Below are 288,358 nucleotides of genomic sequence, written 5' to 3'. Positions count from 1 at the left end.
TCAGTGATCAGTGAAAGTCACTCAGTTGTGTCCAACTCTTTACAACCCATGGACTATACAGTCCATGGAATTCTCCAGGCCAGAATACTGGAGTGGGTAGCCTTTCCCTTCTCCAGGGAACAAGCCCAGGTCTCCCACAGTGCAGGCCAATTTTTTACCAGCTGAGGCACAAGAGAAGCCCAAGAATACTGGAGTGGGTAGCCTATCCCTTCTCCAGTGGATCTTTCCAACCCAGGAATTGAACCAGGGTCTCTTGCATTACAGGCAGATTCTTTACAAACTGAGCTATCAGGGAAGCCCCAGAGAATACTAAAGAGTAGATATAATTAATAAACTTTAAAAATTGTTAAATAATAAGAGACAAAGTACTAGGTAATCTGATCAAGAAAAAGCAGTAAGAAAGCATAGTAAAGAAGCTGTGTAAAGTAAGAAATGGAAAAAGGAAGTAACTATTGAAACCAAAGAAATTATAACATACTGACATGCATACATATCACACATGTCAACAGACACACACACTGGACTGCTTTGAAGAGCTTTATTCAAATAAACTTGAAAAATTAGATAACTATATATTACCAAATCTATTACACTTGTGTCCAAATCTTAGACCAATTTCTGCAGGAAAAATACACTGAAACTATTCTAGACATTATTCCACAAAAAGCATCAGGCCCTGATGTTTCGACATGGGATTATTTTTATCTATTTTCTATGGCTATATAAACTAAAGACTGTAGAAATTATTTCAGTGCATTAAGAATAAGTTAAATATTCATAATTACTCTTATGAAATAAGTATAGCAATAATACCTAAAAACAAATACATCACACAAAAAAAGACTAACATCACTCACAATGTAAGAAAGATAAATAAAATATTAACAAACTGAATACAATACCATATTAAGAAAATAATGCCCCAGGACAAAATGGCTTTATTCTAGAAGTGGAAAATCACTTCAATATTTAGAAATCTACTATCACATTATTATGTCATAGATCTAAGGGGAAACATGATCTCTATGGAAGCTAAAAACAGTTTTGACAAGATTAAACACTCATTCATGATTAAATAAAATGCAAAACAAAATAGGAATTGAGGGTTACTTTATCTAAAATCCATTATTTTATTTAATGAGGAAAACGAGAAACATCTTCACTAACACTGAGAACCAGGTAACCATGCCCACTATTTATGCTGCTATTCAGTAATGCAATCAAGATATTAGCTTGTGCAATTAGATGACACACATTAATTACTGGCACAAAAACAGTTAGAGAAGCAGCAAAACTATCTCTATTTGCAGGTAATATAAATAGAATACAAGGAAAACCTCAGAGAATGAATGATAAAGCTAATTCAAATAGAGAATCCAATAGGTATCTTGATATAATATTAATAAACAAAAGTACATAGCTTTAATATGCCAACAAATAAATAAAGGAAATAATGACAGAGGGAAACCATTTACAATAACAATAAAGAAGATTAAATACTTAGGAATTAATTTAACAAGCAATGTGGAAAATTTAACATTTTTTATAATACTCTTAAAAGACATAAACAAATTAAAAAATAACACCCTATTCCTGACTAAGACAACTTGACATTAAAAAGATGTGAGCTCTCCCTAAATTAGTTGAGAAACTCAATAAAATTCCAACAAAAGCACCAGCAAGCTATTTTATAGCTTGACAAGCTAGACAAGTTGATTCTAAAGTCTATTTTAAGATCAAATATGAAAGAAGAGCCAGGGAAACACTAAATAAGAATAATTACAAGGGGGACCAGCATTACTAGATTAAAATATACTATAAATCCTCTATAACTAAAACATGTAGTACTGTACAAAGGTAGACAAATAATTCAAAAGAATGGACTACAAAAACCAGGACTAGTCTAAAATTTAAGACATGTTAAAAATGGTATCTCTAATCACTAAAGATAAACTTTTAATAATAGGTGCTGGCATAAGTGGGTAGCCACTTGGAAACAGATTAAAATTAGGTTCATAGCTCATAGTACATACCAAAATAAATTCTAAATGAACTAGGGATCAAGATCTTAAAATGAAACCATATTAAGTACCAGAAGAAAGCATTAATAAATTTCTCTTTTTCCATGTATTAGGAAAAGTCTTTCTAGATTTCATTTAGTGACTTCAATTGCAGAATAAATTAAAGAAAATATTCTAACATTTCTCATCACAAGGAAAAAAATGATTTTTTAAACATTATATAAGGCAATAAATGTTAATTACACTTATCATGGTAAATATTTTGCAATATACATATGTATATATGTCCAGTCATTATGCTGTAAATCTTATATAGTGCTGTATGTCAATTATATCTATTGGAAAACAAAAAAGTAAAAGATTGATAACTTTGAATAAATGAAAAAAAAAACTAAAAATATGCAATAGAAAGTTTGAAAAGACAATTGAAAAACTGAGAGAATACATTCACAACACATACCACAAAGGGCCACAATATATATCCAAATATATCAAAAATTGTTAGAAACTGAGGAACAAACACTAAAATATAAAAATTAGAAAATATCTGAATCAGCAATTTTCACACAAAAGATAAAAATAATCCCCTCTATATAGAAATATTTTAATTCAGTCATAATGAATGTGAATTAAAACCCTGAGATAGCATTTCTTAACTCATACTGGCAAAAATTAAGGATATCACATTCTGTTTATGATGGTGTAGGGGGAAACAGGCACACCTCTCTTGTAGAAATAAAAATTGGTCCAATGCTTCTGGAGATAAACTGGACAATACCTAACAAAACATGAAAGAATGGACTGGTTCAAAATTGGGAAAGGAGTACATCAAGGCTGTATATGGTTACTCTGCTTATTTATGATGTACTTATAAGAAAGCACATCATATGAAATGCCAGGCTGGATGAATCATAAACTGGGATCAAGACTGTGGGAGAAATATCAAGAACCTCACATATGCAGATGACACCACTCTTATGGCACAGAGCAAAAAGAATGAAAGAGCATCTTGATGAAGGTCAAAGAAGAGAGGGAAAAAAACTGGCTTAAAACTTTGGGAACGCATGTACACCCGTGGTGGATTCATGTCAATGTATGGCAAAACCAATACAGAACTGTAAAGTGAAATAAAAAATAAAATTAAATTAAAATTTAAAAAAAAGATTAAGATCATGATATCCAGTCCCATCTCTTCACGGCAAACAGTTTGGGAAAGAATAGAAACAGTGACAGACTTTATCTTCTTGGGCTCTAAAATCACTGCAGATGGTGACTGAATGGAATTAAAAGATGTTTGCTCCTTAGAAGAAAATCTATGACAAACCTAGACAGCGTATTAAAAGGCAGAGACATTATTTCCAAAGGTCCATATAGTCAAAGCTATGGTTTTTCCAGTAGTTGTGTAAGGATATGAGAGTTGAAACATAAAGAAGGCTGAGTGCCCAAGAATTGATGATTTTGAGCTGTGGTGCTGAAGAAGACTCTTGAGAGTCCCTTGGACTGCCAGGAGATCAAACCAGTCAATCCTAAAGGAAATCAGTCCTGAATATTCATTGGAAGGACTGATGTTGAAGCTGAAGCTGAAGAACCAATACTTAGGCCATCTGAGGTGAAGAGACAACTTATTAGGAAAGACTCTGATACTTGGAAAGGTTGAAGGCAGGAGGAGAAGGGGATGACAGAGGATGAGATGGTTGGATGGCATTACTGATTAAATGGACATGAATTTGAGCAAGCTCCAGGAGATGGTGAAGGACAAGGAAGCCTGGCCTGCTGCAGTCAATGGGGTCACAGTGAGGCAGACATGACTGAGTGGCTGAACAATAACAAATAACAAAACTACATGTGCAATCATCAATCGACTTAGCAATTCGACTTCTAGGAATCTACCTTCATGATATTTCTGACGATTCGAAAATTTGTGTGCACTAATTAATTCACTTCAGCATTGTATTAGATGCAAAATATTGGAGACAACCTAATGCTTGTGTACAGGAAAGTCATTTACTATATTACGTTAGAGCCGCACACCACAAGGGCATACCATGCAGCTGAACTGAGTTGGATTTGTTTTCAGAAAAAAAATTGATAAAGAAGCAAATTACAAAAGAGTATCAATAGTAGCTACCTGTCTTATAAGAAAAACAGATACAAGTAAATAAACATGTATCTGCTTATTTACATATCTTCAAAAGAAATACAGAAAGGGGAAACCAGAAACCAGAAAAAATGGTTATCTACATGGAATGGAGGAAATATGGGAGTAAAAATAAAAGGAGAATGGGAATCTGTCAGTAAGGATGTAGTGGGAGCAACATTTCCCCAAGTATAGCTGTTTTTTATAGTTTCCTCTTTTAGAATCATGGTAAATTTCATAACTCCTGCAAACTTAATAAAAAAGTAAAATTTACAAAGTTAATTAAGAAATTAAATAACCCAGGATATGAAGTGAGACATATGAGTAACAAATGAATCTAGTTATATTATAAAGGGATAACACCACCACACTGAATGGAAAGTAAAAGATAATAATGAACCAAAATGGCTTTGGAAAAAAATATTTTGAGATGTTGTGAGGCAAAAATAATTGTACACAATTACTTTACTCTCGTTATTAAGTCAGTTTCTCACAGGGGTAAGGGTTATCAAGTTTGTAACTACTTGTGTGTCCCAGGACTGAACAAATAAGTAAGTATATTATAGATAAAGAGAGCCAAGTTTTTCACTGTTTGAGAAAAATTTACAAACATGGGAAGGCAGGTGGTTAGAATGAACCCTGTTTATTAGATTAAAATCAAAGATTAATATTAATTCATAATTGTTCAAATATTTATAGACAGATTAACGTAGAAATAAATATGAATGTCTCTGCATAGATTAGTATATATGCATATATTCCCTAAAATTGTCCATTAAAAGGGACTAGAAGTAAAAATACCCTTTAGCAACAAGCATACCTGGCACCTAGACCTTGGTTTCTAAATCCATTCTCCAATGAAAGGAACCATAACTCTTTGGACGAGTGGCTTATTTCTGGCCTGAACAGGAAAAACACCAAGCAAGGTGAGTCTGGAATATTTTGTGTTGCCAAAAAATAAGAAAATCCTCAGAAAAAAAAAAAAAGTGGATCATATCAAGTAGACAGTAAGCCAGCCTGAAAAAAATTCCCCAATAATCAATGCTGGAATAATTTGAACAAACTACATAATGATGTGCTGCTGTGCTTAGTTGCTTAGTCGTATCCGACTCTTTGTGACCCCATGAACTATAGCCCCCCAGGCTCCTCTGTCCATGGGGATTCTCCAAGCAAGAATACTGGAGTGGGTTGCCATGCTCTCCCAGGAGATTTTCCCAACCCAGAGACTGAATTCAGGTCTTCTGCACTTGCAGGCAGATTCTTTAGCATTTGAGCAACCAGGGCTTCCTCTAGTGCAGAATGACAGTATTGAGCTATAACTCCTAAAATAAATAAATATATGTTTTCACACTAATATAAATATTTAATTGAATAAACAACAAATGTAGGACAAGGAACATCTCTTCTGTTGAATAATTCCAATTAATAAATGTAGAAGGAATGAGGGACATACAAATTCACATTAGGCAAATGTAACTAATATTTGTTATGGACAAGATCTACCAATAAATGTTATAATCAGTGGGAAAGAGATGGAAGGAAAACAAGATATATGCTTAGCCTAAAAGATTTCTTCTAAGATATATACATATACATATAGGGAAGAGAAAAATAGCAATCTTACTTTGGAAAAATCTAGCCAACATCCCTTTCCTCAAGAGACAGTAGTCAACATCATCAGCAATAAGATCTATTGACATCATGTACCCCTAATATGATCAACTGTATAGGGCATATGCCCAAAATGCATATCCCCAATATACTCGTGAGAAAGCACTGGACAAATTCGAATTGAAAGTCATTCTACAAAATCACTGGTGAGTCCTCTTCAAGGTCTTAAATAAGCTAAGACAGAGAAACAATAAAATATTGAGGAGACTCGACAAAAAAGGTAATGCAGGAACCTGAGTTTAATTTAATTTCCCAGTTTTTATAACTACACTGTAGTTACATAAGCTGTTAACATTAAAAGAAACTAAGGAAAGAGTTTATACATGTACTTTATTAAGTTATGACCAACCTAGATAGCATATTGAAAAGCAGAGACATTACTTTGCCAAAAAAGGTCCGTCTAGTCAAGGCTATGGTTTTTCCAGTGGTCATGTATGGATGTGAGAGTTGGACTGTGAAGAAACCTGAGTGCCAAAGAATTGATGCTTTTGAACTGTGGTGTTGGAGAAGACTCTTGAGAGTCCCTTGGACTGAAAGGAGGTCCAACCAGTCCATTCTGAAGGAGATCAACCCTGGGATTTCTTGGGAAGGAATGATGCTAAAGCTGAAGCTCCAGTACTTTGGCCACCTCATGTGAAGAGCTGACTCATTGGAAAAGACTCTGATGCTGGGAGGGATTGGGGGCAGGAGGAGAAGGGGACGACAGAGGATGAGATGGCTGGATGGCGTCACTGACTTGATGGACGTGGGTCTGAGTGAACTCCGGGAGTTGGTGATGGACAGGGAGGCCTGGTGTGCTGCCATTCATGGGTGGCAAAGAGTCGGACACGACTGAGGGACTGAACTGAACTGACTGAAAATTATTTGAAAATAAACTTTTTAAAAAATCACAGTACTTTAAGTCAGAATTTTACTTTTTACTTGACATTGTGATCTGGGCTTCAGTTCTAGCATCAATACTAAAAGACATGACTTGAGTGTGTCAGTCAACATCCCTGGGCTTCATTCATTTATATATTCAATATATCCTCTAATGACTTTCCTATTTTAATAGTCTTTTGTCTAGGAAAAACTGAGAAGCAGTATGGAAAAATTATTTATAGTCTCAATTTCTCTTCAGATGATATTCATACTACTTTAGATATTTCATTCCAGTTACTCAAATTAGCATTTTTCAAACAAATCTTGTTTCTAAATTTGGTGTTTGTTTTTTTCATGATTATGTAGTTTCATGGGGAAAAACAAGACAGCAGAGAGCATAAACTATTATTTGGGATCCTATAACATCTCACTGAAAATATATTATTGTTCTAAAGGACTGGTTTAAAGCTTACAAAGATCAATCAGCCTTTCATAGAATGCCAACTATGAAAGGCATAATAGAAGGTGGTAAGAACATATAAATGAATAAGAAATATTTTTGGCTATAAGGAGCTGACAATATAGCTTGAGAGCAGACATGTATGTAAATGAATATTTGTAAGGCACCATGTAAAGCACTGTGATAAAGATATATACCATCCCAGAAAAAAACAATCAAATTCTCCCTCAGGGACGAAGTAGAGATTTTTCCAATGAGATGTCAGAACAGTGGAGGACCAGCAGACAATTTTTCAAATAGAAAAGAAGGGAAGAATCTTTTATAACGTGTCCATACTTTTCTACAATATGAAAAATTCTTCCCTTCTTTTCTATCTAAAAATTTTTAGCTGATCCTCCAATATTCTGACAAACACAGGCTTCCCTAGTGGCTCAGATGGTAAAGAGGCCACCTGCAATGTGAGAGACCTGGGTTCAATCCCTGGGTTGGCAAGATCCCCTGGAGGAGGGCGTGGCAACCCACTCCAGTAGTTTTGCTTGGAGAATCTCCAGGGACAGAGGAGCCTGGCGGGCTACAGTTCATGGCATCTCAAAGAGTCGGACATGGCTGAGTGACTAAGCACGGCACGTAGAAAAACACGTAACGCTATAAAAACTGTGAAAACCTGGTTGAGTTCCCCATCAACTGAAGCACATACTAAAGAGAAGTGACAAAGACATTCCACATGGATCTGATGTGCAAAGGGTAGACGAACTTATCAACTTTTCTCTATTTCCCATCCTCTTTATCACTGCTCTCTTGTTTGCTGGCTATTTTTCTATTATATGACAGTTCATCAAAAACGAAAAAAAAGAGAACAAACAATACAAAACAACCTCCCAAAACAAACACATATAGTTTCAGATCTAAAATATAACTCACAAAATCTTCTATATGTGTATATTACACAGCACATTCACACAGAAAAAGCCTTCAACAGACAAAATCAGATGGAACAACTTAAATAGTTTTCAAAAATCACTGCAGTAATCATGAATGAGATCATGGAATTATTTTGATCATGATATAGAATTTCTCATTATAGTTAATTTTTACTGAAGTTATTATTTTTTTAATTTTTGGCTTGTAGCAAGTATTGTTTCTGAAGAAAATCATTTTCAAATAGTTCAGTGATTTTTACAGATGTTTAATATAACAGACCTGTATTTCTCTGTTTTCTTTTACTTTTTTACTGACTTAATTTTTTTAAAAAAATTTATCTTCCTACATCTTTTGAAAGTCTGACTTCTATTACTAACTAGAATGGGGCTCCTCTTATAGCTCATTTATTAAAGAATCCACCTGCAATGCAGGAAACCCAGGTTCAATTCCTGGGTCTGGGAAGATCTACTGGAAAGGGATAGGCTACCACACCAATACTCTTAGGCTTCCCTTGTGGCTCAGCTGGTAAAGAATCAGGCTGCAATGTGGGAGACATGGGTTTGATCCCTGGATTGGGAAAATCCCCTAGAGAAGGGAAAGGATACCCACTCTAGTATTCTGGCCTGGAGAGTTTCAATTATTTTAAATTCACTATTGTCAAAACTTTACCATGGCTACCAATAAAATACTTTTTAAAAAACTCAATTGATATTTTAAAATTTATTTTAATACATTCTGGATGTTATTTGTACAGTGAGTTCAAATATCTTATTAAGTCACAGTGCTAGCTATTGATGCTAAAACAATTTTGTAATAATAATAGCTTTATGGAGTAGTTAATGACTATAAAACAGTTACTAGAATACTGAGACTTTTATCTCTTAAACTCTTCTTCAAACAAATAAAATTAAAATTAAAACTACATATAATTTTTATGTTTTGGTAACTAAACGAAATCACTTTCTTATTCTTTTCAATCTTTAAATACATATCACCAAAGTTATAGAAACAGACTCCGAAAAGAATTTATTGAACACTAAAAGCTGTGTTTTTAGTCAAGCAATGACCTTGGAGGCCTAATACATGGCTTATACATAGAGCTATTGTCTTTACTATTAATTGTAGTGGTCATATTTTAAAATATGGAATTTCTGAGAAAGTTCAATTTATTCAATAAGGCAGGTTAAACATAAAATTCAGCATCATGTTTCTTGCCCTGCAGAATGCCATCACTTTTCTCTTTCAACTCTATTCTTCACTTATTTCCATATACCATTTAAGATCTTTCAGAATCTTTATATTATACACCTGTAACTTACATGAAACTGCACATCAACTATACTTCAATTAAAAAATGGGGGTGAATGTCTTTCAGAATCTTTCTGCAAGCTTTCTATTGAGCCATCTAAGGTGCATATGTATTGTAACTTATAAAGCAATATCAAGAAATGCTTCATCACAGAAACTTTCTCCATGATCAATTTAGTATAATAATCAGTTGATGATATTCAATATGCAAGTTTGGAAGGAGGAAACAAACTTCAGAATCATAAAAGACTCTTAGAAAAGTAGAATTGTGATCTTAACTTTTTGAAGGAAATTAGGCAAAAGAAATGGAGTACATTATCAAAGAAATAAAACCTTGAAGATCAGTTGGAAAATGGCTGCAATAATGTAATAATTAAACTGTAATATGCAGGATGAACTAGCATGATGGAAATCTGTTTTGTAAATAACCTTCAACCTGTGCTAAGAGAAATTTAATTTCCTGATGAGACATAGTTAGAGGGTTGTTAAGAAAATGAAGTGGTAGTAGGTAGACAGATGATTTCAATTCCTTATTACTTTGGATGGACAGCATACATATGTTCTTAGAAATTGCTGAGCTATTGAAGGATATTCTTCATCTTTTTTTAAAGTTTTAATCAAGCAACATATAGACTCTGCAAGAAGACCCTCTGCTATACGTTTGTTTTACTGCACTCAAGAATTTGAGCATCTTTTGTTGAAATTCAACACTTTAGTTTCTGAAACTTAGTTGCTTTAATTTAATCTACCACCCTACCACCATATCATTTCCTTTCCCAAAATATCCATTCATTTTCTTTTTTTAAACTGTTATTTCAGTTAGTTTTTTTCTGATTTATGTTTCTAGTTAAATCTTGAAGTAAAAAAGAAAACAAAATCACCCATCAGGTCTGATATTTTTGTGAAAAAATGAGAGAATAGAAGCATTGATGTTTTCAATATCTGCATATACAAGAGATCTGAGATAGGGACAATTCCTGAGATTTAGATCAGCATAGATTAGGTACTGTGCTGCCCTCTAACAGCTAGTCTTCTATAGAAGTTCAAGTTTGCTCTTAAAATGGATTCATAGACTTTACATAAAGAGATTGGATTAGAGACTATCAGATTTTCCACACTGAAATGTAATTAAAGTTTAAAAAAATTAAATAGTTCAAAACGGAGAGTATAAAAAGGTATTTTTAAGCAGGGCAGGATACACTGATATTAATACATCTTAATGAAAAATTCGCTAGCTTGACTTGGAACTATATCTCATATCTAAATAGATGAATTAAGCTCCAGGTCTAGTCCAAATATATATATTCAAATCTGTATATAAAAGACAACAATTAAGCAATATACTGAGTTCTTCTCTAAAACTAAAAAGTCCAGATTTCATTTCTTCTGGTATCCCTTTCCCTTAATTTATTAAACAATAGAATTAGCATCAGAAGGAGAAAAAAGATAGCTGCAAACACCATTTAGCCTTTGGCAGTAATCAAAATAACCAGTTACTTTAGAAAAAAAAGGCCAAGAGAAAGTTACAATTGATTCCAGAAAGAAATAAGAGAGTTGAGAATGTATATTTCATCACCTCCCAATGTAAACCTGGGGCATATAAAACTTTTCAACTAAACTGCATTTTCCTATTGAATCTATACTATGAGAAGTAAAGTGGATCGTTTGAAGTTTTATTCTGGTTTAATTAACATGCTTACAGTTCCTTGAAACGTTTCAAAAGAAAAAAAACAAAAATAAATGGAAGCTAAGGCTGGCATACCTTCCAGTTAATGATGATATAAAAACTGGAGGCAATATTTATTATTAATATTTTCCCATATTCTTAGAAACTTGCCACACTGTTCTGTGTTTTGACTTCCGTGATGGCAATACATTGGATACTATCATGCTTTTTCACTGGCATTAGATTAACAAAGAATAACATTTTGGAAGAACATGCCTCCTTTTCCAATTCATTCATATTCACTCCCACATCTGAATTATGTTCTATGCATCTTCATTTAATTGGAAGAGATGTTATTATTTTTGAAGTTAACAAATATTTCAAAAATCAGTTGTGTAATCATCCATTGACAAATAAGAAAAATAAGATAGGGAAGACCTTTTACAAGATTTGATAACTAGCTATTGGCAGACATGGACTTGAACTTGGACAGCCTGAGTCCAAGAGTGAACAATTTGGCTTAAAACTCAACATTCAAAACACTAAGATCATGGCATCCGGTCCTATCACTTCATGGCAAATAGATGGGAAAACAATGGAAACATTGAGAGACTTTATTTTCTTGGGCTCCAAAATCACTTCAGAGGGTGACTGCAGCCATGAAATTAAAAGATGCTTGCTCCTTGGAGGAAAAGTTATGACCAATCTAGATAGCATATTAAAATGTAGAGACATTACTTTGCCAACAAAGGTCCATCTAGTCAAAGCTATGCTTTTTCCAGTAGTCATGTATGGATGTGAGAGTTGGACTGCAAAGAAAGTTGAATGCTGAATAACTGATGCTTTTGAACTGTGGTGTTGGAGAAGACTCTTGAGAGTCCCTTGGACTACAAGGAAATCCAACCAGAAAATCCTAAATAAAATCAGTCCTGAATATTCATTGGAAGGACTGATGTTGAAGATGAAACTGCAATACTTTTGCCACTTGATACAAAGAACTGACTCATTGGAAAAGACCCTGAAGCTGGGAAAGATTGAAGGCGAGAGAAGAGGACAACAGAGGATGAGATGCTTGGATGGCATCACCAACTTGATGGAAATGAGTTTGAGTAAGCTCCAGGAGTTGGTCATGAGCAGGGAAGCCTGGCGTGCCACAGTCCATAGTGTCGCAAAGAGTCAGACACGACTGAGTGACTGAACTGAACTGAACTGAACTGAGCCTCATTCTAGCATCCATTATTCTAACAATACTATTCTAGGAGAAGACCAGTACAGACTCCAACATAGTAGTAGTAGTTGTAGCTGCTGGAATTATTTTCTGAAAAGATTTTTTCTGTAAAAAATTATTTGCTCCCAAATCTCTTTGATTTTTTTTTTTGTGGGAGGGGGAAGAGGAAAGGAAAGATCAGGGTTTTATATCTGTGTTAGTAATATATAATAAAATAATTAAATCATTATAAACTTGGCTTCCCCCATACTCCTAAATGTACATTTGTTGTTAACTAAATGAATTGATTATTTTTTTAAATATATTTATTTATTTTTTATTTTACTTTACAATTCTGTATTGGTTTTGCCATAATTGACATGAATCCACCACGAGTGTACATGCGTTCCAAAACATGAACCCCCCTCCCACCCCCCTCCCCACAACATCTCTCTGGGTCATCCCCGTGTACCAGCCCCAAGCGTGCTATATCCTGCATCAGACATAGACTGGCAATTCGATTCTTACATGATATTATACATGTTTCAATGTCATTCTCCCAAATCATCTCACCCTCTCCCTCTCCCTCTGAGTCCAAAAGTCCGCTATACACATCTGTGTCTTTTTTGCTGTCTCGCATACAGGGTCATCATTGCCATCTTTCTAAATTCCATATATATGTGTTAGTATACTGTACTGGTGTTTTTCTTTCTGGCTTACTTCACTCTATATAATCGGCTCCAGTTTCATCCATCTCATCAGAACTGATTCAAATGTATTCTTTTTAATGGCTGAGTAATACTCCATTGTGTATATGTACCACAGCTTTCTTATCCATTCATCTGCTGATGGACATCTAGGTTGTTTCCATGTCCTGGCTATTATAAACAGTGCTGCGATGAACATTGGGGTACATGTGTCTCTTTCAGTTCTGGTTTCCTCAGTGTGTATGCCCAGCAGTGGGATTGCTGGGTCATAAGGCAGTTCTATTTGCAATTTTTTAGCCACAGCAATCAGAGCAGAAAAAGAAATAAAAGGAATCCAAATTGGAAAAGAAGAAGTAAAACTCTCACTGTTTGCAGATGACATGATCCTCTACATAGAAAACCCTAAAGACTCTACCAGAAAATTACTAGAGCTAATTAATGAATATAGTAAAGTTGCAGGATATAAAATCAACACACAGAAATCCCTTGCATTCCTATACACTAACAATGAGAAAGTAGAAAAAGAAATTAAGGAAACAATTCCATTCACCATTGCAACGAAAAGAATAAAATACTTAGGAATATATCTACCTAAAGAAACTAAAGACCTATATATAGAAAACTATAAAACACTGCGGAAAGAAATCAAAGAGGACACTAATAGATGGACACTAATAGATCCATGTTCATGGATCGGAAGAATGAATATAGTGAAAATGAGTATACTACCCAAAGCAATTTACAAATTCAATGCAATCCCTATCAAGCTACCAGCGATATTTTTCTCAGAACTAGAACAAATAATTTCAAGATTTGTATGGAAATACAAAAAACCTCGAATAGCCAAAGTAATCTTGAAAAGAAGAATGGAACTGGAGGAATCAACTTGCCTGACTTCAGGCTCTACTACAAAGCCACAGTCATCAAGACAGTATGGTATTGGCACAAAGACAGAAATATAGATCAATGGAACAAAATAGAAAGCCCAGAGATAAATCCACACACCTATGGACACCTTATCTTTGACAAAGGAGGCAAGAATATACAATGGAGTAAAGACAATCTCTTTAACAATTGGTGCTGGGAAAACTGGTCAACGACTCGTAAAAGAATGAAACTAGATCACTTTCTAACACCGCACACAAAGATAAACTCAAAATGGATTAAGATCTAAATGTAAGACCAGAAACTATAAAACTCCTAGAGGAGAACATAGGCAAAACACTCTCCGACATAAATCGCAGCAGGATCCTCTATGATCCACCTCCCAGAATTCTGGAAATAAAAGCAAAAATAAACAAATGGGACCTAATTAAAATTAAAAGCTTCTGCACAACAAAGGAAAATATAAGCAAAGTGAAAAGACAGCCTTCCGAATGGGAGAAAATAATAGCAAATGAAGCAAATGACAAACAACTAATCTCAAAAATATACAAGCAACTTATGCAGTTCAATTCCAGAAAAATAAACGACCCAATCAAAAAATGGGCCAAAGAACTAAAGAGACATTTCTCCAAAGAAGACATACAGATGGCTAACAAACACACGAAAAGATGCTCAACATCACTCATTATCAGAGAAATGCAAATCAAAACCACAATGAGGTACCACTTCACACCAGTCAGAATGTCTGCGATCCAAAAATCTGCAAGCAATAAATGCTGGAGAGGGTGTGGAGAGAAGGGAACCCTCCTACACTGTTGGTGGGAATTCAAACTAGTACAGCCACTATGGAGAACAGTGTGGAGATTCCTTAAATGAATTGATTTTGATTAAACATCCCTGATGATCAGTTAAGAAATTTCCTGTTGATGACACACAGAGAGGCAAAGGCAACACCTTGAACAGGAGAATCAAAATACATATGAACTGTAGGACTTACAAGTTATCATCAAGAAGAAAAAATACTGCTCCATTTACTACATTAGTTAAAAGGTGTTTAACAGAGGTACTAGAACGGTTTAGCATACTACTCTGTATGCTGCTGCTAAATACTCTGTATGTATCCTCATTAAACATAAAAATTTATTAGTAATTAAATATAAAACTAACTACTAAACCTTTGGTGACAGTCTTTATTCTTTCATGGACCAGATATAGCCACAATGATTACACGTTAGCACACTTAAAGATCTTCTGAAATTATCAATTTCATTGGTTGATAATATTACAAAATGGGAATCAGAGTGACTTCTCTGAATATGTAAATTTTATCTAGATGCTATTCTGTTGCAAAGAAACTGGACCACCGGATAAGCATTCCAGAAACAGCATTAAGAATCTTCTGTCTTTAAGGAAATGAGCCATGTTGAGAAGGGGAAACTGAGTTAGAGAAACAAACACTTATTTTATTAGGATTGTTCACTCATTGATTCAACATGTATTTGTTGAACAACTATTATATGTCACTTCCTTTTCTACAACAGACATTTAAGTAGGGTGCCAAATATATTTTCAGGGTAGTTTTCACACATAATATCAACTAATGGCTTTGTAAAATTCAGTTATTGTCCTAGGAGGCTCATATGGAATTTCTAAGTCAATTTTTCATATGAAGTGTTAGGCACTCAGTTGTGTCCAACTCTTTGCAATCCCCCACCCTGACCCCACCCCCGCAGCCACCACCAGGTTGCTCTGTCCATGGGATTCTCCAGGCAAGAAAACTGGAGTGGGTAGCCATTTTCTATTCCAGGAGATATTCCCAACACAGGAATTGAACCTGGGTCTCCTGCACTGCAGTCAGATTCTTTACCATCTGAGCCACCAGTGAAGTCCAACTTCTTTTTTTTCTTTTTTCACTGAAAGTTGTTCAAAGTGATTGCCATTGACTTTGACTTGATTACTTTTTCTTTTAAGTAGAGCAAATGATTTTTTTTAAAAAAATCCACTAGTTCAGTCATGTTAGCCTATTTTTTTATTTTTCTCATGTGGCTCATTTCTATTTAATCTTTTCAATCAATTTGTAATCTTCATGGGGACAGAAATACCTACAGATGTCTTTTTAACAAGGGCAGATATTACTTTGGTTGATACATATACCATGTCCTCTGTTCATCTTTTCACTCCTTGAATCATTTACCTAATATTAGCAGCCATCAGAAATAGGAAGAACAATATAGGGTGAAAGGTTAGCAGTTAATTTTGCAACACTTTCTTTACAAAGGCTTTTTAAAAATAGTAAGGAAACAAATGCAAAAGAATGAGATAATCTATACCTCTTTAATCCTTTGTGGCTTGATTTTTTTTTAACAAACTCAAATGACAAATTAGTCATGCATCAGAATGGAGTGTTATTTCTGATCAATTATATTAGACCCTAAAATGAATAAGGAATAAAGTTAAAGATCTTCTATCTAATTTGGATAGGGTAGGAGAAAGTCTTCCACATATGACAATTTTCTAATTAAGTGTGGATACCATTGTGGTCTGTATTGACCTGAACTGCAATTTAATTTTCTAAAACCTAGAATTTCTTAAAAACAAGACAAGAAAAAAAAAAATCAAAGAAATATCAGCTATATCCCCTCCTTTCAAAATAAAACTTATTGATAAATTATATTTAAAACTATGATTATATCAAAGCAGTTATTATAAACAGTAAGCTCTGTGTATTTAAAACATGTTATAATTGACTAGAAATTTTGTACTTTATTATTTCACAATAAGTCTGAACAAAATAAAACAAATATTGAGTTCTTTGTTCCTTGTAGTTAAATGTAAATTCAGTTTCTCTTAACAAAAATAAATATAATACTGACAGAATGATAATACACTAATGTTCTAGTTCATGCTCTATATCAGACTAAAAGCATTTTCAGAATATAAATATTATAGCTTCAAAGTAAATCACTATTAATAAAAAAAGTCATATGCCTTGATTTTTTCTCCGGGAAACCTTTTTTTATACCTACCAAAAATAACCTGAGATGCAGACTATTTCAGTTAAAAGTTTCAAAGCCTAAAATAATTTTCATGAATTAAATTCATCTCAGTAAATAAATGGGGCTTCCCAGGTGGTGCAGTGTAAGGAATCCATCTGCCAATGCAGGTGACACAAGAGACATGGGTTCAATCCCTGTGTAAGGAATATCCTCTGGAGTAGAAAATGGCTACACACTCCAGTATTCTTTTCTGGAAAAATCCATGGATAGAGGAGCCTGGTGGGCTACATTCCATGGAGTTGCAAAGAGTTGGACACTACTGAGCACTTAGGCATATACACAGTAAATAAATACGCATGTATAAATAGATACACATGCATATACATTCTATATATTTATCTATAAAATTATATACAATACAAATGTATTTATGGTATATATTTATAATAAAATGTATATGTATATATATATATGTTTACTGGCAAAAGGCAAAGGAGAAAAGGAAAGATATACCCATCTGAATGCAGAGTGCAGAGTTCCAAAGAATAGCAAAGAGAGATAAGAAAGCCTTCCTCAGTGATCAGTGCAAAGAAATAAAGGAAAACAACAGATTGAGAAAGTCTAGAGATCTCTTCAAGAAAATTAGAGATACCAAGGGAACATTTTATGCAAAGATAGGCACCATAAAGGACAGAAATGATATGGACCTAACAGAAGCAGAAGATATTAAGAAGAGGTGGCAAGAATACACAAAAAAGGTTTTCATGACCCAGATAACCACAATGGTGTGATCACTCACTAGAGCCAGACATCCAGGAATGTGAAGTCAAGTGGGCCTTAGGAAGCATCACTACCAACAAAGCTAGTGGAAGTGATGGAATTCCAGTGGAGCTGTTTCAAATCCTAAAAATGATGCTGCTAAACTGCTGCACTCAATATGCCAGCAAATTTGGAAAACTTAGCAGTGGCCTCAGGACTGGAAAAGATCAGTTTTCATTCCAATCCCAAAGAAAGGCAATGCCAAAGAATGCTCAAACTACCGCACAATTGCACTCATCTCACACGCTAGTAAAGTAATGCTTAAAATTCTCCAAGTGGATCTTCAACAGTACATGAACTGAGAAATTCCAGATGTTCAAGCTGGATTTCAAAAAGGCAGAGGAACCAGAGATCAAACTGCCAACATCTGCTGGATCATAGAAAAGGCAAGAGAGTTTCAGGAAAACATCTAAAAGCCCCTACAATGGTCAGTACCTTTTTCATATTTTTGCAAAGCCAAACACATAGCACAGTAGTAAGGCAAGCTAATATTTTTAAAATGTTCATATTACTTGATTTATTTGGAGGCCTTCAGACATTTGCACACATTTAAAAATGTATTTAATATCTAAAATAAAATTATGGAGAAAAAAGCATTGCAAGAATTTGGCCTTCTCTATTAGACAAAATTACAGCTAATTAAGCATAATTGAAGCAGTGGAATTTTTGTAGTGTCCATTACATGTTTGCATGGTAAACAGGCCATCTATGAATTCATCTGAGAGGGAAACTTATTGCTAGTTGGTGCCAAAAACAGAATCATTATTGGGCATTGTATAATTTTCAAAAATAATAAAAGCCAACACTGACCTCAGCCAATGGACTGGTTGTATAAAAAAATAATAAAAAGTGGTACTACCAATTTTGCAGTCAAAATATTTTAAAAATATAATTCCAATAGATCTGTAAAAACAAGTTATTTATTGATGAGAAATTCCCAGATTACAAGGGAATTTTGTAGTGTGATAAATATAAATAAAACCCAGTATTAAAAAACATTTTGCAAAAATGTAGCAAACTATTTGTTCAGCCTGGGCCTCTTAAATAGAATCCCATTATTTATAGAGATGTAGTTTCTTATAATAAGAGATGATAAATCAGAGTGGGAAAAATCCCATTACAGGTTATAAATCAGACTTTACTAAATATGTGTGTGTGCTCAGTTGTGCCTGACTCTTTATGATCCTATGAACTGTAGCTGGCCAGACTCCTCTGTCCATAGAATTCCTCAGGCAAGAATACTGGAGTATGTTGCCATTTCCTTCTCCAAGGGATTTTCCTGACCCAGAGATCAAATCCATGTCTCTTGCATTGCAGGTGTATTCTTTACCACTGAGCGACTTAGGAAGTCCTTACTAGCTATAGGATACTTGTTATTTCACTGTTTAGGGTTGGTGGGAAATGTGATATCTTCTCCCCCAGAGTTAATGTATGTATTATGTGAAATGGCTTTGTAAACTACATTTTAATGTACTATATTAATGTTATTTATTATATTTAAAGCAGTTGCTTATTAGTGTGTAAATATTACCAAATGGCATTCCTATATTATTTACCAAAATGGCCAAATAGTCAGTGTTGTGTGATGTACTCAACAGAAACTAGTAAATAATTCAATAGATAAGTGGGATAATAACATCTAAACAAAAGTTTAATTTTATTTCATTCTTCAATAAAGAACTTTTCAATTTTTTATGTGACGTTTGTGTTTGCCAAGTAGAGTAAATCCTCTTAATTTGAATATAGAATCACAGGTATGAAGGAAAAACAATAACAAAAATAACAGAAAATGATACCAAAAATGTCTATAAAACTATTCCCATTACTTTCAAACAAATATTTATTCATCATGTCAAAATACTGAATTATTTTTGTTCATATATGAAATGAGATTAAATATGTGCAGAATCATTCCAAATAATTCTTTGTCAAAGATAATAGCTCAGTTTATGTTGCTTTACACAATAAAATTTCAGCCATCCATAAGGACTTGAAAAAACTGACAACTAAGTTTAAAAAGATGCATATGTGGAGCTAGCTATAATTATAGTTACATGTATATATGCACGAGACCACCTTACCTGCCTCCTGAGAAACCTGTATGCAGGGCAAGAAGCAACAGAACTGGATATGGAACAATGGACTGGTTCAAAATCAGAAAAGGAGTATGCCAAGGCTGCATATTGTCACCCTGCTTATTCGACTTACATGCAAAGTACATCATGTGACATGCCCAGCTGGATGAAGCTCAAGCTGGAATCAAGATTGCCAGATGCAATATCAATAACCTCAGATATGCAGATGACACCACATTAAATGCAGAAAGCGAAGAGGAACTAAGGAGCATCTATCTTGATGAAGGTGAAAGAGGAGAGTGAAGAGCTGGCTTACACGCAAAATTCAGAAAAGGAAGATCATGGCATCCAGTCCCATATCTTCATGGCGTATAGACGAGAAACAGTGGAAACAGTGACAGACTTTATTTTCTTGGGCTCCAAAATCACTGTGGACGCTGACTGCAGTCATGAAATTAAAAGATGCTTTCTCCTTGGAAGAAAAGCAATGAAAAACCTAGACAGCATATTAAAAATTAGAGACATCACTTTACTGGCAAAGGTCCATCTAGTCAAAGCTTTGGTTTTTCTAGTAGTTATGCACAGACGTGAGAGTTGAACCATAAAGAAGGCTGAGCGCCAAAGAATTGCTGCTTTTGAACTGTGGTGCTAGAGAAGACTCTTGAGAGTCCCTTGGACAACAAGGAAATCAAACCAGTCAATCCAAAAAGAAATCAACCCTGAATATTCATTGGAAGGACTGATACTTAAGCTGAAACTCCAATACTTTGGCCAACTGATGCAAAGAGCCAGCTCATTGGAAATGATCCTGATGCTGGGAAAGGCTGAATGCAGGAGGAAAGGGGGATGACAGAGGATGAGATGGTTGGATGGCATCACTGATTCAATGAACATGAGTTTGAACAAACTCCAGGAAATAGTGAAGGACAGGGAAGCCTGGTGTGCTGCAGTGCATGGGGTCTCAAAGACTTCCACACGACTGAGCAACTGAACAACAACAAATATGTAATAAGCAATAAAAGCAAATGGATAATGATTAAAATTTAAGTATTTTAGGAATACTTGGTTAGTATCTACCTGAAATAATATATAGTAATTCTCATTTTCAGAAAACATTTCCATTAATATCAGTGATGCTGAGTCCTGGTTTCATGTGGTTCATTCAGGTCAGTTCAGTTCAGTCGTTCAGTCGTGTCCAACTCTTTGCGACCCCATGAATCACAGCACGCCAGGCCTCCCTGTCCATCACCATCTCCCGGAGTTCATTCAGACTCACGTCCATTGACAGGCACAAGTCCATAATATAAAGAGAACACTGACTTTAACAGTTTAATTAAATTGACTCTAATTCCTATTTTATCAACTAGAAAGAAAAACTGCCTTCTACATTTTTAACACCAGATCTACATTTTAAAAATCATGTAAAAACAACTGGAAACAACCAATAGGTATATAATTAATAAATTAATTGTAATACATTCATATAAAATACTAAAACATAATAAAAAGGACCTATGATATGTACAAGTGGAGAAATCACATGGACAGAATGATGAGTAACACAAGCCAGACAAAAATGTATATGCATTGTGCAATTTGACTTATATGAAATAAAAAAACTGGTAAACCTAATCAATGGTATCTGTTTAATAGTGATAGACATCAATAAAGCATGAGATAATCTCCTAGGGTGCTGGAAATTTCTATATCCTGACCTGAGACACTGCATATATATGCATGTGATTACATATATTTACACATATGTAAAACATTCACCCACCTGTATAGTTAGGGAGCATGTATGTTAAATACTCCATTAAAAAAAAAAAACTTATAGTCTCATAAAGAAACAAAAAGTCAAAGGACCATCTTCAAATTTTCAGAAAGCATGCTAAATGGAAATTTCAACAAAACTCATGAAAGGATCAAAGTGCCCTAGGATACAAATCAAGGAAGAAATTATAAACTAGACACTTTTAATAATGTGACTTTACAGAAACAATAATTCATGGTCAAGTTTATATTTAATATATATATTTTTATTAGTCCTTTACATGTTGAGTAATGAAGGTAAATGCCTCTTCTATTTTGTTTCCATATCACTAGCGTTTTAAAAAGAGAAAAACAGAACATTTGGTAGCTGGATATAAATGACTTTACAGCAGTAAGAGGCCCTTGTGTAGAGAAAGGAATATAAAACTTGAAGGAAGATTTATATTCAAAGCCAACTTTCCAGGCACTGGTATTATTAACATGAGCAGAAAGATCATTTTTTTCCCTCTCTACATCACCATTTTCTTCTACAATGAGGAAGTTAAAGAAAGATCATTGATCATGATCACAGCTCAAAAAGTGAATGGATCAAATATCTTAGAGTTGGAAAAGTGATTTTGGACCAATTTATTTAATGTTCATGAAGAGAGTTTAAAAAATCATATCCAACAATTTTATAAAATGCATTTTTTGCCCATATCCTCATTTCTTTTAAATTTTAGTCTTAACAGAGATTAGAAATCTAATTTTTAAACATTTATCAACAATTGCTCTGTAATATAGTTCAAGTTTCTTTCTACACAGCCTGTGATATGGACAAACTGAATTTTGTAAAGACACCATCATCTAGTGGGAACACTGACTTCAGAGCAACAAAACACTGTGGAAAGAGCTCTGAACCTCTGCTTCCATGGAATGCCATGATAGTGCTCTGCTCAGGACCACTGGGTATTATTGGTGACCACAGTGAAAACTCACTGTGCCTCTCCAGTTCATGTACCTCTTTATTTATAATAAAATATATGTTAACAAAACAAGCTAGTGAAATTTCCTGGCTAAGAAGATGTTTTTCCCCCTATTGTACTATTCTACAGCTCAACATTTTAAGCCACCGATATGCAAAAGTGAAGAGGAGCTAAAAAGCCCAACATTCAGAAAACGAAGATCATAGCATCTGGTCCCATCACTTCATGGGAAATAGACGGGGAAACAGTGGAAACAGTGTCAGACTTTATTTTGGGGGGCTCCAAAATCACTGCAGATGGTGACTGCAGCCATGAAATTAAAAGACGCTTACTCCTTGGAAGAAAAGTTATGACTAACCTAGATAGTATATTCAAAAGCAGAGACATTACTTTGCCGACTAAGGTCCATCTAGTCAAGGCTATGGCTTTTCCTGTGGTCATGTATGGATGTGAGAGTTGGACTGTGAAGAAGGCTGAGCGCCGAAGAATTGATTCTTTTGAACTGTGGTATTGGAGAAGACTCTTGAGAGTCCCTTGGACTGTAAGGAGATCCAACCAGTCCATTCTGAAAGAGATCAACCCTGGGATTTCTTCGGAGGGAATGATGCTGAAGCTGAAGCTCCTGTGTTTTGGCCACCTTACGTGAAGAGTTGACTCATTGGAAAAGACTCTGATGCTGGGAGGGACTGAGGGCAGGAGGAGAAGGGGACGACAGAGGATGAGATGGCTGAATGGCATCACTGACTCGATGGACATGAGTTTGGGTGAACTCCAGGAGATGATGATGGACAGGGAGGTCTGGCGTACTGCGATTCATGGGGTCACAAAGAGTCAGACAGGACTGAGCGACTGAACTGAACTGAACATTAAATGTACTTCATATATTAAAAACACCTATTTTATAAAGTATCTGTCACTATTCTCCATCTATGATTGATTTTAATGTTTTTAGAATTTTGTTTCTTCAACTGTTAAAGAAGAGCTTTTAAATCAAAGGAATATATTTAATGTTCCTTATACTCTTAAAGCCAAAAATCATTAATATATTGTGCATTGAAAAACAGGATGGACTAGAAGCACTATTAATACAAATTCAAATCATGACAAGGATGCTCAGTAGGCCAGGAACTCTAAGAAAATTACTTAAGCACTCTAAGAACTCTCATTTGTACAATAAAGGTAATGATCCCCAATTTGATATTCACTTTATATATTAAGGGAGACGACAAAGATCTTTGAACAGGATCTGAACGACTGCATTAATGACTGGTCACGTATAACACTTTCAATGGCAGGAGCTAATTACTTGAAAAGAAATGTTATAGACAGGATAGATAAAGGTTTCCATCAGGATACTCCTAACCAACGAGTCAGTTTTCTAAATACCTTCAAGGTCAATTTTTTGCAGTTATTTTAGTAAAACTCTTTGAAAAGCAAATTATTGTTAAAATACTAATGGATTAATTATAATGACTCTCTGAGCTTACCCAGGATAAACACCCTTTGATTCCCTGGCCCAAAGCAATCATTCACCTTCCATTTCCCCTTTTTCCTGCAACCAACAACACACCTTCTCAGAAGAGTTTTAGAAAAGTTTGGCTATTCCAAGCTGCAGAGAAAAGTCTGTTTCAAGCCTGAGGTAACTTGGTGAAGAACAGATCTTTACCGATCCAGAATTGCCAAAGCAATCCTGAGGAAAAAGAACAAAGCTGGAACTAAAATAGAGCTACCGTTTGTGCCTGCAATCCTACTCTTAGGCATATATCAATAGGAAAATGGTCCAAACATATACATGCAGTTCATTGTAGCACTGTTTACAATGGTTGAGACATGGAAGCAACCTAAATGTCCATCAACAAAGAAATGGATAAAGAAGATGTAGTACACACCTATAATTGAATATTACTCAACCAGTAAAGAGAATGTAATAATGCCATTTGCAGTATCATGGATGGATCTATAGATTGTCATCCTGAGTGAAGTATGTCAAACAGAAAAATAAACATTGTATGATACGGCTTATGTGAGGAATCTAAAAAGAAGTGATGCAAATAAACTTATTTACAAAACAGAAACAAAGTAGAGGATGAGCTTATGATTACTAGGGGGAAGGGACAGTTAGGGAGTTTGAGACTGGCATGTACACACTGCTATATTTAAAATGGATAACCAACAAGGATTTGTTAGATAGCACAGGGAACTCTGCTAATGTTAGGTGGCAGCCTGGATGGGAGGGGAGTTTGGGGGGAAATGGATACATGCTTATCTATGGCTGAGTCAGACTGCTGTATACCTGAAACCATCACAATATTGTTAATCAGCTATACTCCAGTATAAAATAAAAAGTTAAAAAAAAAAAGAGCTGGAGATAAAACCCTCTCAGACTGCAGACAATACTATAAAGCTACAGCAACCAAAACAGTATGTTATTGGCACAAAAGAGGACACATAGATCAGTGGAACAGAATAGAGAGCCTTGAAATAAACCCATACACCTACAGTCAAAATACCTTCCACAAAAGAGGCAAGAAAATGCAATGGGTAAAAGACAGTCTCTTCAGCAAGTGGTGCTGGGAAAGTTGGACAGCTACATGTAAACTCATGAAGTCGGAACACACCCTCACACCATACATAAAAGTAAACTCCAAATAGTTTAAGGACTTAAATATAAGACATGACACCATAAAACTTCTAGAAGAGAACACAGGCAAAACATTCTCTGACATAAATTGTACCGATATTTTCTTAGATCAGTCTTGTAAGGCAAAAGAAATAAAAGCAAAAATAAACAAACAAGACCTAATTAAACTTAAAAGTTTCTGCACAGCAATCAACAAAACAAAAATACAGCCTACAGAACTGAAAAAAAAAAAGTTGCATTTGAAGGGACCAATGAGGGGTTATTTTGCAAAATACACAAACAGTCCACACAACTCAATACCAAAAGGAAAAAAATAAAGAAAGAAAGAAAATGGGCGACTTTCCTGGTGATCCAGGGGTTAAGAATCCACATTGCAATGCAGGGACATGGGTTCCATCCTTGGTTGTGGAACTAACACCCCACATGCTGCAGGACGGCTAAGCCTGCAGACCACAACTAGAGAGCCCAAGCAATGCAACAGAAGGTCCTGCATGACGAAATGAATATCCCACACACTGGAACTAAGACCTGACCAGCCAAATAAATACATCTTACAAAATGGGCAGAAGACAGCAACAGACATTTCTCCAAAGAAGAAACACAGATGATGAACGGGCACATGAAGATGCTCAACACTGCTTATTACCAGGGAAATTTAAATCAAAATCAGGTATCATTCACACTAGTCAGAATGGACATCATCAGAACATTTACAAATAATAAACGCTAAAGAAGTATGGAGAAAATAGAACCCTTCTACACTGTTGATGAAAATATAAACTGGTGTGATCACTATGGAAAACAGTATGAAGTTTCCTTAAAAACCTAAATATGGATCGAGCAATCCCAGTTCTGGGCATAGATTCAAAAAAGATAAAAACTTTAATTTGAATATGAAACCCAAAGTTTGAAGCAGCACTATCTATAATAGCCAAGACATGGAAGCAACCTAAGTGTCCATCAATATATAAATGGATAAAGACATGGTGTCTGTACACACACACACACCCACAATGGGATATTACTCAATCAAAAAGACTGATATAATGTCACTTGCAGCAACATGGATGGGCCTAGAGATTATTAAACTAAATGAAGTAAGCAAATGGAGAAAGATAAATATCATATGATATCACTTACATATGAAATCTAAAAAAAGGTTACAAGTGAATCTATTTACAAAATAGAAACAGACTCCCAGACATAGAAAACAAACATGGTTATCAAGAAGGAAGTGGGGGATGAATATATTAAGCGTATGGGGTTAGCAGATACACACTGTTATATATATGTGTGTGTATATAGAATGTTGCATATTCTATTATCTATATACATATAATAGAAAAGCAACACGGATTTATTGTACAATGCAGGGAATGACATTCCATATCTTGTAAAAACCCATAATGGAAAATAATCTGAAAAAAATGGGTATGTATAACTGGATCACTTTGCTATATACCTGAAACTAATACACTATTGTAAATAAACTATACTTCAACAAAATAAAAAGCAGGTCTTTTCCTGGTCAGATAATATTAATGACAGTAGCTTATCACTATAGGCTTCCCTGGTGGCTCAGACATAAAGCATCTGCCTAAAATGCAGGAGACCCGGATTCGATCCCTGGGTCAGGAAGATCCCCTGGAGAAGGAAATGGCAACCCACTCCAGTATTCTTGCCTGGAAAATCCCATGGATGGAGGAGCCTGGTAGGTTACAGTCCACGGGGTCGCAAAGAGTCAGACATGACTGAATGACTTCACTTTCACTTTATCACTATGGAGTATATAAGTAGCTCGAAGTGAAAGGAATGGATTTTTTTTAAAAAGCTGATTTTCCAGAAATGTAGGCTCAAGGTTATTGCTTATAATCCAATAGACAAATACAGTTTATTAGTATTCCCTATTATACCAATGTATTTACATCTTATTCTTGATATTTTTCTTATCACTTGGCAAGTAAACATAAAGATCTCTTACACACTCACATATTATCTTGTGAACATGCACACATACATATTTTGGCTGTAGTTGGATCATCTTGCATACTATCAGGAAGTATATAATGTAATATCATGAAGACATAGAGTATATAGAAGAGATCTACACTCTTAATCACTCTTCACAAACCTGCTGTATGTTTTGGTCTGGTTGTAATTTCCAATAGCTTAATGGTTCTATAGCTTAATGGTTCCAATAGTTTAATGCTACCTAGACAGGGACTCTCCCAAGTGCTCATAAGTATTAATTCCCTTTATCTAGTAAACCTAGTAATGATGCTTCAAATCCAATTTAAAAACCATTAAAATGCAGTGAGTCTTAAATCCATTATAATTTAGCTCATTTCTGTGAAATTTAGAAGAAAGCAGCTGTACATTGTACACATCTATAAATTACTTTTAATTGCACTTTTCTCAAGCGAGAAAGGAAAAGCTTTACCTGCAATGCAAATTGTAAATCTGACCACAAAAATGCTGGTAAACAATTTTGTTTTATATATTATATATATATATATATATATATATATATAAAATTTCATTTGGGCTCATCACATAATCTCGTCTCACTATTAATCCAGACTGTTACAAGATGTAGTTACTTCAAGTTTCATCTGAGTAGACATTAAGATGGAAAATGGAAACTGTAAGATATTTGATTACTCTGAAGTTGTTTACTTATCAAAGAGGAGGGAACAAATTTCATAGGTAGACTGGCTGATTCTGAAAGCAGAAAATATGCAAATACTATTACATTCATGTTTAATGATTTGGGTATTGAAAATTTAAACAAATCCCAGATATGATGTAGCCTAGTAGCTCACATTTTATCTAAGACCAATTCATTCAATAAGTCAACCCTTTGTCTTATATCAGGCATTTTAAATTACTGATTACCAAAGTCAGCTACTTCCTTCTAGTAACAAATAGCAGTTTCTAATTTAAATTTCTTGGTACAAAATAGAAAATGTTATCATTATATAAATATTCTGAATTGATTATTGCTGTTTCATCTGACAAAATTACAAATCATTCTTTGTTTCTATAATTTTGTTGATTCCTTACCTAACCTAATTCATTACCTAATTGAATACGTTTTAGAAACAGCTAAATTTCACTTGAATAGGGATTTTCTATGCATCAAACTTTTGACCGTCAAGCTACATGAATGTATCTAAAATTGGCTGTTGACAAAAAAAATCTCTCTGGGGAATACTTATGAATATATAAACATTCCACTCTAGGAGTGGAGAGGAAAGTACATGTGATCCATTTAGAATCCTACAGAATAAGAAATAACAACATACATACAATTTTCAAAAGCTGCCCCATTAGCAAAAAATTTCTATTTACATCGTTATGCCTCATGAAGACAATAATAGAAACAATTTTTAAAATGGTTTCAATAAGTAGTTTGCAGATGACATCTCAAATTATAATAAAATTAATCCCAAATTGAATTTCAGGACAGTTGCTTCATCATTGTTTAAATATTTTGGGCATGCAATGTATATTGATATAAACTATTTTGATCACAAAGGACAGTTTGTTAATTCACAAGCAGAAAATTCATATTATACAGCTTTTAGACACTCAACCTTTCATGTACAACTGTCCACATTCTTCAGGAAAGTGCTCAGGTTTAGTGAAGAATGAAAAACTAATTATCCTTGTTAAGGCTGAGTTGGCTTGGTTATTATGCTGATTTGGCCAACTGATTGAGCTGATCTACCCAAATTGTGATTTTGTTTTTTAAAATTACTATACAGAGAAGAACACTGCCTTTGCCAAAGAGACCCAATCACAGACCCTCCAGTTAACAACAAAGAATGTGTTCTGCAACATACTTCTGCAAAAATTTCTGAGATTAGTATTATGGGGGCTCTGAAGCAAGACATGGAAAATGACTACATGGGCCTGAAACTTTATAATCATATTAGACTGGACCAAAATCATCACTTTGCTACCACTTTCCTAGTAGCTCTTAAGTGAAAAGCAAATGAAGACTGCTCTTAAAGCCCACTGTGTATCTTTCCAGTTTGTTGTTTGGGGATGAATAGCGAGTTGTAATTAGTTGCTATAAAAATACACCACGTCATTAATCTTCATTTTATTCTCTATTTTGGTTTTTTTAAAACTGAAGTCTGTAGAAAGCCCATGTATTCCTCACATTTACATAAACACTTTAAAAAAATACAGTCATTCCTTTCAAAATCTCTGCAAATAGTAAAGTCGTTGATAATCACAGGAGAGAAAAAAAATTTTGAAATATTTTCAGGTATCCTGCTACACACACATGTTGACCTCTTAAGTTAATGGGAGAAATGAAAAATAAAGCACGGCTTAGTTTCATGGTATTTTTTAGGAGAGGTATTACATGACACTCAAGAATAGCAAAGTAGAGGCAATTTAAAAACTAGTAAATACTAATCATTTTTAAGCCAATAATCACATTATGCATTTTCTATCAATTAGTAAATCTTTAAACTAATAATAATGAAGTATCTAGAATCACTACACAAATATGTAAATGACCACTAATTTACACAAAATATTCAGTGCTTCAAATTATCAAAATCATCAGATATGATATGATCATCTATACTGATTTATATATAAACTAGCTTTCAATATGAAACTCAAAATCTTCGTTTATTCAGCGGACTGGGGAATAAGATTTAGCTTTGAACCCACTACTACATTTTCCAGCCTAATTCTCAGAGCAGAAGATTTACTCAGAGCAGAAGATGTACCTAGACGCATAAACAAGAAAGCTAAAAGTTAAAACTAAAAACTAGATTTTTTTAGGAAAAAAAAAATTGAGCACCAAAATAGAGGCCCTTTGCTAATCTTGACTTTGAGAAAAGAACATACAGCTAGATATAAATTGCCATTGTTTAAATATATAATAAGTCAGGTTGTTTATAAAATAAATCCTACCATGTTTAAAAACTATATCAAATAGCAATATTTACTTTATGATAATTTTAAAATTAAATCAATAGTAACTAAGAAATGCAACAAGTGCAAATTGATCGTTCTTTTATATGAAATAGACAAAATAAAAAAGCATTATTCATTTTTTATTTAATATAAATTGTATTTCAAATCAAACCATAACATTTAAATAATTACCTGGTTATCTAACTTATAGCTACATATGGAAATATAAGAGTTGTTCATCTTATAAAAGAATAAAATACTACTGTTATTTCTATGGAAAAAGTCTTATAAATGTACTTTCAAAAAAGTAATTTTTTAATGTTTAAGATTCACTGTATTCATTAAATGACAGAGTACTATCAGCAGTTTACAAAAAAAGTATCTCTTTACTGTTAGCACATACTTTCTCCAGTACAACAAAGGTTGGTGTCTTATGTGTTTCACCGTCTACTTTTGTTATTACAAATTCAAGATCACCCTACGTATACTAATCTTTTATGGCAGAGGTCATTGTAGGTGTGCCAAAATTCAATAATTATATTCTATCTAATGCAGCAATACATTTACCTCATTGCTGGATTTACTATTTAGAACAAAGCATTTTGTTTGAATAATAAAATGCTCAACAAAAATGCCCTGTTATAACATTTCTCGCATTTAAAAGTTGTGGATAAAATACTGCAGCTTTAAAGTGTGTTTTCTTTTCAACAAGAAGTACATTTTATACTTAATTATTTTAATATTTCTTTTAACGGAGGGGAAAGAAAGAATTTTATGTGCCTGTTGCATAATTGAAACTAACCAAAGCACTGTCACACTTAAAACGGTAAAGACCCATAATTTAAATTGACAACTGCAAATGAATTTCACTTTCTCTAAAGAGTGAAGTAGTTTCCAGATTGTAAAGTGGAATTGGTTTTTACATTTCCAAGAGATTGGGAAAAATAACAAATAAATCAAATTATTCAAACTGTTCTTTGCAAATAAACTTAACAAAATATTGAAATATTTTTCTTTTTAGAAGTAATTGTATTCTGAATGTTGTTTTAAAATGTCAACTCAGTGGGAAAATGTATTCAGTGTTTTTCAGCCATTGTCTCAAAAGAAAAATTAGCTAATAATTCCATAACAAGCATATACTTTTGAAATATTCAATTACAATTTATAACTATTGCAAAAGAAAGTAAATTTGTTAGCTTTTTCAGTAAAGTACACAACTTAATTTTTTCTCAATACTTATGTGTTTCTACCTCAACTCAAAAGTATTTGTCAGTAATTTTGTACAATTGAATTTCTTCTGACCTCACAAACTAACGTATTTGTGCACTTTAAAAGTTTGACATTTTATCGCATTTATTTTACTATGGCCTCTAGTAGCCAAAAAACCCTACCACAGCAACAGCTAAAATCATTACTTGAAACATTTCTCAATATATTTAAGAAAAATATGCTGTCAGTTTCAAATAAGCAAGACAATTAATTAAAAAATAAATGGAAACAGAAGACAATGTTGTGTTATGACAGCTAAGGTTAAGATAAAAATAGAATTCAAAAATAATTTTTAAGCAAGGACCTTGCTGAATAAGCAAGCTATATTATTTTTCCTGCACTTATTTGATCATAATAAATAATAAAAATGTTCCTGCTTTATTCAAATTTTGAAATATCTATCTTATATATTAATTTCTTTTTCAAGAATACAAAATATTAGATTAAATGAGAATTCAACTGTGATCTCACAAGGAAGTATAGAATTTATCCAGGTAAATATCTACAAATACCAGATATTTATTGCCCTTTCCCAATTTACAGCATCTCTGTATTTTAATGTTGACTGATGTAACTTAAGACACTTCATGCCTGAATACAACTAATAGCAAGGTAAATACAGTACCATAACTCACCCCACAGTAATACCAAAAATATTTTATACATACATAAATTATATATGCATACATAAATTGATCTGAAGGATATCAGATGCATTTGCTAATGCTAAAATTTACTTTAAGCTAATGTTCACTTTTTTCTATGACTCCAATTAGCAATCTTTTTACCATGTAATTAAAAAAAAGGTAAGATAAACATAGCGATAAATATATGAAACACATATCTACTAAAACAGCTCTAATTCATGATTCTTTAAAGAATAAATCAGATTCTTATCAATATTTCTTTTAAAAGTATGGTTATTTTAAAGTGAAAAATAAAGTTTCATTCTAGATTACCATAGACTAACATATAAGGGAAAATAGTATAATAAGGTTTCTTAAAAAGAAAACAGAGCAACTGAGATCCCACTTTTCTGCTTTTAAATACACTTCTATATGTCTATTTCTAATGTTTAAATACATTGCTGAAAATGGTTATGCAAAATCTGAAGTTGTTTGTATCTGATTACTAAGGTATTTCATTGCAACCTGTGAGTTTAACTCTTAAAATGCTGGAGTATAAAGTAACGCATTGGCTTTCGTGAAAAAATACATTTATAATAAAATAAAAAGTGACAGTTCTAAAAATCAGATGAAAGTGTCTTTATGATTTCTTTCACACACACAAACACATCATTTTTATCGCAAAACAACAATTAAATACAAGTATTTAAAGTTATTCAGTCATGTTTATATATATCAAGCACTTCTATTAAAATATTTATTATAAACACATCAAGGTGTTAATACATTTTTTAAATTATATGAAAAGTTCTAACATTTTTCAGAATCTTAAACACTATGATATTTAAAATATACAAAACATCCTGTTTTAAAAATGTTAAACTCATTGTGCACAGAGTGAAACTTCTAGAAAACTTCATTACTTACTGTCCACTGAGTATTACTGACAGAGATGAACATTTTTCAGAATTAATCTGCTAATTAACTTGAAGTGTTTTGAATAACTCTTTCGTACTATATAGTTCTCAATGTGATTATCCCTACACTGATCTGCTGAGGAAAACAAACAAACAGAAAAAATCAGTAAATCTTCTTTAAGATTGTTCTTGTTATAACATATTTTAGGTGGCCACAAGCAGGAACTCATAATTCTCAAAAGCAACGATATGAGGAAAATGTTTTTAAATGCTTGTTTCATATTTACTGTATAAAGTCATTTTGACATGCCTACACAACTGATTATGGCAGCTTTCAGACATGATTTCTAATCAAAAAAAAAAAAAGTTTTTTTTTTTTTGCTCCAGGTTCTTTAGAGAAAGCTTGCCGCTGGGAAGTTGATCTTGGCCAAGTGCCAAAATCATGTGCAAAGGGGCCTCATTAGGGATTCATGGCAGCCTTCAGCACTAACAAAAAATGTGACCCAACAGGCTAAATCAGCGACTAAAATTAAAAAGTAAGAGACAAAGACAACTTACTTAATATTCCTTCCAAAGCAACATTAAACTTCTTTTGGTAATTAAACCCTTGTTAGTCTAATGCAGCGTTCCTCTGTCCTCAAATGATTGTACAATTACTCTTTAAAACTTGTCAATTTCCCTCCTAAATACACTTTCTTTCTGCGGCAGTTTACAAAGATTTTGCTATATAATAAAACCCTATATCCACTATAATCAGTTCAACAGCAGAAAACAAAATCGTCAAAATGCAGACTACAGTATTCCCTTAAGATTTAAACAAACAAACAAAAAATAAGCAAACAAGTAAGTACCTTTTAAACTTCTACAGAAGTGAACAGGCACACTCCAAGCTCACATCGCTTGTAATGATTCATTCTCACTGCCCAACTTTTCCCCCAAAAAGTAGATTTGATACGCAGCCTTACCTAGATGTCTTCTGGCTTTCCTGCAGATCAAAAAGTTTCCTGCCTAAGCACACAGATATTCTTTCACAAACCATAAAGGCCCTTTTATGAATCCAACCCTGGAACAGCCTGCCTTCCACAGCACGTTGAGAACTCAGTGCGTCAGCTCTCAAGATAAAATACACTGCTAATACACAATTAGTGGGAGAGGTTGTCTACTGGAGAATTTATCTTAACGAAAGAAGGAAAAAGAAGCTTTTTTTCTGCTTTTTTTTTTTTTTTTTTCTGGAAAAAGAAGAGAGGGTGCGGTCAGATGTTAGGTTTTGCCTGAGAAAGGGCCCTACACTGCACTAGTACCTAAATACTAGCAGAAGCTGCCTGGGAAGACAGCCAATGGAAGGACTTTGTTTGACCCAGCTGCCAATCTCCCCTGAAGCCGTGCGCCAGACTAAACACTCACACTATTTTAACTGAAATCAGGCTACAGCAGCTGTTTGCTTTCCGGCTCTGAGCTCTGCACCCACCATGGCCTGTGCAGTTCACCCAGCGAGTTCTGCTAGCTGCGTGGCTAAAAATCTGTTCTGGGTTGGGATTTGTCATTGGAGAGCAAAATTTAACCCTATTCCTCGTGGTAAAACTGTGTGCTGCTCAGCCTTTGCATCTGGTAATTCAGGATAATTTTACGATCTATTTAAAGAAGAGTGACATTTTCTTTCACAGAAGAAAAGATTCGAAGGTTACAAAGATTCATATTTTCTTTGAAATTCTAACCTAAATTCTTCAGATGTTTACAAATAACACTAAGATAACTCTTGTGCATGGCAAGAACAAGACCCTTACCAAGCACTTCTAAGAACAAAGATGGTACCTATTCAACCCAACCCAAACTTCTTCAGCCCTACCAAGATGGAAAGTTGGTAGAATGGGTACAGAGACTCAAATCATTCTGAAAGTTAGTTCTTACTACTTAAGATTCCTCCAGAAGCAGCATCCGAGCACAAAAGTAATTTGTGTTCCTTATATGAAAAAGTACCAAGTGATCCCATTTATCTTTCCTAAATTTCTAACCTTAGTTAGCCATTAGGCTGAATGTGAAAATTAATTATGAATTGTATAAGATTAAAATATGCCCATTGGTAGCCTGATGTGAAAAGGAAACTAAAGAGAAGTTAGTCAGGAGAAGCACAGTTTAAATAATAATAATAATTATCTGATGTAACAGGAAGAAAAGACCTGATAACGAAGAGTTATTGCACACAAGATAGCAGCCAAACATTACATATACATAGAAAATAAGTCAGGAAGTCATTCACCATGTGGAAGAGAGAAAGACATTGACAGGAGTGCGATAACATGGACTATAATCAAGTTATTCTTATTCCTGACCAAATTCCTAATTATGGAAAACCATGGTGAGAGAGGACAGCATCTTTTCACTTAGGGATCTTAATTTCTGTTGTTGCTCAGGGGTAGAATGTCTCTTTGTTTACAGGCAAATAGCCAGTAAAACTTTTATTTTTTTTTTTAATGTAACTAATTCGGTTCACAATGTAGTCAGAAGATAACCAAAAAAGAAATGTTTCTGATATACTGCAAAAGTACTACCAGGGATAGTTTTGCAAAGTTGTTCCTCATACTTTAATAGAAAGTATACTTTGTTGCTGTTTCTAACCGCAAAATAATATTTCTGTTTTCTTATTTTAGAAACAAGAGATTGAAGTTACAAAAAGTAGTGAAGATGGTTCTAGAGAGGCTTAACTATTAGGTTTGATGGGTACAGGTAAACTGAAAGACTCAATTCATTAAAAATGTAGAGATAATACTGCATAACAAATGAGTTACTATCTCATTCTGAAAGGACTACATGCATTAACCTGGAAATTTGCTTTGGATCTGACTTCCTACATAGCGGAGTAAAATTGGTTGCTCAGAATTCTCATGGAATCAGACAAAATGTAGGAAAATGTTTGTGTGTGTGTGTGTGTGCCTCTCTTTCAATCCACAAAAATATTCAACGTTTCTCTGAATGGTCTATTACAATCTACCAAGAAAATATCATACAAATTACACAACTATATGCATTTTTGCAGTAGCTTAAGAAATAAATGTCAGCTTTTTAAGTCATCCAGTCTGTGGCATATTTTATCACAGCCTGAGAAAACTAATATAACATTTAAGTTAAAAGGAGTGAAAAATTATCTTATTGTTGATTACTTGATTACAATTTGTGTCTATACTCAGGTGTTTGATTTTGCATGATAGTTCTGATCCATGGATAATTTACAATCGAGGCACGGTACTAGATAAAAATTTCATATCAAGAGTTGGAATTATCAAAGGTTAGCCTTTGTAAGGGGAAAGTTCAAATAAATTCTACAAAGAGAATAGACTCTAAAGGAAGAAGAAAAAGAAATGTGGGTGCCTTCTAAGAAAGTTTGGATAAAGGTAAAGAGGTGAGACTGAAAATAATCAAAGATAAAATAAGTCAAGGGGGTAATCAAAATATCCCCAAGGGAAACCATATTTGCCCAGATAATTAAGAATGGACTCTCCACCTACATAAAGCTGGAAGTAGCAAGATCATGGTAGGAAATGGATTAGAATAGGAACACTTTTGCTGCTGTGTCAGGCTGAATTCTAAAACAGCCCTAAGATTCCTACTCCCTGGTATACCCTTAGATACTACTCCAGAAGTTGGGCAGACCCATGAATATGATAATTTAGTTGTTTTGTTCATTAGGTTATCAACTTCCATGTAAGAATCAATTAGATCTCCATACAGAGTGAGAAGGAGAATAAAGATACTAATCGGGAAGTAACACACCTGATCAGAAGAGGTAAGGAAAAGACAATTGAAGTTACCAATGCAATGAGATGATGGTTTACCCATCAGTTGGCATGTGATGTTAGCATTCATTCATCTTTTGAATCATCTATCCTCTCAAAAATTCTAATTAATGTCAACTCTGCAGGGGCACTAGGCTAACTGTTCTGTGGGATTAAAAAATAATAATAACAGCACTCAATCTCATGTTTCCAATAGTCTAGTTAGCAAACTGAAAGCCAAACAGTCAGTTCTGAGGAAAATAGCACTGCGTTTGCTGAGCATGTCAGAATGCCAAGGCATTAGGTAATGTCAAGTGATTTAGTAAAATTAGATAGAGTATTAGGACAACATTGATAATTATCACATATTCAAGTATTAATAATAAACAGGTTACTCTATTATAAAATATGATATATTTTGTCACCCTATAGCTTCTAAATATCATTGTCTTAAAGTGCCTGGAGACATCATTATTTGTGTGAAATTATAATTGTTAGTCTCTCCTGTCATTTTTGGTAAGCAGTTCCATTATTTCCCACGCTACTGCTAAGTCGCCTCAGTTGTGTCCAACTCTGTGCGACCGCATAGATGGCAGCCCACCAGGCTCCCCCGTCCCTGGGATTCTTCAGGCAAGAACACTGGAGTGGGTTGTCATTTCCTTCTCCAATGCATGAAAGTGAAAAGTGAAAGTGCAGTCGCTCAGTCGTGTCCGACTCTTAGCGACTCCATGGACTGCAGCCCACCAGGCTCCTCCGTCCATGAGATTTTCCAGCAAGAGTACTGGAGTGGGGTGCCATTGCCTTCTCCATTTCCCCTGCTAGCTGAGACCAAAAAGACCACATATCTCTTTAAAACTTAACAATTAAAAAATAAAATCCGAGACATCACTGTTGTGCACAAAAGTCCATTATTACACCAAAATAAATTGTGAACCACACTATAGTGGCTTCAGATTTAAGCAAGATATAGTAAAAATACAAAAGTATTTTGAATATGTTTCCTAATTAGAATACCCCTAAAATAAATGTTAAATGTAAATTGAATGTCATTAGGGAACGGAATAATTCAAGTTCTTATAAAGAAAATAATCCTAAATGACCAAGAAAAATAATATGCAAAGTTTTAAAATAATACCTGACACAACATACAATTATCAAAATAGAAAAGTAAGTTATAACCTGGGGTTACAAATGATATACATGGACACACAGCATACATATAAACAGAAAAAAAAATTTAAGTAATGGAATGATTTTAAAACAGACTTCACTTTGTAAGTTTTTTTTTAACCATTCCTGCTTCATTCCATTTTTTAGATTTATAATCTGTTTTTGAGACTTTTCATATTTTATAGCTTCAAAAGGATTAAGAACAATCTAAATACATACAGGGAGCAATAGATAACATGACTAGTCCTATATCTATAAATAAGTTGAGTTAATAACTAGTAACTTTTCTCCAAAGAAATCACCAGACACAAACAGTTTCACAAGCGATTTCTAACAAACATTAAAGGAAGAAGTAATATCATTTCCCCACATTTTATTTTTTTAAACAGAACACTATGTAACTCATTCAATGAGCCTGGCATTACTTTAATGCTAAAATTAGATACAAGAAAAAAATCACAGACTTGTATCTCTCTTGAATATAAACACAAAGTAAAAACTCACTAAAATATTAACAAGTGCAATTCAACAATGTATAAAAATAATAACACACTGCAATGAAATGATATTTATTTCAAGTATGCAAGGCTGTTTCAACCTCTGAAAAATCAATCAATGTAATCTACCATATCAACCGACTAAAGGAGGTAAATCATGCTGCTGCTGCTGCTAAGTCGCTTGAGTCCTGTCTGACTCTGTGTGACCCCATAGACGGCAGCCCACCAGGATCCCCTGTCCCTGAGATTCTTCAGGCAAGAACACTGGAGTGGGTTGCCATTTCCTTCTCCAATGAACGAAAGTGAAAAGTGAAAGTGAAGTCCATCAGTTGTGTCCGACTCTTAGCAACCCCATGGACTGCAGCCTACCAGGCTCCTCCGTCCATGGGACTTTCCAGGCAAGAGACTGGAGTGGGCCGCCATTGCCTTCTCCAGTAAATCATGTGATCATATTAACTGACACAGAAGAAATAGCATAACAAAATCCAACACTCAATCATAATAAAAATTATTCAGCAAGCTAGCAATAGAGGGGGGATTTCTCCAAATAGGTGAAGGATATCTACAAAACCCTACAGTTAACACAATCAAAAGTGAGTAGCTAGATACTTTCCCTCTAAGACCAGGAACAAGGCAAGCGTGTTCCCTGGCACCATTCCTATTCAGCATCACATAGGAAGCCCTAGCTGATGCCATAAGACAACATGAGAGAGAAAAAAAAAACAACACGATAAATATGGGAAAAAATAAAACTGTCTCTATTCATTGGTGATAGGATTGTCTATATAGGAAAATTGCAAGCAATTTTTTAAAATAAAATAGCAACTAGAGGAAGATTTCAGGACACAAGATTGATATATAAAATCCATCTGCCAGTTAGCAAATGAATAAGTTCTGGGCTTCTAATGAACAGCATTGTGATTATAGTAAACACCACTGTATTGTACACATGAAAATTGCTAAGAAAATAGATCTTAAATGTTCTCAGCACAAAAAAGACATGATAATCATATCATGTGATGAAGTGTTAAATAATACTGTTGTAGGGCTTTCCCTGGCCCAAACTGTAAAGAATCCACCTGCAATGTAGGAGACCCTGATTTCATCCCTGGGTCAGAAAGATCCCCTTGAGAAGGGAATGGCAACCCATTCCAGTATTCTTGCCTGGAGAATTCCATGGACAGAGGAGCCTGGCAGGCTACAGTTCATGGGGTGGCAAGACTCAGACATGACTGAGTGACTATCAATAACTAACAGTAGTAATCAGATTGCAATATGCAAGTGTGTCAAATCAGCTACATGGGGTGCCAGCCTGCATTCTAAGTGGCTTCAATAGTGTCCGACTTTTTGTGACCCTATACCTATGTATAAATCTAACAAAATATGTACAATACATATTTATGTGGAAAACTACAAATTGCTGGTGATGAAAAAAATGGCAATCTAAATATATGTATGTTTTTGCTCTGTTAGGGGAGGACCCAGTATGCAATGTCTCCAGTAGAGATGAATACATATATCACCCAGATCTTGGTTTCTAATACCATTCTCCAATAAAATGGACTAGGGCTCCTTGGAGAATTGTCTGATCCCAGAACTCAGCAAAATGGGCCTGCAGCTTGTTATAGTGCCAAAAAGTAACTGCCAGAAATAAAAATAAAAAATAATGGTGAAGACACATTAAAGGGATACAGGAGCCAACTGAAAGAGGTCTCAAGGGCCAAAACTGAAGCAATTTAAACAAAAAAGTACGTAAAGTAGTATTAGACTACAACCCAAAGTATCAATACAAAATAAATATCCATGATATGCATAACCATGAAATATCCATAAATACTGATATAAATTAATGGCTATGTATTCCATACTTAAGGAGGTGGAGCAAATCTGCCAACTCCTTAAGTGTGGGCTGAGCATAGTGACTTCTGAGTAACTATGAAGTAACTTCCTTCCAAAGAGCACACTATTGGAAGAGAGAAAAAAATAGTTTACAGTAGAGAAAGCTGACAAACACTTCTGCAAGCCAAGTGATCAAAGAGTAATATCAATATTGATGTTATTTTAAAAACATTTAATTTTTATATTATGTGATGAAAATGGCAATTCACCCTGGTGATTCTTACTTCCCAAAATGTACACTTCAATCTAAGAAAAACATCAGACAAATTCAAGTTGAGAGATTTCCTATGGAACAATTGATCAGTAAACCTCAAAATTTTCAAGTTCCCATTTTCTAGATTTATAAATCAGCTTTTCATGGCTTTTCATATTTTATCAAATTTATTTTATATTTTCAGAAGGATTAAGAATGATCTTAATACACACAAAGAAAAATAGTAACATGACTAGCTCTGTATCACTAGAAAAAAGTCAGAGAAACTGTCACAACCAAGAACAGTATAAAGAAACATGACTCTTAATAGAATGTGGGGTCCTGAATGGGATTCTGGAACAAAAAAGAAAGGGTATATGGGAAAATCTAAGGTAATCTGAAAAAGTATGGACTCCCTGGTGGTTCGGATGGTAAAGAAACCGCCTGCAATTCAGGAAACCCAGGTTTGATCCCTGGGTTGGGACGATACCCTGGAGGAGAGCATGGCAACCTACTCCAGTATTCTTGCCTGGAGAATTCTTGGGACAGAGGAGCCTGGTGGGCTACATGGGGCTCATGGGGTCCCAAAAACTTGGACATGACTGAGCAACTAAATTTTTTTTTTTTGTAGGAAGTAATGTATTGATGAAAGAGAAAGAAGAGAGTGAAAAAGTTGGCTTAAAGCTCAACATTCAGAAAACTAAGATCATGGCATCCAGTCCCGTCACTTCATGGCAAATAGATGGAGAAACAGTGGAAACAGTGGCAGACTTTATTTTTCTGGGCTCCAAAATCACTGCAGATGGTAACTGCAGCCATGAAATTAAAAGATGCTTGCTTCTTGGAAGGAAAGTCATGACCAACCTGGACAGCATATTAAAAAGCAGAGACATTACTTTGCCAACAAAGGTCCATCTAGTCAAGGCTATGGTTTTTCCAGTGGTCAAGCATGGATGTTAGAGATGGACTACAAAGAAAGCTGAGCACAGAAGAATTGATGCTTTTGAACTGTGGTGTTGGAGAAGACTCTTGAGAGTCCATTGGACTGCAAGGAAATCCAACCAGTCCATCCTAAAGGAGATTAGTCCTGAGTGTTCATTGGAATGACTGATGTTAAAGCTGAAACTCCAATACTTTGGCCACCTGATGCAGAGAGCTGACTCATTTGAAAAGACCCTGATGCTGGGAAAGATTGAGAGCAGGAGTAGAAGGGGATGACAGAGGATGAGATGGTTGGATGGCATCACCGACACAATGAACATGGATTTGTGTGGACTCCGGGAGTTAGTGATGGACATGGCTGAGCAACTGGACTGATCTGAATGTATTGACTGTGTTTGATCAATTGTAACAAATATGTCATACTACTGTAAGGGGAAACTAGGTGTCAGGTAGGTATTCAGAAAAGCTTTGCATCAACTTTATAATTTTGTAGATATAAAATTGTTATACAGTTAAAAGTTTATTAAAATATGCATTATAGAAACATTTTAAATAGGAAAAATTACTAAATATTTCATGATATGTTACCAATAATTTCTTAGGTGTGAGACCAATATACAGAAAGCAGTTTAGGGGAAATTTGTATTAAAGTATTAAATCTACTCATTTTGTTTCCATGAAATTGTTTCCCCAATATTTTTTTTTCTTCCCATATTTATGATTTTGCTTTTAACTCTTTAAATTTGTTATTCAAGATTCGCTCCTTAGCTACTTTTTTCTTTTCTCATTCTACTCAGAAATCTAATTGACTTTTACAAATAAGTTGATAACCTCTAAATTTTCATCACAAACACCTCTATAAGGTGTTCCATATCCCATTTTTGAAATATCTATTGGCATCCCATATTCATTCTTAAAACCATATTTATTCTTTTCCTCTAAACTGCTCCTACTCTGCTGAACAGTCAACCATGATCACATGGTAGATGGCTAAAGTCAGAAGAGATCTCATGGTAGTTCAACAGTTTCTGAGTAAAACATTGGGACAAGTGGCAAAACATGAAATATAAAAATATAACTAAAGAAAAAATTTTATCAACAATAAAGAAACTTTAGTAGGAAGATCAAAAAGATTTATTTTGTTCTAGGAAAGAAAAAGAAAGAAATCATGAAAGAGAAACTGATCTCCAAAAATAATTAAAAATAAAATTCTAGTTCATGAATAAAGTTCCTTAACTATAAGAACATTAAAAAAACACAAAGATATCAAAGATAGAACTTTCTCAAACTTAATGCTGAATTTAAAAATATCCCATGTGTTTAGCAAAATTAATGGAAGAGGCTACAGACTTAGATCACTCTAGCAAAGAAAAATTTTAATTACAATTTTAAAGGACAAATCTTTGTTATTGTTGTTACTATTCATGCTAAGTCCATGCGAAATGCTGCAATCCCATGGACTGCAGCATGCCACACTTCCTTTTGCTTCACTAGCTCCCAAGTTTGCTCAAACTCATGTACATTGAGTTGGTGATGCCATTCATCCATTTCATCCTCTATTGCCCCCTTCTCCTCCTACCCTCAATCTTTCCCAGCATTACGATCTTTTCCAATGAAGCCAAAGGTCTTTTGGGTTCTTCATATCAGGTGGCCAAAGTACTGGATCTTCAACATCAATCCTTCCAATGAATATCAGGTTTGATATCTTTTAGGATTGACTGGTTTGATCTCTTTACTGTTCAAAGGACTCTCAAGAGTCTTATTCAGTACCACAGTTTGAAACCATCAGTTCTTCAGTGCTCAGCCTTCTTTATGGTCCAATTTTCTCATCCATACATGACTACTGGAAAAACCACACCTTTGACTATATGGACCTTTTGTCAGAAAAGTGATGTCTCTGCTTTTTAGTATGCTGCCTAGGTTTGTCATAGCTTTTCTTTAGAGGAGCAAGTATCTTTTACCTGTGTGGCTGCAATCACCATCCTCAGTGATTCTGGAGCCCCAAAAGATAAAAGATATTACTGTTTTCACTTTTCCCCATCTATTTGCCATGAAATGATGGGACCTGGTGCCATGATTTACATTTTCTGAATGTTGAGTTTTAAGCCAGTTTTTTCACCTCCTCTTTCACCCTCATCAAGAAGCCCTTTCGTACCTCTTCACTTTCTGCCATTAGGATGATATCATCTGTGTATCCGAGGTTGTTATTTCTCCCCACAATCTTGATTCCAGCTGTGAGTCATCCAGCCCCAGTACTTCCCATGATGTACTCTGCATATAAGTTAAATAAGCAGGGTGACAATATACAGCAGTGATGCACTCCTTTCCCAATTTGGAACCAGTCCATTGTTTCATGTCTGGTTCTAACTGTTGCTTCTTGATGTGCATACAGGCTTCTCAGGAGACAAATGAGGTGGTTTGGTACTCTCATCTCTTTAACATGTTTCCCACAGTTTATTTTGATCCAGAAAGTCAAAGGTTTTAGTGTAGTCAATGAAGCAGGTGGTTTTTTTTTTTCTGGAATTCTCTTACTTTTTCTATGGTCCAATGGATGTTGGCAATTTGATCTATAGTTCCTGTGCCTTTTTAAAATCCAGGTAATGCAAAGAATGTTAACTCTCAGATGTACAAACTGGATTTAGAAAAGGACAAGTCTTACCACTATCAGAATTAAAAAAATAAATGTGTGCATTTATCCACATAGGAATAAAAATGGTCTATCCACATTATTTCTTTAAAAATGAAAAATTAATAATATCTATGTATCCCTGGTGGCTCAGACAGTAACGAACCTGCCTGCCAATGCAAAAGACCTGGGTTAGAATCCTGGTTCAGAATATCCCCTGAAGAAGGGAATGACAATCCACTCCAGTACTCTTTGCCTGGAGAATTCCATGGACAGAGGAGACAGGCAGGCTATATAGTCCATGAGGTTGCAAAGAGTCAGACATGATTGAGCAACTTTCACTCACTCACTTGATATTAGAGTATAATAGTTTTTGAATGAAAGAATTTAGTTCCAACTATAGAGATATTATTAAAATGAAAATTTCTTCTTACTCTACATTTCACTGTTTTCAGTTATATAAGCCAGTAACATTCCTTATTGTTTAAATAGTGTAGAGTTTATTTTTCTTTAATATAACATAGAAAGTATTATAGGCTAGCCAGATTTCATCTCATGCATAAAGGCAACAGAAAAACATCTTAAATGATCAAAAATTATGAGATTTTATTATTCTTTATAAAACTACATAAGATATGCCAGCTGACTAACTGTTGGATAAAAATTCAGTGTCCACCAATGGATGAATGGATAAAGAAACAGACACACAATACATAATGTAATATTAATCAGCCTTTAAAAAAGGAAATCTTGCCATTTGTGAAAATGTATATGAATGTGGAGGACATTATTCTAAGTGAAATAAACCAGAAACAGAAAGACACATATTGTGTGATCTCATTTATATGTGGAATCTAAAAAAAGTCCAACTTAGAAAAACAGCGAGTAGAATAGTGGTCTGCAGGGGCAGAGGAGGTAGGAGAAATGGGAGATGCTGATCAAAGAGTACAAACTTTGAGCTGTAACATGAATCAACTCTAGACATCTAATGTACAACATGGTAACTATTCTTAGTTTTACTGTATAACATACCTGAAATTTTCTAGTGGAGTAAATCTTAAGTGTTCTCACCACACACACACACACACACACACACAATTATGTGAAGCAATAGATATACTAATTAGCTTGACTGAGTGTGATAAACATTACATAAGGTATACTTACATCAAAACACCATGTTTTATACCTAAATATATATAGTTTTAAACTGGTTAATCATACCTTAATAAAGCTGAAAAAAAACAAAAATAAGTTTAAAAAATAATTTAGTATAGTGGACTTTCTTACTCATGATGGACCCAAAACTCTGCATCTTGATTCAGAAATCTTCCTTAAGTTTTTGTACTCCATTTTCTTCTTTTTTCCCTATACTAAGAAATAGATTTGTCATGCTGCATTCTTCATAATACAATGTTTGATGGTGCCTTAAAGCAATAGTGATATGTTCTACTCCAATACTTGCTAATGATAATCATTTACAAATCTGTGATACTCTCTGGATGCATGGAGCTGGAGTGACTTTGAGGATACACCACATCCAAGGGCAAAGGAGAAACCCAGAAAGACAGTAAGAGGGGCAAAATGATGTTTAGAATAAAACTCCATACCTACCAGAGACGTTCAGAGGGCTCAAACAAACCTTGGGTGCAAAAGGACCCAGAGACCCAACAGAGACTGACAGAAATGTGTTTGAGTGTATCCTGCAGGGTATGGGTCAGCAGTGGACTGCTGCAGGGGCAGGGGCTCTAAGTGTAGTAGACCTGGGTAGGCATAAGCCCTCTTGGAAGGTTAACCTCACCATAGAGCCACCAAAACTTACACAGGATTGGGGAAACAGACTCGGAGGACACAAACAAAATCTTGTGTGCACCAGGACCCAGGAGAAAGGAGCAGTGACCCCACAAGAGACTGACCCAGACTTGCCTGTGAGTGTCCAGGAGACTCTGGCAGAAATGTGAGTTGGTTTGTCATATATAGCTTTTATTATGTTGAAGTATGTTCCTTCTATTTCTGCTTTCTGAAGAGTATTTATCATAAATGGATGTAGAATTTTGTCAAAGGCTTTCTCTGCATCTATTGAGATAATCACATGGCTTTTATTTTTCAATTTGTTAATGTGGTGAATTACATTGATTGATTTGCAGATATTATTGAAGAATCCTTGCATCCCTGGGATAAAGCCCACTTGGTCATGGTGTATGATCTTTTTAATGTGTTGTTGGATTCTAATTGCTAGAATTTTGTTAAGAATTTTTGCATCTATGTTCATCAGTGATATTGGCCTGTAGTTTTCTTTTTTTGTGGCATCTTAGTCAGGGTTTGGTATTAGGCTGATGGTGGCCTCATAGAATGAGTTTGGAAGTTTACCTTCCTCTGCAATTTTCTGGAAGAGTTTGAGTAGGATAGGTGTTAGCTCTTCTCTAAATTTTTGGTAGAATTCAGCTGTGAAGCTGTCTGGACCTGGGCTTTTGTTTGCTGGACGATTTATGATTACGGTTTTAATTTCCGTGCTTGTGATGGGTCTGTTAAGATTTTCTATTTCTTCCTGGTTCAGTTTTGGAAAGTTTTACTTTTCTAAGAATTTGTCAATTTCTTCCACGTTGTCCATTTTATTGGCATATAATTGCTGATAGTAGTCTCTTATGATCCTTTGTATTTCTGTGTTGTCTGTTGTGATCTCTCCATTTTCATTTCTAATTTTATTGATTTTATTCTTCTCCCTTTGTTTCTTGATGAGTCTGGCTAATGGTTTGTCAATTTTATTTATCCTTTCAAAGAACCAGCTTTTGGCTTTGTTGATTTTTGCTATGGTCTCTTTTGTTTCTTTTGCATTTATTTCTGCCCTAATTTTTAAGATTTCTTTCCTTCTACTAACCCTGGGGTTCTCCATTTCTTCCTTTTCTAGTTGCTTTAGGTGTAGAGTTAGGTTATCTATCTGACTTTTTTCTTGTTTCTTGAGATATGCCTGTATTGCTATGAACCTTCCCCTTAGCACTGCTTTTATAGTGTCCCACAGGTTTTGGGGTGTTGTGTTTTCATTTTCATTTGTTTCTATGCATATTTTGATTTCTTTTTCTATTTCTTCTGTGATTTGTTGGTTATTCAGAAGCGTGTTGTTCAGCCTCCATATGTTGGAATTTTTAATAGTTTTTCTCCTGTAATTGAGATCTAATCTTAATGCATTATGGTCAGAAAAGATGCTTGGAATGATTTCAATATTTTTGAATTTATCAAGGTTAGATTTATGGCCCAGGATGTGATCTATCCTAGAGAAAGTTCTGTGAACACTTGAGAAAAAGGTGAAATTCATTGTTTTGGGGTGAAATGTCCTATAGATATCAATTAGGTCTAACTGGTCTATTGTATCATTTAAAGTTTGTGTTTCTTTGCTAATTTTCTGTTTAGTTGATCTGTCCATAGGTGTGAGTGGGGTATTAAAGTCTCCCACTATTGTTGTGTTATTTATTGTTAATTTCCCCTTTCATACTTTAGCATTTGTCTTACATATATCGGTGCTCTTTTGTTCGGTGCATATATATTTATAATTGTTATATCTTCTTCTTGGATTGACCCTTTGATCATTATGTAGTGGCCTTTGTTTTAAAGTGTATTTTATCTGATATGAGTATTGCTACTCCTGCTTTCTTTTGGTCTCTATTTGCATGGAATATCTTTTTCCAGCCCTTCACTTTCAGTCTGTATGTGTCCCTTGTTTTGAAGTGGGTCTCTTGTAGACAACATATATAGGGGTCTTGTTTTTGTATCCATTCAGCCAGTCTTAGTCTTTGTCTTTTGGTTGGGGCATTCAACCCATTTATGTTTAGAGTAATTATTGATAAGTATGATCCCATTGCCATTTACTTTATTGTTTTGGGTTCAGGTTTATACACCCTTTTTGTTTCCTGTCTAGAGAATATCCTTTAGCATTTGTTGGAGAGCTGGTTTGGTGGTGCTGAATTCTCTCAGCTTTTGCTTGTCTGTAAAGCTTTTGATTTCTCCTTCATATCTGAATGAGATCCTTGCTGGGTACAGTAATCTGGGCTGTAGGTTATTTTCTTTCATCACTTTAAGAATGTCTTGCCATTCCCTCCTGGCCTGAAGAGTTTCTATTGAAAGATCAGCTGATATCCTTATGAGAATCCCCTTGTGTGTTATTTGTTGTTTTTCCCTTGCTGCTTTTAATATTTGTTCTTTGTGTTTGATCTTTGTTAATTTGATTAATATGTGTCTTGGGGTGTTTCGCCTTGGGTTTATCCTGTTTGGGACTCTTCACAGCAAACATTATCCTCAATGGTGAAAAATTGAAAGCATTTCCCCTAAAGTCAGGAACGAAACAAAGGTGCCCACTTTCACTGCTACTATTCAACATAGTTCTAGAAGTTTTGGCCACAGCATCCGAGCAGAAAAAGAAATAAGAGGAATCCAAATTGGAAAAGAAGAAGTAAAACTCTCACTGTTTGCAGATGACATGATCCTCTACATAGAAAACCCTAAAGACTCCACCAGAAAATTACTAGAGCTAATCAATGAATATAGTAAAGTTGCAGGATATAAAATCAACACACAGAAATCCCTTGCATTCCTATACACTAATAATGAGAAAGTAAAAAAAGAAATTAAGGAAACAATTCCATTCACCATTGCAACGAAAGGAATAAAATACTTAGGAATATATCTACCTAAAGAAACTGCTGCTGCTGCTGCTAAGTCGCTTCAGTCATGTCTGACTCTGTGCGACCCCATAGACGGCAGCCCACCAGGCTCCCCCGTCCCTGGAATTCTCCAGGCAAGAACACTGGAGTGGCTTGTCATTTCCTTCTCCAATGCATGAAAGTGGAAAGTGAAAATTGAAAGTGAAGTCGCTCAGTCATGTCCAACTCTTCGAGATCCCATGGACTGCAGCCCACCAGGCTCCTCTGTCCATGGGACCTAAGGAAACTAAAGACCTATATATAGAAAACTGTAAAACATTGATGAAAGAAATCAAAGAGGACACTAATAGATGGAGAAATATACCATGTTCATGGATCAGAAGAATCAATATAGTGAAAATGAGTATACTACCCAACGCAATGTACAGATTCAATATAATCCCTATCAAGCTACCAGTGGTATTTTTCACAGAGCTAGAACAAATAATTTCACAATTTGTATGGAAATACAAAAAACCTCGAATAGCCAAAGCAATCTTGAGAAAGAAGAATGGAACTGGAGGAATCAACCTGCCAGACTTCAGTGTCTACTACAAAGCCACAGTCATCAAGACAGTATGGTACTGGCACAAAGACAGAAATATAGATCAATGGAACAAAACAGAAAGCCCAGAGATAATCCACACACCTATGGCCACCTTATCTTCGACAAAGGAGGCAAGAATATACAACAGAGAAAGGACAATCTCTTTAACAAGTAGTGCTGGGAAAACTGGTGAACCACTTGTAAAAGAATGAAACTAGAACACTTTCTAACACCATACACAAAAATAAACTCAAAATGGATTAAAGATCTAAACGTAAGATCAGAAAGTATAAAACTCCTAGAGGAGAACATAGGCAAAACACTCTCCGACATAAATCACAGCAGGATCCTCTATGATCCACCTCCCAAAATTCTGGAAATAAAAGCAAAAATAAACAAATGGGATCTAATTAAAATTAAAAGCTTCTGCACAACAAAGGAAACTATAAGCAAGGTGAAAAGACAGCCTTCAGGATGGGAGAAAACAATGTCAAATGAAGCAACTGACAAAGAACTAATCTCAAAAATATAAAAGCAGCTCCTGCAGCTCAATTCCAGAAAAATAAACAACCCAATCAAAAAATGGGCCAAAGAACTAAATAGACATTTCTCCAAAGAAGACATACAGATGGCTAACAAACACATGAAAAGATGCTCAACATCACTCATTATCAGAGAAATGCAAATCAAGACCACAGTGAGGTACCATTTCACACCAGTCAGAATGGCTGAGGTCCAAAAGTCTACAAGCAATAAATGCTTGAGAGGCTGTGGAGAAAAGGGAACCCTCCTACACTGTTGGTGGGAATGCAAACTAGTACAGCCACTATGGAGAACAGTGTGGATATTCCTTTAAAAAGTGGAAATAGAACTGCCTTATGATCCAGCAATCCCACTGCTGGGCATACACACTGAGGAAACCAGAATTGAAAGAGACACGTATACCCCAATGTTCAATGCAGCACTGTTTATAATAGCCAGGACATGGAAGCAATCTAGATGTCCATCAGCAGATGAGTGGATAAGAAAGCTGTGGTACATATACACAATGGAGTATTACTCAGCCATTAAAAAGAATACATTTGAATCAGTTCTAATGAGGTAGATGAACCTGGAGCCTATTATACAGAGTGAAGTAAGCCAGAGAGAAAAACACCAATACATAAACTAAGATCATGGCATTTGGTCCCATCACTTCATGGCAAATAGATGGGGAAACAATGGAAACAGTGACAAGACTTTATTTTGGGGGCTCCAAAATTACTGCAGATGATGACTGTAGCCATGATATTAAAAGACACATGCTCCTTGGAAGAAAAATTATGACCAACATAGACAGAATATTAAAAAGCAGAGACATCACTTTGCCAACAAATGTCCATCTAGTCAAAGCTATTGTTTTTCCAGTAGTCATGTATGGATGTGAGAGTTGGACTATAAAGATAGCTGAGTGATAAAGAATTGATGCTTTTGAACTGTGGTGTTGGAGGAGACTTTTGAGAATCCCTTGGACAGCAAGGAAATCAAACTAGTTTATTCTAAAGGCAATCAGTCCTGAATATTCATTGGAAGGACTGATGCTGAAGCTGAAACCCCAATGCTTTGGTCATCTGATGCAAAGAACTGACTCATTGGAAAAGACCCTGTTCCTGGGAAAGATTGAAGGCAGGAGGAGAAGGGGACGACAGAGGATGAAATGGTTGGATGGCATCACCAACTCGATGGACATGAGCTTGAGTAAGCTCTGGCAGTTGGTGATGTATAGTGAGGCCTGGTGTGCTGCAGTCCATGAGGTTGCAAAGATTTGAACTTGACTGAGTGACCGAACTAAACTGAACTGATACTGTGTCAAAATTACAAAAAAGTTATTTCACTTATTTTTTTCTTTTTCCCAGGAAATAAATATGTAGAGCACCATGATGATCAGCAAGAAGTTTTAATAAAAACTTTGTAGACATAGATATTTGTGAGAAAACCCCAAATTTCATCATTTAACATCAAGTTCCCATGAATTCATCTTTTAAGCACTTCAAGGCATCAAGTTCCCATGAATGCATCTTTTAAGCACTTCAAGGTCAATCAGCAGAGAATGATCTTAAATAAAGTGCCACAGTTAATTACAAAATGCACTGAGTGCTAATTCTACTAAATTCAGTTCAAATAAATGGAAAAGCAAGATTAAGCCCAAACAATCTACTGCCAGAGACTGTCTATACTGTCTCTAAGGAAACATTTATTGAGTGCTTATTTTACAATGGGTACCAACTCTCCTTTTTGTGATTTAGTTATTGTTTATCACTCTAATAACATCTCTTATAAATTATCCACATTACACCATTCATGCATGAAACTAAGTTCACTGTTATGTTTTCTCTCCTTAATCTGGGCCTTGGTGGTCATGTCCTTCCATCTCACACTTTGCTTGACTGTCTTCTATTTGGAGACAGCATGGGTTTCCGTTGTATCAGGAAGACTTCCTGAACTATTTTCTAACCAAAGTCTAGTTCAGCATTCTGTTAATGTCTCGCTATAGTACCAACATACTTCTAAATCTACTATAATTTGCTTTCATCCATTTCCCAAGACTTTAAGATCAGGGGGCTAGCTAATCTCTTTTCATTCTCAGTAACCCATACAGTGCTTGGCACTGAATAAACACTCCAAAATACTTGATGTGAAAACTATTAAGTGGAATCAGTGGGTGTGTGTGCTCAGTCACTCAGTTATACCCAATTCTTTGTGACTCCGTGGACTGTAGCTCTCCAAACTCCTCTGTCTATGGGGTTTTCCAAGCAAGAATACTGGAGTGGGTTGCCATTTCCTCCTCCAGGGAATATTCCCAACCCAGGGATAGAACCCAGGGGTCGAACATGCATCTCCAGTGTCTCCTGGATTGGCAGGTGGATTCTTTCCCACTGAGCCACCTAGGAAGCCACATTAACTGAAATACTTAATGCTGAATGAAGTAGAAATAAAATCTTGAACTGCATTGAAAATATAAATGTTTAAGGTTAATTTAAAATAGCCAATTTAAGCCTGTGGAATAAATATAAAATCCACACATGAAGTAACTAGATTTTGGAAAGTAGCATTTTTGAGTCATTTCATACTCTCATTAAGAGATGAGAATAATATACATGAATAATTATCACTTCATTTTTCTTAGTTTGAACATTTGTCCTTTTATCATGGTTTAAGTATATATTTGTCATCTAGGTTATTCCTGTTTGTGGGTTGAATTGTGCCCTCCACAAAGCTATGTTCAGGTCATAAACCCAGGTACCTGTGAATGTGAACTAATTTGGAAACTGAGTCATTAGAGAAGCAGTTAAGAGCAGTTCACACTGCATTAGGGTGGGTCCTTAGTCTGGTGTGACTAGTGACCTTCAAAAGAGAGGAGAAGACACTTAACACAGACACACAGAGGGATGACAGCCAAATAAAGACGAAAATTCACAGGGTCAACATCATCGTATGATGCTGGTAGAGACTGGAGTGATGCCTCTACAAACTAAGGACCACCAAGGATTTCTGGCAACTACCAGAAGCTAATACAAAAAGCTTGTGACAGAGGATTCAGAGAGAAATGGCCTGCTGACACATTGATCTCAAACTTCCAACCTTCAGAACTATAAGGGGGAGGAAGGGAGTGGGAGGGAGGTTTAAGAAGGAGGGGACAGGAACTATCTGTGGTTGATTCATGTTGACGTATGGTGGAGACCAATGCAATATGGTAAAGCAGTTATCCTCCAATTAAAAATAAATAAATTTAAAAAAAATTTCTCTCATTTAAAGCCACGCTGATTGTAGTATTTTGTTTGGACAGCCCTAGAAGGTTAATACCAGAGAAGGCAATGGCACCCCACTCCAGCACTCTTGCCTGAAAAATCCCATGGACGGAGGAGCCTGGTGGGCTGCAGTCCATGGGGTCGCTAAGAGTGGAACATGACTGAGTGACTTCACTTTCACTGTTCACTTTCATGCATTGGAGGAGGAAATGGCAACCCATTCCAGTGATCTTGCCTGGATAATCCTAAGGACGGGGGAGCCTGGTGGGCTGCCGTCTACGGGGTCACACAGAGTCAGACACGACTGAAGCGACTTAGCAGCAGCAGCAGCAGCAGCAGCAGAAGGTTAATACAAGTTTCTTTTTCTTAAATACAACCTTCCTCACTTTCTTTCTAAAGCTCCTGCTTTGGGCTCATGAAACTATAACTTCTTAAATGTTTACTGTTAGTACAACTTTTTTTGGCATCTAAAACAAAGTATTCATGGTAATAAAAGCTGAATTTGATATATATATTCATATATATATATCACAAGCATACATTCATATTAGATAACATATATATATATGTTATAATATATATATTCTAATAGTAACTTTTTCATGGGAACTGGGAGAGATAAAATATAGTGAAATGGAATGTGGCTCTCTCAGGAAAAAGGCATTGATGGCAGACAGACTTGCACTTTCATCTGGCCAGATCTCTCACCACAGTGTTTCCCACACCATGATGCAGATTGCATTTCAAATTTATAACCTTCTGAAGAAGCTTGAAATGCTCAACAGTGGGAATGAAAAGCTGTTTCCGTTCTGATACATCTAGTCTACACTTCACAAGGCCCATGTGAAACATGACGTATGGAAGGCTGACAAAGTTTTGGGGTTAAAAATCTCAAGTCTGCTAAAACCATAATTAATGTTACATTAGCCCAACGAGCAAAGGTTTCAACTATAATACATTTTAGGTTACAAGCAAAACCAGTGGGACATAAAACTCAACAGACACCTAGGTATAAACCCATAACCTTAAGCTGTCCTCTCAGAGTACATGGTGCCTCTAAATCTCACAAATAATATAACAGTGATTAGATGTAACCAGAGCAGATATCAAGAATGTGTGCCGCCACCAGGGACCTTCGCCAGAGCACAAAGCATGCTGTTTGTCTTGGGAAACTTCTCACCTCTTGGTAAACTCTCCTAATCAGCCCTTGAGCATCCAGGGCCCTCATGCTGCCCTCTGGCTGCCCCACGCTCTCCTCACTCACTCAATCCCTGCATCCATTCCTCCTGGAACAGCAGCTCCATGCTTCAGAATCAAGCTCTCTTGTCAGTTCCACTTTTCATTCAAACTCCATTTTCCTCATGCTGGCTGATTTTGGCAGGCTCTAAGCAAAATCCTAATCTGATTAAATTAATTCAAAGTACATTGTAAATGGCTAATAGCCTCGATTTCTGAGAGACGCTGAGTTTTGACAATCTAATCTGTGGAATAAGTAAAGGAAACACACTGGACCGGAAACCTTCTGAGTGCCCTTTGTTTATACACAAATTTCTTCCATTGCTTGCCTGACTTCCACCCATCCTTCCTTCCCTTTCTCTCTCCCTTTTTCCTGATTTCCCTTTCTTTCATTCTTTCTTTCTCTTTCCTCCCTTCCTCTCCCTCTCTTTCTCCCTTTCTCATTACTGGCTCAGTAATGTGGCTCCATTTTTGTATGGTAACTTCCTATTAACTGACAGCCAAATAGCAGTTAAGGATCCTCTGGTGGCTCAGATAGTGAAGAATCTGCATGCAGTGCAGAAGAGCCGGGTTAGATCCCTGGGTCAGGAAAATCATCTGAGAAGGGAATGGCTACCCACTCCAGTACATCATATCCAGTGCATGCCTGTAGAATTCCATGGACAAAGGAGCCTGGCAGGATACAGTTCATGGGGTCAAAAAGAGTCGGGTATGACTGACTGAATGACATTTTCACATAGGAGTTAAAACTCAAGCAGTCACTGTCTTTCTCAAAGCAAGTGCAACTTTCTCATTCATTAACATTGGCAACGTCTGTATTCAGTATTCCCTTCTGTTTCAGTTCAGTTCAGTCGCTCAGTTGTGTCCGATTGTTTGTGACCCCATGGACTGCAGCACGCCAGGCTTCCCTGTCCATCTTGAACTCCTTGAGCTTGCTCAAACTCATGTCCATCCAGTCGGTGATGCCAACCAACCATCTCATCCTCTATCATCCCCTTCTCCTGCCTTCAACCTTTCCCAGCATTAGGGTCTTTTCCAATGAGTCAGCCTTCGCATCAGGTGGTCAAAGTACACCCTTCTGTTTATGACTTTTTAAAAAATCTATAATTTAATTTTTAAAAATCTATCATTACACATATATATTCATGTTCTTTACACATACACACACACACAGAAAAAGTATGAATATTGATACTAGTTCAAGCTCAGCATCTGTAGAAGGTATAGGAACAATAAGTAAAGTTTAGACCATGTTGAAAACTTGCCTTGCATGGAAAACAAATAATCTCTGATAATCATTTAGCTGAACCTGAAAGAAAACTGGTGAATGAGATACTGGAAAGTAATGTCTCAAGAATCTAATCAGCAGTAGAAAAAGAAAATCAGTCACCCTAATTGCTATGAAATATGAAGGGAAAAATATAACATAGATTCTTACCAGAATAAAACTTTATATAATCTAAGAATATAGCACAAATGTAATCTTATTTCATTCATTTCTGTTGAAAAAAATAAATATTGCTAAACAGAATGTGACCAAATAATAGGCAATGCAAAACAAACTTCTGAAAAATTGCTCAATAAACATCATGCCTGAGTCTTTTAAGATATAAAAGGAATACTTTCTTGAGGTTAAAATATCTAGTAAAATAGAAGTCTGTAAAGCAGAAAATAAGATGGCTTTCTTTCCTTTCTTCATGTACATTGTCACCCTGCTTATTTAACTTATATGCGGAGTACATCGTGAAATATCGGGCGGGATGAAGAACAAGCTGGAATTAAGACTGCCAGGAGAAATGTCAATAACCTCACATATACAGATAACACCACCCTTATGGCAGAAAGCAGAGAAGAACTAAAGAGCCTCTTGATGAAAGTGAAAGAGGAGAGTGAAAAAGTTGGTTTAAAACTCAACATTCAAAAAACTAAGATCATGGCATCTGGTCCCATCACTTCATGGCAAATAGATGGGGAAAGAGTGGAAACAGTGAGAGGCTTTTTTTTTTTAGCTCCAAAATCATTGCAGATGGTGATTGCAGCCATGAAATTAAAAGACGCTTACTCCTTGGAAGAAAAGTTATGACCAACCTAGATAGCATATTAAAAACCAAAGACATTACTTTGCCGACAAAGGTCCGTCTAGTCAAAGCTATGATTTTTACAGTAGCCATTTATGAATGTGAGAGTTGGACTATAAAGAAAGCTGAGCACCAAAGAATTGGTGCATTTGATCTGTGATGTTGGAGAAGACTTTTGAGAGCCCCTTGGACTGTAAGAAGATCAAGCCAGTCCATCCAAAAGGAAATCAGTCCTGAATATTCTTTGGAAGGATTGATGCTGAAGCTGAAACTTCAATACTTTGGCTACCTGATGCAAAGCACTGAATGCTGGAGACGATTGAAGGCAGGAGAAAGGGATGACAGAGGATGAAATGGTTTGACAGCATCATCAACTCGATGGACATGAGTTTGAGCAAGCTCAGGGAATTGGTGATGGATAGGGAAGCCTGGCGATCTGCAGTCCATGGGGTAGCAAAGAGACAGACATGACTGAGTGACTGAACTGAACTGAACTGATCATTCTGTTCCCCTAATATAGCTACTAGTCTGTGTGTGATTTGAAGACGTTTTCACTGCATGAACAAATGTATGCTGACTTGTCTTATTTTTGTAAACCAAATGGACTAAAATTATATTTTGTATACATGTATATGTGCTAAAGTATGATTGATATGTTTATTTTTCTGTGAGAAGAGAGATTTTATCATACATATTTATGCTAAACTTGATTGATTTCTCTTTTCCCCCAAAATACATTATGGAAAATTCTCAAGTCAGAACATGCACAGTGCTATCATTTTTAAAAAAGTTTCCTACTGTTCCATAGTATGATATCTCATAAGTCATTTACATATCCATATTTTTTTGTTTTTCAAGCTAGGTTTTCACACATTTATACATATATATATTATTAGCTTAGGTATTTAGGTGTCTAAATTCCATATCATTACCACTTCTGTTTAATTTTCCTAGAAATTCAAGCTCAGAGCTATGTCTAGTATATTTAATCACGGAATACTGTATATTTTTCTCTATTATCTGGATGAAATAAGATATGAAGGACTTGAAAAAAATACTATATCCAGTTACTTCTCAAACATTTCATGCTGTATATTTTGGGGGGTAAAAAAGAAGGTCTGAAGTCAAATGGCTGAGTTTAAAATACCCTAAAGACCATAGTTAAGTATGTAAAAGTTTAATAAACTCAAGTTTCCAGTTACTCTGGCCAAAAGTTTATGTCTAAGAAATATTAACTGACCATCTTAAAAGTAAATCCTAAATGTTGGGCTAGGTGGTTAGGCAAAGCATTCCTCCAAGGACTCTAAGGGAAACTCACTGACAGAGTCAGTGTGAGTGGGGTCATCCATGTAACAGCAGATATATTTTCATCCCACTATGCTTATCCCTCTTGGCACTAAAGAGATCCCTGCTCACAGAAATTTTCCAGCTGGGCAGAAGAGACAAGCATCTGGCTGAGAAATAACACCGTAACTCAGAGCAACTTTTGGCTTTCTACATTGATCTTATCAAATTTCAACTTTTTCTTCTGGAAAATTGATTCATGAAGAGAAGAAAAAATAATTGTGGTGCAATGACTAAAGCTAAAAGGCTTCAGATGTCGTCTAGGTGGGAAACACATTTCACCATCAAATGGAAATGTGGGCTGGCATGGGAGGCCTTCTTGGGCTCATCAGAAACCAGGATAACCTCTCTCCTCCCTTTCATAAAAAAAAAAAAAATCAAAATATCTGTACTATTCCTTTATAACTTGCATATTTAATGAAAAAGATAAAATCGGTTATCATTTGGTATAGATGCAGGCTAGCTGAGAATCTCCTAACAAACAGAGTTCAGTGAAAATAAAATTGGCTGCTAGAATACCAAAGAATAAATAACTTTAGGAGTGCAAATGGAAGCGTGATGCAGTGTCCACATTACCAGGGGTAGATATTCTGTGCAGGAAGCAGAGCAAGTATTTTTCATAGTTTCCAACAAAAATGAAGAAAAACTGTGACCCGATCAGAATTGCTTTTCCTACTTACAACTGTGAACAAAAATAACAAAACAAACAGAACTCTGGAGGCAACAGGGATCAATATTCATATAACAGGGTTCAATACTGGAAGAATACACAAAAAAATAATAGATGTCTTTTAAAAAATACACATTCAGTCATAGAATAACTAAAAGTCTATGTGAAGGTTTGTAAAGTGACTATAAAGCAAACTTCAGTGGCATTTGATATTTTTTTATTTGCAAGAAAAACTACTTAAATTTGGTTCAGGACTTGGACAATGACGAAAGGGAAAACATCAACAAAACTCTTTTGAATAGTTTTTATTTCTCTAAAAACATTTATAATTTAAAATGAGTCATGAAGGTGCAAACTTACAGCCAACACCACCTGGAATAGTAATAAAAATGTGTATATAAAATCTCTATACTTCCTTCAAACTCTTTAATCACATCTGTTCTAAATTAATAGAACCATGCTAGATAAAAACTTTTTGTGTCATCAAGATCCTTTAAAAAATTGATAAAACCTATTAATCATCTCCACAGGATAAAAGAATATACATACAGTATACTACATATTATTTCAGAGGGATTGCTAGTAATCTTATATAAAGCTTACTCTTTGATCCCAATTTAAGAAATTATAGTCTAAAAGAATGACCCTAACTAAATAAAATGAGATCAACTGATAGTTTCTAGGAAACCATCCCAGGAAAAATCTAGTTCCTACCACTGTCACCATGAACATGAACACATTCATTGGGCATTGGGTGGGGTGGAATGGTGGGGACTGACAAGAGTACAGAGCAACAGCATGTCTCTACTCATGGTCCAGAAATGGCTCTGGAACACTCTTGCTCTATCTTTCCTTTGTTCTTTCAAGCCCCTATAACTCATCCATTAAGAAGCCCCACAGAGTGTCTTCTGAATAGAATGAGAATAGGCCCTTCATTCATTATAGAAAACACAACAAGAAAAGAGAATAACCCAAAACACTAGAGATTCTATAAACTCAGTAAAACCAACTTGCTTTTTGCAAACTACTTTTTAAAAAGCCTTTTGAGCATCAGGATATATTTATTTAACCACTGCATGTCAATGATGAATAGTTTGAATAACAAGTATAACCAAATTTTAAGAAATTGAAAAGTCTTTGCTCTTTGTAAAGTAAGATCTTGACCCTAAATGTTATCTTATATAACTCCAGTTACCAAAGTACAAATATGAGTGTCCCAATCTTACAAGCCATCTCGAATTCTCCCCAGTTAAAAATCAGAGTAAAAATCTCCTGTCATGTTTGATAGCCAAGTGTCTGTTACATCAAGTTTATCAAAACAAATGTAAAGGAGAAGATGGAGTTTGATTCAACTGTGGTCATATTTCACAACTGATTGCAACAGTGACTACCACAAGTATGCATTTATATGTACACAGCTTACAAATGATAACTACACAATGGAGCATAAGATTAGATGAGGCTGAAATAGTTTATCTGCAAGTCACTTACCATATTCTGTATTTCATTCTCTTCACTTTTCAGATCTCGACATCAAGAGTTTTCTTTCTCAAAAGCAGTCACAAACTCCTGAAAAGTAGTTTTATGTTATAAAAGATTACACTTATGCATATTCATACAAATATTTACCCAAACAGTGATGTTTTTAAGAACTATTTTCAATATTTATTAAGAGGTCTGGAAACAATAAACAAATTAGTATACTATTTCTAAGAACACTAAATTGTTATCAAATGCTCTCAAGACATCAAAATGTTACAGATTTACCATTGAAAAGTGTTAAATTTGGATTTATTCTTTTGTCCCTAGGCTAACAGCTGCTGGTGGTGTTGTTTTATAAAGTACCCATTTGAGGCGCTAATAGGTCCTAATTAGATAAATTAAACAAACATAGCATCAAGTCTCAAAAATGAAATGTCAGAACACATACCTTTTGGATCTGCAGATCACTAAGGGAATAAGAGTAAACTGCAAGTATGTGATTGTTTCCCACCTCAGTATACTGTGTTTGATAAAAAGAATGTTAATTTAGTAACTGCCCAAGATATTGCTCTGAGTAATTGAGATGTTTTCTAGGGAATTCTAGCTGCTTTCACTCTAATTTTCTATGTCCCTATTATGGATGAATGAATGAGTGAAAAAGAAATACTAATGCTTCCATGTTACAGTGTGACTTTATCATATCTGAGAGGAGCATGCTGTTTACATGGCTGGCTAAACAAAATTAAACAAAACAAATAACCAAAACTACAACAAGAAGCCAGGAGTGATTCATTTCCAGTCAGTTCAACAAATCTATATGTAAGTAAGGCACTGGGCTACCTTATGAGGACCACAAATATCACTTGAAGGATTTATACTCCAATGAAGAAATACTGACATGTCTACAACTAGTGATAAAACATAAAACAATAAAGTTAATTATAAACACAAGAATCTTAAATTATTGTTGAGTTTATACAGCAGGCAGCACTGATGTAGAGTTTGAACTGCACCTAAAAAAAGTCTGTATAAACATGAAAGGAGAGAAGAACAACCATCTAGATAAAGAGAATAGTATAGATTAGGAGGCAGTAGACAACATGTGATGGGAGAACTTAATGAGTGGATTTAATCTCAGCCTAAGCTTAGTAGGAGTTAGAAGACATAAGAAGTTCATGTTAAAGGGGAAATCAGTGATTTTTGTTTGAGAGTTAATTGAGTTGGATGTATCTATAGGAAATTATGATCAGGATGGATATCCAAATTAAAGATTGTGTCACCTGCACAAAGGGAATAACTAAAGTCCTGGGAGCCTTTGAGACAGCCCAGAGAATATGCACCGTATGATTAAAGAATAAACTTATGGAATACCTCTATGTAAATGCAAGTAAGAGGAAGAGAATAAGAAGAAGCATTCTGGGATGTAGCGGGAGAGCCAAGAAAGAATGTATCTCAGATATTATGAGAAGGTAAACATTTCATGAAAGAAGAGAGTAGCCAACATTGTTAAAGGATGCACATGAGCAGCAGACTTAGCTTTTAGAAAGTCTCTGCCATATTTAAAAGAGCAATTTCAGTGAAGTGGTACAGAGGGAAACCAGGCTAGAGTAAATTAGCCAATGCAGGGATTGGTCAAAATGAGTGGAGGAGTTACCAAAAAAGCAGGGTGGAAAAGTTTTCCAGAGTGTAGGGAACATTAGAAAAGAAGGAGGGACATGTATTACAAAAATATTTAGCCATATCAATTTAAAACAGCACATTTTAGGTGTGACTTTGGTATTCATTGAAGAGGTACATCAATCGAGCCTAAAATTTTCCAACCAGGACAATGAATGGATCACTTCAAACAATTACATTTCAATATCTTGACTTGTCTGATACTACTTACCTATTGATTACTAAGAAAGAAAATGCATAATGTGTATGACTTTAAAAAAACTTTCATATTGAACAAACATATAAGTGTTTCAAAGGAATTATACAGGAAAAATCACCTGCAAAGAAGAAAAATAAGACTTTTCTGCCTTTAAAAAAAAAATCTCTAAAATATTCATTCTTATACCATGGAAAAGAAGTCTATGATTCAGCAAAGCATTTGGAGAAACAAATGTTTTCCACTCAAATAATCCTCAGAAAAGACTATGAATATATTTCTCAAAGGATATAGTCACTGCTTACATATCAGACAACCTGAAATTCACATTCTGAAAAACCACTGGTGCAGAATGTTTTAAGATCATGATGTTAATGAGCAAAGAAAGACCGAAGATATGTCAGATTGGAGGAGAGCAAGGTGATTTAAAGATCAGATCCTGAACCACGAAAAACAACCTGAGTGAAACAACTAAAGAAACATGACTAAGCCTATAGAGCATGTAATAGAATTGCTTCAGTGCTAATTTTCTAGTATTACTAATTGTATCCTGATTATGTCAGATGTTAACATTTAGGGAAACTGGTAGGAAATTATAAGGAAATTCTGCAATATTTTTCAAGCAGTTTTGTAAATCTGAAACTATTTAAAAGTAAAAAGTAAAAAAAAAAGAATATTTGTTTTGGCTGTACCACACGGCTTATGGGATCTTATTCCCCAACCAGGGATTGAACCCAGGCCCTCGGCAGTAAAAAAAAATCTACAGTGCTAACCACTGGACAACCAGGGAATTCCCTAAGAAAAGAACAATTTCTAACCACTAAAAGAAATGAGTGAAGAACCACATCTGGAGGGAATAAAAAACCAAAATTTGACTATATAGTTGTGTGTATCATATTGCCTTTTCATTTTATTAAAAAATTTCAACCAGCTGTAAAAGGTCCAGAATTAAGTGACCAATTAAGTGAATTAAGAAAATATACAAAAAATGCTTGGGTCCTCAAGAAAGAAATACCTGTTCACATAAAGTAAAGCGACCTGTGTATTTTAGTAAAAGACTTATAAATAGAAACTCAGAAGGTGATTTTCAATCTGAGTTTTCATGTGACTTTTCTAATGTCAAAAAAGATTATCAAGGCCAATTTTGAGGTTGTCATGTCACCCAATTGTGAGTAACTACTCTGTGCAAGACATTGTTTTTCATAAGTAAAACATGCTCTCTGATTACTAAAAGTGCCTTATCAATGTTGGTTGACTATTACACATTTCTCAGTAACAGTATTTTATGGAATGTGTTATAACAAAGAGGCAAGCAAAGTCCTTGGGACGAAGGAAGAAAGGAATCATTGGGATGACCTCATAGAGGCTTGGAAAAATAGTTTTCCATCAAGAAGAAAATGGGGAAAGGTAATAGGCAAGGAAGTTTGAAGACAGCAGAGAATTCTGATGGGTGGAGGCTGAGGCATAAAGGACAAAGGCATTATAGGGAAGAGAAAAAGCCTAAGCAAAGTCATGGGGTAGAAAATGTCCCGATCGCTTTGATTGTCTAATTCAAGTGAGAAGTGAAAGAGCTCCACAGCTGGAATTTCACTGAGTGACAGAATGTGAACAAGTAAGTTTGGTCTTAAAGAGCCTTTGAGCTCCCAGAAAATTATGTGCTGCAGTAAGTACTAATCCCTCTCACATGGAAGGTCAGTTCCATTAAGTATTGCTCAATACAATTCTGTCCCTAAATTCAGTGTATTTTCTTAGACTCCAAACTATGAAATATGTATTGTAGTTGCCCACTCCAAAGTGGTACTGTCAAATTCCAAAGATGTTGGATTTGTAAATATATTGAGTCTGTTGTTCTCAAAGTGTGCTAAGTCACTTCAGTCATGGCTAACTCTGTGATGCTATGGAGCATAGCCCGCCAGAATACTCTGTCCATGGGATTCTCCAATCAAGAATACTGGAGTGGGTTGTTATTTCCTTCTCCAGTGCATCTTCTGAACCCAGGGATCAAACCCGTGTCTCTTAGTCTCCAGCATTAGCAGGCAGCTTCTTTACCAGTAGCGCCACCTGAGTAGTCAATTACTAATCACTTCTGACTTCTAAAAGATCAACAATTCAGAAGTGTCCAACAGGTTCCTGGGCCAGTACCAAGCTGGTCACTGAGTTTTACAAAACTGACAACCTCTTTCTTAATCGGATATGGATTTCATTCCAGCAGCACCTAAAATGTTCAGGTATTTTAGTAGCATTTGTTCTGTGAGACATTAGTTCCAGAAGATGTTAATTGGTCTGATATGAAAAAAGCATGCCCTCAGCAAATAAATTTGGTAAACTTTGGATTAAGGAAGGTGAATCAGATTTCTTTGCTACAGGAGTTATCAGAAACTTGAAAATTCTAATGAACAATATGGCATTTAAAAAGAGGGAAACAAGATGTGTCATTATACAAATCCAACAGAAATCTAGAGTAGAAGTGTTCTACATTTGAAAACTGTACCAGAGGCATCTCTGCTTTGCCTAATTTCAAGCCTATGGTACATCAGACAGAATGACTTAATGATATGTCTATGAGAAAAGATAAGTTTTTTGCCAAATTAGTTTGATTTCTGATACCTGCAGTTTATTGTAATTTCAACTTTTAAGTTAATATCATTTATTGGAAATTTTCTTTCCTTGGGAAAATGTCTCTTCTTTTAAAATAAAAATTAGTGGATGAAAATCATGAACCGACATCCTTTCTTCTTTGGGGGAAAGCTAATTTCTAATGGGAACTCTGAATTGTATTGATCTTATGGATACATCATTTGAAATGGTCACTTCAATGATATGCTGATACTAAAATCAAAGAAAGACTGCGACAGAAATCAAGAGCATAAACCACTATATAAATTTCAAAGAAATTAAAATCTAAGAACTCTAGTAGCAGTTTGGAAATATTTATGAACTGTGAAGGGCTTCCCAGGTGGTGCTAGTGGTAAAGAGTCCACTTGCTAATGAAGGAGACACAAGAGACGTGGATTCGATCCCTGGGTTGGGAAGATCTCCTGGAGAAGGAAATGACAACCCTACTCCAGTATGCTTACCTGGAAAATTCCACAGAGAAGCCTAATGAGCTTTAGTCCATGGGACTGCAAAGAATTGGACATGATTGAGCAATTGAGCACGCATGCACATGCACTGTGAAAATAAACAAATTTCCTTCAAATTGGAGCCTGGAAGCCCTGAAAAGGGTGCTGCCATGCATATAACTCACTCCAGCCTGCAGATCCCAGCAGGAAGAAAGATTTCCTGACTCAGAACAGCAAACTGGCCCCCGCCTACAGCCAATGAAGAACCACCACAGCCTCCTCAATCTACCCCTTTCCTCTACAAAAGCAAGCCCCTCTCCTCTGTTTTCCAGACCTGCCTGTAGTTCACCAAACATTGCTTGTCCTGAAGTGCAGTTCTCTTCTTTCCCCACATGCATTCATTTTGCTGGTAAAAATAACAGTCAAAGTTATTTGAAGATCAATATTACTTCACGGACCCCTACGTTCTACTACAGGCAGCCATAACATGTTACACGCATAAAATATACGTATATAACATCAATACTTTGGTACTGGCTGCTGCTGCCAAGTTGCTTCAGTCGTGTCCGACTCTGTGTGACCCCATAGACGGCAGCCCACCAGGCTCCCCCGTCCCTGGGATTCTCCAGGCAAGAACACTGGAGTAGGCTGCCATTTCCTTCTCCAATGCATGAAAGTGAAGTCACTCAGTCGTGTCTGACTCTTAGCAGTCCCATGGACTACAGCCTACTAGGCTCTTCAGTCCATGGGGTTTTCCTAACAAGAGTACTGGAGTGAGGTGCCTTTGGTAACTTCAAATATTTGGATCTTGAGAAGAGTCAAAATTTCTATGCAGGTTCTGTAGCTTGAGAAGTGAAAGCATATCAATATCTGGCATTAGGTTCTGGATTAGCAGAAAGGATGTGTGCCTGCTCAGTCACTCAGCCCTGTCCAACTCTTTGCTACCCCATGGACTGCAGGTCACCAGGCTCCTCTGTCCATGGAATTCTCCAGGCAAAAATACTGGAGTGGGTTGCCATTTCCTTCTCCAGCAGAAAGGATGATACTTGATCAAAAACACTATGTCATTTCATGATATCAATTTATAGTCATCAGATTGTTTGAGAACAAAGTACTTTGTGGTTGCAGCAGGGTTTGAAATTAAAGCTGTTTTTCATATCTGCCATTATATTTCTTCATCAGACATACATTAATCAAGGAACTTTTTGTGCTTTAATTATTCTACTTACATAATCATAATTATTTTTTATTTATAGTCACTTTAACAAAAAGTAAGATTACCTTTTCTCAAGTGGTTGATCAGGATTGTCAACCTATATAACCTCTGACACTATATACCCTTCAAAAAAGCATAATGTATATTTTAATATAATTTTTCCTTGGGAGAATTTACTAGTTTTTTAAAAAAGCAAACTTTTTCCTGTAATCAGGTCCTCCCATACAAATTATAATTTACTTAATTGGGACAGCCTCCTCTATTTAGAAAGTTAAATGTTTCAGAATTATCTGAATCTTGAGGCAAATGCTGGATTTGATTCTTCTTGCTTCTAAGAAGAATGCATTTAATGTCACTCCAGCTCTCTCCAGGTTGCTATTCCATGGTGTCTTTTATTTTGTTTTTCTCACCATTTTAGTTAATCTTCACTATCCAGGATACCAAACAAATGCACGAGCAATATTATTTCATAATAACTAGAAAAAGCTTTCGATAAAAGTTTGATAGTAGGGGTATAGTAATACTTTATTTCAAAATCCTGTAATTCTTAGATAAATATTATTTAGAAAACGTCCCCGGTGGCTCACACAGTAAAGAATCCACCTTCAATGTGGAAGACATGAACTGTCAGCTCTCAGGAAAGTAACTGACATATGATAGTTGCTCAATAAATTAAACAAACAAAAGAGCTCCACCAAAAAAAAATTATCTTCTATGAACACAGATAAATCTGACCGTGGGTGTACTTTGTCAAATAATGATCTTCTCAAAATCCTTTAACACTTCAACAATGATTAAATGCAGATGAGCGGATGATAAAATATTTGGAAATTTGTTGTTGTTGCTTAGTGGCTTATTCATGTCTGACTCTTTTGTGACCCCATGGACTATAGCCCACCAGGCTCCTCTGTCCATGAGATTATCCAGTCAAGAACACTGGAGTGGATTGTTGGGCCCTCCTCCAGGGGATCTTCCCTACCCACGAATTGAACCCACTCCTCTTGTGTCTCATGCACTGGCAGGCATGTTCTTCACCACTAGAGCACCGAAAAATTGATGCTTCTGAAATGTGGTGTTGGAGAAGACTCTTGAGAGTCCCTTGGACTACAAGGAGATCTAACCAGTCCATCCTAAAGGAAATTAGTCCTGAATATTCATTGGAAGGACTGACGCTGAAGCTGAAATTCCCATACTTTGGCCACCTGATTCGAAGAACTGGCTCATTTGAAAAGACCCTCATCCTGGGAAAGATTGAAGGTGGGAGGAGAAGGGGAAGACAGTGGATGAGACGGTGGGATGGCATCATCAACTCAATGGACATGAGTTTCACTAAATTCCAGGAGCTGGTGATGGACAGGGAAGCCTGGAGTGCTGCAGTCCGTGGTGTTGAAAAGAGTCGGGCACCACTGAGCGACTGAACTGAACTGAGGGCCACCAGAGAAACCCAATTAGCTCTTTAGGATGACACTAAGGTAACAATCAAAAGAGATTAGCATAGTAAGCACTTACTCTACATTCATATGTCATTTAGAGTTTCACAAAGAGATCTAATTTAAAGTCGAAAGAAAAGTTACATTTATACAAAGGGTGCACATCAATGACTATAAATGCACTGTCCTTTGAAGAAATTTTCAAAGACATTTAATTTTTTTTCATCTATCAACTGTCAAAAAGTTAAGGAACATGACAGACAACATTATTAATATTTTCATGATACCATAATTTATTTCAGCAAGACTTCAATGTCCAACATTTTGATTTTTTCTAATTTTTCATTATAATTTAGTGTTTAACAATTGCAGGTGAGCTAAATTTATGTGTGATGATCACATGATTAAAAAACTCAGATTTTTTAATAGAGAAATCAAATTAAAATAGTAAAACACTTATCAGTAGTGAAAATTTCATACCAAAGTGTAAAAGAGAAACCAATACAAAGCTACTTTTTAATAATGGCTAATTTGAGAAGAGTAATGGTAACTTAGAGTCTTCCCAGTGGTACAGTCATAAAGAATCTGCCTGACAATTCAGAAGACAGGAGAGACATGGGTTGGATCTCTGTGTTGGGAGATCCCTTGGAGCAGGAATCGCCAACTCACCCCAGCATTCTTCCCTGGGAAAATTCCATGGACAGAGGAGCCTAGTGAGCTACAGTCCATAGGGTTGCAAAAATTAGAACAACTAAACTCATATGTGCACACTCACATGCACACACTGCAACTTAAAATATATAAAACATCTTGAATATTATTAAAGTATTAAGTGTCAAGTATTTAGACATTTTAAGATTTTATGATGCTTGGCATTTTAATCAGCATGTTTAAAATTTTCTCTTTTTAATTAAAGAATGCATTTTAAAGGTTACTGCAGAATGAATAAAGCTATATTGTTTTATGGCATTTAAAAAAATTTAATATACACACATATAATTTCACTTAATGCAAGTTTGACTTTGTATCTTTAACATATTGCATTTGAGTCAACTTTCAACATGAAAAAATTCAAGTCAAACAATCAAAATGTTAGACTAGTGAAGAAAGACTTACTGAAAAACAAAACAAATGAAAAAAAAAACAGAATAATTTCACAGAATTCCTTGGGATACTACTTGAAAAGTCAACAATTAAAACATAAAAAGAAAGGAAATAAAGGAGAAAAACAGAAACATGAAGGTAAGGAAAAGCAAACGAGCAAAACACAGAAGGAAGGAATAAGAAAACTTAAAATAAGTCTTTAAAGAAAGATGATCAGGTTACCCTCTCTCAAATCATATTCTAAGCTTTGCTCAAAATTTGGAATTCAAATTGATAAATTAGGATTAGTATCATCAAGGAGTTTTCACAGTAGTGCTTAATTTATGTATCAGTGCATTTGAGTGTCTTCCATTTTAGGCTGAGACTTTCAGAACACCAATAAGTCAGTACCTGGGATGTCTATAGTCTATAGTATAGTTTGCTGCTGCTACTGCTGCTAAGTTGCTTCAGTCATGTCCGACTATGTGTGACCCCATAGACAGCAGCCCATCAGGCTCCGTCGTCCCTGGCATTCTTCAGGCAAGAACATTGGAGTGGGTTGCCATTTCCTTCTCCAATGCATGAAAGTGAAAAGTGAAAGTGAAGTTGCTCAGTCGTGTCCAATTCTTCATGACCCCATGGACTGCAGCCTACCAGGCTCCTTCGTCCATGGGGTTTTCCGGGCAAGAGTACTGGAGTGGGGTGCCATTGCCTTCTCCGATAGTATAGTTTAAACATGTTTAAATATTAGAACTCTAAGGGCATTTTTATTTTCCACATTGCAGGCAGACGCTTTACCGTCTGAGCCACCAGGGAAGCCCCCTTAAGACCCCTACAGTAATTGAAATTAAAATGAAATATGACACATTAAGTGATGAGTAATCATACCGGAGACATACTATTTTGTCCACTAGAAGAATTCATGGTTTAGTCCTCAAATAGAAAGAACATATAGCTACTTGAAATAATGATGTTTAATGTACTTGCTTTTGGAATGACATCACAATCATCATAAAATAGCTACCTTTTTTTTCCATTTAATTCCAAAATATGCTTCTACCAATTAAATCTAAAATTATCCTAATAATGGAAGGCACTCAGTAAATAATGAGAAAAAAATAAGGAAATTAAAAAGATTACAATGCTTATCTCTGTGTAACTTTAATATGTGTGGGTGTGTGATCAGTCAATTAGTTGTGTCTGAATCTCTGTGAACCCATGGACTGTAGACCACCAGATACATATTATTAAAAGTGCTTCCCAACCACAGGTTTTAGAATAGGCTTGATGTGTAAATAGTGATAGTGAAAGCCACTCAGTTTTGTCTGACTCTCTGGGACACATACAGTCCATGGAATTCTCCAGGCCAAAATACTGCAGTGGTTTGCCATCCCTTCTTCAGGGGATCTTCCCAATCCAGGGATTAAACCCAGGGATCAAATGTCTCAGACATTGCAGGCAGATTCTTTACTAGCTGAGCCACTAGGGAAACACATGTGTAAATACTTAATGGTGAAACAGTAAAGAACTTTGTAAGATTCTTATGGATAAATAATCATTTGGAAGCTACTTGTGTCATGAAGAGATGAGAGCGTACTTTAGGAGAGAAAGGTGAAGTTAGAAGATAATGTCAAATTTTAGATCACATGTTTGTATTCCAGAAAGAAAAATAAATCTGTCCTAGATAAAATCTGTTCTAAGTAGAATACAATTTAGAAAAACTTGGATACCAAAATCCCTGTTCTTGTCCTAATCAGAAAGGTAGCATTTGTAATCTCACATTTTAAAAAATTTCAGTAAAAACAACCTTTGTGTTCATGCTCAGTCAAGTCCGACTCTTTGCAACCCATGGACTATAGCCTGCCAGGCTCCTCTGTCCATAGGATTTCCCAGGCAAGAATACTGGAGTGGGTTGCCATTTCCTCCTCCAGGGGATCTTCCCAAGCCAGGGACTGAAACTGAGTCTCCTGTGTCTCCTTGCATTGGCAGGCGAATTCTTTACCACTGAGCCACCTGGGAAGCCCCCCAAACGATTTTTAGCTACATAATAAATATTTGTTGGAATACAGAGGAAGTTGTTTTCTTCAGTGTATGCTGATCCATCTATTTTGGTGGGGGGGGGCAGAAAAGAAGTTCCTTAGAAAGCAAATTATCTATCCCTTGACATTTACTTTTATGATGGAAAAGGAGTCCCATACTTAAAATTTTGCATTTATTTAAAGTTTTACCAGCTATATATTTATTCACCTAGGCTAAACCTCCCCAAAAATCACTTACAATTTGCTTTTGCTTCAAACTCTCACCAGTTATCCATTTACAAAGTGAACTACTTTATGATTTTTTAAAAAATGATGTATAGTGTGATTGACAAATCTAGACAGTGTGTTGAAAAACAGAGACATTACTCTGCTGACAAGGGTCCAAATAATCAAGGCTGTGGTCTTCCCAGTGGTTGCTTATGGTTGTGAGAGCTGGACCATAAAGAAGGCAGAATGCCAAAGAATTGGTACCTTTGAACTGTGGTGCCGAGAAGACTCATGAAAGTCCCTTGGACAGAAGGAGATCAAACCAGTCAATCTTAAGGGAGATCCAACACTGGAAGGACTGAGGCTGAAGCTGAAGCTCCAGTATTTTGGTCATCTAATGAGCACAGCCAACTCATTGGAAAAGTCCGTGATGCTGGGAAAGATTGAGGGCAGAAGGAGAAGAGTGTGTCAGAGGATGCAATGGCTGGGTGGCATTACTGAGGTAAGGAACATGAACTTGGGCAAACTGCAGGAGATGGTGATGGACAGGGAGGCCTGGCATGCTGCAGTCCATGGGGTCGCAAAGAGTCAGACACAACCGGGTAACTGAGCAAGCAATAGTGTGATTTACAGTTCTGTGTTAGTTTCAAGTGTACAGCAAAGTGATCAGTTATATATAAATATTCTTCTTCAGATTCTTTTCCATTACAGGTTATTACAAGATATTGAATAGAGTTCCCTAAGTTATACAGTAGATCCTTGTTGTTGATCTATTTTATGTACAGTTATGTGTATATGTTAATCCCAAACTCCTCATTTATCCCCCCCTCTCCTTTGGAAACCATATGCCTATTTTCTATGTTTGTAAGTCTATTTCTATTTTGTAAATAAGTTCATTTGTATCACATTTTAGATTCCACATTTAAGTAACATCAGACAACATTTGTCTTACTCTGTTTAATTTATCGCATTTAGTATAATAATCTCTAGGTGCATCCATGTTGCTTCAGTACAGGGGGCTGCAAAAGTCAGACACAATGACTAAACTACCACAATAATTAGCAATGCTGAGCATCTTTTCATGTGCCCATTGGCCATCTATAAGTCTTCAGAAAAATGTCTATTTATGGCTTCTGCCCTTTTTTAAAAAAATTAATTAATTTATTTATTTTACTTTACAATTCTGTACTGATTTTTATTGGGTTGCTTGTTTTTTGATATTGAACTGTATGAGCTGTTTGTATATTTTGGAAATTAACCCCTTGTAGATTGCATTATTTGCAATATTTTCTCCCAGTCCATAAGTTGTCTTACAATGTGTACTTTTAAAATAAAATATTTAAGAAACATTTTATAAAGACTATTTTAATATAAATTAATGAAAATACCATCTATACCTTGTATAAATATTTCTCAGATAACTGGAATCAAAACTCTCAGTGAAAGTATATCCCTGGAAATAAATATATTTAGTAAAGGTAAACTATCAATTTATCCTAAAAAGCACTATATGAACAAAGTATGAGTATACGTAACTATTAGGGCTTCCCAAGTGGCACTAATGGTAAAGAATCTGCCTGCCAGTGCAGGAGATGGAAGAGACACAAGTTCAGTCCTCAGGTCAGGAAGATTCCCTGGAGGAGGGCATGGCAACCCACTCTAGTATTGTTGCCTGGAGAATCCCATGGACAGAGGAGCCTGGAGGGTTATATTCCATAGTGTCACAAAGAGTTGGACACAACTGAAGCAACTTAGCATGCACATACACATTACTACTAATAACTTTCTCCTAACCAAATGTTCTAAATTCTCTGTAGCCAAAGTCTTGATTCAGGGGAAAAAATTAAAAAGAGCCTTTCAAAATTTCTCCACTACTATACTGTTCAGCGGCATTATCCTAAAAACACTAAATTTTAATTTGCAATATATAAAAGGATTATTATACTGTGGAAGAATTCTCCATAATTAGAGAAAATGAGTATTTGGGGAAGAGGCTAACATTTGCAAACAATAAAACTGTGGATTTTCTCATGTTGAAACAACATCAAAGTAATGAGCCTCTTTGTCACGTGGGTGCCAAAGGTTCAAAAGTGTAAGTCCAAATGTCCTAATGAGACCACCTGGCATTTATTTCTTTTAATGTCTCTTGTTTAAGACATGGCAGCAATCACGCATGGAGTACTGCAATTCACTCCACTTTAAGAACTCCATCTTGTAGCAATTGTTGTTTTTAAAGAGAAGTGTCCTTAGTTACAGATATGGGCATGGTTTTAGAATGGAAAAGATTAGCAACAAAGGATAGCCGTGTCCTCTGAACTGACACTGATTTCAGCTTAGAAACTAGAGTTTCATTTTTAAACTAAAGGGCTCAGTGTTAAAGAATCTGCCTGCAAATGCAGGAGATGAAGAAGAAGTGGGTTGGATCCCTGGGTCAGAAAGATCCCCTGAAGAAGGAAATGGCAACCTACTCCAGTATCCTTGCCCGGGAAATCCCATGGACAGAAGAGCCTGGCAGGCTACAGTGCTCAGGGTCACAAAGAGTCGCACAGGACTGAGTGAGCGAGCACACACACAGAACACACAATTAATCAACAGTTATTCCCCCAAATTAGGATTGTTTAACAACAATAAAAATTCAGTTTTAAAGATGAAAACTTTAAAATATTATTTTTGATGCATCAAATTACTTAGCACTACACACTTAGAACACTTTACTAGGTATCGTTTGGTTTCTATATTATATTCTTAGGTATAAAATATTTACAACAGTGCCTGAATTGTATTAAGCCAATATTTTTATTGCCATTTTTGATAGATAATATCTAATTGAGTGTATTTCAATAAAAATTCAGAGAGTAAAACTTATAGTCAGGTTAGATTTTTCAAAAGTTAAACCAGTTGAATACACATTTATATGGACATGAATATTCCACATGCAGAGGCTATTTACACTCCAATTATTTCCTTAGTAATGGGGGAAGATTTTTCACTTAGATCACAGAGGAATTTTTCCTCTAATTTTCAAGGCAGTTATGAAGTATGCCCTCTCATGTCTGTTATCACTTCTGCCTCATGGTTCCAACAGATGCTATAAAAAGTTAGTTAGTAGTGCTGAAAATGAGACAGTCCTCTTTAAATTGCACATAAATGGGTTTTTTTCCAGTAGTTAGTAGGAATCAAAGACATCAAACAAACTAAAGTACAATTAATATGTTTTAAGCAACTGCACTCAGACTTTTCTGTAATTAATATATCAAATTCACCAACTTTTATGCAAGCAAATGGTCAGTTCATTGGAAATTGCCATAGGACAAGAACTAGCATTAGGCATAGAAAGAGGACCATCTGGGAACACAGAAACCAGAAAATGAAACTAGGTTTCATATAGATATATAGGAAATAATGCTGTGTGTATATGTATGTCTGTGTGTATGTGTGTGTGTGTGTGTGTGTGTGTGTGTGTGTGTTAGCAGCTCCTGGCTAAATGTTTCATCAATATTCTAAATGGATGAATCAGTAGTAAAATTAGGACTACACAGAGGATTGTTGTTGTTTAGTGGCTAAAGCATGTTGGACTCTTGGCAACTCCATGGACTGTAGCCCGCCAGGCTTCTCTGTCCATGGGACTTCCCAGGCAAGATTACTGGAGTGGGTTTCTATATCCTTCTTCAGGGGATCGTCCCGACCCAGGGATAGAACCCATGTCTTCTACATTGCAGGCAAGATTCTCTACCACTGATCCACCAGGGAAGACCACACAAAGGGTATGCAGTTTTAAATTAGTTTTAATTAAAGAAGGTTCATGTATGGTTTAATTTGACTATTTAGAAAACTTTAATGTCTTCCATTGTTTTTTATTTTTTTTTTCCCAACAATTTTTTTTTCTTTTGCAAACAAATCCATCTCAATGACATTTTCTATACTGGGGCTCTGAGCATTTGGATAAAGTAAAAAATAAATAAATAAATCTTACAGATGCTGGCAGAACAAACGGGATTCCTGGGTAAGTATGCCACATGTTCCACAAGAACTTCTAATTCAACAGTATTTCAACAAAAGTATGTCTTCATCAGACAGTATTACCAAGGACAGTTTTCATTAATAAGGTTGGGGGAATTAAAGTACACATTCTCTAGGATACGCATAAAATGAATCACCCTAAAAATAAATAGAAAACAAAAATACAAAGATAGAAAATATATACAGAACTATTAAAATCTCTGCAAGCAGTTTTCAATAATAAATTATTATTTTATAAGCTATTATCTTTTGTCTAATGGATAAAAGAAAATAGAAGAAGCCAAGAGAAATAATATATAATAGCTGAGAGAACAGTGATATTCTAGGAAAAGTATTTAAAATTAGTAATCAAGAATTGGAGGCAGAAGCAAAAACAGCTATTCTGAGCTGCATTCCTAAGAGCCTGATTAAACTAATGCAGTATTGTAAAGTAAAATTTAAAAAAGAAAAAAAAAAGAAAATCTTGAATTTTGGCATCTAATGGAAGGAAAGTCTTCTTCTGGTGCTGCCCAGGCTCCTCCTGCCACACATAAGAAGGATCAGTATAACTCCTTTCTGGAAAGAATTCTACAACTTTTCCAAGCTAGTTAATAGCTCTTGCACAATATGTTCAAGAAGTTGGGTCATATGTCTGGATTGTAATTATTTATTTCTCTTTCTCCTAAACCAGAATTTGAGCCTTCTCAGGGTTAGAGCAATATTTTAGTCATCTTGGTACTTCCCAAGCCTGACAACATTACCTAGAGTTATAATTATATTACCTATAATTATAATAACATTATTACCTTATAATAACATTATTACCTTGCCTCCACTAAAATATTTCCTGTTGTTAACGCCACTAAGATCTGTGCATTTATTCAATATTTCTCTCAGTATTTATGTTAGAATTATATTCTTTGTTTTCAGATTTACTGCAACCTTTTTAGGCTATATCTGAACTATAAAAAAGGGAGCACAGTCTGGTGTTTTGTGACATCCTGGAGGGGTGGAATGGGAGTGGCGTAGGAGGCTCAAGACAGAGGGGATATATATATAAAATTATGACTAATTCACATTGATATACAGCAGAAACCAGCACAAAATTGTAAAGTAATTATCCTCCAATTTAAAAGAAAGCTTCTATGTAAAATTTTAAAATAAAAATGGGAAATACACTACATAATAAAAAAGGTCCTTTTAATTCCTGACCTCTTCCTAATAGGTGGAAGAACCCAGATTTTGCCTATAAAATTTATTTCATTTTTTTAAGCCACACTTCTTGGCTTCATGTTATCCAGTATCTCCATACTAAGTATTCACAGCCTAATGTATCCAGAAATTATATCCCTCTTTATTATCACTTAGTCTTTTAAATGTTCCAATTTATAGTTCTAAGTAATACAAAATGGGCAGGCTCTAACAATTCTGTCATCGAATCAAAAACTTTAGCACAAGTTAGACTATGGGAGGGGAGGCTCAAATAGCTGTTCACCTAACAAAAACTTAAACAAATATGAACTTGTGTATTTGCATGGTGGTGTGTGTGTGCTCACACATATATATTTGTATATGCATTTTTGTGGATGTGCATATATATACACACCCATATATCTATCATGTATGTGCATATAACCACCACAAAGAATGCTAACTGCTACACAGGTATTTTATATGAGCAAATGGTTTTCTTTCTCTGAAGTACGGCGAGATACCAGTGTGATAGAAACATAGTACTGTACATAGCTTTAGTTCACCACCTGGAAGGACATTTAAATCTAAAAGCAGGGTCACAAGAAGGGGAAATGGGATAATACAAAGGCCTATTTTCTTGAAAAAGGTAACAGCATATAAAAAAGCCAAAAGCATAAGCAGAACTTGATCTAGCGGGATTATTATTATTATTATTTTAATTCCGTATCCTTGACTCACAGATTGAGGGGAAGGTGGAGGGAAAGTGGTGAGAGGTTGAGGAGGCCCCAGACTGTTGACGCTGGCCTGCTTCCTTCTTTTGGACACTGTGGCTTTCTCAGAGGTGGTGAAGGAGGAAACCCACTAAGGAGCAGGAATGGAAAGCCGTCAAGTCCCGCAAAGCCCGAGCTCCTCAGAGGTGGTGGTGGCCGGCCACCATCTGAGGGCCCCGCGGTTACAGCCTGGGGACGCCAATCTTGATCCACACCCAAGCTCAGAAAGCTCCTCTGGTGAAGGCTATGACAGGATGGTCGTGCGATGCAAACGGCAGCATCCTGAGGTTTCAGCCATGAGCACCAAATAAAGAGGGGAAAGTTCTCTTGTCTGTTTACCAATTTTTTTTTTTCTTAAAATAACCAGTCTCTTCATCCTCAGAACTAATGGCTTATGGCAGTTTTAAACCACGTATCCGTTTGAAATTCAGAGTTTAGTCTAAATGGCTAGGGGGCAACCCTATTTAGCAGCACAAATTATGTCTAAATATGGAAAAAGGTCGTCAGTGTAGAAAATTATACTGAAAGATCATTTTTTTCTTCCCTTTGTGCTGACAGAACTGGTGCTTTGAAAGTGAGAATGAGCTGGACAGTTATCAGGGAAAGTTTGTTCCAGGAGAAGAAAAAGAAGACAGGGCACCTGGAAGCTCTTTAGAGCAGAGGAACAGCCTCATCTTCACTCTGCTCAGCTCTATTTTGAGCTGTTTGTTAGTTGATATTTCACAGATGCTCCAATAAAAAAAAGGTTAAAAAATGTGAATATAATCCCCGATGCTGGTTTTGTGACATTCAGTGATATAGTATAGGTGGCTCCCAGATTTCCACAGCTGGAATTTGTTATCAGAAGAATATGGGCTAAGCTGTCTGAAGTCCCTAGGATCCCCTTTGTCTCATCTATAAAATGTGGATGGTGATGATGCCAACCACCCATGTCTCTTAGAAGACTTTGATGGGATCTGCAAATGTAAAGATGAAAATGTGGTACAGTGGATATATGCTGTTATGTGGAAGGGAGAGTTTTATTTGAAATTTCTAACAAATCATGAACTTAACTCCAAAACAGTTATATGGACTTAGAAAAGGAGAAAAGTGGAAGATAGTTTAGATTGTAGTATTAAACAGAAATAGCTTGCAACCAAGAGGAGAGCATGGCAACCCACTCCAGTATTCCTGCCTGGAGAATCCCATGGGCAGAAGAGTCCACAGTCCATGGTGTTGCAAACAGTCAAGCACGACTGAAGACACTTAGCACATATGCAACATTGCAGCCAAAGATAGGAACGATTTAGTAATGTCTGGTAGAGCATCAACTGTTGCTGATAAAACTGTCAAGAAGGTGAATGTGATATAATATGAGGTTCAAGCCTTATGCTACATCAAAAATTAAAAACACAAGTTCTCAGACCTCAGTTTAATCTGATGTGATGTTTTCACAGGAAGGGGTTAAAATATAACTGGTTTGGTTGCCTGGAATATGGAATCATCACAACTGACAAAGAAGTAGGAGGAATAGTTAGGATACGTGTTGAAATCTGAGGCTGGGGCTTAAGGAAGATGCTTGTTCTTTCAGTTACAAGTGAGGCAGAACACCAAACAAAGGACAGAAGACCAAATATCAGAGTTCAGAGGAGAGTCTACTTCTAGAGAAGGACCAGCATGTCAATTACTATCTCAGAAGTACCCCTCAGGCTTATGACACAATCATCTCACAAAAGACAGATACATCTCCACTGAGACCTCATACTATGTGTGGCAGTAAAATTATCAGCTAGATGGAAAAGTCCCTTGATTCACACTGAATATAGGCTAAGACATTTTCCAGGTATAAAGAAACTTTCTCCCACTGTTCTGGTTTATCACAGTAGTTGCTCTTTCCCACTCATTTAATCAGATGAGCAGCCCTTCTACAACAGCTCTAGAAGGGCTCTGCCTAAGGGCCATTTCCCCTAAACACATCCTTCTCTCCACTGCCAAAACCTAAGGAAACACAGTCCTATTTACCTCTTGGCAGCTGTGATGGCCCTGGAACAGGAACCTATGAGACAGCAGGAAAGGGTCCTTTAGTCTTTGGAGAATACCCAACTATCAGTGACATTTTAAGTGCAGAAGTCTATGTTTATTCCCCACTCTCCACCTTTGCGGCCACTGCATTTTTTAATTTTTAAATTCATTCGCAAAAGGTTTATTAAGCATCTATTCTGTGTCAGGCTACATAACAAATGATGATGGACTGTCTCCATCTTCATGTTCATCACAGTCATTTGCTTTACAAAACTAAAAGACTGGTGAAATGGTTAAGATGCCAGGGTTTACAAATACCCACCCTGCAGACTCCATTAGCTCCATTCAGACTGTATAAACATTTCTATCTCAGGCATTTCTAGGAGAGAGTCTGGTTAAAGGGAAAGACACATGCTTCTAGAGCTTCTAAGACATGCCCATGATCACACAGTCTTGAATAGAAAAGCTGACCAGATCGATCCCGGCTGCGGCACTATCATCTAGTTCTTTTACGTTCTGCAGAGATGACTCACTGGAAAAGACCCTGATGCTGGGAAAGATTGAAGGCAGGAGGAGAGGGGACAACAGAGGATGAGATGGTTGGATGACATCACCAACTCAAAGGTCATGACTTTGAGCAAGCTCCAGAAGATAGTGAAAGACAGGGAAGACTTGTGTGCTGCAGGTCATAGGATCACAGATTTGGTCACGCCTGAGTGACTGAACAACACTAGTTATTTTCAAATGTTGGCTTCATTTAACTTGAATAATAGAAATCTTTGCTTAAATTATATATTATTAGAAATCCCAATCAGAGAAGGCAATGGCACCCCACTCCAGTACTCTTGCCTGGAAAATCCCATGGGCGGAGGAGCCTGATAGGCTGCAGTCCATGGGGTCACTAGGAGTCGGACACGACTGAGCGACTTCACTTTCACTTCTCACTTTCATGCATTGGAAAGGGAAATGGCAACCCACTCCAGTGTTCTTGCCTGGAGAATCCCAGGGACGGGGGAGCCTGGTGGGCTGCCATCTATGGGGTCGCACAGAGTCGGACACGACTGAAGCGACTTAGCAATAGCAGCAGCAGAAATCCCAATATAAAAATGAATAAAAACAAAAGTGTTCCATTAGAATCAGACCCAGAGTGGGCTAGCCATGTGAACACCATATCACTTAGTGGTAAAGTATTCAGGTTCAGCACTAATTTTCATAAAAATCTCAAACTGGAAGAAACACAGAAAACCCATAGAAAACTCAAAGTATGTTCTTACTTCTTGCCAGAGGCTGAATATTTATCCAGCCTATCCCATCCTCATTTATATGTTGAAGCCCTGCTAGCATTTGGTGTGGGGCTTCTGTGAGCTAATCAGGTTTAACAAAGGTTCTAAGCATGTAGCCCTTGAGGATGTGATTAGTGTATAAGAAGAGGAAGAACCTGCCCTCCCCACCTTATGAGGACACAGAAGAAAGGTACAAGTCTGACTCTCTGTGACCTCATGGACTGTAGCCTGCCAGTCTCCTCCATCCATGAGATTTCCCAGGCAAGAATACTGGAGTGTGTTGCCATTTCCTCCTCTAGGGGATCTTCCCAACCTAGGGATTGAACCTGCATTTCTTGCATCTCTTGCATTGACAGGTAGGCTCTTTACCACTCAGCCACATGGGAGGAAACAAGGAAGGTACCTGGCTGAAAACTAGTAAAAGGGCCTTATCAGACACTAAATCTGCCAGCACCTTGATCTTGGACTTCTCAGCCTCCAGAACCATGAGAAATAGAAGCCCCCAGTCTGTTTTGATTTTGTTACAGCAGCTCAAACTGACTAAGGCAGTGGCAATGTTTTTGCACTTAGCGACATGAAGCATTGAAGAAAGTGAGGGTCACGAGAAACAAAGAGACATTCACTTCATGCTATTAAAGCTGGCACAATCACTTTTTCTCTAACGTAAATCTTTACAAAGGAATTTTTAATCTTTTCAAAGACATTCAAGCCTTTGCATTCTGATCATCACATATCTACAACTATGGTGTTAATGGAGCAAAGAAACTCAGGAGCCCCAAATTAATTTTAAAATCATAACTGTATACCCTTGGGAGGAAAAATAAATGAGGGCCCAAATAATAAACTGATGAAACAGAGCAAATCCAGACAACAAAAGGTTTTTTTTTTCTTTTTTCTTTTAATCTTCAGTTAAAATGAGAGTTTAAAGGAAAGATTTCAAATAATTTGTGTTTTTCATTTGTTTTAAGCTTAAGAGATTTTTTTGATATTTAATTAATCTGTTTAGCTCTTTTGCAGGAGAATTTAAATTAAGTGTTAGAATAAATTGTTCATTGTATAAATTTATATTGGACACTGCTTGTTAGAGGACATAGAGAGGTTCATTGTCAAGAAATTCCTTTGCACATAATAAATATATCCAAAAGCTCTTTGGTTTTGTAATAGTGCATTTTATACTGTCAATATTTCTCCCTTAAATGAAATTGAAGAATGTTTTAAGCCTTTTCTTACTCTATATTCCACAGGTGTTCCAATAAAATTTTAAGAATTGTAAATATAAACATTTAATGCTGGTTTTTAAATATATGTTTACATGGTGTGGGTGGTCCCTAACAATTTTCCATGACCAATACTTATTATCAGAAGACTTGTTTTTTATCTCCCTAAAGATTTTTTTTTAAAGCCAAGATACTTTATTTTGACAGGTATGCCCGAATCAGTGTAATATCCCTATATATCTTTTATAATGAGCTGCTCATTGGTATTATTACAGAAAGAATGCCTAGTATATAATAAAATTCAAAATCACCCAATAAAGCAGCTTTGAAACTATGGCTATAACTTTTATTGAAGAATTTTAGATGGGAAATGGAACTGTTTAAAAAAATTATTTTATGTTGGCCTAAAAATTGGGGAATTCAGTTTAAGAATATTATCCTCTAGGTCTTAACTCTAAATTAATTGTCTGTGATATGGGGGATGTCACTACATCCTTGGATCTGAGTCCTTATAAAAGAAAAGAACTGGACCATATTGCATCCAGGAACATCCTTCTATTATGCTTATAAAAAGGCCATATAAAGGATCCAATCCATAAGTTGGGCTCTAAAGAACTAGAAGGATTTTGACACCTCAAGGATGATTTTTCTCCTGATTTCTATCATGTTGATTTCCAATTCATGTCTACTTTTCAAAGAATACCACTTGTTAGAATACAATCCCAAATCACATCACCAAGCAAAAGAGCATTTTGTAGTTGATCTCTACCGTTTCAGTGTTTCTAGCTTAAAGAAACGTTTTGTAGCAAGTAAACTCAGCTGCTCACTATATCCCAAACACACATCCATCCCTATGGTATCATGGACCATCTTATCATCCTAGCATCTCTCATTGGAATGTACCTCTCCCTTCTTTCAAATTTCATTTGTTTTTCAAGTGCTAACTCACATATATATTCCTCTATAAAATTTTCTTAAATGTCTATCTTCTACTTAACACCTCTTGATGGTTTCTGTTGCATTTGAGATATAATTTTGTCTCTGTAACATGATACACAAAGCTTTTTGTGACATGGCTCCTGTCTCTGTTGCTGCTGCTGCTGCTGCTAAGTCGCTTCAGTCCTGTCTGACTCTGTGCGACCCCATAGACGGCAGCCCACTAGGCTCCTCTGTCCCTGGGATTCTCCAGGCAAGAACACTGGAGTGGGTTGCCATTTCCTTCTCCAATGCATGAAAGTGAAAAGTGAAAAGTGAAGTCGCTCAGTCGTGTCCGACTCTTAGCGACCCCATGGACTGCAGCCTTCCAGGCTCCTCCATCCATGGGATTTTCCAGGCAAGAGTACTGGAGTGGGGTGCCATTGCCTGTCTCTAGTCTCCTCTATTAATGCATTTTAACAGATAGCAAACAATTTATAGTGTACCAAGCAGTAAGTCAAAATGATGAATCAGATGGTCAAGATCTCTGTCATCATGGAACTTGGTTCTAGTGGAAAAGATAGATGATAATAAGCAAGTAATACATTGAGAAGATAATTCCAGACAGTGATATGAAGGAAACAAAGCAGGAGAGTATATTTTGAATTGAGGAGAGAGAGGTGGTCAAAGAAAATGTCTGTGAGAAAAGGATAAAAAAGGTATTCTTTCAACAGAGTCTAAAAGATAAGATGTTAGACAAGCAAGAATTCAAGGGCAAAGCAATGCAAGAGGAAAAAGCCAGTGTCAGCAGTAGGACTGAGCTAGGTGAGAGATGTGATTGCAGATGACTACAGAGAAATGTTAACAAAGAATCAGACACATTGAGTGACTAACACTTTCACTTTTGGGCTTCCCAGGTGGCATAGCAGTGAAGAATCAGCCTGCCAATGCAGGAGATACAAGAGTTGCAGATTCCATCCCTGGGTCGGAAATATCCTCTAGAGGAGGAAATGACAATCCAGTCCAATATTCTTGCCTGGATAATCCCATGGACAGAAGAGCCTGGAGGGCTACAGTCCATGAGGTCACAAAGAGTTGGACATGACTGAGCAACTGAATGAGTACACTGAACCACAGAAATAGGCAGGGCCAGGTCAAGTAAGGTCTTATCCGCTGGACTATGTGGAATTTGGATTTTCTTCTCAGTGTATTAGGAAGTTACAGAATGGTTTAAGTGAGGAAATCATGCTCTGTCTTATATTTTTAGAAGATTGTTTTGGCTGCCGTGGATAGAATGGATTTTAGTGTTATAAAAAAGGAAGTTGGGAGAATAAGTCATTTCAGTAGTGAATTCATCTCACGTTTAAGCATCTGTCAGCAATGAGGAAGACTTAGGTTCAACTCCTGGGTCAGGAAGTTCCCCTGAAGAACATACTTCAGTATTCTTGTCTGGAGAATCCCATGGAAGAGGAGCCTGGCGGGCTACAGTTCATGGGACCGCCAAAAGTCAGACACGACTTAGCATTATCTTTCTTTCTTTCTTTCTTCTATCTTTTCTGCCTGGATGAAACTTGCAGAGTGGCTTTTCTACTAATAGAGGAGTTGGAAATGGAATTCTGTTTCATGAATAAAGACAATATTTTGGGTTAGTGGTGTTTCAGCGATGTGAAAGTCAAAGGAGATGAATGTTTTTAAAATGTAGTAATTTCAGCTGTGTTAAATGTCGCATTCATTAATTCATTTCATTTGTTCATCCACAAAATATTGGTTGAAAGTGAATATGTGTCAGACATAGTGCTAATTTCTGGGATTAGAGAGGTGACAAAAATTAGAGTTAAATAATGCTAAGAGTAGCTGAGGTATATAGGACATTTACTAAGTGGTAAGCTATTCCCACACTTGTTACACATGTAAATTTTATAGTTTTCCTCACAATGGCTTTTATGAATTGTATATTATTATTTGCCATTTTATAAATGTAGCAACTAAAACAAAGAGGTTAGAAATTTCACCATGGTCATTCAGCTATGACAAGGAAATAGAGTTTTGAACCTAGGGAGTCTAGCTCCAGAGGCTACACTGTGTTCTCATCAGTTTATAAAGCATCTTTAGAAAATAAAGCAGATATAGTCCTTATTTTCATGGAACCTACCATCTGGACATTAAGAAAAGTGATATGTAAGATTATAAAGAGGCATGGTAATAGCCAATGGTCATGGGTTTTGAGAGGGTAAATTTTGTGGTAACCTGAAATACTGACATCTCCATAATAACTTCAGTGAGCTAAAAAATTAAAAAAATGAGTACATAAGAGCAATGGATTTGAATTTTTTTAAAGAAATGGGCTAGTTAAAAGAATATCTTATCAAGGTAGTATATATAGGATAGAAAAACAATAAAGTCCTACTATATAGAATAAGAAACTATATCAGTATCCTATAATTAAGCCATAATGGGAAAGAATATAAAAAAAGATGGAGAGATACATATATATGAGTCACTTTGCTGTAGAGCAGCAACTTTGCTGTATAGCAGAAATCAATACAACATTGTAAATCAGTTATACTTCAATAAAACTTTTTTTAAAATCATAATGTAGGAGTAAGAATTGGAAAAAAAAAACTGTCATTAAGAGTGGAAGGCTCTGAATATGTTTATAGATAGAGCAAACGTGACAGTTGGACAGAAAAACAAGAGTCTAAAAAATAGGAAGAAATAATACCTGCAGGTTGGGATGATCTAATTACAGGTAAAGGAATTCTGTTTAGTACAGGAAAGAAAATTTTGTCTAGGTTTTGAAGCAAAGAGAAAGGAGATGATAAGAAATAAAATGAGGTAAAAATTAAGGACAGAATAAGTAATTCATATTACTTAGTCATATTAATAACATTTTCTTATGGAACATAAAACCATATATGTCATAACAAAGATCACTACATGGCATTGAAGCTCCACATAGGTACAACATTATTTGTTCTTTGCTGAAACAATACTGCAAGATAAATATCAAAACTATATTTTATAATTTGACATGTTACATAGAAATATCATACTTATGCTAACAACTCTGCATATTAATATAGAACACACCATCCCATATGCTCTACTACTCTTGTTTTCTTATTACATTCTTTGTAAAACATTGCAACTGAACAATAACACTTTCAGACATTCTCAGAGTCAATCTGGTTGAGATGCCTAATAATGTCAATCAATACCAGGCCCAAAATATATGACTTAGCAATGGCAATTTAGAAGGGATTATTATAGCATAGAAGCACACTTCTAGTCACTCAGGACTTGGGGTAACCTAGTATTGCCCCATGTAGCTAATATCACTTATATCTGAATATATCTACATAGCTCAATGCTAACTGTGAAGCCACGAATGAATGAGTGAATAAACAAACAAAGAAGGACTCAGAGAAGAGATTGAAAGAGAGAGAGAGAGAAAATGCTACCATAACTCCTCCATAAACCACTGTAATTGGTGAAATGTGCACCAATGTGTCTGCACGCTCATTACTCCACTGGGATTGGGTGTTACGCATCATCGTCAAGAACAGGTGTTGGCATCACTTACAGCTCATTCATCATCAGGCTGCAGCAGTGTTAACATATGCTGCTTTAGTGCTAATTGTGTTTGTTTTTACAATCAACGTTGATCTGCCCTTCATCATGCCAAAGAGATAAATGTTAGCTGAGGAAAAACAAACCAGGAGCATCATGTTTATATAGTTACCTAAATTCTCGCTCTCCTTCCCCTGTTCCCCCTGGCAAATTCTCGTGCCTAAAACCTGTAGAGTCTCAAAGATTTCAAATCCAAGATTCTGAAGTAAAGTATAGAGGGGGCATTTTTCAAGATGTATACTTGACATGAACTTATTGGAGAATGCCTGGTTAAATCCTTAAATTCTGATATTGATTGAATGTCACTGATTCAACTATAGATCCCTGAATCAATGGCTTCTATTTAACAATGACTTTAGAGATCAGGATTTAGAGACGATTGGATCTGAATCATGGACAGCCATCCTTGCTATTCAATTGTTACAATATAAGATCAGAATAAAATGTTTAGTGTGTGTGAAGTCGCTCAGTCATGTCCGACTCTTTGTGACCCCATGGACTGTAGCCTACCAGGCTCCTCTCTCCATGGGATTCTCCAGGCAAGAGTACTGGAGTGGGTTGCCATTTCCTTCTCCAGGGGATCTTCCTGACCCAGGGATCGAACCTGGGTCTCCAGCATTCCAGGCAGATGCTTTAACCTCTGAGCCACCAGGGAAGCAGAAGCATATAATCAGATATATACAGCAGTATTCATTGATTAGGTTTTCATTTAACATAGAGATTCAGTTTCCTGCTCCAGAATAGCTGTGCTTTTCATTAAATGTATCACTTGACTTTAGCTTAACAAATGAGAATCTGTTAATTAAGTAGTTCATTCACTTCTAATTTGCAATTTACATACCAACTGTTAGTTCTTAAATAGATTTCCTAGAATATTAGAGAAAGTTCTTTTCTTAAATGTCTATCTTATCTTTTTCCTTATGATGACAAAAGTTTTGCTAAGTCAAAGTAAATTTCAATGCAAATTCACTGCAAATATGATCATTCTTAAATTAGGGTATAAATAATTGAGGCTGTACACTAAGTAATTTTAGCAGCTAGATAATTTGTTATTGTTGTTTTAAGGATTCTTTGGTTGTGGTGTGGATGTATGTGCTATGACTAGGCCTTAGTTATGGTTGCATCATCTTTCTCATTTAGCTTTTTGCCATGTCTTTCTCATTGTGCTATTTTTTCCTTCAGGTTATGGCTAAGATTCCACTCTTTGTGGCTTTTCCGCTTGACTTTCAGGTCTCTGATTGTAGCCAATTTAGTATCTTGTTACTCCTTTTGCCTTTTCTGTGTGCTGGTATAATTTGTTCCTGAGATAGATAAATGTTTACTTGATGAACTTCTAGTATGAACTTTCCCTTTTCTGTTAAATTTTTCCCAATGATTTCCTTCTTTTATAGTTTAAATTTATTACAATCTTCTTTCTTAAATATAACTTTTTATTTCATTTACTCTACTCAAGGTCTTGAATATTGTAGCTATATCCACAAGATTTTATGGAAATTCAAATTATCCTTCATTTTCAACCAAGTAATCTGCACATTTTTTAAGTAGAGTATTTGTTATTGCCACTTAATATAAAGAGACAAATTTTACTGTAAGGTTGAACAGTCAGGCTGTGGAAATTAGGCATACACAATTTGGGATCAGATTCAGTTCAGTTCAGTTCAGTTGCTCAGTCATGTCCAACTCTTTGTGACCCCATTAATTGCAGCACGCCAGGCCTCCCTGTCCATCACCAACTCCCAGAGTTCACCCAAACTCATGTCCATTGAGTGGGTGATGCCATCCAGCCATCTCATCCTCTGTTGTCCCTTTCTCCTGCCCCCAATCCCTCCCAGGATCAGAGTCTTTTCCAATGAGTCAACTCTTCGCATGAGGTGGCCAAAATATTGAAGTTTCAGTTTCAACATCAGTCCTTCCAATGAACACCCAGGACTAATCTCCTTTAGGATGGACTGGTTGGATCTCCTTGCAGTCCAAGGGACTCTCAAGAGTCTTCTCCAACACCACAGTTCAAAAGCATCAATTCTTTAGCGCTCAGCTTTCTTCACAGTCCAACTTTCACATTCATACATGACCACTGGAAAAACCATACCCTTGACTAGACAGATTATTCAGGTACAAATTCAGGTTTTTTCATTACTAGTGCTAAAAGACAAACTGAGGCATATTAAGATTTTTAAGAGTTTATTTAAACAAAAATAGATTTGACTGAATCAGGGAGCTCCGAACATGAAGTTGCCAGAATCATTCCATGGACATGAACTAGGGAAAGGCTTTTACAGAGAAAGTGCAGAAGGAAATTATCTTCTTGGCTATGGCTTTTGGTTCAATTCAGTTCAGTCACTCAGTCGTGTCTGACTCTTTGTGACCCCATGAACTGCAGCTCACCAGGCCTCCCTGTCCATCACCAACTCCAAGAGCCTACCCAAACTCATGTCCGTTGAATCGGTGATGCCATCCAACCATCTCATCCTCTGTCGTCCCCTTCTCCTCCTGCCCTCAATCTTTCCCAACATCAGGGCCTTTTCAAATGAGTCAGCTCTTCTCATCAGGTGGCCAAAGTATTGGAATTTCAGCTTCAACATCAGTCCTTCCAATGAACACCCAAGACTGATCTCCTTCAGGATGGACTAGTTGGATCTCCAAGGGACTCTGTGGCTTTAGTGGACTCCTTATTTGGGAAAGACTAATTGTCTACTTAGGGCTTCCCAAGTGGCCCAGTGGTAAACAATTCTCCTGACAAGCAGGACACTGGAGTTCAATCCCTGGGTCAGTAAGAGCTTGGAGAAGGAAATGACAATTCACTCCAATATTCTTGCCTGGGAAAATCCCACGGACAGAGAACCCTGGAGGGCTATAGTCCATGGAGTGTCAAAGAGTCAGAAATGACTGAAACAACAAATTGGCTACTTATGATTGACTTTTGAGGTTTTGATTTCCTAACCTTGAGGCATTTCAGGCTTAGGTTTGGGTTTACTTATCTAGGCTTTAAAGCCATCTCAGTCTAATGATTTCCTTGTTTAAATAATCTAACAAGAGTTGTGTATCCTTAGCTATAACACTTAATCTCCCTGTTTCCTAGTTTCCTCATCTGTAGATGATGGTGACGCTATTACCTAAAATAGGGTTGTGAAAATAAAGTTAGCTATCTAAAGAGTCTGTGAGGTCACAAGGAGTTGGACACAACTAAGTGACTGAACTGATCTAAAGAGTACCTGAAATATTATGTTTATTACTGAAAGTGTTTACTGAGCTTTGAATTTTCTGATTTATCACTAATATTATTTTGTACTTTTATTTCTAGGATGGAACACTTAACTTTATGTAACTTGTGTGTTTGTGTCTCTCTGTGTGTGTGGCATATGTTAACCACAAAGCCTTGAAAGTTACCATTTAGGAATCCAAAATGCTCTTTGGATCCAAAATGTTCCAGGTGGAAGTCTCTGTCCATAACCTACTATTTCACTTCAATTATACCTGCATGGCTTTTACCTGTAGTTGCAGAGATCTGAGTTTTTAATAACCCTCAGTGCTGTCTGAAAAGATCACATATGCTAACAGAGATGAAAAGGATGAAATAGTGGGTAGTAGACCCAATAAATCATGCCTGTGGCCCCCTAACAGTCCTTCATAGGACTCAGTAGGTGATTTTCAGCATCCAGAAGAGAAAATTGCCAATCAGTAGCAAAGGAGACAGGAAGAGGTGAATAATGGTATTTTGATTAGAATACATTCAATCCCTGTTCCCAACAAAAATTCCGGCTAATGGGGTTATATGTAACTCTTATTCAACCATTTTTCCCTGTGAAATTTTAAATTTTAGAACTTATGAACACATAGTTCTTTACACAAATTCTAAAATACTGCTATAATGTGTAGTCACCAAATTCCCTGTGGCATGACCATGCCCAAATGAAATCTGACCGTGAACTTTCTGTTTTATTCTGTTTTTGATTACTATTACAAGAAGCAAGTTGTATTTAGACAGAATGAAAAAATAAGGTGTGCCACTAAGTTGAGAGTGAGGCATTCTCTCCCATAGATCTTTGAACTAAATTAAATTCCCTGCCTTTAGGAAGCTCAATGCAAGTCACATTACATGACAATAACATTGCCTGCTTCACTTCACGTGTACTACAGAAAGAATAACTGAAAAATAATTTTAGCTCTTGGATGATTTTCCCCTGCTATTAATACTCTGCTAATACATTTACCATCACAAAACAAGAGCATGGAACCAGGACCAGCTTCCATCATCTAGAGTAATACATACTCAGTAAATATTTATTGATTCAGTGAGTGAGAGAACAAAAGCATGTGGTTGCTCAGAAAAATCTCAGAGGTCACTAATTTCTTACTGAAAACCAGGTGTTGCCATAGTAATATCTACTATTGTGTTCCACATTTTACTTTTGTATTTGATTTTCTTGCTTCATTTAGATTCTGCTTCATGAACCCTGATTCATATTTTCACATTATTATTATAATATTAACAAAAACTGTGAATATAGTGTATAGGTTTTGGCTTATTAGAAGTAGTCTAATATAAAAATGTTCATTTGTGGTTAAAAACACATGTCAGTTTTTATATATAGAATGGATAAACAACAAGGTCCTACTGTACAGCGCAGGTAACTATATTTAAAACTATGATAAAATATGTTTTATCACATTTAACTATATCATATTAACTATATTTAGAACTATGATAAAACATGACAAAGAATATAAAAAGAATGCATATATATGTATAACTGAATTACTTTGCTGTACTGAGAAATTAACACATCATTGTAAATCAACTATACTTCAAAAAACATGCAAAAATTTAAAAATAAAATGTTCATTTGTACATTTGCAATTTGTGAACTGATTCACAAATTTGTGAACTTTTACTCTATAAAATTTTTGGAAGCTTGCTCAGGCCTTTTATCTAATGTGCTATTATTACTTAGCCTCTAGTTTCTCCCTGAAACTGTCCGTACTTCATAATAGGTTAGAGAAGAAGGTCTGAGTAATCAGAGAGTGATAAAGCATCTTAGTGGAAAGCAGGATTTGACAAAAACAGAGCCGCTTGTCACTTCAGTGTTTTCCATTCAAAAAAATTGGCATCATTGACAAATCTCAAATCATTGTCCTAAAAATAGCTATAACTTATTTCTCATTTTCATTTTCTTCTTTTTATATAAATATAAAATAGTTTATACTATACAGACTTTTGTTTTATCTGAACTTTATTTTCTTTTACAGATGTTTTATATTATTTTTAGGATCTGTATGCTTCTGCATACACTTTTGCATGCTTCCCCTTTGGCTCATCATCACAGCTTTATGCAAAGAGCCAATCTGTTCAATGTACATCACAGGAAATAGACATGAAAAATACTGACTTAGTTTAAAATCTACACTGTCTTTGACTTTTACTGCAAATCTCTACAAATAAGGTAGCACAGTTTTTCCAAACATAGGAGAAAGGGAAAGAGGGATAATTTTTCAAATTTATAGTGTGTATTATATATACATTAATGTTTTATTAAATATGGTAATGTGTAATGTCATATTTCACCAAGGCAAGGTGAACATGATTAAAAAGGAGATATTTGTTTGTTTGTTTTTAAAGAGAAGGGGATGACATTTTCTGAGAACTTTCTAGACTTATTTTTTAATTATTATGAATTCTGTATGAGTAGCACACACAGAATCCGAAATCTCTACTAACAAATACCACAGACGATGCCTTTGAACTACCATGGGAACACCAAGGTGTTATGGAAAGCAAGTAAGTATATATAAAGTTAATCAATATGCTACTTTCTCACATAAGGCTTCCCTGGTGGCTCAGTGGTAAAGACCCACCTGCTAATGCAGGAGACTGAAGTTTGGTCTCTTGGTCAGAAAGATCCCTTGGAGAAGGAAATGGAAACCCACTGCAGCATTCTTGTCTGGGAAATCCCAGAGGAACCTAGTGGGCTACAGTCCATGAGGTCACAAAAGAGTCAGACACCACTTAGCCACTAAACAACAACTATGTCCATCCCTGATTGAAGCAGAAGAGCCAATACTTTGGCCACCTGATGCAAAGAGCCAACTCATTGGAAAAGACCCTGATACTGGCAAATATTGAGGGCAGGGGGAGAAGGGGTCAACAGTGGATCAGATGGTTAGATGAATCACCAACTCAATGGACATGAGTTTGAGCAAGCTCTGGGAGGTGGTGAAGGACAGGAAAGCTTCGCATGCTGCAGTCCATGGGGTTGCAAACAGACATGATTGAGCGACTGAACAACAACAATTATGTCACACACAATGCTATATATGGTTTGGTTTGGAGACAGAAGTTTAACACAAAAAAGAATCACAGAAAGCTTGTGTAGAAGGAAAAATAAAGATTGATTTAGAATGAAAAATAGCAAGATTTCAAAGATAAGATGGAGAAAATAAATAGGTAAGCAAAATAACACAGCTTTTGTAAACTCATGATCTTAACAGTCTGTGTTTTCATCCTGTTTTCTCTTAAATTCAGAGGCGAACAGTTACCTTTTTATACCTTATTATCAACCTATTAAGTAGCAGAAAAGGAAAAAGGAATACTGTGTTTTCTTAAAAAAAAAAAAAAGAAAGAAAGAAACTCTATATATAGTATTCTTGAAACTGCTGAAACTGAGAGGTCTATAAATATCTTAGAAGAGGCAGTTTTCCTTGTAAATATCCAAATCAATTTGAGTTGTCATTAATTAAATTGCTTGCAAATGTTCTCATTTAGTCTCAACATGGGAAATATTCACTGATGAACACTTTATTGCTATCTATTGTTGTTTTCACTGTCTTTGTCTCAATAAAATGAAAAATGCAATTTATTAAAGTAAAACTTTGCAGTCAGAAAAAGCCATCTTGGTCTCAGTGAATGGGACATCATTTGACTCAAATGTGTGAGAAAATAGAGGTCAGATGGACAATCTCTGGACATTATACACTGCAAGAAAAAAGAAGAGGGAGAGCGACAGGGCAAAGAAAGAATGCGGAGGGAAAAATAAAGCAAAAACTGTTCAAACAGCCATGTTGGTCAGGTCCTGATTTCCTATTACATGTTTGGAATACTTGGAAATCTTTATAAAATCAAGTTGAAATTCTTACTGCTTTTTTTTCCTCCTCTTTTTATTGGAGTATTATTGCTTCACAATGCTGTGTTACTTTCTGCTGTACAACAAAGTGAATCAGCTATATGGACACATATATATTCCTGCTGTCTTTGATCTCCCTAGAAAAATGGTACAGATGAACCCATTTCCAGGGCAGAAACAGAGATTCAGACTTTGAGAATAGACATGTGGACATAAATGGGGAAGGGGAGGGTGGAATGAAATCTTTAATACTTTGATCTGTAGCCTCTGAAATATTTGAAGTTACTGCAAAGGAAGATTGCATGTTGCATGATAAAGAAACCATTTAAAGAATGACTTTTTATAAAATATGCCTGAGAATTTAAGTTGTATTAGAACATACATGAAATCTAGAGATTTGGAGTTAATAGTGTTAAAACAATTTTTACATGTCTACGTTAACTACAAAATTATCTCATTTTCCCAAACATAAATGGATGTATTAAATACCAAAGTAGAAATATTAACTTAAAACTTAGAAAATCCTACTGTACATTTAGGAAATAGCTAAAATGTTACCTTTCTCATTGATTCCTTAATTCTAGTATTCTTGTAGTTTAAAATTTTTTATGGTAAATTGTAAGTTTTATTTTCTCCTGCTGCCATTACATCATAATGTCTTTGAAACTAAAAATCACGCTGTCTTTGATGCTGCTAATCTCTTTTCCCAAAGCTTTTGTTTGGATAGGATGGAAGAACCAAACCGAAATTAATCTCAAGAAAAAAGAATTAAAAGCAAAACCCAGGGTAGAGCCAAAAATAACATAGTCAGGTCCTCCTGCACTCAATCTTCCTTAAGTGTTCTGCCAGTGCACTCTCAATGTGTATATTCAATCACTATCAAGGGATTGTAAATTATGTGACACATTTTGAGTGGTCTAATGTCCACCAGGGAAATGAAAGAGATGCTGCAATGATTTCCATTTGCTCACTGACTTTGAACTCCAACTACCAATGGATCTCACTTGACTGAATTTTCTCCTTGAAAGACTTGAATTCATATGTCATAAATAAAAATGATCTTATCTATAAGTACATAAAAAATTTTATATGGCCTTTCAGTTTGGTGAAGGAGAGTTTCACTATATTCCTAATACTTTAGTTATGACCAGTTAATGGTTTTACAACTCTTGTCTTTTTCTGTATAAGGCTTGCAAAGGGTTTTCCAGCAATCTTTCTGCATGAGGAGTACATTCAGGGCTTTTGGGAATTGTATTGTGGAAAGCCTTGAAGTGGAGGGAGGTAAAGAAGCTGCCAATCAGGCCCCAGGGTTTTGTTCATTCTAAAGATAATGTAAAAGGCAACCATCAGCCTTGCTAATGAGGCTGCCTGATTTGTTTTTTAGAAAACTATTAGGACCCAGTTGTTTGATTGCTTCTTCCATCCAGAGACCACAGGGAACATTTCTGCGGCTACCAGTTCCTACAAAACATTACTCTGGTTAAAAATGTGACAATCCATGAGTCATAAGTCCATACACTTCTGGGACATACAAGATTTGAGTCTCTAGATTTAACACAAACAGTGAACTATATTTTATGTGTATATTCAATGTTTGCCTTGAGTTAAATTAAAAGCTTTTGTGGAAGGCATTCTAAATTCTCTATTTTACATGCCAATATCTTTTTCAACAAAATCACAGTTTCCCAAAATGATTATAAAAGAATTGAGATGAGGCTGAATGATTGTGGAATTCGACACTATTATTTTATAATTGAGAACGTGTGGAGTCACAAGTTGATCTACTCAAAGTTCCATGTTATGTTCATGTATGTTACATTTCAATACCAGATTTACTCTGATTAATAAGTAACTGCTAGCATCCTATCCACTAACCTATGTGTCAGCAACTCTAAGAGTGCTCAAGAACACCTGAAAAGTATATCAAACTATTATTATTAATAAATTGTCTGTACCTGAAAATCATGGTGTGATCTGAATGAATTTCTTTCTCAAAGTATTCACCTAAAACAAATTGCCACGATGATCAATATTAAGAGGTCAATTAACAATAATCCATCTGAGTAAGTAATTAACACTTTTTTATTGACAGTAAAGCACAAGGTCTTCCCATGTGGCTCAGCTGGTAAAGAATCTGCCTGCAACGCGGGAGACCTGGGTTTGATCCCTGGGTTGGGAAGATCCCCTGGAGAAGGGAAATGCTACCTACTCCAGTATTCTGGCCTGGAGAATTCCATGGACTGTATAGTCCATGGGGTCGCAAAGAGTCAGACATGACTGAGCGACTTTCAATTTCAAAGCAAAAGCTGATTTTATAAACAATTTAAAAGTTTTTAATTTTAAAATAATGTTTTATATTGAACACATAGCATCATAGTCATTAACTATATTATCCATGACAAAACTATTCTTTAATCTATTGTTATTTAGTCACTAAGTCATGTCCAACTCATTGTGACCCCATGTACTAAAGCCAGACTCTCCTGTACTACACTATCTCCCAGAGTTTGCTCAGATTCATGTCCATTAAGTTGGTGATGCTATCTGACCATCTCATATCCTCATACTCTGCTGCCCCCTTCTCCATTTGCCTTCAATCTTTCCCACCATCAGCCTTTTCCAATGAGTTGGTTTTTTGCATCATGTGACCAACAGAGCATACTGATAAAGAGGCAATTATCTTCCAGAACCAATTTTCTTATGCTCTTATAAATAGATAGGGATCCTCAATTTGCTTCAGATACTCCTTCAGAGGGTAATAGGACTGTGGAAAAATTATATTTCTATATTAATATACTCTGGCATTTTAATTCACTTGGGGAATAAAACAAGTCCTTTATTTTTCTGATATTGTGTTGGCATAGTCACTCCTCAATTTTAGCTTGTTTTCCAATGATGGTCATCCAATTTTTTACTAGTAAAGAAGAAACAAATCTCTTAAACATAAAGACTTATTTTCATGAAAATGTGAAGTTCTCATTTAAGAAGAAGCAGTTGATAATTCTTTATGTATGCAAATCTCTTCACTTAAATTTTGCTTAAATCTCTTTAAATCTAAACTTTCTTATTTTTAGCCTTCATTAAAATGATAGCTCTATACATCATAATACATGGGTTAAAAGTGAGCCTTATACTATAAATGCCTTCTTCTATATGACTCACTATAAGAATGATACAACATCAACTGTCATAATTGTAGAATTAAGAATGTAAACTACAATTTATAAAATAATATTAAACTGGTATGCTAATTACTTATGTATCAAATATTTTGCACTTATATTTTAAACCATCATTTCAAATTGTTTAATTTTCTTTGAAATTGAATATTGACAAAAAACTTCTGAAACCTACAAAATAATGAATACTTTTAAAATCTAAATATTTCCCACATTCAAAATTTCATTTGTTAATTAAAATCAAATTTAACTCCAAAGCAGACATTTAGATTCAAGAAAACATAGACTTTTTAAATGTATTATTTTGGAGTTTGGACCTATTTCTTAGTTTAGAGGAGGTTTATACTAGAAAATATTGTTAACTGAAAAAAAAAGATTATTCAAACCATCCTAACTAATGGATTCAAATTTTCAGAACAGACCAGGATGTATGGTGAAATGAATCTTTCAAACATGAATATCTTATAAAATGATGGCAGAATAGATGATTGGAAATTATCAAATATATTTAGAACTCTGATATAAAATATATCACAATAACATGTCCTGCAACATTAATCACATCATTAATTGACTGGATATTGGGTTCCTTCCAATATTCTGACACTGTTCCTGTTTTCTTCGTTATTTCAGTCACCTGAGAATTCTTGTTCAAATCCCAGAGTTTGTGTCTAAGATCAGACTCAATCCAGACTTGAATGTTCCTATTTTCACCTTTCATTTATGGTGTTGTATTATTAACTTCCTAAATTTACTCTTTTTACATAAAGATGTGTTAACATACAGTGGTTTAAGAAAACCTAGGGGAAGAAACCTCAACTTAGGCTTATGCCCAGCAATCCTCTCCCACCTCCAGAATGATGGCAACATTATTGCCCTCAAAGTACTCATTCATGCAAACATTAATATCATAAATTCTCATCTTTCCGTGAGAATTTGAGTGGCCACTTACATTACCCGAGGTTACAGAAAGGCAAAGAACTATTCATCCATCAGGCTTAACAGAAAAAAGGAGAGAATGTTGATCCAGCACCTTTCCTTTATTTAAGGAAACCTGTGACATCTTTAAATTAACAAGCTGTTCTTCCAAGACTCCTTAGAATCCACAACCTAATATCTGGTGTCAATAGGATAGAAAAATAATATACTCTTCTTTGTGATCTCTTTACGAACTTTCCCCTTTCTTATACTCATCACAGGAACATACTTAACACTGGGACTCAAGGGACTGTTTGGTCTTTTGTTTCCTTAAAATCTAGGTCCTAAAAAGGCTGTGTACATTTTAGTAACCTAGCCTTTTGCCTAGCTTAAAGATGATTCCATTGCTAGTGATTACCTTTACATGACAAAGTGATAAGTGGAGGAGCACTGATGTATTTTAGACAGTGAATTTTTACAAAATTATTAGGGTGTGACCTGCTGGTTTTAGAAAAGGCAGAGGAACCAGAGATCAAATTGCCAACATCCTCTGGATCATTGAAATAGAAAGAGAGTTCCAGAAAAACATCTATTTCTGCTTTATTGACTATACTAAAGCCTTTGACTGTGTGGATCACAATAAACTGTGGAAAATTCTGAAAGAGATGGGAATACCAGGCCACCTGCCCTGCCTCTAGAGAAATCTGTATGCAGGTCAGAAAGCAACAGTTAGAACTGGACATGGAACAACAGACTGGTTCCAAATAAGAGAAGGAGTACGTGAAGGCTGTATATTGTCACCCTGCTCATTTAACTTATATGTAGAGTACCTCATGAGAAATGCTGGGCTGGAGGAAGCACAAGCCGTAATAAAGATTGCCAGGAGAAATATCAATAACCTCAGATATGCAGATGGCACCACCCTTATGGGAGAAAGCAAAGAAGAACTAAAGAGCCTCTTGTTGAAAGTGAAAGAGGAGAGTGAAAAAGTTGGCTTAAAGCTCAACATTCAGAAAACGAAGATCATGGCATCCAGTCCCATCACTTCATGGCAAGTGGATGGAGAAACAGTGGTTGACTTTATTTTGAGGGGCTCCAAAATCACTATAGGTGATGACTGTAGCCATGAAATTAAAAGACGCTTACTCCTTGGAAGGAAAGTTATGACCAATCTAGACAGCATATTCAAAAGCAGAGACATTACTTTGCCAACAAAGGTCCATCTAGTCAAGGCTATGGCTTTTCCAGTGGTCATGTATGGATGTGAGAGTTGGACTATAAAGAAAGTTCAGCACTGAAGAATTGATGCCTTTAAACTGTGGTGTTGGAGAAGACTCTTGAGAGTCCCTTGGACTGCAAGGAGATCCAACCAGTCCATCTAAAGGAGATCAGTCCTAGGTGTTCATTGGAAGGACTGATGTTGAAGCCGAAACTCCAATTCTTTGGCCACCTGATATGAAGAGCTAACTCATTTGAAAAGACGCTGATGCTGGGAAAGATTGAGGGCAGGAGTAGAAGGGGATGACAGAAGATGAGATGGTTGGATGGCATCACTGACTCAATGGACATGAGTTTGGGTAGGCTCCGGGAGTTGTGATGGACAGGGAGGCCTGGCCTGCTTGCAGTTCATGGGGTCACAAAGAGTTGGATAAGACTGAGTGACTAAACTGAACTGAACTGACCTACATATAATTTATTTGGAATCTATTATCTAAATTTGGATAATCTATTATTGATTTATATACAAAGTATATTGGTAAATAAATAGATAGATAGAAATCTAGTAATGTTTTATTTTATTTTCAATTATATCTCAAATCCTTTACCAAATCAACCAATAGCTATCATTTCCCTCCACAGTCAAAAGGATGTGATCCTCACCCACAACTGACATGTATTTGTATATAAATCATATGGTCTTAAGGTAATATTAAGGAAATCAACCCTGATTATTCATTAGAAGGACTGATGATGTAGCTGAAGCTCCAATACTTTGGCCACCAGATATGAAGAGCTGACTCATTGCAAAGGATCCTGATGCTGGGAAAGATTGAGGGCAGGAGAAGAAGGGAGCCAACAGAGGGTGAGATAGTTGGATAGCATTACTGACTCAATGGATGTAAGTTTGAGCAAACTGTGGGAGACAGTGAAGGACAGAGAAGACTGGCATGCTTCAGTTCAGAGGATCACAGAGTCAGACATGACTTAGGACTGAAAAACAAATGATATCATAATATTGCTTATCCATACTTCACAAATGCATAAACACAGCAAAGTAAAATTCCAATAAAATGGAATAACATGGAAATAGGAGGGACCTGCTACCCAAGCTAAAAAACTAATGTCCAAAACTAATTAGAGACAAAGTGTTTTTGAAATTCTAGAGCTATAAGAATTCTCAAGATGAGGATGTTTTTAGAGAATTTTCAAGAGTTCATTCTTTCCTCCTGCAGGCAAACATCTATTGAATTTAAATTGAGTGTCAGGCATGGAGCTAGCATATTTATTACGTATATAATAAATCAAATAGTACTAACCATTTTTAAACTAACAAGGGTATAGGCCAAGCAGAGTTCAAAACATCAAGTTCAACGTTTTGGGAAAAATATTATTAGAACTCATGAAGAAATAAACATATGTGAAATATATTAAGACACTGCAGTCAGTAGTAGAAAGTTATATTAAAATATATATTTGTAAACAAAATTCTCCTGATATCCATGAGATGCACATATAAAAACACATTCCTGATGTATTTCATATGCTGCTCAATACTAATTACATATGTAGTTCTGTTTACACAAAACTAAAGAAGAAATCCCATTTGTATTAGATTAAATTTGAGGAGCCAGTCTTAGAGTTCTTTTCTTTTTTCAACTATGTAAGACACTGCCACTCTTCAAAGACATTAGATTAATTCATAGCATAAAAAGACCCTTGAAAGAAAATATTATGACTTCCCTTCTCAAAGGTACAAGTGGTCTCAAAAGTCAGTCAGTTGTAGAAGACACATGATTAACTGTTAATATAAAGCAAGTGGTCATTTTCAAAGAGGGAGAGTTATATCACAGAGTTGAATAAAATCACATGCTGCACTTTTACTTCACATAAATGAAAGTTAAATATAGATTGAATATTATTCTTGAATTATCAGAATTTTCAAGTGAATGGCTATATTTTCATAGGTAACTCTGTAAAGATGGTTTGTTTATAGTTACAGCTGTTGCTTTTTAAACACACATCTGTAAATATTGCTTTTAAGTAAATAGTATAAATTACATAATTGGTTATTTTATGAATTCTGCATCTCCTAAATAATTATTTTGCATTTCACGACTTAATAGGTTTACTAATATAAGATTACAGAGTACTATAAACAGTTGAGCTATTAAAACCTGAACAAAATTTGCCATCTAACAAGATCTCAATTAATTTGAATTCTAATGAAAAATGATCAATTGCTTTATAGACAATTGTTCACATTTTGTTTGTTCTTATAAGCAGATACCATATGTAAACTTTTCTTTTGACACATTTCATTATACATACTACCATCTGCCTTGCCACAAGGAGTTACATTCACATTGAAATATACTGAAATATGTACACATTCACAAATGTATATGTGTGCATGCATCCACCACACATAAACTCACATATATGTTTAGTATTAGAAACCGAAAACCTGGGTTCTTATTTCATTAAGCAGCTCTGTATCTCAAACAGAACCAAACAGAGCCTCAATTTTTCAAAGTATACGAATGATGGTTTCCTCCTTCACAAAGATTTTATGAGCCATCAATGAGAAAATATATTTGAAAGCACTTTAGAAATATTAGACTATAGCTACAAACCAACTAAATAATACTGGGTGTATTTATGTTAGTCTTGCACTGTTATAGTCAACATCTAAAAATGAAAAAGGGGGAAAAATTCACACAATATTCTCAGCCACACACAAAAAGTATGGATTAAATTTAAGGGACAAATAACAAGAAACTAAAGACTCTCTCTATCTTTGATAATTGTAGTAGAGGATAGACAGTCATTGTACCAGGGATGTTTTTGGTTATAGTGAGGTCTGTTACAGAGGTGAGGGCTAAAGTGGGGGAGGGAAGGTGGTTAATTGAGTGAGCTGAGTGGATCTTCACATATTCATTTCTACCTGAGCTGGGGAAGGATGCACTGACTCTCAGATACTACAGATAGAATTGTTTTGCACATAGGAAAGTTAGGAAGGAAAGAATAAAAATAATAAGTTTGCAAATTACTTCATTACTTCAAAATTAATGCAGAAGTTAGAGGGGAAATTTGACTAAATTTAATATTATTCTAAATCTTACCATTGTTTTTGACAATGCCTTCATGTTAACATTGAGTATAAATTCATATCAGATTATGGGATTAAATAATAGTGGCACAGAATGTAGAATAGTGTAAATATTTTTCCAAGGCCTGTTTTCCCTAATGGTCTATTTAGGAAAACTATGATTACATACAACAATTGTTTTATTTTTTTTCCCTTTATCTATTCATTTACTATCTCTTGAGCGTTATGATGACAATCAGATTCAGTTTAAGGCTTCAATAATCTCTACATGCTGAAACAATCCAAATATATAACTCCAGCATGGACTTCTCCCCTAAAATCTAAACCTCAAATACAATGCCAAATAAACACTGCCACAAACCCTAATATGTTCAAGTCTGAATCATGATCTCCCTAAAACCTGGTTCATGGTCTCCACTCTCAACTTGAATGATTGCAACTACACATTGACATGACGAACTATTCAGCCAGTTGCTCAGGCTAAAAATCTGGAGTCATCTCTAACTACACCCAATGCATCAACAAAATTTTTGGCTCTATCTATCTCCAGAATTTATCTATCCCTTTTCAATACCTCCACTTCTAACAACCTGGGCCAAGGTGCCACCATATTATAATACCTGGTGTTTGTTGAAGTGGGTTTCTAAAAGGTCATGTAATTTCCATCCCTATTTCTTTCCCTACTTCTTACTTCTAACTCAGTAGCTAAGGAAAGCTGTTAAAATATAAATCATATTTTGTCAGTTCTCTGTTCAAAACTTCTAATAGTGTACCAATTCATTCAGAATAAAACCCATATCCTTAAAATAGCTAAGACCTTACAAGACATCATCTGCTTCCTCTCTGACCTTCTATCCTATTCCTTGTGCTTCCTCTGCTTCAACCATTTCCTCATATTTATGAACACACTGGTATCATTCTTTCAGCCACAAGGCACAAGTATTTTTATAAAATATACATCATTGTCAAGATCATTTCTTCTTAAATTAAGAATCATTGTCCTCTAGAAAATTAAATGGATTCTAGTATGCTTAAATAATAGGCAGGAAAGCCTACCCTGTAGTCAAATCAACTTTTAAATGAAAATGTTAATAGTATCAATTATGAAGGATGAATTTCTGGATGCTGCAACGGTTTGTAAATACAACTATTCAATAATAAAAACTAGACTATTAATTCCATCATATTATTATTAAGTGATGTCATAAAAATTCTTCTGATTCTTTTAAGAGTAAAGTGATATTGCCATGTTATTAATATATTTTAACTTAACTTATTTACATAGGCATTCTATTTAGAAGAGATACGATAGAATCTTATTTAAAAAAAAAAAAAGTAAGAGAGATATCCTGAGAAATTTTGGAACAAATTAAATGAAGCCAATCTCATGTAAATTTTGGGAGTAGTTCAAGCAATCTAACCAAACAATCTAAACATTCAACTGTGGAAATGAATCATACAAGATGTAATGAAGAAGACAGTATCTAAAGTCAATTATCTCAACTCTAGGACCTCTTTATATCAACAATAGAGCATTATACCTTAATAGAAGCACATACAAATTAAGTTCTGCTTTGTGTGAAATAAGGAAAATAGTAAATGGAAAAATGAAAGGTAAATATATCATAGTACTTGTACTGGGGTAGAAAGTTGAGCCTTTCTAACTATAAACACTTAATGTTCTTCAAAAGAAAGACATCATCACCTCTGAAACATTAATTTCCTTTCCAGGTATTACTCAATTAAATTCTGCGGTTATAGAATAGAACCTAGACATTATGTGGACATGTTTATTGAATTGTTAATTGTAATGTTGAAAACTGGAAATAAAAAATATATTCAGCAATTGGAGAATGATAAATGGCAATAGACCACTAAGTATTAGATTATATTATTATATGACCAATTAAATATAATTTCAATAATGTTCATGTAATAATGGTAGGTACAAAAGGACAATACATGGCACATTTTCCCCATTAAGTATAAAATATTTACTCATAAAATATCTGTAATGAATAAAAGACAAAATTAACATTTTTCCTAAGTGATGAAATTATAGGTAGTTACATGTTTTAAAATTCCTCACAATGATTTTTATGTTATTTTATAACTTCAATATTTGCATTTTAGTTATCTTTTGCAGGAAACAGGAAAAAACTTATTTACTGACACATATTATAAACAAAGAGGAGGGAATGACAACACACGCCAGTATGCTTGTCTGGCAAATCCCCATGGACAGAGGAGCCTGGTGGGCTACAGTCCATGGGGTCACAAAGAGTCAGATACAACTGAGTGACTAAGCACAGCACAATACATTCTAAAGGAAAAAAAAAAAAAAAAACAATAATACTCCCAAAATTGTTAATTTCATTCTCTGTTTTTTCTTCCTTTTTCTCCAAAACACTTCAAAATATGTTTTAAAATTAGATCTGACTAAACTCTATCATATCTCAAGTGAAACTGGTTACATGAGTCAGAAACAATATAATATAATGCCTTTTCAAATACACCTTTTTTATATTTGATATGAGTTATTGTTAACAGTTCATTCCTCAATCATCCTAAACTTTAAAATGCCAAACAAGTGCCATTCAGTTGAGTTCAGTTCAGTCATTCAGTCGTGTCCGACTCTTTGCAACCCCATGAATCGCAGCACGCCAGGCCTCCCTGTCCATCACCAACTCCCGGAGTTCACTCAAACTCACATCCATTGAGTCGGTGATGACATCCAGTCTGAGTCAGTGATGACATCCAGTCATCTCATCCTCTGTTGTCCCCTTCTCCTCCGGCCCCCAATCCCTCCCAGCATCAGAGTCTTTTACAATGAGTCAACTCTTCGCATGAGGTGGCCAAGGTACTGGAGTTTCAGCTTTAGTATCAGTCCTTCCAAAGAACACCCAGAACTGATATCCTTTAGAATGGACTGGTTGGATCTCCTTGCAATCCAAGGGACTCTCAAGAGTCTTCTCCAACACCACACTTCAAAAGCATCAATTCTTCAGCGCTCAGCCTTCTTCACAGTCCAACTCTCACATCCATACATGACTACTGGAAAAACCATAGCCTTGACTAAACAGACCTTTGTTGGCAAAGTAATGTCTCTGCTTTTGAATATGCTATCTAAGTTAGTCATAACTTTCCTTCCAAGGAGTAAGCGTTTTTTAATTTCATGGCTGCAATCACCATCTGCAGTGAATTTGGAGCCCAAAAAATAAAGTCAGACATTGTTTCCACTGTTTCCGCATCTATTTCCAATGAAGTGACAAACAAGTGCCATTAGAGATGAGTTATAATGTAATAAAGATAAAAGAGTTAAAGAATGCTCTATTGGAACTGGGAACATCTAGTGCTATGAAGTTTCTATAAACTATTACAAGATATGGGGCAAAACATAAGTTAATAAGAAGAAAGTGCAATGTATCTATATATGTTCTTTGGTTGCATTCAGTCATCAGCCTTCATTTTTCAAGAAATCAACAGTGAAAGATTCAGAGGCAATGCATATTTTCTAAAGGTAAAAAGTCAAAGTCGTTCAGTTATGTTTCACTCTTTGTGACCCCATGGACTGTTCATCTAATTCTTGAGGCCAGAATACTGGAGTGGGTGGCTTTTCCCTTCCCCAGGCCATCTTCCCAACCCAGGGATCGAACTCAGGTCTCCTGCATTACACACCAATTCTTTACCACCTGAGCCACAAGGGAAGCCCAAGAGTACTGGAGTGGGTAGCCTATCCTTTCTTCAGCAGTTCTTCCCAACTCCCAAACCAGAGTCTCCTGCATTGCAGGCAGATTCGTTACTAACTGGGCTCTCAGGGAAGCCCTATTAATGCATATTTATATCTATACAGATGACACCACCCTTATGGCAGAAAGTGAAGAGGAACTAAAAAGCCTCTTGATGAAAGTGAAAGAGGAGAATAAAAAAGTTGGCTTAAAGCTCAACATTCAGAAAACTAAGATCATGGCATCTGGTCCCATCACTTCATGGGAAATAGATGGGGAAACAGTGGAAACAGTGTCAGACTTTATTTTGGGGGGCTCCAAAATCACTGGAGATGGTGACTGCAGCCATGAAATTAAAAAATGCTTACTCCTTGGAAGAAAATTTATGACCAACCTAGATAGCATATTGAAAAGCAGAGACATTACTTTGCCAACAAAGATCTGTCTAGTCAAGGCTATGGTTTTTCCAGTAGTCATGTATGGATGCAAGAGTTGGACTGTGAAGAAAGCTGAGTGCTGAAGAATTGATGCTTTTGAACTGTGGTGTTGGAGAAGACTCTTGAGAGTCCCTTGGACTGCAAGGAGATCCAACCAGTCCATTCTAAAGGAGATCAGTCCTGGGTGTTCATTGGAAGGAATGATGCTAAAGCTGAGACTCTAGTACTTTGGCCACCTCATGTGAAGAGATGACTCACTGGAAAAGACTCTGATGCTGGGAGGGATTGGGGGCAGGAGGAGAAGGGGATGAAAGAGGATGAGATGGCTGGATGGCATCACAGACTCGAAGGATGTGAGTTTGAGTGAACTCCGAGAGTTGGTGATGGACAGGGAGGCCTGGAGTGCTGCAATTCATGGGGTCGCAAAGAGTCGGACACGACTGAGCAACTGAACTGAGCTGAATATCTATACAAGAACCAGGAGAAATGCAGGAGGACATGAGTGATTATTAATGATGAGTGAGAAAAAGTATTACCCTGAAACTTCACAGAAAAATAGAATTGATTTCTATGTTTAATACAACACTGATCATATACTAGTCTTCATACTTCAGAAAATGGATAGATGATTCTAGATTATCAAAGCATAATATTGACCATATATTTTCAGAGACTGCATTTAATAACTGCTGCATATATGACAGGAAAACAAAAACAGCATGAACAGTAAAAGATAATAACTATTTGGAAACATTTTCCTTGGAAATTCCTGTACCTGAAAGTTGTAATTAATATTAACTATGATAAGAAATGAAAGCAAAAGTCAGGACTTCTTAGTTGTAACTAAAGCAAATGGCCATTAAAAAAGTAATTTTCACTAAGCCTAATTGTATATTTATTTTATGCTATCTATTCATAATCATCATTTTCCCACAGGAAAAAAAAGGAATTCCTATTTTATTTACTTATGTTTATTTTTTGGCCTTGTGGCATGTGGGATCTTAGTTCCCCAACTAGGGATAGAACCTATGCCCTCTGCATCGGAAGTGCACAGTCTTACCCACTCTGGGACCACTAGGGGAGTTCCAAGAACTCTTACTTTATACAAGGTAACATAATGACACAGAAATTAATCAATAAAGTTCTCTAAGCATGTGGAATTAGGCATATTTTATATTAAAGAGGTTTAACAACACATTAACCCTTATAAGTTCATTATAAGTTGGTTTGTTAAGATGATACTATCTGCATAACACAGATTCTTTAGTCTGGAACTCCTATGGAATATATATTTAAATATCCATAGGATATTTAATATATATCTAAATATCTCAACCAAGGTGGTATTGTGTACTCAGTTGTTCACTCATGTCCTACTCTTTGTGAAACCATAGACAATAGCTTACCAGGTTCTGCCAGTCTCTTCACTCCAAGGGATTTTTCCAGGCGAGAATACTAGAGTGGGTTACCATTTCCTCCTCCAGAGGATGGATCTTTCTGACTCAGGGGTCAAATCATCATCTTTTGCATCTCCTGCTTTGGCAGGTGGATTATTTACCACTGAGCTACCTGGGAATCCCATTCCAATGAGCATTTTAGCACTATTTGGATTGTAGGCTGAAAGAATTCAGATTCAGAGGATAATCCTGCTAAAGAGATAAAGAGGAACCAATCACAAAAGACCTAGAATCCCAAGTCAAGAAATATCGCTTAATTCTAAGTGTAGCAGAGCTACTGACAGTTGTAAGATGATGAGAATTCCATTTGAGAAAGATCACTGTGTTGAAATATGGAGAGTAGATCAGGGAAGGCAAGGTTGAAAGGAAGAAAGCTAAAAAAATGACTATTTCAATAATTCACTAGAAAGATGACTTAATGTGGAGGAGTAAAACTAATAAAATAATTAAATAAATAGAAAAAAACTACAGACCCCTAGGAGTCATACATAATCAACATTAGATATGGATTAGGACTTTGAAAAATCGGTCAAGGATGTCATCTAGGCTTCAAATCTGGGCAACAACTGAGTTAGAAATAACAGGAGAAAAAGCAGGTTTGAGGAAAGAGTGATGATTTCAAGTCTGGACATAGAGGTAATTCAAAACTTACGTAATGCAAGAAAAGGGAGAATTCATTACAAGTACAAAGCAGAAATAGCATTTAAGCATTAAACCAGGTGTACAGTGAGGAAAAACTTGAAGTCTGGGTCAACTTAAAATTATTATATTGCTCTATACATAGTCCTTTCTTTTGAAGTTTTAATGATTCCAAATTAACTCTTTAATTCAATAGCTATAATTCAGCCTCTCATGAAATTTAGAAATTAGTGGTTCCGAAAGTATCACACAGAAACCACAGAAGGGCTGGGTGGAGGTGAGGTTAGCAATATTTTATTCAAATTTAACTCAGTGGGTAAAGAGTCTGCCTACAATGCAGGAGACCAAGGTTCAATGCCTGGGTTGGGAAGATCCCTGCAGAGAAGGAAATAGCAACCTACTCTACTATTCTTGCCTGGAGAATTCCACAGACAGAGGAGCCTGGTGGGCTACAGTCCATGGGGTCACAAAGAGTCAGACATGACTGAGTGACTAACACTGAACACTTTGAAAATTAAACCTTGGAATGACTTTTCAGTATTTTAACAATATGAATGCTTTCTCAAAGATGATATAGGAGTGCTTTCTTGGTAACAAAAAGTAACTAGTACAATTAGGTGTGTAAACTCATTTTGTGCAGTCATCAGAGGAAAATGTCTGCTGTCATCTTAATACAACATATGAATGTCTGGTAAATTAATTAGATGACTGCATATGCATAGGATCTGTTTATGATATCAGACCATCATTAACCTGTCTGCTGATATGGAATCATACAAGCAAATATCCTTTGTTTCATCAAAACGTTAGGCAAGGTCTGAGGCTTCTGCTTGGTGCTAGCCAACACGATGGTATCTTGGCACAATCATCATCCAAAGTGAAAGGACGACCTTATGAAAACCTTTCAGGGCAGATTTAGTGTTTAGTTGAAGATTTAAGAGTCTTTTATTCCTGATTTTTGAGAAGCTAAATATAGTGCATTGATTCATTTTTTTCTTTTTCTTTTCCTGACTAGCATATATTTCCCTTCAATTGTGTTGAATAACAAACCAACCTCCCGTGTATTAGTCTCTCAGTCGTATCCAACTGTTTGTGACTCTGTCAACTGTAGCCCACCAGGCTCCTCTGCCATGGAATTCTCCAGGCAAGAACACTGGAGTGCATTGCCATTCCTTTCTTCAGGGGAGACTGAACCCCTGCATTGCAAGCAGATTCTTTACAACCTGAGCTACCAGGGAAGCCCAATCTCCTAGACACAAAGAAATGCATATATCCCAGATTTCCTCCTTTCCCCTGGGAAAAACTGGTAGGAGAAAAGAGGGTAGCCAAAATTTAAGCAGAGCCAATCAGAGTCTTTCTCTGTGATTGACAAGAATAATGTCTAGCTACGGTAGAAGAGAATGAAGCTAACCCATGAGGAAGAGCAGAGTCAACAGAAATGAACAAAGGAGATTATAGATTGGGCAAGACCTGAGTCTCCAGTGCCATCTCACCTGAGTTCAGGTCTTCCTTTGAACATATGAGTTACTACAGTAACTCTCCCAACTCAGGGGTCCAGTAATTCACCTTTCTTTAACTTAAGCTACTTTAAGTGAGATTTCTCTCACAAAAGCTGAAAGACTTCCGATTGGTATATCAAATAATTGCAATTTAGAATCTTAAGGCTGAATTGATACTAACCAACAAGAACCAGGCTGCCTTGTTGGCTCAGCAGTAAAGAATCTACATGCCAGTTCAGGAGACACAGGTTTGATCCACGGGCCGGGAAGATGCCCTAGAGAAGGAGATGGAAACCCACTCCAGTATTCTTGCCTGGAGAATCCCATGAACAGAGGAACTTGGTGGGCTACAGCCCATGGGCTCACAGTCAGTCAGGACTGAGTGACTAAACAATAGCAAACAACAATCAACAGTTATTTATTGATGTCCAACAAAATAATACAATAAATCCAAAGCACTTTTCAGGTGCTTAGTTGTTTAATCATCACAACAATCCTGCAAAGAAAATACTTATATTAAGCACTTTTAAATAATTAAGGAAACTGAGACAGAAAGAGATTTTGTAATTCCCCAAGAGACCATAACTAGTAAAAGGGAAATTTTGAATCTGAACTCAGAGCTTCTGATTGCAGTGTCCAGACTCTTAAACTTGACTGACTCTCTCTCTTGACATGAATTGAGTTCTGATTCAGTCATCTAAAATTAAGTGCTTTCATCTCTCTGAAAGTTAATTTTTTTCATCTCTAAAAGAGGGATACTATTTCCTACTGCAGACATTTTTGTAGAAATTGAAAGATATTAAGCTTATGAAAGCATTTTGGAAAGTGCCTAGCACTAGAAAACTGTCAGTTCATATTATAAAATTATAAACTACATTAAAGCTTTATCAGCTATGAATTGTGTAATTGAATTACTACATAATTTAATGAACATGTTATAGTCAATAATGTCTCAGAAAAGTAGATACAAGAGTCAATTCATATGTCAGGAAGCAATTTTTAATCTAAAATAATTCTGGTGTATAAAATCTGCCTTTCTTCAATAATAATGACAAAGATGACTAAGATAAAATTAACTTATATTTCAATATTTTACATTTTCAAAATTATTTTGTTTCCCTCATTCAGCAGAAATTTTAGTGTCTTGGGGAATGAAATATATTTACTTTTTCCCTATCAATATCAATCTACTGCTACTGGGTAAGTTTTAGTAATAAGTATTCAAGTAACAAAGCTTTATGCAGCTCACTATGAAGTCCTGAAAATGGTAAATATAAAACATCTATTCAAATATGCTTTTGAATCCCTTTCTTTTACCTCTCTTGAAGATTGATTAAGATTTTAAAATTTCCCCATTTTACATATGTGTGCTAAGTCGCTTAAGTTACGTCTCACTCGTTGCAACGCTATGGACTGTAGCTCTCCAGGCTGCTGTCCAGGGAATTCTCCAGGCAAGAATACGGGAGTGGGTTGCCCTGCCCTCCTTCAGCAGATCTTTCCGACACAGGGATCGAACCCATGTCTCCTGCATTGCAGGCAGAGTCTTTACCATCTGAGCTACCAGGGAAGCCCCATATTCATGTAGGTGAAATTAAAAGACAATATTCACTAGAAAGATCAAACTATACATTTGGTTCCAGTCTTTGTTGTTAATATAAAATAAAAATTCTATATATATTCATCATGTATTTAATCATTTCTTCCTAAGTCTAGCCCTTTTAGCCAGTCTTCATGCATTTTGGTTTCAAATTGACATTTATTTTAGCATATATTAATATATAACAACAGAACTATGCTGATTAATCTTAAGCTAATGGATCACCCCACTCCAGTACTCTTGCCTGGAAAATCCCATGGACGGAGGAGCCTAGAAGGCTGCAGTCCATGGGGTCGCTGAGGGTTGGACACAACTGAGTGACTTCACTTTCACTTTTCACTTTCATGCGTTGGAGAAGGAAATGGCAACCCACTCCAGTGTTCTTGCCTGGAGAATCCCAGGGATGGGGGAGCCTGGTGGGCTGCTGTCTATAGGGTTGCACAGAGTCGGACACGGCTGAAGTGAATTAGCAAAAGCAAATGGATCTTTAATATTACTAAATATTATGATTTAGTTACAAACTCTAAACCTTATATTCATAACTAATATTAATACATGTCAAAATACCACTTAATTCTGTATAGTGCAATATGATTGACAGAAAATTTGGGGTTGAAGTGAGTTTTTTCTTGGCCTGCATTATGTACTGAATAATTTACTCTAGCAATGTAATGCTTTATGGAATTTATAAAAACTTTCTAATTTGATCACTACCCCTAATATTTACTTTATCTAAATCTTACAGATAATCAAGAGAATGGGATCAGGAAATTGGAGATTGTGAGCAAAGAATGTAATAAGATATATATGCAAGAAACAGAACAATAAAAACAAAGGTGTGAAATTAATGTATATGTTATGAAATTACATGGTAATAAATTTGATCTTCATATAAGCCCCCAGTGATTGTAAAATAGTTTACCTAAGCCAATTCCGTATCACCAACAATATTTCTCAGAAATAACTCCTTTTCACATTTATATAAGTCACAGAGGTCTCTTTTATGAGAAAATGTAATCAGGCAAAATAAAATGTTACATAAAATGGAAAAAAGTTATGATTTGTTTTTTAGTAGTGTGTTAATGAGCCACAGCAGAGCAATTCTTTTATCATGGCTTAAAATTAAACAGATACAAGTCTAGCTGCTGACTTATACTTTCCTTCAAGGAAATTTTTTTAAAAAATTGACTTTTTATATAAATGCAATATTATTTTTAAGTTCATTTGTATTCATATGACTTGGATTGCAATTTGAAGTCTGGAAGATTTGATTTCACTAAACATATTTGCCTCAATCAAAATGTCTGTATATACATGCATATTTCTAAACCAGTATCCATTTCTTTTAAGATTTTCAATGTTGCATTAAGTATAATGGCAAGGAAAATGTCCATAAGATCTAACACAAAATTTTGTGAAAAGGTTTATTGAAAAAGTTGGCCTTGGTAGGGACTGAAGTCCAAAATAAACTAACTCTTTTTTAGCCAATGTCTTCCATTCATGCTCCTCTGAATATACACATTCTCTTCCTGGAAAAAAAGTCTTGGGAAGAGCCACAGATGTTGTAGACAATTTCCCGCATTAAAAATTAAAGTGCATTCACATACTTTCATCCCTTCTATCTGGGTTTGACTCAGGTTCAGAAATTGCTGTGGTAGAGAAAGAGGGAAGGGTATATATAGCTGCTTCTTTCCACAGTTCACACCTTGAGTCTATTTTTCCCAGTCACTAGGCTGGCCCATGATTACAGGAGAGGAGTGGAAGAGAACTTAACATGCACAGAATATCTTTTTTAAGTTAGTACAGTTGTAACTTGTGTGTGTGCCATCTCTCACAGGTTGCTTTCCTGAGTTTTTGTGGTCAGTGACTACCCTTTTAAAGAGGGAATGGTCAGGTTACTTTCTCTGGTGTCCAATCTAACAGTCTAAAACATTTCTTTAGAATCTGGTGGGTCATCATACAAGGTAAATTGCTAAAAATTATAATGTGTTCCTTTGTGAAGTAGAGAGTTCTCAGTATTAGAAATATTCAAATATAATTTGAAAGATTATTTGCCTTTAGGTAAAAGATTCGAGAGCTTCCCTTGTGGCTCAGTTGGTAATGAATCTGCCTGCAGTGTGGGAGACCTGGGTTTGATCCCTGGGTTGGGAAGATCCCCTGGAGAAAGGAAAGTCTACCCACTCCAGTATTCTGGCCTGGAGAATTCCATGGACTGTATAGCCCATGGGGTCACAAAGAGTCAGACATGACTGAGCAACTTTCACTTTCTTTGGGCTTCCCAGGTGGCTCAGAGGTTAAAGCATCTGCCTGGAATGCAGGAGACCTGGGTTCAATCCCTGGGTCGGGAAGATCCGCTGGAGAAGGAAATGGATGATATTTAAGGCTTTTAAGTCCAAGATGTTCTATGAACTGCACAGAAACAGACTGGACAGATGAGTGAATTGCATGATAGCTAAAATTCTGATTCTGTTTGCATTTAAAATTAAGATGGTGCTAGGGACTTCCCTGGTGGCTCTGATGGTAAAGGGTCCACCTGGAGTGCAGGAGACCTAGATTTGATCCCTGGATCTGGAAGATCCCCTGGAGAAGGAAATGGCAACCCACTCCAGTATTCTTGTCTGTAAAATCCCATGGATGGAAAAGCTTGACAGTCTATATAGTCCATGGGGTTGCAGAGTGACTTCACTTTCTAGAAGACTATTTTTGGAGAAGGAAATGGCAACTTATTCCAGTATTCTTGCCTGGAAAGTCCCATGGATGCAGGAGCCTGGTGGGCTACAATCCATGGAGTTGCAAAGAGTCAGGCATGATTTAGAGACTAAATGAAAAGACTATTATAATTTAGAATATGGCAGAGAAGAGAGGAAAAGGCAATCGATATTTATTAAAGTTCTACTCTACCCCTGACAGTGATGGTTTTTTAGCATCTCCTCATCTGATACTTTTGCAGTCTGGTAATACAGCATTTTTCTTCGTCTTGAGGAAACTGAGACTCAAGAAGTTGAATTACTTGAGTGTCTCTAGGTGGTTAGTGGCAGTACTAGAATTGGCTCTGTCCACTCATAACCAGTCTTACACTAAAATTGATGTTATTTTCACCGAAACAGTCTCCAAACTCAAAATTTCCTAACTCCATAGAAATACCACCAAACTATCTAAAACTGAAGGTCATGATAATACTACTGTGTAACTATCCAATATTTAATGAAACTATTAGCCAGAGTAAAATTCCAAAATGGATTTAGCAACATTCAGGAAAATGTTTAAAGAAGAAATGTTAAATAAGATTTCTTCAGAGGTGTTTTTTCTTATTAGGAAAATCTAATCATTTCTTTAAATATATAATACATGATTCTAAATTTAAGTTTTCAACATCAAGCACCTGGAACTGAATTTAGCTGATATTAAAGCCACAGTGATAGACCACTAGTGAAGATAAAATAACATGTGAAGGGCCTGGGGGCAGATTGCTGAATCAGAGGCCAGACTGATGAATTAATCATGTGATACTGAAGGAAGAAGTAGAATGCAAGAAAATTTTCAGTTGTGCAACATTGCTACTCTATGTTCTTTTGAAAATGTATAACTAAATAAGTGGACTCAAACAAATGTCCACAAGATGGTGAGAGCTTGAATGATCCAAGAGTCTTCTCTAATGTAACTGAGTAATTCATTTAAAATGTAAATTAAAATATAAAGTTCCAAATTGCCCAAATAGATAATACATTTCTAATCTTGTAGAACTAAAATCTGCCTTTGAGCTTCAAACTCTTGACACCAGCTTGAACCCATTGGACATATATGAAGTGATATCCAATGATGCCTTTAGGCATCAATAAGGAGGCATCATTATAAGCATTGCAACTAACAGGGAGGAAGCACAGACCCACCTACCAGAAGACAATTGAATTAAAGACTTACTGAGCACTGTCCTGCTCACCAGAGCAAGACCAAGTTTTCCTCACAGCCAGTTCCTCCCATCAGGAATCTTGTACAAGCCTCTTATCTCATCCATCAAAGGGCAGTCAGAAAAATCAAGATCTATAATGCCACAGCTTCCAGAACAAAATCACCATCACAGGAAGCTAACCAAAATGACAACATGGATTACAAAGTGCAACTCAACGAAGTCTTGTGTGACTCAATAAAGCCAAGAGCCATGTCATGAAGGGCCATCCAAAATTGGGTAATTTGGACAGGTCATGGTGGAGAGTTCTGACAAGAGGTGGTCCATTGGAGAAGAGAATGGACAACCACTCCAGTATTCTTCCCTTGGGAATCCCATGAGCAGTATGAAAAGGCAAAAAGATATGACACTGGAAGGCGAGCCCTGCAGGTCAGTAGATATCCAATATGCTACTGGGGAAGAGCAGAGAAATACCTCCAGAAGAATGAAGAGGCTGGGTCAAAGTGAAATTGACACTGAATTGTGGATGTGTCCATTCAAGTATGACCTAAATCAAATCCTTTATGATTATACAGTGGAAGAGACAAGTAGATTCAAGGGATTAGATCTGGGAGACAGAGTGTGTGAAGAACCATGGACAGAGAGGTTTATAAAATTGTCCAGGAGGTGGTGATCAAAACCATCCCAAAGAAAAAGAAATGCAAGAAGGCAACATGGTTGTCTAAGTAGGCCTGACAAATAACTGAGAAAAGAAGAGAAGCAAAAGGCAAAGGAGAAAGGGATAGATATACCTAGCTGAATGCAGAGCTCCAGAGAATAGCAAGGAGAGATAAGAAAGCCTTCTTCAGTGAATAATGCAAAGAAATAGAGGAAAACAATAGAATGGGAAATACTAGAGATATCTTCAAGAATATCAGAGGTACCAAGGGAGCATTTCATGCAAAGATGGGCACAATAAAAGGACAGCAACAGCAAGGACCTAACAGAAGCATAAGAGATTAAGAAGAGGTGGCGAGAATACACAGAAGAACTCTACAAATAAGGTCTTAATGACCTGGATAACCATGAATTGTGTGGTCACTCACCTAGAGCCAGACATACTGGAATGTGAAGTCAAGTGGGCCTTAGGAAGCATTATTACAAATAAAGCTAGTGGAGGTTATGGAAGTCCAGCTGAACTATTTCAAATTCTAAAAGATGATGCTGTTAAAGTGTTGCATTCAATATACCAGCAAATTTGGAAAATTCAGCAGTGGCCACAGGACTGGAAAATGTCAGTTTCCATTCCAATCCCAAGGAAGGGCAATGCCAAAGAATGTTCAAACTACTGTACAACTGCTCTCATTTCACATGATAGCAAGGTAATGCTCAAAATCTTTCAAGCTAAGCTTCAACAATATGTGAACCAAGAACTTCCAGATGTACAAGCTGGGTTTAAAAAAGTCAGAGGTGGTATGGGGAGGGAGGTGGGAGGGGGGTTCAGGATTGGGAACTCATGTACACCCATGGTGGATTCATGTTCATGTCTGGCAAAACCAATACAGTATTGCAAAGTAAAATAAAGTTAAAAAAATAAATAAATAAAAATAAAAAAATTAAAAAGTCAGAGGAACCAGAAATCAAATTGTCAACAACCATTGCATCATAGAAAAGCACCTTAGTAGTAAATATTTTTCAGATGCCTAAAAATTCATGAAAAACATTGTGTGACCTTTGTATTAAACAGTAAGTATACTAGCAAAAGTTATGAAGGCCAACAAGTTATGGTTAAGGAGTAAAGTATTGGTGATATTCTGCATATTTGTAAAATTAAGCACCAATTATCTGCAGATGGCATGCCTTCAGTGCAGTTCTAACTGCAAGGTTTTAATAGTTATCATGAGATATTTCTCACAATGTTAATCAAAATCATTTTTGAATGATATAGTGACAAGCTAAATTTATTCCTCCTCCATGTATATCAAAATTTATTAAATAAGAAAAAGCATATGCATCTTATGGAAGTTTTAGCTGATGTCTACATTTTCAAATTGAATCAAACACAGTAATTATATAATCCAAATTTATAATTTTTAAGTTAATAATTCCCTAAGAAAAAAATCTTATATCCCTTAATAGTCATTTTATTTCTGAGATACAAATTAGCTTTTAAATTACATCATCTTTGTGATCCCGTGGACTGTAGCCTACCAGGCTTTTCTGTCCATGGGATTTGCCTGGCAAGAATACTGGAGTGAGTTGTCATTTCCTCCTCCAGGGGAATCTTCCTGATCCAGAGATCAAACCCACATCTCCTGTGCTTCCAGCATTACAGGCAGCTTTTAAACATTTTGAGTTATCAAGGAGGCCTCTGTTATCACAGAGATAGACTACTCAAGATATTGGTATGTGATCATCTAGCTATAATACAAAACAGAAAGTTTTCCTTGAAAGTTAAAATTTTACATATAAAATGAGGTGAGATAAAGATGTATTTTGATCATAGATGACAAGAACCATTAGTGAAAATGTGGAGAAAAAGTAGTTTTTGATAATTATTGTTTATTATTGTTATTTATGTAAGTTGAAAATCTTCAAAGTGTAAAAGACAGTCTTATGACTGCCAGACTGTTTAAAAATCAGAAGTTTAAGACATACACTGTCTAAAGCAACACTGTCCAACAGAACTCTCTGGAATGATGGAAATATTTTATAATTTTTCACAAAATTGAAACATTCAAAAGCCTCATTTGGTTATTAAACATTTGAAATGTGTAGAATACAACTGAGAAGCAGAATTAGACATTTTATTTAACTTTAATCAGGTTCAAATTGAAAAATCACAGTAGGCTAGCATAAAAGTGTGTGTTATAAAGCTCTCTGCTCATATTCTTCTGCTTCAGTATCTCTAGTATTTCCAAGAAAGTATGGTCTGTGAGAGGAGAAATGTGTTAACTCCAGAATAGCACACCACAGTCCCAGATAACTCTGACATGGCTCAAGATAACCACAGGAAAATACATTACAATCAGTCCTAGGAAGGACTAAAATAAAGGAGAACTTAATTTATTTGAGTGCTCTAAACATGCTTCCCTGCCAACCCCACATCCCTTCTCCCCAAACAAAATAAAACAAAAATACGTAACACTCTTCAACACCTTGAGGCCTGAACCTCCTGAGCAATTTCAGAATCAATGCACTGGAAATGCCTTTCCTTTCTGCTCACATGGGCTGCCCCCATGGCCCAGACAGTAAAGAATCCACCTGCAATGCAGGAGACCCAGGTTTGATCCGACTAACACTCGTACTTTTTCTTCTTTTCACTTCCACCCACATAGTTGGGAGGTCCCATTCTATCTTTATTGATATTCTTAGACATGTTCTTCCATGACAGCAGACTACCCTTTTCTCCAGATGGACACTGTCAACTTTTACCTTTGAATCCTAAGTCAATGAATTCTGATGTTGGGCATCCTTTTTTATTTTTTGCTTTTTAAATATTCTCTCCTTGCCAATCTTATCTACTTTCACAGCATTCACTGCTAACTCTACGCGTGTACGTCTCCCTAATCTTAACTCCCACTCCTGCTCTGTCATGAGTCTAGTCCAGGATTTCTCGCTAACAGTCACAGCATTTCACCCTGAATGCCTCAGCACCAGTTCCAATTCAAGACATTTCAAATTGAACCTTTCCTGCTTCCAAAAACAATAATAGCAACAACTAAGACTAACTTTCTTAGTCTCTGCTCTGTTTCACTAATGATTCCAGTCAGCCATGATTAAAATTCTTATCTTTGACTCATTCTTTCCATGCTTAAAGTTTGAAGCATCAAAGTGGTTAAAATCAAAGAACTCAGATTCACAAGAGAGCAGGGCTGGACTTTGCCCCCTAGCTCCTCCATTTGCTGCCTGCATACTTAAGTATATGAACTAAATGGTTCAAACTTTAATTTTTTAATCACAAAAATGGAACTAATAATACCACCGTTACTAGTTCTAAGTACTTTCTGTCTCTTAACACATTTAGTCTTTACAACAACTCTGTGAGATTGATACTGTCATTATTTATTTTCTATGAGAGAACTGAAACATAGAGAGTTAAATGCATTACCAAAAGCCACAACAGTAAGTGGCTGAGATTCAGTCCTAGACATTCTGGCTCCAAGATTGTAACCACCATACACACTGTCTTCCTGACAACAACAAGTTATCTCAAAGTGTTGTGAGGATAAAATTAGATCAAAAGGAGGAAATACTTGTCAATATCAGCTGCTAAAATCCTCATAAATCTCTAGACCAAAGTCAGAGATAACAATTCTTCTATATGACTTCCTGTAGCATTTGTTCTTGACTCGTATCTTATATACTGACTTATACTATATCACTTGACAATAATGTCTTATTAAATCATATAGATTATAAACTGTTTGAAGCTGAGGATAAAAAGTATCCCATGACTTATAAATATTAGTAGAATTAAAATGTCAATGTATGTCACTTTAAAATTTCTTCTTATGATTCTTATCCATTTCATAGTTCCTTAGATCCTAGTCTTAATTATTGTCAAATTTATGCAAGTGTTGCTTACTTTTACAATTTATGCTTCTCCAGTGTTTTGATCCCTTTCCCTGAGCTCATCCTCCCTATATGGGAGTATCAGTATTTCCTAGCCCTGTTCACTTGCTTCTGAATCTAGCCTATTCCCATAACCTTCTTCATTCTATACCTCAGCTTTGTCTCAGCTCTCCAGCATGCCCATTCTTATTTGTCCATACTGGTTCTAGAGTGTGCTTGAGGCCCCAGGGATTAAATACACATGCCAGGCTCAAAGCTTATATCCACAGTCACCTGGACTGCTCACTAGGAGCTCATGTGGAGTTAACAGAAAACACTAAGTTAAAATCTATTTTCCTGTAATTGCCAAACAGATATTTGAGAAAATCAACAGAGACGTGCTAAACTCTTAAATGTTAAGTACATTGCTCATTAAAAAATAATACTCAGGATTATCAAAAACTGCTGACATGAAAAATTATTTTCAACGTGTTAAAAATGTTACTTACAAAAGAATCCAATTGAACATACACATACACACACATATACCTAGAAAAATGTAGGAAGGTTATATACCAAAATGTGCATAGTTTATATTCAAAACTGAGATTGTGAATAATTTCTCATATTTCTTAGTTATCAGCATTTTCCATAATAAACATGTACTGTTCATACAACAAATATATTATTTAAAAACCAACTGAGTGACAACATGCTCATTTAACTTATGATCATTCCAGTGCTATGTAATCAACAGACTAAGAGTATTTTACATCAGTGATCTGAAGACATAAATTTTATATGCATATTTCATTCCTTAAGGTCTTTCCTAAGGTCCATTTTTCAAGCTAATCTTTTATTCTTTTTTCCTTACCTGCATCAGCTACATAGATGGTTGATATAGCTGCTTTAAACGTATTATAAATTTCACAGGCAGTTTTTGTTCAATTTTTAGTTAACTATACATCTTTCTTAGGCAACCAATTTTTGCTGGTCTCTTGATTTGTTACCTAAAACAAGTTTGCTTTACACATGCAGGTTTTTTTACACCATCAATCTAGAAAATATAGTACTCTAAAAGCAAGTTAAGTCATCTGGGTTTTGCATAGGTCTTTTTAGAGAGCAAAGCTGCCATTTCCTTTGAGGGAACAATACACTTTAAAGTGGCATATAGCAATTAACAAAACAACAGACATGTCCTCTATACACCAACACTTTTAAACAATTCTAACTCTATGCATGCATGTATGCTAAGTTGCTTCAGTTAAGCCCAGCCCTTTGTGAACCCATGGACTGTAGCCCACCAGGCTCCTTTGTCCATGTGACTCCTCAGACAAGAATACTGGAGTGGATTGCTGTGTTCTCCTCCAGAGGATCTTCCCGACCCAGGGATTGAACCCGCATCTGTTATGTCTCCTGCGTTGGTAGGAGAGTTCCTAACCAATAGTGCTAACTAAGAAGCCCTCTAATCCTATAAAGAAGTATAAAAGTAAAATATAATAAATTTTATACAATAAAATTGGTCTTTAAACCATCATTCACTAGCATGTATATTAACACAGCAATCCAGTTGTACAATATTCCCACATAAAACCAAACCAATCTGTTTTCTAAAGTGAAGTAATGCTGATGATCAGAATTTTAGCCCAGAGCACTAACCAAACAAACATGGATAATTTTAGAAGGAGCCATGATAGTGAATATCTGTCTGCACCTCTACAAAGCAAAATGTTGCTAAGTAGAAATAAAAGAAAGTCTACTGAGATTTAGGCAATTGGAATAGGAAGATAGACAATGAATGAACTGCCTAAAAAAATTTGTATGAGGAAAATATATATGCATAGAAAAAATTTTAAAAGGCGATTATAAAAAACTTGTGTAAGCATGGTTATGTCTCTCAGTGGTACATTGAAAGAGGTTTGCAGTTCAACTTTTGCTACCAGCTTTATTACTGATGCTCTTTGTTATTTAGAGATTATAATTATTTTATAATTATTTCTACAGAAATTTAGAATGTTTGCCCCTTAGGAATGTCAGAACTGAGGCTGCCAAAGAAAAGAAGGACTATCAGTTGATTTCAACCTATGTCCATGAATTTCTGATGGAAGAAACTGTAAGTTTTGAATTAATATATTCTTTGTCACCACTGTTTTCTTGCATAAACTCATTGAGTAGGAATTCAGTATGATGAAAACACAAGATGAGCTACACTCGATCCCTGTCTAACTCTTCGATGTTCAGCGTAGCATGAAGGAAGGGACCGGACTTGAATTCTGTGTCATTGCACTGTAACTTCGTCAATCACAATCTCTGTTTTAGGATTTTTAAAAATTGTGTCACAGGTATTTTGGATGGGTTGATGTGAAGGTGAAATAAAGCCATATACAAAAGGATTTCGTAAACTGAAAATGCTTGTATAGACTCCTTTGGTTTTAATATTATTATTATTATTCTTTCTCTGATAGTACTAGGGGGGTAAAAGGAAGGTGTGACCCTCTAGCATTAGCCCTTATTTCTAATCTATTTTATTTTATGTCTTCATACTCTACATATTTATAGTACAGTGTTTACTTGAACTTTTTGTTATTTATATCGAATTTATCACTCTACATCTTGAAAGCTCAAGCAACAACAATCACAACAGAGAAAAAGTAATAATAACCACCCATCACTTAGAACTTGCTCTGTATTTAAGAGGATGATAGGTGCTTTTAATTCTCCTGTAATTCCCACAATAGCCAATTTTATAAAGAGGATATCAAGACTCTGAGTGCTAATTAACATTGCCTGAGGGGACGCATAGATGCTTATTTACCTTACTTTCAACATTTCTTTTTGTCTGTGATTATATTCACTATAATTCTTTATCCTATCAGACTCAGTAACTCACCAAACCACTTTCTTTTAAAAATACTTCTTTAAGATGTGACAAACTTAAAATTCCCACTCGAACTAGGAGTACAGGTCTGACCACAGACTAATCATTTTTCTTTTTTTGATTAATTGCATGATTCCTAAAATATTTCATATATAGTATAATGCCTGGGAATTTATTAGCCTTTTCTTAATTTTTTTATTTTACTAAAAGAAACATAATTTCATAAAATTTGTCATTTTAAGTAGACAGTTCAGTGGCATTGAGTACATTCACATTGTTGTACAACCATCACACAGCCTGTATATCTCCAGGCCTTTTTCACAGTCCCAAACTGAAACTCTGTAACCATTAAACAATAACTCCCCACTTCCTCATTCCTCCAGCCATTAGTAACCACCATTCTACTTTCTGTCTTTATTTGTATATTTGACTACCTTTGATACCTCAAACAAGTTGAATCATACAGTATCTGTCCTTCCGTGTTTGGCTTATTTTACTTAGCCTGTGAAATAAGGAGGCTGAGCTCCAAAGAATTGATGCTTTCCAATTATGGTGCTTGAGAAGACACTTAGCAGTCAATCCTAAAGGAAATCAACCCTAAGTAGTCATTGGAAGGACTGTTGCTGAAGCTTCTTCAAGCAAGAATACTGCAGTGGGTTGCCACGCCCTCCAGGGGATCTTCCCAATCCAAGGATTGAACCCAGGTCTCCCACATTGCCAGCGGATTCTTTTATGGTCTGAGCCACCAGGGAAGCCCATGAATACTAGAATGGGTAACCTATCCCTTCTACAGGGGATCTTCCCGACCCACGAATCAAACCAGGGTCTCCTGCATTGTAGGTGGATTCTTTACCAGTTGAGCTACCAGGGAAGCCCAATACTTTGGCCACCTGATGCAAAAAAGACCCTGCTGCTGGGAAGGATTGAAGGCAAAAGGATAAGGGGGTGGCAGAGGATGAGATAATTAGAAAGCATCATCAACTCAATGGATGTAAATTTGAGCAAACTCCACAAGACAGTGGAGGACAGAAAAGCTTGGTGTGGTATAGTCCATGAAGTGGTAAGGAGTCAGATTTGACTTAGTAACTTAACAACCAAAATGAAATAAGAATCAGCCATGCTACATGTCATCCATAATACGTATCAGTGTTTTATTCCTTTCTAAGTCTACTCCAGTATACTCATAAACACATGTTTTTTCACACTTTCATCAATGAATATTTGGGTTGTTTCCACTTTTAGCTATTGTGAATAACACTGCTGTGAACATAGGTAAACAAATACCTGTTCAAGTTCCTGCTTTAAATTCTTTTGTGTATGTATGCTGAATATGTTACTTATTTACTTATTTGCTACAACAGAACACTGGTTTTGCATCTTCATGGAACAGAATTCAGTAATTCCCTGATCTCTTTATGTAACGTCCACTTGAATTTCATCATCCAATTAATATCGTCTAATGATTTAATCCTCTAAGTGTATTAGGAGGCTCACCCTGAATAGATTACACTGGCTTCAATTCTTCATGCCACTATCTTTGCAACTTAGAACATTAGTCTTCAAACTCCATGGTAATAGAAATTACTTTCATTATGAAAGTGGTTTATAATTCATCTTTTATATACATTAAAAGGTTGAAAGTATTTCAAATTCTCAAATTCTAGAGAAAGGAGGAATTTTCAGAAAGAATATAAAATATGTTTTCTCCCATTTAATAGCATATATAAATCAATACTAATTAGCATCCCTTGTAGCTCAGTCGGTAAAACATCTGCCTGCAGTGCAGGAGACCTGGGTTTGATCCCTGGGTTGGGAAGATCCTCTGGAGAAGGAAATGACAACCCACTCCAGTATCCTTGCCTGGAAAATCTCATGGAGAAAGAAGCCTGGTGGGCTGCAGTCCATGGGGTCGCAAGGAGTCAGACACGACTGAGCGACTAACACTAACTAATAAATCAATGTTTATTAGCATCAATTTAAGTTAATAATATCTTACTCTGACAGTTCAAAATTTTATTTACTTCTTTACATGCTTCTCTGTGGTTTACCAATAGTACTTTATAAAAGCCAAAATAAACAAACTTCAGGCAATCATAAAACTTGAGGGTTGGAATTGGAATTAGGAAATCTCTACTCATATAAGCAATGTCATTAAACTTGCTCAAAAGAAAGTGGAACTGTTTTTCATCTAAATGGATGAAAGTTACTATCCTTTTACCCAATCACAATGCTAAAATCTTAATTTTGGAATAAAACTTTATAAATATTAATTATTTATCACATATTGATATAACTCAGCATACAACTAAGGAGTGTAACATCTTATTAAATCATGTAAAATATTTACAGCATAAGAAAAACATGACAGAGAATTCAGATACATAAAATATGTTTTTCTCTAATAATTTAGAAAACAATAGGTATCATCATAGCCTATTTTCTACACAGTAGGTTTATAAAGATTAAATTTAAATATTAAATCTCTGTCCTTCTATATCCTCACACTTTATGCATTCATGCTTCATGACGTGAATTTGATGCTGAATAAAAATGCATTATCCGCTAAGTAAACTATGGTACATCCAGCCAATAGATTATTATTCAGTGCTAAAAAGAAATGCATTATCAAGTCATGAAAAAAATGGAAGAAACTTAGATGTATATTTGTAAGATGTATATGTAAGAGGCCCATCTAAAAAGGCTATATACTCTATGACTCCAACTGCATATATGACATTCTGGAGAAGGCAAAACTATACAGAAAGGAAAGAGATCAATGATTGCCAGGAGTTAAGAGACTGGAAGGACTGACTATGTGGAGCACAAGGGTCTTTAGAGCAGGGAAATGATTCTGCGTGATACCATAATAGTAGATTAATGTCATCATGCATTTGTCCAAACCCACAGAATGCACAGCACCAACAGTAGACACTAATGTAAACGATCGGCTTTGTTTTTTTAATGATGTGGCAATGGAGGCTTCACAACAAATGTACCACTCGGACGGGGGTACTGGAAACGGGGGAGGCTAGGCACATGTGAGGGCAGGAGGCATATGGGAAAATGCTACATCTTCCTTTCAATTTTTCTGTGAATCTAAACTGGTCTAAAAATAAACGCATTATCTTTCATTCTAGACTTAGTTTCAGGTAATACAAAGAGATCAAAGTAAATAAACTCAATATTTCTTTATCTAGAGCAATTCTTTTTGTTTCCCATAACCAACTGGATTTTTTTTTACAGAATAATTCTCAAATTTCATATTTATGTTATCCTTGGATGAAACCTAAAGGTAACACCTTTTACAGATTTACATCAGGTTTCCTTTATAGAAGTCTCAAAATTCTCTTTTCATTGTATGAAACTTTTTAAGGTGCGAATACATTCAAGTGTCCCTAAATATAATCTGTGACATGGTGATACTAACACTTATTGGCTACTAGGTGCTAGACACTATGTTACATAATTTATACATTTAGTTTTTGTATGATTTTTTAATTCCACCTGCAATGTGGGAAACCTGGGTTCGATTCCTGGGTTGGGAAGATCCCCTGGAGGAGGGCATGGAAGTCCACTCCAGTATTCTTGCCTGGAGAATCCCCATGGACAGAGAACCCTGGCAGGCTACAGCCCATGGGGTCGCAGAGAATCAGACACAACTGAACAACTAAGCACAGCGCCCTCAGAGTTATCTATAATATTGCATAAATTTCAGGAGTACAACATAGTAATTCAATTTTTTGCAGATTTTATTTTATTATAATTATTACAAGCTATTGACGATAATTCCCCATGCTACATAGTAAATCCTTGTTGCTAATCTCACTACATACACAACAGACTCACAGACATAGAACAGTAGTTTATTGTTACCAAAGGACGGGAGGGGTAATATATGACTAACAGATACAAACTATTATACATAAAATAGATTAGCAACATTTATTTTTAACTATATAAAACTGTAAGGTCTTCCAGGTGGTTCAGTGGCAAAGAAACCACCTGCCAATGCAGGAAATGCTGATTCAATCCCCAGGTCAGGAAAATCACCTAGAGGAGCAAATATTCTTGTTTAGAAAATTCCATGAACAGAGGAGCCTGACAAGCTACAGTCCATGGGGTCATAGAGTCTGACACAACTAAGCGACTGAGAATGCACACACGCATGCATGCATATAAAATTTTGGATGCTGTCTTTAATCTATAAAAAGGGCAATATCCTATAGCTCATGATGAGATTATTTGTAACTCACTTATTCCTTATGAGAAACATGGGATGCTAGTATGACTGCTTTATATTTTACATACCCATTGAGTCAATGATGCCATCCAATCATCTCATCCTCTATCGCCCCCTTCTCTTCCTGTCTTCAATCTTTCCCAGCATCAGGGTCTTTTCCAGTGAATCAGTTCTTCACATCAGGTGGCCAAAGTACTGTAGCTTCAGCATTAGTCCTTCCAATGAATATTTACAGTTGATTTCCTTTAGGATTGACTGGTATGATCTCCTTGCAGTCCAAGGGACTCTCAAGAGTCTTCTCCAATACCACAGTTCAAATGCAACAATTCTTCAGCGTTCAGCTTTCTTATTTGCCTTGAAGTGATGGCACTGGATGCCATGATCTTTATTTTGTGAATGTTTAGTTTTAAGCCAGCTTTTTCACTTTCCTTTTTCATTTTCATCAAGAGGCTCTTTAGCTCCTCTTTACTTTTTGCCGTAAGGATGGTGTCATCTGCAAATATGAGGTTATTGATACTTCTCCCAGCAATCTTGATTCCAGTTTGTGCTTCATCCACCCTGCCATTTCAAATGATGTACTCTGCATATAATTTAAATAAGCAAGGTGACAGTATACAGATTTGATGTACAACTTTCCCAATTTGGAACCAGTTTCTTGTTCCATGTCCGGTTCTCACTGGAGTAAGGACTTCCCTGGTGGCTCAGACGGTAAAGCTTCTGTCTACAACCAGGGAGACTTGGATTAGATCCCTGGGTCGGGAAGATTCTCTGGAGAAGGAAATGGCAACCCAGTACTCGTGCCTAGAAAATCCCATGGATGGAGGAGCCTGGTGTCCATGGGGCCACAAAGAGTCGGACACGACCGAGAGACTTCACTTTCACTGTCAAGCCTCTTCTAATTCCATGGTTGCAGTTACCATCCACAGTGATTTTGAAGCCCAAGAAAATAAAATCTCTCACTGCTTCCAATTTTTCACCTTCTATTTGCCATGGAGTGATGGGACTAGATTCCCTCATCTTAGTTTTTTAATGTTTTTTTTTTTCCTTTTTTTTTTTTTTTAATGTCTGAGTCTGAATCTGCATTGTAACATGGTAACAAGATTTCCAGATACTTTCTTGGTAACTGAAAGTTTGAGAAGAACAAATCTCTTTTATTTTTCAATTTTTAAGACTTAAAGAGCATATGCAAAATGAGAAAATAAGTATACAAGTAATAAAGATGCCCCAGTTCAGATCATCTCATTGCATCCAGTGAGAAATAACATTTTATAATTTTGGCTCCAAAATTAATCTTACAGATATATGCATCCCTTCTCACTATTTTTTTCTTTCCTTAAACCTATAACTTATTCAGTTAATATGTATCTATTATGTTGCAATATTCATGCAATTGTATCTTCCAGTTTGCTGTTTTACTTCTTAGGATATATACAAATCCAAATGGTGTTTTTCCTTTTCCCCCTAGAACTTTAGGGCTTAACTAGTGACATAGTGACATAGATTATTTCTTTCCACTAGATGGCAGTAACAGCAATTTAATAATACATTTTATGAAGCAACTGCCAGCTTGCCGCATGTACAGCACACAATGACTCTTTGTGTGAAGGTTTTGTGAATTGCTGGGCTTACTATGGGAGCAATGACTTAGTGGCAAAACAGAGAATATTTTTTCTCTATTGACATCTATGCTTAAATTTCGTTATGCTTGCTTTTCAAGATTAAAAGCAGTCTTGTTTTCATATCGCTTATGCCTTGCTGTAATAATCAGCTATTTTGAATGATTTCTACTGGTGTTTGAAAATAGACAAGTGGTTGCTAAAATAGGGTACCTTGTTAGCATAACTGTCGATAAATCATTTAATTCTTCTAGTTTTTAAGGAGAGTTTTCTGTTTTTTTCTCTATCAAAGGCTATATGTGTATATACTTTTTAAATACAGAAATTAAAGAGTTTCATGATAAATTACATATTGGGTTGATAGATTCATATTTATTGTTTTTTTTGCTAATAAATATTTGAAGACATCATATGCAAATACCATACTATGAAGTTAAACAATGACAGTGAGAAGAAAATGCCTTTAAAGTGATAAGAGGATTTTATAAATGCAGTTCTATTGACATTCTATTGAGTGTTTAAACATGATTCCTTGCATTCAGAATGTTTTCACATAAATATTAAACAATTATCCCAAAGAAAGGAAGAAGTTTATTAATCAAAAGATAAAGTCCTTTGTGGATAACATGCAGCCTCCTTTTAGCCCTGATATTTCAAGGGACTAGAATAGAATATGCTTTACTATTGTTCAGACTTGTCCTATAATAATGGTCTGTGTTAAACTGAAAGTGCTTCTCTAAGTAACTGTGTAAAGAGCCAGATGATTGGTTTCCTCGATAGTCTTGAAAAAATAAAAATGAATAACTGGAAAAATTAAATTATAAAATATTAAAATATGTGTATGTTATTATTTGCAATGGACACAAAATCATTCTGTCAAGTTTTTATACAAGTTTCTAATGCTGATAGCCAATTATTTTATGTTTTCTGAATGAGATCAGACAGTTCTCAGAAGGGCCTGCCCTGTTGGCATGGAGCCTTGCTCTAGACTGGGCTTCTCTGGTGTCTTAGACAGTATAGAATCTGCCCACAATGAGGGAGAGGCAGGTTTGACCCCTGGGTCAGGACATCCTCTGGAGAAGGGAATGGCTATCCACTCCAGTATTCTTGCTTGGAGAATCCCATGGAGTAAATGGGCAGGCTGCAGTTCACAGGGTTGCATGGAGTCAGACATGACTGATCGACTTCCACTCACGCATTCCTTTCTTCTAGACTGTTTCCTTGCTTCTTAGAAGAGTGAGGCTGCATCTCCTAGGAGTTAGATTTTAAACAACTAGTGCTCCAGTCCATGTGGTCACAAAGAGTTGGACATGACTGAGTGACTGAACTAAACACTAGTGAAAAGACTAGATAGATATATCCTTGAAAATTCCTGAGGAAGGGGTCAGTTTGAAGACCAAACTGGGATGTCTAGAAGAGTCTGACAAAGGCAAATATTTTTTAGTTTTCTTTTTAAATTTGGTTCCTGTGGTTGTCTAGAATACTACAATCAGTTTACATTTAGGTATTACACAGTGTGAAAAACATCTTATATTTAAACACTAGATATGAACAACTGGGCTTCCCAGGTGGTGCTTGTGGTAAAGAACTCACCTGTCAGTGCAAGAGACACAAGAGACATGGGTTTGATCCTGGGTTCAGAAGATCACCTGGAGGAGGGCACGGCAAGCCACTCCAGTATTCTTGCCTGGGAAATCCCATGGACAGGGTCACAAAGAGTTGGACATGACTGAAATGACTTAGAATGCAAGCAGACACACAGCACAAGATAGATGGGTATTGCTTTCTGGTGAAGAAGTTAGTTCTTTTCTCCCAGCTGGGGCTCACTTGAGCCTTTCCTTCTTTCTGTCTCTATTCCTTCCCCACTCCCTACACTTCCCCTTTTCTCCCCAGATAGATAGAGTACTGATGATCAAACTCCTGTCCAGGGTAAGATCTAGAGGTTAAACAATGGCAAACCATACTATTAGCAAGAAAAGCAAAAGCCTTGTCTCTGCTTGCACAGATGAACAGCTTCTAGACATCAGCTGAGCTATGTACACCCACTTGGGAGCAGAATGAAAGGCTGTACAAACAGCTTTCTATGGTGACATCTTTCAGGAGGCACTTTGGTGCTGAGCCAAAAGCAAATAGACTGGAACTTATGTTTTAAGTCTGAGATCTCAATTCTGTTTGGATATTGTCATATTAACTTTCTGAAGACCAGTGATTTAATTTTAAGATCATTCTATAAAGATTTATGAAAGAATATTATGTAAATATTGATACATACATTTTGAAGGTGTTTGACATATGTCAATTTAACTTGTGCAACATATGTTTTATATTTAAAATACAAAATGAGTTCAGTGTCAACTTTTATTAGTTAATCATATGTAAGTTAGCTGAGACCAGATTGAATTTCATTGTTAGACTATTTCAGATTTAGCCTTAGATGTGCAAATTTATATATAATGAAACTGGTAATTTTTACTAAAAGACAAATACACATGGAGTCATTTTATATTTTGAGTATTATTAATATCTTTTATGATATTATTTGTCCCATGTTTCTTCTTTTTTCTAGTTTAATGTACAAAATGTGGGCTATATTGAATTATAGTTTATCTACACACTTCATGTGCTAAATTGCTTCAGTCATGTCTGACTCTGTGCAACCCTAAGGACTTCAGTCTGCCAGGCTCTTCTGTCCATGGGATTTTCCAGGCAAGAATACTGGGGTGGATTGCTGTGCCCTCCTCCAGGGAATCTTCCCGACCCAGGGATCAAACCCATATCTCTTATGTCTAACCTGAATTGACAGGCAGGTTCTTTACTCACTAGCGCCACCTGGAAAGCCCTAGACAGGTAAATATACTTAAATTTCTAAAGTATATAAATTAGGTTGCCAGACCTAGTTTAGAAAACTGGAATATTTATCTGTATCAGAATTTCTCCATTTGGCTTAATGATCTGCTTTTGTTTGTTTATTTTGTTACAATATCAAAGGTGTATGTCTTAAAATATCAATCAGTATTTAAAACTCAAGCTAAAATTAACACTATTCAACATTCTGCCAAGCTAAAACAAACAAAAAATCAAAACAAAGCACAAAGAACAAGACAAACAAACAAAAATTACACACAAAAATTTTTAAAACCACAAAAAACTGATATGTGTACCTTTTGTTAAAAAAGTGGTCCTCAGAAAAAAGAATAAACCAAAGAAGAAAAAAATACTACTTTTGATAATATGCCTCTCTCCATATGTTAAGTCATAGGTTAAGTGCAGTTAATGTTATTCAATTTGTGAACATGTGTGTGTGTGTTTGTGTGTGTGTCATCTACATCAATTTAGGATTAACAGTGGAAAAATATACAAACCATCAATATGCAAAAGATAGTCATATGTAAGGATCAACAAGTGTTCAAAAAAGGCAACTTGGAATGAATGTACATATTTAGGCTTTCAGACAAAATTTTCGCATGAATGAGGAGGGGTAAGTTTGATTGGGACTCAGTTTTTAAAGTGTAAATAATGTAAGCAGGTTTATTTTAGCTGTTATTTTTAAAAATTAGGTTTGTTTATAATTTATGAAGTAAGTATTATTCTTTAACAATTCTGTGTGGTATAGTACACTCCAAAATCCTTTATGTTTGATTTTAGCAAGGAATAGAGGATCATACTTGAAAAAAAATTTGAGGGGACAATGATTTTCCCTAAGGGCATCTATTATGCCTTTTGGTCATGCCAGTAATAATGATGACAAAGGGAATTAAGATAATAGGTTTTATATAGAACTCACTATATGCCAATATTGCTTTAAAAGATGTAAACATATTATTCTATTCTTTTATAAATATGAAAATAAAATATAAATTTTATTTATAACATCATAGTATTTAAATCATTCTGCTTAAGATATCCTAGGAGATATAAGTTCGCTCTTTCAAAGTACTTAAAAGTGCTTAAATGACTTCCCACATTTCTCTCAGTCTATTTTTTACAGAGCAAAGCACATTCTGAAAAATGTAAATCAATTCACATCTTTGATCAGAATGGCTTCCCATGTGACATAGAAAAAAGATCCAATATTCTTAACACACCAACAGGAGCTTCCATGACTTGGCTCCAACACAAGAGATGTGTTGGCATTGCTCAAATACACGCACTCTCCTTGGAGAAAGTGTTCTCCCAAAACAGTCTTGCCTCCTGGGGTCCTGATTCTGGCTCTTCCCTTGGCCTGTGAGGTTCTTCCCAGATAACTCATGGTAAGCATACTGCTTCACTTTTCCAAGTCTCCCCTCGATGCTACCAACACAGAAAAGCCTTCCCCAACATAAAAGAGAAGATATTCTCCTTTTAACCTCCCACCCAATGTTATTTTTCTTCACATTATTTGACACTATCAAAAACAGTAAATCAAAGAGGACACTAATAGATGGAGAAATATACCGTGTTCATGGATCGGAAGAATCAATATAGTGAAAATGAGTACACTACGCAAAGCAATCTATAGATTCAATGCAATCCCTATCAAGCTACCAACAGTATTTTTCAGAGCTAGAACAAATAATTTCACAATTTGTATGGAAATACAAAAAACCTTGAACAGCAAAGAAATCTTGAGAAAGATGAATGCAACCAGAAGAATCAACCTGCCTAACTTCAGGCTGTACTACAAAGCCACAGTCATCAAGACAGTATGGTACTGGCACAAAGACAGAAATATAGATCAATGGAACAAAATAGAAAGCCCAGAGATAAATCCACACACCTATGGACACCTTATGTTCGACAAAGGAGGAAAGAATATACAATGGAGTAAAGACAATCTCTTTAACAAATGGTGCTGGGAAAACTGGTGAACCACTTGTAAAAGAATGAAACTAGAACACTTTCTAACACCATACAGAAAAATAAATTCAAAATGGATTAAAGATCTAAATGTAAGACAAGAAACTATAAAACTGTTGGAGGAGAATATAGGCAAAACACTCTCTGACATAAATCACAGCAGGATCCTCTATGACCCACCTCCCAGAATACTGGAAATAAAAGCAAAAATAAACAAATGGGACCTAATTAATATTAAAAGCTTCTGCACAACAAAGGAAACTATAAGCAAGGTGAAAAGACAGCCTTTTGAATGGGAAAAAAATAATAGCAAATGAAGCAACTGACAAATAATTAATCTCAAAAATATACGAGCAACTTATGCAGCTCAATTCCAAAAAAATTAATGACCCAATCAAAAAATGGGCCAAACAAATAATGATGGTGATGTGATCACTAATCTAGAGCCAGACATCTTGGAATGTGAAGTCAAGTGGGCCTTAGAAAGCATCACTACAAACAAAGCTAGTGGAGGTGATGGAATTCCAGTGGAGCTGTTTCAAGTCCTGAGGGATGATGCTGTGAAAGTGCTGCACTCAATATGCCAGCAAATTTGGAAAACTCAGCAGTGGCCACAAGACTGGAAAAGGTCAGTTTTCATTCCAATTCCAAAGAAAGGCAATGCAAAAGAATGCTCAAACTACCACACAATTGCACTCATCTCACATTCTAGCAAAGTAATGCTGAAAATTCTCCAAGCCAGACTTCAGCAATACGTGAACCGTGAACTCCCTGATGTTCAAGCTGGTTTTAGAAAAGGCAGAGGAACCAGAGATCAAATTGCCAACGTCCGCTGGATCATGGAAAAAGCAAGAGAGTTCCAGAAAAACATCTATTTCTGCTTCATTGACTATGCCAAAGCCTTTGACTGTGTGGATCACAACAAACTGTGGAAAATTCTGAAAGAGATAGGAATACCAGACCACCTGACCTGCCTCTTGAGAAATCTGTATGCAGGTCAGGAAGCAACAGTTAGAACTGGACATGGAACAACAGACTGGTTCCAAACAGGAAAAGGACTACATCAAGGCTGTATATTGTCACCCTGCTTATTTAACTTATACGCAGAGTACATCATGAGAAATGATGGACTGGAAGAAACACAAGCTGGAATCAAGATTGCTGGGAGAAATATCAATAACCTCAGATATGCAGATGACACCACCCTTATGGCAGAAAGTGAAGAGGAGCTAAAAAGCCTCTTGATGAAAGTGAAAGAGGAGAGTGAAAAAGTTGGCTTAAAGCTCAACATTCAGAAAACGAAGATCATGGCATCTCGTCCCATCACTTCATGGGAAATAGATGGGGAAACAGTAGGAACAGTGTCAGACTTTATTTTGGGGGGGCTCCAAAATCACTGCAGATGGTGGCTCTAGCCATGAAATTAAAAGACGCTTACTCCTTCAAAGAAAAGTTATGACCAACCTAGATAGTATATTCAAAAGCAGAGACATTACTTTGCCAACTAAGGTCCGTCTAGTCAAGGCTATGGTTTTTCCTGTGGTCATGTATGGATGTGAGAGTTGGACTGTGAAGAAGGCTGAGCACCAAAGAATTGATGCTTTTGAACTGTGGTGTTGGAGAAGACTCTTGAGGGTTCCTTGGACTGCAAGGAGATCCAACCAGTACATTCTGAAGGAGATCAACCCTGGGATTTCTTGGGAAGGAATGATGCTAAACCTGAAGCTCCAGTACTTTGGCCACCTGGTGCGAAGAGTTGACTCATTGGAAAAGACTCTGATGCTGAGAGAGATTGGGGGCAGGAGGAGAAGGGGACGACCGAGGATGAGATGGCTGGATGGCATCATGGACTCGATGGACGTGAGTCTGAGTGAACTCCAGGAGATGGTGATGGACAGGGAGGCCTGGTGTGCTGCAATTCATGGGGTCGCAAAGAGTCAGACATGACTGAGTGACTGAACTGACCTGAACAAACACATGAAAAGATGCTCAACATCACTCATTATCAGAGAAATGCAAATCAAAACCACAGTGAGGTACCATTTCACACCAGTCAGAATGGCTGCTATCTAAACGTCCATAAGCAGTAAATGCTGGAGAGGGTGTGGAGAATAAAGAACCCTCTTTCACTGTTGGTGGGAATGCAAACTAGTACAGCCACTATGAAGAACAGTGTGGAGATTCCTTAAAAAACTGGAATAGAACTGCCATATGACCCAGCAATCCCACTGCTGGGCATACACACTGAGGAAACCAGAATTGAAAGAGACACGTGTACCCCAATGTTAATTGCAACACTGTTTATAATAGTCAGGACATAGAAGCAACCTAGATGTCCATCAGCAGATGAATGGATAAGAAAGCTGTGGTACATATACACAATGGAGTATTACTCAGCCATTAAAAAGAATACATTTGAATCCGTTCTAATGAGGTGGATGAAACTGGAGCCTATTATATAGAGTGAAGTAAGCCAGAAAGAAAAACACTAATACAGTATACTAACTCATATATATGGAATTTAGAAAGATGGTAACAATAACCCTGTATGCAAGACAGCAAAAGAGACACAGATATATAGAACAGTCTTTTGGACTCTGTGGGAGAAGGCGAGGGTGGGATTATTTGGGAGAATGGCATTGAAACATATATAATATAATACGTGAAATGAATCACCAGACCAGGGTCAATGCATGATACAGGATCTTGGGGTTGGTGCACTGGGATGACCCAGAGGGATGGTATGGGGAGGGAGGTAGGAGGGGGGTTCAGGTGGGGAACACGTGTACACCCGTGGTGGATTCATGTTGATATATGGCAAAACCAATACAACATTGCAAACTAATTAGCCTCCAATTAAAATAAATAAATTTATATTAAAAAAATAAAGTGGATAATACTGTACAAAAGATGGAAACATACTAGATTTGGGATTTTCCTTACATTGTTCATACATGCAAGGATGACTCATTTAAAAAATTTGGGTGAGTGTAATGACTTTCTAAGTAGGTTTAAAAAAATTAAAAAAAAAAACAAACAGTACATATATATATATATATATATTGCTTGTTTTGGTTTCATGCCTGCCTCCCTTCTGCCCCACCATTACTGCTTGAATGTAAAAGTCATACTTGTTGGAACTTGTGTTCACTACTATAATCTTCTACCACTTAGAAGATTACCTAGTGCATAGTAAGTGCTCACTGAACACTGATGGATCAAATTGCATCACTCATTAATTTTCTCTTCACAGTTGGTTAGGCTAAAATGGTCTAATGCACACTGCTAACTCCAAATCTAAGTTCAATGTGAAACACACACTCACACATACAACATACCCCTACACAGAGATTTGTAAAAACTTAGTATGAAACTTCTTAAAAGCACAATCTAACTTTGGAATGCTGTTGTGTTAATATTTAAATTTTGTAAAATAAAGTATCTTTTCTATACAAAATTTAAAGGGGCAAAAGTCAGATGTACTTATCAGTGTATTGAGTATACTATTGGTTAGGCCAAAGAGTTCATTCAAGTTTTGCATGAGATGTTACTGAATAACCTGTATGAGTTTTATATATAATTTATATCCATGTCAGAATAGTATGTGAAATATATAAATATCTAATAGACTTAACAGTAGTATAACATCAATATTATAAGCAGACATGTAATATATAAAAAGGATGAATATGTATTATATCTAGCTAGCTAGCTAGCTAGCTTTCAGGTGACCTGTACCATTATAAACAAAATTGCTAATTATGTTTTGTTGTAAAATAAAGTTGTTTACTCTCAAATACAATTAGTATGGTTATTTTTTTTAAATAAATTTATTGGTATAAGTCCATGGCTTAATTTAGGGTCCTTCCCTGGTGGCTCAGTGGTAAAGAACCTCCTTGCCAATGTAGGAGATGCAAGTTTGATCCCTGGCTGGGAAGATCGCCTGGAGTAGGAAATGGCAACCCACCTCAGTATTCTTGCCTGGGAGATTCCACAGACAGAGGAGCCTGGTGGGTTACAGTCCATGGGGTTGCAAAAGTGTTGGACACAACTTAGCGACAAAAGAGCAACAACAATGGCTTAATGCATTTTTTCTCTCTACATTATGTCTAATCTTGGTCTAAAGAGAATTCTGGAAATATTTTAAACCATCAGTGGAAGATTAGAACAGTTAGCAAATTCATCCGCTAAACTCATTCATTTATACTAAATCACACTTTTATATTGTGGTTTTTCTTTTCATCAAATGTTATACCTGATGAATGCAACCATTATATTGAAGCAAAGAAGCATGTATTCTGTTTTGTGCATCGCATATTGTTGGCGATGGATACCACTAGATCACATGTAGCTCAGCACAGGAACTCACTGATCTGCATGTGATCTAGTGGGCTCAGAGGGTAAAGTGTCCGCCTGCAATGCAGAAGACCTGGGTTCCATCCCTGGATCGGGAAGATCCCCTGGAGAAAGAAATAGCAACCCACTCCAATAATCTTGCCTGGAGAATCCCATGGACGGAAGAGCCTCATAGGCTACAGTCCACGGGGTTGAAAAGTGTCAGACACGACTGAGCGTCTTCATTTTCTTTCACTTTCTTTCTTAAATCTTGACATCCAGTTCTAATATAGGCCTCAAGTCTTGGATACTTATGTTGGAGTTAAAGTATCAGTGAGATTTGCCTTTTATAGCACAATCTGTGCCTTCTAATCTAGGGCTGTGATAGCGGGAGGACACTAAACATCCAGATTTTTATTTTCTTTAATTAAAAGTCAGTGCTCCATAGTGTGAAATATTACCCATATTAACATGAAGGGACAACTATAAAAAAAATAAGCTAAAGAGAAATATTCTTGGTAGTTTGTTTATAAAAACAAACAAAAAAAATCTTTTTGACAAAAAGACATAAAAATGTGCAACTGTGCTTTCTGAGCTTAGAGTTCACAAAAAAATGAGGTAGAGGAGCACATGGCAACTTTGGCCTTGGCTGCCTCAGAAAGAGGAGGGGATTAAGAGAAGGAAGGGGTAAGTAGCTTTCTATTACAAGAATCTGTTTTGAGTTTTAACATACTACTTCTACAATTATATACTTACATAATTATATAGATTTAAATATATATACTTATATAATTTACATATATACTTATATGATTTATTTAAAGCAATGATATATCATTTTATATTCATATAATACTTACATATCTGTAAAATATACAATGATGTATAATTATATATATACAGATAATCTCTATGTGTGTGTATTTTTATGTGAATATTCATATACTTAAATTCACCAACTGTTTTTAATTTAACACTATTTTTCTGTATTTTATTTCTGAGTCTATCATAAGTATTTTTTTGTATCAACTGTCTTTGGTTAAGAAATGTTATAAGCAAAAAGTATATCTTAATGTCAGGAGAGAAAGAAAATCTGTTACATTAAAATTGCACTTCATTAAAGTATTGGTTGACAATTTTGCCAGAACAGATATTTAAAATTATTCTATTGAATCATGAGAAAAAGCAAAAGAATTTCTCCAGTCCATTTCAATTTATATGGTGTATATCCATTTCAGAAGAAAACATACGGGTGATCAAAATTGTTTATTAAAAGCATGAAGATTAATAATTTGAAACAGCAACAGTAATATATAAATATTAGATATAAATATATAGCTAACCAGGGTCATATAACTCAATAAAAACAGAGAGGATTTTTAATCACACCTATTTCATTCAGTTTAATAAGTAGGTCTTCTGGCTGACAGATGCTTAAGTCTAGCCTAATCATTAACTATTTTCAGCACAGAAAAAAATAACAGAATATATTATTGTTACTGTCAAAATACTGACTTTGTAAGTATTTGCACTAAAAGGAAAAATGGTTTCAGGATAAAAAGGATATTGAATTAGAAGGGAAATACTTTCATTGACTTTTCTCATAAACAGGACTGCACTGAAACTTGCCAGACATAAAATTATTGACTAGGATAGTTTAGTAAAAATATTTTGGCTTCACAGAAAAATATACTTTGAGGTCTAAGAGTTCTGGTCACATTCTATGCTTTACACTAACATACAAAATTAGACGGGAAAAAAAATTACCACATATGGTATGACTTGTTGTAGTACAATATTAAAATGACACTTCTTTCAAATAATTAAGACTTACTGTTAAGTTCTGAGTCATCACATTACAATGCCATTTTAATGATAAATAACCTGAAAAGCAACTAAATATATCAAGATAGGGTCTACGTTAAAAATTTCCATGAACTATGCTAAGAGAGTACAATTTAAGTGTTCTCACCAAAAATAAATTAAATATGAGATAAACATGTGAGCTGATGGATGCATTTATCAACTAGATGAGAGGAATCTTATCACAATATATACACATAGCTAATCACCACAATATTTATCTTAAATATCTTACAGTTTTATGTTAATTACAACTCAACAAAGCTGAAATTTAAAAAATTTCCATGAACTAACATACATTCAAAGTGATCGATTTACATTTATTAAAAAAATCTTAAAACCAAAATGTCCTTTTTAAAATGGGAGTCTAAAAAATTTAAATATGGCAGTTTACATACTGTTAGTTGGAACCATGCTCCCTGTAGTAAAAATAGCCTTCCTCTTGGATTCCCTAAAAATTACTGCACAATAATGTTATCAACAAAATATGTTGCTAGGAATAATCAATACAATACATTGTAGGTCTGCCTTCTAAATTTGAAAGTATAACACTTCCAAATACCAAAATTCACAGGGATTAACATTAGTAAAAATATTAAATATATCCAGCCAAAGTTAAGTTTATGTAAACTGGCTTCAAAGTCAAATTGCACTCTTGGTATTTTTATTGCTATCGTTTCTAAAATATCACAAATATTTTAGAGACAAAAGATTGTCATATGGTGAATCTATAAAACACCATCAATTAAGTTGTTTAATATTTCTAATTTTATATTAAAAATATTTTTGAATTACAGGGGTTATTAGTAGAATGCTACTTTTTAAATACAGCTTTATTTTTAAATCTTACTTTTAAAATAGATAATCATAACTAAGTATAATATCTAAAATTTCAATATTTAAAACTATTCTGTTTTTTAGAAATGTTTTAAAATGTCATTTTATATACTCTATTTATAATTAACATCCTTACTAATACTATTTGCTATCATAGGCATCCAGAAATTGTTTATCCCTAGCAGTAACTAAAATAATTTTAAATGAGGTGAAGATTTTGGAAAACACATGCTTACAGATGAGGTTTTACAGGCTATATTTCAACTCTGTGAGAATCTACAATATTAACAACATGATTGATGGGCTAGTTCAGTTTTTCAAACAGCGGAATATTCATGTAGTCTGTAGAAAGAATGTTTTACTCTTTTGACCTAGTTCATTCATAATTGGCAAAGTATTTGGAAACTAAAACATTAAAGAAGGCTAGTCTCCTTTCCAGACCATGAGTTTGCAGAAAGAAGACAGCAGAATCAAAACTTATAACCAAATGTTTCAATATTTTAAGTCAATGTAGACTGTTTTCTGTTGAAAAAACTCTACACAATATGCAAACAGTTTAAATATATATTTTTCATTTAAATAACTACAAAAACTCTTTATGTATTTGGAACCAACATGAATAAGAAAAATATTGAGAGAGTCTAAAGTTTTAAATATCATGTACCAATAGATTAATATTTCGTAAGTTAAATAGTGTAAGCTTCTGGTCAGCTTTGTTTTTTGTACTTTTAATAGAACATAGGGGGAAAAAAAGGCTAAAATCCATAATTAATTTTGTTAGTGCCTGTAATTTACCTTATTATTTTCATTGATATATAATTGTACAATGTTGTGTTAGTTTCTGCTCTACAATGAAGTGATAGTGTTAGTTGCTCAGCTGTGTCTGAGTCTTTGTGAACCACTGCACTGTAGCCCACCAGGCTCCTCTGTCCATGAAATTCTCCAGGCAAGAATACTGGAGTAGGTTGCCATGCCATTCTCTAGAGGATCTTCCTGATCCCAGGGATTGAACCTGGGTTTCCTGCATTGCAGGTGGATTCTGAGCCACCAGGGAAGCCTTGTACAATGAAGAGAATCAGTTATATGTATACATATATCCCCCCTCTCTGGGACCTACCTCCACCCCCACCCCATCCCACCTTCCAGGTCATCTCAGAGCACTGAGCTGAGCTTCCTGTGCTATACAGCAGGTTCCCACTAGTTATCTATTTTACACACAGGGGTGTATATATAGATCAATCCTAGTCTTCCAATTCACCCCACCTTTCCCTTCCCCTGCTGTGTCTACACATCTGTTCTCTTCATCTCAGTCTCTATTCTTGCCCTAGAAACAGGTTCACCTGTACCATTTTTCTAGATTCTACATACATGCAATAATATATGATCTATTTTTTCTATTTCTGACTGACTTCACTCTGTATGATAGACTCTAGGTCCATCCACATCTCTATAAATGAACCAATTATACTCCATTTTATGGCTGAGTAATATTACATTGTGTATATGTACCACATCTTCTTTATACAGCCATCTGTTTGCACTCCAGTGAATTTCCAAATATTCCTCTGTAAATTTTACATGAGAGGTTGGTGATTTACAAAGAGTGGTGACAGTTTTTCACTGGTGAGACAATGGTGATCAAAATGTGATTTGGCTAGAAATACTGGGTAAGCATCTCCCCATTGGGTTTCCCGGGGTTAAGAATTTGCCTGAGATGCAGAAGATGCAGGAGACCTCACAGGTTTGATCCCTGGGTTGGAAAGATCCTCTGGAACTGGAAAAGGCAACCCACTCCAGTATTCTTGACTGGAGAATTCCATGGACAGAGGAGCCTGGCGGGCTACAGTCCATAGGGTCACACAGAGCTGGACATGACTGAAGCGACTGAGTACGCACACATCTCCCCATTGTGCAAACAAAGTACAAAAGTCCCAGTATATATGCAGAGTACATCATGAGAAATGCTGGGCTGGAAGAAGCACAAGCTTGAATCAAGACTGCCAGGAGAAATATCAATAACCTCAGATATGCAGATGACACCACCCTTATGGCAGAAAGTGAAGAAGAACTAAAGAGCCTCTTGATGAAAGTGAAAGAGGAGAGCGAAAAAGTTGGCTTAAAACTCAATATTCAGAAAACTAAGATCATGGCATCTGGTCCCATCACTTCATGACAAATAGATGGGGAAACAGTGGTTGACTTTATTTTTGGGGGCTTCAAAATCACTGCAGATGGTGACTGTAACCATGAAATTGAAAGATGTTTACTCCTTGGAAGGAAAGTTATGACCAACCTAGACAGCATATTAAAAAGCACAGACGTTACTTTGTCAACAAAGGTCCGTCTAGTCGAGGCTATGTTTTTTCCAGTAGTTTTTTCCAGTAGAGAAGGGGACGACAGAGGATGAAATGGTTGGATGGCATCACTCAATGGACATGAGTTTGGGTAAACTCCCGGAGTTGGTGATGGACAGGGAAGCCTGGCATGCTGCGGTTCATGCGGGCGCAAAGAGTCGGACACAACTGAGCAACTGAACTGAAGGCTAAGAGGCTAATATCTTTGAAACACTAGATATAGAATTTTACTTAATTTATGACCCATCCTTTCACTTAGAAGGATGGGTCACCTTTCACCTGGTATTACCACAAAGCTCATTCTCCTGACCACCAGTTCAGCAGTGAATCTTTCCTACTAAGTGCTGAATGACATGCTGTAAGGAGAAGAGGACACCACCGCCAGATTACTGGAATGGACTGTTTGACAGATTTTGTGCTTGAAGTGAAGTCACTCAGTCGCGTCCGACTCTTTGGGACCCCAATTGACTGTAGCTTGGCAGGCTCCTCCATCCATTGGATTTTCCAGGCAAGAATACTGGAGTGGGTTGCCATTTCCTTCTCCAGAGGATCTTCCCAGCGCAGGGATTGAACCCGGGTCTCCTGCATTATTGGCAGACTCCTTAACATCTGAGCCACCAGGGAAGTCCCACTGTACCTGAAGGGTAATATACTTGTGTGCATTTTCAGAAGTTGGTGTGCAACTTATTTTGTTTTTTGTTTGTTTTTTAAACAAACTGTCTGGTTCAGTTCAGCTCAGTTGCTCAGTCATGTCTGACTATCTGTGACCCCATGGACTGCAAAACACCAGGCTTCCTTGTCCATCACCAACACCTGGAGCTTACTCAAACTCATGTCCATTGCTTTGGTGATGCCATCCAACCATCTCATCCTGTCGTCCCCTTCTCCTCCCATCTGCAATCTTTCCCAGCAACAGGGTCTTTTCAATTGAGTCAGTTCTTCACATCAAGTGGCCAAAGTATTGGAGTTTCAGCTTCAGCATCAGTCCTTCCAATGAATATTCAGGACTCATTTCCTTTAGGATGGACTGTTTGGATCTCCTTGCAGTCCAAGGGACTCTCAAGAGTCTTCTCCAACACCACAGTTCAAAAGCATCAATTCTTCAGCGCTCAGTTTTCTTTATAGTCCAACTCTCACATCCATACATGATTACTGTAAAAACCATAGCTTTGAATAGACAGACCTTTGTTGGTAAAGTAGTGTCTCTGCTTTTTAATATGCTGTCTAGTAGCAAGGTTAAATGAGAAGAGATGTATATTGACACAATTCCTGACATTTGTGACAATACTTTGGCCACCTGATGCAAAGAACTGACTCACTGGAAAAGACCCTGATGCAGGGAAAGCTTGAAGGCAGGAAAAGGGGATGACATAGGCTGAGATGGTTAGATGGCTTCACCGAGTCAATGGACATGAGTTTGAGCAAACTCCGGGAGTCGGTGATGGGCAGGGAAGGCTAATGTGCTGCAGTCTATTGGGTCGCAAAGAGTCAGGCATGGCTGAGCAACTGCACTGAACTGAACTGACATTTGTTGAAGAATGAGGTAACATAGTTTGATTCAGTCAGTTCACAATATGAGCCTTTTGAAAGGGAGATAACTCAGGCCCAAGTAACTCAGTTCTGCTAGAGAAAGTAGATTGTGCTACAGTAATAACCAGTCCCCATCCTAGTAGCTTAAAATTGCAAAGCTGCACTTCTGACTCACCCTAAGTGTTATTGCAGATGGGCAGAGGAGCTCTGCTCATTGCAAAAACTCAGCAAAGTAGGATAATAGGGCAGCCTCCATCTCAAGTACAGGGAAAGATGTAAGATGAAGAAACACAGATAATTAAACGTTCTGGCTCCAGGAACAGTACTTATTGGCCTCTCCTCCTTTTCTGTGCCCACTTAAATCACAAGAGGACTAGGAAATGCAACACATTTCTATTACATGCCCAGAGCAAGGGAGAATCAGAAACACTTAGCAAACATTATAGATTACCAAAGCAATTCAATATCCATCATCAAAACCAAGTTTTTCTATTGGAACAGTATATCCTAAATCTGTGTCCCTGCATCTTCAGTCGCTCAGTCATGCCAACTCTTCGCGACCCCATGGATTGTAGCCCTCCAGGCTCCTCTGTCCGTGGGATTCTCCAGGCAAAAATACTGGAGTGGGTTGCTATTTCCTCCTCCAGGGGATCTTCCTGACCCAGGGATCAAACATGCTTCTCCTAAGCCACTTTCATTGGCAGGTGGATACTTTACCACTGTGCCACCTGGAAAGTGAGAGAAAGTGAAAGTAAAGTCACTCAGTCGTGTCTGACTCTTTGCGACCCCATGGACTGTGGCCTACCAGGCTCCTCCTTCCATGGGATTCTCCAGGCAAAAGTACTGGAGTGGGGTGCCATTTCCTTCTCCAGGGGATCTTCCTGACCCAGGGATCCAACCCGGGTCTCCTGCATTCCAGGCAGACGCTTTAACCTCTGAGCCACCAGGGAAGCCCCATGCCACCTGGAAAGTTCCCCTTAAATCTGCTGTACACCCTGAAACTATACTGTTTGAAAGAAAAAAAAAGGAATGATAAATTAGTTTCATCATTATGTTGCTCAACTAATGATTTCATCTTTCTGATTATAATCAATTCTAGTCTAATCTAAGCAACTTGGAATGTGAGTTGGCAGGTTTAACTATGTAAGCAGTATAAACAATCATTAAAAACTTTTTTAAATGAAAGAATCTAAAAAAAGATTTTTAAAAAGAGAATATACTTTATACACCATAGCAGAAGTGGCTAAATGTTCATGCACATGTTAATAATCATGTAGATTCCTGGGTCACCAGACTAATATGATTAAGTATTTGAGTGCAGGATGCTACATTTTAAAATACAGCCATTTAATTCTGACACAGTCAGCTCTGAGTCCTGGATGCAGATTTTTGAGAAATGATGACTGTAGCTGAATGGTTCAAAGAGGTCTAAGTATGTAATCGAACTGGGGAAACAACAAAAAGGGCTTTAATCAATTCATGGCAAATTTTACTTAGTTACAGAAATTACATTATTTAAAAAATGTACTAAGAGAACACCTGACTCGGCAGTCTCAACAAGATGCAACAGCCATGTAATAACATGGCTTCTCTACTCTGCATGAAAACCTTGAAACCCTGATATGCCAATAGTTTCCATTTAAATTATGAAGAACAGGTGCTTACCATTCTCTTTAGAAATGATACTCAAACTGATATCACTAATCCAGACTTCTTCCCTGAGTGCCAGACTCCAGTATTCAAATGTCTACAAGACATCTCCATTTGGATAGGCCAAATAAACATCCCAATCATTATATGTAAAAAACAAAATTCTTGACACTCACTTCCAAAACTGTTCTTGAAGTTATTGCCATTTCAATCAATGGCAGCTACACTATCAATTACTTAGGTTAAAAACCTAGAAAGCACCCTTGGTGCAGCATTTTCTCAATCATGGAGCAAAGCTGCTTGTCTGTGCTTCCTTTGAAGATTGCTTGCAAAAGTTGACCACTTCTCATCTCCTCATTCACTACCACTCTGATCTAAGCCATCATTATCTATCACTTGGACTGCTGTAAAGAACTTCAAATGTGTTCTCAGAGATGGGCTGGTAAAAGTTTATCTACAACTTTAATAAACAGTAAATAGTTATAACTTTACAAAAGAAAGGAGAGAAACAAAGAAAATAATGAAGGAGGGAAGGATGGATGGAGACAGGGAGGCTAGAAAGAAGGAAATCAAGCAAGAAATGAAAGAGGAGGAAGAAGAAGAGAACGAAGGCAGGCAGACAGGAAAGTAATGAGGGGAGGAAGGAAAAGGAGGAGAAAAGGAAGAGGAAGAAAAGGGGAGAGAAAGAAGGAAGGCAAGAGGGAGGGAGAAAGAGAAAAAAGAGGGAAGGAGGGAGGAAATAAGGCAGGTAGGCAGGAAGGAAAATGGGAGGAAAGACTGGGAGAAAGACAAACAGAATACTCTCAGTTCTCACTTTTCTCATGCTTGGAAACCTTTATGCCTGCATGTGTTCTTTTCTTGGTCCCTTACTTCTGCTCTTTGAATAAGCAGCCCCTGACAGGGGGTATCTAACAGCCCCTGCCTGAGTATCTAACATAGAATGGCCTAATGTTTCCTGTGCAATCTTCAGCTTACTCTCTTCTTTGTAGCACATTCTTCTTTGTAACCACCTGACGTTTATACATAGCTGTTGTTGCTTGATCACTAAGTCGTGTCCAACTCTTTTGTAAATCCATGAATCAAGTTCCTCTGTCCATGGGATTTCCCAGGCAAGAATCCTGGAGTGGGATGTCATTTATTGTTATTAGTATTTATTACTGTTTGTCTCCTTAAAGACACACACATTGGTACAGATTCTATGTTGCTATCACACTGTCATGTCGCATAATGAACTAATAAAATTGTATTGACTCGAGACGTACAGTATATAAGCAAATACAAGCAGAAAGTAATTGAAGGTAATGAAAAGTGCCACAAAGCAAATAAAGGAGGATAGTGAATGGTCCCATTGGTGGTGGGGGGAGGGGGCGATCCCATGGCCTGTCATTGGTGAATATTTTAAGAGGTGATATATAAGCTAAGGTCAGAATGATGATGCAATTAGTACAGTCTGAATATGAAAAAACATCCATTATAGGATAAAAGACAAAGAACAGCTTTATGGATGATTTTCAGGTTTTGAAAAAGTATAAGAGAGTGTGTGTGTGCTTGTTCAGTTGTGTCTGACTCTTTGTGATTCTGTGGACTATAGCCCACCAGGCTTCTCTCCATAGAATTTCCTAGGCAAGAATACTGGAATGGGTTATCATTTCCTTCTCCAGGGGATCTTCCCAACCCAGGGATAGAATCTGCAATCACCTGCTTCTCCTGCACTGGAAGGTGAATTCTTTACCCCTGCACCACCAGGAGAGCCTAAAAAGAACAGGTAAATCAAATCAATTGTTAGATGTGTTCTGAAAAAGTGCATAGTGAATCCTAAAACAATGGAGTGAGATGATATTTCATTTAAAGGAGAAGGAAAAGGAGGCAGAAAGGATCACTTTTTCCAATGTTCTACCCCAAAGAAGGATGGAGAGGAAAAGAAAAAATTCAAGGGGGAATGCTTATATTTGTACAGACCTTTATACTTTCAAAGTTTATGTTTTCACATTTATTTACCACATCTCTCTCATGATGACCTCTGAAAGTAGGCAGTGTTTATTATTCCAATCATTAAGAGAGACATTTTTGGGGCTCCAAAGTCACTGCAGGTGGTGACCGCAGCCATGAAATTAAAAGACACTTACCCCTTTGAAGAAAAGCTATGACAAACCTAGACAGCATATTAAAAAGCAGAGACACTACTTTGCAGACAAACATCCATCTAGTCAAAGCTATGTTTTTTTCAGTAGTCATGTATGGATGTGAGAATTGGATCATAAAGAAGGTTGAGCATCACAGATTTGATGCTTTTGAGCTGTGCTGTTGGAGAAAACTCTTGAGAGTCCCTTGGACAGCCAGGAGCTCAAACTAGTCAATCCTAAAGGAAATCAGTCCTGGAATAATCATTGGAAGGGCTGAAGCTGAAACTCTAATACTTTGCCCACTAGATGCGAAAAACTGACATTTTGGAAAGGACCCTGATGCAGGGGAAGATTAAAGATAGGAGGATAAGGGGATGACAGAAGATGAAATGGTTGGATGGCACCATCAACTAGATGGACATGAGTTTGAGTAAGCTCTGGGAGTTGGTGATGGTCAGGGAAACCTGGCATACTGCACCCCATTGGGTCTTGAAGAGTCACATGACTGAGTGGCTGAACTGAACTGAAGAAAAAGAGCTTAAGACTTGTAGAAGTCTGTGCCTTCTCTAAGGTCAACAGACTAGCAAGTTAGTACACAGGGCTTACCTAGCAGCCAGGTGTCCTCACACAGTCCATTACACCATGTCTATGATGCCATGCCGATCTGAGGGAAACTTGCAAAAGATTACCAGGAGGTTGTCAATCTGTTCTATATGAACTGAGTTCATGCAGTTGATTTGTGTTTAAATTCTCCAAGGTTGAATTAAAGGTTGACTTTGAATGTATGACAGGAAAACCAACCTTCAAAGATTCCTTAATGCTCCCCCCCAAAATTCAGACCTGGTAGCTGGCATTCAAGGTCATCACAGTGTGATTTCTATGAGAATTTCCAACTTTACATCATATATACCATACTTAAAAAGATATTCTAAAATCTTTTTACCCGTGCCAGATTATTTAAGTCATTCAACATGAACAAAAGCAAAGAGAGGGAAGGTATGATTTGCTCCATCTTTAATATCTACCCTTATCTTTCTCTTGTCTCTTTCTGTCACAATTATCCATCTTTAAGAAGACTTTGCAAATCCTCAAGTCAGCTGTGAATTTTATCCTTTTATATAACATTCTTCAAAGTCGGATGACACTAGTCATATCCTGCTTTGGACTATTGCAGCTGTTGGAGGAATTGTTAAATATATCATTCCCCAAGCAGAATTTAAATGCTTTGGTAAAGGGCTGTGCCTTCTGTACTTTCTTCAATTTTCTATTCCTTTTGCAGATATCTATCATATAGTGGAGAATTAGAAAATATTTTGAAACTCAATAAAACTGGTTCAAAAAGAGAAAAAAAAAAAAAAGTAACCTTCAGATAAATGGTCCCAACATTTTATTGAAGGAAGAAAGAAAAAATCACAGACTGAAATCAATAAATGAAATTATTTGAAAGAATGAACAATAGAAGTGAAAGAAGTTCATTGTATCTTTAGAAGCTGGCACAAGGTATGGTGCACAGTAGCTACTCAATCATTAGCTGTTGGATTAATACCTCAATAAATAAACACAAAGTGAAGGATTTATGAGAATAAAAAACTATTAGAAAATAGTCATAAAACTAGGCCCATCATTTCAGGCCAAATGGGCAGAGATCAACAGAAATTAGGTCACTGGGTTAAAATATAATATTCAAAGGATAAGAAGAAATATCTGTATTACCTCCTCTGCTCTTTTGTTATAAAGCTTGCTTTGTTGTTGTTCAGTTGCTCAGGCATGTCCAACTCTTTGTGACCCCATGGACGGCAGCGTGTCAGACTTGCCTGTCCTTCACTATTGCCCAGAGTTTGCTCAAACTCATGTCCATTGAGTTGGTGATGCCATTCAACCAGCTGATTTTCTGTCACTCACTTCTCCTCCTGCCCTCAATCTTTCCCAGCATCGGGGTCACTTTAAATTAATTTAATTTGGACCACAGACCAATTCTATGAAGAAGCAGTAGAAACAAGATTCCACCCATTTTATAAGTAAGCAACAAATCAAAAGGATTACATCTCTAGGTTAGGATCAGAATCAGGGACACAGCCAAAACTTGAAGTCCTTACTAGGAGGTCTCTAACTCCTCGATATTCTATTTTCCATAGGCCAGCAAAATTGTCATCCCTGGGGTCTTATTAAAAATGCAAAATCTCAGACTCCAATCCCAGACACCTGCATCAGAATCTGAATATTAACACTATTCCCTGGTGATTTGAAATAATCTTAAAGTGAACTGCTTGCCTGATACAAATTTGAATATAAATCTGTCTGCCTTCATAGATATAGACATAGGCAAATATATAAAACATAATTTAGGATATGCGTTTGTGCTAAGTCACTTCGGTTGTACCCAACTCTGTGCAACCCTATGGACTGTAGCCTGCCAGGTTCCTCTGACCATGGGGTTCTTTAGGCAAGAATACTGGAGTGGGTGGCTACTTCTTCCTCCAGGGATATTCCCAACCCAGGGATCGAACCTGTGCCTCCTACATCTCCCGTACTGGCAGATGGCTCCTTACCACTGGCGCCACCAGGGAAGCCCACTATGGGATTTACGTGTATGCATATATATCTATATATAGCCATAAAGCCATCATATAAAAATATTACTCCTGGAGAGAATGGAATAACGATTATTAATTATTACAAATAATATTGAATATCATATACATATACATTAGAAAGGAACATAGTTTAGGTCCATGAATATAGTCCTTAAAGAAAAACATATATTTAAATGAAGTCTTTTTTTAATTAACACAAATCTGAGAAGTCTGTTGGGCATATTAGAAATTCTATCATGTCTTTGAGAAAAAAGAATACCAAAGGGAGCACAAAGTAATAGAGCAAGCACAATAGTTGGCAGTCATCTGTAAAAACAAGGTATTGAAATATGCCTGTTTCAGCACATGTTAACATCTGGGGGTTAACATATACACACACATACAATAGCTAAGTAGAATGAGTTTGATGCTTAATCAAAATATGAAGTCTGTGATGTGCTAATTAAGGGAAATTCCTTCTGGTGATATTATGTTAGTAATAACAAACACTACCAGGCAATAATGGAGCCTATGCATGGCTTATAATAAACACATGTACCACTCATGCCTCAGATAAGAAAATGGACAAAAGCAGGAAGTTTGTCTCTCCTTTCAGAAAGGTGAGAGGTTATTTTATTGTGTATTTTAAAAGGTAGACAAATCATTTTTTAAAAAGTGAAATTTCAGAGCTGAGTTTTATATTCAATTACTATAGCTTAAGATGTGATGATTCCCACATGTATTTTAAAATGTTCCCATTGCCATCTACTTTTTTCTGCTCAGCAAAAATTACAAACAATACTCAATATTATAATAAATATAAATTAGAAGGAAAAAGACTATGAGTGATTAAGAGGCAGGGAAAAGTAGAAAGTGAAGATATTCCAGAAAGAAAGAGAACATTTTCAAAAGGGAGGAGAGTGGAGCTAGGCTCAGAAATATGAATTAAGTTCTCTAGATAGAATTTTTTTAAAAAACAACTTTTTTGTTATAAAAAGGCAAGATAGCTTCTTAAAAACATGAAAGGATAATTAATTTTTTCCTTCTAAAACTGAATAATAGTCTTTATAAATAGTGTTTATGAGTTATCAAATAAAAATCAAAACTATTTTTCATTAAAAACCTTATATTAAAGAAGTTAGTTAATCTTTCATGCATAAATATTTTGCATTAATTTGTTTTCAAAATTGTGAAGAAGAGTTCCATATTATATGGCATTGGGGAGACAATTATCCAATGTTAAAACTGTGTACTATGTTCAATATGGCTGATATGATAAAAAAGTAAAGCCTTTTACAACTTTTGATTGGTTTTTGATTTCTCAGAAGCATGATATTAATATGTTTAAATGATCTTTCAACTACAAGTAATATCTTTTTTACAAGTAATATCTTAACCAATGAGCATTCAACACATTTCTTTTCATACATACAAATACACACACACACACAAAATATCATCTAAGTTGGATGTCTGATATGATAATGATATTTATCTTATGATAATGATAAGATGCTCATATTCTTTGAGCAATGTATACTGCTTCTTCAATTTTATAAATATACTGTACAGTTAGTTTCTGTAATTTATCTGTTTCCACTTACCCTTTACTTGAATATATATTAAGAATTATTTCTTCATCCTCTTGACTGTAGCTTCCCAGGTGGCTCAGTGGTAAAGGGTCCACTTGCCAATGCTGGAGACATAAGAGGCGTAGAGAAGATCCCCTGGAGGAGGGCATGGAAACCCATTCCAGTATTCTTGCCTGGAGAATCGCATGGGCAGAGGAGGCTGGTGGGCTGCAGTCCATGGGGTTGCAAAGAGTCAGACATGATTGAGACACCGAATCAGCATGCACACGTCTTGATTGTGCAATTCATAATTGTATTTATGAATATGAAGCTCTCTGTGACATATGTGATGAGAGTAGAATCCAGAAAGTATATGAGATTCTGGGATTAAATTCATAGAATTCTTGGCTTTCATGATATAGATGCATGTTAGATCTATAGTAGACAGTTATATTTAGATGGTTTTCTCTCATGATATTAGCACATTTAAGCTGCTTTCTTTTCATAGTTTACTGTGGACTACCAAAAGGCAGAGATCTGTATTAATCATGTTTAAATTCCTAATGAATAGCACAATACTTGGCCCAAAGATAGACACTCAAATTAACTACTTTATGAGCTATATGAAGTGAAATACAATGTTTTGGGTCCATGAGGTTGGAAAGGTAAATTGGAAGTGTGTGTGTTAGTTGCTCAGTTATGTCTGACTCTTTGCAACACCATGGACTGTAGCCCACCAGGCTCCTCTGTCCTTTGGATTCTGCAGCAAGAATACCAGGATAGGTTGCCATTCCCTTCTCCAATCATATCATATTATAAATCATCCTGCTTATTGTCACAAAATAGATCCCAGAGATCCTTCAAAGCATGTCATCATAGAACTCATTCTTCAGGCATCAAGGCCAAAAAAAATAATTCATTTATTATTCTAAGTCATGCACTACTTAGCCAAGTATCTATACTTATAATCCACCCAATATTTAAAGATTTCAGCTATAACCTACCCATAGTGAGTGACTGAGTGAAAGTTCTTCACTTGTGTCTGACTCTTTGCATCCCCATGGACTATAGAGTCCATGGAATCCTCCAGGCCAGAATACTGGAGAGGGTAGCCTTTCGCTTCTCCAGGGGATCTTCCCAACCCAGGGACTGAATCCAGGTCTCCCGCATTGCAGGCGGATTCTTTACTAGCTCAGCCACAAGGGAAGCCCACCCAAAGTAATTTAGTAGGCAAAAGATCAAATGGGAACTAAGTGGCTTGTCTGTTACAAACGTGTATTTCAATTCATCTACTCATAGATTTTCCATTTTTGTTTCATATGCCCCAAATTAAATGATATGCAATACAAGAGTATAAGTTACTTTATGATACTTCATCTCAGTTTTATAAAAATTCAATGATAATCAAGTAAGTTAAAGTTAGAGATACATTCATAAGCTGTCTGGTAGTTTTCAGAAATATTTTCTCAGGAACTCAGGAATGATTAGACAATTAACAAAAATAATTATACACATTAGTATTAGGGTAGATAATTAACAAAATGTAAATATTTTATTAGAAAAATTATAAAGAAATAAATATAGATGTTTATTTCAGGTAAATTAGAGAAATCAGAAAGATAGACTATACTATTTCCTGATATAAAAGGTACATCTTTAAAGAAAAGCTGGAGTGTCTATTATTTTCCATGACTGACTTTCTCTTTATGTCTAGTTTCATAATTGATTTAAATAGTTTTGTGTTTTAGACAGGTTGACAAATAGAAAACTTCTGAACCTGTTGACCTTTTAGTGGTCATAATTTACCTACAAAGAGGGAGTGAGAGGAAATTAGATAACATTGTGCTGGTAACTGTTTAACAACTGATTCTGAAAAAAGGGAAGAGAAAAAACAACTCTTATTTGTAGAATTTGCTGATTTCTATGGTGCAAATACTTCTGTCACAGCTGATTTCAAACAAGAAAATGCTGTCTCTTAAAAACAGAGATTAGGAAGGAGTAGAGTAGTAGCTCATCCAAGCTAGTTTTAGCCAGCTTCAGCATATCACTGAAATCAGGTCATATTAAGTATTTTATGAAAAAAAGTTGATTAAATAAATAACTTTGGAAAGCAATGTCAAGTGTATGCCCCTCTTAGGGATACGCCATATATTTAGCTTTTAAATGTCCTGGAAAGTAGCTTATATGAGAAACCTATTTAAGATTGTTTAATATAATATCCCTCTCATAATTATTTGACTTTTGGTTTTTTTGGGGGGGTTCCAGAACATCTTTCAGAAAAATAGTGTTTCATCAAATCCTATTAGGGAAGTGTGGTTCTGATTATACATTTCAAGTCTCACTGCATACATTATGGGCTTTCAGTAATCATAAATCAGTGACACTTATTTATATAGAAAGGTCTAGAGAAAAAGGTAGGAAAAGATATGCTAGTATTGATACCTAGAGAAGATACTGTCCTACATTTGATGAGATTGAATTATATTTAGGTAATTGATTCTTTAGTGCAATTACAGGTTTATTTATTTAATAGAGATATTTTATTGAGCATCTACTATATTCTATGCACTATTAGACATCAAGGCATTGAAAATTTCAGTGCTTTTATCTCTTATATGAGTGAGTCTCCACTGTGTGTGCTTGTGTGCTCAGAGGCTCAGTCGTGTTGGACTATTTGGGACCTGAATATCTGTAGTTTCCTCTGTCCATGGGATTTTCCAGGCAAGAATACTGGAGTGGGTTGCCATATCTTCCTCTTCCAGGGGGTCTTAAAACCCAGGGATCAAATTCATGTCTTCTGCATTGGCAGATGGGTTCTTTACCACTGAACTGCCTGGGAGGCCCATTAGGCAAGGCCAATTTTAGTCCTGTTTCTGATTTTATACTGTGGAGGAAAAATATACTAATCATTGTAATGTTTAATTCTAAGGAATGTTTAAATCTAATACATCTTGTTACCTGAGTGGAATTTTGTTGCAAAATACAGGTAGTATGGACACATTACTCAGCTATTTAATACTTCAAATATAATATTTCTTAAGGAAGGAGGCTGTTATTTTCCCCATAAGTATCAGTATTAAATATCTGAGTATGTTAGTATGTTATATTAGTATGTTTAAGCAATATTAGTATGTTAAAGCAGTAGCATTTCAGTAACTATCCATCTGAGTCTATGAAAATGTCTCTAAATGTTTAACCTATATCTACATTTGGCAAGTTAGTGTAGTTTATGTATACACATAAATATTCATAAAATTGAGTATGTTTTGAAAAACAAAAGAGCAAGACTAATGGTTGAATGTTAATAGTAAAAAGAGCCCCAAGACTTCACTCTCTATTTTGCAACAGATTTCTTGCAATAGCCTCTCTTTCCTTGAACCACAACCCGCAAATTATCATGCAAACCATAGACCTTAGTGCATTTGTTTTTGCTTTGTTTTCCTTTAGAGAACTGAGAGGTAGATTTTCCACAGAAGAAATAGCTGGCATTTGACCTTTGGCAGCAAGTATGATCTGCTGTTTCATCAAAGAAACTCTGATGTTGAATTACCTTAGCGGCACGTGAATTATTTCAAGAAACTACAACATGACTGCTTTAAGACAGTGTGTTCATTGCTTATAGTAGTGTATGAAGTATTATATGTTAAAAGAGTAACACTTTGGTAGTTCATTTTTTTTTTAATTTCTTGATCATGCTTTTATTTATTTATTTATTATTTATTTATTTTCACTTTACAATTCTGTATTGGTTTTGCCATACATTGGGTAGTTCATTTTTTTAATCCTATATGTTTTCCTTACCATACAAGCATAGAAATAAATGTTTCTTATCACACTGAAAGAAAAAAAAAAATGCATACCTTTAGCCATGAACCTAGCTCAAAACACACCATCACCATGAAGGAACACATCACAAAATTGCCTTCTGATTTCTCAACTGAGAGCACGAAATTGTTGCTATCATGATCACCAACACTTAATTGCTTTTGTAATGCTACAAGGTAATTTTCCTTCAAAGGAGGTATTTGAAATGACTAGCTACATACAAGCCATATGGTGCTCATTTATAGTAACAAACATAACTTCTGAAAAATAAATTTAATGAACGTTGTTTTATACTTTGCCCTTTGGAACCTTCTTTACTTTCTTTCTTGCTAATTTTAACAATACACTTAAAAATTGCTCCAAGTACAAACTGCATGGACTATCTAGAGTTAATTGTCCATCATTGGAAGAAAGACAAATATGAACTTTTCTAATATTCAGTTATGGTACATTGTTATAGGAACATTTTATCTATCTATATTATGGCTACATTTTTGTAACTTAGACTGATCCTTAATAATACAGAATAAGCTGCATTTTATATTTGTCAACTTTTTATCCAAATAGCTTTAGCTGCCAACGCAGCATATCACAAAATTCAACTTTAACAACTTAACATTTCACAGAAAAGGAAAAAAAAAAGTCTCTGTGTTCACTGATGTATCAAGCAATGAACAAAATATAAATACATGAATTAGAAACAGAACTACTTTCAGAGGCTCATAATTTTGCATAGATCTGAATCCACTATAAGCATCTTTCAAAAGGCAGAGGAAATGCCACACTTTCTTAGCTTTCACTTCCACAGCAAGGAAGTTTCTCACCAAATCTCCTACCTTTCCCCATGAGATCTAACCGTGGAAATGAACATAAACAGGGGATGAGCCAGGGCAGGAAATCAAAGAGAATCATAACAGAGAGATTCACAAGAGCATACATTCTATCCTATAGTCCAGCAAAACATGGAAATATTTTTAAATACTATCCATCATAAAGTTATATTAACAATAGGCTTCATGATCCTGCCATGGAATGGGAGGTATTATCTTGACCCTTGACCTCTGCTCACATAAAAGCCTGAGAAGTGAAAATCATGTTTATCATGGCTCTTCGTTTTATACAACTTTACTGTATTTTCTTAAACTGGTTTAAGAAAAAAAAAATTCTATTCTGAAATAGCCCAAGTCTGGTTCTTAATAGTCATGTGACTTTTTTTTTTTTTTTCTGCCAGCCATGTGCTCCGTATCATTTTACTCTGAAATAACTATGCGGATTTCAGCTCAACCTGCCTTTGCTTATAATGCATGACATACCCCGTGAGGGAGCCTGAGAACAGGCTCCCTTGAAAAGCAAGGTTCTCATAGTTGGCCTGTAACCATGGAAGCAGATGCCGTTTTCTTCTTACCCCTGCTTACCTCTTTGCAGCCTCGAGCTGCTCCCTATTGTTAAAAGGGGTACGCCTTGATTTTTCTTCATCATGACCGAACTTGCCTCTTCTTCAAAGGGCATGATGCTGCAGGTCATTGGTCTAGACTGTTTGCACGGTCCAGAGAACAGCCTTGATGTAACCCTTGCTCCGTCTGAGCCACACCACCAGCCGTGCATCTGTAGACTGTAGGGGGACATTGGAGATCCGTATTTGAAAAGAAGTCTGTCTGATTTTGCCATTGTGCCTTTTCACTCATCGATCGAATGAATATCGAACCTTCTGTCGTTGCATGTGTGAAATAGATAGCTTAGCAAGCACTTTTGTGCCCAACCTGTGCAGTGGGCCAAAAAAGGTTTTCCTTTTAGTCTCAAGAATTTTTTTCTTCAGACTATGAATTTCGTGTTAGCTTAAATTGTTTGTGTGTTTTTATTTCATCCAACTGTTAGGATGACTGAATTACTTCATCAGCAGTGACTTTCTTTTGAAGGAACATTTTCTTTTTGTCAACTATATTTTGGTTTTTGTTTTTTGTCTTTTGTAGCTTTTTATGATCTAGTTTAACTCATTTGTAACTAGAAGTGGTATAATTGTATCCTGTTAAGCCAGAAAGTTGAGGTTTCTTAAGAAGATGGTTAGATGATATCTATCATTTAACAGATTTAATTTCAGAAAGGTGAACTTGAACTGCCTCAAGGTAATTTCAGTGATTTGTAAGAGTAAGTAAATCAAATAATCATATTGATTTTGAGTTAAACAAAATGTTTGATAAACTATGTGAAGGGAAAATTTTTTCTTTTGTTTTTCCCCTTTTAAAAAATTGTGAAAGTGTTAGTCTGGAATATTTAAATATACTTAAAGGCACATAAATGTATTACTCTCATTTGCTATGTTAAATAATACCATATATTTATAATTTGTATCTTATGGGCATGATTTAATTAGAAAGTATGCAATATGAAAATATGTTGTTGATATTTAATTTTTAATATTATTATAATTCATTGCTTTTCATCAATAACTTATGGTAACAATAACCGATGACCATAATCCCACCTGCTCATTCTAAAACATTATTTTACTGATTCTTTTAAAAAACTCAGAATCAAAATGCTTGATATGGTTTTTTTCAATATATTGCTTAGTAAGCATTGTCTGTGTGTATCAGTTTTTGTTTTGTTTTGTTTTAAGAAACCACTGTCCCATACTTCAAGGCATACCTATTTTCTCTAATTGCCACAGGCAAAGGGGAGGTCCATGACAGAATAAAGAAGGTTATTGTGACAGATGAAACATAATTCACAATGAATACTCTTTTCATCCAACCTTAAGTAGCAGAGGATTGTTTCCAAGCTGAATTTGGTGGCAGAATGTATGAGCTGATTTTATTAACATATAAGGACAGGCTAAAGACAGAAAACCTATTTCTTTTCAGCTGGATGGAGGTTATTTCGTGTGTATCTGTTTAGGGGTCTTATTTTGTTCACCTCAAATAGAAGAAATGCTGGACAGAAGAGAGTCTGAAGAATCGGAGGGAGTAGGTGGGGAGGGTAGGAAATAAGAAACTGAAAGCAATAAAAGTTGGAATTTTCTATGCCAGATAATGAAAAATGAGTTAAAAATATTTCTACATTCTTTGGCATGCACATGAAATAGTCAAACGTGTTTTCAACAAACATATGAGCTGCAAAAGTAGGTAAATTTTATTTCATAAGCTTTAATTTCCTTAGATGATTATTTTTGTATTTTTCATATTCTTAATTTCAAATGGTTTATTAGATTTCCAGATGCTATCAGGGTTCAAATTAGGGCTTAACACTAAATATCAATTAAATAAGTATGTGTTTGTTTGGTTATTTTATTTGCTTTCAGTTAATTGTTTTGTTTTTAATGACAGGGTTTTATTTGATCTTTATAAAACTTTAATATTCAAGTATAAATAATTTTTACTTTCTTTTTTTTACTAATGAGGACAGATTTTAAATTGACTAAAAGACAAACAAACAAAAATCTTTACTTAATACAATATCTGTAAATCACAAGAAAATTCCAGACTACTAAATCCATTCCATCTTTTTTGTTTTAAACAGAATTTTATTTACAGCAACCATTTGAAATTACTTATTTTTGAAATATTTTTTGCATTTTTGCTTTATTTTCAAATACTTTCTAGGAGTTGTAAAGTAGTTTTCCGTAAATAAAAGGAAAAGGAAGTGGTTGTTCTGTCTGCTAGCATATCTGCTATTACAGAATTTACAATAAAGTGCTATTTCTCTGCTATGTTCTTGCCAATCATACTTTGTTGTTCTGAGGAATGAAAGAAAAATCTAAATTGAGTTCTTTTTCAATATAACAGATACATTCCACATTTCAAATATTGTAATGAATAATTCAGAAGCAATGAAATCATGTAGGTATTCACTAGAAGGCATAAAAACTATAATCTACAGCTACTGCTGTTATATTTTTTTCCTTAAAGTACTATAATATGATTCTTTACAATGTATCAAGTATACAACTTGAATTAAATAAAGCAACTTCAATTATTTAAGTTGGTTTTGTAGTTAAAAATTTAAAAAAATATGCAATAAGGTTCTTTCACTTTTAAATTTGTTAACCTCATTACCAAATACTTATTGCTGCATTAAATATTTGTTTCCATTAACCAGATTTTCATTTCTCCTTATATTGTAATTGAATTGTTACTTTTAAAAATGCAGTAATTTAAAAATAAAAGAAAATGACTATTGTATAATTTCAGAAAATATAAGTATATAATCCTCATTGATCTGTTGATTAAAATTGAAATCTCCTATATCCCCTATGAAAATAATACTGAAATGAATCACATATCTAGGGAATATTTTCAGAATATTTTATATGCTTTTGTTAATACAAATAGAAGGTAATCTTTAAACAAAATAAGAATTCCAAAGGATAAGTATATGTATATATGTATTATTGCCAGATCATCTACAGAGATTTCCTACTTGTAGTTTTCAAATCCTTCCTAATAACTACTCTGTAGAAACATGTGAAGGCATACACCTTTTACATTTGCTAAAATTTTCTTCTGCTGCTGTTATTTCATAAATATGGCTTTATATAATTCATTTGAAATATATGTGTAATTTATTAGTTGAAAGTAGGAAGGAGATGAATGGGAACTAAAGTGATGTTTTTAATTAAACAGAAAGGAAAGAAGAACACTTTAAGAATTATGAAGTTGATACAGGAATTATTGAAATGTTGTGTTGCATAGTATAATGTTTTTAAAGAAGTTTAATTTTATTCATGATTGAACTTATAATCAAATAGTAAGGTATGTTGAATGATCACATTTAAAAGTAAAATTCATTTGCACTCATTGAGTATTATAAAATAATATGAGAAAATAATTATATTCATTCAAGAATGAGATTTTTCTTTTGTTATCACGTGATAGTTCTTTAAAAAATGGCATTTGCAACCTGAAAGTGATATCATTAAATACATTTTTAATTAACCTGTATATTCAACAGAGTACTGCACAAAAATAATTAAAATAGTGGGAAGTGTATTTGATTTTCATGTACAATCTCTGCAGAGTCAACCTCTGTCTTACTCAAAATGTATTTCCTGTGTTTTAGGCCAGGACATTTTTCATATCGCTTTCTTCTTCCTCCCCCTCCCTAAAACACATTTTGCTTTAAACTTCTGAACCAATCACTAGGAAAGACACAAACAGCAGTAGCAGTTCAGGAAGCAGCCCTGTGAATGTAAAAAAAAAAAAAAAAAAAAATCACAGACTTTGATTTTATAAGACAAGTTGGATAGGAGTCAAAACTGCCACATGCAGTGTGAAAAAATGCCACCCTGGTGTGAACAAAAGGTTTAAAATGGAGTCAAGAAGCGTGCAAGCCTGATGTCTAAGCTTTTCCTGTGAATTGTCTGCCACAACCTGCAGGGTATCAAGTGGGCTAGGAAAAACAGAGAGAGCTCTTGGAAGCTACAACTGAGAAACATCGGCAGTCAAATGTGTTAGTTGTTGTTTTTTTTTTTTAATTTTGTTTTGTTTTGTCTCATCTAAGCATCATTACACTAAACTGTTTTACCCAAAACATAAAACAAATCCAAAAAAAGCCACATAATTTGTGAAGAAACTGTTGCTTAGAAATGAATTGTTACTTTTTTCCTCTTTTTTTTGCATTCCTTCATTTATAGCAAAGTAAAGTTCCTAACTGTATGTCATATTTTCAATTCTATGTTTTGTAGGCCTGAGTTTTATTTATGGAGGGTGAATAGGGGAAAAGTCTTATAAAATCCTGACTACCAGAGTAAAAATTATAGCACACATATTTGCTTATCCTCTAAATTATCAAGGAAAGAATGAGGGGAAGGGACCAAGAGTTCACTATTGGAAACAAGCATTTCATATCTTAATAAATAATACAGTGATAACTCTGAATGAATATTCAGCAGGAATAGTCCTTCAGAAAACATACTATTATGATGGATTACTAAAATATACTAATATTACACCTTACTTAATATATTAGAATATAAAAATTTACTCCACAGCCAAAAATGTTTATTTAAAAAAAATAATCAGTTAAATCCAAGGTTAAACTATCATCATACACTTAAATAGCCAAAAGAAGTAATTCAATTTTAAGGACAATTAAAAACTATACCACTATGTTATAACCCATACTTCAATAATCATAGTATGTTTATAAAGGCAAATATGAATGCTAATTACACTATAAATTATGAATAGCATTTAAAGAAAGTAACATATCCTAGGTGATTGTGATATAATCAATACAACACATCTAAATGCAAAAAGAAACATCTTTGATGAGCATTGAAAAGATTCTTAAACTTTGAAGCCAGGTTTATTACATTTGCATCTTATCTCATTAAGGATTGGGTCCAAAGCCAGCAAATCCCATCGGTTATGAATGCAGGTCAAGACAGGAACATTTTTCTATTTACTCTTTGCAACACTGGATAGAAATCAATCTGTTACTTTCATTACAACCGCACAATCAATTCCATTTAAAGTATAATACAACAGCCAAGTCCAAGGACAATATGGATCCTTGAAAAAAGCTCATACCATCTGCAGGCTGTATTTGATATAGCTCCTGGTGAATTGTTTTCTTTCTAATTAGTATACATGGTCATTTAAAGCAAACATGCCTAAACTGATATTGCAACATAGGATCCAAGAAAAATTAATAGTATAGTCTTTGTCAAAGTTGCATTAAAATATCATTCTTTTAAACAATTAAAAACCTTACAAGAGCGATACTCTCTCACTGACTCCAATTTGAGCAAAAAAGTATTATATAACCACTTTAATATTCCACAAAAATTATGCACAATAAAAATTCTACCTTGAAATTCATATATCAGATCCTTATTACAACTGGTTCCTCTCATCTCTCAAAAAAAGACTTAATTCTTATAAATTTTATCATATTCCCAAATTATCAAAATATTTGCTTTTATGAGTTCTCTTGCACAAAGCATAGCTCAGTAAACAAAAGAAATATGTCCATTGTGCAATCCATTTACACATAACAGAACCATCATGTCAATCATTTTTAAATATCAAAACTAAGATAATCTTTTACTTTCATAAATTATTTGAAAGCACAAGATAAGCCCCTGTACAGCAACATTAATGTTAGTTGAATAAATTAGCTTTCCTTTATTTTATAAATGAGGATAGTTTCCTTTTACACATCGATTTCAAGCATTGCAGTTTACATATCTCCTGATTTCCTCAAACATAGAATAAATGAAAGCTTCAAGAAGGGCACTATTTATAATTGTCTCAGATATAATTTTAAAAATATATTTGTTATTCAAATATATTCTGTCCATTCCATATAAAAGGGATAACTCGAATTTAAATCAAATAATTTGGGTTTTTTTAATCAAAACACTATGTCATTTATGCAAATCACATGACCCTGAAATTCTGGACTTTGGGAAAGCTTTCTCCATGTAAAAAAACACAGCTCACATTTTGTTTCAATAATTTTCTTTCTGCAAAATATTATGAGGACATGCTCCTCTATCAGTAGTCAGTGATGATTTTATTGTCACTATTGTTAATAAAATTCCCTTTCTAATGATAGAAAGTAGTTCCTAGACCTGGGCTTTCCTCAAACACAATCTGTAAATAAAATCTGAGATATGAAGATACTCTTGTGTGTTTTAAGGGGTCCTACACGTTTCTGTACAAGGGGTCACAAAGAGTCACATATGACTGAGCAACTGAACAAAAACAGCAACAACAATAAAATATTTCTGACCACAAAGGGAGATTTTTTGTGCTATATTTCTTTCATAAACAAGTTTAGGCCAATGAGCCCAAGGTTAGTCTCTAGACAGACTGTCACACTACCTAGGAGACATTCTTCTTCAACACAGAACTCAATTTCAGATAATCAGAATAGCCTTGAGTGGGGTTACTGTTGAGTTGTGCTTTCTTGTGCTTTACGGCCTCGCAACTGAAAGCATCTAATACTATTCCTGTTCTTTCTTATCTGCCTGCTAGACTACCTTTTTCAGACTGAGCAGGAACCACAGCCAAAGATGATTTGCAAAAATCATGCTCTGGGCCCACATGAACTTGGAGCAAATTCAAAACAAGAATGGAAAAGTTAGGTAGACTAAGTTTTTCTGACAGCAATTCAGAAGACATCAGAAGGGACTAGGCCACACAGATTCATTTTAGAGTGAAGGTTAGACATTCATAATACAATGTCTTAAAAACTAGAAAAGACATTTCAAGTAAATGGGCTAAAACACAAAAAGAAGAAAAGAATTACTTTATGTTCAAGTGCAGGTAAGTGATATATGCACTATTGATGATATGTATAAAATATATAACCAACGAGAAACTACTGTAGAGCACAGAGAACTCCAGTTGGTGCTCTGTGGTGACCTAAATGGGAAGGAAACCCAAAAAAGAGGGGATATATGTATACATATAGCTAATTCCCTGCTGGTGCTAGTGGTAAAGAATCCACCTGCCAGTGTAGGAGACACAAGGAACACGGGTTAGATCCCTGGGTTGAGAAGATTTCCTGGAGGAGGAAATGCCAACCCATTCCAGTATTCTTGTCTGGAAAATTCTATGGGCAGAGGAGCCTGGTGGTCTAAAGTCCATGGGGCCATGAATGAGCAACTGAACACATACAAACACACACACACACACAGTCGATTCACCTTGCTGTCCAGTAGAAAATAACACAACATTGTAAGGCAACTATACTCCCATAATTAAAAAATAAATAAATAAATGCATGCAAACAAATTAAAAACACCTGTGGGTTGATCTGCATATGCTTATTAACTTTGATTTTAATTCACATGTTATTTTTAAATGTTCCTAAGAAATCACACAGGGAGTTCCTAAAAACTATGGCTTTTAAACTCGCATCTCTAAAATAGTATTTAATATTTTAAGTTTCATATTCAATTCAAGTTTAATATTTTAAGTTTCATATTCAATTCACAAATGGGTTCATCTTTCACTTTCTATCCAAGTTTGTCTGGAATGCAGGGTTTCCTAAAGGAAGATCAGAATCACTAACTACATTTTCTTAGTTTCTTTATTTTTCTACAACATTTGAAAAACAAATAGGACTGTGTGTAATTTATTTTTCCTTTTTTACATTAAAATTTGTCCATGTAAGTTCAGCTTTTGTATGTCCAATGATACTTTCTTTATTGAAGAGATTTTGTAGAAATCTAAGTAATATAATTTACCGTTACTTTTTCACTGGCTGAATCACATTTCGAAAAAAAAATATGAACTAAAACTGATAAATTTATCATATTATAGAAAAATATAATACTTCCTAAGTGGGCAGTGAAAACTTTATATGCTTTCATTGTTGATCTGGACTGTAGATGCAATGCAGTCTATTAGCTATACTGTTCTCTAATCAAAGAAAATACATATCATTCTGACTTTAGGAGAAAATGTCTCAGCCAATATGATTTCTCAGAGTAAAGTCTCAAGTTCTAATCTATTTCTAGATGCCCAGTGCCCTGGCTCACACTTCTCAATTTCTACCTAATTTGAAAAATAAAATTGAGATATTTGGAGTATTATAGTCTTTGCTATCAAAAGCCACAATACCTCAATTGTATGTATTTGACTATGAATCACTCTTTTTAAAATGGGAAAAAAACTGACATTTCCACCTATATTTTACTTTTAAAAGCTGATAAAAAATTTTGAACATGACAGTATTTGTATAAAGTGTTATTTTGTCCAGTCAGACCCAAAAAAATAAAAGAAAATGAAATATTAATCTCTCACTCATGTCCTACTGTTTGTGACCCCATGGACTGGGGCTCACCAGGCTCCTCTGTCCATGGGATTTTCCAGGCAAGAATACTGGAGTGGGTTGCCATGCCCTCCTCCAGAGGATCTTCTCAACCCAGGGATTGAACCTGGGTCTCCTGAATTGCAGGCAGACGTTTTACTGTCTGAGCCACCAGGGAAGCTCTTGACCAAAAAAATGTTATATATAATTTAAAAGATTAATATGATAAGCCTTGAAAACTTGCAATAAACAGGCAACTGTTCTTTGGGGTTGTGGATCATTTAATAGAGGTCTGTTGTCAAAACAATCATTTCTGAGATGATTTATAAAGTGAAATAGATACTGACAATATTTTGTATCAAGTCTTAAATCTACTAATTCAGCCAACTAACATGTTTTAATTGCCTTTGTGCTTTCCCAAGTTTTTGAGGATATTGTCCATTCAACAAATATTTGTTGCATATCTATTCAGCAATGTTTTGGATGCTAAATATGTAATTATAAATTTCTGAAAAGTGATTATGTGCTATGATGTAGAATAAGGAGACTGAAAGGAGGAGAGAGTTCAGGATTTCCCAGACAGGAATACTGGAATGGGTTTCCACTTCCTACCCCAGGGACTCTTCCCAACCCAGGGATCAAACCCCATCTCCTGTGTCTCCTGAATTGGCAGGCAGATTCTTTAGCACTGAGCCACCTGGGAAGCCCTTCTTCATAGAGAAGGTAGTCAGGAAAGGTCAAGAGGAAAGGTCTCCAGAGGCAAAGGGTGAAATGAGATTTTAAAAATGAGAATGACCAAGCCATGGAAAGAACAGCATTTGGTTTCTCCACTAGAATGTGAGGGACCCAAGGCAGGAAGACACCCAGCATACTGGAAGCAATACATGGAGATCAGGGCTGCTAGAACACAGTCAGAGGTCAGCAGAGGATGGACTCCAGCTGGGATGCAGGAGCAGGAACTCACCACTCAAGGACTAACAGGCCTGCAGGGAGGAGTTTGAATCTTATTCCCAGGGTAGCAGGAGCCTCCTGAGACAGAATCTCTCAGGAATGAGATGATAGGTACGAAAACTTTTCAACATCTGTAAATTATGGGACCATCAAGTATGACTTAATATATTAAGCAGTGGTTGTTAACAATATAAAAAATAATCCTGTATCATCTGGGGAATAATTCAGGCTTCCTAAATCTTCTTAACTGAAAAACTGCACACTTGGGATGTTGGTTTATGGTTTTTGTTCCCTGGAGCTAATTAAACAAGTATCTGCCTAAAAGTAAATGCTTAAGTGGGTTGCTTCAGCTCTCAGGTGGTTTACTTGCTCCTAGAAGCCAAAATAGGTAACGTTTTCTACCAAGAATGGCTGCACCCTATGCATTCTTTGACTAGTCACATGGTAAAATAATTTATTTCATATTTAACTGTATGAGCTATTTAAATATTCCATTGAAAAGTTTAAGGGCATCACGACACATTGAAAAAAATTAATCAGGTATTTTAATTTTATTAACAACTGATAAATTGAATAAATACATATTACTTTTGATGTTACAAATAAGTACTATTTTCTACTGAACAATAACCAGGAATTTTGAATTAAAATATCATTTCAGTTTTAAGAATTTTTAACTGATTAGATCTTTTAGATGAAGGTAAAATATGTTCATTAAAAACAAAAGGAGCTCCAAAGACTAGATAAGCAGTTGGAATCAATATTAGTAATCTATGACCAAAATCACAACTTTGAAATTAATAAAACATTACTATTAAGCTAAATTACAAGGTGTTTCTGCCTACTGAGATACTTAATCACAAGTTTTATGGTACTTTTTCAGCCCCTTAAAGACAAATGATTACAGGACTGTAAATTCTAGATATTAAAATACATGATTAATAGCAACATGATTTAAAATTACTATGGAAGTGGTGTAGTTGACATTTTTAATTGGAGCTTCCCTTTAGTGAATTTCTCACCAAACAAATATCTTTCACCTCTTAAAAGAATAATAACTAGATTCATCCCTTCCTGGAGATTTATATTTAACCATGTAAAAGATGAAACTAAGGCCACAAGAAATGCTTAATATACTTATTTGTACAATTTTTCACTTAATGTCGAGTGCAGTTTTATAAATGCATTCAGTATTTTGGTTTCCATTAAAAACTTTTTTGATAAGAGTCATCTATACTTCTCTTTACATACTAAAATGCCTTTTAAATAACCAGTTTGACAAATTAAAAACCAGGAGTTAGACTTGTCACTTTATAGAAGGTCTTATCTATTTTATATAACTATCAGTGCACTATATTAAAAGATTTTTACTGGGGTAACTACATATGAGATAGTAGATTACAAAGCTAGTTGTGAGACAGATCTCCTTATAGAATATCAAAATAGGTGACTTGGTACACACAGAAAAGGCTTGGAGTTGTGAGAGGGTTTTCTGCAGATTTCTTTCAGGAGCACAGTGTCTACCCCTCCAATCAATTTTAGTGATGGAGTTTCTGTAGGAATACTTGGAGAGTTGAAGTTGGGAGACAGAGCTCAATTGTCTTTGACTCCTGCCTGGACAATATAAATGACACACGTGGATGACCTAGTTGCTTTAGTGTCAGATTAAAGGAGAGCTTCCTATAATGTTGACATGTGCTTAACTTTCCAGAGTTTGTTCTTGCAAAAAATGCATGAGAATGACCCACGGGACAATGAAGAACAGCTGCCTGGAGAAGCACCTGGAAGGATGTTGGAAGCCATGAGGAAGTTTTGTGAAACTAACCCCCCAAAATGCAAGCTGATATTGGCACAGCTAAGAGAGAAAAATATATTAGTCCATGCACGGGAAGTGCAATTGAATGGCCAGAGTGGAGACTTCTGTGTGCATCTAAAAGCACCCTAAGGGCTTAAGACAACTACCCATTTTAGAGATTAGGAAGTCACTTTAAGACAATAGCAGTCAAATGAGAACTTTCTGATACTTGTTTTCGTCTCGTCCCTACTGCAACTTTGTTACTGTGTTTTAGAAACTGCCTTTAGAAAGATGCTGAAGGAGCAATGTAAGCCCTAGGTGGGGAAGAAGAGAAGGTTCTCCCTTTTGCTTCCTGGGCCATGGACATCTTACCTACAGCAAATCTCTTCTGGGCAAAAGGAGAGATGAGTTTAGATGGATAGGCAGCAGACAATTGATGCAATGCCTTTAGGACATTTTTTTAAAATACTTAATCTACTGCTGCTGCTGCTGCTAAGTCACTTCAGTCGTGTCCGACTCTGTGCGACCCCATAGATGGCAGCCCACCAGGCTCTGCCGTCCCTGGGATTCTCCAGGCAAGAACACTGGAGTGGGTTGCCATTTCCTTCTCCAATGCATGAAAGTGAAAAGGGAAAGTGAAGTCGCTCAGTCATGTCCGACTCCTAGTGACCCCATGGACTGCAGCCTACCAGTCTCCTCCATCCATGGGATTTCCCAGGCAAGAGTACTGGAGTGCTAGATTTACAGCAAAATTGAGTGGAGGGGACAGAGATTTCTCAATATGTCTGCCCCCACATTGATACTTTCCTCATTATCAACCTCACTCACCAGAGTGAGGACCTACAATTGATGGACCTACATTGACAGATTATTATACTGGAAGTTCATTAAGATTCACTCTTTGTGTTGAGCATTCTGTGGCTTTGTACATACATAACAATATTTATCCACCACTGAAATTATATGATACATATGATATATATAGTATATGTGTGATACTGTGCTGTGCTTAGTCGCTCAGTCATGTCCAAATCTCTGTGACCTCATGGACTGTAGCCCACCAAGCTTCTCTGTCCAGGGGGCTTCTCCAGGCAAGAATACTGGAGTGGATTGTCATTCGCTTCTCCAGGGGATCTTCCCAATCCAGAGTTTGACCCAGGTCTCCCACACTGCAGGTGGATTCTTTACCAACTGAGCCACCAGAGAGGCCCTTATACTGTGTGATGCTACAGTATGTAACATAATGGTGGTTCAGTAGTAGAGAATCCACCTGCCAATGCAAGAGATGTGGGTTTGATCCTTGAGTTGAGAAAATCCCCTGGAGAAGAAAATGGCAACCGACTCCAGTATTCTTGCCTGTGAAATATTATGGACAGAGGACACTGGTGGACTATAAATTCCATGGGGTCACAAAACAGTTGGACATGACTTAGTGACTAAACAACAACAACATATTATTATATACACCATAATATCAAAATACAGAAGAGTTTTACTACTCTAAAATCCTCTGTGCTCCATCTGTTTACCCCTAGCCTCTGGCAACCTGTTTCTTTATCTTAATATTCTCCAGAACACCATAAAGTGGAAATCATACCGCATATAACCACTGTAGACTGGCTTCTTTCACTTAGTAATATATATTTAAGGTCCCTCCATATCTTTTCATGACTTGATAGCTCGTTTCATTTTAGCATTGAATAGTATTCCATTTCTGGATGTGTCTTAGGTCTTTCAATCTGTGTGCAATGGAAAGACTTTGAAAATCTTAAGGAAAGAGTGACATAATGAGATTTATGATTTAAAAATACAAATCCAGCTTAGAGAGGGATAAGGATAAATTCCAAGAACAGTCGGGGTGCTATTGCAATAGTTCTGGTATGAGAGGACAGAGCCACATTCTGGGGTGGTAGCAGTTGAGATGAACAGAATGAGATGGTTTAAAGACACATTTATGAGGTAGAAGTAATAGCACTCATTGATGAATCAGACTTAGGGAATTATAAAAAGAGAAGTATGGGGTGACTTGTGGGTTTTTGGCTTGAGCAATTGGGTGGGTGGGGGTATTTAACAAAGGTGAGTGCTGAAATAAGGCTGGAAGTATTTCTACTGGAAAAGGTTGATCCCAGGCCAAAAAGTCAGCCCCTCATAAAATTCTACTAGAGGAATATAAAAGTCCTCACCAAACATAAATCTCATTTCCTTCCCCCTACAAATTGCTGGCCACTCCTCCTAGGCTCCAGAGATATGAATAATGCCCTTAATAATGTTGCATAATTTCCATAAATTCTTAATTGCCCACTGATATGTTTCCACTATCTGAACCATCTCCTTGATGGTGTTCTCTGTCACTCCTAAACTTGACATTTTATATTCAACAGCACCTGCAGTTTTCTTTTTCTTTATTTAACTTTATTTTTGTTTGTAAACTTCTGTTATTTGCAAACATTTATGTCAGTGAAAGGGGCTTCCCTGGTGGCTCAGTGGTAAAGAACCCATCTCCAAATGCAGGAGAGACAGGTTCAATCCCTAGGTTGAAAAGATCCCCTGGAGAAGAAAATGGCAACCCACCCAGTATACTTGCCTGGGAAATCCCACAGACAGAGGAGCCTGTCAGGTTGCAGACTCAATAACAACAATAGCAACATGTCAGCTACAATAGGTCAAAATTGTTTGCTGGAACCCTAAATAAATAGCATAAATGGTGTCCATAATAGATTGTTAGGATCATTTATGGTAGGTTATGTTCATAACCATTGGCTAACAGTGTATAGTTCATCACATTGGCTCTCAATGTAAAAAGTTTAAAATAGTATTCAGAGCATATAAATAACAGGTGATAATATTCTTATTTTAAATATATTTTACTTTTTTATAAAAATTATTGAGACTTCCAGTGGTCATGTATGGATGTGAGAGTTGGACTGTGAAGAAGGCTGAGTGCTGAAGAATTGATGCTTTTGAACTGTGGTGTTGGAGAAGACTCTTGAGAGTCCCTTGGATTGCAAGGAGATCCAATCAGTCCATTCTGAAGGAGATCAGCCCTGGGATTTCTTTGGACGGAATGATGCTAAAGCTGAAACTTTAGTACTTCGGCCACTTCACGCAAAGAGCTGACTCATTGTAAAAGACTCTGATGCTGGGAGGGATTGGGGGCAGGAGGAGAAGGGGACGACAGAGGATGAGATGGCTGGATGGCACCACTGACTCGATGGATGTGAGTCTGAGTGAACTCTGGGGAGTTGGTGATGGACAGGGAGGCCGGGGGTGCTGCAATTCATGGGGTCGCAAAGAGTTGGACACGACTGAGCGACTGAACTGAACTGAATAGCATTAAAACCAATCATCAATACAAATGTTAGTTTCTTGGTTTTGATAACTGAACTCCAGATATATAAGATATTAATGTTAGAGGAAGCAGGGTCAAGGATATATGGCAAATCTATGTACTATTCTGTAACATTTATGTAGGTGTGTGTGTATGTTAGTCACTCAGTTGTGTCTGCCTCTGCAACCCGATGGACTATAGCTCACCAGGCTCCTTTGTCCATGGAATTCTCCAGGCAAGAATACTGCAGTAGAGAGCCATTTCCTTCTTCAGAGGATATTCCCAATCTGGGGATCAAACCCAGGTCTCCCACATCGCAGGCAAATTCTTTACCATCTGAGCCACCAGGGAAACCTGTTATGTAGGTTTAAACTTTTCTTAAAAAGTTAAATTGCTTTATTTAAAGTGGATAACCAACAAGAACTTACTATATAGGACAGAGAACTCTGCTCAATGTTATATGGAGCACATGTGGGAGGGGAGATTGGAGGAGAATGGATACATGTACATGGATGGCTATGTCCCTTCTCTGTTCACCTGAAACTATCACAACATTGTTAATTAGCTACACCCCAATACAAAATAAAAAATTCTAAAAAGCAAATCATCATTGCCAGGGGAGAGTTAAAGGGTAATATGTATACAGGATATCTGAAAAAGACAGATATTTAAACATCAGCATTAAAGGGCTTTAATGCAGTATTATGTCTTTACACATTCTTGATTAAATACATGAATTCACTTACATTTGCAAATCAAATCTGTTTAAATCATCTGAAATAAAATAAAACAGGAATATGTGAATAAATAGATGACTGTATGTCTTGATGCTTAATGAATAAACAGAAATTAATATTGTCTTAGAGAATTGTAAAGGAGCTAAGAACCCATCATAAATCTAAAGGCAAACTTGCTCAACAGTATAGATCTTCCTGCCCATGTTCTTAAGAAGAAATATATTTTAAGGATGTCTTTTGGCTTTACTCAATCTGTTCATCACAAAATCATTTTTCTGTTAACTCAGGGATAAAACTTTAAAGTCCTCTTTAACTCTTCCTTCTCCATTTTTCTTTCATCTCAACAGTTCCTATAGCATGCCAAGCCTTGATCTTCCTTATCTTTGTGATGTCATTATTGCTTCTCTAAGATCTTACACAAGAATCTTCTTTTAATTCTTCCCTGGTGGTCCTATGGTTAGGGATCCATCTGCCAATACAGGGGACCCTGGTTTGATCCCTGTTCCAGCAAGATCCCATATGTTGTGGAGCATCTAAGCCCATGTACCTCAACTATTGAGCCCGCACTCTGTAAATAGGGAAGGCACAGCAAAGAAGACCCAGAACAGTTACAAATCGATTAATTTTTTAAAAACTAATTTTCTTCTAAATGCCGTCCTCACTGTCCTTCACGCAAATGATCCATTCTACACACATAAGACAAAGCATTCACTATAAATTATAGAAAGATCTGGTCATGTTCAAAAGTCTTCAAGGAAAACATATTACTTTGAAAAAGAAAGGAAACAGAAAAATGCAAACTCCTATAGAATCTGGTCTACATCATGACTCCTTTGTATCTTATTGAGTTCAAGGCATCCCCTTCTTTCCATGTATGTTCCCTGCCCTCCTGCCAAAAGGAATTGTCTACTGTCCCTTGAAGAGGCTCTGCCTTTGTTTTCCCAACCATCCCTTCATTCTTGTTCTTTCCCTTCAGCTGAATTTTTTTGCTTTTTCAGTTGTTCAAAGGACCAGCCTTAACACAGACAACTAGGATGTAACATTAACATGACAGAGTGGTCTTGCTATTGAAGGGTTCCAGATGAAAGACTGCTTCACTCATGAAGCTTCTCTGATCTACCTGTTAGTATGCAGACTTTTCTTCCTTTGACCTGCCTTCCTTGTTAAGGCATCAATATGAGTGCAACCTGATATACACACTGATACTGTGTTCGCATGTGTTGCTTTCAAATAGTCTGAAATTTTTGACAACTATATTCTCCATCAGAGAAGTGGGTGCTCAGTAAAGATCAATAGAATAAAATCTAGCACTGAAGGTGCTCTCTAGGCAGAAGGATGACTCAAGTTTAGTTCCTGATAAACTCCTCCCTTTCCTACCCTGACCACAACAAATTTACCCAAATATCTTTTTAGACTTAAAATATTCACAAACATGCTACTTGGACAATAGTAACGTTTTAGAATTTAAATGAACAATCATTGGTGAACTACAATTAAATGTAGTACTTTATTAAAATTTGAATTAACAATAATCAGTGAGCTATGATTAAATATGACATGGTTATAATGGTTTTTCTGTTATAGAAACCATATGTCTCATTTATTCTGCACACTGCTCAAGCTTCCAGTTGAAGGAAAGCATAACTGAGTTGAAACCACAGACCTATCTTCAGTTCATCCTATTCAGAATCCTGTTTTGTCATCATATTCATTATCTAATATTTACCAGGCCCCTGCCTGTGGTTGATTGAGTGCTCTCTAGAAGGGACACCACCTAGCAAGGCAAGGCTGAAATCCAGCTCATACTCTGCTCATCAAAACATAAGCACAAGCCCAATTACACCAGCAAATGTGCATGTGCTATCTGCACAGAGGAAAGGGTACCTTTTTATAATTCACACAAAGTGCAAGTAGGGATTAATCTAGTCAATGAACTTTAATATATTGTATGGAAAATTCTTTCAATACTGAAATCCTTAGTGTGTGTGTGTTTTAATCCAATTTTCCTGATAAGAGTACAATTTTCATCTAAGGGTATTTCAACATAGAAGCAGTGAAGAATTGCTTTTATGAATTATTATGTATAATCATGATCAAAATAATCATAATTATTCTATGAATTAAACATATACACTCTGGCTTGAAATAATAAAAAGATACATTAGGTCACTGGATCCGTTTCTTTTCTAAAATGAGATTGTTCTCTCCTGGGTAGTTTTTATTGTTTCCTCCTATACAAGTTTAAACTCTTTAAGCTATGGTTCTTATTCTATTTCTCAAGGGTGTATATTCAACTTTCCAATTGAAGTCCCTGGTAATAACTGAAGGGTAGGTATTTTTGTTTTTTGGTGAAGTACTCTGACCTGAGTTCAGGGAAGTTTCATATTATTCTTATAATTATCATCAACATCATTGCTGTTACAATTATCGGTATTATTTATATTAGCCAACAATAGTGTTTATAATGCTCATTACCTCTAATCCTCTCTACAACTTATTCTGATAGATAGTGATATTCCCATTTTTTCAAAAGAAAACTTAGGTGTTTGGTGATATCCCCAAATCCAGAAGGTATGCATGACTCCAAACTGAGATTTAAATCCAGGTCCTCTTGGCTACAAAAAAATTTCTCATTTACATAGTCTTCCAAACTATGTTCCAGTTTCTTTAATATATTTTTTCAATAGGTACTAACAGAATAATCCTTATGTGCCTGAAATTCTCCGAGATACTAGAGATGAGCAGAGACCTTATTTGCTTTTCTGGGGCTTACATGGAAGAAAAAAACCATAATCAAACATAGAGCATGAGTCTAGGTATTGGCAAGTACTAATGTCATAATGGTTCCAAGGTGGGAAAGGAGTACGTCAAGGCTGTATATTGTCACCCTGCTTATTTAACTTACATGCAGAGTACATCATGTAAAATGCTGGGCTGGATAAAGCACAAGCTGGAATCAAGATTGCCAGGAGAAGTATTAACAACCTCAGCTATGCAGATAACACCACCTTTATGGCAGAAAGCAAAGCAGAACTAAGGAGCCTCTTGATGAAAGTGAAAGAGAAAAGTGAAAAAGTTGGCTTAAAACTCAACATTCAGAAAATTAAGATCATGGCATCCAGTCCCTTTGCTTCATGGCAAATGGATGGGGAAACAATGGAAACAGTGAGAGACTTTATTTTGGGGGGCTCCAAAATCACTGCAGATGGTGACTGCAGCCATGAAATTAAAAATACATTTGCTCTTTGGAAGAAAAGCTATGACCAACCTAGACAGCATATTAAGAAGCAGAGACATTACTTTGCCAACAAAGGTCTGTCTAGTCAAAGCTATGGTTTTTCCAGTGGTCATGTATGGATGTGAGAGTTGGACTATAAAGAAAGATGAGCACTGAAGAATTGATGCTTTTGAACTGTGGTGTTGGAGAAGACTTTTGGAAGTCCCCCGGACTGCAAGGAGATCCAACCAGTTCATCCTAAAGAAAATCAGTCCTGAATATTCATTGGAAGGACTGATGTTGAAGCTGAAACTTTAATGCTTTGGCCACCTGATGTGAAGAACTAACTCACTGGGAAAGACCCTGATACTGGGAAAGATTGAAAGTGGGAGGAGGAGGAGACAACAGAGGATAAGCTGGTTGGATGGCATCACCGACTTGATGGACATGAGTTTGAGTAACCTCTGGGCATTGGTGACGGACAGGGAAGCTTGGCATGCTGCAGTCCATGGGGTCACAAAGAGTCAAACATGACTGAGCGACTGAACTGAACTGAATGTCATAAAAAAAGTTAGGGTAAAGAAGTAGAGAAAAATGAGTTTTAAACAGTGGTTGGGAGGTCAGAGAAGGTGTTTCTGAGGAAGTTATAGTTTAGAAGTGGTCTGAAGTCATTTGATGATTGTGTGAAGGATCATGACATGTTAGAGGAAATCCATGAAGGCCAGCATTACTAGGATAGGAGGCCCAGGCCGGAGAGTGGTAGGAGATGAAGTCAGCATATAGGAAGAGGTCTCTTAATGCAGGCTCAAGGAGATGGGATTTGATTTTTTTTTTTTTTTCTGAGAAGCCTTTGAAAGTCTTTGAAAAATTACCTTGACTCTCATCTAAAAAGTCAACTCTAGGGAGAGAAGAGTGAAAACAGAAATAGAGAGTACTGTGACAGCCTCCAAAAGAAATACCAGTGGCTCCAGGATGAGTGGAGGTCTTAGACGTAGAGGGAAGTAGTTGTATAGAAACAGTTAGAAATCAAGTTGGCAGTACTTGCTAATGGAAAAGATGCAGGTCTCAGAAAAAGAGAGAAAGCCAAGACCATACTTCGGTTTTACACTTGAGGTTCTTGGTGGATATTAGTGCTATTTATTGAGGCAGCGAAAACTGGAAAAATAGCCAGAGTTTAGAAGTGGATAAGTGAGAAATCAAGTGTGTTTCATGCACATTATTAGTTCTTATGGCATAATATACATGTTTCACCATCATTCTGAGCATGTAACATTCCAACTCAGTCTGAAAACACCTAAAAGGTTTTGGCAGATATGTACAGATTTATGCAAGAAGTGAAAAAAAGTGTTCCTACACATATCCGCTCACCCACAGATACAAAGATGTCTCTACCATTTTTAAGCCTACCTACATGAATGAATAATTATTATACATAAATACATAATTATTCATTGGGAAACATAGTTTGATTTGGATCATCAAACCAATGATTAAGTCCAGCCAGAAAAGAAATATACAATGGATATTAATCTTCTTTGTGATCATAGATCACTTCTATGATGCCCAGGGGCGATCATTAATGGGTCCATTTTCTCCATGTAAAATGTGTGGTTCCCTACAGCCCTGAGGTTGGGAGTAGAAATAGTTTGCTGAAATTTTGTTGTTATAGTTGTTGTCTTTTCTACCTCTAACTTTCTTTAAGAACCATTCTCAAAACACAGTTAATCCAAAAGCCTTCTCTGAGTGCTCCAGGTCACATAAAGAAGAGCCTAAATCTTTCCTGGTGTCTGAAAACAGTATCATTTATATCCCTTCTTGATCTTCAATCTTGAGCACTTAGAACCAGCTTAGAGTTTTTAGTTTTCTTTTTGTTTCTAAGTGCTTTTACCTGGCAAAATTGCTTTTTTACTGCTTAAAAGCTGCTTACGGTTAGAGTGATGGCTTGTACACTCATAATCACTCTTCACTGAGCATAATGCTTACTTCACTGAGCATAAGAGGCCTTTGACTCCTTTTTGCTGATTAAAAAAAATTTTTTTTCAGAAAGTCTACTTTCCAAAATTCAGAAAGAACACAAAGTAGTATAGTTATTTGGAGACTTCTGTCATATATTGGAGAAATTATAAATGTCTAACTTTGGCAGCAGTATTACAGATAATCCAATCCAACTTTATTTTGTATTTGAAACTTTGCTAGGTAAACTGATACTTATTTAAACCAAAGCTGACATAGAGAAACAAAAAGGATCAAAATATACAACTATGCCAGTGAAAGGCGTCGATTTGTTGGTAACTGGTTTGTTCTTCGGAGCTTTACTTTTTAAGGTCATTTTTGTCGATTTTTGAGTTACATTAGCATTTCTATGATTTTGCTTGTAAATGGTGATGATCTTCATGAATAGTAAAACAGGAGGTGATAACAGAGTCCATTTGAAGGAATCCCCTCCCAAACCAAGTCAAGAACTCCAGCACTTGATTGGAGCTTCAGGTGATAATTATCTGCTATAGTCTTTAGGGTTAATGTGCACTATTTACTTTGATTTTAGAATTTATACGCAGTATATAAACATTAATATAGTCTCCTAAATTGTCCATTATACTGAGAAGAAAATTTTTTGACCAGCAAACAAAATATATGTGTCTATGTATCCATGGTAGTTTGCTTTTTTCTCTCCAAAAGTCTCATAAACTTGAATTTGTGAGAGTTAAGCTTTGAGGGCTTTATCACCTCTGGGTAAAATGATCAAGTAAGTTTTCTGAACAAATACAACAGAATCCTGGAAAACTTAAGCCCAAGTGAGGTGCAGATCCTTTTCGAGGTTCAACCTAAAATAGCGAGTGCAATGCAGGAGATCCTGGTTCAATTCCTGGATTGGGAAGATCTGCTGAAGAAGGGATAGGCTACCCACTCCAGTATTCTTGGATTTCTCTTGTAGCTCAGCTGGTAAAGAATCTGCCTGCAATGCAGGAGACCTGTGTTCAATTCTTGGGAAGATGCCCTGGAGAAGGGAAAGGCTACCCACTCCAGTATTCTTGCCTGGAGAATTCCATGGACTGTGTAGTCCTTGGTGTTCCAAAGAGTCGGACACAACTGAGTGACTTTCACTTCACTTTTCACTGGTGGGGAAAAAAGACATGAAATATCTAAGATGATAAAAATGAGGTAAGAGGTGCATGTCTATGCTTTAAGATGTCTCCAATTATGCACAGAAACCACCAACATTCTTTCTTCTCAATTCACAAGTGGAAAGCAGCATGGTCCCATTTCTGTTTTATATCTATTCCCATTGATCACCTTGTCCAGATAATTCCTTCTCCCTTCCCACACTTTTGATTCAATCTGTTACAAGTCCATCATTTAGAATGCTTGCTGTGCCTAGTGGTCAGAAACAACTCTGGTTCAATACTAATCTGAGTAATTCCAGTGGACAGCCAAATAGCTGATATTATTCTCATTAGTGACTGAAAACAAAGCAAAACAGAAAAACCCACAGGGATAAATGGGATTTTGATGAGAGAGATGGTACAAGGTTATGATGAGAGTACAGTGAGAAGATGTCAACATGAAAAATTTTCATTATTCTTCTCAAGTATGTTTTAATGCGTGTGATTTTGGTGTGTATCTTATAGTCTTAGCATAATATTTCTTAAATTCTACTTCCAAAATGGCTTGCCACATTTCCATGTGTAGCAAACCACTGCTGCTGCTGCTACTAAGTCGCTTCAGTCATGTCCGACTCTGTGCAACCCCATAGACGGCAGCCCACTAGGCTCTTCTGTCTCTGGGATTCTGCAGGCAAGAATACTGGAGGAGTTCTCAAAAAGAATCATACTCATTGAACAAGCTTGTATCTTCCAGTATAAAAATCATGGAAATATCAACTCTAATACTAATTTTCAAGAAATGGTCTAAGGGCAAACAGAAATATATGGCCTAGAATCTTGATGAAGAATTATCAACACATACTTATAAAATATTCAAACTCCTGTTCATGGTCAGAAAATATGCACTATTTTTAGCAAATCTGTATTTGGGAAGTTTAAAATTTAACTCATCTTGTATTAAAACTATCTTCAAACTATGACATAAAGATTCATAGTTAATTCAATAGGCATTCATTAACCCCTCTCCTGTGTGCCAGGGTCCATGGACAGAAAGATAAATATGAAGAACTGTACACCACAGACACCAAGATAATAAGGTGATTCTCTAATAAGGCATCTAGGTTTTTTTCCCACAAGGCAAGGACATTTTCTAAATTTTCTCTTTAATATGAGCAATTATGATCTCAGTGGGCCTCGGGTTCATGCCAAGACTAAAACTCTCATTTTATGATTCTAAAGATTTGCCAGCATAATTTGAGAAGACAAGATGAGTGAAGTATGAAAAATAAGAGAAAGAGAGAGCCAACATAGAAAATGGACTTAAGTAAAACAGTGTTTCAGTTGGAGGAGAGCAATCTGGAGTTGTCTAGTCTGGAACATTAACAAAAATACTATTATGAAAGACTTTTAAGTTGGAAAAGAACAATCTATTTGGAATATGTGGTAATGGACTGCTTGTTAAAGAAGCATTCTAAGCCATGTTGTTATGGCCAGAAAGCTACGCATAATGGCTAAGATTTTTCTAAGAATCAGAACAAAAAAGAGAGAGACCAACACAGAGAGATACTTGTCAGATCCTAAAAAAATCTAACACTAGACACAAAATGATAAACATTAATACTAACTTTTATATAGTTATTGATTTGAAATCGTTCATACTCTACATGAACAAAATGTCCAGAACATCATATGAGTTTAATATTAAATGTAGGCCAGATGCTTAAACTGAGTGCTTGTGGAGAAGATGCCTTTTCTGTAGTGTTAAGAATAAATGTTGAAAAGAAGGGACAACCGGGGATGAAGGGTAGCATCATCTTTGAAATTCCTTTAATGATCATAAAATAGGGATGGAGACAATATAGCAACATTCAGTTTCCTGAGGACACTGTTAGTATTATCAGCATGATTACTGCAACAGATATTCTTTGATCATCTGCAATTGTTTTCTTTAACTTCACAATGCTCACCTTCTAATAAAAAGAGAGTCTATAAACAGGTAGAAGGTAAACAACAACAAGGAGGAATTCAGTTTAGCTGAAGGCAGCAAAAGAATTTTTAAAGAAAAAAATGTCCTTGGCAACCAGTGCTTAATTATCCTGTAAACTGTGTTGAAAGGAGGAAAGGGATTTAAGACAGCCACAAGTCTTAGGTGATATGTTCTCCTGGAATCAAACAAGGAAAGTTATAATGCAGAAGGTAAGAACTCAGTCTGGGGGCCTGTTTCTATAAATAATGATTACTTGTAATTTTTTATAAAGTTCACCTTTCAAAATACTGGGTTGGCCAAAACGTTTGTTTGGGTTTTCCTGTAACATTGTACAAAAACCCCAAGGGAACTTTTTGGCCAACCTAATATTTTCTGTGGGGCAACTTAGAAAGCTGCTTTACAGTAGCGTCTCCTTCAGAGAAGGCAATGGCACCCCACTCCAGTACTCTTGCCTGGAAAATCCCATGGACGGAGGAGCCTGGTGGGCTGCAGTCCATGTTGTCGTGAAGAGTCAGACACGACTGAGCGACTTCACTTTCACTTTTCACTTTCATGCATTGGAGAAGGAAATGGCACCCCACTTCAGTGTTCTTGCCTGGAGAATCCCAGGGATGGGGGAGCCTGGTGGGCTGCCATCTCTGGGGTCGCACAGAGTCGTACATGACTAAAGCAACTTAGCAGCAGCAGCAGCAGCACCTCCTTAGACCCAAGAGAAAAGCACTCCACCCCCCGCCCCCAGATTAGGGCTGAAATACCTCAAAGGGTGATTGAGAATGACCAAACACAGCATGGCAATCCCTATCTTTGGTTGGAAAATGAACATTACCCTAGGACATCAACAAGTACGTCTCATACCGTCTATGAAATGAGTTAATTGACTGTATTCATCCCCCATCCAAACACACAAATACATATATTCCCTTGTAATGCTCAATGAGTGTGGAATGATTGTATGTGACTGTAGGAATTTGTGAGCGCTTTATATCCTCAAGCTAAGCACTGGTAGATTTCAGAATGGATGTAAGAGACTGCACACACAAAGCAGATAATGGGAAAAAAAAAAAAAAAGCAAAGTTTAGGAAAAAAACTCTCAGCAGAAAGACCCTAGTTATTTATTATGTTTTGTTCATAGAGGAAAACTATTTGTTACTATCTATCCTTCGTAGATGCAATTTCTTGACTAGATACCAATTGCACTTTGATGTGTACTTTAGTAAGCCCTGATTCATGACAATAATTTTCTTTAAACACTCCATTTAAGCACACATGATCTCAGAAGGAAGAAATCATGAAGAGAGTCAAATCCCACCATACATAAATACATTTAAATTTTACCAATACCTATAAGGCTATACATGTACAGCAGCACAAGATTTGGTGTTCTTTAGCTTACTGAGTGTGTTATGATTTTATCTATCAGTTTAAATCCACAAATAAATCACTTCTGGGTGCTCTTAACCTTTACAAAATTAGTACATAGCTGCTTTAGTTTACTGCTGCTCTTTAACTTAAAGCATGATAGTTAAAACCTCTTTGATATATATATTGGATTAAGACCTAATACAGAGTTCCTTTCACCAATGGTTTTAGGACAAACTTATAAGGAAAGATTGGGAAGTCCTTTAATAAAATATCAGACTGGCAAATTTCCTGCTATGAATTAGGATCTGGGAAAAAAAAAAAAAAAACTGGACTCAAAGTGCTAGGATCCACCTGTATTATTTTTCTTAGCTTACATTCCTTTCCCAAATGACTGAGCAAGCTTATTAGAGGATCAAATTACTCAGTGTAAAAATCATAAAGGGGAATTCAGGATGAAAGTAAACCTGTGTGGTACCTCCTGTGTGCCAAACGTGCATAGGACAAACAGAGTAAGCGTGTATGTATACTTAAATGTGCAATTCTGTTTGATTATTTGTTAGATAAAGTAATTAAGTTTTAAACTAGAAGATGTAAGTATATTTTCCAAGGTCACATAGCAAATACATAGGGGAGCCTGGACATTAACATATTCATCTGATATGAAAACTCTTGCCTATATTTTTATTCTACATTGCCTTTCACTGTAATTATCAGAAGCTGCTGTAACCTTGATTAGAAAATCATGAATACTCATTTGAAATCTGCTATTACTTTGGAAGGAACCAAGGGAGTTTACTTAGCATAACCTGCTTTTGTGATATCTGTTTGCACTAATAATTTTAATTTTATTTAAAAAGTAAAACACTGCATACGTGAGTTATTGCCTTTATAGATTCTCACATCCATGAGCAATCATCACTGTCAGTATAACACTGGCAGCAAATATGAGGGAGTGATGCAGCTAAGGAAAGCATGTCAGCAAGGACAAGGATCAGAATTTATATTGTACTAGATTCTGATATCTAACTCACAACAGAAGTATGTAGCACAGGCGATCAGATGACATATTTACTAACCAAAAGATAACCATATGTACTATTTGCATCTTACAAGCTTTAAAATATAATTGCCAAAAGGATGACCTAGAATCCCAGGGCTATAAAAAGTGAAAAAAGAATTTTTCACTTTCTCAAACTTCAAAAATGACATGAGTTGACAAGTCTTTTGCCATGTGGCTCATTTTTAATTATCTTGAGCTGGTAGGAGGATGATGATAGTTCTTCAGTCTTTGAAAATTATAACAAGAATTAGCCCTACTTTACATTCCAGTAACCTACCCTATATGTCAACAGAGGTACTCTGTGTATGAGAAAAGAAGTGAAAATATAAACATGGTATGTTTGACATTTTAGAGCATCCTTGGAGAGACACTGATTTGTAATTCAGATCACATAGCATCTTTGATTTCTCCCACTTGCCCATGCCCTTTTCTCACCCTCCCCCACTCAAAAAATAAAACACAAAAGCTTTATCTGCAAAGGATGGAGAGCAACCCAGGAATCTATGTGGAGACCATCCATCACATTTCTGTCTTAACTGAATGACACCAGAATGAGATCGATGAAATGTAACAAGAGACAGCTTTGCATTTCCACACTCTCTTATTCCTCCTCTCCATTACTTTCAGTCACCATCGTGACCAGAAAGCCCAAGTATAGAGCATGAACCCTGCTGCCAGGCAAGCTGTTAGGATATGAATAAACTTGTCAGAGAAGCAGCAAAACTTAGAAACGTTAGAAGGGAGCTAGGGAGACAAAACGTTATTAGAGGAGTATTGAATAGACTTCTTTAAAAAAGCAGTTTCATAGATATATTCTCACTCCTGAATCACCTGCTCAAATGCAATGTTTCATTTAGATAATCTCTGCAGCTATCCCTATGACCCCACGATTTCTTGAGAAGGCATCAACAACTGGTTCCAAAGCAGATGCGGTGACATCTCAGCTCAAATCTGCAAGTTCTACAGTAAATGCCAGGCAGCTGTGATGTCCATACATACAAGGCTCCTGAGATCTCCAATGCATTATTGATAACCTCATCACTCCACTAAAAGCAAAGGCTGACACTGTTATAATCTCAGCCTTCTCCTGAAGAGCTCCGGCTTTGCCTGGGAATCGATCAGAGGAAGAAAGAAAGAAACCAAAGAGCAAAACTGCACATGTAAAACTCAAGAAGGTTAAGAATGACCTAAATTCACTTCACTCTGAGTGTGTTAACTCAAATCACATGGCCTGTTCAGGTTTTTTTTTACCTTTGACAGTTTACAGTGAGGCCAAACTCTAGGCTGTATGTTGTAATGATTCATTTAAGAGTCCACATCTTGGGCTTGTTAGAAGTTATCCCCAGAAGAGAAGTCTGTATTTGAAAATAAAATTAAGTGTTTAATGTAGCTTTCCAAAAGGCAGGTTTTTTTTTTTTCCTTCATTCTAGTCAAGTTTCTCTGTATCATTTTGCCACTTAATTAGACATAGGCGACTCCTCTGTCTTCACACAGCTTCTTTCCATAGCCATGTGACACCTTAGGAAAACTATGTACCTCAAGTGATACTCTATACAAATTCACTTTTATATTTAATAATGCAAGATTACAGCACAAAGTGCCTGATTTCTTTATAACTTGTTTTATTTTTATTTAGAATTATTTTTAAATGAGATAGTGCATAATATGAGAAAATATAAATGGCACATCTTATCCCACAAAATTTAAAGAGAGAATTAGAAGATACACCGAAAGCATGACTTAGACTTTGATTTGTTTTTTCTTTTTCTGTGGTCATCCTTGGAGGTTAAAGTCTTAAGGAGCCAGCCCTTGCTGTTAAAAAGAAGAAAAAGTTATTTTCTTAGCTGATAGAAGGCTAGGTAATTTGCAAAATAATAATTAGTTGGAGGCTACTCCTGAATTCTACAGCAAATGACTTTGCCATTCAATCATGATCTGCAAATGAAAACAATGGGTCCAATGGAACAGTGAGCAAAACATACACAATTTCATTTCACCTACAGACAGTAGGCACATGGAGCGGGAGTTAATAGCTGCCTGCTCAGGTAAGACACAGGGCGTGGAATAATGAACCTGTTCTTTTCACCTGTTACTTGTTGAGGCCTGTATTTCATATCATGTACATTTTCCCCAAGTTACTGATTGTGATATAGCTCAACACAGAATAAGGTCCCAGGAAAGGTGGATATTATAGGAAGAGTAGTATATGTCTTTAGACAAATATGCATACATCGCAAGACAGAAAAGTGTTCCTCCCTGCATTCTAAATTAAGTAAAATGTAAAGTGCCTTAAGACATACCATGCTGTTTTATTATGGATTATGTTTTTTAATGTAATCATTAAAAAAGACCACTTTCCCAAGGGTTTCCAGAGTGTAACCTCTGGGAAAAAAACAAGCTTCGTGGAATGTGGAACTTATTTGAGCAACATAAAGTAAAACTAGCTTAGAGTAAATATGTTCTACCTCTGATCACTTTTTACATTTCATTGATCGCTGCTTACTTTAGTTAGTGGGCTATACACTTGGCAGTAAAAAGTGAAGCTGTTTCTGATATAACAAGCACACCACTGGATTAAAAAAACAAAACAGTAAAATATAACAAACATTATAAGAGTGTGGTAGGATGTGGGCTTGCTGATGTGTGTGTATCTCCCACTGAGAAAGTCGATTAACCCCACGCGTGGCCCTTATAGTTCAGGGGGCTAGGAACTCGTCCACAGTGTGAGTTCACACAAAGAGCATAGTTATTGCTGTCGGGCACTCCTTCTTGTTGATGGTATTGCGTGTGGGGTGTTTTTAATTTTCAAAACGAGGCTATGGCTAATTAGGGGTGTTGGCCCAGCTTGGAGTGATGAAGAAACCGATTACAATTATAAAAGACTTTGACTGCCAGAGCAGTCAAAGATACTGACGGCTACCCGTGCTAGCCTCAGTGGTGTCTCTATGGTTGTCAAGGGTGATTATGTGAGAAGAAGACTGGATTTATTAGGTTTTTTTTCATTAACTATAGGATTCAAATGCCCATGGACGTGGCTCACAGTATCATGAGTATACCGTGTATATTTACAGCATTCAAGAAAGAAAATCCCCATCCTACTGTACTCTCCAGAGTCTATGGTAAGGCAGGATGAATGAAAAAGAAAAATTATCTTCCTGAAGTAACTTTCATAATACTTTCTCATTTTAAAATCTAAATGTCAGCCTCAAACTGATTAATTTTTCCATTCTGCATATTTGAAACTGATAAAAAGAGAATATATTGGATATCCACCAATAAGGTGAAAAGGGAACCAACCAAATTTTACTTTGGGTAATTTATTTTCTAGAGAGTGATTAAAAAAAAAAAAAAGATAGTAAAAGAACCTTTGTTTAATCCTGCAGGGTAACCTATTGAAATACAACATCTAAACATAGTTTGTGTTTGAGTTTTGTGCCCTCGTGAGTATTCTTCATTTAGGAGACGTGCATTTATTACAGCACGTTACAAAAGAGCCTGAATGGGTATTCAAATAACTGCTGTAAATCAAAAGATTCTTTTTTTCAAGGAAACAACCCCAGATTTTTTTTATAGTTTTTGTGCTTTGCTATGGTCATTCGAAAATGATAGAAAGATTTTCATTTGTGCATGCCCTCCACCTCCATGCTGTTGAATTGTTCAGGTTTTGTACAGTGTAGAACAATCCTGTAATAATACAGCATTTCAACTTTGTACAAAAGGTGAAGGTTTCCATTTGAAGTTGTTCTTTAAAGGGAAAAAAAATGGTCTGACAGCTTTAGAAAATTTAAACAATTCCTCTTGCCAAGATCTGTATTTCATGAGTTTTCTCTAATTTCAGATTTGGTGCATATGTGTCGTGCTAACAATGAATACTTTCAATTTCAAAGTTCAGTTTTTTCTCTCCCTGTTGAAACCAATCTTCATCTTTTAATAGGCAATTATTTTTCTAATCGCCTCCTAAAAACTTTTTTCAGGATTGTGAGACACTGAGCTCTAAGTTGTACATTATGGTTGCATTTAAAACAAAATGAATGTATTGCAAAGTGCAAAATGTACTCAACTGGTAAAAGTATCTTAGAATAAGGAAAAGAAGTGAGGAGGCTGGCTATACTTCAAAGTATTAGAAAAGTTTTATAACATAACAAATTCATAAAAATCACGGGGAATTAGATGAGAAGAACTCTTTTAAGGAAAAAATGAGCAAAGTATTATTGACTGTGATTGTTTTAATAGGATATATAGTGTTGTACTATTTTCTCCTATTGGAATTAAACCTGACTTCGTAAAACAGAATATTATCCCATTTTCTTTCTTCATAATCTGTCACCTATATGGAACAAACTTCCCTATATTTAAAGAAAAACATAAAAGTAAGCTTTTATAATCTCCAAATTCACATATATTTCCGTGTGAACTATAAGTGCATTCCTTTGTGGCACAAAATAAAACAAAAAAAAAGTTTGTTAGAAAAAAAGAACAAATAATATGCTATATTTTATGATATAGCTGTCAGGCATGAAAAGAAAGACAATAGGTGCAGCCCTGTGATACCTTACCAAGACACTTTAGCAATGCTAATTTCAATATTTTGGAGACAAATAGAATAATAGAAATGCATGTGACTAAGCAATTGAAGTTGTAAATTTTAAGGATGATACCAGGGGATGCAATTCAAATCTTTAAAAATCAATTGATGTTTCATGAAATCAACTAACCTATAAAAAAAGCTTTCTTCAATTTCAAGATTTTAAAGTTAATTTACAACAAGCTGTTTAAAAGACTTGTTTAATTATTAACAGAAACATTTTATCTCATGGATTTTTTAAGTTTCACTTGATACTATCTACCAATGATTCAATATAGAAAGTAAAATACAGAACATGGCTGAGCCAATATTGCAAAGATCCTAATTAGTATCATGCTATAGGAAAACAATGAAGTGATTTTGTCACCAATTACTGACAATTAGCCTAAGCACAACAGTTAATTTCACGGAAGTAAAACCACTATAAGATAAAAGGAACAAAACCTATCAAATTAACAGCATTTGCCTGCATTCCTTTACTGGTTATTTAATTTAGGAACCATAAAAGTTTGAAACAACTGGAACAGCTAAATACATACACAAAATTCAAGTCTGTATATCTGTATTTTTAGGCATCTGTGGAAATATGTAATTTAGCAACATAATTAATTATGTTTATCAAATTTTAACCCCTCAACCTTAAAATATCATCCTACCAAAATGTGCATTGGTTAAACAGTCAAATCTAGTATATTAAATAACAGAGAAATAGTTTGTGAATAGCTTGTTATTGTCATACATTGTCATACATCTAGATGCAGTAAACTGCCAATAATTGTAGAAATATTACAATGTTGAAAGTCCCTAGTCTCCCTTGCACTTTGTCTCAGTCAAACTTTCTTTCCCACTTGCTTCTTTTTGGATGTAACCCTGCTGTCGGTGCTAAGGACCTCGGGGATGGCTGTGACCTACCCACCCTACCATGTCAATTTCATCTTATGTATTAACTCTACCACAAGTTTCACACTTGTGTCACAAGGCATCGTGAAGTCAAGTCAAGCTTTAAAGCGTCTCTTAAAGCTGGAAAGGACTCGTTTTGCAAGGTATCTACCAATCAAAGTAAAAACAATTCAAGGCCAGTGACTTCTAAAGCTAAACTTCAGAAAATGCACCCTTGCAAATTTTTCTAGTTTCAACAAGTTCCAAAAAAACAAAACTTTAAAACCTAACAAAACATCGCTATAGACTCATGCCTAATAAACAGCCACATCAATTTTTAAAACTTTAGGTACAAACATAAAACATTTTAGAGGATTTTGGCCACGCAGAGATAAGATCCTCTCTGGGGAGAGGACTAGAAAACTGCTCGGTCTTTTGTGCAGACTCCTGGAATGTGCTTGCTTTTCATTTATTTCTTTGTGTCTGGCACACTGGCCTCACAGGCAGTGTCTTAAGCCATGCAGGGTCAGGGCAAACAGAGAACAGCATTCACGGACAGATCAAGTTTATGTGAGAATCTGCTCCTAGGCTGCCCTCAATCTCCATATGAATTGTTAATAAAATCTTAACCTGAAAGCTCATCACCCCAACAGTGGGGAAGTCACGCAGAGAATCCTCTAGTTCAGAAAAACAAGATTTCTTTATCTTTTTCATCCTTCGCCAGCATTCGTGGGAATTCTGCCATGTAACCTCTTCCTGAACCACCTCCCCCTCCTCCACTTCTCTGCACAACTATCTTGGTCGCACCTGATCACCGGGAAGGCAGCGAACTAAAAGACAAAAGAGACATTTTGACACCCACAGCAAATCTACCACAACATCAACTTTGCCTCTGAGTAATTTGCTGCTGTAAAACCTTCAGGCAAAAGGAGATATCAAATGCCTGATTTTTTCTAGTTAGTGTCAGAGAGCTAGAAAGACTTTCCCATAGCTTTATGACACCACATGAACTAGTGAGTCACAGATATAATAAAAGGTCACATAGAAAGCGAAGAACACAGTCATACCCTAATTAACTTGATACCTCCATGCAAATACTGGACAGGAACGAGACTCGTTGTGTGCTGCAGGCAATCTTGCGTGTATCTTCTAACCTTGCTACAGGCTAGCTGGGCCTCTTGTTTCCTCTGCTTTTGCTCCTTGCAAACTGTTTTAATATCGAACGCTTTTCAGAGGGATGGGCTGATGAACGAAAACATGAATTTCCTGCCTGCCCTTTAAGGTGGGTTAAAGGGGGTGCTAGCAATCAATTACAGAACAAAAGAACCAAAAAAAAAAAAATGACTTAAGAACCTAAGGAGTGAATGTGTTACATTCTTTCCACTCTATTTTTTTTAAATAGAGTGCTTCATTTTTATCAGGAATAGTAAACAGTATGTATTTCATGTAAAAACTAAAATAACTTTACCCAGTAGTTCATGAAGGAAACCTATTATTTTGGGCTCAAAAAGTCTTTAAATGCACTCAACTTCCATTTCTACTTGACAATAATTTTACAAAGAATAAGGAAATTTAACATTTCATTCAAATTTGCACTTCAGATTTTCAGGTCTACTTCAGAATAAAAGTTATATTTTCCACTCTAATTAATATCTTGAGCCTATTAAGTCATTGTTTCCTTATTTTATTTTGGCCAATAAAGCAATATTAACTTCTAAACTCTTTGTACATAAATTGTTCCAAGATATTTTTCATTAAACATATCTTTAGTGTACCTGCATATATCAAAAATGTTGAAAATCATTTAAAAACAAATATTCCTAAAGTATATGCAAATAAATGTGATTTGGATAAATATAATTTTATCACCATGTATCTACAAATTCTATTACTAATATTTGAGAAGATAAAAATACATGACTAAACACCCAGGCCCCCACACACACAGAGGATCTTAAAAGCAAGCAAAGTAAAAGGAACACAAGACTCTCCATAACCACTCACATAATAAAGTCATAGAAATGTATTATCTCACTCAATTTATATAAAACAGTCGTTATTATAAAGAGCACATTCATTTACTCTATATCCATAGATATCACTTTGGTGTGTGAAGCACAGAAATCAGTAGCTCAAAGAATTATCTTACCTAAAATTTAAGTCACATAAGTTTAATACAATTTCAAAACAAAAGTAAATTTAGTTTTATATTAATTATCCCAGTCCCTCACAGAATTCAACTTAGGTTTTATGACTTTAGAAATTCATTAAAGATAGAATGGAACTACAAATGCAAAATATAGTTCAATATTATTCTTTAGCATTGATGTAAATCATTATTATAATTATATCATACTATTTCTGGAAGGATAGAAATTCTAATCATTCTCCATAATATACCTAGACTAATCTTTAAATATATAAAATTAGTAATTCAATAAATGTTAAGTACTTGCAAAGTTATACAAATATGTAAAACAGTTATTTTAGAAAATGAGAATGATCTGAAATACATATTAGCCTTTTAAAAATAATTAATCTTTAGCTAATTTTATAATAATGAGTTTAATAATCAAACAGGGCTTTGTGAAATTCAATAGTTTTTGTTCATAAGACCATACGTTACTGAACTACATCACTTCAAAACTTTACTGTGTTGGTTTACTTCCTTTAATTGTCAATGGCATATCGATATTTTAGTAAAGAATTTGTATTACCAAACCTCAGTTTCTATCATGATGGGCATTTTCCAAGAAGCAAGAATTAATGGTTTGGTCAATTCCCTTTAAGAGTTTGCATTTCAAAATGTGTGTTTTCAAAATATTAGTGCAGTTCTAGAGTAGGGTGCCTTGTTCTTTTTCTAAGAAATTTGTCCAATTAATTCCCACAGGATCCCGCACTTTGTAATATGGTGAAGGAAAAGGCAAAATTGAACTTTTTTGTTCTCTGAGGCTTGGCAGGTGAAACCCAATGGAATTTTTTTTTTTTTTGCCTGGAAACCCTATGAGCCACAGAGAGGACACCTTTTTGAGAAACCGCCTGGAGAGGGTAAGGAGATGAAGAAATTGAGAACTCTAATATGGACAAATTGAGAACTTAATATGGACATAAATGAGAAGTTTAACATGGACACTCTTACATTAAAAATATAGATCTCAGTGTTGCTCCATACTATGAGGTTTAACAAGGTTTTTAGAAAGTCTCCAGATATACACAGGGACGTGTTGGTGCTTCCATATTGTTATAGATTGAGTGTGCATGTGCGCTAATAAGTCTCTTCAGTCGTGTCCAGCTCTTTGTGACTCCATGGACTATAACCCATCAGGCTCCTCCGTCCATGGGATTATCCAGCCAAGGATACTGAAGCAGGTTGCCATTTCCTACTCCAGGGGATCTTCCTGACTCAGGGATTGAACTCACATCTTCTCTCATGTCTCCCGCTTTGGCAGATGGGTTCTTTACCACTAGAGCCCAAAATTCACATACTGAATGAAGCCCTAAACCCGACTGTGGCTGTATCAGGAGACAGGACCTCTAAAGAAGTAATCAAGATTAAATGAGGTCACAAAGGTGGGGCCTTGACTTGTTAGGATTAGCATCTTTTTAAAATTGAAGTCTAGGTGATTTATACTGTTGTACTAGTTTCAGCCAGTGTACAGCAAAGTACACATATTCTTTTCAGGTTTCTTTCCATTACAGTCACTATAAGACATGGGATATATCCAATAGTACCCTGTGTGGGCTACTTATTGTGTTAGTCGCTCAGTCACATGCAACTCTTTGCAACCCCATGGGCTGTAGCCCGCCAGGCTCCTCTGTCCATGGAGTTCTCCAAGCCAGAATACTGGAGTGGGTAGCCATTCCCTTGTCTAGGAGATCTTCCCAACCCAGGGATTGAACCTGGGTTTCCTGCATTGCAGGCAGATTCTTTACCATCTGGGCCACCAGAGGAGGGTGCTACATAGTAGGTCTTTGTTATTTATTTACTTTCTATTTCAGTCAGTTCGGTTCAGTTGCTCAGTTGTGTCCAACTCTTTGTGACCCCATGGATTGCAGCACTCCAGACCTCCCTGTCCATCACCAACTCCAAGAATTTACTCAAGCTCATGTCCGTTGAGTTGTTGATGCCATTCAACCATCTCATCCTCTGTCATCCCCTTCTCCTCCTGCCTTCAATATATTTTCTATATAGTAGTGTGTATATGTTAATCTCAAACCCCTAATTTATCCTGTTTGGTAACAATAAGACTCATAGACATAGGATTAGTGTTCTTTTAAGAAGAGACACCAGAGAAGGTATTTGCTCTCTCTTTCTCACTCTCCCCCTCTATCCCTATACAGAACACACATCAAAGAAAGGCCAAGTAAAGGTGTAGGTGGAAAGCAAAGGTCTATAAGCCAGGAAGAGTCCTCACCAGAAACTGAATATACCATACTTTCAATTATGAAAAAATGAATGTCTGTGGCCTCCAGAGCTTTGAAAAAATAAATGTCTATTGCTTAAGCTTCCAGTCTGTGGTACTTGGTTATAGCAGCCCAGGCAGATTAGTATGCATATTAAAACTAACAACAAAAATATCAAACTGGAATAAATCCAGAACTGCATTCTAAGAATAGGTCTGTATCACCTGTATCACCTCTTCCTTTCTTGTAGATCTAGGTGAAGTAGACAAGATTCTCAATTCTCAACCCTGCCTTTGTTGTGAGATGTTAAATCCAACACCTCTATTGCAAAATGTTAAGCCTAAACTTTCCACTGGACAGCTTACAAACTTGACTTTAACCAATATTCTGATTATATACTTAAACTAGTGAGCATAAAGTTTAGAGTCTCATAGAGATATTTTCATTCAAAATAAACAGAAAAACTATAGTGAAAAGAAAAAAATCTATAGTGTAATGAGGAAGACCGTGGATTTAGAGAAAGATTTGGATGCATAAATGATCTTTAGCTACCTACTTGTTTTCACTATTTGAGTCATTCAAACTATGCAGTTATCAAAATGCTCATAATATTTGTCAAAAACAAAACCATATCTTCAGGTTCTACGTGGAATATTCTGAAGCCACCTAAGCATTCCATGGAGCCAAATAACAGAGGGTATACGCTGGGCTGGAAGAAGCACAAGCTGGAATCAAGATTGGCAGGAGAAATATCAATAACCTCAGATATGCAGATGATACCACCCTTATGGCACAAAGTAAAAAGGAACTAAAAAGCCTCTTGATGAAAGTGAAAGAGGAAAGTGAAAAGGTTGGCTTAAAGCTCAACATTCAGAAAACTAAGATCATGGCTTCTGGTCCCATCACTTCATGGGAAATAAATGGGGAAACAGTGGAAACAGTGTCAGACTTTATTTTTTGGGCTCCAAAATCACTGCCGATGGTGACTGCACCCATGAAATTAAAAGATGCTTACCCCTTGGAAGGAAAGTTACAACCAACCTAGATAGCATATTGAAAAGCAGAGATATTACTTTGCCAACAAAGGTCCATCTAGTCAAGGCTATGGTTTTTCCAGTGGTCATGTATGGATGTGAGAGTTGGACTGTGAAGAAAGCTGAGTGCCAAAGAATTGATGCTTTTGAACTGTGGTGTTGGAGAAGACTGTTTCTTGAGAGTCCCTTGGACTGCAAGGAGATCCAACCAGTCCATTCTAAAGGAGATCAACCCTGGGTGTTCTTTGGAAGGAATGATGCTAAAGCTGAAACTCCAGTACTTTGGCCACCTCATGTGAAGAGTTGACTCACTGGAAAAGACTGTGATGCTGGGAGGGATTGCAGGCAGGAGGAGAAGGGGACAAGAGAGGATGAGATGGTTGGATGGCATCACCAACTCAATGGACATAAGTTTGAGTGAACTTTGAGAGTTGGTGATGGACAGGGAGGCCTGGCATGCTGAGATTCATGGGGTCGCTAAGAGTCGGACACAACTGAGCAACTGAACTGAATTAATACTACTTTTAACCCTATTTCTGTCATTTCTATTACTATACATTGCTCTGAAATCCCCCGGAAAAGAGAATGGCTACCCATTCCAGTATTCTTGCTTGGGGAATCCCATGGACAGAGGAGCCTGGAGGGCTGCGGTCCACGCAATCTCAAAGAGTCAGATACAACTGAGCAACTAACACTTAGTGGTCACAGTAAAGATTTTATCAGTGTGGCTGACCCTTGCTATTAATTTAAATATAGCCCTCTATTCTCATTTAACTAAGAAACTATGTTATATGTGAAATGTATATAAAGTTAAACAAAAATATAAAATTTTATTCTACTTTATATCCATATTTCTACATTATATAACATTGAAGTTACTCCAAGTGAAACTCTAGAAAATGACTTTATTATAAGATGATATAAGAAAAATATGAGGTATGAGTCTTTAAATTGAAGCTGCTAAGAATGGACCAAAATGACTAAAAACTGTGCCTACTCAGTATAAGTACATTTCCACAATTGTATAGTATTATATAACATGTATCCTTGCCATAGTTCTATAACAAATTATTGTCTCTGAAGTGTAACATTAATGCTGCTAATGTGATTTTACTCAAGAATCAATCACTTTTCAGAAATAAATGCATTTACCCACAGATTCAGAGTATTAGCTTAGATTTAAGTAACATCAAAAGTTGCATGATGTATAGAACCCAATAGCAAGTAAGAAATATTTAAAATACAATCATTTCCCCAACACTTCAAAACTAATTTTTTTACAAGCATATTTTTCCTGGTTTGGAAAACACTCTCAAATTATTTTAGAAATAATTTGAATATGGAAGTTTCTAATACATATTTGCCAAGAATGCTACTCTTCTATTTTTGTTCCTTATTCAGCTTGATTGAACTCTGAAGGGACTTACTTCCTGAGAAGTCCCAGGGCCTATGGACTTTGTGTACTATGTCAAGAATAAATGAGAAGTAGGTCACAACAGGGGATTCTCCCCTGGTAGCTCAGACAGTAAAGGGTCTGCCTGCAAAGCAGGATACCTAGGTTTGACCCCTGGGTCGGGAAGATTCCGGGGAGAAAGTAATGGCTACCCACTCCAGTATTCTTGCCTGGAAAATTCCATGGGCAGAGGAGCCTGGTGGGCTACAGTCCATTGGGATTGTAAAGAGTCAGACAAAACTGAGTGAATAACTGCATTTTTTCAGGCTCAAGTGCAGAATCTGGGCAGCTCCATAGGCATACCTCAGAGACATGCCAGATAGGCCATGACCAGTTTGGACCACCACAATAAAGCAAATACTACAAGAAAGCCAATTATAGATTTTTGGTTTCCCAGTGCATATAAAAGTTGTATTTATACTATACTTGTATCCTTTTAAGTGTGCAATAGCATTAGATCTAAAAAAAAGCACATACTTTGATTTAAAAATATTGTATTCCTAAAAAAATGATCTGAGCCTTAAGCAAGTCATAATCATTTTGCAGTGGTAACACTACAAATCACTAATCACAGATCATCAAACCAAATAAAAGTATATTAGGTTGATACAAACATAATTAGACTTTTGGACCATGAATTTTAAATCATTATAATTAGGTTCAAACATATCTTTATTAATCAAATATTAACCATTACAATCTCTCTCTCTCTGTATATATATATACACACACATATGTATATATGTATATTTGCCAGTGAGAAATAAGTTTGTTTATTCCTGTAGCATGAAAATCTGTGCTTCCAAATTTGATGAACTCTTGGAAAACATCTTCTCCCTCCTGCTCCTTGTGGAAGCATTTTCCCTGAAAAAAATTGTTGAGATGCTTGAAGTAAGTGGTAGTCGACTGGTGACAGGCCAGGTGAATATGGCAGATGAGGCCAAACCTTATAGCCAAATTTGTTCAACTTTTGAACAAATGTGCAAATGTGTGGTTGAGCTTTGTCATGGAGAACTGGGACCTTTCTTTTGACCAATGCTGGCTGCAGGCATTGCAGTTTTTTGTGCTGAGCATTTTGCTCAGATTTGCTGAGCATATTTCTCAGATGTAATGGTTTTGCCTGGATTCAGAAAGCTGTAGTGGAGCAGATGGGCAGTAGAGCACCAACAGGTGACCCTGACCTTTTATTGGTGCAAGTTTGGCTGTGGAAAGTGTTTTGGAGCTTCTTCTCAGTCCAACCACTGAGTCACTGGTTCTCATATAAAATCCACTTTTCATCCAACATCACAATCTGATTGAGAAATGGTTCATTGTTGTTTGTAGAATGAGAGAAGATAACACTTCAAAAAAATTTTTATTTTTATTTTTTTGGTCAGCTCATGAGGCACCCATTTACCTACCTTTTTCACCTTTCCAATATGATTTTTCCAGTAGTCATGTACTCATGTGAAATTTGGACCATAAAGAAGGCTGAGTGCTGAAGAATTGATGCTTTCAAACTATGGTGCTGGAGAAGACTCTTGAGAGCCCCTTGGACTATTGAAAAACCAGTCAATCCTAATGGAAATCAACCCTGAATATTCATTGGAAGGACTGATGTTGAAACTGAAGCTCTAAAACTTTGGACATCTAATATGAAGAACTGACATTGGAAAAGACCCTGATGCTAGGAAAGATTGAGGGCAGGAGGAGAAGGGAGCAACAGAGGATGAGATGGTTAGGTAGCATCACTGACTCAATGGACATGAGTTTGAGCAGACTCTGGGAGTTTGTGAAGGACAGGGAAGCCTGGCATGCTGCAGCCCATGGTGTCGTAGAGTTGAACACAACTTAGCGACTGAATAACAATTTGCTTTAAATGCTGAATGACCACAGAATGGTTGATGTTGAATTCTTTGGCAACTTCTCATGTAGTTGTAAGAGGATCAGCTTCAGTGATGGCTCACAATTGTGATTGTCAGCTTCTGATGGCCGGCCACTACACTCCTCAACTTCAAGGCTCTTGTCTCCTTTGTAAAACTTCTTGAACCACCACTGCACTGGACATTCATTAGCAGTTCCTTGGCCAAATGCATTGCTGACATTGCAAGTTGTCTCTGCTATTTTACAGCCTGTTCTGAACTCGAATAATAAAATCGCTTGAATTTGCCTTTTGTCTAACATCATTTCTAGTCTAAAATAAATATAAAAAACAGTAAGTGATAAGTCACTAGCAAAAAATAGAAGGCGAGAAAGGCACATTAAAATGATGTATAATATAACCACATTTATTTAGAATGTATTCCAATATCAAATGGCAGATTTCAACAATGCAAAAATCACATTTACTTTTGCACCAACCTAATAAAAAGTTTGAAATTTCAAGAATGACCAAAATATGAAATGGACACTTGATGTGAACAAATGCCATTAGAAAAATGGCACTACATTTTTAAATTAAATTATACTTGCTCCATACTGAGTTATCACAAACCTTCAGTTTGTAAAAAAAAAATACATAAATCTCTGAAGCACAATAAAACAAAGCACAATAACATGAGGTATGCCTATATTTGATTCAATGTTTGGCAAAGCATATTGTCCTTCAGGCAAAATGAAAGTCAAGAATTTAATCATGAAGGTTCAATTGATAAGAATTTTTATAAAAGTTCAGGGATGTGAGGTTACAGGAACTGATTCTAGACACCCCTGGATAGAGCACAACAAGAAATTTTAGTGCTCTGGCCAGGTGAAGTGAGTGGCCAGTCTGGCTATGTTCCGGTTTTGTCTACAACCATCTATAAGGAAATTCAGGGTGACTGTATTGACCCAGCAGAAGTAAGGCTAAAAGCAAGCAATTATCCCAACTCCAAACTCCTGTCACCTCAGACCTTCAGAATACAATTAACAATCTATGATAATCACAGTTTACTTAGTAGTATAGCAATATCTTAAGTGTACAGAATCTAGAGTTGACTTACTTGTGGCTCATATTTCAGTTCAGTCAACAATTAATTACTGTAACTCTAGACCTTAGCTTGTGGACTCTATTTACAGATCTGTGAAATAGGAATAAAAATAATTTCACACCCATAGGGAAGTGATAAGTTTAATTGAAAAAATATATAAAACAATTAGAGTAATGCCTGACCCACAGTATATGTTTATTTAATCGGTCATGCATATTACATTTTCCCCAGTGGATTCAATTCATTTTAAATATTTGAAATGGTTAAATTATGCACAAACTCTCAATTTTCAGATGTGAGAAATAATTTCGCATGTGCTAAATAATGCATTACTACACTATCATGAATTGTGGGGTTCTGGCTGCTAAGGTACATAATTCTCAGATGACAGAGGAGCTGAGACCATTAAACTATCACCCCACATTGACAACAGCTAAAATATTCTACAAGTCATCATCTGGGTTATTCTTCATCATGAGTGAAGTGAAAGTTGCTCAGTCGTGTCTGACCCTTTGCGACCCCATGGACTATACAGTCCATGGAATTATCCAGGCCAGAATACTGGAGTGGGTAGCCATCCTTTCTCCAGGAATCTTCCCAACCCAGGGATCGAACCCAGGTCTTCCACATTACAGGAAGATTCTTAACCATTTGAGCCACCAGGAAAGCCCAAGAATACTGGAGTCGGTAGCCTATCCCTTCTCCAGGGGCTCTGCCCGACTCAGGCGTCAAACTGGGGTCTATCGCACTGCAGGCAGATTCTTTATCAGCTGTGCTAACAGGGAAGTCCAAAGTTGAGCATTATGTTTTATTCAGCAGACACTCTTAAGACTCAGAGCCCAGAAATGTGCTTAGTTGCTCAGTCGTGTCCGACTCTTCGCCACCTGGTGAACTGTAGCCCACCAGGCTCCTCTGTCCATGGGGAGCCTCCAGGCAAGATACGGAAGTGGGTTGCCATGCCCTCCTCCATAGGCTCTACCCAACCCAGGGATCGAACCCAGGTCTCCCACATTGTAGACGGATTCTTTACATTCTGAGTCATCTTGAACGGACTATATAGTCTGTAAATCTTAGGTTTACAATACGTTTAAATGGAAAACACTTAAGAACATGGGAATACATAAGCAAGCTCATTATTCTAGGGCCACAATTCCATAGTAGCTTCTTTTTCAGAGTGCCACACTTTTCACAAGAAATTTTCTTGAAATTTTGGAACACAGGCTCTACCATAAGAAACACAAAAGACGTTTCTGAAGCAATCCTTATGACCATCAATATGCAATAAATTATATATTTTTTACATTGCACCCCCAAATTAAATGAGCTTGAAAGGGAATAAAGTATATTTTTTGGATAACATTATGCTCTGTCATCTTTGCATTTTCCCAGTCTCCATTTCCCAAGAATGTGTATTACAGAAGAAGATTAGACAACTGGGTGCTGAGTTATAATTCATCCTATGTTGGGCTCATTATCAACAATCACTAATTAAATTCCAAAAAATAATCAGAATTCCAATTTAAGTAAAGATAAAATGCATTCTGAAGGAAAAAAATATTAGTTGTCTTTCTGTCTCTCAGAATGGCTATTACCTCAAGTGAGATGTATGAATAGATTTAAACTACTCATACTAGCAATAGTTTAAACAAATATTAAGCATTTTCTGGAAAAACTAAGGGCCAAATTTAATTTGTCTTTTTTTTTCAATTCTTTTTTAAGGAAAATTCTATTTCAAGTTGAAATCTTATCTTGTTTCCTTTTGTGCTTATGGTCTGATTGAAATGTAATATTTATATGTTGTCCAATTTTTTTGATTCTATTTATTGTGTTCTTTAGCATTTTTCCTCTGTTTGTAGAGAAATCATTCATTTGGAATGTCAATTATTAAGTTTTTTCTTCTCTTTTTAAATGTTCATGTTGGTTCATTTTATATGTATGGCTTCCTTGCAAACTAAATCATGATCTCCTAACTTGCAAAAAGTTTTTTACATGAGTTTTAGCCACATATATCAAGGTACAAGATAAATTATAGTGGTTTAATTAAATATTTCTGTTAAGACTTAGTTCTAAATATATGAAATGCTTTGATTCTCTTGTGATAAAATTAACACTAAGCACTAAATATTTTCCACATTAGCACTACAGTACTATTAACAGATTTATTTCACTTGTCATATGAGTTGCATTTATTTAAGAGGCTGGTGTTTTTCAGAGAAAATACAAATTTTGAACCATTTTATTTTAAATTGAAAGAAAAACTGGTACATAAATCTTATGAAGAAGCTACAGTTCTTGTAAACTCCAGTAAAAACTGTAATAAGTAATAATGTAATAATTTACTATAAGAAGGGTTTTACAATTTGAATAAGCTTCCCTGGTGGCTCAGACAGTAAAGCGTCTGCCTACAATGCAGGAGACCCGGGTTTGATTCCTGGGTCGGGAAGATCCCCTGGAGAAGGAAATGGCAATCCACTCCAGCACTCTTGCCTGGAAAATCCCATGGACAGAGGAGCCTGATAGGCTACAGTCCATGGGGTCACAAAGAGTCAGACACAACTAAGCGACTTCACTCAAGAAAATAAAACAAGAATCTGATCACGCTAAACAATCGAATAAGAGCACTGAAGCCTAATCCACAGGCACAACACGTTTAGGATTATATAGTGATTTGGGTTGGATGTGTTTGTGTTCTGCTATTATGCGTGCATGCATTCACTTACTCAGGGACTGGTGGGTGAAGGATGGAAGGAGGGAAGTATTAGGTTGTCCAAAAACTTCATATTGGGTTTTCTGTTAAATCTTACAGAAAAAACCTGAATGAACTCCATAAAACTTTCTTTTTTTTTAATCAGAAGGCTGGTGTTTTGTGACCTAAAGCAAATAGGCCATGTGTTTTCCTATGAGAATACACGTTCCTTGGAACCATTACAGATCTACTTTTCTGAAGATATGTTTAACTGCCATTTGAGAAATTATAAGAAAAAAATACATCATCCACCTTGATTTTCTGCTTTAGGTGATCTACTCACCTATAGCCCATAACCCAAAAGATCCCCCCCAAAGTCATCCAGTCAGTGAAGGCAGGAGTCATATATGTTTATCTCATAGCCATGTCCCCAGCATGTAGCAGGGCTCTAAAATGCCATTTAATAAATATTTTACTGATATAGGAAAAAAAATGAATGAATGAAAGGCTTAATTTCAATAAATTTATAACAGCTCTTCTTGTACAACTTTTGCAACCCCATGGACTGTAGCCCGTCAGGCTCCTCTGTTCATGAAATGTTTCAGGCAAGAATACTGCAGAGGGTTACCATTTCCTACTCCAGGGGAGCTTCCTGACCCAGGGATGGAACCTTCATGTCTTATGCTTCCTGTATTGGAAGGTAGATTCTTTACCACGAGAGCCACTTGGGAAGCACCCATATACAAATTCTCCTATTGGTTGTTTTTTGATACAGAACACAAGTGAGCAGTCATTCTACTCAAAATAACAACAATGATAGTAATAAGGTGAAGACAAAAATCTGCTCATTACCTATTTTTCCTGCTGTCGGAAAAATTTTTTTAAATTGTTTAAATTTCCTCAGTGGAAATGTTTATGTTTTCCCTTCATATTGTGATTTTGATGATGGAAATAGTTCAATTTCTACTTTACTTTTCAATCACTTTGTTTCCCTTAGTGAATATCAAATTAGTAAGAGCCTTTACTTTTGTTAATTTTTTTTGGCACGCTGAAATTATCTCTGTTATAGTCCAAAAATTCAATTAGTGTCCTGTGAATTGCTTTTCCAAAGAGTATTTAGTGCATAATGTCCAAATCTACCCTGATATTAAATCATGTCTGTTTTGGAAATGGAGAAATTACCTTCCTGGTTTTGATGTTTTTGAACAGTAACTATAACACAGCTCTTTGATTTAATTCCTCTTACTGTAGCCCACAGAGTGACTATTGCTTGATGACCATATTTTGAGACTCATTTTTTAAATTATAATTGTCACCATAAGACTATAAAAATCCTCAAAATCCTGTAGGTCAATGAAATTATAACTCCAAATGTGCACAAAAGTCCTTAACATCTCTTGCTTGCCTTCTTCTTTTTTTCTGTTAGTGTTTCTTTTTTTGAGGAGGTGCTCTACAGAAGTTCTGTTCTACATTTAAGCCTTTTCCTGACACCAAAAGGTTGGAGATGAATGGACAAACCATAACCGAAGTAGCATTTCCCAGTGCTTTGTAGAACTGTAAATTCCCCAGAAAACATTAAATGTGTCTCCAAAATCAGATTTGTGCAAAAAATAAAAATAAAAAATAAAATTAGCGGTTATTACCTATATATATTCTCTTAACTCCGTAACATACAAACAGTTCAGGTAGCTTTAATATATGCAGTCTGGAAAATGGCAGATGATAACACAGATGGAATCTGGAACCTTGGATGGCTTCCTGGAGCAGTCACCCACCTGCTGGCTTTCTCAAGACTTTTATGGGAAACAGAACTAAATTTCCACCTTGTTTGGTCCACTATGTGTGAGTGTCTTTATTGCTGTTGCTTAAGGCATTATGAAGCGTGTTCTCTAATCCTGGAAGCAGAAAACATTCCAGGTGGAAGTATTTTCATCTCTAATTTCAATTCACAACACCTTCAATATAGACTAATTTGTAGCTCTAATCTTCAGCTGGAAGATTCCTTCTTCAAGCTCAATTATTACAACCTGTGAGAAAACTTCTCCAACTCATTGAGACAGCTTTACACAAAACACTCAGCTCTTGGAGGATCACTTATTTGATAAAGAATTCTCTAGTAAAATATGCTTTTAAGAGACACAGCCTCAGAAAACTTGAGTGACTTTTGCTTAACTCTTCAACTTAACTTTATTATGGCACATAATATAAACTACACTGGTTGCCACTCTCTTCTCCAGGGGATCTTCCCAACTGAGGGATGGAACCCAGGTCTCCTTCCTTGCAGGCATATTCTTTACCATCTGAATGAACAGGGAAGCCCGTAAACTACATGTTCCTGCATAAATTAAATACTGAGGAAAACTCAAGTTACTGAAGAAAAAATAAAGCCAAACAAAAGGAAAAACATGTTTATGTCCAGTATATTTAGGCTCTTAAGGCTATCTCATAAAGAAAGAATTGGAATGAAAAGATGTAAATAATAGTTCTAAGTTAAGAGAGAATGTAATCTCTGTCCAGAGTGCAAGTATTCTGTTTTCAAGCCAAGAGCTCATACCTCCTCCTCATATATCACCCAGCATCTTTATTTAAAAATGGGTAAATTTAGTCCATCATTGAGAGCTTTAAGAGTGACTTATGCTTTAAAATAATCAGTTCTTAGGAAAGGTGCTTCTTAAATTCAGTTCCTTATTTAAAAGCAGCAATTATCCACCATGTGTGTGTGTGTGTGTGCGTGCGCGTGTGCACGCACATGTGTTCAGTCATGTCCAACTCTTTGTGACCCCATGGACTGTAGCCCACCAGGCTCTTTTGTCCATGGAATTTTCCAGGGAAAAATATGGAAGCAACCTAGATGTCCATTGGCAGATGAATGGATAAGGAAGTGGTGGGACATATACACAGTGGAATGTTACTCAGCTATAAAAGGAATGCATTTGAGTTAGTTCTAATGAGGTAGATAAACCTTGAGCCTATTATACAAAGTAAAGTAAGTCAGAGAAAGACAAATACTGTATATTAACATATATATAATATATATATATATATATATATATGGAATTTAGAAAGATGGTACCAGTGATCCTACATGCAGGGCAGCAAAGGAGATATAGATATAAAGAACAGACTTTTGGATCTAGTGGGAGAAAGCCAAGGTGGGATGATTTGAGAAAACAGCATTGAAACATGTACATTACCATATGTAAAAATAGATGACCAGTGCAAATTTGATGCACGAAACAGGGCACCCAAAATCAGTACTCTGGGACAACTCAGAGAGAAAGGGTGGGGAGGGAGGTGGGAGGGAGGTATACATGCGCATACCTGTGTATGCTGCTGCTGCTGCTAAGTCACTTCAGTCGTGTCCGACTCTGTGCGACCCCATAGATGGCAGCCCACCAGGCTCCCCCGTCCCTGGGATTCTCCAGGCAAGAACACTGGAGTGGGTTGCCATTTCCTTCTCCAATACATGGAAGTAAAAAGTGGAAGTGAAGTTGCTCAGTCATTTCCAACTCTTAGCGACCTCATGGACTGCAGCCCACCAGGCTCCTCCGTCCACGGGATTTCCCAGGCAAGAGTACTGGAGTGGGGTGCCATTACCTTCTCCATACCTGTGTATACCTGTGACCAATTCATGTGGATGTATGGCAGAAACCATCACCATGTTATAAAGTAATTATCCTCCAATTAAAATAAATAAATTAATTTTAAAAAAAAAGAATATGGGAGCAGGTTGCCATTTCCTTCTTCACTGTATATATACATCAGGTTACATAATCAACAGTAGACATCTACTGATGTTAAAATATCTATGTATGTATATAAATACACACACACACATACCATACATTGTTGTTATTATTGTTTAGTTGCTAGGTCATGTCTGACTTGTGTGACCCTGTGGACTGTAGCCCACAAGTCTCCTCTGTCCATGGGATTTCCTAGGCAAGATTATTGGAGTGGGTTACCATTTTCTTATTCAGGGGATCTTCCCAACCCAGGGATTGAACCTGCATCTCTTGTGCCTCCTACATTGGCAGGCAGATTCTTTACCATTGAGTCACCTGGGAAGCCCATACCATATATACAAATACTGTATTTTAAAAGAGGGTGAAGAAAACATTTAAAGGTGTCACTGCTATCAACCTTTATTTGGTAATTTTCAACCAACAAAGCTTTCCAGGGTTACATTATAAGGAAGAAAGAAAAGAAGAAAGAAAGAAAGAACTATTTCAACAACCCTAATCAAAGGCAGAATTGTATCCATCTACATAACAGCCTCAACTGGAAAAGAAAGAGAACATTATAGAGAGAAATACTATCTTATGGCAGAACAAAAAGAAGATGTATGGTATTTCTTGAACCAACCTGGGATATGGACAGACCTGGTAGTGGTGAGTCCTTCATTAGTGTTAAGACAAAGGCAAAACTTGGGTTAGTCTTTGGTCTATACAAAAAGGAGGAAAACTGGTATTGGAAAGTGAAAAATTAATCAACTTTTAAAATACAATGTGTAATAAAAAAAAACTTAGTTTTGAGTAAATGATGGAGGGTTCAAGAGACTAAAAAGTTCACTAAACTATCTGAGGCCTCCTATTTAGGACTGAGCAAGAGGGAAGTTCTTTAGTTATTTAAAGTATGAATAAATAATTGAAAACAGTAAACATTTTAGAGTGCTCCCTTTGTGATCAGCATTTTTAATTGCGTTGTCTCTAATTTATCAAACTTAAAAATTAATAATGTAATTACTTTCAGTTTTACAGACAAATCAACCATCTTAGAAAGATAAATATCCTTGCTCAAGGTCATAATGACAGTAAAAGGTAGAGGCTTGTCTACCTCCAAACACCACATTCTTAAGCCCTACCCTATGTTACTGTGTTGACGTTTGTGATATACATGATGTAGGGCTAACATTCGGTGATCTTCACGAACACTGATATTCTTAAAGCATCTTTCCAGACTGAGGGTTTTATTCCTACAGAACTTGAAGCATTGATTAAAATATTTCTCCTGGAAACCACAATTTAGTCTTGTTTCAAATCAAGTAAATTAGAACTCTATCAAATATATATTGCATAGAAAAAAATAGCATCACTTAATTTCTAAACAGTTGAAAAATTAAGAGGCTTAAAAGTCCACATTTGCAAACCCCATCTAAAACACCTTTCTGTGAATTTCTCAGACTTTACACTCTATTATATAAGTATTGGCAAAGAATATATCACTTTGTTTAAGGTGGAAATAAAATTGCAAACCTTGAAAAGAAGGATTTTATTACCCATCCATAAAAGTCAAGTTTACAAGAGAGTTGGAATATATGCTAGGGTAACCTGATCATGCATAAAAGAGGTGATACACTCAGGGGCTCACATTACTTTAATTAAAAACCTGCTTAAGATCACTTCAGGTTGGGGAAGAAGAACAGTAGTAATAAAAGTCACAAGGAAAGATTTATATTCTTGATATTACCACTAACAGGAATCCTGCATAATATAAAGATGGGTTTATTTATGTGTCAAAAAAGCAATCAACATAAACTAAATGTTAGATGTACAATGGTTTTATTAGAGGGAAGGCACTATAGTATCCATTCATAAAATTCCTTTCAGGATTGACTCACTAGTTCCCATTCAATCACTTCTGGCAACTCATGAACTTTTATCTAAAAGTAATCCCTGCACACAATAAGAGAACTGATTTTACCTCAGATACATGGGAAGAGTTCCCTCAATGAAAACTATATTTTAAAAATGATTAAGCAAAGATACTACAGAGATATTCTGTGGTGGGGGGCAGGTGTCAATTAAGAGGTTTAAGTTGGGAGCAATGCCATAAATAAACAGAATGTTATTCTTTAAGGAAGAAAAGGAAAGTGGAAATAAATTTGACTAGTGAAACAAAATCATGGAAATTATAAAATTTAGTTTTTACCCAGATCCACTGATAGTCAAGGCTTCCCTTGACTAGTCATAGCTTAGTCGGTAATGAATTTGCCTGCAATGCAGGAATCTGCCTTCAATGCAGGAGACCTGGGTTGGATTTGTAGGTCAGGAAGATCCCCTGGAGAAGGAAATGGCAACCCACTCCAGTATTCTTGCCTGGAAAAATCCCAAGGACAGAGGAGCCTGGTGAATTACAGTCCACAAGGTTGCAAGAGTCGGACACAACTTAGCAACTGAACCACCACCACTGATAGTCAAAACACCTTACACTGAGAGGTATTTTTTCACAATTATGTCATGTATGAATGTGAGAGCTGGACCATAAAGAAGGCTGAGTGCTGAAAAATTGATACATTTGGACTGCGGTGTTGGAGAACACTCTTGAGAGTCCCTTGGACTACAAGGAGATCAAACCAGTCAATACTAAAGGAAATCAATCCTGAATATTCATTGAAAGGACTAATGCTGAGGTTGAAGCTCCAGAACTTTGCCAACCTGATGCAAAGAGCCGGCTCATTAGAAAAAGCCCTGATGCTGGTAAGATTGAAGGCAGAAGGAGAAGCGGATGGCAGAGAATGAGATGATTGGGTGGCATCACTGACTCAATGGACATGAGTTTGACCAAACTCTGGGAGATTGTGAAGGACAGGGAAACCTGATGAACTGCAGTCCAGGGGTTCGCAGAGTCAGACACAACTAAGTGACTGAACGAAAACAACTGTGATTTAAGATGAGGGAAACCTCTTGACTTGCTTACAATTTGAAAATAATAGACAATCCTGCACTGGAATTAATTGTTTTCCTGCATTTAATTCAATTTCAACTTAGAGAAGCACTTATTTCACATGTGGTGACATCTCACCACATGACAAGAACTGTGCAAAGAACAGGGCCAAAAAGATAACACAACAATTACCACTCCCATTAAGTAACAGTCTGTTCATTCTAAATTAGCTATATACCAGTTCATTAATGCGTTTATGACAAGTTAACAAACCACAGAAAATGCACAGATGTTCAATGCAAACACTGAAGATGGTTATTTCTAAAAATACTTTTCAATTACTTCACCATTTCTAATTATAAAATATACTTCATTCTTTTTTTTTTTTTTTTTTTGCTTTCTAGATTTGACCTCAAAGTCAGTAAAGTTGATTAATCTTTGCTTTGTTAAAAACCAACTCTATTCATTTTCTTTGACATTAGATCATGTTGATAAGATTGGGTTTCTCAGGGGGCAGAGAATCCTCCTATCAATGCAGGACATGTGGGTTCAATCCCTGGGTCAGAAAGATCCCCTGGAGAAGAAAATGGCAACTCACTCCAATATTCTTGCCTGGGAAATTCCACAGACAGAGGAGCATGGCAGGCTATGGTCCATGGAGTCACAAAAACTCAGTCTTGACTTAGCGACTCAACAATAACAACAACATGTTGATAGTTAATATATTATGTAGAAAATGAGTGGAAACAGCATCCACTATTACTTTCTTTCTTAAAGTGAATTGGACTTACCTATTCTAAGAACTGTGACATTTTCTCTTCAAAATGAGAAAAATAAAAGATGTTTCAGAAAGGTTTAAAACTGTTACAATTATAATGCAACTTATTTAGTCCTTTAATGCAAATATACTTTATTTAGTCAAAAGTCTATGGACAGAAAAATAGTGAATTATTTTTTTAAGTGAATTATTCTTAAAACCCACTATTATTATTTGGCAGGAAATTAAGCCTAAACACAAGACACTATGACAAAAATCACCAGATGTTTTCATAGAATGCAGATATTGTGCTAATGAATTCCACCCTTATGGAAAATTCCACCTCATTTTACAAGGTTCAAAATTTGTTCCCTCAAGGAATGAAAATAACTATTAGGGTCACTGACTAACAGAACAAAGCTCCACATGATGAAACAATTTGTTACTTTTTTTTTTTTTTGGAAATACCATTCCTGTCCATAGTAGGTTCTAAAATATCTTGTAATTTATTAATTTATTTGTTTGAATTTTTTAATTAAAATGATACTGAAATGCATTAAGAAGTAAAGAAGCCATCCATATCATACATATTCCTACCACCCAGAATTAAGCATCAGTAATGTCTTAGCATATTGGTCATTACTGTCTTTTAAATAAAATTGTTTTATTACTTTTATAGGATTCATGCCCACTGTGAACTCAAAAATTTATTTGTAAAGAAAAAAAGATACAGAAAAATGTGTTAAAACACCCAAAATCCTTATGCAGTAATAACTAGAATTGGTATCAGGAGAGCTTCACTTCAGGCATCTTTCAAAGTACACATATGGATGGATAGATGAGTGAAAAATGATATCTTTATGAATGTTGAATCATTACAAATAATATTTTAAGTTATTAAAATTAATTTCAGTAGAATATAACAAAAGAATGAAGCTGAAGACAGTGATAGATTTGGAATATTTAGATATCAAAAAAGACATTATATCTTTAAATTTCCTTTTAGCTTAAGACATTATAAGAAGGTCATTATCCTTTTTAAAACTACACATTCAATGATTTAAAAATACATTATTCAGTATGACTTTTGCAGTGATATATAATGATATTAAGTTTCAAATGTATCAATATCATCTCTTCCAAATTTTTAAATGTGAATATGCTTCAATTCACCTTCTCTAGACTTTTGTCATTTCTGATAAAATATTACTTTTAGTTGCTAAGTTTTAGTTTTATACTTAAGTGGATGTGAAGCATACCATTATTTTTCCCCCGTGGTCTTTCCTTTCTGCATTCTTTACTTTAATTCAAACATGCATTGGCTTGATTTTATTGTCAGGATGGTTTGAGTATGCATACATACATTGTTACCTATCTATAAAAATATAAATACATAATAATTTTTAAGAATTAAAAATTAAAACAAGTAAGATGACTAAAAGAAAATACTTTTAAAAGAAAACTCAAAATACTAACATAAGGGAATGTATAAAATTGTTCTTTAAATGGATTCAAATTCTATAAATGCCCTTTAGCTAATTTCATAGTAATCTAATTAAAGGGAATTCTACACTGATGAAGATCTCCTGGAGAAGGCAATGGCACCCCACTCTAGTACTCTTGCCTGGAAAATCCCATGGACAGAGGAGCATGGTAAGCTACAGTCCGTGGAGTCGTAAAGAGTCAGACATGACTGAGCAACTTCACTTTCACATTGATGAGGCATTTCTAAGTTTAATTTCCAATGTTCATTTAAAAATTAGTTAGGGAAGTGAGCCATTTTTCAGAATGATCTGAATACCTATACTGTATTGATGCTGGAACTTTGTCATTAATCTTCAACTCCTCTGAATTTACAGAACTCATGCAAATAAGTTACTGTATTAAAATGAACTGTACTGAAATTACAAATTCACATTTTAATAGATATACTAACTTGCAAGGTAGGAACATAAAGTAAGACTGGAGACATGAGCATTAGAATTGCGCACGCACACACACACATACAGAGTCTCCTGCATTTGTCACAGTTGATTCAAGCAGCTTGTCATCTGAACAGACTGCTTTTTTAAACTCACCCATCAGTGATCTAATTCAAGAAGAGGTAACAGAACCTGGCCCAGTGAGAATCTATGCCCTCGCACTGATTTAACTTATTTTCAAGGACTGATTATGATAGTTTAATGCTTGCAATTTGGACCCCTGGGTATCAAGTAAGGAAGGAAGAAATTAGCTGTGACTTTGTGGGATTCTCATTTAAATTTCACATGCTGGGATTTGAAAATTATGTATTCTGATTCAAAGGGTGTATAGCGTGTGACAAGCTATGCAACACTCTCAGCTGCTTGCCCAGCAACATGATAGTCACATTAAAGCTCAGGCTGAAATAACACATCTGACAAAATGGATCACCTGTGACAAAACAGCTCATTGGGAAATGTCACAGAGGGCTTATGAATCACCTATCATCAGACATGCTTAGTACCCAGGAGGCTGGTGGTATCACCAGAAGAACATTCCTAACCAAGAATAATTAGATTTCTCTGGAAGCAGCTCTCAGAATAAGCTTTCAGACTGTCAAAATTAAAAGCAAAAGCCTACTATCACATACTATAGCATTACAGAACTGGCTCTTTCAAAGTCCATAATCATATAAATATCATACAGAAGTAAGAGGTTCGGAATTGAGAAACATGGATTTTATCTCTCCTTGGAATGATAAGACAATATATAATTGAAATCCCATATTCTGATCATTCAGGAATATGACATGGGGTCAAGGAAGCAGGATGGCTCAAGGCTTTTCCTCACTGTAGGTTCCCAAAGGAGAGAGAAAGCATTGGTCTCTGACAGGACCAAAGGCAGAATCCACAAATCCAGCCTCACTTAATCCATCTTTAAGATATCGTAAAGGGAGATTGATACCATATGCCAAGGGAGATTGGCAATCATATAATTTAGGGATGTGTGCTTAGCAACAGAGAAGGAAGTATGAAAAAGAGTTAGGCACTCAGTTGTGTCCGACTGTTTGTGATCCCATGGACTGTAGCCCATAGGCTCCTCTGTCCATGGAATTCTCCTGGCAAGAATAATGAAGTGGGTGGCTATTCCCTTCTCCAGAGGATCTTCCCGACCCAGAGGTCAAACCTGAGTCTCCTGCATTTCAGGCAGATTCTTTACCATCTGAGCTACCAGGGAAGATCTTGCACAAAACTGCAAGGGCACAAGAGATATAAAGAACTAGGTCCTTGGATGGCATTATAAAGAACTTCGTGCAATTATGATTCACACACACGATCTTGATTTAATGCCCAATATTTAGTACAATTGTGGCACAATGGTAAAGTATCCACCTGTCAGTGCAGGAGCTTCAGGAGACAGGTTCAATCCCTGGGTTGAGAAGATCCCCTGGAGGAGGGCATGACAACCCACTCCAATATTCTTGCCTGGAGAACCCCATGGACAGAGGAGCCTGCCGGACAACAGTCCATGGATTTGCAAAAAAGGAACGACAGCACGCACACATTTACTACAATTAATCAGGCCACTATTTGAAAATTAGTCAAACTACTAAGCATGTTTGAAATGAGAGGAAGAACTGCCATTCCATATATGTTTTAATGCAGTTTGATTAAAAGAAAAAAAATGGTACACATTAATATAACTAACTATATATGTTAGCTTTATTGTAAAGCAATCTGTAGTAAAAAGGGATCTAGAAAATCTGTTAGTGATTATCTTTAAAATGGTCCCCTCAGTTCAGTTCAGTTCAGTCTCTCAGTTGTGTCCAACTCTGCGACCCCATGAATCGCAGCACGCCAGGCCTCCCTGTCCATCACCAACTCCCGGAGTTTACTCAAACTCACATCCATCGAGTCGGTGATGTCATCCAGCCATCTCATTCTCTGTTGTCCCCTTCTCCTTCTGCCCCCAATCCCTCCCAGCCTCAGAATCTTTTCCAATGAGTCAACTCTTTGCATGAGGTAGCCAAAGTACTGGAGCTTCAGCTTTAGCACCATTCCCTCCAAAGAAATTCCAGGGCTGATCTCCTTCAGAATGGACTGGTTGGATCTCCTTGCAGTCCAAGGGACTCTCAAGAGTCTTTTCCAATACCACAGTTCAAAAGCATCAATTCCACCCGTGGTGGATTCATGTCAATGTATGGCAAAACCAATACAGAATTGTAAAGTAAAATAAAAAAAAAAAGCATCAATTCTTCAGTGCTCAGCTTTCTTTACAGTCCAACTCTCACATCCATACATGACCACTGGAAAAACCATAGCCTTGACTAGACGGACCTTTGTTGGCAAAGTAATGTCTCTGCTTTTCGATATGCTATCTAGGTTGGTCATAACTTTCCTTCCAAGGAGTAAGCGTCTCTTAATTTCATGGCTGCAATCACCATCTGCAGTGATTTTGGAGCCCCAAAAAATAAAGTCTGACACTGTTTCCACTGTTTTCCCATCTATTTCCCATGAAGTGATGGGACCAGATGCCATGATCTTCGTTTTATGAATGTTGAGCTTTAAGCCAACCTTTTTCACTCTCCTCTTTCACTTTCATCAAGAGGCTTTTTAGTTTCTCTTCACTTTCTGCCATAAGGGTGGTGTCATCTGCATATCCGAGGTTATTGATATTTCTCCTGGCAATCTTGATTCCAGACTGTGCTTCTTCCAGCCCAGGGTTTCTCATGATGTACTCTACATATAAGTTAAATAAGCAGGGTGACAATATACAGCCTTGATGTACTCCTTTTCCTACTTGGAACTAGTCTGTTGTTCCATGTCCAGTTCTAACTATTGCTTCCTGACCTGCATACAGATTTCTCAAGAGACAGGTCAAGTGGTCTGGTATTCCCATCTCTTTCAGAATTTTCCACAGTTTATTGTGAGCCACACAATCAAAGGCTTTGGCATTGTCAGTAAAGCAGAAAAAGATGTTTTTCTGGAACTCTCTTGCCTTTTCGATGATCTAGCAGATGCTGGCAATTTGATCTCTGCTTCCTTTACCTTTTCTAAAACCAGCTTGAACATCTGGAAGTTCATGGTTCACGTGTTGCTGAAGCCTGGCTTGGAGAATTTTGAGCATTATTTTACTAGCATGTGAGATGAGTGCAATTGTGTGGTAGTTTGAGCATTCTTTGTCATTGCCTTTCTTCGGGATTGGAATAAAAACTGACCATTTCCAGTCCTGTGGCCATTGCTGAGTTTTCCAAATTTGCTGGCATATTGAGTGCAGCACTTTCACAGCATCATCTTTCAGCATTTGAAATAGCTCAACTGGAATTCCATCACCTCCACTAGCTTTGTTCATAGTGATGCTTCCTAAAGCCCACTTGATTTCACATTCCAGGAAGTCTGGCTCTAGGTGAGAGATCAAACCATCATGATTATCTTGGTCATGAAGATCTTTTTTCTTGCCACCTCTTCTTACTATCTTCTGCTTCTGTTAGGTCCACACCATTTCTGTCCTTTATGGAGCCCATCTTTGCATGAAATGTTCGGTTGGTATCTCTAATCCCCTATTCACTATAAATTTGACCAGCAGAAATATTTAGAAGGGAGCAGCTAAAATTGTCATGAATTATTTCTAAATATTTAATTTTTAAAAAAGGAACAAAGATGGTCAAGGTTAATTTAACTATTAACTTCATGTGAATTCAAGGTTGCAAAAAGCTACAGCAGAATTTCGATGGAAGGCTTGTCTCCTAGTAAGAAATCCATTAAGGCTTGTGAGAGATTTCTCTGGTTTTTTAAGTGGCATCCTAAAAGCAAATCTAAAACTTTTCATTCTAATCCAAATATAAGAACTTTCAAAAGATGAATTTTTGGTTAAGAAGTTACTTATTCATATTCGAAAATACTTTTATGACAAAAGCTATTAAATTCAATTATCATAAATTCAATATCCTGATCACTTACACTGGAGAATATTTGTGATAATGTTAACAGTCAGCCTCCCATGAACTTTTACTTATCTTTCCTGCCTTAAAAAAAATGTATTTAGGTTCAAGAACACCTCTGTTAGTTTTAGAGATAGGTAATCATTCAAGAAGTGAAGTGAAGTGAAGTCGCTTAGTCGTGTCCAACTCTTTGTGACCCCGTGGACCTACCAGGCTCCTCTGTCCATGGGAATCTCCAGGCAAGAATACTGGAGCAGGTTGCCATTTCCTTCTCCAGGGGATCTTCGAACCCAGGTCTCCCACATTGCAGGCAGACGCTTTAACCTCTGAGCCACCAGGGAAGCCCCTGGTGGGGGCTTTCATTCAAGAAGGGACTAACAAATGACCCCATGGTTTATAGAGAAGGCTCTTGCATGACAATTCAGTGAATTCTTCAGTTAATTTTTTTTCAGATTTGCAAATGTGTAGGTAGAACATATGGAAACTTGGTAACTGCATCAATATGAAAGTCAATATGTTTATTTCCTGTCAATTTGGTATAGTTTACTGACCAAGACACATTCAAAAAGGTTTTCACTTACCTTGCTCAACATTTCCATTTTGATACACTACCCCTCTCTTTCCCTTAAAAACATCTCAAAAGCAAAAGGTCACCTTGAGTAAATCAAGATTTATCCTTTTCTGGTCTTATTATTTCACTGTGCGGATTTCTAACTTACAGGCAAATACAATCAAATCAACTAGACATAGCCATCTGGAGTTTAAAACCACCAATAACAGAATAACTGTTAAATGTATTAGTCTAGTTCTCTGAGTGGCATTTTTCCCTTGTGTCATCATGCTAAGTACTGAGGGATGTATCCAACCCATAATTTGAGACATCTATGCCTGTAGGCAAGGAGGAGATAGAAGCAATTGAAGTTTAAAATACAGAAAATTGATTAGAAATAGAATTGAATTAACACCTAGAAATTAGATCACTTATTTAATTATTTCATTTAGTTTTCATTTTCCTTCAATTATTTTGCAATCTTTTGTAATAAATGAAGCCAAATAATAGAAAGAAGAAGTTTTGTCTTTCCTTTTTATAAAATTAGCTCATTGTATGAACTAGAAATGTGAAAACATCTAGCTATTAATTTTTTTAGGCAATATGTTTGCAGTCTGAAGAAGACTTAGTTAAATAGAAATGTTTTTCTAATAACTTTGAATTTCTTCAGTTTGCAATATAAAGAAAAAACCAAATAATCTAAAAAGAATGTTTCTGAGGCAGAAGCATTTTTAAAAAATCAATATCAATTGAGACATAAAATGCTATTGCAAATGCTACTGTAGAGTTCAGGCTTTTCACATATTTAAATATATTTCTTTGTATTGAAGGTATTAAAAATAATGCTTTAAGTATGTATAACTGGAGGTATACATACATATAGGTAATGTTAGGAAAACTAAACAGAAATAGTAAAGAATATGGTAGAATTATCACACACACACACAAACAAGTAAACAGTAGCAGATTATATCAACATTACTGCCACTGGATGTTCTATGTTTATTAGTAGGTAATGCACTGTCTGACATGAGATAGAAATTTTTGGTATCTAATCATAAAACATAGATGATCAAAACTTTTGCATACTCAGAATCTACATTATGAGTTAAAATTATAAAGAGGCAAAGGTAGGGAGTTGCTCTTAAATCTACTGTATGCATGTTTTGCCTACCTACCCAACCATAAGTTAGAGCAGAAGTTGGCCCAAAAGACTCATGATTTAATCAAGGAAGCACATGTCTCCTCCATGATCTCAGCAGAAATGTTAGCCTCCAGATGACTTCTTTCTTCAGTCAGCCATAAGGGCCTGCTACTCCATTATTCATTTAGTCCATTAGGTTAGAAATTCAAGTTTTCTATTCAGTAATTCCTTATTAAATACAAAAATCCTAGAAGATAACATTCCAACCTACCATCAGTGATAATACAGGGATACTGATTGAACTAGATTTATGTTTCATTTAATTCTGGCCTATTTTATATTCTTATTTCTACATGTATTTCTATTTCTCTCACCCCTATACAAAAAAGGACACTATTTTGTGTTCCTATAAGATGACCTAGTAAAAATCATCTACCAGCATACTTCAACAAAATAATTATGGGGGAACTCAAAGAGGTCTTCAATTGAGTAGCACATTTCTAAGCAATATCCAGTAATAAAGCTTAACTGTCTTGTCTCAGCCTATATATATTCTCCCTAAATAACTATAAAATGCTAGTATGAATCATCATAACAAATATTATTTGTAAAACTTAAAAACCTCTCTTGACAATTTTTCCCAGAGTTCTTTTGGTAATGTTTAAATTTAACTGCTATAGGAGAAAAAGTGGCAGAATCTTTTGATAGTTACAAATTAAGTCAACAAGTGTTTTTTTGCTCTAATTAGGAGATTTTTTTAAAAGTTTGATTTCTTTTAAAATATATATCTTAGGAGAATGACAATAATTAAGAGGATAGGATCACAAAATCATTCACATGGAATTATTTTTAAGGACTCAAAACAGCAGATGTTGGAGCCAGTTCCTTTTTTAGAAGCCTCTGCCTTTAAGGAAATCTAAGGAAGTCCAAGATTAGGATAGCACATAATGAATGAATTCTATACTCTGCCAAAACAAAGCAAAACAATTCCTATTTGTGCTATGGATATAAAAACTATTTTATAGTTTTTATAAAACTATTACATATATAATATTACATATAAAAACTATTACATTTTCAGTGGAAGGTAATACACTAGCTTTCTCTTAAACTAGTTCTGAAATATTTCTTTCAATGAAATTAACAAATTTCATTAAGAGCAAAAATTACTAAGAGCAATAATTTATGACAAGTTGTCTATTATATTAATAGCTACATTGATGTGTCTCATGTATGTGAAGACAAATTTGGATCATAAACTTTCCTTTTTAAGCCGTTAACTGCCATTCAGAACATCCCAGGGATGTGTAAGCTTTTGTACACTTAGGTGAGATGTTCTGTGGCAGTAAAGCATAGTGGTAAATTCGGACCAAGTACAATATAGTAAGAAATGACTTTTTAAAAAAATTGTCGAATAAAGATAACATGGCAAACATCTTATTCATTGGAACTATTTATTCTGGCAAATGTCCATACAGAATAAGTTACATGGTAACCCTAAAAATAGGAACAGAGCATAAATTTTTAAAAAAATAATTTATACATCTTTTATAAAAATAAATGATATAACTGAAAAAGTAGTTCCACACTAGCAGTAGACAAATAGCACACAGGATAAAAGATCAAAGCTTTTTTTTTTTTTCCTTTATGATTGAATTTTGCTTTTTAAAAAGTTTATATTTAATTAATTTTTGGTTTACACAAAAACATGGGGAAACTTTTTAATTTTTTATACTTTTCAAAATTATTAATGATAAGTTGTTTCTCAAAATTAATAAACAGTAAAATAAAGATATTAAATTTTGTGATATACAAACATGTATGCAAACACATATACATTCGATGAATCAGTACTTCAAAATGAACTTTGATGAAGTTATATACCAGAAACAAACAGGAATATTAATAATATGTGATGTGTCCAACAGCCTTACTGATAATCTTTTGGTATGGCGATGAGAACGATATCATTTCATAGGAAAAGCCTGTGATAAATACTGAAATCCCTGCAGAGGTGGCTAGTGTCTCCATGAGATCTCTCAACCTGACAAGGAACCAGGATATCAGTGGAATTCATATCTGAAGCATCCTGCAAGGCCTATGGTTACAGATGCTATAGTCTGGACAATTTGTCTTCAAGGAAACAGAGATGAACTGCCTTATGACCCAGTAATCCCACTGCTGGGCATACACACTGAGGAAACCAGAACTGAAAGAGACACATGTACCCCAGTGTTCATCACAGCACTGTTTATAATAGCCAGGACATGGAAGCAACCTAGATGTCCATCAGCAGATGAATGGATAAGAAAGCTGTGGTGCATATACACAATGGAGTATTACTCAGCCATTAAAAAGAATACATTTGAATCAGTTCTAATGAGGTGGAGAAACTGGAGCTGATTATACAGAGTGAAGTAAGCCAGAAAGAAAAACACCAATACAGTATACTAACACATATATATGGAATTTAGAAAGATGGTACGATAACCCTGTATGCGAGACAGCAAAAGAGACACAGATGTATAGAACAGTCTTTTGGACTCTGTGGGAGAAGGAGAGGGTGGGATGATTTGGGAGAATGGCATTGAAACATGTATACTATCACGTAAGAAACGAATCGCTAGTCTAGGATCCATGCAGGATGCAGGATACAGGATACTTGGGGCTGGTGCACTGGGATGACCCAGAGAGATGGTATGGGGAGGGAGGTGGGAGGGGGGTTCAAGATTGGGAACTCATGTACATCCATGGTGGATTTATGTTGATGTATGGCAAAACCAATACAGTACTGTAAAGTAAAATAAAGTAAAAAAAAAAAATTTAATTCAAAAAGAAAAGAATAATACTATCTGTGGTAATTCATATTTGGAAATACAGTGAAATGAACCATGCTATGTTCTGAGTATTTGTTTGTTTTTGTCTTTGTTTAGCTGCTAAGTTGTGTCTGACTGCTTTGTGACCCCAAGAACTGTAGCCCACCAGGCTCCTCTGTCATGGGATTTCCCATGCAAGAATACTGGAGTAGGTTGTCATTTCCTTCTCCAAGGGATCTTCCCCACCCAGGGATCGAGTCCACATCTCCTGCAACGGCAAGCAGATTCTTTACCACTAAGCTACCCGAGAAGCCCCTCTGATTATTTGTGTCCTCCTAAAATTCACTGTTGAATTCTAATCTCCAAGAATGATGGTATTAGAAGGTAGGACTTCGGGTTGTGCTTTAGGTCATGAGAGTGGAGTTATGAACAGAATCAGTGCCTTTATAAGAGTCCTCAGAGAGATCTTTAGCCATTTACATCCTGTAAAGACCTGCTGGGAATTAAGAAGAGGGCTCTCACTAGAAGGTGATCATGCTGGTGACCTGATCTTGAATTTTCAGCCTTCAAGACCATGAACAATAAATTTCTGTTGTTCATGATCCACAAGAAAAGTCTATTACTCCCTAGATTATCAGAGAACATGGAAAGGAAAATTATTTTCCTTTATTAACCCTTGAAAATATATATTCCTCACTATAAAACAATCCAGACAGTTAAAAATTGGTACCCAACATCTTATTTTTAACCTTAGTGGTTAAAATGCTTTACAATGCTAGATAAAATACCATTCAAATTAATGGTATTCTTCAAAATTACATGATATACTGTGCTTCTCAAGGGGTGGTATAATTCAAATGACAAACTGGTAATTTAAATTATTTTATTATTTTATCCTTGGAAATCACTAAGCATCTGTGAGAGCTGTGATTGCATCTTCTGTCTCAAGGAAGCTGATAATTATAAATTTCAAATGATCTATAAGAATGGAAACAAATTTAGAAGTACAGATCTTCTAAAACATTGTTTAGACTATGTTTTACTACTAACATCACATTAAAGAAAGTATGTTTAAACCAAGAAATAATGTAGCAATTCTAAGTGCTAGCTATATTTGAACAATTTGAATTTAGCTCCAAATACTGACATTGTTAATATTATTTTAAATTATGTTAAATGAAGCAATGGGCAGTTTTCTTGGAGACTCAAAAGTAGTCTAATTCAATGTACTTAAGTTTTATCACAAAAGACTATACCCTAATTTAATATTAAAGATTATGACATGTTAAAATAATGTGAATCCCAGTGGCATGGAACAGGGACTGAATTGACATATTTTTTAATTGAATCAGTATATCAATTCACATTAGACCTAAAAATACACCAGCAACTCTAATAGATTTCAATACTGAATCTAGTATATACAAGCCTTTCAAATTTCACAGAGACAATATTTTGTATCTTTAATCATAATTTAAATCAACTCTAAAAGAGATGAATCTGTCTGGGTGGCACCCTAACAATGATCATTCATACCTCCCATTAAATATAATTTATATCTATTGACATTCTATATTTTAAAAAGTCAAAATAAATGCAAATTCATGATGTTTATAAAATATCTCATTATTTTTAATTGGAATATAATGATAGAATTATTCACAAATATGCAGAAGCATGTAATGGATTTTATTTCTGGTTTTAAATTTTTCTTTTTTGTTTTATAAATTTTCTTTTCCCCATTACTTTTATATTGTTGCATCATGGTTTCATGTCATTTTTAGTAGTTTTCAATATGAAATATATTATGAAGCATTCTCTCTTTCCATATACATATATACCTACCCATAACACCACATTCATATATATATAAGAGCTACATATATAAGGCACAGATTCATAAATTATATATATATATCATGAATGTGTACTGGAGTTCAGCAGACTTCCGTAAGGGTGATATGGAAAGTGCACAAATAATCACTCTTACATTAGAATTGCTGTTGTATATCAGAAAGCTTAGGGAATCTTTGCCTCACCCCGTATACCACTCTTCAGAAGTTAATAAGATTCCTCCTGAAAGAAACACAGATATTGTTTCCTATAACTCACAACAATATTAATACTCACCATGACAAATAATGAAATCTTTAGCGCCCCTTAAAGGGTTTACATGAGTTTGACAAAACTGCTGTTCCTCCCTTGGTTTCCAGTACTTTTAGTGGTTGCTCCTTGTTCATCAGACTGCTACTCCTGAGACTGGATGGAGCCTCAAGAGTTAATGCAATCACCAACAGTTCCTCATTATTATAGGGAATGGCTCAGCATTAGTTAATGACAATGAACTGAAGAAAAATAGCTAGAGCTGCTCTACTACAATGATAACAGGGGTTTTAAATTAAACTTCAAAAAGCTTTTCTCAAATCGTTGATTGAAATACATAATAAAAGCTACTTGGTTGTACCGTGAAATAGCTCTTGTCTGGGTTGGTTATATTATTGAAGCACCACAGGAAGAAATCTGGGAACTCTGCGATCCACACAAATATATGTATTTGAAAAATTATTCTTAAAATGTGCTCAAAGAAAATGTTTGCCTTTTTCAGTCCAAGTGATAATTATAGAATACCTAAAGCTATTATATAAAATATTGCTTCACATTGCAGGAGACATAATGTTGTAAAAACACACACATACCTATTTGTCTTTATTATGTCTGAAATAAAATGTTGTAAAATTATGGAAAAGATGCTCAACTCCTCTGTTTGAAAATCTGAGCTCCATAAAAGTAATAAACCACATGCTATCTGACAAATTGATAGCAAAGACAAAAGAAAAATCAATTAAGTGAAAAGAAATTACTCAGGCAAAGGAAAAATAATATAATCTGATCCATTTTCTAATGTAAATATGTAGCTAGGAAATGGATTCTTTGTTCAACACAGACAAGAGGTCTTTCAAAATGTTCTTAATGATTTGTTGTATTTTGCAGCATTTTTGTGCTTATTTTCAATTAAGACTATGTACATATATCCCTAATATATGGTCCTTTGAATTCTTTTTTTAAAAATATTCACCTTTCCTATAGAATACAGTTAGGATACATGATAAACACAGATATTATATATACCAAGTATTACCAGTATTTATCTATTTAAGAAAGTTTTATATTTATTGACTAATTTTGATTTCTGCATCATGCAAAATTACATTTACTTTTTATAATGGAAAACCTCTCTTGAGAGATTCGTCACTTATTCCCCTCAGAATAAGTATATGCTTTCAACTTAGTTCAGGTTTGTTTCTTTCCATGATTAGGCACACACACACACACACACACACGAAAACTTTAACTCATGAAGTAGCTAAGCTATGGCATAAAGGTGATAATTAAGATTAATTTTGAATTGATTAATTTGAATTCCAACAAGCTGCCAGAAAGAAGTTCCCTTCTACCTCTGCCCAAGGCATCTGAGCTTGCCAGAAGGAGCTCTGCCAGTGAACGCTGAAACCCCCTTTCCACTGCACCTTCCTCACCCTACCTCCAGACCCTACAGGAAAAACTTAAATTTTAGAGATGCCAGTGGTGACTGGAGCTGTGAGGAGAAAAGACAGTTGAAGACTGCCAAATTTTAGCATTTTAACTCATATTTGCTATCTGACAGGAGACAAAATACAGCAAGTTTGCTATATACAAAGGAGGCCCATTCCAAAAGCAGGTCCATGAGTCCAATTTGTTCTTAAGTCCAACGAAGTTAGCCTAGGTACCCAGCTAACACAGTTGGCTACACAGTACTTTACTGTAATAAGTTTATAATACTTTTCACATAAATAACTCATAGTACCATACTGTAGGTTTATAATACTTTTCACACAAATAACTCATAAGAGCCAAATACAAAAAGCAAACATTTAAAAAATGTTTTTAAAGAAAATATTTTTAATCTTAGAGTACAGTACCTTGAAACCTTGAAAAGTACAGTAGTATATCACGGCAGTTGACATACAGGATCACGTTCGCACATTTGAAAGTTTGCAACTTGAAGGTTTGTATGTAGGGGACTTACTGTATCAGAGTTTCTCAGAGGTAGAGCAGTGGCCATTTCAGGACTTTCTCAAAGTCAGTCATATATTTAAACAGATGAAAACAGCATAGTGTTCAGTTACACAATGGTTACCTTCTTGCTGACTGCTCCCACACTGAAAGCAAAAGTGTTAGTTGCTCAATCGGGTCCGACTCTTTGTGACCCCATGGACTGTAGCCCACCAGGCACCTCTGTTCATGGAATTCCCCAGGCTGGAATACTGGAATGGGTAGCCATTTCCTTCCTGGGGGGATCTTCCTGACCCAAAGACCGAACCCAGGTCTCCGGCATTTCAGGAAGATTCTTTACCATCTGAACCACCCTACCACACTGAGGTGCCAATAGTGTTTGCAGTTTGAGTGGATTCCTCACCATCTTTCATCCACCACTATACTCTGAAAATTTAACTGGAGCTTCTCCGTTTTCCTCTTAGATTCCTTTATGGCAGGTAGACATGAGCACCAATTTTACTGTCATAGACAAGTGAGCCAGGCACTATGAAGACCCACAACTACATCTTTTAAATAATGCAGTGTGCCAAATAGTTAATGCTGCACACAATGAGCAAATAATGAATTATACCTTCATATCTATACCAAGTATTCTAAAGCTTTTGGATACGTTTTTCCTTTAGACAAACACCAGCTGTAGCAGGTGATTTCCATTTGCTAATACCATATATAAATTCTCACTTTTTTCCTGTCAGAACCCTGATTTGGTTTGGGACATCAGTGGGCTCAAGTAAAATTATTCAATTTATCAGGTTCTTATAAAGCCAGAACAAACAAAGCAACACAGTTCCGGCCAGTGAGGTGTATGTAGAAGCAGACATCCTTTCCCAAATTTAATGGCATCATCTTGCTTTTAGCATATTTTTTTCTTTGTTTCCTGCCTAGACAGTCAATATGAGGCTGTAGAGCAAATGAAAGTGCAAAAAAAGAAAGAAAGTGCAAGCATAAGAGGCCCCAGTATGGACCAGAGGAAAAGAGTCTGGAATCTAAAAGGCATCCTTGAGCCTTTTAATTAGACTAAATTATGGTTTAACCTCCTAAAGGAAATCAACCCTGAATATATATTGGAAGGACTGACACTGAAGCTCCAATACTTTGGCCACCTGATGTGAAGAACTGACTCATTGGAAAAGACCGTGATGCTGGGAAAGAATGAAGGCAGGAGGAGAAGAGGGCTGCAGAGGATGAGATGGTTGGATGGCATCACCAATCCAATGGACACGAGTTTGAGCAAACCCCGAGAGACAGTGAAGAACAGGGAAGCCTGATGTGCTGCAGTCCATGGGGTTTCAAAGTCAGACATGACTTAGAGGTTAAACAATAGCAACATGGCCTAATATCAGTCTTCCTGTAGTGTGAGACAGTATTTATGCTTCTGTTCAAGCTGGTTAGAGCAAATAGAGGAAAACAACAGAATGGGAAAAACTAGAGATCTCTTTAAGAAAATTAGAGATACCAAGGGAACATTTCATGCCAAGATAGGCTCAATAAAGGACAGAAATGGTATGGACCTAATAGAAGCAAAAGATATTAAGACGAGGTAGCAAGAATACACAGAATAATTACAAAAAAAGAGCTTCATGACCCAGATAATCACAATGGCGTGATCACTCACTTAGAGCCAGACATTCTGGAATGTGAAGTCAAGTGAGCCTTAGGAAGCATAACTATGGACAAAGCTAGTGGAGGTGATGGAATTCCAGTTGAGCTATTTCAAATCCTAAAAGATGATGCTGTGAAAAGGCTGCACTCAATATGCCAGCAAATCTGGAAAACTCAGCAGTGGCCACAGGACTGGAAAAGATCAGTTTTCATTCCAGTCCCAAAGAAGGGCAATGCCAAACTACCGCACAATTGCACTCATCTCACATGCTAGTAAAATAAGGCTCAAAATTCTCAAAGCTAGGCTTCAGTAACATGTGAACCATAATATTCCAGGTGTTGAAGCTGGTTTTAGAAAAGGCAGAGGAACCAGATATCAAATTGCCAACATCTGCTGGATCATCGAAAAAGCAGGAGAGTTCCAGAAAAACATCTACTTCTGCTTTATTGACTATGCCAAAGCCTTTGAATGTGTGGATCACAACAAACTGTGGAAAATTCTACAAGAGATGAGAATACCAGATCACCTGCCCTGCCTCTTGAGAAATCTGTATGCAGGTCAGAAAGTAACAGAACTGGACATGAAACAACAGACTGGTTCTAAATAGGAAAAGGAGTATGTCAAGCCTGTATATTATCACCCTACTTATTTAACTTATATGCAGAGGACATCGTGAGAAATTCTGGCTGGATAAAGCACAAGATAGACTCAAGATTGCCAGGAGAAATATCAATAACCTCAGATCTGCAGATGATATCACCCTTATGGCAGAAAGTGAAGAAGAACTAAAGGGCCTCTTGATGAAAATGAAGGAGGAGAGTGAAAAAGTTGGTTTAAAGTTCAACATTCAAAAAACTAAGATCATGATTTCTGGTCCCATCACTTCATGGCAAATGGATGGGGAAACAGTAGAAATAGTTGCAGACTTTATGTTGGGGGGCTCCAAAATTACTGCAGATGGTGACTGCTGTGAAATTAAAGGATGCTTACTCCTTGGAAGAAAAGTTAAGACCAACCTAGACAGCCTATTAGAAAGCAGATTACTTTGCCAACAAAGGGCTGTCTAGTCAAGGCTATGATTTTTCCTGTAGTCACGTATGGATGTGAGAGTTGGATTATAAAGAAATCTGAGTGCCAAAGAATTGATGCTTTTGAACTGTGGTGTTGGAGAAGACTCTTGAGAGTCCCTTGGACTGCAAGGAGATACAACCTGTCCATCCTAAAGGAAATCAGTCCTGAATATTCATTGGAAGGACTGATGCTAAAGCTGAAACTCCAATACTTAGGCCACCTGATGCGAAGAACTGACTCATCTGAAAAGACCCTGACACTGGGAAAGATTGAAGGCAGGAGAAGGGGACAACAGAGGATGAGATGGTTGGATGGAATCACCAACTCAATGGACAGGAGTTTGAGTAAACTCTGGGAGTTGGTGATGAACGGAAGCCTGGCGTGCTGCAGTCCATGAGGTCTCAAAGAGTTGGACGTGATTGAGCAACTGAACTGAACTCTAGCTGCTTAAGCAGTGTCCTCTGTTACTTGTACAAGAATTTCTTTATTCATTGTTTTGGGGTGAAATGTCCTATAGATATCGATTAGGTCTAACTGGTCTAATGTATCATTTAAAGTTTGCGTTTCTTTGTTAATTTTCTGTTTAGTTGATCTGTCCATAGGTGTGAGTGGGGTATTAAAGTCTCCCACTATTATTGTGTTGTTGTTAATTTCCCCTTTCATACTTGTTAGCATTTGTCCTACATATTGCGGTGCTCCTATATTGGGTGCATATATATTTATAATTGTTATATCTTCTTCTTGGATTGATCCTTTGATCATTATGTAGTGGCCTTCTTTGTCTCTTTTCACAGCTTTTGTTTTAAAGTCTATTTTATCGGATATGAGTATCACCACTCCTGCTTTCTTTTGGTCTCTATTTGCGTGGAATATCTTTTTCCAACCCTTCACTTTCAGTCTGTATGTGTCCCTTGTTTTGAGGTGGGTCTCTTGTAAGCAGCATATAGAGGGGTCTTGTTTTTGTATCCATTCGGCCAGTCTTTGCCTTTTGGTTGGGGCATTCAATCCATTTACGTTTAAGGTAATTATTGATAAGTATGATCCCGTTTCCATTTACTTTATTATTTTGGGTTCGGGTTTATACTCCCTTTTTGTGTTTCCTGTCTAGAGAACCACAATGAGGTACCACTTCACACCAGTCAGAATGTCTGCGATCCAAAAATCTGCAAGCAATAAATGCTGGAGAGGGTGTGGAGAGAAGGGAACCCTCCTACACTGTTGGTGGGAATGCAAACTAGTACAGCCACTATGGAGAACAGTGTGGAGATTCCTTAAAAAATTGCAAATAGAACTGCCTTATGACCCAGCAATCCCACTGCTGGGCATACACACTGAGGAAACCAGAACTGAAAGAGACACATGTACCCCAATGTTCATCACAGCACTGTTTATAATAGCCAGGACATGGAAACAACCTAGATGTCCATCAGCAGATGAATGGATAAGAAAGCAGTGGTACATATACACAATGGAGTAGTACTCAGCCGTTAAAAAAATACATTTGAATCAGTTCTGATGAGATGGATGAAACTGGAGCCGATTATACAGAGTGAAGTGAGCCAGAAAGAAAAACACCAATACAGTATACTAACACATATATATGGAATTTAGAAAGATGGCAATAATGACCCTGTATGCAGGACAGCAAAAAAGACACAGATGTGTATAGCAGACTTTTGGACTCAGAGGGAGAGGGAGAGGGTAAGATGATTTGGGAGAATGGCATTGAAACATGTATAATATCATGTAAGAATCAAATTGCCAGTCTATGTCCGATGCAGGACACGGCACGCTTGGGGCTGGTACACGGGGATGACCCAGAGAGATGTTGTGGGGAGGGCGGTGGGAGGGGAGTTCATGTTTGGGAACGCATGTACACCCGTGGTGGATTCATATCAATGTATGGCAAAACCAATACAGAGTTGTAAAGTAAAATAAAAAATAAATAAATAAATAAATAAATAAAATAAAAATAAAAGTTAAAAAAAAAAGAATTTCTTAAAAAAAAAAACTTTTTATTTTGTATTGGGTTTAGTTGATTAACAATATTGTGATACTTCCAAGTGAATAATGAAGTGACTCAGCCATACATATGCATGTATCCATTTCTAACTAAGACTGTTTTAAAACATGATCCAGTGTCGTTCTTAATGATTGATATATTATAATATCATATGTGCCCAGCACATTGCTAAAGGGGACTTCATGTACAGGACAGGAGCTGATCAACATTCTCTGAGGCATCTCTAAGCTCTAAAATATTATACTTCTACAGTAGTTCACTTCTAGCTATTGCAATCCTATTTTTTGAACCACAAAGTGAGACAATTTGTCTGAAAAAAACTTTGTGTATTTTTATATGAAGAGAGGTCTGGGAGATATAGTCCAGATTCTAGACGTAACTAAAATTTCTGCAATGCTTCTGTTGTTTATGCTACTAGCAGGAAAGTATGATTAAAATCTGAATCACCTCAGAAAACTGCAATAGCACATCTAATTCTAAAATAGTATGTGCATGCGTGCTAAGTCACTTGTGTCCTGTTTGACTCTGTGTGACTCCATAGACTGTAGCCTGCCAGGCTCCCCTGTCCACGAGATTCTCCAGGCACGAACACAGGAGTGGGGTGCCATGCCTTCTTCCAGGTGGTATTCCCGACCCAGGGATCTAACCCACATCTCTTATGTCCCCTGCACTGGTAGATGGGTTCTTTACCACTAGCACCACCCAGAAAATCAAAAATGTTTACAAAGAATAACAAAAATTGCTGACAGAAAGATTAGTGCTCAGGTTCAAAAACATGGCAGTCATTAAACCTGTTTTTGAAAGATGCTATTCCATAAAAAAGTATGTGATTTTGTGAAATTTAGATTCCTGTAAATGATTTATTTATTTTTTGATGGATAAAGGACTTGAGTTGGTAATAATAAGAATAACGTCTAAAAATGTATGCTCTGAATAAAAAAATTTTTAAAACCTGGTCTAATCAAAATCATTTATAATTGTTACTAAGAAATGTGAATTTCAAAGACAGTGAAAATTTTAAAAATCTGACTGGGAGGTGGGTTTAGGATTCTATTTTAGAAATTATTTGTTCTGGATGATTGTTGTGCTCACTGTCACTTGAGAAATTCTACCATAGTGGGCAGAGTAGAATCCTAAATCTCTTGATTTACAGTTTAGACTTGACTTCTAGTAATGACTTAAGATGCTCAGCATAAACCTTGGGACACACATCAAATACTCAGACACCATTTCTTCTATATTTAATTTTAATTCCAATGTCCCTAGAAAACAGAGACACAATGCATTACCTTATCTGAGATATTTTCAGCCATGATATACGGTGGCATGATGAGGTAAGGTCCTTTGTGGTATTACTCTTTAGATACATAGACTGTTTTTTTAATAGACAATTATATCCAATATAAGTTGGCTGAGTTGTATGAAGGCAAGAATACCAAAAATGTGGTAAAATGAGCTATCAACAAATTGAAAGAGAAATTTTCCATTTAATAAATTTTAATATCATGCTTTTGAAATGTGATGTTGGAGAAGACTCTTGAGAGTCCCTTGGACTGCAAGGAGATCCAACCAGTCCATTCTAAAGGAGATAAGCCCTGGGTGTTCTTTGGAAGGAATGATGCTAAAGCTGAAACTCCAATACTTTGGCCACCTATGCGAAGAGTTGACTCATTGGAAAAGACTCTGATGCTGGAACGGATTGGGGGCAGGAGGAGAAGGGGACGACAGAGGATGAGATGGCTGGATGGCATCACCGACTCAATGGACATGAGTTTGGGTGAACTCCAGGAGTTGGTGATAGACAAGGAGGCCTGGTGTGCTGCGATTCATGGGGTCACAAAGAGTTGGACATGACTGAGCAACTGAACTGAACTGAACTGAATATCAATTAGTAATGCAGAGCTTGTTTGAGATGAGGTATCTTAAGCAGTGCAAAGCAAAGAAGTTTCATTCCAATTGTTACTTAAATTCTGAATATAAACATTGAAAAGACTATGATATTGGTGAAGAAATTGTGGGACAGTTGTGTATAAAGAACATAGAAAGAGATACTGACAAAAAGTAGTAAACTATTTGAAAATCATGGAGAAAAGTGGTTCATCTTAGTTCTATCAATAGGAGTGAAATTTTCTAAAATTACCAGATTACTAGAAGAGTATTAGTTTTTCACAAGAATTTATGGATTTAGAACTAGTTTTTATCATAACTGGAAGTTTAGGAAAATGACAGAACTCTCTAAGAAACATCTCTGTCTACTCAATGTATCAGTTGGAATTCATGCTAAGTCTTCTCAGTCATGTCCGCCTCTTTGCAACCCTATGGACTATAGCCCATGAGGCTCCTCTGTCCATGGAATTCTCCAGACAACAATGCTGGAGTGGGTTGCCGTGCCCTCCTCCAGGGAATTTTCCTGATCCAGGAATCGAAACAGCACCTCTTATGTCTCCTGTACTGGTAGGCAGGTACTTTACCACTATGCCACCTCGGAAGGCCATCAGTTGGAATACTCACACTTTATCCCTCAGAAATCACTAATAGGATAAGATATAGATCTATTCTACTTTTGAATTTGTACAGCATGGCTTTATACTAAATATTTCTATGGAGGGGCATTGTTACACTGATAATATATTGACATCATTGACAGAATTTAAGTATAACAATAGATTAAGTACATTAAATTTCATTGTACAAAATTAGTGATATGTAATACTTTAAAATGTCCATAAGAAAATAATTAAAGATGTTCATAAGTGACAAAAAATAATATTACTACATATAGAATTTCTGGTGTGAATTAGAAAAATATTTTAAGGTTCAGTTCAGTCACTCAGTCGTGTCCAACTGATTGCGACCCCATGAACTGCAGCACACCAGGCCTACCTGTCCATCACCAACTCCCGGAGTCTACCCAAACCTGTGTCCATTGAGTCAGTGATGCCATCCAACCATCTCATCCTCTGTCGTCCCCTTCTCCTCCTGCCCTCAATCTTTCCCAGCATCAGGGTCTTTTCCAATGAGTCAGCTCTTTGCATCAGGTGGCCAAAGTATTAGAGTTTCAGCTTCACCATCAGTCCTTCCAATGAACATCCAGGACTGATCTCCTTTAGGATGGACTGGTTGGATCTCCTTGCAGTCCAAGTGACTCTCAAGAATATTCTCCAACACCACAGTTCAAAAGCATCAATTCTTTTGTGCTCAGCTTTCTTTATTTTAAGGTTACCTCATTACAAATATTTTTTGTCATATTTTGCTATCCATTTTACACCTCCATAGTGTAAATGTAAAAACCTTATTCTGGGGCAAAAGGGAGTAGTTTCTTCAGAGGTTTTCCTAGAGCCTCATACAACAAATCCCTCAGAAAAGTATGCCATATAAAATTCGTTCAGTTCAGTTCAGTCACGTCACTCAGTCGTGCCCAACTCTGTGACCCCATGGACTGCAGCATGCCAGGCTTCCCTGTTCATCACCAACTCCCAGAGTTTACTTCTCTGTCATCCCCTTCTCCTCCTGCCTTTAATCTTTCCCATATTCAGGGTCTTTTCAAATGAGTAAGTTCTTCATATCAGGTGGCCAAAGTATTGGAGTTACAGTTTCAGCATCAGTCCTTCCAATGAATATTCAGGACTGATTTCCTTTACGATGGACTGGTTGGATTTCCTTGGAGTCCAAGGGACTTTCAAGAGTCTTCTCCAACACCACAGTTCAAAAGCATCAGTCCTTCAGCATTCAGCTTTCTTTAGTCCAACTCTTACATCCATACATGACTACTGGAAAAACCATAGCTTTGACTTTGTTGGCAAAGACATCCCTTTGTTGGCAAGGTAATGTCTCTGCTTTTTAATATGATATTACCACAAATGCATTTCTAAATTTGACTATATATCTAGATAATGGTGTTAACTAAATTATTCCTCACTTTATTATTAACTACCTTGAGCATCAATAAGGAAAAGGAAGATTCATGATGTGTATTCATTTGTTTTCAAATTAGCTTTGAAGTTACATCTTAATATACTACATATACAATTAATTGAGGAGGACATGGCAACCCACTCCAGTATTCTTGCCTGAAGAATCCCCATGGACAGAGGAGCCTCGCAAGCTAAAGTCCATGGGGTCACAAAGAGTCAGACATGACTGAGCGACTAAGGGCATGCCATTAATTATGTCATTACTTTCAGATTTGACACAAGATGGTACATTTTGGGGGAAAGAATGACATTTTAAAAAATGATAAATGTTTCTTTTTTATTAATTCAAATAAAATTGCATTTTTTTAAATAAAATAAATTTTTTAAGTTGACAGTGAAATCACACTGCTCTTTTGAAGATTGCTATAAGTTGAGTTTTGCTATGACGCTGGGAGGGATTGGGGGCAGGAGGAAAAGGGAATGACAGAAGATGAGATGGCATCTCCGACTCGATGGACATGAGTTTGAGTGAACTCCGGGAGTTGGTGATGGACAGGGAGGCCTGGCATGCTGCGATTCATGGGGTCGCAAAGAGTCAAACATGAACTTCCTTCATCTAAAACACCCAGAATAGGATTGAATATAATATTGTCACTTCATTAGATGTGGATTGTCACAGAATTTAAACTTACACTAACATAATAGAATTAATAATATGAGAACTTTCACATTTTAGTTACTTAAGTTCAAAATACCAAATACTGAGCTTTATAAATTGTGATATTAACATAGTGAACATAGTGAATGGTTTATTTTTGATTTTTCTCAAAATAAAAAATTAAAAGAGTGAACATTTAACATATGTGCTCTTACCAAATTAGTTAGTACTGTAATAACATTTTGAAGTTCTCTATCCTAATTTGAAGAAGTAAAAAACTTGAGGTTGCAGCTTGTCATCTCAAATTATAAAATGGTATGCTGCTGCCAAGTCACTTCAGTTGTGTCCGACTCTGTGGGACCCCATGGATGGCAGCCCACCAGGCTTCCCCGTCCCTGGATTCTCCTGGCAAGAACACTTGAGTGGGTTGCCATTTCCTTCTCCAATGCATGAAAGTGAAAAGTGAAAGTGAAGTCGCTCAGTCGTGTCCGACTCTGTGCGACCCCATGGACTGCCGACCACCAGGCTCCTCCATCCATGGGACTTTCCAGGCAAGAGTACTGGAGTGGGGTGCCATTGCCTTCTCCGATAAAATGGTATATGATTTTCTTTATCCAATCCTCTTATTTTAATGGTGAATCTGAGACTTCAAGAAGTTAAAGTGACATGTCCATGTCCTTACTTAGTGGCAGCCTACATTCTTAGCTGGGCAATGAAACTTTGATAGACTAGTTTTAATTTGATGAGATGGTTGGATGGCATCATCAACTCAATGGACATGAGGTTGAGCAAACTCAAGGAGATGGTGACGGACAGGGACAGGGAAGCCTGGAATACTATGGTTCATGGGGTCACAAAGAGTTGGGTACAACTTAGGGACTAAACAACAATTCTCATTTTGCTGTTCAGCTAATTTCTTTTATGACTAAATATATATTTTAGCCATTCACTGTTTACACAGAATTATCAGTAACAAAAACAAGTTTATAGATATAAATTTTTACAAGTCATTGCAGAACTTAAGCATTAAACCTTTTCAAAAGTTTTACTTTTCAAACACTATATTTTAATGACTTTTACTTAGAGCAGAAAAGATTTGTTAAATAATTTTAAATGTTCAGCAGGAAACACAAATTTTAGTAATTCAGCAACACCACAAGAATACAAAAGAGACAATTTAGAAGGCTAAAATAGTCTTTCCTTTAAAAGATTATATTTTAAAATTATTTTAAAATACACTCTTCCTCTTCCAAAACAGAAATCAGCGTTTTTATTAATGCTCACACAAAATCTAAACTCGAGATTGGGGCTACATCCCCTAAGACCTAAGCTTTCTATAAACAGCAAGATTTTCTTGTAAAAATTCAACCTATCAAAGGGCCAGAAACATCACTAGCAGCAGCAGAATCTTATCACTGAAACTCAAATTACTTGCCAACATTTCTGGGGTTACTGGAGTGAAACCATCTCAACAAAAGAATGTTTTTCATTAGGTTTGTGTTTTTGGATGTTTTATCTATTACATATGGACTTCCTTAAGAGATACAAGAAATTATATGAGGCCTATCTGATAAATGCACACAGAATAACCAGTTCCTTATGGCTGAAAATAAGTTCTTTTAAATGAGAAAATGCACTTTTAAAAAGCTCTAAATGTAGTAATTACAATCATTTCTTTCCTTTAGTAGTAGTACCATGTGTAGATTTAAATATATTTAATTTTCATTCAAAATCAACTGCTTTTGAGATAGGAAAAAAAAAAACAATCACAGTGTTCTTTAATTAAAATTTCTTTTAATTCAGAAATAAAAAAAAACATGAGGGACATTAAAATACCAGCACCTCTTCAAAAGGTGTTTTATTCTTGTAAGAAAATGTGTCTTTTACACGAGTGACTTTCTATTTCTTTGCCCCCTGAGAAAACATCATAGAGCAGAGAATTAAACAAAGGTAGGCATCAAATTAGAATACAAAAGTCATGCCCAATTCACATATAATAATGCATTTTGGACAAACAAAGATCCCATAATATCTGCACATGAAGTTTCATCACAGTCTCTGTGTAAATGCCAAACCATGTTTTAAAAATTAGCTCATCACTAAAACAATCTAAATTCTGCAAAGTTGTTCCACCAAGTGTAAAACTTTATAGTGAATCAGCAAAAATGATTATTCTATATATGCCTTTCCATAAAAAGAAACAAGTTCTCAACCTTAAAAAAGTTCAAAAACTATAAAAAATATCATGTAAATATAGTTACAATTTTTCAGCAGATGATATCATTGTTAAAAACAACATACTAGTTGCAAAATTCTCTTTCAAAATAATATTTTACTGCTTAATTGTGATTATTGAATTGACAATGCACAGAAGTGAAAAAATGAAAATTGTAATGAGCATTTATAGCTTAAAATAACTATGTCTAAATTAAAAATTGTATTTCTCAAAATATAAAATTTTTCTCATAGTGGTATATATTTCCATTCTATTTATTATCAGAAGATAATAAAATTCTTCTTAAAACAATAATTATAAAATTGCCATCTCAAAACTTTAGTTTCTCTTTGTTTCTTGAAAATGTGTCATTTAATGAATAAGATTATTCTGCTTTTGTTGTCTACCTAAACAATTATTTCAAATGCTTTCTGTGATTTAAAAAAAATATACATTCAATTAAATCTTTTGAATAATCTACTGATTAGCTCCTGTCTTCCAAATCATGGTTATATTATTTGTTAATATGAGATAAAGGAAAAGATTTTTTACAACCAACCAAATATAAACTTTTACTCTATTCACATTCCAAAAAGACATTGTAAAGTTTATATTTGATGTGGATACCTTTAATGTGTGATTTTCAAAGCAGACAATGGTTTTGTCTTTAAGAAAAAAATTCTCTATTAAATAAACCAACTAAAATCTGGTTATATTTTCATTTAATACTCATAATTTATAGACCACTAAGAAGTATAAAATGGTTTCATTAATATTACAAAGCTAAAAGATCTATAAGTTCCTCTAAAAAGCGGGCATTATAATAATTTATTATAGTATATTTTAAAAGTATAAGATATTTACACATCTATATACATATAAGATGTAGTATGATATTTATACATATATATACACAAATAAGATGTAGTATAAGATATTTTTAGAAGCTCAAACCCTAAAATATATATTCTCTAAATATTTATTCTGGATGTTTAAATTCATTTTTATAATTTTTCTTGGAGATAACTTTATTTGAAAATACTGTAGAGGAAAATATTTCAGCCAGTTTTGATAACACCTCACATGATTAAACATGTTCACAATAATGAATGCAAGTAAATGTAGATTCTCTAAATATCTTTTGCACCTTGATAAATATTTATCCTTGTCTTTTGTAATAAGGTTTACTGTCTTCAGTTTTACTAAGAGAAAGGTGGGGAGGGTCACCTCCAAAAGAGTACTAAAGACCATGGTTGTGGAATGGGTGTTTCTGTACAAAAAAATATTTAATTAAGATCATTTCTGATTTTGAATCTCCCTCTGTGCTGATGAAAAAGAAGTTATAAAGAAGAAGCAGGGCTTCTGCTGGCTATAACAAGGGTAGAACAAATACACCCCAACTCCAAAACAAGGAAACGTGGATCCTCCTACTGACTAGCAATGGGAGAAAGTTATTTCCCACAGGCTTCAAAGATGAGTCCCAGAAAGGAATATGGTATGAGAACCATAGGCACTTAGAGAAGGTAGAGGAAATGGAGCTAAACCACTCATTATGGTTTAGTTCCACTGTTGTGTCATGATGCAGTCAGATTTTTGAAAACAAATGGCTCGGACTTTATATTTCAGAAATCATGGCTGTAATATTTCTAAAGGGGTGGGGAGGATGTTCCCTAATACTCTATTTTAGCAGCAGAATGATGTATCAATAGACTGCTTTTGTGCATCAAATGAATATTGTCTTGTTACTACTTCACATCGATGAAAAGTTTTTTCCACTGAATCTCCAGTGATATTTAAATATCATAATATATAGCACTTTACAAAATGGAGATCTTTAATAAGCAAATTATAATGGAATTCACATGTTCCCCAAAATGTTAAACATTTAAAAGTGAAAGCTTGGCAGCCCAGTTCATAGTTTTGAACCACACTATTTTCATGTTAGTTAGGAAGACGTGATGTTAGGGAAAACTTGAGTCATCCTGCCTTTGACAGTTTCTTTGTAAAGTTATAGAGTGAACTTGAAAACACTGATACACTATGAACCTATCTCGCAATATTTGGTTCTTTAAGGCTTTTATACATAATTTTTTAAGTTCATGCTCACAGCCTTTCACCAAAAAAAAAAAAATTACAAATCATACTTGATTAATTAGGTTTTCTGATTCATTTTTATTAAAAATCTATTAAAAAATAAAATATAAATGTTTTTCTCTGGTGGCTCAGCAGTAAAGAATTCATCTGTAATGCCAGATATACAGGAGATCCAGTTTCAATCCCTGGGTCAGGAGATCCCCTAAAGTAGGAAATGGCAACCCAATCCAGTATTCTTGCCTGGAAAATTCCATGGACAGAGAAGTCTGGCAGGCTACCATTTGTGGGATCACAGAGTCAGACACAACTCTTATAATATAAATATAAATAAATAAATAAATACCAATATTCCAGAATAATATAATTAAAGAACTCTCCATCAGCTGAACTTTGTACATTGAAAAGGTTTCCCTCCTGTTTCTTAAGAAACTGTCCGTTAGCAATTTGTTCTTGTCTCTCTGTGTAGTAAGTTGAAACACTGGGATTTCAACCAAAATCAAATCTTACTAAGAAACAATAACATTACTTCCAGTGATATAACAGTGACACCCTGGTGACAATGATTTGCTTTGCCTTATTACTTGATAGAATATAATTTTCTAGTGAAGTTCTAAAGACAGACAGAAGCTTGGATAATTTTTATAATGAATTTTTATAATTTTATACTATTTTAGAATAAAATTATAAAAATGAAAATATAGAAAAGAGATAGTAACATAAATTTATATCTTTAAAACTAAAATGTATGTTAATCATAAACTGGCTCTTTATTTGACTAGAAAATAAGTAGCAGTTACACAAAAGGACCGTAGAATATACAGTAGAAGAACACAGTACAGGATTTTCATCAATGAACCATATGGAAAAGCAATTACTTTATAAAGATAAAATAAGCCCTTGTCCCCTTCTCACTAACTGAGGGTGTATAGTGACACTATCCAGGTCTTCTGATTCTCAGCTTCTCTGAGAAGGAGCAACAATAATATTCTACCTTCCTTAACAACACAGACTTATATTGAGAAGTAAAGATATCCTGTCATCCACGATCATAAAAAAGCTATCCCTAAAATTATGTCATCCAGCAGAAGATGATTGTGATACTCACTAGAACTTGGTGACAACTACTCCAATCTTCCTCTCATGGACACTTAGTAGGAATGTATTTTCATATCTTTTTGACTTAGCTATGACCTTATAACTTGTGTCAGTCAATGAGTGTGAGCAGATATAAAACTTCAAGAGTTAGCATGCCATTCACCTATATCCTTTTTTCAGTTATAACAATCAAGGTGGTCCCTCCATGAGCCTGGACTGATGTTAAAAGTTATTTGAGTTCTGTAGTATAAGTAAAAGAGTAAATCTTTGTTGCAGTAAACCAATGAAATGTGGGATGCCTTATTACTGCACCATAACCTCAAATATTCTGACTCACAAAATATATAAATTCCCAAAGGAAAGTGTTTTATGAACATGTTTTATAAACTGTTACTTTTCATATAAAATTGCAATTTTCCAACAAATACATCCTTTAACTGTTTAAAAAAGAAAAAAATAAAAAAGCTGTGCCTTAAATTCCATATATTAAACAGATCAATTTGTCAAATTTTGTCAGTCTGTTCAAAATGGACCATAACCTACCAAGATGGAGTTTTATGATGTGTTGTAGTTAAAAGGTATGCTTGAAAGGCTGTGGCATAGTTACACTTTTCATAAGGCTATTTGGAGAGTACAGTTGACCTCTGAACAACACAGGATTGAACTGTGTGGGCCAATATATATATAGTTTTTTAATAAATCAACAGCATTATACTGTTCTGAGATTGGTTGAGTCCTTAGATGCAGAACCACAGATATGGAGGGAAGACTATGGGACCTGAGCATGCATGGATTTTGGTATCCCTGGTGGGTGTTGGGTCTCTTCCTCTGTTTTACCGAGGAACAACTGTACTTCCTTTTCTGGAGTTCCTCTGGCCTATCTCTTCATTTCCTGTGTGAACCTTCATTACTGTGAATGAATGACTGAATACAAAGAAGAAATGTATTCCGTTCACCAATGATAACAGCCATTTTTGAGAATACACCGTATACATAGTAGTTGAGAGGAGTACTAGGGGAGAGGTTCTCAATGCTGGTGTTGCATTATAATCATATGAGGAGATTTAATAAACACCAGCTCCTGAGCCCTGCCTAAAACCAATTAAATTAGGATCTCTGCAAGTGAGATCTGAGTATTCTTTCTCCCCTACCAAGTAGGGGGATTAGTGGTCAAAAGTAAGATTATGTTTTCAGTTTAGTTCAGTCATTCAGTCATGTGCAACTCTTTGCGACCCCATGGACTGCAGCATGCCAGGCTTTCCTGTCCATCACCAATTTCCAAAGGTTACTCAAACTCATGTCCATTGAGCCAGTAATGCCATCCAAACACATCATCCTCTGTCATTCCCTTCTCCTCCCACCTTCAATCTTTCCCAGCATCAGGGTCTTTTCAAATGAGTTACTTAAAAAAAAACAAAAACAAAAGCTGATGCTGGTAAAGATTGAAGGCAGAAAGAGAAGAGGTAGACAGAGGATGAGATGGTTGGATGGCATCACTGATTCAATGGATATGAACTTGGGAATTCACTGGAAGATAGTGAGAGGCAGGGAGGCCTGGTGAGCTGCAATCCATGGGGTTGCAGAGAGTTGGACACGACCTAGCAAGAGAACAACTAAAACAATATCTTCAAAGTACACAGTTTGATCAGAGATCATTCTGTCCTTTTTGAGATTGCACTTGAGTACTGCATTTTGGACTCTTTTATTGACTACGAGAGCTACTCCATTTCTCCTAAGGGATTCCTGCCCATAGTAATAGATAATCATCTGAATTAAATTCACCCATTCTGCTCCCTTTTAGTTCACTGATTCCTAAAAGGTCAATGTTCACTCTTGTGAACTCCTGCTTTCAATTTACCTTGATTCATGGACCTAACATTCCAGGTTCCTATGCAGTACTGTTCTTTATAGCAGCAGACTTTACTTTCACCACCAGACACATCACACGTGGGTCTTGTTTCTGCTTTGGCTCAGCCTCTTCATTCTTTCTGGAGCTATTTCTCCACTCTTCTCCAGTAGCATACTGGGTACCTACTAACCTGGGGAATTAATCTTTCAGTGTCATATCTTTTTGCACTTTCATACTGTTCATGGGGTTCTCAAGGCAAGAACACTAAAGTGGTTTGCCATTTCCTTTTCCAGTGGACCATGTTTTATCAGAACTCTCCATCATAACCTGTCTGCCTTGGGTGGCCGTACACAGCATGGCTCATAGTTTTATTGAGTTAGGCAAGGTTATGATCCAAGGGATCAGTATGCTTGGTTTTCACATGCTAGCAAAGTAATGCTCAAAACTCTCCAGGCCAGGCTTCCACAGTACATGAACTGAGAAACTCCAGATGTTCAAGCTGGATTTAGAAAAGGCAGAGGAATAAGAGATCAAAATGCCAACATCCGTTGGATCATTAAAAAAGTAAAAGAATTCCAGAAAAACATCTACTTTTGCTTTATTGACTACACCAAATCTTTTGACTGTGTGGATCACAGAAAACTGGAAAATTCTTCAAGGGATGGGACTACCAAACCACCTTACCTGTCTCCTGAGAAATCTGTATGCAGATCAAGAGGAAACAATTAGAACTGGACATGGAACAACAGACTGCTTCCAAATCGGGAAAGGAGTACTTCAAGGCTGCATATTGTCACCCTGTTTATTTAACTTATATGAAGAGTACATCATGGAAAATGCCAGACTGGATGAAGCACAAGTTGGAATCAGGACTGCTGGGAGAAATATCAATAACCTCAGATATGCAGGTGATACCACCCTTATGTCAGAAAGCAAAGAGGAACTACAGTGCCTCTTGGTGCAGGTGAAAGAGGAGAGTGAAAAAAGTGGTTTAAAACTCAACAATAAAAAAATGAAGATTATCGCATCTAGTCCCATCACTTCATGGCAAATAGATGGGGACACAATGGAAACAGTGACAGACTTTAATTTCTTGGGCTCCAAAAACTCTGCATATGGTGACTACAACAACAAAATTAAAAGATGCTTGCTCCTTGGAAAAAAAGATATGACAAACCTAAACAGCATATTAAAAAACAGAGATATTACTGTGCCAACAAAAGTCCGTCTATTCACAGCTATGGTTTCATCAGTAGTCATGCATGGATGCAAGAGTTGGACCATAAAGAAGGCTGAATGCTGAATAATTGATGTTTTTGAGCTGTGGTGTTGGAGAAGACTCTTGAGAGTCCCTTGGACTGCAGGGAGATCAACCAGTAAATCCTAAAGGAAATCAGTGCTGAACAGTCATTGGAAGGACTAATGCTGAAGATGAAGCTCAAATACTTTGGCCACCTGATGCAAAGAACTGACTCTTTGGAAAAGACCCTGATGCTGGGAAAGATTGAAGGCAGGAAGAGAAGGGGATGGCATCACTGGACTCAGTGGACATGAGTTTGAGCAATCTCTGGAAGATAGTGGAGGACAGATGAGCCTGGTGTGCTGCAGTCTGTGAAGTCGCTCAGTCGTGTCCGACTCTTTGCGACCCCATGGACTGTAGCCTACCAGGCTCCTCTGTCCATGGGATTTTCCAGGCAATAGTACTGGAGTGGATTACCATTTCCTTCTGTCTATGGGGTCTCAAAGTGTTGGACACGACTTAGTGACTGAACAACAAATATAGCAATATTTAATTCTAAACAAGAGAACCTAAAATATTTCTAAACATAGAAGCAAGAGCCATATTGTTTGAAAACAGTAAGAATGGAAAAACATATTCACATTAGAGTTAATCATAAGCAACTAGCTATAATATGATGAATAATATATTTCTATCGTAGTTTAAATCATTTATTCTTTTATTTAATTTTTAATTTTTAATTTTACTTTACAATTCTGTATTGGTTTTGCCATACATTGACATGAATCCACCATGGGTGTACATGGTTCCCAAACATGAACTCCCCTCCCACCCCCCTCCCCACAACATCTCTCTGGGTCATCCCCGTGTACCAGCCCCAAGCATGCCGTGTCCTGCATCGGACATAGACTGGCAATTTGATTCTTACATGATATTATACATGTTTCAATGCCATTCTCCCAAATCATCTCACCCTCTCCCTCTCCCTCTGAGTCCAAAAGTCTGCTATACACATCTGTGTCTTTTTTGCTGTCCTGCATACAGGGTCATCATTGCCATCTTTCTAAATTCCATATATATGTGTTAGTATACTGTATTGGTGTTTTTCTTTCTGGCTTACTTCACTCTGTATAATCGGCTCCAGTTTCATCCATCTCATCAGAACTGATTCAAATGTATTTTTTTAACGGCTGAGTAATACTCCATTGTGTATATGTACCACTGCTTTCTTATCCATTCATCTGCTGATGGACATCTAGGTTGTTTCCATGCCCTGGCTATTATAAACAGTGCTGTGATGAACATTGGGGTACATGAGTCTCTTTCAATTTTGGTTTCCTCAGTGTGTATGCCCAGCAGTGGGATTGCTGGGTCATAAGGCAGTTCTATTTGCAATTTTTAAAGGAATCTCCACACTGTTCTCCATAGTGGCTGTACTAGTTTGCATTCCCACCAACAGTGTAGGAGGGTTCCCTTCTCTCCACACCCTCTCCAGCATTTATTGCTTGCAGATTTTTGGATCGCAGACATTCTGACTGGTGTGAAGTGGTACCTCATTGTGGATTTGATTTGCATTTCTCTAATAATGAGTGATGTTGATCATAAAGCCATATGATTATCTCAATAGATGCAGAGAAGGCCTTTGACAAGATTCAACATCCATTTATGATAAAAACTCTCCAGAAAGCAGGAATAGAAGGAACATACATCAACATAATAAAAGCTATATATGACAAACCCACAGCAAACATTATCCTCAATGGTGAAAAATTGAAAGCATTTCCCCTAAAGTCAGGAACAAGACAAGGGTGCCCACTTTCACCACTACTATTCAACATAGTTCTGGAAGTTTTAGCCACAGCAATCAGAGCAGAAAAAGAAATAAAAGGAATCCAAATTGGAATAGAAGAAGTAAAACTCTCACTGTTTGCAGATGACATGATCCTCTACATAGAAAACCCTAAAGACTCTACCAGAAAATTACTAGAGCTAATCAATGAATATAGTAAAGTTGCAGGATATAAAATCAACACACAGAAATCCCCTTGCATTCCCATACACTAATAATGAGAAAGTAGAAAAAGAAATTAAGGAAACAATTCCATTCACCATTGCAACAAAAAGAATAAAATACTTAGGAATATATCTACCTAAAGAAACTAAAGACCTATATATAGCAAACTATAAAACACTGATGAAAGAAATCAAAGAGGACACTAATAGATGGAGAAATATACCATGTTCATGGATCGGAAGAATGAATATAGTGAAAATGAGTATACTACCCAAAGCAATTTACAAATTCAATGCAATCCCTATCAAGCTACCAGCGATATTTTTCACAGAACTAGAACAAATAATTTCAAGATTTGTATGGAAATACAAAAAAACCTCAAATAGCCAAAGTAATCTTGAGAAAGAAGAATGGAACTGGAGGAATCAACTTGCCTGACTTCAGGCTCTACTACAAAGCCACAGTCATCAAGACAGTATGGTATTGGCACAAAGACAGAAATATAGATCAATGGAACAAAATAGAAAGCCCAGAGATAAATCCACACACATATGGACACCTTATCTTTGACAAAGGAGGCAAGAATATACAATGGAGTAAAGACAATCTCTTTAACAAGTGGTGCTGGGAAAACTGGTCAGCCACTTGTAAAAAAATGAAACTAGATCACTTTCTAACACCGCACACAAAGATAAACTCAAAATGGATTAAAGATCTAAATGTAAGACCAGAAACTATAAAACTCCTAGAGGAGAACATAGGCAAAACACTCTCCGACATAAACCACAGCAGGATCCTCTATGATCCACCTCCCAGAATTCTGGAAATAAAAGCAAAAATAAACAAATGGAATCTAATTAAAATTAAAAGCTTCTGCACAACAAAGGAAAATATAAGCAAAGTGAAAAGACAGCCTTCTGAATGGGATAAAATAATAGCAAATGAAGCAACTGACAAACAACTAATCTCAAAAATATACAAGCAACTCCTGCAGCTCAATTCCAGAAAAATAAACAACCCAATCAAAAAATGGGCCAAAGAACTAAATAGACATTTCTCCAAAGAAGACATACAGATGGCTAACAAACACATGAAAACATCATTTATTCTTTACAACATTTTGTATGATGAAATCATCATATTCATCATCTGAAATAACTTTTACTCTGAAATGAAACTTTAATTTAGTCTTTCAAAAACTCACAATAAAAAATCTTACTCTCCCCTTTGAATCACATAAAAATAGAAGTATTTCAAAACAATATTTAATATTCAAAATACATTGCAATGAAAATAAATAAATGTTAATATTTGCTGTTAAAAAACTCATTTACAAAAGAGTACTTGTCAGAGATTATTTCAGAATTTTATTTAAAATTTCAAAAAAGCCTACATGAAGCAAAATTTCAGTGATTTTTAATATTGAGCTACTTATTTTAACTCTTCTGTATTTAGTCTGATTTGACCCAGTTCTCTTTTTATAATCAATTTGAAGTTATTGTGAAAGACTTTTCATGCTTATCTGCATATATTTATCATTATGGTTATGGTCCATCTGTCACTGACTAGATAATTCACTGAATTTGATAATTCACTCACCCTTTCTGGTACTATATCTATATAACATGAACATTAGGTCAGATGCTCTCAAGAACACTATCAGATATATAAAACTATAATTTTGTATATAGAAGCCCATCCTTTCACACTAGGAACTCACTCAACATTGGAAAAACTCAAACGATTTTAAGCTATTTGCTGTCATATCATAACTGTCAACTCTGAACAGTAGAGTCCCTTTTTAGAAGGAAAAAATAAAAATAAAAATGTTTGCAAACCTTTAATATGGAAATTAATCTTTCAAAGTTTTCATATAAAACTAAATATACATTCATAGGGCTTATAATCGGAGAAGGCAATGACACCCCATTCCAGTACTCTTGCCTGGAAAATTCCATGGACAGAGGAGCCTGGAAGGCTGCAGTCCATGGGGTCGCCGAGGGTCAGACACGACTGAGCGACTTCACTTTCACTTTCACGCATTGGAGAAGGAAATGGCAACCCACTCCAGTGTTCTTGCCTGGAGAATCCCAGGGACGGGGGAGCCTGGTGGGCTGCCGTCTCTGGGGTCACACAGAGTTGGACACGACTGAAGGGACTTAGCAGTAGCAGCAGGGCTTATAATGCTTACAGGGCATCCCTGGTGGCTCAGCTGGTAAAGAATCTGCCTGTAATGTGGGAGACCTGGGTTTGATCCCTGGGTTGGGAAGATGCCCTAGAGAAGGGAAAGGCTACCCACTCCAGTATTCTGGCCTGGAGAATTCCACAGACTGTATAGTCCATGTGGTCGCAAAAAGTCGAACATGACTGAGAGACTTTCACTTCACCATAATGCTTCTGGTACTATAAAGTCAAAAGAAACATGTAAATTAAAGCTACAAAAACAAAAAAAAAAAAATCATTTTCTCCCCTGCTGATGAAGTAGAAAACCAAAGATTTTCTTACTCTCCAGGATATAGGAAAAGAATGTCTCGATAGTGACTAAGTCAATTCAGAATAATGTTTTCCTCATCAATGGTTAAAGATCAGTGCAACCATAGTACCTTCAATTTAGTTTCCTTCATTACTGAAGTAGTCAAAATAATCTACTAATTGTTCAAAGACTGTGTCATTGACAATGTGTACAGAATATACTACATATCACACTACTGAGTTGACAAACCTTGACACTTGGAAAGAAGTGATTATGACCAAGCAGTTAAAATTCATAAAGGATAATTTCAGAGACTTAACATTTGGTTCAAACCTCTTAACTCAACAAAAATATCATAAGAAAAACCTAGTTTGGCTGCTCTTCATGTGATGAAGACAAGCAGGACAAAAACAACTATTTGAAATAAGTTGTGCCAAATAGCTGCTAAATTTATTTAATCTTGATGTGAAACTCTCCACCTCAAATTTTCCATGACATCCTCATGACTCTCCTATTTCTAGCCATCTCAGCCCAATTCTTTGAGTTAAAGAATCAAATACCCAATTACATTCTTAAAAAAAAAAAAAACACTGAAAATTACATAATAATAAATACTTCACTAGCAGGAAAAATTATAATAATGCAGTCTTGGAGGTGAATTATTTTGAGGTCTATGTATACAACCATTTTTAATCAAATCAGAATACTCGCATCATAATAATTATGTTATATCACGTCTCTTAAACTTATACTCAAAATGCAAACTATTGTTTTCTTTAGCTTCCACAGATAATGGAAAGCAATCAATCTTAGAGCATTAAACAGTTGTAACCATAATACTGAATAAATTTCTGATGCTTGAAACAACCAGAAAACACAGCTAGATGAAGTCACTGTCCAAGTCATTATCTAAGTCACATATATGATTCCCATTTGTCTGGCATTCTTGTAATATGAAACTTCAAAGCCTTTCATAAATTACAAAATTAAACAGTATCTCATCAATCTGACCCACCCAGAAGATCACAAGGTCTTACTTATCATAAACCTTAGTCTTCTCAAAATAATGATCAACAAACACCATTTGAATACCCACTATGTATCATAAAATGATCTAAATAAGAAGAAGCCACAATACACAGTAGCCAAAGATGACTACATCATATGAGTGGGGAGAGAGGTGTCAAGTAAACTGAGAAGAAATGAACTTGGTACCAAGTTGTGAAGAAAAACAAAATGCCAAGCTGAGGAGTTTGTGGTTTTCCTCTAAGCAAAGCAAAATCACAAAAATTTTGAATAGGTAACTATCTCATTAGTCTTCGTCACTCAGCCATGTCCAACTTTTTGTGATCCCATGGACTGTAGCCCACCAGGCTCCTCTGTCCATGGAATTCTCCAGGCAAAAAAAACTGGAGTGAGTAGCCGTTCCCTTCTCCAGGGGATCTACCCAACCTAGGAATGGAACCTGGGTCTCCTGCATTGCAAGCAGATTCTTTACCATCTTAGCCACAAGGGAAGACTTGGAATTAATTATCTCATTAATTCCATACAAATTTCAGGAAGAACCTTAATGACACTGTGGTTGATGGACGAGAGAAGGAGGGATACAGAAATAGTTAGGAGCTTGTAAAAAGTCAAGAAGCAGATTTTGTGCTTCTAACACTAAGGTAATAGATACAAAGATAAAGAGAAGTAGAGAAGCTTGGGACAAATGCAAAGATGTGAACAATAGATTTTGATGAATGTCAGTTAGGGATAGGACTAATGCTTGAATGTGGAATCTAGAAAAATGGTACAGACAAACATATTTAAAGGTCAGAAATAGAGAGGCAGATGTAGGGAATGGATGTGTGGACACAGGAGGGGGAATGAGAGGGGTGGGCAATTAATCAGGAGACTGGGATTGACATATATACACTACTGAGTGTAAAACAGATAGCTAGTGGGAACCTGTTGTATAGCAAAGAGAGCTCAGCTCAGTGCTCTGTCATGACCTAGATGGATGGTATAGGTGAAGGGTAGGAGGGAGGTCCCAAAGGGAAGGGATATGTATGCATATAGCCAATTCACTTTGTTGTACAGAAGAAAGTAACACAACATTGTAAAGCAACTATATCCCAATAAAAAGACTTTAGCATAAAATAATAATTTAATAAAGATTATATATTAAGAGCCTAGAAGGTTACTATCAACCATAAAGAATGGTTACTATCAACCAGGACAAGAATGGTAAGAGGTTTAAGTTTAGAAATAAAGATAGAACTAAGTAAAGTTTTGGATATCTTTAGGTTATCAAATTAAAGATAGACTCATGCCAATTGGAGACACTGAACCTTGGAGAGTTCAAGCAGAAGATTAAGATCTCTTTAGTACAGGGATTAAACATTCTAGCTGAGCTAGGGAGATAGCATTTTCTACTTCCTATTATAGTGCTTAACACTTACCTGGTTTTCAATAAGTGTTTGATGGATGGCTGGATGAACACTGAATATCAAATTCTGGAAGAAATTCATCTTGGTGTTTACAAGCTATATATATAGCAAAATTGTTAAAGAGAAAAGAGGAGGGCAATAAGAGAACTCAGCAGACAAAGCCATTATACCGGATATTTAAGAGGGTAGTGTCAAAAGAGTGTCAAAAAGTACTGAGAAGAAAATCTGGTAAATGTCCTGGATGAAGGAAACAAGAATATAGAGGGAAAGAATAAGGACAATAACACCCTCTCTTAGAAAAGAGAGTATTTCTAAAGGTCGGACTCCTAAAAGATCCTAATGTCGGATCAAAATAGATTTTAATTTTTTTCCTCTGGCCTTAATATTATCCCAATTGTAGTCGATCTTTTTCATCCCTGAAAGACTCGCCTTCCTAAATAGTACAACTTATTATATACTTATTCCTAAACAAGTATGACTGATATAACTCACCAACTTATGCTTGGCAGCTTTGTGACTAGAATATAAATTCAGTGAATCACTTGGGCTTTGTAAGAATTTGTACAAAGTAGCCCCATCTCTGTTCAACAGACAGACTATAAAAACATGAAACTTGAACAATAAGGTTACTTATGTTAAACTGAATAAATAAAAATATATTTGACTTAGAACATGACATGGATTATATATTGTTTTAAACATTCTCCAAAGATTTAAAAAGTTGATGATATTAAAACCTTAATATAAATAATCTAGAATACACTTATAGAAAAATTGATAGAAATACATCTCAGAATTTTAAAAATTCAATGAAAAGTGATTAAGTATTCAACAGAATTAACAAATTAGAAAAGATAAAATATATCCACAGAGCATATTGTAAAGATTCCAATGCGAATATAACTTCCTTAAGAGTACCCAAAAGAAAGAATAAAAAATACTATAAAGGAAGGAATTTAAAATACTATAAATCACTTTCACTTTTGAGCAGGTTTTCAAAGTCCCTCATAAATTAAAAAATAAATAAACATTGAATTAAAGTATGTGTAAAAGAATAAGCCTCCAGCTATTCAAAGAATACTTAAAATTAGTGAGAGAGGAAAACCAAATCATCACCTCAACAGATTCAAATGATATCTGTGTTTCTAAAGCATCAACAGAAATTTCTGACAATCTAGCTCACTAAGAAAATGATAACTTCTTGACATGAAAAAGAGTAAAACTTAGTCAACATCATACTTAAATGATCAAGAGAGTCATCCCCAATAAAACTGGGAAGAAGTTATTTATTGCTATTTAGCATTGAACTGAAAGCTGTAGTCTAGAAAATTTGCATGGTGAACTCAAAATTTTAAAGTGTTGAATATTAAAAACAAAAATTATCTAGAAACAATTTCTTTTTGAAGATAAAATTATTTTCATAGTAATAACAAAAGAACCAACAGAAAGGTAATTACAATAAAGAGCTTAAATGAGGTATCAGGATACAAAAAAAAAGGCACAAATTTATATTATTTATCTGACTTTTCAGAAAAAAAATAAAAAACAATGGATAATTTTGAAACAACTGAGCACTGTTTTAAGCACTTTTTTTTCTATTAACTTGTCTAGTCTTCAAGAGAACCTCATCAACTAGGTATAGATTATTATTTTTCCTATAAGGAAAGAAAGGCCCAGAGAAGGTAAAGAATTTCCCCAATGTCATGCAGAGAGAGAGAGAATAAGTGATTCAAACTCAGGTTGCAGAGTCATCTGGGGGAAAATAGGGTAAAACTAAATTGTATATTGCTATCACTTTCATTTTTCAAATTGCTGCAAAAAATTCACATACTAAAAACATTCACCAGTATATTCAAAGGGTTAACTGGTTATGTTTAGGTGGTAAGAATATGGTTGCTTTGTTCTTTGTCCATAGTAAATATATGTAATGAGAAAATATAATAAAAATTTAAAGCACTTTCCTTGTGCAATGAGGTTAGATGTAGAATTAGTTGTATTTTGGACATCTCCCTTATTTCAATAGTGTGAAAACACTGAGAGCCCATCTGGCAAACACCATGATTATCACAAAGTTTAGCAGCAAGTTTTAAGGATGACAGTTCTCAGTTTCTGGCAAATTGCTTCTAAACTAAACAAGAATAATAATGGCTTCACTTATCTCAAAACCAAATAACTCTTAATGAAGATAACAAAGTAACTTTAGACCAATGTACTCAGATGTAAAAATGTACAGAATTCAATATCATTTTCAATTAAATTATACATCTGTTGAATCCCATAAATCATATTTTACAATTTCAATATAAGAAACTTAATTATATGGAAAGAGAATTTTATATGTATATTTCTACAAACAGTCCTACCTATCTATATTTTCTTATAGCAGATCTATTTATTTCCAGGCACTAACTTTATTCCAGTTTTTAGAGGATTGTCATAAATACTCCCCAAGTTTACAAGCCATATATTTTCATTCCAGCATGATAATTTAAAAATAAAAGAAAGTTCTTTCATAATTCTCCTTTAAAAATGATTCAAAATATGAGTGAAGAATAGTAATTAATATTTCTCATTTCAATAACTCAGAAAATTATATTAATTACAGATGAAAAATGGTAATATAACAAGTAGTTCTACTTACCATTTGAATAGAATGCTTCAAATTCATTTGGAGGATTATCCCAACAAAATTCCCAATGACCTGAAAGTGAGAGTGATTGAGGAGGATCAATACTTTATATATTATTTTATAACATATTGATCCCAGATGATATTTGACTCATATCTGTTCTAGATTACCACAAGGATACATCCGGACTTAGAATTTTCATTTAATATGAATATTGCCTAAACTTGGAAAGTATCACACCCATTTATTTATTAACATACCACCTTTCATTCACCCTAGTGCACTTTTCCAGCTTGCCTGCTCTCAACCTCAACCTACAGAACCACACAGCAGAAAAAAGGAATAATTCATTCTGACTCTAACTTGGTACTTCCCTCAAAGAAGAGATTGTACCATTATGTTCTTATTTTCTGATGCAAACTTTCTGTGGGGTAAAATTGGATTAAGATGCTTTAGTATGATAAGACAAAAATCTCTATCATGAAATTTTTAATCCATGTACTAGATGACCTAACTGATAAATTTAGAAATTATATCATCTATAGAAAAATATTTATTTTAAGGTAGGGATTATAAGATTATTCAGATATATATTATAATTGCTAAGTACTTTTATAAAACCAGACCACTCAGCAACCAGAAAAATCCTTATTTTTAAAAGATAAGGAAAATGAGACCTAATGAAGGAGGAAGAGCTTGGCTAAAATCTTAGTTTAGAGGCAGTACTAATGATCAGATGCTAAATCTCAAGGCTTTAGCTTATCTTTTTTCCATGGTATTTTTTCAAAACATTTATTAAGACTCTGATATTTACCAGGCACTGAATTGAGCACTGGATATGAACAAGACAGGTAAAGGACATGCCTTTGTGAAATTATTCCATCCATATAAACACAGAATGTAAATATAAACAAGATTTTAGAATACAGTTCTATTGTGAGGCAAGCCTGCTTTCCAATGAATATTCCCTTTCCAGACCACAAAATACTTAGCTAAACATCTAAATGTCTTTGATGTGTAGATAGATATTTTGTGCAAAGATAAATCCTCAAAAACTGAATGGAACACATTTTTTTTCTATTGAATGTTTTGAAGCAAATCTTTAATTTGCTTACTGATCCAAATCTGTCTCAACTTTCAGACTCAGTGTGAAGCTTACAAGCATGCTATAGAGCTGAGAAGTTCCACATGTGCAAATGAGTAAATAGATTCCACATGGAAGAACAAAATAAAGACCTTGAGATCTGTTTTGCAAATAATTTCTTAACTACTGTTTCATATTTAGCAATGAGTTCAGTGTTATGCTTAGAGCAGGCATTTGCAAAATAGGATGACATAGTTTAAACATAAAAGACTGAATTTTTAGACTACTAAAGCACCTTTCTCATGCCTTTATTTTCATGCCTCCAACCAATAAGATATTAAGTAACTATTAATACTTTTCTGTGTAGTTGTTTTATCTTGCTGACTTTAAAAAGGTAAACAAAGAACCTTAAATAACATACAAAACATGAGCTCAAGTTCGGCCTGAAACTACAGTTCTGTAAAATTAAAACAATACAGAGATATACAGAATGTTTACTAAACATAAAATGATTATTGGTTAGGTTCCCTTGATATAGGCAGCCCAGTCTATGACTGTGGCTACTGTCTCAGGTCCATTAGCAATGCTTCTGCTTTACCAGTTAATGCTCCCATTCCCTGTAGACTCCCTTAATATGACATTCAGTAGGCTACAGTCCAAGGAGTCATGAAGAGTCAGACACGACTGAGCGACTTCACTTTCACTTTTCACTTTCCTGCACTGGAGAAGGAAATGGCAACCCACTCCAGTGTTCTTGCCTGGAGAATCCCAGGGACGGGAGCCTGGTGGGCTGCCGTCTATGGAGTCGCACAGAGTCGGACAAGACTGACATGACTTAGCAGCAGCAGCATACTGAATTAGTGAATCACTTCATTCCAAAACAAACAACAAATTACAGAATAGACCCATCAGAGGAACCCTGGGGAGACTCGTTCCCTTCATTTTAAAGAAGAGATGACAAGAGTGTGGCCCATAGTCACATACTTGATTATCGATAGTATAATCAAGTTAATAACCCTTATTTACTAGTACTAGTTGTTAAGGAGCGTTTTATGACAGATATCACAAAAATGAAGTGCTAGTATATATTGTTGCTGTTTTTGTTGTTTAGTTGCTACGTTGTGTCCAACTCTTTTGAGACCCAATGTACTGTAGCCCGCCAGGCTCCTCAGTCCATGTGATTTCCTAGGCAAGAATTCTGGAGGGGGTTGCCATTTCCTTTTCTAGGAGATCTTTCTGACCCATAGACTGAACCTACATCACTTGCATTCCAGGTGGATTTTCTACCACTTCACAACCAGGGAAACCCGATGATAGTATATATTATTACATGTGTAATGTATTTATATATTCACTAGATATGTCTGAACTTTAAACTGGTAGTTTCTGCTTCTAGTGACCAGCTCCATCATTTAAAGATACTATTTTAATTACAAGCCCTTAATTTGGGCTGGAGGAAGCATATGCTGGAATCAAGATTGCCAGGAGAAATATCAATAACCTCAGATATGCAGATGACACCACCCTTATGGCAGAAAGTGAAGAAGAACTAAAGAGCCTCTTGATGAAAGTGAAAGAGGAGAGTGAAAAAGTTGGCCTAAAACTCAATATTCAGAAAACTAAGATCTGGTCCCATCACTTCATGCAAATAGATGGGGAAACAGTGGCTGACTTTATTTTTCTGGGCTCCAAAATCACTGCAGAGGGTGATTGCAGCCATGAAATTAAAAGACTCTTACTACTTGGAAGGAAAGTTATGACCAAACTAGACAGCATATTAAAAAGCAGAGACGTTACTTTGTCAACAAAGGTCCGTCTAGTCAAGGCTATGGTTTTTCCAGTGGTCATGTGTTGATGTGAGAGTTGGACTAAAAAGAAAGCTGAGTGCTAACGAATTGATGCTTTTGAACTGTGGTGTTGGAAAAGACTCTTGAGAGTCTCTTGTATTCAAGGAGATCCAACCAGTCCATCCCAAAGATCAGTCCTGGGTGTTCATTGGAAGGACTGATGTTGAAGCTGAAACTCTAATACTTTGGCCACCTGATGCAAAGAGCTGACTCATTTGAAAAGACCCTGATGCTTGGAAAGATTGAGGGCAGGAGGAGAAGGGGACGACAGAGAATGAGATGGTTAGATGGCATCACCAACTCAATGGACATAAGTTTAGGTAAACTCCAGGACTTGGTGACAGACAGGGAAGCCTAGTGTGCTGTGGTTCATGGGGTCACAGAGATTGGACACGACTGAATGACTGAACTGAACTGAACTGAATTTGGATTTAACATATACAAAATATATAAATTTATATATAAATAGATAACAGCAACCTACTGTATAGCACAGGGAACTCAACTCAATATTCTGTAATAACTTATATGAGAAAAGAATATGAAAAAGAATAAATATATGTATATGTATAACTGAATCACTTTGTTGCACACTTAAAATTAACACAAAATTGTTAATCAACTATTCTGAATATATATTCAACATAAAATGAATTTTTGAAATAATAAATATCAATAATAAAATTTATAATTAGAGATATTATCTTTCCAGAATTATGACATTTAAGAACCATAAGAAATTGCACCACCAAGGTTTGTACCCATTGTCTTTGACCAACTCCACCCTACCTTCCTTGCAGTAATCTTTTTCCAGTAGATGAGATTCCTACAGATTCTTCTGAAGTGCCTTCCTCTTTTACAACCAAGTTTAGTGCATTCCTAAGAAAAACGTCAGAACTTACTGTCCTACGTTATGCTCTTTTTCTAATAACTGCCATCATATAAATCTTGGTTGCAAGACTTGAACTTTTCAAAATATCAGTGTCTCTCTTTTGTTCTATTTATTTCTGTACTTAAAATTTTCATTCTTATTCATATCCTTGACACAAATGGTGCATGCTTTGATATTTCCAGTAGATTTGGAAAACTCAGCAGTGGCCATAGGACTGGAAAAGATCAATTTTCATTCCAATCCCAAAGAAAGGCAATGCCAAAGAATGTTCAAACTACCACACAACTGCAGTCATCTCACACACTAGCAAAGTAATGCTAAAAATTCTACAAGTCAGGCTTCAACAGTACGTCAACCATGAAATTTCATATGTTCAAGCTGGATTTAGAAAAGACAAAGGAACCAGAGATCAAATTGCCAACATCCGTTGGATCATTGAAAAAGCAAGAGAGTTCCAGGAAAACATCTACTTCTGAATTATTGACTATGCCAAAGCCTTTGAATGTATGGATCACAACAAACTGTGGAAAATTCTTTAAAAGAGTTGGAAATACCAGACCATCTGACCTGCCTCCTGAGAAATCTGCATGCAGGTCAAAAAACAACAGTTAGAATTGGACATGGAACAACAAAGTGGTTCCAAATTAGGAAAGGAGTATGTCAAGGCTGTATATTGTCACCCTGCTTATTCAACTTATATGCAAAATACATCATGCAAAATGCCAGGCTGGATGAAGCACAAGCTGGAATCAAGATTGCTTGGAGAAATACCAATAACCTCAGGTACGCTGATGACACCATCCTTATGGCAGAAAGCAAAGAACTAAAGAGCCTCTTGATGAAAGTGAAAAAGGAGAGTGAAAAAGTTGGCTTAAAGCTCAACATTCACAAAACTAAGATCATCACTGCATGGCAAATAGATGGGGAAACAATGGAAACAGTGAGAGACTTTATTTTGAAGAGCTCCAAAATCACTGCAGATGGTGACTGCAGCTATGAAACTAAACGATGCTTGTTCCTTGGAAGGAAAGCTATAACCAACCTAGACAGCACATTAAAAAGCAGAGACATTACTTTGCCAACAAAGGTATATCTAATCAAACCTATGTTTTTTCCAGTAGTCATATATGGATGTGAGATTTGGACTACAAAGAAAGCTGAGCACTGAAGAACTGATGCTTTTGAACTGTGGTGTTGGAGAAGACTCTTGAGAGTCCCTTGGACTGCAAGGAGATCCAATCGGTCAATTCTAAAGGAAATCAGTCCTGAATATTCTTTGGAAGGACTGATGCTGAAGCTGAAAATTCAATACTTTGGCCACCTAATGCAAAGAACTGACTCATTGGAATTACCCTAATTCTGGGAAAGATTGAAGGCATGAGGAGAGGGGACAATAGCAGATGAGATGGTTGGATGGCATCACCAACTCAATGGACATGAGTTTGAGCAAGCTCTGGGAGTTGGTGATGGACAGGGAAGCCTCATGTGCTGCAGTCCATGCGGTTGCAAAGAGTCAGACACTACTGAAGGAGTAAACTGAACTGAACTTGATATTATCCATTATCTGATTAGAAAAAAAAATAGGAAAGATCATCAACTATTATCTTACTTATGACTAGGAGCTGGAGAGTACAATAAAACACAGTTGATAAAAATAATACTTCACTCCAATTCATTCAAAGAAGAGATTAACAAGGGTCCAAGTGTTTATGACAGAAACAAGCCACATTCACACTAACTCTATTTGCCACAAGTTTATTGATTACTATATGTTTGAAATAAGATGATCACTTCCTTTTAATGATATCTTTACTGGTTAGAGTCAAAGGAAAAAATGTTAAATTATTAATCACTCAGTTGTGTCTGACTGTCTGAAACCCCATGGTCTATAGCCCACCAGGCTCTTCTGTCCATGGTATTCTCCAGGCAAGAATACTGGAGCAGGTAGCCATTTTGTTCTCCAGAGTATCTTCCTGACCCAAGGATGGACCCTGGGTCTTCTGCCTTGCAGGCAGATTCTTTACTGTCTGAGTCACCAGGGAAAAAGGGACACTGAAAGAGAAAGGAGAAGGAAAAATTCTAATAATGATTCTTATAGTCATTTACTCATGCTCACTATGAGTTAAGGAGAGATGAGCCAGAGAATAACATGATTTGATTAAATTTCAATGGCATTATTCTGGCTGCTAAGTGGAAAACAGATGCAAAAATTGGGGTGGGATTCTAGAGAAAGAGAGAGAAAGTTAGAAGATTACTTACAGTGCAAATATAATGTACTGATGCTTTCAACTCCAAGGCATTAGTCTAGATGAAAGAAGCAGATGCAGAGGACATGACTGGAGAACTATGTTGAGAAGCAGGGATGACTCAGGTTTTTGGCTTGAGCAATGGGGTAGACTTTAGTGCTTTTTTTTTTTTTTTTTTAAAACAGGTCTAGGAAGAGATAGACATACTTGTACATAGTGGAGCAGAAGGAGAATGGGAGGGAAGACTACTATTTTGGCCATTTGACTATGTAGGTTTAAAAATACTTGTTATATAAGTCACGGAAAACAAGATGTTCTGTCAAATATCATAATTTCGGCTATATCAACCACAGTTTCCTTGATAATGAAGACAAGAACCAGATTCTCATTTCTGCTGCACCATGTTGAGGTGTTTTTTGAGTAATTCCATATCTTCTATAGATTTTCAACCTCTTGCTCTACCAACTCCTTTCCCACAAAGCATTAATAATATTCATATATCTCTTATTTTGACAGGCAATACATCTCTATATCCTGTGAACCTTTTATTTAATGTCTTCTCCCTTTCACAGCTAAGTTCCTCAAAAAAGAGAATGAATTTGTCCATTTGAACTTTTCCATTTATTTTTAATTCTTCTATACTACTGAGTGGATATTTCTACTTCACTCCATTACTGAAACCAAACTCACAAACATCCCCAAGAAACTTAACTGTAACACTTTATGGATTATTTTGGCAAGAGTCATTACTAGCTTCTTCTCCACTTAAATGTGATGTTTCTGCACATCACTACTGCTAATTTTATTCTTTCTCTTCTCAATACTTCACCATGAGTAATATTAACACTCCACATATTAATTGCTTATGACAAACAAATTTATTTCTTGAATCCTCTCCTATTTTCAAGCCTGTAGGCCCACATATTCAACTGGTTACTTGGCATCTCCAATTGGCAGTCCTGTTTATACTTCAAACAAAGCATGGCTGAACCCTGAACTCCCTACCTTCACTTCCAAACCTTCCTTCCTATTCATATTGGTGGGTAGCATCACTCTCTACTCATTGTCTCATGATTTGCTTGAGAATCAACCTTACTTCTGCATTTCTACATCTTCCAAGTGTTATCACTGACCCACTCTTGTCAACTCTGCTTCATTAACATATCCTGTGTGCTTCAGTTCTTTACATCCCAATGCACTCTGGACTTATTTCATGTATCAATATGACCTTGATAGAAACATTTCATTTTTTCTTATTTGCTTCCTCTATTTCCCCTCTGCATTGACTCCAAGGGTCTCTTTTGAAATTATACAGTACCGTTGCTCTCTGGTTGAAAACCCTTTAAAAGGCCTTTAGTACTCAAAAGAAAAACCTGTGGACTCTAGCATGGCTTCTAATCACTTTCAAGATCTGAGCCCTCCTTTACATCCTTATCTTCATTCTTGCCAGTGTCAGTGCATGTGCGTGCTCAATCATGTCTGACTCTTTGTAACCCCTTGCACTGTAGTCCACCAGGCTCCTCTGCCCATGGAATTTTCCAGGCAAGAACACTAGCGTAGGGTGCCATTCTGTTCTCCAGGGCATCTTCCCAAGTCAGGGATCAAACCCAGGTTTTTTTATATCTCCTGCATTGGCAGGAGGATTTTTTTTTTTTCACCACTGCATATATCTCACCAAACCCTATGTACCTACTCTAGCAGTAGCATATATGAGATGTTGGTTTTTTTTTCTCCTCTCAAATTTCATCATGTCAAAAATATGGCCCCATCTCTACCCATGAATTATCTTCTCTCTGTCCATCCAGATTCTGCTGGAACTTCTCCACTTAAATGATTATCCCCTGATTGTCCTGGTAGAAGGGATTCTTCTTGATTATTTTACTCCTGTTTCTACTAATTCCCCGTATATTTTATGGAATCCATTGATTCCATAAATCCATTGATTCACTCTACTGGTCTTTTCTTGATAACCCTACTGACCTTGTCAGTATTCAATAAATAATTGATGCTATTCATAAATAACTAAAGAAGAATAATGAATTAATTACAGAACAAATGATATCTCCCAAAATTCTACTAAAAAACTCTAATATTCCTAAATATTGGTTAAAACTCCCCATGACTTATTTCCTTAGACCATTTTAATATATAGTTCACTGACAATCATGCACCTACCATAAACAGTCTAACACGAAAAGAACAAAATGTCAACATAGGACAAGCCTATTAGGTCAACTATTGACAGACATAAGCCATTTCGTGGACTTTGGCTATAGCTAAACTTGAGAAAACAACTCCAAGTTAAACTTTGAACATCAGAGTTTAGGGAGAAGGAAAGTGACTGAAATAAACTGCATATTCAGCTTAAATCCAAATGGTGCTATCTTTAGTTACAGCTTAAAATTGCATTAGCTGTCTTGTTTCTTATTGCCAAAGCCAACCATAGGCAAAGATGTGAATTGCTTCAGGTCTTCAGCAAACAGTGATTTTTAAAAACATATGTAATGTTATTCATGTGGTTGAGTCAGAAATACACTTATCCAGTGGTACAGATGGAAATGATTTGTTCTGGAAACTGAGATAGCTTTATTATTTTACCATTTTTACCTACAAAAATAAGTTCATGTGCCAGTACATATGAGGAACCTCAGACCAAAAATATACCCAGACATCTTTGAATCTGAACGCCATCACTTTCACTTTTCACTCTCATGCATTGGAGAAGGAAATGGCAACCCACTCCAGTGTTCTTGCCTGGAGAGTCCCAGGGATGGGGGAGCCTGGTGGGCTGCCATCTCTGGGGTCGCACAGAGTTGGACACGACTGAAGTGACTTAGCAGCAGCAGCAACCATCATATTAAGCTCTGAAATTTACTTTGCACCACTATATTAATTATATTTGAGTTTCTGTTTTAATTTTTAAAATATATACAATATATAAACTCATGTTAAGTGTAAAAGGTTCAGACAATACATATGTATTTAATATAAAATTTTCCCTTCCTCCTTTTCTTCAATTTTATTCCATTCCTCATAAGTAAGAGTTTCGTGCACATCATTCAAGTTATGTTACACAATTACATATGTCATTTTTAACATACATATGATTAATTATTGGCTTTCCCAGTAGTTCAGCAATAAAGAATACCTGCAATGGAGAAGACATGGGTTTGATTCCTGGGTCAGGAAGATCCCCCAGAAGAGGGCACAGCAAACCCACTTCAGTACTCTTGACTGGAGAATGGACTGAGGAGCCTAGTGGGCTACATTCCATATGCTTGCAAAGCGTCAGACACAACTAAAGGGACTGAGCACACACGCATGATTAATTATATGTATTGACCTATGTCTGGCATTTTCTCTTAATAGGACTGTCAAGAAAATTGTTGAAGGATGATTTTAAAATTCAGCCTAACAATTCCATTTCTGCAAAAGAAGGCAGAAACAGTGTTTTTTTCTTACAGGATTGTTAGAAATAATGAAGTAGAGGAAACAATATAAACATCTAACAATATGAGAACATGTTAATATATTGTGATTTATTCATACTATGTAAAAGTAATGGACTTACTTACATACTTACAAGCTATATATTTTATTCTCCTGGAAATATTAATTCAGCTTTGTTTGTAAACAACATGCCTCAATAACAAGTCTAGTGAAAGACTATCAATAATTGTAAGCTCTTCAACATCAGAAAAATTCTTAAGGCAGCAAGAATTTCTGGTAGATATCAGATTGAAAAAGGATTGGATTTAGTTTTTCTTAGAACACTTGCCCCTTTGGGGTGTAGTTACAAAGATCACTAGGCTTGGAAAACTGACTTTAGGAAACCAAACTTGCTGTTTCTCAGCCTCAGTTTCTCAACCTCCAAATAGGAATAATAGTAATGAAAAGAATGAAAACACCTAGTGTAAAGGGTCAAACAGTCACTCATCAAATGTGTTTTAAAACTATAATGAAAATACTTCCTCCAATAATTCTTTGATTCCCTCAACTAAATTTTCATTATCTCAGTTCTTTAACACATACCAACTTAATTTATACAGTAAGTAAAGGCAATTGGTTAATAAAACAACAGGTATTTTGTTAAGGATGATCATTTATTAAATAAAATTGCACTTTAAGTGCAGCACAGGTTAAAAGAAAAACTTTTTTAGTGACATTAAGTTCATCTTAATTCACTATTCAGCAATAAGGCATTTTAAAAGGTAAAATAATTTACTTCAAAAAGAATGTTTAATCTTAAAAGACTAAGAACAAAACCTACTGAAAAGAAAAATAGTTCTTCATTTCTGATAATGTTTCCCATATGTTTGTCATTTGTTCATATTTAACCATCCATTTTTATATCTATTGTCATACTACAAAATAAAATACCTGTAAGATATGGGTCTTCTTTCCCTTTTTATCACTTTACTAACTTATCCTATTTATCATTCTCATGGAATGATCCAAATAAATGCAGAACAGTAGAAAAATAAATATTAGTGTTATGTTTATATTACTGTAACTTCTGATAGGATATAAAGTGGTAAAGGTTCAAAAAGTTGCAGTGAACAAAGTTATGCTACCATTGACTCCTCACACTTTTTTTTCAGCCACATCTTAAGGATCTGTTTTTCATGGGTGTGCTAGAGGAGCTAGATGGTGAAGAAGAGACAAAAGGGTGCTCATGGTTTGTCAATTGGCAGGTTCATATTTTGCCTTCTATTAAATAGTACAGAAGGAAAGATCTAGTAATATAAACATCTGGACTCTATTAATCACTGACATATCTAGGCCAGTCCTTATTTCCAAAAAGTAAGGGCAAGGAAATGGGCCCATGTCCCAGGTTATCCAAAATCAATTAATAAATGCAGAAATACTAGATGTGAAACATAATGAAAGAGGAAAAAAAAACTTTTCTAAATCTTCTGAAAATGACAAGTAAACACTGCAAAATTCTTTTAGAATTATGATACAAATATTGAGAAATATTCTCCTTTCAGAGTGTTAGAGAAGAGAAAGCTAAATAATTCACTTAAAGGAGATAAAAAGAAGAGGAAACTATTATGCTGTAATTAAGTATAAATTCATAATCTTATAAATAAAAGATAGTTTCAAATGCAGTACTTTCCTGAAAAGTATCATTTAGTCTATTTCATATTCCCTCCTTTGAGAGATTTCCTGTGAGTCATTTCTCAAAATCAGATTTAATCAAAACATTCTTAAGATGGTGGTTCACGTAAATCAACTCACTTAATTCTCTCAACAGCCCACCAGGGTAGGAATTATTGGCCTCATTTTAATGATGATAAATCTAGGCTTAAAGAAGTTAGCAAACTTGCTTAGAAATAGCAAGTTGCCATTTCAGAGCTGGAATTTGAATTCACCTTTGTTCACTCTAAATTAACAGTCTTTACCACATGACTGTAACTCTTAAAACCCCATATATAAAACCATCATAAGAATGAACATGATTACTTTGCATTCATAGTTTTAGTTGGCACTTATTGGTCAACAGAAATACTCCCATTGGCTATTTGAACGACAGCTTTTATAAAACAGATAATGACCACCACTTAATAAACCTAGCGGTATAAAGTTATTAGATATATCACACTCTTCCCGCATGATGGGAAGGTACAGGAGGCTCTGAAATGAGTGCTGTATTGTTTTTTCTGTTGTTGTTGGGTTGCTCTTTTAAAGAGAAATTCTCTATAATTAAATAGCAATCAGGCACTTAAAAGACAGGCTGATCTCAGTACTGTATTTAAGTAAAGCAGACAAAGATTGCATTTTCCATTCTGTGGTCTGGACACCTGGTGCACAAGCTCAGCCTTGTGCAGGGTCAGCCTAATTAAAACCATCCTTCATGTGCCTGTCACATAAACAAGACTCTGCGTTCTGAAAACTCCATATAACAAAAATACGCAGGGTTTCTTTTCTTAAATTTTCATCACTGTTACGAGTGCCAACATTTCTGTCCTTAGTTCAACTGATCTTGTAGACATTTCCATCACTTTTTAAACATCATTTTTCACTTAATAAAAGTACCTTGCATTAGCAAGATTTAATTATGTTATGCAAAAGCCACAGGGATAATTATAATTTATCCAGGCACTCTTAAACTGTATTAAGGGAAATGTGTTACAGACCTGATGAGAAAACTCACATACCATTATCCCATCTCAACAGCTGCTTAGCTAAATCTTGCTATAGTAAAATCTCAGTTATCATCCCATCATTTCTAGCCTGCCATGTTTTTTTTTTTTAATTTCTACCAATTTAAAAGAAATATTTTAAATTGTCATTTCTAGACCTTTGTAATGTGATTAAATCTGTTCACTAAACCAAACATGTTCTTATCCTAACATGATTTAAGATTGCACTAGCTACATATTTACAATTTTATTTAACTAATCACATGCATTTGCTGAACATCTCCTACATTATCAGTGTTTCCGGAACTAAGGACCTCTAAGTATTCTGCTACATTGTCATAAGCAACTAAATCCTAGCATGGAGAAAATACTTTACTGTATATGTCCAATTTCCATACCTTGATTTGCCCAACTTACTTATAACTGACAGCAAAATGTCAAAGTTTCAAGCTTGGAAATCTACTCATTAGATCACTATAAGTGACAACAGAGGCATTCCTTCTTAGAGCAATATTAAATTCTTTCTAATTGTAACTCAGTCCTTTGTCCAGCAGAATTTTCACTTATCCAAAGTCCTTGTAGGCCGGTATTTCCACCACTTCTGTTGGAAATTTCCTCCATGACTGCACAAATTTCACCACTAGATTGTATTTCCTGACTTTCAGTTCATCTTCTTCCTCATACTTATTAAGCTGCAGACAGTTATCTTAGATTCATAAGACCTAAAATTAATTTTGCTTTGTTTTAGCAGTCTGGAGGAATGAACAGTCATTTGTAAATTTCCCCTGAATAACGCACTTGTTCTTAAAAGCTTGTGAATTGTAGCCATTGAATGATGGCAATATTACTGCGTTTGACAAGCAAGGGAAAAATTACAAGAGTAGCTAAAATGCTTAATATTTTCTAGGCACATTAGGAAACTTAAAGTTTTTCTCTTTGGAAAAAAGTACAGGTGAATGAAAAATCTACTCTTGTAAAAGAACCAGAAGACAAATCCTACTTATTAAAGGAGTTGTAAAAAGATAGGAAAACAAAACAAAAAAAAACAAACCAAATACACACTCTTACATGTACTCATTCATCCTAACTAATATTTTGACTGATTATCTACCAAATCCTTGTGTACTTTCGAGACACTTGGCAAAGTTTAACTACTCTAACTTCAAAGTATGCCCATAAATCTTAATTGGGAAATGCATTGTTTAATAATAAATATTTTGTCCTACTCAAATCATGCCAATATGAAATTCACTATATTTTATATATCAAATACCATAACTACCCACTTTACTTCACCAAAGTATTTATCCAGTTATTATACACACAAACTTAGCTCCTGACGTTTTCACTTCTCACTTTCTAATTTTTTAAATTTTTGTTTCTTTTTCTAAGTAATAGTTATCTTACAAAGTCCTTCTGCAATAAGATCCTACAAGGTAGGAGAAATTGTCATTAGGAACAACCACACCCAAAATAAATCAACAAGGAAAAATTCCAACAAGGAATTTTTTTCCTTCAATTGCTTATTATTTAAAAGTAAATGGGAGTCAGCCTTTATTTTATCAGGAAAAAAAAAAAATAGAAGTATTCTTAACTGTAGTTTTAACTCAAACAAACAAACTTCAAGAAGAATGCCTACTTATCATTTTCAACCTAATCCTCAAATCACAGATTCATAAGATAACTTTGAAGAAATACCAAAATCAAACACCAAGAGATTTACAAAACATTAGCGGAACTAAAAAGCCTCTTGATGAAAGTGAAAGAGGAGAGTGAAAAAGTTGGCTTAAAGCTCAACATTCAGAAAACTAGGATCATAGCATCCGGTCCCATCACTTCATGGGAAATAGATGGGGAAACAGTGGAAACAGTGTCAGACTTTATTTTTTGGGGCTCCAAAATCACTGCAGATGGTGATTGCAGCCATGAAATTAAAAGATGCTTACTCCTTGGAAGGAAAGTTATGACCAACCTAGATAGCATATTCAAAAGCAGAGACATTACTTTGCCAACAAACGTCCATCTAGTCAAGGCTATGGTTTTTCCAGTGGTCATGTATGGATGTGAGAGTTGGACTGTGAAGAAGGCTGAGCACCGAAGAACTGATGCTTTTGAACTGTGGTGTTGGAGAAGACTCTTGAGAGTCCCTTGGACTGCAAGGAGATCCAACCAGTCCATTCTAAAGGAGATCAGCCCTGGGTGTTCTTTGGAAGGAATGATGCTAAAGCTGAAACTCCAGTACTTTGGCCACCTCATGCGAAAAGTTGACTTATTGGAAAAGAGTCTGATGCTGGGAGGGATTGGGGGCAGGAGGAGAAGGGGACGACAGAGGATGAGATGGCTGGATGGCATCACCAACTAGATGGACGTGAGTCTGAGTGATCTCCGGGAGTTGGTGATGGACAGGGAGGCCTGGCGTGCTGCGATTCATGGGGTCGCAGAGTCAGACATGACTGAGCGATTGAACTGAACTGAATTGAACTGAGTGGATGGTTTTAAGTAGAGTGGTATGATATTCTAATAATTGCAATATGGGAAAAAATAATAATTCTATGGCAGCAACCAACTATAGAATACAATTCCTTTCTTTCTTTGTCCTTATCACTGATTCAGCATTTTACTTTAGAGAAAGGCATCAACTGTATCATTCTCCCAGGTGCTGAAAATTTAGACTGGTAGTCTGGGTTCAAAGGCTACTTTACAGAGCTTTGAATGACCAAAAGATACAACGTAGGACATGGGGATGAAGTCAGCAGAGATAGGCCAATAGTATAAAAACACTGGAGAGACCCAAGAGTACTTCATACCTTTCCTCTATGTATGCTGAAACAATTTTGTCCTTAAAATAACTCTATGCAGGGGATAGAGTGGTTTTCATAGATGAAAACTATGAACTCAGACAAATTTCATGGTCAGCCAGAGAATAACCTAAGCTAAACCCATATTTTCTGATAACGAATCAGTCTTTTTCCACTCACTTTACCAAAAGAATACCATCAATGAACAGGAAGGAACAAATGTAATCTCAGACACTTTTAGGATATCCTGCCCTCTTTTCAGTTTTGAAAATGTATCCATTAGTATCCTGAGCCATATAGCAAATTCCCATTGGCTAATTAACCTAGAGGGGTGGGGAGGGACATGAGGGGGAGTTTCAAAAGGGAAGGGGTTTATGAATACCTATGGCTGATTCATGTTGTGGTTTGACGGAAAACAGCAAAATTCTGTAAAGCAATTATCCTTCAATAAAAAAATAAATTAATTTTAAAAATGTATTCATTAGTAAATGGAAAACTACACATTAGATCAAAGCATTTTAAGAATTCATAAATGCTAACCATTATTGTAACTGAAACCATTTGAAACATGTATTATGAGATACAAACTTTTATTATAATTAATGCACTTTCATTTGAATGTTGCTACTGTACTGTATTTCCAATTGGTAGTCACAGCTTATTTTAAATGTAGCATAAAACTTGCTTAATGGAAGTAAGATGATTTCACTGAAAGTTGGAGTAATTTTAAAGTAAATTATCAATCTAAAAATTACACATTAATTATAATGCCATGGTTGTCATCTAAACTTTGTTACCTCTTCTCTGCAGGACTTGATGAAGATCTTCTGTTTTGACCTTAAAAGGGTTTGGCTATCTTCTAGGAGGAGTACAATTTTCATTAGTTAATGGAAAATTTTCCTTAGAGTACAGCACCTGGAAACCAGGCTTCAACTATTCTCCACCAACATTTTTTGATCTTTACATCTGATAATTTATTGCTAGCAAGTCTATTGGGAGTTCAAGAGGCTATATTACTTCTCAAACATTTAAATACTTGCATCATAAGAAATGGGGAGAAGTGGCCCTCAAAACACTCATTCCTGGAGAGCATTTTAAGTAATGAATATTCTTGAGCATACAGAGGAGACTCCACGTGCCACTTGAGAACTGAATTCCTACCCTGTTCTTCCCCAAGTATCACAGAACTAAAAGAACTCATGGAGACTTCAAACTCTCTAAAGTTAATTACCTTTCTACATAATTTTGAAACTATCTATATTCTGACAGTAAGTCTAGAAGAGAATGTGGCGTGAGAATTTGGTCAAGGGAAGGTACTTAGAAATAAAAGAAATATATTTGCTTAGGACTGAAAGGATGGAAGGGGATCTAACTCGTATTATTTCTTGTTATGAAATTGTTTTTCAGTTATGAGTTCACACAGTTCTGATGTGGAACCACTGTACATCGATTCAACTCACACTCTGTTTTACAGAACTCAGCCACATTGCCATATTCTGCTCAGGTGACCCTGGGAAACGTGATAGATTTGTGACCCTGAAAGAAAAGTTTGAATCACTTATTCTAATAACACACTTCTATTTTCATTACACATTAATATCGCTTGAAATTGTTTTTCAAAATATGGTAATTTGTTACTACATTAGAACTTAGATATCTCTGTTGCTCTTCTCAAGTTCAAGGCCTCCAGAGATGTCACTGCTCAAACCCCGAAAAAGTTCTTGCTTTGGCAGCTGTTACCAGTCCTTTAGCTAATGAGATCAACCAAAAGTGCTCTTTGAACTCTTCAAATAATTCCCAAGGATTAACCATCAAGAACATTCTGTCAGTGGAATGCAAAAATCTCTGGATATACTCACCAACACAAACAATCTCAAATCCACTTTTTTCAAATGTTTTTGGATTAACTGTTCTCTCATTTTCATTCCTACTGCCTTAATTCAAGTAGCTCCCTGTTACTCTCTTCACTAATTTCTTTCCATATTAACATATTCTGAACACTGTTTTCTTTCTTAAGCATATGCTGCTGATTTTGCAATGACTCTTGAACGATAAATACTGTGTTAGACGTGAAAGTGAAAGTGTTAGTTGCTCAGTTGTGTCTGACTCTTTGTGACCCCATGGACTGAAGGCTCTTCTGTCCATGGAATTCTCCAGTCAAGAATCCTGGAGTGGGTGGTCATTTCCTTTTCCAGGCGATCTTCCTGACCCAGGGATTGAACCCAGGTCTCCTGCATTGCAGGCAGATTCTTTATCATCTGAGCCACCCAAGAAGCCGTAACAGAGTGCTTAGGGTGTTATATTGTCATCCCCAAGTGTCTTCCAGACATCTTTATCTCTACACCCAGCAGACTGTTTGACAACTACCAGTTACCATGTCAGTGTTCATGCTCTCCACGGCTGCCTGGTGGTGAGCCCCCACCTATGCTTCAAGTTCTGCTCGAACCTTGTAAGAGACTCTTTACCCCTCTAATACAGAACCTAATACATCTGGCCTCACACTAACGTTTATTTATGTGTAGTTCTACCTTAGAATGTGAGGGCAGATAGTATGTCTTACTCATAAAGGTTTTCTCCACAGTACCTGACTTGAAGATTTGTAATTACAAAAGAAATATGTTATTTGAATAAGTGGTTCATGTTTTTGTTTCAGGGACACAGATAGACCATATTTCCCAGATTCACTTGAGCAAAGTATGGTCATGGGGCTGAGTTCTGAAGAACTCAGAGTATGGGTAGGATCAATGACAACACTTCCCCACCAGAACCGTACGATCCTCTCATGTGTGAACTCATAATTTGGGGCTGTGGGAGTTGATGTTGGTGGACCCGCAAGAGAAAGGATCTTGAGCATAAAGGTGCCCAAAAATACCACCCTGGACTCTGCTCTAAGTTCTAAACTTCTAAGATGCTGGGGTTTTATCTATTACTTCAGCACATGCGGCCTTATGAGCCTAAGACTGCTGATTGATCATCTAATTATTACAGTGGAAAATAACAAATCATGGTGGCAATGATCTTATTTTTGGGATATACTTGCTGGAATGACCCTGCTTTGAGTAGAATGGCCATCACATCTTTTCTCCAGTGTTGAACCCACCCCTGTGCTATTGCTTGGATCACAAAGTTTCTCCATTTGGACACACTTACTCTTCTAGGTATTGCTACATCTACATGGAATTGGTCCATAGACCTTCCCGATAGTACTGGATCCATTTGGCTAGACTTTAAATCTGTAGCCATATGTCTCAGTCCTTTCTATCACTCAAGGCCTAGCAGATGCTTTGCTCTTACACAATGCTTATTATCAAGTCTTTCAGAATGTTTTTGCCTTGTTATATATTTCCATAGCATTCATTTTATAACACTTCATGTTATAAATGAGTCTTTACATTCTGCCTTTTCTATAAAGTGTCAAAGAAACTGTTACTTAACCCACCCTGCAACCCACTCCAGTGTTCTTGCCTGGAGAATCCCAGGGACGGCGGAGCCTGGTGGCCTGCAGTCTATGGCGTTGCACAGAGTCAGACACGACTGAAGCAACTTAGGAGAAGGAGGAGGAGGAGGAGGAGGAATGTCACTGTACTACATGTGAGTGAGATTTATCCTCAGATATTTTTCTGTGGATCTCAAAGCACCTGCCAGAGTGGCTGGAGAGAGTCTGGGAATGTAGCTAGTCTGTTCCTGAACTGCTGATTCACAACATGTAGCATTCTTCCCTGTAAAAAAATTAAAGCATTTAGGCTAATCCTAAAAAGAGCTAATCAAGCTCAATAGTGATTATTCGAAAACATTAAAAATAAATGGGATATAGTAGCCTTATAAACAATAGTCACACTTTCTGCAAAATTAACTAAAATGAGGCAAGAACTTTTTGAGAGAGGCAACATTGTTTTAGTTATCTTTGATCTATGTGTTTATTGTTGTTCAGTTGCTCAGTCCTGTCTGACTCTTTGTGACCCCATGGAGTGTAGCCCGCCAGGATCTTCTGTCCATGGGATTTTCCAGGCAAGAACACTGGAGTGGTTTGCCATTTCCTCCTCTAGGGGATCTTCCTGACCCAGGAATTGAAACCAAGTTTCCTGTATTGGCAGGTGGATTCTTACCTCTGAGTCACCCAGGAAGTCCCGATTCTTGTATCTATCTGTCTATATATGTTATGTTCCAAAATGTATGATAAATGCAAATTTCCCCTATTTAAAAAATCAAATCCCTTTAATCTAAAAGCACTAGAGGAAGTCAATTCTTCAAATTTTCCTAAAGGTTAACATTATTTTGAAGCTACATGGTTCATGATTCATGAATAATCTTTTAAAAATAAAATTGTAAAGACTATGCATTTGGTTCCTCATCTTTAATTGTGTCTGCTGAAATTTTCAACTCAGAATTCATTTTATCTGAATCCAATTCAAAGTATTTCAGCAATTTATGCAGATAAAATAATACAGCATTCCATAATGTGTGTCAATCAATCTACATGCACATGTTTGTGCATGTGTATCAAGCATCAGTGTGCTTTTCTAAATTTCTGTTTCAAACTAGTCATTTCTAATCATCCAATAGATAATTAAATTGATTTGCTAAATGCATAACAGTGATTAAAAGGTTAATAACATTTAGTAAGCATTGATCATTTTTTCTATCCACAGGAAAAAAGAATTCTAAATGTTGATTAAAGTGTTCTAAACCTGGATGTTTTGAGCCATATTCCTGTGACATTTTCCCCTATGTAATTTCTAGTGCATAAACAGTACAAATGAATATTGATTGTAAAAACCTTCCTACATTGCATTGTGATATCCTCCCTTCAAGAACATATGAAATCTAATCCTACTAATTTGCATCTGACTGACAAGAAAATATTGATTGAGAAGGTGAGACCAATCAGAAAGCCAATTATTGGTATATATGAGATATCTGAATTTAACATGGAAAATACTGATGTCAAAGAATACCATAATTAGTTTTGAGGTTGCCATGTTTACCTCTTCTTTATTGAGGGAGACATTTCACAGAAATTGGAGTGAAATTCTGCTAAAGGGTGGACTGTGTTAGCAGTGGGGAATAAATAGTGTAGGAGAACCTTAAAGCACTAGAAATGGCAGTACAATCAGAGTAATGAAAGATTGTGCAGAGATCTGAAGGCAAAAAGGCATTTCATTTCAAAGTAACAAATTATAAGATACAAATGCAGAAATCAGCTATATCTCCCAAAAAGAAAAGACCAAAAAAAATGGGTTAATGCAACTGAAAGGCCAAACTAAAATCATACAGACCCTCGTGCACTTACGGGAAAGACAAACCAATAAAAATATTTCATGGAAAAGTAAATACTAGGCTTCCCAGGTGGCTCAATGGTAAAGACTCTGCCTGCCAATGCAGGAGACACAAGAGATGTGGGTTTGATTCCTGGGTTGAGAAGATTCCCTGAAGGAGGAAATGGTAACCCACTCCAGTATTCTTGCCTGGAGAATTTCATGGACAGAGGAGTGTGGTGGGCCACAGTCCATGGGGTCACAAAGACGGACACAACTGAACGACAGAGCACAAGAAGAATGATCTTGCTTGAAGACAAGTAAATAACAATACCTCAAAAAAGCTAAATTAGATATATCTGGGATTAATCCATGAACTAGAAAATTAACAGAAACTATGAATAGTTTTATAAAAAGAAATGTAAAGGCATGAAAGAAAATGCCTCAATGTCATAATGTCAAGGTTTTAGTGTCAAAAGGCAAAAGTCCTCATAGGCTTGGCCATGATTTCTCTATATTGGTGCCATTTTTGATAAAAAGATGGAGTGTAGGTAGGCATATGAAAATATCCAGGCAAAAAGGACAAAACATGGAAAAAAGAGAATCAACTTGCCACGAAAAACACACCTGCCAAGAAGGACTGTCTACTGTATGATTTAATCTATGGATTAATGGAATATAGACGATGACACATAAGATGCTAAACATTTAGAAAATTAATAAGTAGCTTATAAACTACATGTTTTTCCTAGTGGTTTCTATTTCCTTAGTTATTCCATGAAATAAAAACAGTATTTCTACTAGGGTCCAGCATATTAGTTAAAGAAAAACCAAATGCCAACTCAATAGGTGTTCCCTTATGGTTTTGATTTCTTAATAGTTTTATGACTTTTCTTCATGATTTCATAACTGGGGCAGTGAATTTACAATCCTACATAACAAACCAACACATAAAATATGAGGAAGTCAACTAAATTAAAAATTTGGAATTCTGGACATCAAGTTAATATGAAAGAAAACTGTCCTGAAAAAAAGTAACCTAAAACACATTTCTCAGTCACTCTACAAACTCAAGATTGATCTTGAACTGCATGTGGTTACCTAGTTCTTCTCACCTGAAGGAAACCATTCCTTTTGTCATTGGAATAGACATTATGCTTCATCACTTAAATTAGTAGTCCCCCAACTTTTTTGGCACCAGGGACCTATTTCATGGAAGACAATTTTCCCATGGACTGGAGTAGGGGGATGGTTTCAGGATGATTCCAGTACATTACATTTACCATACATTTTGTTCCTATTATTATTACATCACCTCTACCTAAAATCATCAGGTATTAGATCCCAGAGTTGGGGCCCCCTGACTTAAAGCACTCTCATTATGACCTCTCTTACCTAGCCTACTTGGAGAAAGAAATGGAAACCCACTGTAGTATTCTTGCCTGGAGAATTCCATGGACAGGCATGGTGGCCTACAGTGTATGGGGTGGTAAAGAGTTAGATGTGACTGAGTGACTAACACTACTACTAGTATCTAGCCTATCACCCACATCCCGAGTAATCCAAGCAGAGAGTCAATCCCGTGACACACTTCTCTCTTATTCTTAAGATTTTTCGTGTATGCTGGAGGTTTTCCACAGCACCTCTACACTTATATAATTCGTCTCAAGAAACTGACACAATCCACACAACTCTCATTCTCAGTAGCTTTCCTGATTCTTGAGAAAAAATGAGGTCATCCTACTTGAACTCTTTGCACTTGTGCCCATCAATCATACCTGTTGCTCTAGCACTAGGACCTGCAACACCCTCATCTCTACATGCATCTTCTCTTTAGGCTACAATCATCATCAATTTTCTCCACCAAATCCTTAAAAAGATAACTCTCCTTTAACTCTGAATCTCCTAATTAGCAACTTTCCTCATCCGTTTTCAACCAATATTCAAGACTTTCAACTCAACTATGAATTTTTCCCTAAAGAGAGAGATCTCAATATTTTGTCTTTCAAAGGACCCTTTTCAATTTTTAGCATAAGAGATGTTCCCTGGCTGGTGTATCTGAAATAGCACTTCTATTTTTTTCTTCTTAGGACTTATTACTTTCTAATATTATGCCACAAACATTTATCTGTTAATTCGTTCAATCTATCTTTTCTTTCTAGAATATAAACTACTTGGTAGTGAATTTCTTTTAAATGGCTATAACCTCATCACATAGTAGGGAGAGCTTCCCTGGTGGCTCAACTGGTAAAGAATCTGTCTGCAATGCAGGAGACCTGGATTCGATCCCTGGATTGGGAAGATACCCTGGAGAAAGGAACAGCTACCCACTCCAGTATTCTGGCTTGGAGAATTCCATGGGCAGTGGAGCCTGGCAGGCTACACAGTCCATGGGGTCACAGAGTTGGTCACGACTGAATGACTTTCACTTTCACTTTGATCACATAGTATAATGACCAAAGAAATTGCTCAATAAATATATTAAATAGGTATACACACACACACACACACACACACACACACACATCCCTTTCTAATCAGTAAGTGTTTTTTTAACATAAAATGTTGGTTAGTTATTCTCCCAAAATTCATTCTTCCTCTCTTTCTAATCACATGGCCACCCAAGTGGAAACTACATTTCCCAGTTTTCTTGCTTCCAGCCATGGCTGTGTGACTAAATTTAGGTGAGTAGAACAAAGCAGAATATCATATATAATTTCTAGGCTGTCTTCCACTTAAGGGCAGGATGCTGCCCCTGCACCTTGGTTCTTTTTCTCTTCCTGGGTTCCCGAGTGACGTGGAAGAGCAGAGTGGTCCCCTGGCATACATGGACTGGCTTACAGCATGAGAGAATAAAGTTTTATTTTATTTGAGGAACTTGACTTTGGAATCTTTTTCTTTTAACTACTAAGCTTTTAACACACTTGGTTTCTATGATTCTCTCTGCTATTTTTCTGGTCATTCTTTATTTCCTTTTGAACTCTTCCTTCTCTATTTGTTCCTTAAATACTGATTTTCTCAAGGGTTCTTTTCTGGCCAACTACAGGCTTTTTTTTTTTTTTTTTTAACTCCAGCTTTACTGAAATATAATTGACATATAACATTTTATAAATCTAAGATATAAAACATAGTAGTAGTGTTAGACTCTCCGTCATGGCCGATTCTTTGCAACCCCATGGACTGTAGCCCACCAGGCTCCTCTGTCCATGGGATTCTCCAGGCAAGAATACTGCAGTGGGTTGCCATTCCCTTCTCCAGGGGATCCTCCTGACCCAGGGTTAGAATCCAGGTCTCCTGAATTGCAGGCAAGTTCTTTACCATTTGAGCTACAGGGAAGCTCCAACATAATGACGTAATATATGTACGTATACACTGTGAAATGATTACCACAATGCTTACTTAACATTCATCACCTCACATATTTAACAATTTTTTTTCTTGTAATGAGAAGCTGTAAAGTCTACTCTCCTAACAACTTTCAAATATGCAGTATTGTTAACTATGGTCCCCATGCAATACATTACACCCCAAGATTTATCTATTTTATAACTGGAAGTTTGTACCTTTTAATCACCTTCATTTATTTCCCCCTCTCCCTTACCCTTTACCACCAGTCTGTTATGTTTTTATACGTTTGGTTTTAGATTTCATATATAAGTGAAATCATACAGCATTTGTCTTTCTCTCTTTGACATTTCACTTACTATAATACTCTCAGGATTCATCCATCTTGTTGCAAATGGCAGGATTTCTATCTGTTTCTATAACTGAATAATTAACTACTGTTCTTAGTTTAACCTAGTGATTCTTAAATGTTTTAGTCAATGACAAGTTTGGTAATTTAATGAGGATTTTATACACATATACGTATATATACCACTGAGCTTCGAGGTGGCTCAGTGGTAAAGGATCTGCCTGCCAATAAAGAAGATGGTGGAGATGTGAGTTTAATCCTTGGATTAGGAAGTTCCCCTGGAGTAGGAAATGGCAACTCATTACAGTATAGCTGTCTGGAAAATTCCATGGACATTGGAGCCTGGCAGGTTACCATTCATGAGGTTGCAGAGTCAGATACAACTGAGTGACATGCGCATGCACCCACCCACCCACCCACACACACACACACACACACACACACACACACTCATATATATATATAATATAAGAGAGAGAAAGCATGTAAACATTGCTCATTTACACATAATTTGAAACCTGCTTTTGAACCCTCTAATTAACTATAGTAGCCAGATTACGGAATTTCTTGAGAAATACATCAATTGTTATGGTTTTCACTACCATTCATCTCTCAGGATATATTTCTATCAAACTAAGACGATATCTGACAATTGGGCAGCCATATTAAACTCTTTAAATGGGTCTCTAGTGTACTTAGGATAAAATCCAAACTAGGCTGTTCCAAAGTGAGCCAGTACTTATCTCTATAGTTTCTTCTCAACCTCTCATTATCCCTAAAATTCTACTCTATCCAATTTAAACTTCTTGCAGTTTCTCAAACTCATCATATTCTCACTTTCATAATATTGTGCATCTGTCCTTTGCCTGGAGCCTTTCCCAGCTTATCTGGCTGTCCTTACTTCTCAAACATACTTCAACCTGACATCTAGGTATTCTGTCAATGAATGTCCTTTTTACACTGTATACACTCTTCCCTCGTTGTCATTTACCTCTCAGGCTCCACCTCCCATGGATTCGGGGATTATCTGCTTTGTTCACTTTTACATCCTCACTAATACTTGTCACAGTTGATATATAGTAGTCCCTTAATATATATTTTCTTTAATTACAATTTGCAAACTTTCCACAGGTATAGAAAATGTAATATTTAAAATGCTGTGTTAAAAGTAGGAATAAATCATATTTCCTAATGCATGATTCTCAATTGTTTTGAAGAATATACATTTTTCAATGGGAAAATAAATATCTTTTCTCTAAATTCCTGTAATGCTTTATAACTCTCTTAAAGCAACATGCAAAACCAAGCTCTCAATGGGTATACTGTGTATTGTGTTCATGTGTTCATCCTTCATGGTTTGCAACACAATTTCTTACATTTCTTGAAATAACTCCATAGTATATTACACAACTGAAGCATGGTTTAAAATACTGTATACAACAAGAAGGGATAAAACTTTGTTTTTATTTGCTTTATATTCAAGAAGACACTCTGTGAAGGGATCTATGGTGGGGAGGAAAAAGACAGATGGAATAAATAAATAATGCCAATAAGTCTATAAGAAAAAGACAAACAACATAACAAAAAAATTGGCAAAGGTATAACAAGCCATTAGCCAGAGAGAGCATTTGAATTGTCAATAAATAAAGATGCACTCACATTAAAAAATGAGTAGCCTATTGTAGTCTCTTTCTAACTAAAGTGTCCATCCATTGCTCACCTATCTTTAGGAATTCATTGGAAATCTTTCTGAATTCATTGTGCATGCTTAGTTGCTTCAGCCGTGTCTGACTCTTTGCGACACTATGGATTATAGCCTCTGTCCATGGGATTCTCCAGGCAAGAATACTGGAGTAGGTTGTCTTGCTCTCCTCCAGGGCATCTTCCCAACCCAGGAATCGAACTCACATCTCTTGTGTCTCCTGCATGAGTGGGGATGTTCTTTACCACTAGTGCCACCTGCAAAGCCCCTGAGTTCATAGGAATAAAAGCAAATCAAGCTGAAGAAGTTTAGCATACTATTTTACTCAACAGATTTCCAAAATTAAAACATTGGGCAACATTAAAGGCTGAAAAAAATGTGGACCAAAGGGTACTCTAATAACTGCTGAAGGAACAGAAATTTGTACGGCACTGTTAGAGAATGATTTTTCTATTTAGGAGAGTAATTTGGAGACTTACAAAACTGAGACCACATAAATCTCACAACCCAATGATTTCACTTTTGGATATGTGCCCTAAAAAAAAAAATTCCACATGCTCACAAGGGACATATACAAAAGATATTTTTTGCAGTGTTGTTGAAATAGCAAACATTTGGAAGTGACTTCAGTGCCCCTTCAATGTACAGTGAAGAAGCTCTTCGTATATTGCTCACATATTCTTCATCTTGAAAACCTTTTGACTTTCAGAAACTCATTCCCTCCCCTCCCCTAACTAAACATACCCTTTACCAGTGTTGTCAATTTGAATCCTAATCCATCAGAGCAGATATTTTGAAAAGATATTAATGTTACAAATTAGCTACAAAACTACAAAACAAGTCTCCTGAAGCCCTTTCAATAGACTCTCCTTCCCTCTTTTTTCACTATTACCAAAACCCATTATGGGGTGAAACTGTAATATACCTATAACTGTAGCCTATATATGTAAAATATATATGTATATAATAATTTGTAAACTCTATAATTTATTTAACATGTATTATATGTAACCGTTAATAAATTCAAAAGAAAAAGCCAAAAAATCAAAAGAACATTCCACAAACATTTTCTCATAGCACTTATCTCACATTCTTCTACTGTGCTTAAAGATAACCTTACTTTGGATTTAGAATAACTACACCAAAAGGTCATTTTGCAAAATGCTTTGTATTTTACTGAAATTCTCTGAAATATATTCATTTGCTAAGGTATGTCGGGCTTCCTGATGGCTCCGTGCATAAAGAATTCCCCTGCAATGAAGGAGACACAGGAAACGTGGGCTCAATCTCAGGGTCAGAAAGAGCCCCTGGAAGAGGAAATGATAACCCATTCCAGTATTCTTGCCTAGAAAATCCCATGGTCAGAGGAGTCTGGCAGGCTACAGTCCAAAGGGCTGCAAAGTGTGGGACACAGCTAGGCAATTAAGCATACAAGCACTAGTGTATGTGGATATTGTAACGGAACATTTACCTGGTAGACGTGCACTTTACATTCACCTTTAAAACTTTAGCTATCAAAAATAATGTTGCATTTTCTCAGAATACAAGAAACAAGAATTATCATTTGCCATTTATTCACTCCGTAATTAGTTGGTAGAATCTGGCTTTATTTTGGTTGCCTTTTTACTTCCTAGAATTTGGATATTTAACATAGGTAACCTCAGGGCTAGCTGCTTTCCATACATTATCTAAATCAGTGCTTAGAACAGCATTATGAGACAAGCATAGCTATCAGTATCTTTGCTGGGTAGAAATAGAGACTTTTATGAAATTAAAGACTTTTCCTAAGATAATAAATGAGTTAGAATTTGAGTCCACGTTTTCTGATTCCAAAGCCCATTGGTTGGGAAACTGACAAAGATGTCAAGATTATGGCTTGAATCTCTTGCCTTTGCTTCCCACATATAACTGCGATAAGTAAAATATTAAATGAGATCATGTAAAAGTGATAATCAAAAAAAGTCAAATCTTTCTGTGGGCCAGAGATAGAAGAGAAATAGAAAATGAGCTGTAGTGCAACAGTTGGTTTTTGGAATACGAGACAAGCGTTTCTCTCTCTGTAAGGTAACCAGGGTGCCACACTTGCACCATAAGGGGTGAAAACAGTGCTATGTTTACTGATTAAAATCTGAGTGTACGATAACAGGAAGGTGAATAACCATCTCTCTCCCTGGAGCTCTGGCTTACATAGACTGCTCAGGAGGGAGGCCCCAGGCATCAGGTACAACGTGGCAGTCAGCACCTGCGACAATTGCTTTTTGACATGGTGACTAGATAAGGTACACCCATTATCAGAGATTCTGAGCTGGGAAGGGAGAGGGTGCAGGGCCAACTCTATGACTATAAGAGTGAGGTGAAGCTAACAAAGAAAGAGAAATTTAAAGAATTTTTTTAAATCCCTCTCACTCAAGTTGAGCCTGAAACCAAAATTCCAAGACATGTAAAATCATATAAAGAGACTGTGAGGAAAATTTTGTACAAAATCAGTCAATGAAGTCATTCCAGAGGCATGAAAATAATAGATCAATTTCAGAATTTCAAAATAAGCATGTTAGAAGCCTTGAAGAGATGAAGCTAGAAATATCATCAAGACAATTTACAAGAAAGTTAATAAAGATGAAACAATAAAAGTGGTATAAGAATTAATTAGAATTGCCAGGGGAGAAAATATAGTCAAAAAGAATTCTGGAATGGATACAGTCAAAACAAGAATTAGTAAATTGGAAATAATCCACACACCCCAAAAATGAGTTATTCACACACAAAAAAATCACAGCACAGAAAGATTATATTATTATGAAAGAGAACTTAAGAAATATGTATGGTATATTGTGAAGCTTCAACATATATATACTAAGGTGTTCTAGAAAAAGAGATTAGAGCTAATGGTAAAAGAAGCCATATTTGAAATGAAAATTCTTAAAATTTCCACAATTTAAGAAAGATGTTACTCCTAAGATCAAAGCATCTAGAAAAATGAACAATGACTATGCTTTCTACCTCATAAGGAAGATAATAAAAACCATACGGTCACTCTCTATGAAAGTCTTTGAGGACTCATAATTTGTCAGAGATGATAGAATCTAATTCTGTAGATTCTGTCCTATATTTCGATAGAATAATTCATCTTAAAAAACAAATTGATGAAGGTAATTGAAATAAGAACACAGCCAATATGGTATTCATCCTCCATAGAGAAGGCATAAATTCACTGCAACAGATGTCTACTGCTACCAGCGTATAGAACAAACCCTGATATTTAGTGACCATGAGATTTAAGGAAGTAAGTCAAAGAGTGTCATAACCCTAGCATATGTCCAGGCCACTCGGTCACTCTGTCCAGTGAGCTCACAAGTGCAAACACACTCACACACATACACACACACTCTGTGTGTGTGTATGTGTGTGCATGTGTGATATAGTAATCCAATCACATTTAATCTAATGTGATACAGTAATATAAGGAAAAGACAATTAATCACAAATATGTTTTATATGGGAATCAGAGAGATAACTGCATATTAATTTGTGAACATATTTCAATTGTTACCTATTAATCTAATACAAATTTTAAACATCTGTGGAAAAATGGACTTATATAAGAAAATATATACCTTCTTAAAATCATGGTTTAAAAATAATGCTATCGAAGATTGTAAAAGGTTTTAAAATATGCCTTCACCTCAATAACCAATCAATAAGTGAATATGAATGGAAAAGGCTGAAGATAGTAGCTTAAGATTAAATGTTAGCAAAACTTAGCAGTACATCTTCCTATCCTTTGTTTATCACAATTCATGTACTTCCATTAGAGGGAACCCCATTCTTTGTAGTCCCTCCCCAAAGCAAGGCTAACTTCCTGAGTTGTTAGAGATTCTAACTGAGGAGAATAATAAAGTTCTCTTTAATTTTTGGTCTCAGAATGGTTGAAAAGGAATAGGTAAGCTGTGAACTTTTATTTTTTTTACAATCTTCATAGCAAAGGGAGATATTTCCTAGGGCTTCAGTCATATCTTAACTTTATTTACTGAGACATGTTAAAAGAAAAACTCAAACAATTTACATCTCCTGTTTTGACCATTTATATAAAGATCATAACAAATGGCATTATTTACTAATCACACATTGGGAGATTCTGATGAGAACGTAATTTTAAAAATCTCAAAATGCTCAGGCAAATAAACACTTCAACATTTTCTCTTAAAAAAAAAAAGTTTTCACTTCTTTGCAACACTAATAAACAGTGAAAAACTGTGTATTAGGCAAAAAAAAAAAAAAGAATGAATGTAACAGGTGACGGACATAATGAACTTGTTCTCTTAGAAAGGGATTTGTCAGTCATGTTTTGCAATTATTGAAAGAAGCTTGTATCAAATCATAAGAATAGCTCAAAAATAATTATCCTCATAGTTTTTGTATAAAAGTCAAGACTATGACTTAGTTCTGCAACAGTTGAAAGTTTTCCAGAAATTTTTAGAAAAGAAGAGCAAAGTAATGCTTCAAAGTTGCCCTCTAAGTAAAAACATATTTGTTCTTTCTTAAAAGCTTTTCTCCTTTTAGTGTAAAATTTTATAGCTTCACAATTACTCCAATATATTTTTTCTTTTTTTTTAAATTTAGCAAACAGAAACTATAAATCTCAAAATATAAGGAGTTTAGGAAATTTTATTTTTATAATAATTTTTCAAAATTTGTATTGCAGAGGTACTATTTAAAAAGTATAAATGAACATGAAGCACAATTACAATACAGAACTCTGTATTCTATTAAATCAACAATACAGAAGACACATTTTCCCCCTCATTCATTTGGTAACATCTAATGCAGTCACCTTGCTAATAAAATTGCTTTTTAAACAACGTCAACTATAGCAATAATATTTTGGCACTTATAAAAATTATAATACAGACTTTGCAGTTTTTGCAGAAGACTCTCTTCTATAACATTCTGGGAGTACTCCCTGTAGACTCTGATTTTTATTATTTTGTTTAACAAAAGCACATTTAAAACAGGATTTTAAATGTGGCTAAACTATGAATTAAGCACAATTTACAGTGAGGTATTTTTTTCCCCCCAGAAAAAGCAAGCTTACTAACTTCCAGTATATTTGCACTGATATTAGAAATTCCTCAGCATTGTTTCACGATAATTAAAAAAAAAAAAAACTGCAAAGTTTCTGCCATGAAATGTGAGCAAACCAGGCAAAAAGAAACAAAAGAAGTTTGCAAGTTGCTTCTCAAAAGAAGCTTACACAATCTTTTGCCAGGAATAACAGGCATAAACTATAAGGAGTCAACTGTTGGAATCATAACACACTTACTTTTTAATATGTAAAGATGCACTTTCCCCCCCATTTTAGATTAAAAATCAGAGGACACCCCAGTGAGTCTCACTGGCAGTCAGATAACACACAGGCCCTGACCCTTTAACTCGCTGGAATTCTCACACAAAGCTCTCTTCATACAGACCGTGCTATATATTCCTGAGATAAGGTGGCAAAACGTGAAGCCGGGGAGAAGTGACACAAAGTTGGACTAAATGAAATGTTTACATGTATTCTGTCACACCACGGTTCCTTCATTACCTATTCCACACATGCTTTGCCTAAAACAATATTTATTCAGGTTGAAGAGAAGCATGATTTAAACAAAAGGACAATTTTAAGAAACAGGACATGCAAGACAATACAAATAGTGTATTTCTCTGTGAGCACTGCCAAGTTTAATGTGAGATCAAGCAGAAACGAAACCAGATCGCCAACGAACTTTTAAGAAATGCTCCTGCTATATTTTTCCCTCAAAGGACAAACGATTTCTTGTTTTACAGCATAGAAAGTATATTTTAAATAGTATCTTAAATCTGCACTCACCATGAGAAAGCAACGGTTGCGCAGCGTTAAAGTGTGCTATTTTCTGCCCCTGTTCCATTTCAGTTTTGCCTATAGTTGTCCAACACCCAATAGCCCAGAGCTGCCACCCAGAGGCCCCTTCCACGAGCTGGCTTATTTGCCTGTCAATCTGAGTCTCGGCTTCTGTATTATGCAGCTGTGCACTTTGCTGAAGTTCTAATATAATTTCCATACGCTTCCCACCGCCTGAAGTAGGTAATTTGTTCTTTCAGTTCAATAAATACTCAAATCACTTTTCGGGTAACTCTCTGAGCTCAGGCTTTAAGTTGTTCACCTTCAAGTGAGAGAGTTCTTGGTAAGAAGTGGGTGGAGAGAAGTTAAGCTCACTACAGGGAACTCAGAATGTAATCAGAACGCAGAGAAACTTCCTCTCTTTTTTTCCTTCCTTGCCAGTCTGAGCTGCTAGTGCCTCTTTCACAGAACTTAGGAATGTAAAGGGAGGACGCAAAGAGGCCCCTCCAGACAAGCCTTTCTCAATCAATTAGCTTGCAGCCATTACTTGTGACCTTAGGTCACACAGCATAAGTGTGTGGGGTGTGCCTTCGGGGGTCCCAAGTCTATTTATTACAGCTAAGATAACCAAAACCAAGCAGACACTACTATCTAGAAATACTTTTAAGAAAAAATATGCTAAAGAAATGAAATAAATTAAAGGTAAATAAATATTCCAAGTTTCTTTTTTCAGGAACAACTCGTAATTCAGTCAAACATATTTTTTTTTCTATTAAGAAGTCCAAGACAATATAGTTTTTCCATGTTGGGTCAAATTTTATAACAAAGCAGAGAAGTACTTCTTTTATATTAAATTTCAAGCTGGGAATATAGAAATGACAAAATAACTAATGCATTGTATAGTCACAGATATCACTTAATAACTTTGGTTCTTAAGTTTTGTTTTAGCTTCATTCTTTTTAAAGATACTGACTTATTATATCTAATCGCAAAGTTAAACAACTATAAACAAAGTTCTCTAAGCTTAGGGAAATTGAAATCATACCACTGTGGGAGATAGGAATAGTTACTTTAAACTCTTTCAATATTACATATTATCTTAACGTCACGATTTCTCTTATTCTCATAACTACTTTAATTAAATTTTGTTTTGTTCTCTAGTTAAGACAAATGCTTCCTCTCTTTAAAATACACATAAAAATGAGAGTTCAAAATTGCAAAAAACAAGTGAAACACTAAAGAGAAAAGTAATCTTTTAAAACTGCAAGTTTGTTTGAACTTCATACATTATTTGCATATCCTTCAAAGAAAAACACTTTAAAAATAATAGCCACCATCATCATCAATAAGATAATGACACAAAAATATGATGGAATTTTATTTCAAATCAAATTTATGCTTTTGAATACTCTAATCCAATTAAAGAGTTGTATAACATTTTATAGCAATTATATAGACAATGACCAGCCCCCCAATGCATGCATGCCTGCTCAGTTGCTTCAGTCATGTCGGACTCTGCAACCCTAGGGCCTAGCCGCTCCTCTATCCATGGGATTCTCCAGGCAAGAATACTGGAGTGGGTTGTCATGCCCTCCACCAGCAGATCTTCCCAACCCAGGGACTGAACACGCATTTCCTGCAGCTCTTGCATTGCAGGTGGATTCTTTTACTGCTGAGCCACACGGGAAGCCTAAGCACCTCCGCAGCCATCATTAAAACGATGAATCTGCCACATCCACATTTCTCTCACCCTATTTACTTGGGGAAGCCACAAAACATCATCTGGTGCAACTTCCTATAGGAATGGTAATATCACATCTGGATGCTGAACTTGGCATTTCGATCCCATTAACCTTTAGTTGGCCAATGGTTATCTTACTAAAATAAGACAAATCAAAAATCCAAGAAGGAATAAAGCAGGTGAGAGAAATAGGATCAGATAATAGTATCTAGTGGATAGGATCAATTTTGAAAAATGTGGTAATAGAGAATTTAGTAATTAAGGTGTTAAAATTAATTATGAATGGAGGTTAGGGCAGAAATGAATTTCCATTTTTTTCCAATATTCAATAGGAGTCATTGATAGATTTAATTTAACATTGCCTCTAAGTTTTAAAAAAAATCAGTTAATACCAATACCAAATCAGTATGCTGTATCTCTAAAACTAATAGAATGTTATATGTCAACTATATCTCAAAAAAAAAAAATCAAACTTCCCCTTAAAACTTTTCCCCTGTAGTAAGAATAAAAAATAAAACTAAATTTAAAAATTGGCTAATAATAGAAATAACAATGACAGTAATAATAAAGTCTTAGCACTTTTTAGTGATTCAGTTGTAACATTTTTATATATTGAAACCACATATTATTCCAAAGTATTTCAGTATATGTAGGCAATAGAGATGCGGAAAATCAAGAATTCTAACTACTAAAAAAAAAAATTATTAATTATTGCTTAAAAGGTCCCTAGTCTTCAGAAATGCCATGATTTAACACCACCCTATAATTCTATATTCCATTTTCATCTGTTATGAAGAACAAGTTTTGTTTTCTTGTTCTCTTATTAAAAACTAACAACTAGCTCCTAATAGTCAACGAGGTCACCAGTCTTAAACATTAGAAGTTTATAGTCATCAGCCCAAGGATCTGGCTTCTTCTGCAGCAATTTCAGCATGCTAAAAACAAAAGATTTTATGATAAGTGCAGAAGGGTTGCTGATAACCTACATAAAACAAAATATACACCAACTTTAAAAGAACTTTAGTGAATTCATAGTCTAGGCTATTTTCTTATGGCCAGTTGGCTAAAACAAACCTGCTGCTGCTGCTGCTAAGTCGCTTCAGTCGTGTCCGACTCTGTGCGACCCCAGAGACGGCATAGACATATTTTAATTACAGACAGGTTATGAAAAGAATCCACTTTATGAAATGTGGTCTCTTTCATCAAAAAGATTACTACTAGGATAGCACTGGAAATAGTTTGTCAATTTATTCCCCCACTCAGTTCCATCTAAGTTTTATAGACAAAAAGCCTACTACTCTATATGCCATGGTAATTTAAACAAAAACTCTAGATAATTTTTGCTAAATTCAACTAATTTGAAAAGAGATTTAATAGTTTAGGTAGCTTTACCACCAGATATTTCTATTTACAGATATGAAGTTAGAATACATAATAAAAATAAAAATAATTTAAATTATCTTTCAGTTAATTAAAAAGACATTCAAAATGATAGAGTATGATATTTCTATATGAAGTTATAAGCAAAATTTCTAAGCATTGTATAATAATGACAAAATATTAGTGACATTATATGGTGTTGAAATTTGCCATAATAATTTTATTCTATATCTATACATTTTTCCCTGCAATGCTTTGGAAGGTAGTCACTTTTGGATAGAGGAACAGATGAACTAAAATGAAAGGCTTAAAAAACGTTACTATCAAATTGCCAGTTTTCTATAACACCTGCCATCATAAGTTGGTTTCAACCAATTTTCTACTGAAACACCTACACAGAAAAACACATTTTATAACAATCCTAAAAACTAAGTTTAAAGAGACAAGTTATTTACCATTCTTCTAAAGCTAATGCTATTGGACTAAGAAAAAAACATTGGGTGGTCTATACACATAGACAGACTAGTCCTAGTCATTTGAAAGTCAAGAAAGTATTTCAACATTTCTTGATCAACTGTATTCTGATTAATGGATCCTCTCCCCCTGCCGAAACATGGATTGTTGTGATTTTATTGTGTATCAATAGAAAGTGCTGCTTCTTGGGATAAATAAAGGCATATCCTCACAGTACCATCTTTTCCTATTGTGACATTAGTATTTGAAAATTGAAAGGGAGAGAGAGAAGATTACCATGTGACATCTTATACCCTAAAATTTGGTTAAAGCAATGTAGATGGTAGCAGAAGTAGGAAGATAGTGGAGAAAGGCACATGTTAGGAATTACAGCTTTTCCTGCTTATGAAACCACAAGATTTGAGATACAGGAGACAGTCTTTACTTTTTAGAGAGTGAAATCACACTCCATGTATGCTTCTTGGAGATCTGCACACCAAGTTGTCAACCAGCAGGGGTGACAAGAAGGGGATTTCACCAGCAAGAAATGGATGGTAAGAAAACAACATGTGTCATCTGTGTGTACACATGATATTGGATAAGCTAATTTAATGTTAAACAAATAGAAAACAAACATAAAGTGTATAAAAATATGATGGAGAAATATATTAAAATAAAATATATAAATATATATTTTAGAATATGATGGAGAAAATGGGAAAAGAGCATTACCAAAAGAAGGGCAATAACTGAATATACCCTATATTAAAAAAGGAATTTTAAGCAAAATTCTTGAAGATATGATCCCAATCCCTATAATGTAAGAAGGAAGTGGCTTAAAATAAAAATAAAGAAAATACAATGGAAATGCACATTTTAAAAAAGAAAAGAGAATAGTGGATATTAAGAAAAAAATGAAGTGAAAATAAGAAATGACACTCCAAGGACTTTCCAGATGGCCCAGTGTTTAAGACTCCATGCTCCCAAGACAGGAAGCTGGGATTTGATCCCTGGTCAGGGAACTAGATCGCATGTGCTGAAACTTTGGAGTTCATATACTGCAACTAAAGAGGCTGCTTGCCACAACGAAGACCAGCACAGCCAAAGAAATAAATATTTTTAAAAAATGACTCTCCAAAAAAGTCATTGAAATAAGGATGACAAATTTTAAAAAAATAGGGAGACAAGTTTGAAATTTATAGCAACAGTGTAGGTGAGCTCACTGGAAGAAATCCTAAAATAATCGATTCCACTCATTTTATCTAAGATGTCATAAAACATAAGGAAAAACTGAGAGAATGCTATGAAAAAGGGAAAATGCCTATAAGAATATGAAAAATTTCAACATAATGCATACAAACTCTGGCACATTCTTTGAAAGAAACAAACACCTTGATGAAAAATATAAAAGGAACAGATAATTCAAAGAAGAGATAAAAGAAATAAAAACTAAAGTAACATTGAAATATAGTACAAGATTTCCTATTGTTTGACCATTTTAAAAGTAATATTCTAAGTGGGTTATTCTATGCTTATGAGTATATAAATTGGAACAAGCTTTGTGGAAAGCAGCTAGCTTACATGCAAAAAGACTCCTGCATTTTTTCTTTTTATTTATCTATTTATTAAACAGATATTTCTCCATCACTTACTATGTGCCAGGCATTGTTTGAGGCAGTGGGGATAAAGTATTTAACAAAATAGAGTCTCTGTTCTCATTTAGCTCAGACTCTAGGAGGTAAAGGGAGACAAAAAACAAGTGAACATACCATATTAGGTACTGCTGAACACTAAGATGAAAAGTAACGTGGACCAAAGGGATAATGAATGAATTTGGAGACAGTGGACGTTATATTTTATATAGGTGCTCAGGGAAATATATCTCTGGTATGATAGTGTTAGAGCAGTAACTGAAGCACAGTGTAGAGGTCTATCATGATAACACGTAGGAGACAACGCTTCCAGAGAGGAATCTGCAGTGAACAGGCTCTGAGCTGGGGAAGGATTCTCTGTAACACTGAATTAAGGAAGTGCTAAGTCAGTGATTCTTTCGTAAGGAAGGCAGACTCTTCTGTTAAGAAACTCCTCAGTGAGACAAACCAATATGTTTATGTAAAGTTGTTTATATTGTCTACAAAACTGAGAATGAGTACAACAATTTGTGTTATACAGCCATTTAAAATCATTCTTTTAGGACTTATTATTATCGTCGAGTCACAAAATATGAACCTTAGGTAAAAAAGAGCAGAAATAAAAAAACAAGCTCCAGGTAATATATGATTCTAATTTTGTAAGATGAGTGTCCTTCAATATAGAAAAAGGATAAGGTATTAAAATGTTGACAGCTACGGTCATTTCTGTAGGGCAGAGTCATGGATTGCTTCATTTTTTACTTTTTTTTTTTTTCCTAAATTACTTTAACTGTATTTTCTTTATAACAGAAAAATATTCATTAAGTAAAAGGAGAGGCAGGCATTACTAACTTACATATACTCTTAATTCCAGCATTCTCTTTATTACAACCCTTGAAGTTTTCAACTTATTTGATTGTTTATACTCTGAAATACAATCAGTTAGTACTTTTTGAAACTTAAATGAAAGTTACTCTTACTCTTCCATCTCACTGCTTCTACTCTGTTACTTAACTCTATAGGAAAAAAAAAAAGTATTTTAAATGGAGATCAGTGGAGAAGTAATTCCAGAAAGAATGAAGAGATGGAGCCATAGCAAAAACAACACCAAATTATGGATGTGACTGGTGATAGAAGCAAGGTCTGATGCTGTAAAGAGAAATATTACATAAGAACCTGGAATGTTAGATCCATGAATCAAGGCAAATTGGTAGTGGTCAAACAGGAGATGGCAAGAGTGAACGTCAACATTCTAGGAATCAGCGAACTAAAATGGACTGGAATTGGTGAATTTAACTCAGATGACCATTATATCTACTATTGTACCAAAATCAGATAGAATATATTCTTTGTAGCCACAGATGGAGAAGCTCTATACAGTCACCAAAAACAAGACTGGGAGTTGACTGTGGCTCAGATCATGAACTCCTTATTGCCAAATTCAGACTTAAATTGAAGAAACTAGGGAAAATCACTAGACCATTCAGTTATGACCTAAATCAATCCCTCACAATTATACAGTGGAAGTGAGAAATAGATTTAAGGGATGAGACCCGATAGAGTGCCTGATGAACTTTGGACAGAGGTTCGTGACATTGTACAGGAGACAGTTATCAAGAACATCCCCAATGAAAGATAAGAAAGCCTTCCTCAGTGATCAGTGCTAAGAAATAGAGGAAAATAGAATGGGAAAGACTAGAGATCTCTTCAAGAAAATCAGAGATACCAAGGGAACATTTCATGCAAAGATGGGGTCAATAAAGGACAGAAATGGTATGGACCTAACAGAAGCAGAATATATTA

At 35.9% G+C, this 288,358-nt stretch overlaps 2 non-coding genes across 2 annotated transcripts; one reads left to right on the top strand and one right to left on the bottom strand.

Moving 5' to 3' along the window:
• Positions 1-86,303: 86,303 nt before the first annotated feature.
• On the bottom strand, positions 86,304-86,376 carry TRNAS-GGA. Its single transcript has one exon. It is a non-coding gene; the product is annotated as a tRNA-Ser (tRNA).
• Positions 86,377-112,899: 26,523 nt separating this feature from the next.
• TRNAS-GGA lies at positions 112,900-112,971 on the top strand. Its single transcript has one exon. It is a non-coding gene; the product is annotated as a tRNA-Ser (tRNA).
• The last annotated feature ends 175,387 nt before the right edge of the window (positions 112,972-288,358 follow it).

This window comes from Oryx dammah, unplaced genomic scaffold, assembly GCF_014754425.2.
Source record: "Oryx dammah isolate SB20612 unplaced genomic scaffold, SCBI_Odam_1.1 HiC_scaffold_2, whole genome shotgun sequence".
In the NCBI taxonomy this organism is placed as follows: Eukaryota; Metazoa; Chordata; class Mammalia; order Artiodactyla; family Bovidae; genus Oryx; species Oryx dammah.
Note: the sequence above shows the minus strand (reverse complement) of the source record. Positions and strands in the feature narration are given on the sequence as shown.